The sequence below is a fragment of the Paroedura picta genome, chromosome 15 (assembly GCF_049243985.1).
Source record: "Paroedura picta isolate Pp20150507F chromosome 15, Ppicta_v3.0, whole genome shotgun sequence".
In the NCBI taxonomy this organism is placed as follows: domain Eukaryota; kingdom Metazoa; phylum Chordata; class Lepidosauria; order Squamata; family Gekkonidae; genus Paroedura; species Paroedura picta.
The window spans coordinates 20,824,917-21,093,884 of record NC_135383.1 but is presented as its reverse complement, the minus strand read 5'-3'; the positions used below and the strand labels follow the sequence as shown (position 1 = coordinate 21,093,884).

The 268,968-nt window shown below is 47.2% G+C and overlaps 2 protein-coding genes and 2 long non-coding RNA genes across 9 annotated transcripts; all 4 read right to left on the bottom strand.

The window, feature by feature from the left end:
* Positions 1-49,759: 49,759 nt before the first annotated feature.
* On the bottom strand, positions 49,760-58,678 carry LOC143824659 (uncharacterized). The gene is made up of 3 exons (XR_013226824.1): positions 58,518-58,678; positions 55,478-55,610; positions 49,760-49,854 (listed from the first exon to the last, which is right to left on the bottom strand). It is a non-coding gene; the product is annotated as an uncharacterized LOC143824659 (long non-coding RNA).
* Positions 58,679-59,275: 597 nt separating this feature from the next.
* On the bottom strand, positions 59,276-88,217 carry LOC143824658 (uncharacterized). Its single transcript, XR_013226823.1, has 4 exons — positions 87,993-88,217; positions 60,571-60,647; positions 59,908-60,024; positions 59,276-59,507 (listed from the first exon to the last, which is right to left on the bottom strand). It is a non-coding gene; the product is annotated as an uncharacterized LOC143824658 (long non-coding RNA).
* A 12,175-nt stretch (positions 88,218-100,392) lies between these two features.
* BRIP1 (BRCA1 interacting DNA helicase 1) lies at positions 100,393-227,430 on the bottom strand. 6 transcript variants are annotated; one of them, XM_077312715.1, is made up of 21 exons: positions 227,329-227,430; positions 223,559-223,681; positions 223,173-223,284; positions 220,993-221,190; positions 219,494-219,618; positions 218,120-218,245; positions 195,066-195,359; positions 191,464-191,685; positions 189,166-189,365; positions 185,485-185,617; positions 183,886-184,040; positions 183,601-183,766; positions 180,618-180,758; positions 179,740-179,901; positions 146,982-147,141; positions 145,006-145,127; positions 116,858-116,970; positions 112,998-113,080; positions 106,713-107,036; positions 104,415-105,203; positions 100,393-101,696 (listed from the first exon to the last, which is right to left on the bottom strand). In XM_077312715.1, the coding sequence occupies exons 2-21, from the start codon at positions 223,649-223,651 to the stop codon at positions 101,626-101,628; spliced, it is 3,789 nt and encodes a 1,262-aa protein (XP_077168830.1). In that variant the 5' UTR covers positions 223,652-223,681; positions 227,329-227,430; the 3' UTR covers positions 100,393-101,625. The 6 variants fall into 6 exon arrangements, 3 of the variants coding, with proteins under 3 accessions (XP_077168830.1, XP_077168827.1, XP_077168828.1); XM_077312712.1 differs by having other exon boundaries at positions 145,006-145,131; positions 146,983-147,141; XM_077312713.1 differs by having other exon boundaries at positions 145,006-145,131; positions 146,983-147,141; positions 223,559-223,666; positions 227,329-227,393.
* Positions 227,431-230,644: 3,214 nt separating this feature from the next.
* On the bottom strand, positions 230,645-262,559 carry INTS2 (integrator complex subunit 2). The gene is made up of 25 exons (XM_077312716.1): positions 262,422-262,559; positions 260,863-261,168; positions 259,768-259,906; positions 258,688-258,790; positions 257,676-257,789; positions 255,791-255,921; positions 254,366-254,539; positions 252,136-252,362; positions 251,915-252,040; positions 251,253-251,324; positions 251,045-251,159; positions 250,814-250,882; positions 249,452-249,586; positions 248,775-248,951; positions 248,126-248,234; positions 246,746-246,850; positions 246,397-246,561; positions 245,207-245,408; positions 244,642-244,767; positions 243,332-243,521; positions 240,255-240,503; positions 238,711-238,818; positions 234,071-234,176; positions 233,164-233,340; positions 230,645-231,887 (listed from the first exon to the last, which is right to left on the bottom strand). Exons 2-25 carry the CDS (start codon positions 261,153-261,155, stop codon positions 231,718-231,720), a joined length of 3,582 nt encoding a protein of 1,193 aa, XP_077168831.1. The 5' UTR covers positions 261,156-261,168; positions 262,422-262,559; the 3' UTR covers positions 230,645-231,717.
* Positions 262,560-268,968: the final 6,409 nt, after the last annotated feature.

The following is a 268,968-nucleotide window of genomic DNA, read 5'->3' as shown; positions in this document are numbered from 1 at the left end:
TTATACTTGGTCGGTCTCCAATTTGCCCCCCCCCCCGGAGTCAAATCTTGTTCTTTCACAGTGTCCAGAAGCAAAATAACCTACATCCCAATGATATCAGTGCCCCAGCCGGCCGTTGTCAGAGAGAATCCGATGGGAACTTCCCGCCTGCTGCAAAACCAATCTAATCCACACCAAGGGAAAGCACAATCAAACCAATTCCTTTGCTTCCGGGGGGCCATCTTGGAATTTGTACACCTTTCCCCAGTTTGGATGGCTCACGCTTTCTGTGCTGCAGTGCCAACTGGGCAGGATTTTCGTTAAATGGTGGTTCCAGGCTAATGAGCGAGATGAAGACGGGGTTTTTATTTTCCCATGAGGCACAGCCCACTAAAGAGAAAGTTATTTTACTCTCGAGCGACCCGTGCCTTGGTTCAGTCAGGCTGTTCGCGTGGCTGGTGTGGATTTTATAATCAGATTTGGGGAATCACTACAATGGTTGCATGCTGAATAGTTATTTATATATATCTATATATATATAAAGTATATCTATCTATCTCACAGACGCTGGCCCATCCCGCTTTGCTTTTTGTTTCTGTTTTGGTTGTTGTTTTTTTTAAACAATGAAATGCATAATTAAAAAAATGAATGTTACAAGGGACTTAAAAAAAAAAAGAAGACAGCTATTTAAGTTTATTAACTCCCTTTTATGATGTAAAAACTTAAGATCTGACTAGATAAAACATATATGTTATGGATAAATCTCTATTAGAATCCACATTAGATAAAAGACCGTGTGGTGTGGTCTTCCCCCCTCCCCGTTTGTTTTCCCCTCCTTTTAAAAAAAGTGTTGTTACCATAGTATGGAATTCTATTTTACATATCAGAATATAAAAAAATTACTTACTATGAAGTGTCTCCGGGTGACTTTTACTAACTTAGCATAAGCATTTGTTGGCTTGCCGATTGTATGACTTAACACAGCCTTTTCCAACTTTTTGACCATGGAGTGGTCTGGAATACTGTTCAGGCTTTGAGTACTGGAAGTGATGTCTGCTGGCCACACCTCTCCACCATGCCCAAAGATGCGTGGGAGAGAGAGAAATAGGTGGTTTGAGGCAGGATAGGCATCCACACTCTGCCCCCTTTCCCAGGCATGGTAACCACGTGAGAACGTTTACACCCAGGTCAATGGAAGCGGACAGTTCCCTGCCTTCATGACAATGATGGCAATAGCTTGTGGTTGATTCCATTAAGGCAGGATGTAGGGGAAAGGCCAAGGAGATCCAAGGGTGCTCTCACGGAGCTCCAAGGAGTCCCAGTTGAGAATCCCTGCCTTAACAGGATAACAAAATTGAATTTCTTGCTTTTCTTTAGTGGTAGAAAAAGAGAGGTTTAAAAATATATGTTTATAGCACTGGTGAGCGTTTTTATTTATTTATTTATTTATTTATATTTATCACAGCGCTCTGAGCACTTATCTTATTTGTTGTAGATTTTAGGCCAGTGCAAACATTAATCCTTATCCATGGTTCCTCTATATATTTGTGAAACAGCCTGGGGGGTGGAACGTGTTCGGCTGTCCAAGTTGGAATAGGGCCAATCAGGGTGCAGCCAGGAAAGCTGACTGCACCTTGATTGGCCTTGCCTCTGCAGATCTCCCGTCCTCCATCCCTGGACTCTAGCCTCTTTGCTCTCAGACGCGCCTCAGTGCCTGTAGCCAGCAGCAGGTAAGGGGAGAGGGCCCTGGGCAAAGAGTCGTGGTGGAGGGCTTGCTAAGCAGGGCCTGCTAACAAGGGCCTCTTGGCCTGCTAGGCTGGGCCTGCTAATGAGGGTCCCCTGGCCTGCTGACTGCCTGCTAAGGAGCTCTGTCCTGGACCTGCTAACGAGCTGGCCAGCCCATGCCCGCCCCACTTGATCTAGCTGCGAGCTGCGGCCCAAAGCCACCTTAAGCTGCCTGGCCAGGGGGGAGGGCAGGGGAGGGGTCCCTTTCAAGAACCGTTCTTAGGAACGGGCTTTGAAGCTAGTTCTCATATAAAAATGCACAAATGGTAGTGGCAGGGAATCAGAGGGAATATCCATTTATTTATTCAGCCTATGTAAAGGCTGAAAAACAACAGTAATTTATTACGAGAGAGTTAGGACCAACCAAAACACAGCACATGAAAGACAAAAAATACCCCCGCACAAATAAACCACTAAAATGCTTCAGCAGCCTAGATGTTACAAACCACTTGCAGAACCCGAAGTCTGTAGTTTGTAACTTCCTTCAGACCCAGAGGTCCTACAGGCTAAATTGGTGATGGGTGCAAAGGAGGCTGCAAGATGCAGCTGAAGCTAATAGGTTGGAATATGTACCTGGAAAAAAATTAATATTTTCAGGATTTGGCTATCAAAAAGAATATAAATACTCTTATTCTGTACTATGCAGGTCCCCGGTGCCATTTGGTGATTTTAATTCAGGTTTTCTTTTTTGGGAGCAGAGATTGAATCACAAATTTTGGGGGGCTACTCTCAATAACGGTTTATGCACTGGAAGTTTCATGCCGGGCTGCAGGCTGGAGTTTTAGTTGTGGCAGGTTGCCCCACCTCTTCCTGCACCCACACGGGGGAGCATTTGGCCCGGTGCTCCTCATCCGCCCCCGATTTGTGCTCCTGCATGGGAGCTGGGGCAGTGAAGTTCCCACTGTGGAAACAGTCAATGGGGGACATTTTTCAGGGAGTTGAGCAAAAGACACCAAAATCATAAATTCCCTAATCCAGCCTGCCCATTAAAGACCCCCAAGGTTTCAAGTAGACTATTATTATTATTATTATTATTATTATTATTATTATTATTATTATTATTATTATTATTATTATTATACTCAAATTCTAGACTGACTCCCTCACATTGGACTCAATCAAAGGATCCAGTTCTCCCGGCCCAAGAACAAAGTCCCAGCCATCCTAACTACTCTCCATGGTTTGCTATGGGTAGAAACATTTCCATGCTTTCTGCAGGGCAAAGAAGACAATACAAAGAGCATTCACTGGCCAAAAGCTTTCAAATGCAAACAGAACCAACTAAACCTATGTCAGACCACAGAAACCCAGCAGAACCCAGGGCCATTATGGGAAACCCAACACAACCAATGTCAAATCCAAAATCTAGGCCAAGCCAACTTGCAAACTGGTACCAACAAATTACAATTATTATTAATAATAATAATAATTTTCTATATTGCCCTCCAATATGTTTTTCTTTGTTCTTTTTATCTATAGAGTTCCCCTGAACTTCTTTGGTTCCTACAAAGTGGACACATGTAACTTATATCTCCACTTTCTCCCTTTCTACTCTCCCACTGCCTCTTGTGGTAACTTAAGCTCTTTCTCACATACACATAGTTTAGGAAATACATCCCTGATTTCCCTTAATGACTCCCATTCCGCTGCGGCTGGCCAATCACAGGGCTCAGAGCAACCTGTAGCCCTGATTCTGTCTGCCTAGTGCAGGGGTGGGCAAACTGTGGCTCTCCAGATGTCCATGGACTTACAATTCCCATGATCCCCTGCCAGCAAATGCTCCTTCAAAAAGAAATAATGTTTCTTTTGATGCTGGCAAATGCTGGCAGGGGATCATGGGAATTGTAGTCCATGGACATCTGGAGGGCCACAGTTTGCCCACCCCTGGCCTAGTGAGTATTTTAGACTCTTCATTCACTGCTGCATTTGGAGCCTTATTTCCTAAGTGATGTCCATTGCAGATTCCTTAACAAGGGGCCAATTCTCTTTGGAAGGTAGAATCATAGAATCATAGAGTTGGAAGGGGCCATACAGGCCATCTAGTCCAACGCCCTGCTCAACGCAGGATCAGCCCTAAGCATCCTAAAGCCCAAAGCATCCTAAAGTACAAGTGCTACAGCCCATTATGCATGGATGGGGGCTTTAAATGGACACTACAGCATTTATCAATACATACAATTATTTATAAGTAGAGTCCTGCTCAAGGGCTCACGGTAAGCTAAGTAATGCAGCTTTACTTGGGAAAGGCTATTATTCTTAAGACTTGTGTAGAATTTATATTTTCATTGCTGGACCTTTTCTCATTGGTTTGTTACTCCTCTTCCTGCTCCCTGTTGCTATGGGATTTCTACCAGTATTGAATTTGGGCCCCAGTCTGTGTAGAGCAAATATTAGAGCAGATTGCTAAGGACTTATACGTCATGCTAAAATACGCCAGAAATTAAAGAACTGTACTTAATCCGTGGGTTAAAAATATGGATTTGCTAGCATTGGCAACTCTTCTATTTGAGAAAAAGCCAACATCTGGAATAAAAAGGGTGCTTTTTTGGCAAAGATATTTTTATACGAGTGGGGGAGGGGTCCTCCATGTTCTGGAAAATATGGGCCACTCCATATTACTTTGATTATGTCATTAAATAATTCTTATTGCACTCTGTAGAGAAAATAATGTTTCTTTTGAAGAGGCAGATTTTCCCCAGGGAGAGCTGGGGAGGAGCATGGAACATTCTACAAGGTGGAAAAGCCATCTCTTCTGACCGCCAATCAGGATTCCCCAGCATTCTTAGGGCAAGAAGGATGTGGTTTTTTTCCCAATTGGTAGTTCTAAGACTGGCCACATAGACACATCTCTTCTTTGGATGGGTTGTTCAATAGTTGTTGCTTATAGAAGATCAATGGCATTGGAGAAGCAGAGCATGCCTTGCCATGCATAAGAGCCTGGGTACAATCCCAAATATCTCTAAATGCAGAAATTGCAATATGGGAAGGATCTTTCTCTCCATGAAACCCTGCCAGGCAGTGCTGGCCTAAAAGGACAAGGTATAAAGTACATTTCTTATGTTCAATGCACATGTCACCATGCCACAGCAGCATAAGGGTAAAACATCTCCGTCCAGCATCTGAATGCCAACAAGGAAGGTGCTGGGTGAGTTTCTTGGGGGACACCACAAACTGGGTGCCACCATAGGGAAAGCTTCACCCCTGGTAACCATTCACTTCAAATATATAGGAAGATTTACACAAAGGGCAATCCTCATGAACTGGCAGGCTTAGATGAGAGAAGATGGCCCTTCAGATACTTTGATCTCAGCGAGTTTAAGGTTGAAATCAAGAGAAATGTAATAAATACAAAATAAAATAAATAAACCCCCCAGATTCGCATTGTGTCAGGAAGAATGTTGGGAGCTAGCAGAGATCTTGCAAGGAGTGATACGGTCCCTGGGGCTGCTGCCTTGGGGACCAATTGCAATTTCTGAGGGGTCTTAAGAGGCAGCCCCTTTTGGAATGAATGACCATGGTCTAACCTCAGTATGACCAGAGCAGAGGTAACTGTAGCTCAGACAATCTCAAACCAGATTTGGAAATATCTTCATGGAGCCACAAGAGTTTAAAATATCAAATTATTCCTGAAAGCCTAGGACAATAAAGAACATGGTATGCTAATCATTATCCATTTATTTATTCAAATATTTATGTCTGGATTTTCTCCTAGAAGGAACTCTAAATAGCTTGCAACGGTAGAAGAATCATGTAACATCTATACTAGCCAATAAACAAAGAAAACAACTGCATTTGAGTTCTGAGCCAGTTCTGAATTCAGTTGGTGTCTCTTTTCAAGGCAGAGGCTGCATGCCATGGGCAATGCTCCACAAGGCAACTTTGCAAAAGATTGCACTCAACGGAAGGGAATTAAGGAGACCTAGGGTGAGGATATTTGTCAGTACTGAAACTTAGAATGTTTCTATGCAGGGCTGCCCTTGAAGCTGCTCTGGAAACTCCAATTTGTCCAGAATGAAGCTTCCTGGATCCTTACCTGGAGAACTATTGATTGAAATAAAAGATATTATTAAGGAAGAATGTACAAAGACTATTCCAGTAGCCAAAATAAATAAAACTCTTAAAATTGCTAAAGACCGACAAGAAGCAAAAGTAAAAGTTGACAAATAAAATCAGAGGTACAGTGTTACAACAAGTGGTATATAGAAACAAAGAGAGCAATTATAATAACTGGTGTAAAGCAACAGGAAAACAAAAAAGAGTAAGTGAGATAAAAACAGAACAATTTAAAGCCAAGGCAGTTCATCAAAATCTTAACAAGAATATGCCAACAAATATGGAAAACAAAACAAGGGTCCACAGACTGGAAACATTTAATCCACATTCCAATTCTGAAAAAGGAGATGTCAAAGACTGCAGTAAAGATTAGACCACCGCATTATTTTCTCACATGAGTAGAATGATGCTCAAAATCTTACAGTGAAGACTGTTACCATATATGGAACAAGAAATGCCAGATATTCAAGCTGGATTAAGAATATCATCACCATCCTCATCATCACCATCTTTATTATTATTTCATGGACTACAATTCCCATGAGCAGCATGTGCCAGAGTGGCAGACAGGTGACACTGCAGCTGACCATGGCCTGCCAATGAGTGTCTGGCACAGTGAAGGAATTGTGTCCCCCCCCACTTAAGGGTTTGCCATCGTTGTTCAAATGCAGTGAAAAACAACACAGTATTATAGCACATGCATAAACATGAGCAGTTTTTTAAATGATGATTTAAAAGGGTCAGCATGATGACTTCAGTCAAAACTGGGATGTGCATAATGGGCCCAGATTAGGGGCCGCTGCTCTTAACTACAAAACCAAGCTGGTTCTCACGCCAAGCTGAAGTGGAAGCTTTGAACTTAGTTTTGCTTCCACATCTGACACAAACCCTGGGTCGCCGTGATTTATAAACTGGATAATAAATACTTTCAAAAAAAGAAAATCTTGAGCCCTGTTGATCCGAAGCATAGAGGGGAATATCAACCTCATCTATAACGAAGACCAAAAGTCCCCCCCCCATTTCCAATTAGCTTCTTTTCACAGTCCCCGATGTTTTGCTGAAGGGGATCATGTGCACAGCAGAAGTCTTTTACAGCATTTCCAGCTCTTTCATAAAGCACACTCATAAAAAAACACAACCATGCAAAGCCTGGTGCTCAAACATACGTAGCCTCAAGTAACGTCTGCGCACGGTGGCAGCAGTGCCCCTTGCAGAACAAAGATGCTCAGGGACTTTCCGGGTCGTTCTTTTTTTCCAGCCAGAAAGGACTGAGCAGGTTCTCCGTGAGCCATACGGAATCAATCAGGAGGCATCTCAAGAAGGTGATGAACTTGCAACTGTGCATCAGGAAATAATAGGAACCAGCACAGGCTGGTTCATCTAGAGGGGGGGAAAAGCCCAGCAGAGACAAGAGTTACCCAGAGACTCCGGGAGGAACAAAAATGGATGCCAGGATGGGTCATCAATCCAGCCGGTGCAGGTGACCCGAAGGCCCCTTGGCCCCCGTCCTTAAGGTTTCAAAAGCTCACTCTCCAAAGTTTCTTCAGATGAGGCTGGGAGGAGAGGGGGATTAAGGGTGTCAATAAGATTCTGTCCGGCAGGCAAGGCGACTCAGCCTTCCTGGCGTTTCAAGACAAGCAGCCAATCTGGAGATTAGAGACGCTGTCTTTCGGAGCCATTTATCATTATGAAGGAGAAAAGACAGCTTGGAAGCTGGGAAAAAAACTTCCAATGGGATTTCTGTACAGTATCAGTCAGACAAGTTTTTACAACGGTGGGTACATAAACCTTATCTCCCCCCTCCCCTTCCCAGCTTTCAAGCCCCTCTCCTTTGGGGTTGTTGAGTGGTTTGCGTACATCCAGATGCTTTTATTCCTACAAGTCAGGAAGAACCTGACTCCTTTCCACAGGTTGCCTGAACCAGTTGAAGTCACCCTCTGTTCAGGGGAGGCTGCTCAACTTGGATGCGCATCATGATGCTCAGCTGGCCCTACTTGATGGATACACCAGGTGTGGATGCACATCCCGTCCTCCTGGGTCACTAAATCATAAGCCACAAACTGGACCTGATTGATGCTAGAAATTCCTTTCCGGGCATTCTAAGGTCAGGTTCATACGGTCGCATGGAAGGAAAAAGCCACCCCACAGGGATGGTCTCCCTGTCACTCTCCTGCATTCAGAGCCCCTTCCCCAATTTGGACAGCTTCAAAGCTTTCAAGGTGAACCCAGACCAGTAATTCTCTTTCAACCCATTGGACTTCTCAAGGCTGTGGGAAAGAAGAAGGGAAGGGTGAGTTGCTTATCGCCCCCTGATGGGACGCACAGGCCATGCATCAATAAGGACCCCTCTTTTGACCATTCTTGTGTCTCATGCTGTTTCCTCCATGCATTTCCCTCCCTTTTCTTTAGGACCGCAGAAATTATGATTGGCTCACGCAAAGGAAGAACAGAATGCAACTGCCCTTTTGATACTTGTGGCAAGTACTCAAACACGATCCAAGTTTCACCAATGCCATTCTAGTTGGCTTCCATACCAGCGACCATCTCTCTCTCTAAATGAACTTCTGATGCTTGCTAAGAGTAGCACAAAAAGGGGGCCTGTGATCCCCCAGAGGTCTTAGCGCTTCAGGGTAAAAGGAGGCTGTTTGAAGGGTCAGATGCGTAAGTAGTGCAAGATGGAATCCATAAATAGCTGGATCGGACAGGCTATCGCTCCCCTTTAATCTCCAGTGAGAGAGTAGTCAGTACTGCTGCGGCTTGTGTAGCCTCTGCGGAGTCTTCCTGCATGCCGCCCGGGAAACAATGGCTGCCGACAAGGGAGATTTCCCATGGTGAGCACAACAGAGGCAGGCTGGCAAAGATGGAGTGAGCACTGGGGTTAAAATCAGGTCACCCAAACCTCGTTCTACGCTCTTGAGTAGGCTTCTGCATTCAGTTCAACCAGACCAGAAAAAATACTCGAGGGAAAACCTTACTAGGAAACCTTACACTGATAAAACTGTTCTGACCGAGCAGTGGTATCAGGGCTCTCTCAGCCTCACCCACCTCACAGGGTGTCTGTTGTGGGGAGAGGAAAGGGAAGGCGACTGTAAGCCGCTCTGAGCCTCCTTCGGGTAGAGTAAAGCAGCATATAAGAACCAACTCTTCTTCGTCTTCTTCTTGAAATGTAGATTCTCTAATCTGCTTCAACTACCGGTATAGATTACCTGAAAAAAGATCATTTTCTTCTTTTTGCTCTTATTCAGGCAACAACTATTCTGCTGAAATGGCTGCTGGCCATTTAAACATAATAGCTCAGCCAGTCTGCCAATCAGCTGTTATGTTAAAATGTCTAGCAGCTATTTAAATGCTCCCTTTCACTTCTCCCCCCTTCCAAAAGGAGGGAAGTGAAAAGGACTTCTGGAATGACAGCAAGTGATTTTTTTACTTCCCTCCATTTGGGGGGGAGGGGAGTGAAATAAAACCCTGAAATGGCTGCCAGCCATTTAAACCCAACAGCTTGAATGGTCTGCTGCCAACCCTTTAAGTTCTCCCTATTGCTTCCCCCCCCAGGGAGGGAAGTGAAAGGGACTGCTGGAATGATTTGCAGCCATTCAAGCCTTATAGTGGCCAGTCAGCTGTTCAGTTTAAATGGCTGGTAGCTATTTAAATCTTCTTTTTTAGAGGGAAGAGAGGGAAGAAAATGAGACCTTTGGAAGGGCTGCCAGCCAGTAGGCCTCACAAGACCCGGGCTTGAACTTAACCCGAAATACAGCTCAAGCTGATGCTGCAGAGAGTCTTCTTTCCGCCGATCAGCTGTTTGGCGAGCATGAGCACCAACCCATTTAAATGGACCTGTCTCTATAAATGCCTGGGAAATGGGGGGGGGGGGGAAGGCTTTTCTGAATATTTTCTGAATCCAGAACTGGGATTTGGTACTACTGGGAAATACCAATATTTTTCAGGTCTAATATATCCAACCCCCCAAAATACTGGGGTTTCTTTTACACTTGCCTATTCTTGAATTTGCATTCAATACTGTTGGGGAAGGGCTGAGGATACATGAAGGTCTTTGTCTGCCACTGAGATAGCTACCAAGGTCCCCAGTACAATCCCTGCCATCTCATCTTAAAAGGTAGACTGTTGTGAGATGTAGACTCAGTGTGAGATACGGCCAGTCAAACTACACAGTACTGAGCTAGTCTCACGGTCCTGAACTCATTATACTATCTAATAGTCTTCTTGCACCAGGATCTTCTCCTCTTCCTCTTTGCACACTGGTCATTGCCTATTCCAACCTGTATCACATGTTCATGCCTTGAATGTAACATGAGAATTACTCAACACACATTCAAAAACCAAGTGTACCATGTGTGTGAGGGAGAAGCCATGACAGTAAAATTAGTAGAACGAGAGAGAGAAGAGTTTGTAGTGTAGATTTGTTGAGAAATTTCCTTCTGACGTTCTTTTCTTTTTCATCATTTTTGGAGTACAGGCGGGTGCCAACTTTGAAATAACCAGAGCTTATTCTATTTTAGAGTTTTATTAAAAGCCAGGCTTAGTACTTGCAACTTGTACAGTGGTAGGCGATTCCAGAGGAGGCGATTCCAGCCTGTTTGTTTAGCAATAATACTATTACTTGCAAAATACTCCACGAGGCCAAGATGTGATTTAGGAACATCACCTGCCCTCCTCATCCTCATCCCTGCATCCTCGGCCTTTCATAAAGTCAATTTCCTGAAAGCTCGTGGGCTCTGGCATGGAACAATCCGTCCTCAGTGCCCCTCTTAAGTTGTTGATCCTTTAATTTCCTCCCCCCCCCCCCGGTTCCTGCAGGCAAACGAGGCCCACGTTTTATGCAACTCCTTCGGACTAATCACTTGTGGCAGACAGAGTGGAAAAAGAACTCATTCCCCACATTGCTACCAATTTGGCCGCGAGGGGTACGCATGGGGATGAACGCTCGAGAGCCGACACGCCGGATCTCCCCCTCACTCCGACTGACCTTCCAGCCCTATAAAAGGAGGTCCTGCCATAAAACCACCTCAGGGTGCAAGAACGCTGCACATTGAGAACCTGTGGGGCTGTGCCAGTGCGTCACGGTGCCATAGAGTGGGGCAGCTGCACTAACTAGGAGATCCCGGGCACTGCAGGAAATTGTTCAAAATTGGGCAGAGACGGGCTGTGGGAGTGAAAGGACTTCTGCAGGCCACCTACTCCGCTGAGCGGTCACGAGTCTCACAGAATGGGCTGCCTCAGCACAAAATTCAGCCTGCCGAAAGTTGGCACGCAGCTTGGTCACAGGTGCCTGGAGAAAAGGACTTCAGTCAAGAGAACGAAGCAGCCCCCTCTGAAATTCCTCCTCAGGCCTCTTGAGTCCCTTCTGCCAAATTGAGGGGTATCGATGGACTACGTGACAGCTTCTTCAGTGCGGCAGCAGAGAATTAAGCTTTTTAAATTGCTGAGAAATGCAAACAAGGAAATCGCAGGGCATACTCCGCAGGCCCAGAAACAGCATACTTGTGAAGTTAAGCCCTTAGTGAGAGAGGCTTCAAGGATGGTGCTGTTCGGAAGAGACAGGAAACACAAGAACTGTCCACTTCCTGTTCATATGTAGAACGACTCTATATCCGAAATAGGTCAAAAGACTCCTTCCTAGAACAGATGTGCAGGTTCCCGATATGAGGGACGTGTGTGCATCTCCCAAGTGGTGTAGATCCCAAGACTGTGGCTTAGCTCCCAATAGCGTGAAACCATGGTTTACTTCAGTGGTCCCCAACCACCGGGCCGCGACTCCCTCCCCCCCCCACAGTAAGAAACTTCCCAGGCCACAAGCAAATCGGCCACCAAAGTGGCCACCAAAGTGGCCGATTAGCCTGCGGCCCGGCAAGCTCCTTTTTGTGGGGGGGGGGGGAGAGGGAAGCAGGGCCACTGGTGCAAACATGCCAGAAGTGCATGCACACTTGCAGCCGTGCATGGCACAAACGCACATGTGCGGACCTGCTGCACCTGCGCAAAATTACAGCACATGCGCATTTGCGGCTGCGCATGGTGCAAATGTGCATGCGCGGACCCGCCATGCACGTGCGGCCGCCAGATCGCCCTTCCCCTCCCCACCGGTCCGCAGCCTTAGAAAGGTTGCAGACCACTGGTTTACTTGATCTACGGTTTGCTTGCACAGCCAGGATTCAGCTATCAAACCGTCATTTGGAAAAGTAGCCGGGACATTCCTTGTAGCTGTACCCTGGAGGATTGTGACTGTCGGATGTAGGGGTCAGGGTTGGAAACAGTCTAATGGGTTATCCTGTTGTTGTGCTTTTACCACCATCTTGGGTTTTACTGGGATATTTTACTGTTTTCTGAGATTTTAGGTTTGTGTAAACTGCCACAAGCCGGTTGTTTCCGGGAGGGGCAGCCTAAAAATGGGAATATAAATAAAGATAAATAAAAAATTGAATCTTTGTTTACCTCAAGAAATTATTTTTCACTACTTTGCCCCTTGAGAGTTTTAAAAAATGTCAAGTTCTAGAGCGCTATAATGACCTATTGCTATAACAGTTCTATTAACATTTGAAATAGGCAAGTAGCAATAGATCACTATAACGCTATAATAATTCATTAGCATTATCTAGTCCAGATTTTACTAGACCTGCACTTTAGTGATGTGGGGGAACTATAAAGAAGACACAGTGAGTCACTATGGCAACTATGATGCTGAGTGGTTGTGGAGCATGTGTGGAGGGGAAAATTAGAGGAAATGTATGCTCGAAAATCCCGCATGTTGAAGTTCCATTGCCGGAGGGCTGAGGCAAGGAACAGAATGTATTTATTTATTACATTTATTTATTACATGTATTACAATGCAGAGAATCCTCAATGTACAAACGCTGTGGAGTTGGAAGGGTCCTTCAGGGTAATCTAGTCCAGGGGTAGTCAACCTGTGGTCCTCCAGATGTTCATGGACTACAATTCCCATGAGCCCCTGCTGGCATGGGCTCATGGGAATTGTAGTCCATGAACATCTGGAGGACCTCAGGTTGACTACCCCTGGTCTAGTCAAACCCCCAGTAGAATGCCATGGCCTGCTCAACTTTGTTCTCTCCTTTGCCTCCCCTGGCCTGCATTATGGTGGAGACCAGGCTGGGGAACAAGCCAAGATAAAATTCTGCCTGCATTCATAAAGCCACAGCGAAGAGTAACTCTAGTTAATAAACCAGCTCCAAACCATCGCTAGACTTGGGTGGAAATCGATGGGGCTAGTAACCGGTCTCTTTTAATTGTACAACTGGGAATGCATCTACCGTTAATCACTAATCTGGGCATTTTTATTCCCTCTACTATGTTTTTCGAACTGGGGTTGAACCCAAAGAACTGGTAATCTGATAATCTTATAAATTTGTCATTCCAGCGGGGGTCTTGAATCTGCCAAACATCTCCACTACACTGCATATTTTTTGGATATTTTCATGATGCTGGTTACTTCCATTTCCTTGTCTGAAGCGGTGTGCCTGCACAGGAAAGCTCACCCCTTGAATGAAACTTCGTTGGTCTTAAAAGTGCCCCTGGACTCAAACTTTGCTCTGCTGCTTCAGACCAACATGGCCTCACACCTGAATCTAACTAACCTCAGTTATTTATTTGTTTGTTATATTTATATACCGCCCTCCCCGAAGGCTCAGGGCAGTTTACATAGGAACAAAGAACAATACATAAAACAGTCTATAAACAAGTAGCGACCTTACAATAATAATACTAATAGTTGTAACCATATAACAATATAACAGCATAAACAATATAAACAATACAACAGTGCAACAATACAAACAGATCCAGAGCAAGTGGCCGACACTTGGTGACTCAAACCAACTATAAAACCCTGCTTTTGCATGATAATCGAGCCAAGCCTGTGTTTCCAACAGGGCGCTGATGAACAGGAACCAATACATCGCCAAATGGTCCATCGTATTTCTTCTCTCACGCTAGAACAGGGGTAGTCAAACTGCGGCCCTCCAGATGTCCATGGACTACAATTCCCAGGAGCCCCCTGCCAGCGAATGCTGGCAGGGGGCTCCTGGGAATTGTAGTCCATGGACATCTGGAGGGCCGCAGTTTGACCACCCCTGCGCTAGAACATCAAAAGAGCACCCTGCACACAGATTTCCCCCATTCACTTGGATGCACAATGTGATTTGTGCACCTCCCACTGACGTGAGGAATGCTCCCTTTGAGCATGGAGTTCTTTCAGGGACTGGGTTGAGAGTGTTGGGTCTGGGCGCAGTACAGGGACCCCAAGGCACCCACCAGCCCCTTTCCTGGTGCCCACCAAGTGTTTAAAGCGGGCAGGGCCAAGTAGGGCTTTTGCCCACCAGTCTTCTGGAGACATGATTGGCTGTACAGGTCTTTAAAAACATTGCTTTGGCAGCTGCCACTGCCACAACACACCGTGCGACCGCAGGTAAGCTGCAGGAGCCGTTTTGTGGCCAGCTCTGCCACCCACCATGTTGTGCCAGAATTCTAAGGCTGCCTGGAGACTCAAGCACCCAGAGGAACCCCTGGCATAGGAGACCAAGGTCCAAGTTCAAATCTTACCAAGAAACTGGCAGTGGGGTTGAAAGCCCCTTTGGTCATCCCTCACGAGTCTCAGCATGACCATGGGAAACGCTGTGCTGATTAAAAGCTGACTCCGGAAGCTCCCTTTCGAAGTATGCATGTCGCTCGGTATCACGTGAAGCTGGGTTTTTTTGACTTGCTGCCTTTGATCTTGCTCCTTGGCATTCCCCTTGCCATATTTTCACATTTATCCCTGAACCAATGAGAGCTAGGAATTTAACTTTTCGTTTCAGGTGAAAGCAAGATTCTCAGGATGCTAAGAGCCTGCAGGAGATGCAGAAAGCACTTCAAGAGACGGCAGGAGGCGTTCTGCCAGTCACTGCCCCAGAAAAATCCATCGACAGGGCAGGGAGAACTAACTAACCCAGGCTTGGATGATTTATGTACTGCTAATTCCTCTCTTAGACGATCAGATTTAGACTGGCCTGCTTGCAGCAGGAAAACCTCTACACAGAGATCAGCTCTGCACTTGCGCATAAGATCCTAATTATTTGAAAGGCATTTGTTTTCATAGCTTGGTCCTTTAAAAAAAAATGTGTGTTCGACTCAATGGCATTTTAATGCCTTATTAAATGGTTGTTTTACAGCAGGCCGTCTGTTTGGTCTTGCTGCCCAGGTCTGTATTTGGGAATGCACCATTTCACCTTTTCGGCCTAGCCAAAAAGATTGTCCAAAATTCTTGACGCTTTCCAACATTTCTTTTCAAAATGAACGTTTGAAACATTTGCACACTTAACAAGAGGCACATGGAAGAACAAAAGAATTACCTTGTGAACACGGATCTAGTTCGTCATTCTTTTTCGAATAGTGTCCAGCCAGATGTTCTCTGGAAGCCCAAAAGCGGAACACGAAAGTCACGGCTTTCTCATTTTATCCTTTGCATGCTGTAGTCAAAGGTATACTGCATCTGCTCATGGAGGTTCTATTTATCAGTTAGGGATAATAGCTATAGAATGAAGAAGACATATATCTCGAGTGTGATGTGTTCATACAAACAATTATTATTAAAGTTCCCGCACAGCTTTTTAATTTTTTTGGAAGATGTACTTGTAATATCTTCAGCTTCAAATAAGATCGCATTAATTACATTTCGACTGGTCCAAAATGCTCTTTAAAAATAGACACAGAAGTCAAATGTACCTTGACACTTTCCCTTTAATTTCAGAGTATAATAAAAGATTCAGGAACATACATAGGTACTCAGACTGACAGGTATCTCTTCCCATGTAGAAAAGAAAAAGCGTGCCTGGAAAACCCCCAGAGAATAAATCTAACCCATCCATCCATATATCACTTCATTTCAATACCTGGGTAGATTTCGAACAGATATTTGGGTGCACAGCTTGGGTGGGTGAATGGTGATTAGCAGGAAATAGAAAGAGCTGGGGGGGGGGAGAAACAGATAATATTAGTACCAGAGACTTCCGTATACTCCTAAAATCTTTACAACCGTTTTCCTATGAAACTGTGCCCCAACGGGGTTACCCGTACACCACCAGGCAGAAACAGATCAAACAAATCAAACAAACACAGCCTGGTGTCGTGGTTAGGAGCGGTGGCTTCTAATCTAGGGAGCCAGGTTTGATTATCTGCTCCTCCACATGCAGCCAGAGCTTGGGCTTGCCACTATGCTGATAGTGCTGTTCTCATAGAGCAGTGCTGTCAGGGCTCTCTCAATCCTATCTACCTTGCAGGGTGTCTGTTGTGGGGAGAGGAAGGGAAGGCAACTGTAAGCAACTTAGGGCTGATCCTGCGTTGAGCAGGGGGTTGGACTAGATGGCCTGTATGGTCCCTCCCAACTCTAGGATTCTATGATTCTAAGCCACTTTGAGACTCCTTCGGGTAGAGAAAAGCAGCATATAATAAGGTAACCAGATTTTAACGTTGGTAAAGAGGGACACCATTGACCGGGGGATTCTTGATTAAAAATTTGGTCTATATGCAGCAACAAAAATGTTCATAGAATGAAAAAATAGTAATATATATTTTTTAATTTCAACATAAATACAATTTGCCAGGTGCCCCCAGATGTCCCTCCAAAAGTGGGACAATCTGGTCCCATATAAGAACCAACTCTTCTTCTTCTTCAGTAATATCAGGGCTCCCTCTGCCTCACCTTCCTCACAGGGTGTCTGTTGTGGGGAGAGGAAAGGGAAGGCGACAGTAAGCCATTTTGAGTCTCCTTTGGGGAGAGAAAAGTGGTATATAAAAAACAACTCTTCTTCTTCAGTAATATCAGGGCTCTCTCAGCCTCCCCTCCCTCACAGGGTGCCTGTTGCAGGGAGAGGAAGGGAAGGCAATTGTAAGATGCTTTGAGACTCCTTCAGGGAGAGAAAAGCGGCATCTAATAACCAACTCTTCTTCTTCATCTAACTAGCCATATTCATGCTTGAGATGCTTATCCCAAAAAACTTGCTGATGTTAACAACAGGTGATCCTATTAGTGCTACAGGAGTAATAATACCATCTGTTGAAACCTCTGATAAGTTAATCCATGGACTGAGAGAAACAGCACAGGAATGCTGAAATCAGCAGAAAAAGTCAGCCGGGTTCAGCGGTCTAAAGTGTGCCAGATTAGGACACCTCACCCCGGATACCCTGCCCCAAATCCCCACTTGGTCATGGAACTTGTGTGTGTTTGTCAAGTGCAGTCAAGTCACAGCCAACTTGGGCCTGTCAAGGCAAGTAAGAAGCAGAGGGGGTTGCCCATCGCCTTCCTCTGTAGAGCCTTCCTTGGTGGCTTCTCTTCCAAACACTGGTCCAGCTTCGCTTCGTGAGGTTTGACACACTACCTTCCCTGCCATCATTAGACATGCTGATTTCCCCATAGTCAGTCTCCCCATCTCCAGGGGGGCCGCCCTCTCCAATTTATCGAACCTGAAATAGTGAGAGGATGGTAGTGCCTTCATCAAAGCTGGCCCTGAGGTCCACCCGAGTGGCCGCTAGCTGAGGTTGGGCCCACTTTCCGCAATACTGCAGTGGGTGCCAGAAAGGGCATGCGTGTGCCCAGGGGCTCAATGTTAGGGAGCCCTGACCTGTAGGATTGTGGCGAAGATGAAAAGGGTGAAGAAGGTAAGAGCCACGTCCTTGAACCCCTTGGAGGAATGTTGGGGTGGAGAGAGATAAATTTGCAAAGAGATTTTCATTTAGCCTCAGGGAAAAACTAAAAAGATTCTTCCCAAACATAGATTTGAATCTAGTAGACCATCAAGATTTCCCAGGTATAAGGGCCAGCTCCTCAAGGGCCAAGAGGACTCTCGGAAGCTCATCCCCCAGAAATCTACATTGCCCCCCGGGTCCTTCTGGAATCTACTGTAGACTGCTGTACCCTCTGAATCTATCTGTCCGTCCGTCTGCCTGTTCTGTTGCACTTTCCTAAAAACCAATACAAAGCTCTTCTGTAAAGGGGTCCGATAGCAAGGGTGCCACCACCGAAAAGGACGCACAGCACCTAAGGAAGCACCCATCTGATGATTGCTGAGCTGGAAGCTGCTCATAATGAGACGAGGCAAAGTGATTTGGATTGCTCAAGAGACCTTTATGGGTTCCCGATACAATGGACCTGGCCACATGTTCATGAGAAACCCGGAGTTAAATCAAGTCTAGACCACCTGATTCCAAGTCAGGGAACATTTCTATGTTCTAGCCTCTGCCCTCTGAAAGAATCCACCCAAGAAAATACTGGCAATTTTGCAAAAACACAACGTAAGCCACATCTTTCCCTCTGGGCAGTGTGCAGCCAACAAACCTACCCAGAACCCCTTGCAACTTTCCAAGGGAGAAACCCACCCCTTATGAGCACATCTGTGCCGCAAACTGAAAACCGTTTCAAGCTGGCACTCTGGGAACGGTGCTTCCAAAGGACGACGGGTGCGGAGCAGTTCCTTATCAGCACGTTAAAACTGCAGCCCCTGGAAATTCTGGAGAAGGCGTCACAGCAATTAAGATCGCTGCAATCTGGTTTAAACGCGTAGAAGGCAGATCCACAAAAGGATAAGCCACAGGGATCTTCCAGGACTCCACAACAAAAACATGTTTCAAACCAAAGGGGTGGGAAGCAGGGATGTGCGTTTCAGCTCAGTCGCCAAAGCCCGAGGCGGCATGTAGGAGGCCAGCACTATGGTGCCTTGGGCTTCGGCGCCTCAGGCTTTGGTAATCACCAAGATGGCCAAGCTGAGCCGAGCCTAAAAGCAGCAGGATGCCCTGGAGTTTCAGGGAGTGACCTGGTAGGCGCATAGTTGTGCATTCTGCATGAAACCCTTTGCCCAAGGGGCAACCCAGCCTGTCCTTCTGGGACCACTCTGGCTTGCCGATGCTGCTCGAAACATTAAGAAAATTCAGAAGGAATTTTGTTTTAAAAGAGAGAGAAGGAACAAGTGTACTTGAGGGGCAGGAATTCATCAGGGTCTGGATGGATGTTTTGAGTTAACGTGGCTTTAAAAACCGGCTAGAAGTCAGCACGCCAGCATTTCAGGCCAGAGGTGTGTGTTTTTATGGCAGAGTCGTAAACTCACAGAATTAGTGGTTTAGAATGGAAATTCTGACACATTCTTGATATTAATAGCAGGAATAAGATCCGGCTTTTTGACCGGCTGAGCCGGTTCCTCGCATCGGTTCTGCTAGACAGGCGGCTTCTTGAGAGGGTGCGCATGCAGCCCCCAGGAGTGGTGGTAAAGACCACGGTGGGCATGGGGGTGTGTGGATTTCCAAGGCTTAGGGATGCCAGCCTCCAGGTGGGACCTGGGGATCCCCTGGAACTTCAACTCAACTCCAGGCTTCAGAGAAAATGGAGAAAATGGCTGCTTGGGACTTCTTAGGCTTGTGGTCCATTGAAGCCCCTCCCTACCCCAAGCTCCGCCCCCAGTTTCCCAACCTGGATCTGCCAACCCTTTCCCGTATTCTCTGCTGGTGGCCAGGGAGAACCCGGTGACCCTAACCCCAGGGGGGTTAGAAAACACACCTCTTATTTTGAATGGGGGCACAATGACGAGGAGGAGGGCTAAGCAGTGAGCCAGTGTGTGGTCATGGTTAGAGTGCCAGACTCTGGCTGAGATCTGTGTTCAAATCTCTGAACAGCTTTCAACACAACACAACGCAACCCCACCTATCCTATCTTGAGCTCCTTCAAAGGGTGAGAGACAAAAAAAATCTGTGTGTTTTCAGATAGATCAATTCTATAAGAGTAATAAATAGTGGAGGAAGAGTTGGATTTTATACTCTGATTTTCACTACTCACAGGAATCTCAAAGCGACTGACAATCACCTTCCCTTCCTCTTCCTGCAGCAGGCACCCTGGGAAGTAGGTGAGGCTTAGAGAACTCTGACAGAACTGTTCTGCAAGAAAAGCTCTAACAGGACTGTGACTAGCCCAAGGTCACCCAGCTGGCTATAAGAGTAATTCTATAAGAGTAATAAGATAGATAGATAGATAGATAGATAGATAGATAGATAGATAGATAGATAGATAGATAGATAGATGTATTTGTATACTAGTAATCAAGCCCACTGTAAAATAAATACAGCGGGTGCTAGGCAAGGGAGCCCCCGGCAGTCGCGTGGAGCGCAGCTGGCGGGGGCTCCCTGCCTGGCAGCTTGACGGCTCCCTGCCCGGCGGCTCTGCGCGACTGCCGGGGGCTCCCTTGGGCGGCGGCCTGACGCTCCACGCGGCTGCCGGGGGCTCCCTTGCTGGCAGCCTGACGCGTCAGAGGCGCTTTGCGTCTCCCGACGCGTCAGGCCGCCGGCAAGGAAGCAACTGCAGTTGCTTCCTTGTCAGCAGGGCGGGAATCGGCCGGACCAACGGTCTGTCCGGAGGAAGGGGCCAATCGGCACCCTTCCTCATCCCAGACAGAGCCCGCCCTAACTCCTCCCCCTAAGCCCTTACGGCTTTATTCAGTCAACGCGGCGCCTGTGGCACCGCGGGCTGTGTAAAGATAGCCATAGGCCTTTACAAAACAGATAAGAGTAATAAGTAATTCTATAAGAATTCTATAAGTAATAAGGTCTATACGTAGCCAATACCCAAAGGAGTCTCAAAGCGGCTGAAAATCACCTTCCTCTCCCTGCACTCGAAAGCTCCCGCCTTGAATAAATCTTTGTTGGTCTTAAAGGTGCTATTGGGCTCTATTTCTGTTTTAATATCACCATAGTTTGTGGAGTCAGGGGATTGTAGTGGGGGAGTTCTTCTCAGTCCCTTTGGCGTTACATGAAGTCCCCTGCATTTGGGGAGTAAGGTGATGCCTGCTTGCACCTGTGCAAGTTCCCTCACAACATCGATGGATTCCCATTCCGTATCATTCATTCATTCATTCATTCATTCATTCATTCATTCATTCATTCATTCATTCATTCATTGGACTTGTATACCACAACTTCCAGCAAGCTATATGTGGTGCGTTCCATGGAGAGAGGTTGAGACGGGTAACTGTGTTTGTCTGTAGCTGGAGGAAAGAAGCAGAGCCCAAGAGCACCTGAAAGACAGAAAACATTTGTGGCAAGGGAGGAGCTTCCATGAGTCAGGCTCTCAATCTGAAGAAGTGAACAGTGACTCATGAAAGCTCCTCCCCTGCCAGTGAACGCAGTTGGACTATCCCTGGACTAAGTGCTGCCTGTCCTCTGCCATGGTGGCCCCAGGGGAACTGAAATGCGGATAGGCATTATTATCCCCTGAGGAATCCAGAGCACAGCCACCAGATGCTACCCAGTGGGGGCATCAGGAGCCCCGGATGGGACAGTGGTCTCTCCTTAGGCATTCTTTCTGTCCAGTAGCAGCATCTGAGAATGACCAGAAGGTCCATATTCACAGAAGTGAAGATAGAGGGCATTTCCGCACATCGGTAAAAATAGCGTTACGGCAGCTGAATGGTATAGCGCTAAATATTATTGCATCTCCTGGCTACTCCTTTTGCTGTCTCGCTCTAGCCTGCCAGCTTTTCATACTTCTCATCATCCAAAAATGCTGCTGGAAATGGTGGAAGAGAGCAACGCGGTTTATACACAACTCTCTTCTTCCTGTCAATCAAGCCAGGCAGCCAATCCCCTTTCTGCATGTTTTAAAGGTCACGCGATCTCCGCTATATTTTTTTTAATCCATACTTCTCTGTTTAAATGCCTATGCATCTAATCATAGACGCTTTTTAAATGTCACCCCTTATGGAATCATGAGTCTTGATATTTAAAAAAATTAATCACGTTCCTGATTTGAGGGAGGGGGACTTTAGAGAGGCATGCTTTGTATAACAACCTTGGGGGGAAATTATTTTTGCCCGCATGCTTGTTCGCCTTTTCATTGCTCCTGGCAGTTCACCTTAAAAAAAAGTAACTCCCGTCCCCGTAAGAAGGGAGTGGGAGGCGGGTGCAAGGGCAGGACATTGGAGGCAGAGGTAGCGCTTCTTTGCCTCCATACCTTTCTTTGGCTGGTGCCCTGCTAGATGACCATGGGGGGATAGCGCTTTTTAGGTTAGTGAATCCATTTTTGGGGATTCACCAACTCACGCTTTAAAATGGCAGATATAGCAAGCAGTTTGCTGGCCGGGCGCAGGAGGCTGGCGACGTCATGCGGAGCGACCGGAATATTGTGTCATGTATGTATGACGCTAAAGTGTATGTATGACGCTAAAATTAAGAGATGCAGAAAAGGCCAGAGTTCTGATTGTAGGGATGCCATCCTCCAGGTGGAGCCTGGGGATCCCCTGGAATTCTAGCTCATCTCCAGACGAAATGGATCAGTTTCCCTGGAGGAAATGGCTGCTTCGGAGGGTGGACACTGTGGCATGTACCCCTCCCTCACCCCTGCCCTCCTCCAGCTCTGCCCACGAATGCCCAGGAATGTCCTTCCTCCAAGCTGGCAGTTCTACCCCTTCCCCCTAGCTTCTTCCTGCAGCTCACAATGTTCTGGGCAGCACCTGCTTATCCTACTGGTGGGGAAGAAAGGATGGTAGCTGGCAGCATCAGCCTGAGAAAACAGCCTCCGCGTTTACAGGAGCTCAGCAGCGGAGGAGCCAGGGAAAGACATGGCTGCCAAAGCACAGACTCACCTTTTGCCCCCAAGACTTCTGCTCGAGGTGGGGCAGAGATAAGGAAAGATACAGCTAGCCCCCCCCATCTGGAATTGATTTCATGGTGGGGGGTAGGGGGGGCCTAATCTCCCACTGTCTCGATGCTACTCATTTCACACGATTTAACTATCGAAAGCTCTTGAGATTCTGGGTCTTAGAAGCCGGAGCCAGCGTTTTTCACAATGATGCGGTTAATGTGTCAGAACTTGTAAAAGAGCTCTTAGCGGTAGACCTCCGTTTAGAGTGAGGCGGAAACCAGCTTTAAACGGTCACGGCTTTAATATCTAGTCCATTACTCTGGAGCAAGGCCTTGTAAAGAGTCAATTATGGGATATTTCTGATTTGATCCACATGCAAGGGAAATCCGCTTCTTTGCCCTTAAGCCCCTCTAGTAAGTGTCCTGTTTAAATAATTAGTGACACTCTTTCTTTGATCAAATTGATTTGCTTTGTGATTCCTTTTACGTTAATTTGGAACTTAATCCACGTTTTTAAGAAATCCAGGGGCCGGCTTTAATCCGTCCTTCAGAAAGCTTTCGGGGTGGGGGTGGGGGAGATAGTGTGATGGAGAGATTTTCCAGAAAGCATGACATTTTTTTTAAAATGTCACCATCAGCATGATAGCTTATTCTCCAGCAGCTGGAGTTCCCTGCATCTTAAGACGTAAAAGGGAACGTCTAGTTGACAAGAACACCGCAAGTATGCAAATCAACGTGGACCCAGGGGTCAACATTAGCAACGAGTCTATGGAAAGAGCCAGAGATCTCATTTTAAAGAGGGGGAAAGCAGAGTCTCACAGTTGCCTGATGGTCACACACTCTCACAGGGGTACCCTACCCAGGGCTGGCACCAGGACTGGCACCAGTCTGGCATCAAAATTGCAAGATGTCCCAGACCCGCTGTATACCTCATCGGTCAGACCCCACCTGGAGTCCTGTGTGCAGATCTGGAGGCCTCACGTCAAAAAGGACCTGGACAAAATTGAGAGGGTGCAGAGGAGAGGCATGAGAATGATCCAGGGCCTGGGGACCAAGCCCTGGGAGGAAAGGCTGAAGGATGCGGGAATGTTCGGCCTGGAGAAGAGGAGGTGGAGAGGGGACAGGAGGGCTCTCTTGAAGTATCTGAAAGGTTGTCACTTGGAGGAGGCAAGGAATGGTTCGGAATGGTTCCTGTTGGCAGCAGAAGATAAGACCCACAATAATGGGCTTAACCTATGTGTAGAATGTTACTGGCTAGATATCAGGGGGAGAAATTCACAGACAGAGTAGTTCAGCCATGGAATGGGCTGCCTAAGGAGGTGGGGAGCTCCCCCTCACTGGCGGTTTTCAAGCAGCGTCTGGACAGATATCAGGAAAGGCTGTCCCTCAGGTATGCAGGGCCCAGACAGTGTGATCATGTTGTCCCTTAAAGGTCAGTACCAAAAAGTTGAACCTGATCCAGAACTCTGCCAGTAGCCAACCCAGCTGATGGAGGGCAGGTTGAATGCAGGCACTCCATGGGTTCCCTGTAAGGATGTGTACAGCTGTGCTCTGCACCAATTGTAATCTCCAGGTCAGGGCAAGGGTAGCCCCGCAAAGAGTGTGTTACAGTAATCCAACCTAGAGGTGACCTTGTGTGGGTCACTGTAACCAGGTCTCCTCCCTGGGCCAGATAGGGCGCTAAGTAGCAAATTTCCCCCAGATTTGCAACACTCCCGGGGTGACAAGCATTGCTTGGTTGCCTGCTCTGTTAAAACACAAACCTACGATGTGTGTGTTTTAATAGTGTGTGTTTAGGGCGCTTGAAACTTATGGTGACCCTGTGAATTAATGACCTGCAAACATCCCATTGTTGAGACTTACTCAGGCAGATTGAGGGCCGTGGCTTCCTTGACTGAGTCCATCCTTCATCTCCTGTTGGGTCTTCCTCTTTTCCTGCTGCCGTCGACTTTTCCTAGCAGTATTGTCTTTTCCAATGAGACTCTTGTCTTCTCACGATGGGACCAAAATACGATAAGCCTCAGTTTAGTCATGTTAGCTTCCAGAGAAAGTTCAGGCTTGATTCGATCTACTTATTTATCTTTTGGGTGCAGAACTCTCCTCCAGCTCCACATTTCAAACAAATCAACTTTCATCCTCTCAGCCTTCTTCATTGTCCAGCTTTCATGCCCATCCATAGTGATGGGGAATACCAGGGTATGAGATAGCTTGATCTTGGCCACCAACAGCACCCTCTTACACTTACCCACCTGTGGCTATTAGCCAGAAAGTATGGGTGGAACACTCTGTCTGCCAATGATGGCTCTGTATTTTTGGTGCTGAGGGGAGGGCAACTATGTATGGGGGGGGGGCTTCTGGAGTTCTGGCCCTCTTGGTGGACCTCCTGATGGTCTTGGCCCACTGTGTGACACAGAATGATGCACTGGATGGGCCATCGGCCTGATCCAACATGGCTTCTGTTATGTTCTGTTGACCGGGGTAGTGATGCTCTATATTCTTGTGACTGGGGGGAGGGGGGAGACAGTGGGAGGGCTTCTGACCTGATGGTAGACCTCCTGGTAGCACCTGGGTTTTGGATGCTGAGTGATAACAGTGTTGGACTGGAGACCACTGGCCTCATCCAACACGGCTTTTTTAATGTTCTTATGAGTGGGACAATGATGTTCTATATTCTTGGTGCTTGGGGGGCAACAGTGGGAGGGCTTCTGCAGTTCTGGCCTGCTGGTGGACCTCCTGATGGCATCTATGTATTGGCCAGTGTGTGACACAGAGTGTTGGACTAGACCTGATCAAACACGGCTTCTCTTATGTTCTTCTGAACTATACTAAGGGCAACAGACTAAACCTTTCTCCCTGCATAGTAGTTCTCCACAGGCAGAGAGCAGCTTCTGGGCAGGGTGGTGGTGATGGCCTATTTGAAAATAAGCAACCCCACACATACCTAGAGCCTGAAATGTCATGGCCCAGGGAATGTTTTTGCTGCTATATTTCCAGTTAAGAGTTCCTGGGAGGAAAAACGGAAAAGTCTGGGATTTTTCTATCTAATAAAAAAGGTGGCTGGAGGAGGGGCCAAAGAGGGGGTTATAAAATTGTGCACAGGGCTGAGAAAGTGGACAGAGGCAGCTTTCTCTCTCTCTCTCTCTCTCTCTCTCTCTCTCTCTCTCTCTCTCTCCCCCATAATGCTTGAACTCAGGGAAACCTAACAAAGTTGTTGGGAAACGGGCCCAGGATAGACAAAATGACATCTTCCTTTACTCCAGGAGAAACTAAATGGTGAGATTCATGGCCGGCGGATGTAGAGATGCCTAGGAGTCTACCCGGCTTTCAAAGAGTGCTGGAGAGATAGACAGAGAAGTTCAGCCATGGCAACTAGCCATGGTGAGTCTTATGGGGAAGGTTCCACTAAGTGCCTGCATCAGAAAGGTATTGTCTACATGGATGGGAACTCCCAGACATGTTCATCCATGTTGTATTAGACTGTCCAGCCTTTTCGGGCCAACAAGCTGCAAGTCAGGATTATTTGACAGATATAAATTCAAGTCCCTTGCTATAAAATCAATCTTAAGTGAAAGGGATCTTTCCAAGCTTCCCAAAGCTACTGATATTCTTGGGAATAAGTTGAGGGTAAACTGTCATGGATAGTCAATGAGGAAGGGACAAGCTTAGATTTCTACAGTATCTTTTGGTTCCCACCAGCTTGGCCCCTTGGCCCATTTGGTCTAGCATTGTCTACTTTGTCTCCAAAGTCCTGGCCAAAGCCCTGATGCCTAGAGGTCTTTCAGCTATGTTCTTAAGAATGGAGCACAGCCTTGCTGATGGACAGGGTAAGACCCCCTGCCTCAGCTTCAGGGTTCCTTCCAAACCTGACTTGGATCTAGAGCAATGGTTCTCAACCTTCCTAATGCCATGACCCTTTAATACAGTTCCTCATGCTGTGGTGACCCCCAACCACAAAACTATGCAAGTGCTCTTTCACAGAAACTAAAGCGAAACTGACCCATGGCATGAAGATCCATTATTCATGATTGTATATAAATTGGTTATAAATTGTATATAAATGGGCACCTTCAGGAGGAGTGGGCACCTTCAAGAGGAGTGGCAACAGTGGTGGCACCCCCCCTGCCCAGCCAAGCTGCTCACCTTGCCATGACATCTGTGACAGGGTTGTCCGACCCCCAAAGGGGTTCTGACCCCCAGGATGAGAACCACTGCTCTAGAAGTAAAACAGAAGCCCTTACTGTTCGTCAACTCATTGTGACTCTGGTTGCTGCATATACAGTCTTTCCCGCAACGGCTCTGGAACCCAGGGTGCTGCCTTGTACTGGATCAGACTGCCAGTCTAGCAAGGCTACTATTGTCCACTCAGGCCAGCAGCAGCTGAGGCAGAAGATTTTCACATCCCTGTTGGGGCTTGAACCTGAGACCTTCTGCATGCAAATCAGATGTTCTGACATTGAAGCCATGGATGGTACATCTTCCCACTGCCTCTGGACATAAAATGGCCTTATACTGAGACCACCAGCATCAAGGTCAGTATTGTTTACTCCAGGGGTAGTCAAACTGCAGCTCTCTGGATGTCCATGGACTACAATTCCCAGGAGCCAAATGCTGGCAGGGGCTCCTGGGAATTGTAGTCCATGGACATCTGGAGGGCCGCAGTTTGACTATCCCTGGTCTACTCTGACCGGCAGCCACTCTCCTGGGTCTTCAGTGGAGGCCTTCTGCATCGCCGGCTACCTGGCCCTTTGAACTGGAGATGCTGGGGATCGAACCTGGGACCTTCTTCACGAGAAGCAAAATGCTCTACCAGTGAGCCTCTCCGCAGCCTTTGGGAATGTCCCAGAGATGCAGCATTAATGCAAGATTGTGACCATGTGTGCCTGCCTGCCTTCCTTAACCTGAGGGGCTATCCTCAGTGCAGTAGCCTGTAGGCCGGGGAGAAGGATGCCTGCCGTCTGCCAAAGGAGCTTTCCCAACACAGCACGTTGAAGTCATTACAAAAATATTTTTTTTCCAGAGCCGAGATCAGATAGCTCTATTTTAAGTCCGCAGCACAAGCTAAAATAATTGGTCCATAAAGCGTTGCTCACAGATGGATGTGCTATGTGGGAACTGTCTCTGCGGTCAACTGGAAGAGATCTGCTGGGCATCTCTCGCTGCCCAGCTGGTGCCTCGACGACCCCTGCTGTTCGAAAGGAGCATTGCGGAAAAGAAGCCCTCCAGCTGACGCCTGTCTTTCCCCGCACATGCCCTTTGCAGAGCTGCCTGCATGTTTTTGGAGGACGCGGATCGCTCAGGAACTGAGTCAGCAAAAGTGCTTCTGCGGCCTGCTTTTTAAAAAAAGTCAAAATAAGACCTTTAGGAGAAGGCCGACAAGATTTAGATTGAAATTCAACAGAATTAAATTTTGCTATATATCCCCACTGTCATGAAGGGAGTTCATAGTCTGAGGAAGAGTGCTTGCACTCGAAAGCTCACGCCTTGAATAAATCTTTGTTGGTCTTAAAGGTGCCACCGGGCTCTAATTTTATCAAACCGGACTAGGATTCCCCCAGCAGAGGTTGCAGTATCAAAAGGAAAGAGGGGGGAAGGGGGAAAGAACAGAGACCAAAAGGAAATTCTGTAAGGCAGAGGGCCACCAGTCCATGAGCCTGGCAGTGCAATCCTGAATGGAGTCCCTGTGGGTGTCCAAAAAGGTGTTTTTTTGCAGGGCCCTAATCAAATACAATTATGGCGGGAGAAGCCGGATTGCAGCCATATCCCCGCCCCCATGCAAAGAGGAGTCACTCTGAGTGCCATTAAAGAGGGGGAATGGGGGGAGGAGAGAGGCTTTGTCTCAAAGCACCTTCCAACCGCCTTCCCTTCCTGTCCCCACGACAGTCACCTTGAGAGGCAGGTGGGGCAGGAAGAGTTCTGAGAGAGAACGGAGGAGGACTGGGGAATCCAACTGGTTCTCCAGAATGGGGTCTGCTGCTCTTAACCACACTGGCTTTCTATTATTTAGTGCAGGGGTAGTCAAACTGTGGCCCTCCAGATGTCCGTGGACTACAATTCCCATGAGCATTCGCTGGTGGGGGCTCATGGGAATTGTAGTCCATGGACATCTGTAGTTTGACTACCCCTGATAGTGCACCCCCGCTCTAATGTTTACCTGATGGGGGGCCCAAAGTAGCACCACCCGCCTGAGTCCACAGGCAGAATTAGCCCTGGAGAGAAACAGTAAGGGCCGTTCCACATTCGTCCAAAATAGCACAATGGTTACTAATTGAAATCGCTACAGTTTTGCCGTTATGCACAACGTCGTTGACAATCTGCAACACTCCTGAAACCGATCCGCAAATTGTAGCGCTTTCAGGGAAATCCTAAAAAATGGATTCACCCTCTGGAAAGCGCTACACTCCTGCAACCAATCTGCAACACTAGCGGGAAAGTTCTGTGCGTTACCATTGTTGCGGTTTCTGCAAAGTCCCTCCCCCTGGCTCTCTCCTTTGATCTTCCGGCGAAGCGATCGCCATTTTTTTTTCTCCGAGCGAGCAGAGATCAACGCACCAGCAAGCCTTCGTTTACCCAGTGAGGCTTCCCCGGCTGCAGTCCCTCTGTTTAAAGTCACCAAGCACACGCAACACAGAGGCCCGTTTGCTGGTTTATTTTAACTTTATTTTTCTCACTGTTTTCGACCGAAAATCGCGCCCGTGGGGGGGGGGATTTTTTTTTTCACTCGAGGGGAGCGTGGCAACGATGAAACGGCAGCTCAAACACCACCTGCTCTCTCCGTTGCAACGATTCAACGCATATTCGTTGCAACTGTGTTTTTTTTTTTTTTTAACCTTCCTTAAAGGGAAAGGGGCTGTTTGGGAGCATGATAACGGCCGCCCATTGGCTGCTTGACGGCCAGGGGCAGGACACAGCTCAGCAATAGCGCTTCCTTTCTAGCAATTTTTGCCGAGACCGGAACCCTGTGGGAAACGATAGAAACGCAACTGGATTCCACTACAAAGGCAGGTATGCATAACGACGAATTCCACTATTTAAAATGGCGATTTTTCGTTCAGCAAACAATTTGCGACATGGATCCCGGTGTGGAATGGCTCTAAAGATTTTAGCAACTGTGAACAGGGCAAAGTGGAGCAGCCTTGGAGAGGGGAAAGCTCACTTCTGAATGGGGCTTGCCCAGGGCCAGGCAGCTCTTGGGTCAGGCACTGGAGTGCTTGCTTTCAAAAGGCCTGAACTAAGAGGGCGGCCCCATGGACCTTGGTGTGGTGACACAAGCAGGAGAGGGTCTTTCCCTCCGGAGCAAGACAGGAAGGGGGGCTTGCCTCTGCAAACAGCACTGGTGAGACTGAAATGCATACGGGGGTGGGGGCTTGCCAGTGAGATGACCAATCAGATGGGCAGCGCCCGGTTCCCCCTGAATGCCACCTGCAGGGCCTAGTCAAATTTGGATGCCAACCCTGATTTCCATAAGTACCCGACTCCCTACCTGGTATCTGATGGAAAAGGCTTTAACTCTTGAATGCTTATTCTCCCCCACCCCAAAGTGTTGTTGGAATGATCTCCACGGAAGGTGTCTTGTTCAGCAGCCCAGAGTGGACTCCTGTCAGCCCTGTAAGGTCTCAGAAGAAGAAGAAGAAGAAGAGTTGGTTCTTATGTCGCTTTTCTGTACCCAAAGGAGTCTCAGAGCGGCTTACAGTTGCCTTCCCTTTCCTCTCCCCACCACAGACACCCTGTGAGGTGGGTGAGGCTGAGAGAGCCCAGATATTCTTGCTCGGTCAGAACAGTTTTATCAGTGCTGTGATGAGCCCAAGTTCACCCAGCTGGCTGCATGGGGGGGAGCACAGAATCGAACCCGGCATGCCAGATTCGAAGTCTGCACTCCTAACCACTCCACCAAGCTGCCTCTCAGTTTGATGAAAGGAGCATTGACTCTCGAAAGCTTACGCCCCAAAACCTCGCTGGTGTCTCCGGCATCTTCACAGCTCGCCCTGCTTTCGGTACTTGCCCAGCCACAGGTTCAGCTCAGGGCATTCACCCCATTCTCGGGGATCTCGCCCTTGACCAGGCATTGCCTCCCTTCCGGGGATCTTAAGCCCCCTCCCTGGCAACGTCCACCCGCTTCCCACGTAAGCTGCGGTAAGTCCATGTGCAGAAGGCCGCGTTGAAATAGCGGCGTGGAAAAGATGTTCGGATTAACCGAGAAAACCCACTTCAAATCTCAGCTCACAAAACCGCCCTAAATCCTAATTGGAACTTTCATCTCGCGTCTTAAGGCCTCGCCGCCAGCTGATATGCCGATGCCGATCAAGTGTTTAAGGTTGATGGATGCGGCTTACCCGGACGCCCGCCCCCTCCCCAGGCCCGGCACTGCTGGCTCGATGGGAGTGGCTCAATGGGATCCGGGCTCTGAAAGGTGATTATCTGCCTAAAGGAGGAAGGAGATGAGCGCCAAGGACAAGCGCGTTGGTCGTTTTGCACACTTAATCAGAACAAAGCCCCTAATGCTATGAGCTTCTCTGCATTATCGAAAAATAAAACAAAAGCCGCTTTTAAGTAAATTACGCTGCCATTTTGTGGAGGGGGGAGGGCGAGGGGGGAGCGACGAAGATTTCCTGCTGGACCGCATTTGGGTTGCTATTCCGCAAAAGGCAATGACATTCTGAGAGCAGGAAGGGAGGGAGGGCTTGGGTGGAGATGGGGGAGATCTTAAAGCTGCTGCATCCTGGGACACCGCACCTTAGTTCCACCTTTGATCATTGACTACATTTTGCATGAAAACCTGACTGGTAGGGGCATCAGTGGGGTCGACCAGACTGGAGAGAAGATTTCACAACCACCAATTTTCTTCTCCAACCCCTTCTGTCCTCTTGAGAGCCAGCTTGGTGTAGTGGTTAGGAGCACGAACTTCTAATCTGGCGAGCCGGGTTTGATTCTGTGCTTTCCCACACGCAGCCAGCTGGGTGACCTTGGGCTCAACACGGCACTGAGAAAGCTGTTCTGACTGAGCAGGGCTCGGGGCTCACTCAGCGTCACCCACCTCATAGGGTGTCTGTTGTCGGGAGAGGAAAGGGAAGGCGAATGTAAGCCGCTCTGAGACTCCTTCGGGTAGGGCAAAGCGGCATATAAGAACCAAATCTTCTTCTTCTTCTTTTTCAGTAATATCAGGGCTCTCTCAGCCTCACCCACCTCACAGAGTGTCTGTTGTGGGGAGAGGAATGGGAAGGCGACTGTAAGCCGCTTTGAGCCTCCTTCGGGTAGGGAAAAGCGGCATATAAGAACCAACTCTTCTTCTTCTTCTTCTTCTTCTTCTTCTTCTTCTTCTTCTTCTTCTTCTTCTTCTTCTTCTTCTTCTTCTTCTTCTTCTTCTTCTTCAGTAATATCAGGGCTCTCTCAGCCTCTCCTCCCTCACAGGGCGTCTGTTGTGGGGAGAGGAAAGGGAAGGCGATTGTGAGCCACTCTGAGCCTCCTTCGGGGAGAGAAAAGCGGCATCTAAGAACCAACTCTTCTTCTTCTTCTTCAGTAATATCAGAGCTCTCTCAGCCTCACCCACCCCACAGGGGGGTCTGTGGTGGGGAGAGGAAAGCCACGTTGAGATGCCTTTGGGTATCTTATTTTTCCTTCCCTGCTCCGATCACAAAAGGAAGAAGGTGTAACAAGGCCTTTGTGCGATCCCAAAAAGAGGGGGATCATAGTTCAAACTTGAGGAAAGTCCTCGATTCTCAAGCCGAGTGAACAGCCCCCTCCCTATGCGTGGATTTGTTAATTTAGCTGTATTTGATAATATTCCAGTATCCTCTCAATATCTGTTAAAGCGAGTTGGAACAGCCCCGAAAATAAGGTTGGGCTCCGAGATCCTGCGCCCTGGCCAGTTTGGAGATGATTGGCAGGAATTCTGTGCCCATTAACAGCTCTAGACAAGATATACTTGGAATTCTGATGAAGGTTTTTGATTCCAAAGCAGCCTTATGGGAAACGGAGTTCTTGACAAGCAAGTCAAAATAAGGAAGGCTTTATGAAATTCTTACTACCTTTTTCAGTCCTGGTCCCTACCTGGTGGAATGAGCTCCCTGAAGAGCTGCAGGCCCCAACAGAGCTCTCGAGGTTCCGCAGGGCCTGCAAAATGGAGCTCTGCCACCAGGCGTTTCATTGAGGCTGGGCGTGATGAGTACTGGGGAATTTCAAACTACACCCCTCCCCCCCCCCGGTTCTTGGGTATTAGACCATATAGAACCACCTTGTTGTAATCCATACCCCCAGCCACTCCAGCCTACCAAATCGACTGTACTGGAGGCTCAGGAGATCTTTCCGTTGTACAGCCATCTTGTTTTATTGTACTTCATTGTTAGGTGTATTTTACTGGGGTTAAGATTTGTGGATTGTATTGTTGTAAGATTTTTATGTTATCATGCTTTTATATATATGCTGTCAATTGCCATGAGCCAGTTTAACGGGGGCGGCGGTCTAGAAACCCAATTATAAATACATAAAATAAAAATAAACGTGGAGCTTTCACTACATATTTGACTCTCAATGTCTTCATCTTTAACCTCCAGGTGGGACCTGGAGATAGATTCCTAAAATCCTAGACTGGGAAGGGGCCATCTAGCCCAACCCCCTGTTCAATGCAGGATCAGCCTCAAGCATCCGGGATAAGGATCTGTCCAGCAACTTCTTGAAGATTGCCAGTGAGGGGGAGCACACAACCTCCTTAGGCAGCCCACGGTTGAACTAGACTCGTAGAATCCTAGAGTGGGAAGGGGTCATGCTGGCCATCTAGTCCCACCCCTTGCTCAATGCAGGATCAGCCTAAATCCCCCCAGAATTGTAACAGATTGTGAGATTACAGTCCCTTGGGAGAAAATAGCCTCCTTGGAGGGTGGTCTTGATGGCATTAGACTCTATTGAGGTCCCTCCCCTTCCCAAATACCACTCTCCCCAAATCTCCAGGACTTTCCCAGCCAGAGTTGGCAACCCAAGTATGAAGAAGAGCTGGTTTTTCTACTATGCTTTCTCACTACCCAAAGGAATCTCCAAGCGGCTTTCAATCGCCTTCCCTTCCTCTCCCCACAACAGGCCCCTTGGGAGGCAGGTGGGGCTGAGTGAGTCCAAGAGAACAGTTCCTGGCCCAAGGACACCCAGTAGGCTCCAGTTGGAGAGGGGAATCAAACCCAGTTCTCTGGGCTCGTTAAGCACTACACTACACCAGCTCTCGGTGCTCTGCCTCCCCCAGGCCTGTTTCTTGCCTCCTGCAAATGCCCTTCCACTGAGTCCCCCCACCCACCCTCTGCAACTGCTGAGGAAGGAGGGTCTGGTTGGGAAGGATCTGAATGAGCCAAAGGAGGGAAGGGCAAGGAGCAGCACCCTCCAACTGGATGGGGAAGGAGGCCGGACAGGAAGAGTTTGGTCCTCAGCACGTTAAAAAAGTGGGTCAAGTGGATTCTTCGGGGGCAATCTGTGCAAAGGGGAGGAATGTTACATTTATTTATTCATTCATTTGATTCATATACCGTCTCTCACTGTGACATCTTGGGGCAGTGGACATGTGGCTGTCCAGCACATGGAGGCTGAAAGAATCATCACAAAACCATCTGGGGTGACTGCAGGTTAGAATCAACTGGGGGGGGGGTCTAGGACACCAATTCTGCACTGCAATTCCTACTGCCCCCCCCCCACACACACTGTTTAGTTTTCCAAGGGAAACACAGAATTGGACAGCCCCTCTATCCCCAGTATCAGCTTACCAGAGAGCCAGTTTGATGTAGTGGTTAGGAATGCGGACTTCTCATCTGGCAAGCCAGGTTCGATTCTGCACTCCCCCCCATGCAACCAGCTGGGTGACCTTGGGCTCGCCACAGCACTGATAAAACTGTTCTGACCGAGCAGGAATATCAGGGCTCTCTCAGCCTCACCCACCTCACAGGGTGTCTGTGGTGGGGAGAGGAAAGGGAAGGCAACTGTAAGCCACTTTGAGACTCCTTTGGGTAGAGAGAAGCGGCATATAAGAACCAACTCTTCTTTCTTTCTTCTTCTTCTTCTTCTTCTTCTTCTTCTTCTTCTTCTTCTTCTTCTTCTTCTTCTTCTATCATACAGCTCTGCCAAAGGAATATTCCAGCAGTCGTTACTATCCCTGTAATATTCCAGCAGTCGTTACTATCCTTCCTCCGTGCAGAATAGAATACAGAATATCTTTATTGGCATAACAATTATTTTAAAAAGATAAAATGGTACAGCCAAACAGCGCAACCAAATGACATGCACAATCCCCCAACAACACACAAATGTTACAAGATGGCCATACCACGATGCGCGGTCCACAGTGGGCTTACAGAGGTCTGCTCTTAGCCGATAGTGGGTTCAGATTTAAGGCATTCACCCATTGTATTGTGCCTCCGCGCACAATATGAATAGAAGTCAGCAAAATATGTCTCTAAGGGGAATTCTGAATTGCTTCACACCCCCATCGTATCGCTTACCAATCTCATGCAACCAGCTACCGTGGCATCAGCTTGCCCTTTGGACTACTAGGAATAATTTCACTGCCTTTCACAGCTTAAAAATAAAAATGCATCATAAGAAGGCCAGAAGCTCATCTGTGTTTAACCGCACATTCTCTTGCATCTTTACTGCTGGCAAAGTTGCAGCCTTTGTCTTGTGGGTCCTGTTGTGAGCATCACCCAACCGTTTGGGTCTAATCTTTTCGGAAACACTGGAAACGGGGCTCGTCCCCCTCGCAACCAGTGAGGAGGGCAAGCACAAAGAGCGGCGCTCCTCCGGTCTGGCTCTAAATCTTCGACGTGAAAGATGATTTACAGTTAAGCTAACAAAAATGTGACCAGCCAAGAGTCTGGACAGCCTCAATCTGATTTCAGCAATCTTAAATCACGAGGCTGAGATTTTCGTCTCACGAACCTTGGATCCATTTGACGAGAAATTTCAGAGTCGATTGTGAGAGGTTCATTAAATTATAAAGGTTTATGGAGCTTTCCTGCCCAGGAAGATTGTCAGCGTTGGCCTGGGAACTGAGACCCAAAGGAGCCCCCTTTAAAGATTTTTCAGAGCCAGATAAGAATGATTGTTTTCTCACACACACCTCTCCCTGAAATGGTATAAATTAGTCAAGGCTTTACGAGGACTGAAAAGTCAAGCTCAGATATTTTAATTAGGAATATTAAGAGGACGATGTCTCAGAGTTCAGCCCCATGTCTTGGCCATGAGAGATGGAAGCACTTAATAAAGAGCAGACACCTCCCCCTACCCAACCTTTATCCCGGGCAAATGCGATTCATCGACAGCTGCTCATGCACAGGCCCTCCTAGAAGATCTGGTTTCGCAAACCAGTCGAGGAGGAGGCTTATTTGCACGGTATCGGAAGCGTCTAACCAGCAGCTTGTTACAGACAGCCGATGTGTCCGTGAACCGCCACATCCCTTTCCAAGCAACAACCTCCCCCCGCTTGCCAACAACTCAATCCCGGCTCTCCGGCAAGCGTGCCTAGACGATCTCGACATCCACACTTAGCGTTTTTAGGCGCTGCTTATTCAAAGCAAACTGTCGCTGCGGACCTAAAAATAGAATGTGTGAAGCAGCCCTGAAGATTAATTTCAGACTTAATATGTCATTATGTTTGACCAGGTGTTGTTGCAGCAAAAGAAACCGGAAATCTTTTTACTGGCTCGTGGCATTTTTTCCCCCTCCTGCCCTTTCTCAAAAGCAGGCAAGGTGATGCACACGGTCTTCTTACCCTTCCTTTTATCCTCTTAGCAACCCCGCGATGCAGAGCAACTGTGGCAGAGTGACATGCAAAAGTCCGAGGTTCAATCCTTGGCATCTATGGAAAAACGATCAGACAATAGGTCAAGATCTTGACCTGAGACCCTCGAGAGCAGCTGCCAGTCAACACCGACCTCAAGAACATAGGAAGAGCCCTGCTGAATCAGGCCACTGGATCATCTAGTCCCTTATGTGGCTTCATATATTGGCCAACCAATTGTCCTGCAACTGAGGCTGCTTCCCACCACAGGCAGTGAGAGATTTGCTTCCTCTCTGTCTGGAAGCTGCCTTTATTCACCAGGGCTAGTAGCCATGAGTAGACCCATCCTCCATGCATCTGTCTAGAACAGCCATTTTCAACCTTCTGGCGGTGAATGAACCCCTGAAATATCTTTCAGGCTTTGAGGAACCCAGGAAGTTGTGACCTGCTTCTTCAGAGAAGTGGGCATGGAAGTAAGATATGGGAGCCAGCCAGCCAACCAGGCAACCTATCAATCAATCAATCAATCAATCAATCAATCAATCAATCAATCAATCACTGTTGGAGAAAGAGACTATGCCTGAAGAGCAACAGGGAAGGGGCTCCAGTGACATCTAGTGAGGTTAGTGGCCATCCGAACTTCTCGCCATAATCCCTGGGGATCTCATGCATAACCCCGGGGCTCTCTGGAACCCTGGCTGGGAATCCCTGGTCTAGAATCTATCCAGAATCTGTCCTGAGTCAGACCTTGGTAGGCAGTGGCATGACTGAAGGACCGTTTTAAGGAAGGGTGATAGTTCAGTGGTAGAGCACCTGCTTTAAATGTTGAAAGTCCCTGGTTCAACCCCATACGATCCCAGTTAAACTATATCAAGTAGTTGGTGTTGGGAATGACCATCCTCCACCTGAGGCCTTGGGAGAGCCCGTCAGGCAGAAGAGACCGCGTGGAACCAGATGGGACAAAGATCTATCTCAGGGTACAGCAGTTTCGCTGTTCTTGTCTGTTCAATAACTCTTCTAATCTGCTGCTATTCACACAATTTGCCAACTGCTTTAATCCAGTCTTAGCTACTTTATTGCTCAGTTACTTATATACCTTGACTTTAATTAGCCCTTTCTGTCAACTAGTCCTCCACCCCCCACCACATGTGGAATGGGTGAGAAAGTCTTGTTTCAATGTACCTGAAGAAACATGTGTGCACATGGAAGCGTATATCTGGAATGAAACTTTGTTGGTCTTAATGATGCCCCTGGACTCCTACTTTGTCCTGCAGCTTCAGATCAACACCATGACCTCCCTGCCTTATCTACTGTGAAGCACCCAGGAGATAAGTATATAAGAAATTCTTACTTGTGGCACTGTGGGAGCACACGGCAAGCTGATTTCAGTATCCCAGTGCAAATTATTCTACGTTGTTGGGAGAGTTTAAATATGCAAAGAGGGATACAGCACCAAGATGCTTAAAAGATAAAAATGATTTTATTTAGAAGAGAAACAACTTTGTGAGGAAAGAGGGGAGACAGAGTCCTAGCTAAATTGACTAGCTGGTCTTTTGCATTCCATTTGTCTAGTCAGGAGGCAAGTGCACCCAAATGAGCAAGAAGTCTCCTCTTGAGCCATTCAGGATGCTGGAGGGGATTATTTGAAAGACATCGGGGTGTAGTTTGTACAGGGCTTTTTATCCACTCCCAGTCCAAATAAATCCCTGCCTACACTGAATTCGATTTTCACTTTGATTTTGGGCACTTTAAATTTTCCCTCTGCAGCATGCATGATTGATCCAGAGTGACCTTACCTTTCCCCCTCAATATCCAGAAGTCGATATAACCCTCGATATTTGAAAAAACGGCATCAGTAAATGTGCAGATCTTTGATTTTTACGAATTAACTTCCTGCCTCTAATGCTGTAGCAAAGCAGTCTTCCCTGATTGGCCAGGCCATAAGTTCAAAGGCTGCTTGGTTCCCAGTTGCAAGGCTTGTCTTAAAGTGACTGCGCTCCAGAAACCCTAACTTCTCTCAGCAGAGATTTGCCTTTTGGATTTATTCCCCCCTCCTCAGCTGTCTCCAATCCTCCTCCCCCTTGAAGAAAAGAAAGAGACTCCTGCTGCACTTGGCTCCCCTCCCCGCTCTGAGCTTCCCCAATTGAGTGCAGAACACTTTCTGTTTCAATTGGGGGGGGGGGGGATAGAGGAAGACCCGAGTTCATCTCAAAGGTGCTCCTGGACTTGAATCAAGTTGTCCCACCACGGACCAACATGAAACCCTCCGTCCTTTGAAACATCTGTACAAACCTCATGAAAGTGATGGGACCTTAAGCTAATGGGGCCTGGAGCATTCCCATTGTGGGGGTCTTGGCTTGTTCCAGGTGAGGAAAAAGCTCTGATTTCCCAGGACTATTGTAGGCCAAGCAGCTTTAAACAAAGAAGGAATGATGGGGCAGCAGAACAGTTTACAAGACTGAAGAGACACAGACAAAAAAGCAGAAGTCATCCAATAGAGCAACAGTGGATGATTTCCTTGTTCTGTGGAAGCATTTGTTCTTTTGTATATTCCCCAAAAGCCCTTTGGCAGGGGCAGAGTGAGCTTTATTATTCCATACCTCTTTAGTTCTTACACTCTGGAATGCTAGAAATCGCTTTCACAGAGTGGCCAGGAACACCGTTTTGCGTGTCGCATTAAGAGCTCCAGAGGAGTCGCCACCCCCTTCCCGTGGGCAGAGTCCGGGAGCAGCAATGGGGACTCAGAAATCGGAGTCACATTTTAACAGTAGAGGAAATCCCCCCTGTGGCCTTTGTAGTGAACCTCAAGGGGAAGCATTTGGCTGATTCAAAAGGTACACATTTCAAACAAGTGGTTTGAAAAGAGAGAAACGAAGAAGTGTGCCTGAAAGCTTGTACACCTTGAATAAAATTTTGTTAGCCTTAAAGGTGACCCTGGTCTCAAACTTTATTCTGCACCTTCAGACCAACAGGGCTACCCGCCTGAAATTGTGGAGCTTGGTTGCATGTTGGTGGGTTTAGGGGCAGGGGTCCACAGCTTTTTCCAGGCCACCTCCTCCTTGGTTCCACATACGCCTCCCCAGCACCCGTATCCTACCCTATAGTTGTTTGCACAGCCCACTAAAGAAGATATAATAACAATAAAATTGCAAACATTTAAATGTTTAATTTATTCAACAAAATTGATGAACTTGACCCAGTGATACCGAACAGTTATTGAGAAATCCTGAATCCTTAGATAACCTAGAAAATATGAATACTGGGCAGGCTGCGACAAAAATAACATTGGCATGGCTCAAAAGTGCACTTCACACTCAACAGGAGGATGTATAGATGTATAGAAGCATAATAAAATGCAAAAAAATAGGACTTGTGAGCAAAATCTTGGTGACAAAGACAAAGAGACACGTGGTGGCAACAGTTTCTCAATTTCGTGAGTCAAAAATAATTTATTTTTATTTCAAAAAGGAGACAGTTCACATCTATGACAGTGTGATACCACCTTGTGACACTTCAACAGATATCATCTTTGGAACAATATTCCACACATATAACAGCAACCAAAGGTTAAACATTCAGGCCTGTTGTCTTTGGGCAGACCAGGGCCCTAGACTTTCTGATTTCTGTCCAGGCAGCCCCTTGAAGAAGCACCAACTTGCAGCTGAGCTGTGCTGGAAGATCTTCTGTTCCTCACAGAAGTCTCTGGATCTTTTCATTCCGATGGAAGGCATCAGGATTCAAATAGCAGCAATTTCCCTACCTAAAATATTAAGATAGTTTTCATACAAAGGAGCGCTTCTGAGGGGAGGGGGCTTCTCCCTGCATCTTCAGGCCTCCAATCCTTCTGGGGAAATTGCATAGAACATTCATTTCAAATAATCCCGATAGCAATCAAAATCCAGAATAGCAGACAATTGATATGAACACAATCCCAACTTCCAGTAATTAGCATAATAACCTTTCCTGCCTACAATGTTAACAGATATAGTTTTTTTATACAAAGGAGAGCTTCTGAGGGGAGAGGGCTTCTCCCTGAAGCTTCAAGCCTCCGATCCTTCTGAGGAAATTGCGCCTTTTCTTCCTTATATGGAATACCCCAACTCTCTGGCTCCCTCTAGTGGACTCAGGGTGTCACTTACTTCTTCCGAAGGAGTATTCTCCACTAGAGTGAGGTGACCAGATTGTCCCACTTTTGGAGGGACACCTGGGGACACCTGGCAAATTGTACTTATGTTAAGGTGACCAGATTGTCTCACTTTTGGAGGGACACCTGGGGGCACCTGGCAAAAATATACTATTTTTGTGTTATATGCGTTCCATGACAATATTTTTTGCTCCATATTGACCAAATTGGGTCAATGGTGTCCCACTTTACCAATGTTAAAATCTGGTCACCTTAAGTTATGTTGAAATTTAAAAATATATATATATTACAATACTATTTTTGCATTCTATTCGTTCTATGAAACTTTTTGTTGCCTCATATAGACCAAACTTTTAATCAAGAATCCCCCCAGTCAATGGTGTCCCGCTTTAACAATGGCCAGGGATCCGCAGCCAGTTGGAGGTGGCAGAGCGTAAACCTCTTTTTGGGGGTATAGGCAGGGAGGCAGGAAGGCTGAATGCAGAAAAGCCATTAAAAGTGTAAGATTGTGGGCCTCTGGATTTCTGGCCTGAGCTAGGATCTGAAGACCTCCAGCTCCTAAATCCAGCATGCAATCTGTGGGCTGTCGCAGCGTGGCACTCTGCACAAAGGGAACGCATTTATGGAAGTCATACAGGCGTCTCTGGTCCCCACCCAAAAAGAAGCTTTACTAGAAATCTAGGAGATAAACCCCCTTTTTTTTGTACCAAAGCTGCAGGCTGGTAAGAGATTCACCGCTTTCAACAGTAATGTAAGCACACCTGCCAAAACAGCCTTTTATAAGTGTTTGTTTTCCATTATTCCCTTTTTGCGACCTGATAGAAAGGCACTGACAAAGGATCCTTTTTTCCTCCCTACATTAAGTATTTCGGAACATTCGGTGTACATCTATTGTTCCGCTGGGTGCGTACGAAATCTCTATTATCAGCCATTGACTCTTCCTAAAACCTGTGAAAAGTTCAGCACAGCAGGTGACTGCACAAAAGAAGCTCCCCAAACATGGCAACTTTTGTGTTAGCCAACGGGCGGTGCCCAGGAGATCAAGCAGGCGAATGCTCTCTCACGCAGGATGACTTCACCGCACTGAAAAGGCTAAAGTCAATACCAAGCGGGCCGCTTGTGTCACAACGTGAAAGAAAAGAAGCCCTTGTTATAGTCGAGGTATTGACTGAGCCCGGGACTCTCTCGTTGCTCAGCAAATGGGATGACAATGGGTGGCAAAACAACGTTACTGCGTGGCGCGAGGGTGCTGAGGAGGACACCGATCACCTGGGCTCATTCGGAAGGGGTCGGTTTGGTTGGTTCTGAATGTTGACGAATGCAAGCTGGGCCTAAGACCTAGGGAAGGGAACGACATCACAATGCTGCAGATTCACTGTATAATAAAAGATGTGCCTTGCTGGATTGGTCTGAGGTAGTCCAAACCGATGTCTATGAGATGCCTTCAAGGAAATCCCCCAGGCAAAAGTCATTACTGTGCCTTGTTCCTTGTTCCCGGCAGGTGGCCAACAGAAGTAACACCATTTCACTAACGAGGCTAAGAGCCGTCAATAAGATCATAGGAGAGCCCACAGGTCTGTGACCTCACTTCTGTTTTCCTTGCAGAAAGTTCCATGTTTGATAGAAAGCATCTCTCTTGGGAAGGAACTTTCCAAAAGTTCTGCTTGAGATCCCATGAACAACCTCTGTCCATCAGGGCGGACAATCCCAGGTCTGTGATGGGCCCAGGGTCAGATTTGGTATAAGGCCCCATTTGATCCATGTTTTGACGTCATCTCTGCCAGAGGCCAGCAGCACATGTTGTGGTAGAAAACGTACAGACAGAATCTGCTTTTATTCTCTCGTCTCCCCGATCCAACAGAATTAACTGGGGCCTTTCAGTTTGGCTTTGGATGCTGCCTAGGCGATTTGCCAGTGCAGAAATAACGAGAATTCTTATTGCCGAGGCTATTTATAAAGCATTCCTCTTCCCAAAGCCTGCACAAACGGTATTTCGCTTGCCCACCACCACCGAAACACTGTTGAAGTGGGCTCTGGCTCCCAAAAGCTTATGTTGCAAAAAAAAAATTATTTGTCTTTAAAAGGTGCAGTGAGACTTTTAAAAATCTTTTTGTTTCGCTTGTTATTTTGGCTACAGCAAACCTCTCTGGAATCCACCAACAGAATAGTCTGACTTTGCCAAGAGGAACTGAGAGTGACTCGCTAGAACAGTGATTTTCAACCTTCCTAGTGCCACGACCCTTTAATACAGTGACCCCCAACCATAAAATTATACCAGTGTTTTTCCACAGAAATTAAACCGAAACTGACCCATGGCGTGAAGATCCATTGTTCAGGATTGTATATAAATTGGGTTTTTTCCCCCCGGGGTTTCTCAGTTCAATTCTGCCTCTTGTCCCACCATGCCGATCTCGCTCTTTTCTGCTGCTCCAGACAGACGAATGCTCTATCTCGATCTACCCTGCAAGGCCGATGTGTGGATGGTGCCCCCCCCTGGCCAAGCTGCTTGCCTCTGCAACAAACATGATTAATTCATGGTGTCCCTACCATTTCTCCACAATATCCTGAAGTGGCTATAAGCCTCGATATTTCAAAAACCGCCATTAGTAAACGTGCAGATCTGTGCTCTTTATGAAATAAGTCTGCCTCATGCCTGGAACGCTGTAGCAAGGAAGTCTTCCCTGATTGGCCAGGGTGTCAGTTCAAAGTCTTCCCAGCTGCAAGGCTTCCCTTAAAGTGACTGCGCTCCAGAAGCCCTAACTTCTCTCAGCAGAGATTTGCCTCTTGGTTCCCCCCCCCCCCGCAAGAAAAGAAAGAAAGAGACTCCTGCTGGGTTTTGCCCCCCCTCCATTCTGAGCTTCCACAATCAAGTGCAGAACACTTTCTGTTTCAATGGGGAGATTGGGGGGAAGGGGGGGTTTGCAGAAGACCTGAGTTCAAATTGATCTGAATTCAGCAGGATCCACAATGGAATAAACAAAGTAAGTGTAGAATCAGCCCTAGTTTCTACGCCTGTGCTTAGATCCAAAAGGTAGAATGAGATATAAATCTATTTGCAACAGTGCTTGTTGCTGGAGAAAATCATCTCCTTGGAAGATTCTTATAGACTAGAGGGTGGGGTATCTGCAGCCAACTTGTGGACACTGGTGCCATTTTAGAGAACAATCCAGTCATTTCTTTTAAAAAATGTAACCTATTTTAAGCATATTTTAATACGATAAGCTGCACTGGGAGCTGTAAGGAAGAAAGGCAGCTGCTAAATAGTTTTAAATATAATAATTTAAAAACAGTTTTAAATAAAATAATTTAAAAATAGATTTAAACTGTAAATAAAATAAAGGATAAATAAATTATGATGATGTCATCCATTCAGTTGTGTCCGACCCTCAGCGATTCTATAGGAAAGTCTTCGTCATGCGCCCCTGTCTCTGACTGCTTCCTTTAATTGGTTCATAGTCATCCCTGTATCGGCTTTGATTGTGTCGCAATTTTAAAATGTCGCAAGGACCCTATCTCGATTAGATTCCTTATAAGGTAACTTTTGTACCATCAAATCTCCATTTTGAAGTTGTCTCAGCTAGAGAGGCAGGAGCATCTCTTGGGGCAGAAACTTAAGAAACGGTATCTATTTTTATTTTCTTGTCCCTTCACTTTGCAGCAGGACTACAGCGACCGTATCCCTTCCCCATGTGCCTTTTCAAGTGTTACCCCCCCGCCCAGTGCCTAGTCCTGCAAGAGGCCTTGCAACAATTTTGTATGGATGACTTCTTCTCCCAAATGGCATCAGCGTCCACTGGATGGACAGTACAACATCTACTTTGGCCCTTGGAGATTGTTCCACTTAGGGCAGACTTTCTCAGTCAGGGTTTCGTGTAACCCTGGGGTTTCTTGATGTCCTTGGAAAGGTTTCCCAAATGTGTAGAAGTTAATTTTTAATACATTTAAAAAATCTGTGAAACACTTATCAGGTGATATGACCATATAAGGTCACATTGACCCATTTCCCTCCTCCCAAAATGGCCAACAATGGGCCTGGAGGCGGTGGGAAGGGGAGGGTCCCTGGATGGGTGTGCACACAGTTATGCTTCCCAACCATATTCTACACCAGGGATTCCCAACCAGGGTTGCAGGGATCTGTGGGAGCTCCAGAGGGGTCCATGGCCTTTCCTCTCCTGCCTTAATGGACTGAGCCACAAGCTAAGGAACCAGTCCCTTCCATTGCTCCACCTCCCAAGTGTGATTGAGTTCTCTTGTGGTTTCTGCACCTGGGAGGGGGCGGAGCCTGCATGCCAAATCCCTCCTTAACCCTCCTCCTCTCTCTGGAGGGCTCCGTGGGTAGGCCATGGGAGGGAAGCTGGTTGTGGTGTGGTATGGGGGTCCAGGCTGTTTTCAGCTCCTGCCCTCCTTTCTGGCCTACATGAGGTAGAGCCACTGCAGTAGTAGGAAAGGCTGGAGGAGGTAGCAAAAGGAGGGTGAATAGTGCGGGTGGTGATGTCACTTCCAGGGGGCGTGGCTATCTGGCATCACTTCCAGGGCTCCTTGAAGGCCAAAACATTATTTCAAGGGCCCCTTCACAGTAAAAAGGTTGAAAAGGGCAGTTCTACACGACTGTGCCACTTTTGGAGTTTCCCGAAGCCTGAAGATTGTTTCATGGGATTTCTCAATGGTAAAAACATTGAGAAAGGCTGACCTAGGGTCTTTGTTTCACAATATGGGGGGAAATCCCCTAGATTCCCCCTTCATGCCCCAGTGATCCACCCCCCCCCCACACACACACCAAAAAAACTCCAGAATCCAGCCTGGCCTGGAGGAAATTCGCCTACCATCCCACAGCAGCAATTAGCAATTCCTTGGGTATGCAAGGAAGGGCCACAAGAGGCAAGCACTGGCACATCCCTTCCTGCCCACCCACTCACAATCTACCTAAGCTCATAAAATCAGCCTTTCTGTCAAAGGACTATCTAGCCTCTGCTTAAAACTTCCTTAGAAGGAGAACTCACCACCTCCCAAGGAAGCCTGTTCCACTGAGGAACTGTTCTAACTGTCAGGAGTTTCTTCTGGATGTTAAGCTGAAAATTCTTTTGAATTAATTTCAACCCATTTTTTCTGGACCGACCCTCCAGGGCCACAGAAAACAACTCTGCTCCATCTTCTCTATGACATCTCAAGTATTTGAAGATGGTTATCATATCACCTCTTAGTTGCCTTCTCTCCAGGCTAAACAGACCAAGCACCCCCAACCTTTCCTCATACAACCTGATCTCCAAACCCCTCACCATCTTCGTAGCCCTCCTCTGGATATGCTCCAGTTTCTCTACATCTTTCTTTAGTTGTGGTGCCCAAAACTGTACTCCAAATGAGGTCTAACCAGAGCAGAGTAAAGTGGTAACATCACCTTGCACTATATTTCTTTTAATACCGTCCCCAATTCCCATTTGCCATTTTAGCTACCGGGTCACACTGCTGACCCATGTTCAGTGTCTGGTCTACTAAGACCCCCAGATCCTTCTCACACCTACTGCTACCAAGACAACTCTCACCCATCCCATAGTGACACATTTGATTTTTCCTACCTAAATGCAGAACTTTACATTTTTCACTATTAAAATTCATTTTAGCCCAGTTTTCCAGCCTGTCAAGATCATCCTGTATCCTGATTCTGTCTTCAGGTGTGTTTGCTACCCCTCTCAGTTTAGTGTCCTCTGCAAATTTAATAAGCACCCTCTCTATCCATTCATCCAAATCATTTACGAATATGTTGAACAACCAGGTATAATTTCACTGAAGTAGCACAGCACCGTGTGGCGTGGGGCAATGGAAATGACCCATCATGATGATCCTCAGTCTACATGTCCTGACTCATCACTTGCTACACGTGAAAGCCAATAACCAGACGACCACTTTCCAAGAGAGGCAAATAACCTCAACGTCATGGGTGAGGACGCTGCAAAGTTCCATTATCACACAGTGTGCACAGTTTTGTGCGGTTCGAGGTTGGACCCCAAGATCAAGCAGGGAATTCTATGGCTCAACAAGGACTCAGACCAGTTTTTCTCCAGATATGGACACATGCACTGCATAGTGCAGGGGGTTAGACTAGATGATCCATGAGGTCCCTTCCAACTCTATGATTCTATAAATTGATGCCTACCACATGTTTTAAAAAGAAGCAGTCGGAAGGCCAAGGAGAGATGTGGGGAGCTATTTCTTTATTATTTGATTTATAGACCGCCCCTCTCCGCCAGATACGATCGGAATCAGAGCAGCGTGCATAAATTAAAACGATAATAGCGAGACGGTCTTGATAGCCTAACTTGCTGGACCTTCCGGAAAAGCTCAAGAGACAAATGGAACCAAATGCGCAGTCCCAATTCTGATTGAGGTGCTGCATTTTCAAACCAACACGAGCTTCAGCTAAACACTCCACAAATACCCGAGAGGAAAAGAGAGCTCTCCAGATGAAAAGTTAATGCTTCCACAACATAATTCCTGGTTTCAAAAAGAGGGGGGCAGGGGAGGGAATCGGAAGGCCGGTGTTCTGCTGCCACCTGCTGTCCTTAAATAAGTTCTGCCGTTGTGACTGCCGGAGGAGTCTGCTTTCCGTTGTGCTGATGGATTAAAAAGAACAAAATAAAAACTCCACTGCTGGGTGGAAGCCAAGGAGTTCCATCTCAACGCACTCCTTATTGGTACTCCGGGTCTGCGAATGAGCGGGTTTTCTCTTTCTTGTCTCCTAATGTAATGTATGTACAAAACAGTTGAGCCGTTCACAGACTACGGGGACGACCCTTGGCCCCGTTACCTAGGCTTTGTGTATAGGGGAAACTAGAGGTGCTCATGAGCTTCCCCGTATATCTACCCCCATACCCCCCACCCAACGGCATGGGATCTTCGACCACAGAGGTTGGGGGGATCCTGGAAGCCAGGTGCAGGGTCGCGGTGACATCACTGCTAGTTCCATCACCCAGAAATGATGGGGCCATGTCAGCGACGCTCTCCCTCGGCCCTCCACTCCCAAGAAGTGGCCATTTCACCCAGGCTGGGAGGGGGGGGGAGGCAAAGTGACGGCATGAAGCATCATAATCTTACTCCCGGCTGCACCCCAAGGTTATGTCACAATGTTCTAGTGTCTCCCTGGTCTCGATGATTCTAATCATAGAGTTGGAAAATCCCTAGAGCATCAGAATGATACTTCCGGGTACAACCTAGTCCGCTTCCAGCACTGATCAATCAGATCTCTCCCCCCCCCTCCCCATGTACACACCCATAGCTTAAGTGAAGCTGGATGGAGAGGGGACAGGATAGCTCTCTTGAACTATGTGAAAGGCTGTCACTTGCTGGAGGGCAAAGAGCGGTTCATGTTGGCGGCAGAGCAGAAGACCCACAGAAATGGCTTTAAGCTGCATGTAGAACAGTAAGGGTGAGTCGTTCAGCAGTGGAATGGGCTGCCTAAGGAGGTGGGGAGCTCCCCCTCACTGGCGGTCTTCAAGCAGCGTCTGGACAGATACTTATCCTGGATGCTTAAGGCTGATCCTGCACTGAGCAGGGGGTGGGGCTAGATGGCCTGCATGGCCCCTTCCCACTCTAGGATTCTATGGGTCTAGTTCAGCAGTAGAATGGGCTGCCTAAGGAGGTGGGGACCTCCCTCTCCCTCGGGGTCTTCAAGCAGCGGCTGGACAGAGACTTCTCCTGGATGCTTGACGCTGATCCTGCATTGAGCAGGGCGTTCGACTAGGTGGCCTGTGTGGCACCTTCCCACACTATGTTGCTATTGCATTCGATTCTTTAGAATGACAGATTCAAAGGCAGCTTTAGTGCACAATATAGTGAGGCTAAATCTCCCTTCCGGCAGAAAGACTCTGCGGTTTCGCAAACATTTGGAGGTGTGTTTCCCTCTCTCCTCTGAAGAGCTTCCTATTTTTTTTTCTCCTCCTTCCAAAGGACTGCTACCCTCCCTCCATTCAGCACAACTCTTTGAACAGGGAACGGGGCGTTATTATCACCGAGGTTGTAAGAACACATCCACTTTGTCTGGATAAACCCTCTCCTTCTCCTCAGGCACATCGTCTTTTTTGATGGCCTCTGTTTCCCGAGTCAAAAGGAGCATTATGTGGAAATGACTCGCAAAAGATCAAAACAAATATCCACCTGGGCTCCTGTATGAACTCTTCCCAATCCCCTCGCCCATCTTTCAGCGTCCCTGAAAGCGCTCTTGTTTCAGAATCGCTCTTGAAGCCAAACAGAAAAAAGATTGCCAAGGCTCTGAAGATGGCCGAGCCGAGATGCGGGGGCAGGCAGGCAGGTGGGGGCGGGCGGGGAGACGCTTGCAGGCCAACAACTGTCATCGGCTTAAGCTGCTGCCGGTTAGTTCGGCAAGTCTGCATACAGGATGACAGAGGGGGAAGTATGAAATCAAAGGAATACAATGTAAATATTTTAGAGTTTACATTTAATAAGTCCTCGTTAAATATCCAAGTTTGCATTGGAAAGACCCAAGAGGTTAACCATAGGATAAAGCTGGGCAAAACGTTTCACCAGCAGAATTGCCAAACTATATTTGAAATCAGAGTCCAGTAGTGCCTTTAAGACCAACAAAGATTTATTCAGGGCGTGAGCTTTCGAGTGCAAGCACTTTTTGTCAGGCTATGAACTCCTTGCATGACAGGGAATATATAGCAGAAATCAATTCTGTTACATCAGTAGACTGTCACGGAACCAAATACAGCCAGTGATAAATGCAGCAAATGCAGGCAGGGGCTCATGGGAATTGTAGTCCATGGACATCTGGAGGACCACAGGTTGACTACCCCTGACCAAAAACACAAGGAGAGACCAAACTGCCTGTTGTCAGTGATCAAACTATATTTGGTGTCCAACCAGCTTCAGGCAACTTGCAGCAGCTGCTCTCCTTTACCTTTGTTGCGGTGTCTGATCCACGGAGCCATTATTTCAGGTGGAGAACCGGATTAAAACAAAACGGGAGTAACTGGGAAAATGTGCTGGGCTCCAAAAACGAGCCAGGTCCCTAGAGCCAGCGAGGCTTGTGGTTAAGAGCGGCGAGGTTAGGAGACGGTATAAGTGAGGGGTGATCTGGCCTGCTTCGGCAGCACGTATGCTAAAATTGGAAGGATTAGAACTCACAGAATTCTGATGCTCAGCATATCATCTTATTAAGCTCACTCGCCTCTGGTGAATTCTGGAGTAGATGCACAGCATATAAAACTTTTGCCTTAAAAAAAAACAAACCCACAAAAACACCAATGCAATGCCTTGCTAGAATGTTTTTTTAAAAAACACAAACCAAGAACCTGAATGTACTGATTTCCCTTAAATTAAACAAAAAACTAAAGAGCAGAGAGGGAGGGAAGGGAACAAAGAAACACAACTTAGTCTGTTTTTAAGAATGGAAAACTGAATTTTATTAATGATGGGGTTGTTCTGAAATAAAAGAGGTTTCAATCGCTTGTTGTGAAGCAGACTTTTCCACGCAGAGCTTCTTTTTCCTCTGGGAAAGCCTCACAGCCTTTATCTGGAGGAGGAAAATCGGAGGGAGAAGAAAGGTGCAGAGTGAAGGAACAGGATGCAAACTGGATGGGCTTCAATTCGGTGATAACCAGAATCAGAAAAGGCCCCGGTCGTTCAAAAGCAGTGGGGTAAAACTGGGTGAATCAGGAGGGCCTGCAGAAGGGCCCATCAGCCTCATCTCAGGTAGGCGGGTCCATCGGGGCACCTCCTGAGTTGGGCCTCTGTGTGGCACAGAGGGCCAGACTGGATGGGATACTGGCCTGACCCAGCTGACCTCTCTCACTTTCTTAGGTCGGGAGGTCACAGCTAGGTATGTGCACAGCTAGGTAGCGTGGAATTCCAGAACTTGAACCTACACCAGTCCGGCAACCTTACCTCCTCTCTGCAATGTTTTCTTGACCTCAGAGAGGTCAGGGGGTGCTATGTGGCTGGTTAGGTGGCTGCAGAGGCATGGTATACTTTTGAGGCCCCACTTCCAAACCTCAAGAATATTTCCAGACCAGGGACTGCCAACCTCCTGGTGGGGCCTGGAGATCTCCTGGAAGGGCTGCTCATCTCCAGACTATGAAGATCAGCCCCCCAGGCAGAAATGGCTACTTTGGAGGGGTGACTCTGTAGCACTGTACCCCACTGAGGTTTAGGGAGGCCAGCCTGCAGGAGGGGTCTGAGGATCCCCGGGAAGTTTAGCTCCTCTCCAGACAGTTGGGCTGAAGGGAAAGCTCTTCCCCCTCACAAGGAATACACGCGGCCCCTCTGCTAGCACAGTGATGTCTGCCCTTCTGAAGCTGGAGGCCTGCTGCTGGAGACTGCAGTCCCTGTTGTTGTCACAAGGCCAAGTAGTCGCCTAATGAAAGTGGATCTCCTAGTTCCCCCCAAAGTCTCACTACCGACTTTCCTGTGAAGCTAACTCTATTTATAATTCCAGAGCCTGAAGCAGTCAGCGCCTAGGCATGGGGGCGGGGGGCAGTGCCCGTCGTGGCGCACGACCAAGCGCATGCACGCAGGCTCAGAGCTCTGCACAGGTGTGGAACCCTACCCCAGAGCTGTTCCAGATCTGATTGAAGGCCGTAGAGTAGGGTTGGGCACTGAACTCTGCGCCTGTGTGCATGCGTCAACTAATGTGCCGGCGCCCGCACTTCCCCTCCTCCCTGCACCCCTGGCTGCTTCGGAAAATTGGATGGAAATGGGTATTTAAAGCAAAACGAGATGCTCAAGGAAATGTGGTAAGATATAAAGCAGGAATAGTAGCCAAAGGATTTCTTCAAAAATAGGGAGAGGATTCTGATGAAACAATTGCTCCAGTTGCAAAATACAATACAATTAGTATACTATTAAGCAGTGGTCCCCAACCTTTTTATCACCGGGGTCCACTCAGCGCCGGGGACCACTCACCGGGGACCACTCAACGCCTTTTACTGAGACCCGGTGGGGGGGGGGGCGTTTACTCCTTTACTCTCAACCACTGCCCTAGCGCTCTCTGATCGCTATGGTAATGTTTAAACATCCTTTCAAAATAAGATACAGACACGCCACAACAATGAACATAAGGAACATTTTATTTTCATGGAAATTTTAACTCATGACAATGACAAATCAATGGGAACCCTGAGCTTGTTTCTCTGCAACGAGATAGTCCCATCTGGGAGTGATGGGCGACAATGACACTCAAAGTGTGTTGTAAAGCAGTGGTCCCCAACCTGCGGGCCGCGGCCCGGCGCCGGGCCACAAAGGCCATGGCGCCGGGCCGCGGCTCCCTCTCCCCGCCCCCCCCGCAGTAAAAAAACTTCCCAGGCCGCAATCTTGCGGCCCGGGAAACTTCTTACTGCGGGGAGGGCGGGGAGAGGGAATCAGGGCCGGGCCGCGCCCGCGCGGCCCGCAGGTGTGGCCCGATCCACGGGCGCGGCCCGCGGGCGTGGCCGGGCGTGGCTCGCGGGCGCAGCCCGATTTGCGGGTGCGGCCCGCGGGCGCGGCCGGGCGCGGCCCAATCCGCGGGCGCGGCCGGGCGCGGCTCGTGGGCGTGGCCCGCGCGGTCCCTGCGGGCGCGGCCCGATGCCCTGCCGGTCCCCAGCCTAATAAAGGTTGGGGACCACTGTTGTAAAGGGCCGGGGGGAATGAAGAAAAGGGCCAGGGGGGGGAAGAAGGCGTCCTTCGGGGCCCACCTCCAATTAGTCGAAGGAAACTTGTGGTCTGCAGCCCACAGGTTGGGGATCGCTACTCTTAAGTACTGCATCATTCAACAATATGCACGTCAAACATCTCAATGTCACAATTGCATTTCTTCATGGAGAAATTACAGAAGAGTTATACATGGAGTAACCACAAGGCTTTATTGACCCAAAAATAGCACATCTTGTATGTAAACTGAGGAAAGGCCTATATGGACTTGAACAAGGTGCAAGAGCATGGAATGAAAAACTGGACATTATGCTACCCCAATGAGAATTTAAACCAGGTGAGGCAGACCAGTGCCTATATTCCAGAAACAAAGATGGACATTTTGTTCTATATTGGCCTATGTAGATGACTTGATAGCAGCTACAGAAAATGAAAGAGATTATAAAGAAACTGCCCGTTGTATCCAAGAATACAACGGACGCTAGAGCTTGGTAGTGGGAAGAGGAAGGGGAGGAGTTGTCCAGTCTGTAAGGGCATGGGGTTGAATGTGTGTGTTGTGTGGGAGGTTGTGGTGGTGTAGTGGCAAATGAGGGCATGGGTGTGGAAATATGGGTGTCAAGAGCCTGTGGTTTGGAATGTTCATTGAGTGTGAGAGAGGACTGACCTTTGGGAATTGTGGCATAGTGGTCACAGATGAGCTTTCCAGAGCCATGTCTTCAGATATGTGAAGGGAAAATCAGACTGGAGACTCTTCTTAGGGGAAGATTACATGGCAACCAATTCCCCCCAGTTCTGCGTCATTTCCCTTCTTGTGTGAATTAGGCCACATTAACCAAAATGCCCCTCTAACCTAATACACATGGGGTAGTCACAGTACACAGGTGTCCACCCTGTTCCTTCTTCTCCATTTTTTCACTGTTGATAAAATGTTATGTGCCCACATGCTTCTTTCATGGTTGCTCCTTAGAAGAACGGATTTTTGTACCCTGTTGTTTACTACCCAAAGGAGTCTCAAAGCGGTTTACAAACACCTTTTCCATTCATCTCCCCACAATAGTCAATCTGTGAGGTATGTGGGGCTGTGAGAGGTCTGAGAGAACTGGGAATGGGTCGCAGTAACCCAGCAGGCCTAAGATGTCTCAAAGTATTTTCCGATCATCTTCCCTTTCTCTCCCTCTCACTATTTACAGTTTTAGGCTGTAAGTATTTATTTAGATTTTCCTGCACTTTCCAGACTCACAGGACTGATGCTGGTCTGCCTGTCTGTGCCCCAGAATACAAACAGTTGCTGGTAAGGGCTGGCCATAGCCCATAGCCCAGGAGGGACACACCTGCACCACTTCCTCCCAACTGCAGGCAAAAATGGCTCCTTTGAAGGCTGGACTCTGAGGCATTGTACGATTTTGAAGTCCCAGCTCCAAACCTCCAGGAATATTTCCAACTCAGCAGTAGCTAACCTCCAGGTGGAGCCTGGAGAGCTCCTGGAGTTACAGCTCACCTGCAGAGTATAAAGATCAGCTCCCCGGGCAGAAAGGGCTACTTTAGACAGGGTTGTGGTAGAGAAGAAACATTTAAGGCTTCCCACACAGGTTGTTGTTGAATTGAAAGACTCGAGGCCTACTGCACAGGGTTGTTGTGCAGATGAAACAAGAGACAAAAGAACCAGCTTCCTCTGAAGAATAATGCTGTGTAGTGGCCTAAAATCTGCAGAGTATTGCAAAGAAGAAAGACACATGGCTTGGCTGTGTCTAACCCCTGGTCAGAGCAGTATTTTAAGTGAGAAGGGGCTTTTCTGTGGCCTCCCTGTCAGGCAACTGTTTAGCAGAAGGGGAAAGTTCCCCCCCCCCTCAAAAGGAAGGCCCCTAAGGCTCCCCTGCGTTGCTCTTGGAAAGGCCTCCCTCCCCTCAGTCAGGGCCTGTCAGAGGCTCCTTCCCGGCAGGCCTGAAGGGGGGTGGGGGGGACCTCCTGCCAGCTCTGTCAGGGTTCTGAGGCAAAGTGACAGTTGGACATGACAGTTAGGATAGCTTGTCAGTCCAGGGCCAAGGGACCAGGTGTTGGCCCTCCCCATCACGGCCCGAGCCCACCTCAACACCCCTTACTGTTTTATCAAGAGGGAAAAGATTGTTCAACATCTGAATAAAGAAGTGGAAATAAAAGAACTGGGAAATGCAACCTATTCTTAGGGATTCAGATTGGACAGGAAGAAGGTGGAACATATCTTCTTAACCGGAAACAAAAGAGACTCGAACGAATAGAAACAGTTTAAAAAGAAGCACACACAGTGGCCACACCAATGATGACAGATGTTTGTAAGAAGAAAGATGAGGGTCAGCCGTTACCTAAGAACCAGCACAGAAGAGCCATAGGGAAACTCTTCTATCTGACAACAATTGCTAGACCAGATATGGCTACTGCTGTTGGGATTTTAAGCAGAAAAGTGCACCAGCACAGAATGACTGGACTGCAGTAAAGAGAGTGGTAAAATATCCTAAAGGGACTGCAGATTTAAAATTAAAGTTACCTGCTAACGGTAATCCCATATGGTTTGTTATACTGATGGAGATTGATGATACCAGACTACAAGTCAACTAGGAGATATTTATTTTTGTACGGAGATGGTCCCATCTCATGGGCCAGCAGAAAACGAGAAGCAACAGCTCTATCATCGACAGAGCTGGAATATATTGCCGCAGCAGAAGTGTGCAGAGGTTGAAGAAACGGCAAAAAGAGTTTGGAATATGTGCGCCATCACTTGGATGGAGGATAACCAAAGCTGCATCACACTCTCCCCAATAGACAAGGTACATGTACGGGCAAAGCACATAGGAGTGCGGGATCACTTTGCGCGTGATCTCAGAGAATGAGGGGTCATGCAGATGAGGTTGTCCAACCAATTAAAAGACGGCTGATGTCCTAAACAAGCCTTTACCAAAGGGCAGATTGAAGAGCTTGCCTACGAATATTGGACTTTTTGGTTCCTGCATGCAGGTCTGAGAAGCAGAGTTGGAATTCTTGTTCTGCCTCCCTGCATGGACACTCTGGGTGTGAGATTGAGAGTCAGATAGACTGCGCTCTCTGGAGTCCCCGCATGGGGAAGGGAGGATGGAGGGGAAGGGCACTCCTGCAGGGCGTTCTTGACTCTTCTGTATGGGAGAGAAGAAGAAAAGCAGGCAGGCCCCAGGGTCAGCTCTCTTGCTTTGGTCAATAAAATATCCGAGGGATCGCAGACTTCCTTCCAAGCTGGGGTCTCACAGTGGGCAGGTAAACCTGCACTTCGCCTGAAAAGACTTCTTCAGAAAGAGCCCTCGTTCCCCGGAGGCAAAGGCATTTCAAGACTGGGGCTGGGGCCGTAGGGCCGAGTGGGAAGAGCATCGGGAAAGGCAGCTGAATCGGCACAGAAGGAGCCTGCAGTGGGGAAGGCTTATCTGGACAGAAGGAACTCCGATGCTCCTAAGAGCGGGATGGCCTGGTGGGCTGGATAGGCTGCCTCCAGAAAAGGGACGCTAACTCACCTTACTCATGTGGAAGGACTTTGAGGAGCTGTCCGATGACCTCCCAAGCCCTCTCCCGGATGTCTGCTTCCGGGTCGGCCAGGGAGACGGACAGCTTTGCCACCAAGTGCCCGAATTCATCTTTGCCAATGTTCTAGAGGGAAACAGAAAAAGAGGACTGTCTTGTCCATCCAGAGACAGCACAAGAGCCCTGAACCACTGGGGTCTTCCCCTCCTGACCCTCCCCACTGAACCCCGGGAGGAGAAGAATGTCCCAGTGGCAGACTCTGGCATTTCGGAGAAGAGGGGGGGAGGGAGCTGTGGGGACCAGAGGACCTGTCCTCATCTTCCCCCTCCCACAGAGGGTGCAGCCCCTCCTCTCTTGCTGGCCTCCACCAGCCATATCCCGCTGGGGGTGGGAGACTTCTGTTCCATCCGGGCATCTTGGTGGCAGCCAATAGGTCCCTTATCAGGGCACACGCCCGGGCTCGGGAGGCAGGCCACCTCACCCGGTTCCAATACAGTAGTTGCTGCGGAAGGAAGGAAGCGGCCCCTCAGTCTACGCACTCCGGGCCAGGGCATGATACTCAACGCACCCTCCCCCTGCATCTCTGCCCACAAAGGACTGCGCTGCTCTTCAGAAAGATCCACAGAGGGGGATCTGCTGTGGGGGATCCCCATGCTTTCAAAAGGGCTCCGGTCATGTGGGAAAGCTGCCTGCCCCCATCCTGTACCCTAAGAGGGCAGTCATCTCTCAGCCTGGCTGACCTCATTTTTTGTGGAGCCAGGGTGAAATCAGCAAACCTCCCCCAGGGAAGGTCATATGAGCTGCAGAGAGGTTTGCTTGCGGGCAGCTGGTGTTTCTCAGGCTCATTGACCTCCCTGGAGTGTTGCCAGCGTGTGGGGAGGATGCCCAGGTATTCATCCCTGAGCACTTTGGGGAACAGAGGTGGGTCAGAAAAGAAAGACGGCAAGGAGACGGTCGGCCTGGAACCTTTTCCCTCAGAGGCTGCTTTTCTACGTGCAGGGGTCTTTTTCTAACGGGGCAATGGAGAGTCTTCTCTGCCACCCACATTTCGGAGAGGTAGACTCCACAGAAAGCACAGCCACCATCTCAAGCAGCCCTCAGATTCCACGAGGGAACAGGACTGGATCCCAGCAACCCTTCAACTTGGGGTGGCAGCTCTTTGGGAGTTTTTCCACCAGGGGAGAGGCAAGCCACTTTGCTTCTGCTACTGAAAGCCCAGATTCCGGAATGGGGTTCTAGAGCAGTTGGTGGGGAATGAGCCCTATCCGGCAGGCTGGTGGGGGGCGTTTGTGCAGACCCAGAGGCGACCCTTTCTTTGTGCTGGGCTCCCTTTTGCTCCCCTTTGCCTATCGGCCTCCGACCTTCCCCAACCACTTACGCCCAGGAGAGTGTAAAAGTGACTTGAGGAGGGATCCTCCCGGATCAGACCCCGCAGCATCCTACGCAGGGCCTCCTCACCCTCCTGCTGTAATGCCTGATGGGAAGAGCAATCTGGCAAGGGATGGCTGACCCTCCCCCCCTCCCCCCCCGGCCTGCCCAGAAAGCCTTGAAGACCAACACACCCTCTCCAGCGGGAAGGTGGCCTCTGGATTCGGCACCCAAAGAAGGACCCTGCCTCCTTCAGCTCTCCCGGAGGAACACAGCTCCTCGTCCCAAAGCTGCACCTCGTCCTCCAGAGAAGACCGGACTACTAGGCGTGCCTGCTGCTCCTGTAGCCACACCCCTTCCTCCCCCCCAGTCCCCATCACAGGGACCCTGAGAGCCAGTTTGGTGTAGTGGTTAGGAGTGCAGACTTCTAATCTGGCATGCCGGGTTCGATTCTGCACTCCTCCACATGCATCCAGCTGGGTGACCTTGGGCTCCCCACAGCACTGATAAAACTGTTCTGACCGAGCAGTGATCAGTGCTCTCTCAGCCTCACCCACCTCACAGGGTGTCTGTTGTGGGGAGGAATGGGAAGGCGACTGTAAGCTGCTTTGAGCCTCCTTCGGGTAGAGAAAAGCGGCATATAAGAACCAACTCTTCTTCTTCTTCTTCTTCTTCTTCTTCTTCTTAGGAATCCCTGAGATCTGCCCTTGCATCCCGGAAGCAGGAAAACCTCCAGGGGGTGTGAGGGCAAGAGCTTCTGAGGCCATCTGAGGGAAGAGCAGTGAGATCTCAGCCTGCCATTAGGGAAAAGCCTTAAAAGAGCAGGGTAAAGAAACAGCCAAATTCCACCCCCACCCCTCATTAAGGGTTCCTGCATTCTCCCACCCCCACCCCCACCCCCAAATTTTCCCAGGGCCCCTGAGTTTCACTCTTATTTTTGATGCCACCTCCTCTTTGGGGAAAGGAAGAGTGGTCTTCCTTTCCTGCTCCCGGCCGTGGCAGACGCACCTGATGGCCCGGAGGAAGCAGAGCTCCTGTTGGGGGCCCTGGAGGTGGCAAGAGGGAGGCTGTGAGCCTGGCAAGGGGGGCCGAGGAGGCCCTGCTGCCCGGGAGAGAAGCAGCCATCCCCAGTCCGAAGGGGAACGGGAAGGGGAACGGGAAGGGGACAGCCTCGCGAGGGAACGGACATTGTGCTGGGCTTCATGCCTCCTCGGCTTTCCCTCTTCCTTGGCGGCCAGGAAATCTGCAATAACACATGCTGCACCCATTTTTGCGCGCCTCCTGCAGGCGGCTGCAGCTGGGGAGGAAGGACCCCGGTTAATACCTGGAGAGATCCCACTTTCCTTCCCCTTCCAAGGAGCCTTCCATTGGAGCCCTTTCCGACTGGCTCCCAGGGTTGAAGAGGCAGCTTCTGTGCCCCGGAGGGCTGGTCTCCACCCAGAGGTTGGCAGGGTGAACACCTCTCAGCCGATCGCTTTGGCCCTCTGGGGGCTTTTGGTATGATAGATGAAGCCTTTCTGGGCTGGTGGGGGCCTTCCTTTCCTCTTGCCCCTTGGGGTCATCTAGATCATCACCCTGTAATGCTTCAGCAACAGGTCCAGTGGCTCCCAGGTTTGAGGGTGGTTGGCTGGATAGTCTGCCTCCAGAAAAGGGACGCTAACTCACCTTACTCATGTGCAAGGACTTTGAGGAGCTCCGAGGCCTCCGATGACCTCCCCGGCCTTCTCCCGGATGTCTGCTTCTGGGTCGGCCAGGGAGACGGACAACTTCAGCACCAAGTGAATCAGACCCCAAAGCGATTTGCGCAGGGCCACCTCCCCATCCTACTGCACTGCCTGGGAGGAAGAGGAATCTGGCATGGGATGGATGACCCCCCTCCCTTCAGATGTGCCCAGAAAGCCTTGAAGACCACCACTCCCTCTACTGCAGGGAGGAGGCCTCCAGATTTGGCACCCAAAGACGGAACCTGCCTCCTTCACCTCTTTGTTCTGTTCTCCCCAAAGTTGCATCTCATCCGCCGGAGAACACAGAACTGGCGGGCATGTCTGGCACCCTCTTGACAAGTCACGTGGTGTTCAACGTACCTGGCCTGGGGGTATGATACTATGGTGGCCCCCCAAGGACCATTCCCAGAGCCCAGGTGATTATCGATTCCCGGAGCTTGGGCCCCAGGAGCGGATGGAATTTGCTGGCAGGACAGAAGGACTCTGTGCTGGAAGGGAGGGCAAACCCCTGGCCCTGCAGGGGCTCTGTCTGAGGCACCCCCACACCCCCTCAGGCCTGGGACAGAGGTGCTGCAGGGTGAGGGTGAGGGTGGGCAGGGGGATGGCAGTGCAGCTGGTGGAATTCAGGAAGAGCCTCTTGGAGGGAGGCACCGCTCCTAGCTGCAGAACAGGGTGCTGCCTTGAGGCGCTCTGTCCGCATCCCGAGGCCAGGCAGGATCAGCAATGGCCTCCGGGCAACTCCTTCTCCTGCCTGCCATCTCTCCTTTGGGCTGCCTCTGCTTGCCATCCTGCAGCCCCAGAATTGTTTCCCTCCCCCTCATAGAGCCGGGCACCAAAGTTGCCCAGCCAAAAACGTACCTCAGGTCTGCCATGGCCTCCATAGAGAGGATTAACATTGGCTCCAAGCCAAGGAAAGATGTGAGCATGATGTCTTTGGGGAGACAAAGGTTCCAGAAAGAGGACATCAGAGATCCTAGGGCTGAGGCAGGGCTGCTCCTGCCCCCACACCCCTTCCTTCCCCCCCCCAGTCCCCCTCACAGGGATGCTGGGCTCTTAGGCATCCCTGAGACTTGCCCCCGCATCCCGGAAGCAGGAAAACCTCCAGGGGGTGTGAGGGATTTTCCTCTGCCTCTCAGCAAGAGCTTCTGAGGCCGACTGAGGGAAGAGCAGTGAGATCTCACCCTTCCATTAGCACAACGCAGGGAAAAGCCTTAAAAGAGCAGGGTAAAGAAACAGCCAAATTCCACCCCCACCCCCATTAAGGGGTCCTGCATTCTCCCACCCCCACCCCCACCCCCAAATTTTCCCCGTGGCCCCTGAGTCTCACTCACTCTTATTCTTGAGGCCACCTCCTCTTTGGGGAAAGGAAGAGTCGTTTTCCTGTCCCGCTCCCGGCTGTGGCAGACCCTTCTGACTGCCCGGAGGAAGCAGAGCTCCTGTCGGGGGCCCTGGAAGTGGCCAGAGGGAGGCCGTGAGCCTGGCAAGGGGGGCCGAGGAGGCCCTGCTGCCCGGGAGAGAAGCAGCCATCCCCAGTCAGAGGCCTTCTCTCTGTCTGCATTGGAGCCGGTCCCTCCTGAAAGTCTCCGCGGCCTCCCTGGCCCTCCAGGGCGCCTGGCTTGCCCACGGATCCTATCCAGCCTGCCCTGCCGCCTTCTGGGCAGTGCCTTGCGGGCCGTCCCAAGGACACGGCATCCTTGGCAGACGGAGGCAAGCTACAAGGTCCTGTCCCTCCAAGATATGCTCGTGGGACAGCCATGGGGTTTCATAACCAGGGGATTGGGATGGTGGGGACCCCAGTCCATTTTCTGCAACCATCCCTGTTGCAGGCAGCTTTCAGCCAGCACAGGATCCGTGTGCATGGCCTCCGTAGCTCCTGAGCCTTTTGTGGGAGATCCATCCATCCGCTAACAGAGCCAGAGAAATTAGAGGATGGGGAATGGAAAGGTAACACCCTCACAAACATTGCACTGGGCCTTGTGCCTCATGGGGTTTACCTTTTCCTTGGCGGTCAGGAACTGAGTGATGAATTGAGCCGCTCCCCTTTTAGGGTGCCTCCTGTAGGCGACTGCAGCTGGAGAGAAAGGACCTGGTTAATACCCAGAGAGAACCCACTTTCCTTCCCCCTTCCAAGGTGGCTTCTATTGGAGCCCTTTCCGACTGGCCCCCAGGGATGAAAAGCCAGCTTCCGTGCCCCGGAGGGCTGATCTCCACCCAGAGGTTGGCAAGGGAACACCTCTCACCCTGATATAAATGAACGCTTGAGGGAGAATTAAACAGTCCAGATGCAGTTTAATGGCGCCTCGCAGAAATCTGGCCACAGTTTCCATTATTTCTCTGTTGATTTTATCCAGTAGGAGGGGAACCGTAAGATGGTCAGGAGGTCCTTGCTTATGTATTAAAATAGGGCTCAAAGGTTTTCTATGCAGCAGCAATGACGTCCTCTCTTTCCGGACCCAAATATCATTAAAGGGGCGGGGAATGAAGAAACACAACTTTGTTTTTTTTTTAAGAATGGAAAATTGAATTTTATTATTGTTCTGAAATAAAAGAGGGTTGAATCGCTTGTTGTGAAGCAGACTTTTCCCCACAGAGCGTCATCCTTTTTTCCTCTGGGAAAGCCTCACAGCCTTGATCTGGAGGAGGAAAATCGGAGGGAGAAGAAAGGTGCAGAGTGAAGGAACAGGATGCCAACTGGATGGACTTCAATTCGGTGATAACCAGAATCAGAAAAGGCCTCGGTCGTTCAAAAGCAGTGGGGTAAAACTTGGGGATTCAGGAGTGCCTGCAGAAGGGCCCATCAGCCTTATCTCAGGTAGGCGGGGCCCATCGGGGCTCCTCCTGAGGGCACCTGGGGTTGGGCCCCTGTGTGGCCCAGAGGGCCAGACTGGATGCATCTGTGTGTTGCATCCCTTTGGAGCGCCTGGCACCAGAAGTGGGCTTCAGACCAGAAACAAGCTTATGTCATTAGCAACGTAATAAAACCTATCAAGGTTCCAGATTGAAAGGCAGAGACCCCTACACCCTCCCCCCCCTTTTTTTTTCGCCTTCTTCCCACTCCCAGCCTGCCTCCATTGACTTGTTCATCTGTCTTGAGCTTCCCCCTGCTTTCCTCACCCTCGGGCTCTCCTCGTGAAAAGTCTGGCGCTGTTGGATGTTGGCCACCAGGTCCTGACAGGTCCCTGTCGGTGGTGGCTGCTGCTGTCAGCTCAGGCCATAGAGTAGGGTTGGGCACAGAGCTCTGTGCCATGCAAGTGTGCACCGAATGGCATGCCGGCGCCCGTCCAATCCCCTGCACAATGCAGGAACTCACGACTACCTGCCCATCCACAGTGACCCCAATTTCAGGCCCCAGTGATCCCTCCACCAAAAAACTCCAGAATCCGGCCTGGCCTGGAGGGAATTCACTTCCCATCCCAAAGTGACGATCAGCAGTTCCCCGAGTATGCAAGGAAGGGCCAGAAGAGACAAACACTGGCACATCCCTTCCTGCCCACCCACTCACCACCTGCCTCAGTCAATAAAATCAGCATTTCTGTCAGATGACTATCTAGCCCAGTGGTTCTCAGCATGGGGGTCGTGACCCCTCGAGGGGTCATTCGGCCCTTTCTCGGGGGTTGGCGGAGGCCGCATGGTGCTGGCAGGGGCTCATGGGAGTTGTAGTCCATGAACATCCAGAGGGCCACAGGTTGACTACCCCTGCTGTAAGGGTTGCAGCATTAGGGAAGTTGAGAACCACTGATCTAGCCTCTGCTTTAGAACTTCCAAAGAAGGAGAACCCACCACCTCCTGAGGAAGCCTGTTCCCCTGAGGAACCGCTCTAATGGTCAGGAACGTTTTACGGATGTTTAGCCGAAAATTCTTTTGAATTAAATCAGTTCTCTTTTCTTTTGACTCTGAACTGCTAACATATTTTAGGGCTTAAAATATTCTCTCCACAGGACAGTGATGGTCACAGACAAGTGGTGGTGGTGGTGGTGGTGTGAAGTGCCACTGAATTGCAGCTGACCCCACCGGGTTTCCAAGGCAAGAAACATTTAGAGGAGGTCAGCCACTGCCTGCCTTCCTTGGTGGTCTCCCATCCAAATACAAACCAGGATCATCCTAAGTCAAATTGCTCTAATGAAAAACACCCCTATCCTATACCTGTATGAGTGGCCCTTTTGGTTTTGAATTAGCCTATCAAAACACTCCAGGCAGAAAGTAATACTGTAGCAGGTGACAAGAAGGGAAAACTTGGTCTGTTTAGCCTGGAGAGGAGACGACCAAGAGGGGATCTGATCAACATCTTCAAGTATTTAAAAGGGTGCCATAGAGAGGATGTAGCAGAGTTGCTCTCTCTTGCCCTGGAGGGATGGACCAGAACCAATGGGATGAAATTAATTCAAAAGAAATTCCATCTAAACATCTGGAAGAAGTTCCTGACTGTTAGTGTGGTTTCTCAGTGGAACGGGCTTCCTCGGGAGGTGGTGGGCTCTCCATCTTTGAAAATGTTTAAACAGAGGCTGGATAGCCATCTGACAGAGCAACTGATTCTGTGAAGGTTCAAGGGGGTGGCAGGTGATAGTGGGTGAGCAATAAGGTTGTGAGTGTCCTGCATAGTGCGGGGGGTTGGACTAGATGACCCAGGAGGTCCCCTCCAACTCTATGATTCTAAGGCATCAAGACATTTCGGCTTTCAAACATGATTAGGCTTACTCAGTTGTATGTGCAAGCCAAAATCCCAACGGATTTCATCCTTCACTGCTCCCCCCACCTATCTTCTTCGCAAAGTGGAGAGCTGAATGTCCCATCAAGGCCTCCCGAACTCCCTCCCCAAATCTTTCCATCTTGGATCCTGAAGATTTCTACTGTGCCCCAACCCTCCTGACTCGTGATCGCAAATTGAATCGTGTTAACAAAGAAAGAAAACAAAAAAACGTGTTCGATGGGATTGACATGGCCTGGATTTCTGCTGTCTAATGGCGGAATTCCACACGGACTCTGATTATGGTGATCATGAATCTCTGACAGAAACTTACTGGCACGTTCCTGCCCTGGATTTCTTTGCCCGTGAATTAGGGCAAGCTTGCTGCCATGTTCTCATGAGCCAACACGCATGAGCGAGGGATGGTGCTCTGTCCTCATCCCCCAATACTGTCCCCCCCCCCAAATTGGGCTCCTCTAAGGACTGAGTAGAATAAGAGATCCTTTACTGCTACTTCCTTGTCTTTCCCGGCCCTTCATTTTACAGCTGTCTGCATTGATTTTGCAGCTTTCCCACCCTCTGGACTCCTGCTCCTTTGCAGAACCATGTGTGAAACTCATCAAACGCCGCTGAATGATTATTAAAAGCCCATCTTGGATTCCTTCACAGTTTCTTTTGGCAAGTGGCGGGTTCTCTTCCACTTTCCCCGTAAAAGTATTTGTCAGGCCTTCGAGAAAATGGGGGGGGGGGACCCTACACATTCTACAAAATGCTAGACACAACTGCAGGTGCCACAAGTAAAGGAAAGGCCAAGCAGTGGAGCAAACAGAACATTGCACTCGGGTTGGGCACTGGGTTCAAATCCTCGCCTAAGCATGGAACTCATTGGAAGAGAGTGGGAAGTCACTAAATCTCAGCATAAGGCACTTTACGGGCTTGTGGAGATTTAAAAAGGTATAGCTTTGTGTGTCTTCAGCTTTTCAGACTCTGAACCCTTTCAAAAGGATCCATTGTGACAGAACAGCAAAATTATCCATGTTTGAAAGGTGGCGGCGGCAGAATATAGCCAAATGTCCTAGAAAATAGCAAATAGAAAATCACAACAAGTTTTATTTACAGTCATTCAGACCAAATTTCAAATGCACAATTAAAATAACAAATCAATACAAAATTAGATATTTGAATACAAGAGGGGTAAATAAAGAGTCTTGTTTCTTTGAAAAGCTGACGCTGCCTTAAGGAAGAAAATTGGGTTTTATTCCTCGCTTTCCAGTTGAAAGGATCAGGTCAAGAGACAATGTGAAAGACCTCTGCTTGAGATTTTGGAGAGCCACTGCTGACAGCCTCAATGGACTGATAGTCTGATTTGTATACGGTCACTTCCTGTGTGTTTTCAGGTTAGAAGCATCGGAGCTCAGACCCATGAGACAGCCAGCCAGATACTTGTATTCACCAAATCCTGCACCTTGTCGTGGTGGGCTTGTGCCTCCAAGCAGACGGTCACTTTGTTGTGGCTTCCTGAGAGCAATACCCTGCAATGGGGGATGCAAACCACCACCAGGACATAAGAAGCTGCGACGCTCTGACACAAAACGTGAGGTCACCTAGCCCAGAACTGCTTATTCTGTGCTCCAGGGTCCGAGAAAGAGAAAGTCCTTTCCTGAGTCCAGCCCCTTGATGTCCTTTGACTGGAGGGATTGGGGCTTGGACTTGGGGCCTCCTGACGGGAATGTGTGGGATCGACCACCTTGGCATACCGGGATGAGGCTGGGAGGCATGCAATCAAGAGGTTTCCCCGGGGCCACCACGTGTGAAAGTGAAAATGAGATGTAGGGTTAATGCTGACAGGTTTGCTACAAACTATTAAAAGAAAGCCCTTGTCTTTCGGCACTGAATGTCAAGGCAAATGAGAAAGGCAACCAATTCTTAGCAACAGCATGGCTTCACAAGGCGCATGGCAGCTCACCGGTCTGCTGTCACCTTCACCCTCTCCCTCCCTCCCCCGGCCACCCTACTGAGAGCCCTGAACACTAATTTTGCAAAGTAATTAGCTCACCACTTCCAAGTTCAACCCTTCACTGCCTGAACACGTCCTCTCCTTTTGGTATATCCTGCTTTCTTTTACAGGCTTAAGAGTAGCTTAGTGGTGACTCACGCCCCGTGAAAGACAGATGTCACTTGAAGTTTGCTTAAGCACCAACCCAGCTTTTTAGTAGCAGCAAATCTTCCCTATACACTCAAAAGCCTTTTTTTTTTTAAGGGGGGGAAAAAAATCAAACACACCATTCATTCTGACCCGAATCAAAGAGGCTGATGAAAGTAAACACCTGTGCTAAGCCATAGCTGGAGAGGTATTTGATCTCCGGCTTTGCTCTTCATTTGAACTGGGATGCTCTTTGACAAGGCCTCTCCCAGGGTGGTATGTCGTCGTCCCCCCCATCCCCTGCTGTTAACACAGAAATATTTAACTCTCCTATTGTGAATTCTATCAATAATCATGTTTGGCCTTAAAAAAAAAATCCCATCATGATGTACTGTTTTCTGGCTTGGGAGCTCATACCTGTTTTAATCCTCTCAAGATGAATGACATGCAAGATTCTAAATGCCCCCAGATCCTGTTACCAACCATTATCAGTTTTCTCCTTATTTTCACAGCACTTAAGGATACAGGAAGATTGCTTTTTTGTTAAGGGAGGAGGCCGTTTTTTCAAAAAGGAGAGATCAATAGGCGTCTAGAGCCAACGCAGAAGTATTCCGTTGGATTAAATGAATTTAGTCATGAGTCTTGCCAGCAAGACTGGGAGTGCTGCATCAATGAAAATATACAGTAGTCACACCAAACGAAACGCGGGGGGGAGAACAATGGAGGGATTACCTCTGAACAACATAGGAAAGCAAGCACAAAAGGGTGGGGAAAAGAAAACCCACAGAGGGCAAGAAGAAAGCAGAATGTGTCCTTCCCCTTACAGTACGTTTGTGTGTGTCACAGCCAACACAACAAAGAGCCTTTATGGCACCTGGAAGGCTGACACGTTTAGGATGGCGGGAATTCTGGTGAATCAGAGGCCCTGCTGTCAGATGCACGCAGCCTTCCTCTGAAAGAAGGCCAGGCCTCAGGATCTGGTTGCTTTCGACTGCTGCGATGGCTAAAATTACACGGGATTTCCAGGTAGCTTCGAAAATGCACAGAGCAGGTTTAGCAGATACCTTGAAATCAATTCCTTTCCTAATTGTCTTCTGCTTCTTTCTTTCTTTCTTTTTTTAGAGTTACATCCTTTATTGACTTCATGGGCTTAGCTGTAGCTATGGAGGAGTGCCCCAAACAGGCTATCTTCTTTTTCATTTATTGACAAATGGTCATAATTGCTCATTTTTTCACACTGCCTTTTTATCTAATGTGGATCTCTGCTTTCCTCCCAATGTCTTCCCTCTTGCAGATTTCATCCTCTTTTGGACCGTGCACAACTTCAGAGAACCAATCAAAATGTCAACAAGGCTTTCAAAAGCCCATGATGTGTAATGGTTCAAAGGTCAAATTAGGTTCAACTCTCTTTATAGGATTCCCAACTCTGGCTGTGGTCTGTACGGGGCTTTTTACCCACTGCCAGCTTGATTAAATCCTGCTATCTACGCTGAATTCAATTTCCACTTTGATTTTGGGCGCTTTAAATTTTTCCTCTACAACATGCATGATTGATCCGGAGTGACCCTACCGTTCCTCCGCGATATCCAGAATTGGATATAATCCTCGATATTTGAAAAATTGGCATCAGTAAATGTACAGATCTCTGCTTTTTGCGAATTAACTTCCTGCCTTGTCCCTCCAACACTGTAGCAGAGCAGTCTTCCCTGATTGGCCAGGGCATCAGTTCAAAGACTTCCTGGTTCCAGGTTGCAAGGCTCGTCTTAAAGTGACTGCGCTCCTGAAGCCCTAACTTCTCTCAGCAGAGATTTGCCTCTTGGATTTATTCCCCATTCTCTGCTGTTTCCAATCCTCTGCACCCGCTGCACTTGGCTCCCCTCCCTGCTCTGAGCTTCCCAATCGATTGCAGAACACTTTCTATTTAAATTGGAGGGGGGGATGGCTGTTCTATAAGAGTCCCCTCTTTTAATTCATATCCTTTCTACCAGCCTCATTTTGTGGGCCAGCTGCAAGCAGCATAGGGCAGAGAGAACGAGAATGCAGCCTTGCAAGATGAAATTCATAGGTGACAATCGCAGCCCATTAACCTACTTTGTATACCTCCTGGAGTAGCTGTGGGCCCTGCGGGATCTGTCGGCGTTCTGCAGGGCCTGCAAAATGGAGCTCTTCTGCCAGGTCTACAGTTGTGGCCGGGCGGTAAGGAAGATCACGCCCCCCCCCCCCCCATAGGAGTGGCAGTAGCGATTTCCATCGGCATCCCTGGCTCACCCTTCCCCTTCAGAACATTTTATTGGATTTGTTAGGACTAATATGAGTTTTTTCGCCACAGCATCCTATCTTCATGAGTTTTGTATTGTATCTAATATTGTTCAGTTTTTTAAAGGGGCTTTATTCAGCTGCTGTAACCCGCCTCGAGTCCTCGGGGAGAGGCAGGCAATAAATTTAAATAATTTAAAAAATAATAAATAATAAATAAATAAGCTAGATTGAGAGGGTGGTATAGACATTTAATTAATTAAAATAATAATACAAAACCTGCCGGAGCAACTGACGGTGGCCACCAAGACCCTTCCCCCTCCTTCCTGGCTCCTGTCTCATATCTGCCCACCTTGCTGGCCAAGGTTCTCGCCCTCCTTCGGGCTTGAGTGTTGGACAGCCTCCACCTCCATCCTCTCAAACAGACTTGAGCATCTTCCCTTTTGCAGAGAATAAGAGCCATGTGTTCGCTTGTTCCCAAACATGGTGAATCTGAGCTTGAGGAGCTGAAATTATTACATTAAGAAACTATTCAGTCCGCCCAAATGTGGTTCACCCCAGACCGGAATATTTTTAGAGTACAATTTAGTCAGTATATTAAAAGACATTCTTCCTCAAAGCACAGGAGACAAATTAATATCCAGTCCACGCCGGAGCGCCATGTATAAAACACAGTTAACGGGAATATGTGGTAGAATAAAATAAATAAATCAGGCAGGCAAACAGACAGCTTTGGTATGCTAACAAAATTTTACAATCCATAGCCCAGTTATTATTTTTATTAGACTGTTCCGATGGATTTTCTTCCTTCCATATGAACCTCTTCCATCCAAGATGGTTATTAGAGGGGATACGTGAGAAATAAACCAGCCAGAAAATCCTGTCCATCGATACTGGACTCCCCGGGCCAAATCTCTGCAACCATATGGAACGGAAGCTATCAGGGAAAGTTATGCAAAGTACTTCTGCGGAGTCTGTAAAGAGGCTTGGAAGCACAGCGGACCCTGTAGAGCAGGGGTAGTCAAACTGCGGCCCTCCAGATGTCCATGGACTACAATTCCCAGGAGCCCCTGCCAGCAAACGCTGGCAGGGGCTCCTGGGAATTGTAGTCCATGGACATCTGGAGGGCCGCAGTTTGACTACCCCTGCTGTAGAGGGTATGCACAGCCCTGGAAGTGCAGGTTTCGCAGTGGGAGAGGACTTTACAAAGCGGCTGAACAAGTGGGGCCCTTTCCAGCAAGTGGGCTCAGCTACTGGTGCAGCAATCGGAAACCATAGAACCATAGAGTTGGAAGGGGCCATACAGGCCATCTAGTCCAACCCCCTGCTCTACTCTATCATAGAGTTGGAAGGGGCCACACAGGCCATCTAGTCCAACCCCCTGCTCTACTCTATCATAGAGTTGGAAGGGGCCATACAGGCCATCTAGTCCAACCCCATGCTCTACGCAGGATCAGCACTAACCATCCTAAAGCATCCAAGAAAAGTGTGTATCCAACCTTTGCTTGAAGACTGTCAGGGAGGGGGAGCTCACCGGCATGCTGTCGTTCCAGATATGGCCTTGGTGCAGACGTGGCCCTCAAAACCGGGTGCTCGGAATGGAGCCCCAGAGTTGTTCCTCCTGCCCTGAGAGCAGACGACTACTTGCGGCCTAGAGTGACCCACCTCCGATTGGGACTTGGGAGATATCCTGGAACTACAGCTTGTCCAGACTATGGAGAGCAATTCCTCTGGCGAAAGGGACGGTTTTGGAGGGTGCCCTCTGTGGTGTGGTGCTCCACCGATGTCCCTGTCCTCCCCGGCCTCCCGGCCTCCACCCCCAAATCTCCAGCTCAGATCTGGCAGCCCTAACACCACCAAGGGAATCTCCAGACTACAGAGATCAGTTCGCCCGGCTGATTTAGAAGGTGGACTCTATGGCCTTGCATCCTGAAGAGGTCCCGTCCCTCCCTAAACTCCACCCTCCCCAGGCTCCACCCCCAAAGTCTCCAGGTTTCCCCCAACCCAGAATTAGCAACGCTGTGGCTAATTCCCCAACCCAGGGCTGCAAGGCTTTCCCCATGACCTCCTAGCAGAAGGGGCCGACTCGAAAGAAGCCGGCTCCTCTGGAATTGCAACTCTAATCCCCCTGCTCAAGATTGCACTGAAAACTGTGCAAGACCTGCTGCAGGCCTTAAACAAGCCATAAGTGTGTAGCCATAAGGACCGTTTATGCACTGGAGGTTTCATGCCAGGCTGCAGGCTGGAGTTTTAGTTGTGGCAGGTTGCCCCACCTCTTCTTGCTCCCACATGGGGGAGCATTTGGCCTGGTGCACCTCATCCACCCTCCTGACAGGGGGGTGGGGCAGTGAAGGTCCCTGTGCATAAACGGTCAAGTGGAGGCAATGCAATGGAGGCTGCTCGATCAGTTGCTTTCTATTCAGGTTAAAATAAACAGCCACCTCTTCCAAGTCCCACCACAAGAGCCATGCTGCAGAAGGACCGTCATATGTAGCAACCACGGTGCCCTTTGGTTTTGCCCTCGGGGGCGGAGGCTGCGCAGTAGCTGCTGCTCTATGCCATCTGAGCCCCACATTTGCACACCCAAATATCCTTGTGGAAGGTGGGATCCAGATGGGTCTGATGGGCCCCTGTAGGGACCATCTCTGCTCGCCAGCCTGGATTGCCACCTGCCAAGGTGACAGCATTGTGTGTACAACAGTTCCTGGAGGGGTCTGGCCCCCTGGGCTCAGGAATCGCAGGTGGGAAGAAAATTAGGATGGTGCTGTTTTATGCCTTGAGGAGAGGGGTCAGGGGCTCAGCCCCAGCACATGAAAGTCTCCCCTGGTCCTTGAGCTAACCGGTTTCTAAATTTGTAAGTGTACAGAGGGAAGACTGTAGTTTTTCAGTGTGGCAGGAAAGACACTGAATAACTGCACTCTTCCCTCTAGGGTTGAGGCTTACAAGGAAAGACGTTTTATGTATGTTCAAAGGAACTTTTTCCTTGTAAAACAGAATCTTGATCTAAAGCCCAGTAAAGTCTTAGACAAATTAAATAACACAGTCCAGATTACAGAGGGGAAGCCACATTAATCTGTTGTAGCTAAAAACAAGCTTTCCATAAGCAAAAAAAAAAAAAAGTGAACTGAATCGGCATACAGAACAAGGAAGGAGGAAAGTGGGGAAAAGTTAGTGCCCAAGCATGGGATCAAACCAGGGACCTTCTCATCTTCAACCTAATACTCTCAAAATTGAGCTATTGACTGTGTCGAAAGTCAGACCAGAAAAATGACCATCAGATTGCCTTCATGACAATTCAGTTCACATTTTTTAACTTTTGAAAAGCTTGTTTTTAGCTACAAAAGAATAATATGGCTCACGTTTTAAAACTAGCTGCATCTTATAAAGTGACCAGATTTTAACATTGGTAAAGAGGGACATCATTGACCGGGGGGGGGGGGCTTCTTGATTAAAAATTTGGTCTATATGGAGCAACAAAAAGTTTCATAGAACGCATAGAATGCAAAAATAGTATTGTAATATATATATATTTAATTTCAACATAAGTACAATTTGCCAGGTGCCCCCAAATGTCCCTCCAAAAGTGGGACAATCTGGTCACCTTACTTGAACAGCTTCTCGGTTTCTTGCAGCTCAAAAACGGCTAAGGCAAGGAGGCAGACACAGCTGGGCCAATTAGGGAGAAAAACAAGTAGGCGTATTGGCTTGAAGATTTATCTGCCCATTTTGCAGTACAGAAGGTACAGACCAATCTCAGTGTGGTCAGTAGAAGAGTGGAGGACTGGCCTCCAAGGGGTGGGAAAAGGGCAGGGGCAAAATTTCCAACAGAAACAGTTTTTTGAATGAACTTTGCCTTGAGAAGCAAAGAAAGGGGAAAATCACAGCAAAAGCGCTATTTAAAAAACCCAGCGAGACAGCAAACGGAATACAAACTGAACCCTGAAGGGTAGAAATTCAATGCAGAAAGGGAAAATAACCTGACGCACATCCGCTTGGAAAATGGGGTGGAACAGAAGGGGGGAAATGCAATAGGAGTGCAGTGTGAAAGTGAAAGCCGTTATCTATTCAGAGTAGCAGCAGCTCTCCAGGGTTAAGGCAGGGGTAGCCAATCTGTGGTCCTTCAGATGTCCATGGACTACAATCCCCATGAGCTCAGGCTCAGGCTCATGGAGATTGTAGTCCATGGACATCTGGAGGACCACAGGTTGGCTACCCCTGGTCTAAGGCACATCACCTGCTGTTTGGTCTTTCATTTGCTGGCAGGGGCTCATGGGAATTGTAGTCCATGGACATCTGGAGGACCACAGGTTGACTACCCCTGGTCTAAGGCACACCACCTGCTGTTTGGTCTTTCCACCTGGAGAGGCTGGGGATTGAACCGGGATATTCTGCATGCCAAGTAGATGCTCTGTCTTCCACTAAGCCACAGCTCCTCCTCTCTCTGGCTGAGCCCTCCATCTACTCACATTGGCAGGTAAGCGGTATTCATACCTGCATTTGCATCTGTACAGCTGCTTACACTGGCCGCCAGCTGGTAATCACCCTGGCGCGTTGTCAGAACTTTTGGGATTAGTGGGGTTGATGGAAATAGCAGCTCTCCCGGCCTTCCAATCAAATTCAGGTAGGCAGGAACACAGTAATTCCCATCAGCCCAAACAGAAAGTGTCTCTACAAGACTGGGGAAAAAATATTGCAGGAAAGATAATGCCCAAATCTGAGTCCATCCTCTGCTTAAAAAGCCATCCCTACTCAGCAGGTTTTCAAAGCACCAGGTTTATGGCGAACAAAAGGGTAGGGATTCACAGAAAGGAGGATGGGGATGTGTCAGGGTTATCAACCTTGCAGTGGGGTCTTGAGTTTTCCCGGAATTACCTCTGATATCTAGATTTCAGGGATCAGTTCCGCTGAAGGAATCGAAGCTTTGCAGGACAGTATCAGAGTCCAGGAGAAAGCCCTAGAAGTGTCATCACATCTTCACAGAAGTCATAATGGGAGGACCTCTCTCCTGAACTCCCTCCCCAACCCAGAATCCCCCATCCCTAGGCACTGCTCCCAAATCAGGCGTAGTCAAACTGCGGCCCTCCAGATGTCCATGGACTACAATTCCCAGGAGCCCCTGCCAGCGAATGCTGGCAGGGGGCTCCTGGGAATTGTAGTCCATGGACATCTGGAGGGCCGCAGTTTGACTACCCCTGTCCCAAATCTCCAGGAGTTTCCCAATCCAGAGCTGGCTGCCCCAGCACCTATGTGTACAGATTTGTGCAAATGCACACAATTTGTCCTATTAAAATGCCCACAAACCCCCAATCATTTCCCAGCAAAACTATGAGCGGTTTCAGCCTTGAGCACGGAGGTGTTCGCCCATCACCTCTTGAAAAGGGAGAAGAAAACACCTTATGATTCTGTCCAAGACGAGATTTACAGGGTGCGATGAATAAAAATACCAGGGGGATTTGGGAACAGAAATTCCCAAACGGAGGTCAAAGCATGAGAATGAGATGAGATGCCGGAGACCGTGCAATCCCTCCGGTTAACAGGGGTGGCAAAACCCAAAAGCCAGCATTTTCCGGTTCGTTTCAGTGATAACGTTCTATACTATTTTTAATAGACTGCCTATCTTGAATTACAACAAAGCCTATCTGTAACGGCATATACAATCCCTTGGTGAGAGGGGAAAGATTGCAGCTCTTCGCGGCGCATACGGTCCCATTACATAATAGCCCTTTCCAAACATGCAAAAGGAGCTGAGGTTTTTAGCTGGGGATTTAGTCACACTTCATCAAGATCGCGTTTACACCGGCCCAGGCAAACGCAAGTGAAAGTTTTACTGTCCGTTCCCTTTGCATGTGCTATTACTAATCCACACGAAGTCTGCTGCGCTAACCCCCCAAGGTACAATCAGTGTTAAAATATTGTGAAGAGAGTGCTTAAAGTTGAGGTTAAATGCATTTGCCAAGGCATGGGCTTTATCCCCTGACAGGTTGCAAGTGAAATGGGCAGAGACTGGGGGGGAGGGGGGGGGAGGAGAAAGTGCTGCTCTTACCAGATATGCGCCATAAACACGGCACGGTGATGACGTAAAGGTTGCCTGCGCATCAGATACGTTTCTGCAATTGTTTTGCAAAAATAAGGACGCGAGCAATAAAAACCTGTCTGCAACTGCCGTCTTATAAGTCTCACTAATGGTCAATGAAAAAGCAAACTCACCCTGACGAGGGGAAGCAGAGGAAGAAGGGCAACCTGTAGCCGGGCTGACATTAGTACATCCGGAGGCTTCGAGGCAGTCTCTCAGGTATGCTGGACCCAACCTGCGTACACCCTTAAAGGTGATTACCAAAACCTTACGCTTAATCCAGTATTCAACTGGTTACTATTGCACCTGTTGGAATATGGGCAGGATGTGGGCCCTCCAAGGTGTCCCCGTGAGAATCCTGGCCCAGTTGCAGTTTCCGGATCAGATTCTGCAGTTTCCGGATCAGATTCTGGACCAGTTGCAGTTTCCGGATCAGAGATAAGGGTAGGCCCTCACAGAGCGAATTGTAGAAATCCAGTCTAGAGGAGACTGTCACAGGGATTACTGTGGCTAGGTGTTTGGGGGCCAAGCAGGGCGCTAGAAGTTTGGCTTGGTGTAAGTGGAAAAATGCCAGCCATGCTGCTTTTATGACCTTCATCTCCACAGAGAGTTCTCCACCACTTTATTTTTATAGCTCACCCTTCCTGGTTGGCTCAGGGCTGGTCTATGCAAGGTGCACAGTGGCAGTGTTCCTGGAGGCCATGGAGGCCTCATTTACCAGCTATAGCTGGCAGGGAACGGATGTGCAGGTGGTGCAGGGGAGCTGGAGAAGACTTGCAAGGGGTGGAAAGGGGGGAGGCTCTAGGGGGTCCACATAGGATCCCTCATGTCCCTAAATCCTGGAATAGGCCCTCACTGGTCACCTGCATTTGGCGGTATAGTGCTGTTTTCTCTCCCTGGTGTGGTTCAAATGTGGGGTGATGCTCATACCGCAACCATATTGGAACATCTAAGGCAGTGGTCCCCAACCTCCAGTCCAGGGACCCGTACCGGTCCGTGGATCAGTTGGTAATGGGCCGCAGCTCCTCCTCGTCCTCCTCCCTGGCTGCTGCCTCGGGGTCTGCCCTGCCACTCTGCCGCCGGCTCACCTTTGGTGCTCTCCAGCAGCCGCCATGACTGAGGCTCCCCCTTGGTGTGGCACTGTGCAGCTGCTGCTGGCAGCGCCCCCCAGTGGGTGGCAGGAAATCAGGGGCACTGGTGGGAAAGCAAGTAGAGCAGGGGCTCAGGCGGCGGCAGCAACAGCCCTTGGTGAAAGACTACTCCCCCCCCAGGCCTCAATAAAATGATCAAGCATTGACCAGTCCCTGATGATTAAAAGGTTGGAGACCACTGATCTAAGGGATACAAGAAAGTTGCTTGATAAGGCTAGCAAAATTTCTCAAGGGGAGGGGGTGGATTCTGAACAGTGGTGGTTTCAGCGGAGTTGTGCTGTGCAGTTATTCTGAATGTGCAGGGCCAGCTCACAAAACACATGTGACTTAGTGCTTGCATTTAAGGATGACCTGGCACAAGAGTGACCAACTTGCTTCAGGCACTTAATACGTATCAGTCCTTTTTGCAAATGAAACCTATCACCAAGCGATCTTTGGCCTGTGCCAAACCTCTGCTTTCTATTCACACCTCGTGTGTCTGTGGGGTGGGAGTGGGGGGGGGGAGGGTCACCATTTTCCAGATATTCACTTTTGCTTCAAGAACAAACAGGAGTTTTATGACACCTTCAAAGTTTTGGATTCTAGTGTAAGGTTTTGCAGACCAGAGCCCACTTTGTGGGACGCATGCCGTGAGCCTTCATTAATCAGACATTTATGCCTGAAGTTATGAAGAAAGTGGTTTTCAAAGAGCAGATCAGCTTGGATGAGCATTAGGAAGGTTGAGAACCCCTGGATAAAGTCATTACAGTCATCTACAGAAATTTCAATCAACAGTAAGAGCCATCAAGGTCTTTTCCTTCTGGGGTAAAAAAAAAAAACACTGATGTTTTTACTGTGTTTTATTGGGGGGGGGCGCAGTTGTGTTATTGCTATGGTATCATGCAGCCGCTCGGAACAAGGGAATGCCGTCTGTTTGCAATTGGGTCCAGCTATTGTGATCTACTTAGTATAAGGAGCACGTGCCCATATCCACACATCTATGTGCAAGCTTACATAGCAAAGTTTATGACTTTATTTATACCCCACTTTTGTCCAGAGCGGCTTATGCCGTTCCTCATTCTCCTCTCCCCCAGTTCCCCTCCTCGATTTAAACAACAACTTTACGGTTACTGATTTACTGTTGATGGGATACAGGCCAAAAGTGCAAATGTTACATGATGGGGAGCTGGTGTGGTGCCACTGAAAAAGAACACACAAGGAACAAGTCCTTAGAACTTGAATAAAACTTTGCTGGCCCTAAAGGTGCCACTGGACTCTAAATTTGTCCTGCTCTAGAAGGTTATATAAATCCTAAGTGGTACTAGTAATGAAAATGAATGCCACCTTCACAGCAGTTGGCCTTTCGCTAGGGCAGTGGTTCTCAGCCGGGGGTCGTGACCCGTTTGGGGGTCGAAGGACCTTTTTGAGCCAGTCTGGTGTAGTGGTTAGGAGTGCGGACTTCTAATCTGGCATGGCAGGTTCGATTCTGCACTCCCCCACATGCAGCCAGCTGGGTGACCTTGGGCTTGCCACGGCACTGATAAAACTGTTCTGACCAAGCAGTGATATCAGGGCTCTCTCAGCCTCACCCACCCCACAGGGTGTCTGTGGTGGGGAGAGGAAAGGGAAGGCGAATGGAAGCTGCTCTGAGCCTCCTTCGGGTACAGAAAAGCAACATATGAGAACCAACTCTTCTTCTTCTTCAGTAATATCAGGGCTCTCTCAGCCTCACCTCCCTCACAGGGCGTCTGTGGTGGGGAGAGGAAAGGGAAGGGGATTGTAAGCCACTTTGAGACTCCTTCGGGCAGGGAAAAGCGGCATATAAGAACCAACTCTTCTTCTTCTTTTCACAGGGGTCACGGCAGGGCGAGCAGCTTGGTGGGAGGGGGGCACCGCCACTGTTGCTGCTCCTCCTGAAGGCGCCTGTCAATTTATATACAATTTATAACCAATGGATCTTCACGCCGTGAGTCTGTTTTGGTTTAATTTCTGTGAAAGAACACTTTCATCATTTTATGGTTGGGGGTCACCACCACATGAGGAACTGTATTAAAGGGTCGTGGTTGAGAACCAGTGCGCTAAGGGATCAGGACCCTCAGAGTGGATTTGGAGTAAGGGGGGGGCTGTGCACGCAAATGGAGGAGAGAAGCCGAAAGAGGGACATACACAGCACAACACTTTAAAAATGGGTTCCACGCCATGTGTCTCTAGTGTGTGGCTTTTCCAGTTCTGCAGCAGCTGAATATCAGCGCTTCACACAGTCTTTAAAGGTAAAGGTAAAGGTATCCCCTGTGCAAGCACCGAGTCATGTCTGACCCTTGGGGTGACGCCCTCTAGCGTTTTCATGGCAGACTCAATACGGGGTGGTTTGCCAGTGCCTTCCCCAGTCATTACCGTTTACCCCCCAGCAAGCTGGGTACTCATTTTACTGACCTCAGAAGGATGGAAGGCTGAGTCGACCTTGAGCCAGCTGCTGGGATCGAACTCCCAGCCTCATGGTCAGAGCTTCAGACAGCATGTTGCTGCCTTACCACTCTGCGCCACAAGAGGCTCTTTTCACACAGCCTTTAGCAAACCATAAAAGTCCCCGGCCCTTCTGCATTCTCCTCGTCCTCGAGAAATCTCCAGTCCCCGTTTCAAGGAACCTTTCAAAAGCGCTGGCGGGCCAAGTGCTGAGGAGCCGACAAAGCCTCCTTTTCAGCACGGAAAAGACATTACGGGAGAGCCATCCGACAAGCTCCGAGATGAAATGGCCTCTCATCACGTCCCGCTAAATAAACACCTGAGGCTGAGAAGGTGACTCCCTGAACTCAAAGAGCAAGCCTGGGCCCCATGAATATTTATTGGATTAGCTTTTTGATCCAGCCCACGGTGGATGGCGTCTTTTTTTTGTTTCGTTAAAAAAGCAGTCCATTTAAATATTTTCCTAAAAGCCTTTTAACACAACACGCTGCCTCGTCTTAACGCGGCTAAATCGCTTCAGGTAATGTTGCCACAAGGAGATCAAATAGCCGGATGAAAAGGAGGGGGCAGAGAGGGAGGGCAGGATCCAAGTCGTACCGCAAGGAAGCGTAATAAATAAATCTTTGAGGGAAACTGTTAGTCAAGCGAAGGCAAATTCAGTCCTGGGCTGCGTCAACATCACGAGAAGCTTCACATCCAAATCACAAGATGTCGTAGGCCCACCACTATATACCGCATTGGTCAGACCCCACCTGGAGTCCCGTGTGCAGTTCTGGAGGCCTCACTTCAAAAAGGACGTGGGCAAAATTGTGAGGGTTCAGAGGAGAGCAAAGAAGATGATCCGGGGCCTGGAGGATCCAAGCCCTGTGAGGAAAGGCTGAAGGATTTGGGAATGTTTGGCCTGGAAAAGAGGAGGCTGGGGAGGGCAGGATCACATCCTTTAAGTCAGGGGTAGTCAAACTGCGGCCCTCCAGATGTCCATGGACTACAATTCCCAGGAGCCCCCTGCCAGCGTTCGCTGGCAGGGGGCTCCTGGGAATTGTAGTCCATGGACATCTGGAGGGCCGCAGTTTGACTACCCCTGCTTTAAGTATTTGAAAGGTTGTCACTTTGAGGAGGGTAGGGAAAGGTTCCCGTTGGCAACAAAAGATAAAAGAAGAAGAAGAAGAAGAAGAGTTGGTTCTTATATGCTGCTTTTCTCTACCCGAAGGAGGCTCAAAGCGGCTTACAGTCGCCTTCCCTTTCCTCTCCCCATAACATACAACCTGTGAGATGGGTGAGGCTGAGAGAGCCCTGATATTCCTGCTCAGTCAGGACAGTTTTATCAGTGCCGTGGTGAGCCCAAGGTCACCAAGCTGGCTGCATGTGGGGGAGTGCAGAATCGAACCCGGCATGCCAGATTAGAAGTCCGCATTCCTAACCACTCCACCAAACTGCCCCACAGTCATTTATTTATTATTACATTTCTAGACTGCCCCTATTGGCACAGCTGTCTTGGGGTGGTTTCCAAATGGGTTTAAGCTACGATATCGGTTAGTTATCAAGAAACAAAAATTCACAGAGTAGTTCAGCAGCGGAATTGACTGCCTAAGGAGGTCTTCAAGCAGTGGCTGGATAGATATCCTGGATGCCTGAGGCTGATCCTGCATTGAGCAGGGGGGTGTCTAGATGGCCTGCATGGCCCCTTCCCACTCTAGGATTCTAAGAGGAGCCCCAGATGTTTGCACTGTGTAACCACCTCATCTATCACTGTGGTCCCCTACCTTTCTGAGGCTGGGGACCAGCAGGGCATCGGGCCACGGCCGCACATCGGGCCACGCCCGCACATCGGCCCGCGCCCCCGGGCCGGGCCCCGGGCTGCGCCCACACTGGCCACGCCCGCGCATTGGGCTGTGCCCGCGGGCCACGCCCACACGGGCGGCGCATTCGCAATGCGCGGCCCGGCCCTGATTCCCTCTCCCCGCCCTCCCGCAGTAAGAAGCTTTCCGGGCTGCACGCTTGTGGCCTGGGAAGTTTTTTACTGCGGGGGGGGGCGGGGAGAGGGAGCCGCGGCCCGACACCGGGCCGCGGCCCGCAGGTTGGGGACCACTGTTCTATCAGATTTAGCCTTGCATTCATTTAGGCAAAGCTCCCTGTTAGCAAAACAGGGAAACCTTAGGATTAACATCCAATAAGGAAACACCTAAATAATATGATAAACCACTAAATAATATGATAAACCAGCTGGTGGAGAGAGATTTTAAACTTACTAGGCAAGAAATCATACATACAACTGTAAGTTTCTAAACTAAAACGTCTAGCCAAAAAGTTCCTTCTAAGACCTAGTGGAACATAAGCACCCACAATAGATACAAGCCAGATTTATTCATCTGTGGATGTTCTGCATTATTTGAAATATACGCATGCACATATATATTCATATAAAGCTATCAACAGTTCTTCATTTCTGGAAACCATGATTCATGATCTGAATGTGTTTCCCCTATTTCCAGATGTTGCAGTGACTCCGTAAAGAAGGACAGTGCATTTTGCACATGCTCAAAATGATTTTCTTTATTGCTGTTTTTCACACCTGAGTTGGAATGTATGGAAAAGAAGCACTGGGTTTAAAAACTGAGACCCAGGCGAAGATTTGGACATGTATCGCATGTTCCAAAATGTTAGGGAAAAACAGGGGACCTAGTAATAAACTGCATGCTAGGATAAACAATTGTTCCCTGCATTGTTCTTATGTTATTACGTAAACCGCCCTGAGCCCCCGGGGGGAGGGCAGTATATTAAATAAATAAATAAATAAATAAATAAATAAATAAATAAATGAATGAATGAATGAATGAATGAATGAATGAATGAATGAATGAATGAATAAATAAATAAATAAATGGCAGCTGGGTGCCCAGTCCCTGTTCCCCATGGAAAACATGAGGTGCAATTTATGCATATTCTGATTTCCAGTCATTTTGTGCATTCCCACCTACTCTTTGCACTACAGGATGTGTAGAGCTGGGCCGTGGAAATGACCAGAGCATGGGAAATTCATATTACATGATAATGTATCGGAGAGGGAGAACTAGACTCGTGGCTTCCATTTCCGGCAGGAGCCGTGCGTTTGTTGTCAGGTCTATTTTGGCCTTTAGCAATTAAAAGGACAAAAAAAAACCCAACAACAAAGGAGGAGGAAATACACTTCATCTTGCAATGAAAACACTCTTTGGCCAGGATCCAAAGAGCCATGCAATTATTTCAACGCATCCAGCACAGCTTGAGATTTGTGTTTCTCAAACAGTAGCTCTTCCCTCCCTCCCTCCCAGATGGCAAGTTACTATTACAACAGAAGAGAGGCATTCCAAAGGCCTTATGAAGATAATGTGTGGGGCAGCTAGTTATATTCAATAGGGGAAGGTGGACCCACTAGGAACACAAGTCTTCGATTACACCCAGTGGTGCACTTTAGTCCCCAACAAGCTAGCCGTGGGGGTCCCAAGGGTATCCAGAGGGCAGCCATGCTGCTGACTGAAGCATAAGAACTAGCATGAGAGACACCGAACAGGAGGCAAAAGGGGGGTGAAGCACTGGAATAAGATTTATGGCGTTCAATTATTTCCTTCCATTTTCTCCCCCTCTAGGGCACAAGCACATCATATATCGTCCTTCTCATTACCTGGTGCAAATATAAAACATATCTGAAAAAAAAAACACATTTCACCCTTCGAACACATTAAAACAACAAGAAAAGGCGGCGGTTGACAGATTGACTGTCGTCTTCTGATCTTGGGCCGCATTAGCGAAAGGAAAATTAATATCATGACACACATTTTTATCCTCTTTACACTGTCCTGAGAAAAATCAGGCTAGAAACATGGCGTCCTGGAACTCCTACCTTCCGTTCTTGTAAGCCATAACGATGCACCATGCGACACAAATAAACTTTGCCAGGTCGGAGACCCCTGGAGATTTCCTTTAAGCCTTAATAAGCTCCCAGGCCAAACCCCAAGAGACTCCCCCTTTGCAATCTAGATTCTGCTTGACACACACTTATGTGCGTGTGTTTTATGAACTGGCATAATTCACTGCATTTAGTCTGCATGTCCTAACTGTGATCGGGAGCCAAGGCCTTTCGTCGAGACCCAATTGTTCAAATAAATCCAAGGGAGGCATCAGCATTGGGGTTACGGACTCTTCAGTAGCAAGGGGCCATGTTGCGATATAAATCTTCTTCTACATCTATTTCCACGTGAACTTTAGCACTGGGATCGTTACGAGGCCCTCCTTACCTGGGAACCCAAGGATTAGGCTGGTTTGCTCCTGAAGCTTATTTATTGGGATCTCCCCTCCCAGCCTATGTCATTAGAAGGGAAGATATTACGGCTAAAACTCACTTACTTTGGACACATCATGCGATCAAACTCGTTGGAGAAATCGTTAATGCTCGGCATGGTCAGCGGCAAAAGGAAATGTGGTCGCCAACGGATCCGCTGGCTCGACACGATCAAAGCCAATACAGGGATGACCGTGGACCAACTGAAAGAGGCGGTCATTGATAGAAACATGTGGTGGAGCCTTTCCTATAGAATCGCCGGGAGGGCAGACATGACGGAACAGATAACATCATCATTATCACCTCTCAGCCAGGTTGTTAGTTTGGTGAGCCAGTTTGGTGTAGTGGTTAGGAGTGCGGACTTCTAATCTGGCATGCCGGGTTCGATTCTGCACTCCCCCACATGCAGCCAGCTGGGTGAGCCCCGGCACTGATAAAGCTGTTCTGACCGAGCAGTAATATCAGCGCTCTCTCAGCCTCACCCACCCCACAGGGTGTCTGTTGTGGGGAGAGGAATGGGAAGGCGACTATAAGCCGCTTTGAGCCTCCTTCGGGTAGGGGAAAGCGGCATATAAGAACCAACTCTTCTTCTTCTTCTAGTTCTCCTGCTTTGTGCAAATTGCCATGTTCAGAGATGGCATGGCCCCAAGCCCTTTCCTCCCAAAAAAGGTTGAGTAGATTGATAACCTGCTACTCTATTAGTTATTACAAGGTATGAACTAACAATCTTCTCAAAACGTTGCTTGGCTTTGCTACTTCAGCTGGGAGACAGTTAAGGACAGATGTAGTTGTACCCTTGCCCACAATGCTGATGCTATTTTCTTTTTAATTTCCTGAGATGGCACATCTGTTTTATAAATGAACATTTCCCATACAGGAGTGCAGACGAATACACGGGCACCTACATAACCAGTGTGTTGTAATGGCTAGACCAGGCTTTCTCAACTAGGGATTTGTGAAACTCTAGGATTTCTTGATAGCCCTGGAAGGGTTTCTGAATGGGAGGGAGTTAATTAAGTTTGTTAAACATTGATTGGGTGATATGACTATAATATGATCATGTCGACCCCCACCCCCCAAATAGCCAGTGATGTCTCTGGAGGGGGTGGGAAGAAGAGGGGTCCTCTGTGGGCTTGTATATGGCGATGCTTCTGTATGATCACACTTCTGGGGTTTCTCAAAATCTGAGGGGGGGTTCTCAACAGTTTAAAAGTTGAGAAAGGTTGGCCTACAGCAGGGGTAGTCAAACTGCGGCCCTCCAGATGTCCATGGACTACAATTCCCAGGAGCCCCTGCCAGCGAATGCTGGCAGGGGCTCCTGGGAATTGTAGTCCATGGACATCTGGAGGGCCGCAGTTTGACTACCCCTGGCCTAGAGTGTTGGACAAGGAGTTGGGAAACTCAAGTTCAAATCCCCCCTCTGCCATGGAAGCTTGCTTAGTGACCTCAGGCCAATGAAACATGCTTAGTCCAACCTCCCTCATAGGGTTCAAATGAATATAAAATGGAGGACAGTGGAATGTTGTAAGCCACTTTGGGTGATCATTGGGGAGAAAGGCGGGGTACAAATAAAATAAATAAATAAGTGCACCCTAGTGCAGCCTTTCTCAAGGAGTCACTACACAGCAATGTCAACGAAACACCAATAATCAACCCAACTGCCCACGGGACCAGAATTAAAATCTAAGAATCTTCAATGAAACCACCATATAATCTGGCAGGGAGAGGAGAAAAGCTAACACAACCTCTTAATACCAACAGAAAAACTATTTGCAATCCATTTTTTTGCGGACACGTTGGGCAAAGAGGGGGTTGCAAGGAAGGCCTCAAGTCACAGCTGCTTTTGGTGGCTTCAAAGACCAGCAGCCACTGCTGGAGTTGGGAGGCTTCAGTTTATACGGTGCCCAATGCTGAACTGGAACACAATCACTTTAGATTCAGCTATACGGAAACTCAACATCAAGAAAACAAAGATCGTGGCATCCGGCCCTCTCAATTCCTGGCAAATAGATGGGGAAGAAATGGAGATAGTGACAGATTTTATTTTCCTGGGCTCCAAGATCACTGCAGAGGGGGGCTGCAGCAAAGAAATTAAAAGACGCTTGCTCCTGGGGAGGAAAGCTATGGCAAATCTAGACAGCATCCTAAAAAGCAGAGACATCACCCTGCCAACAAAAGTGCGTTTAGTCAAGGCTATGGGCTTCCCAGTTGCAATGTATGGCTGCGAAAGTTGGACCATAAGGAAGGCCGAGCATCAAAGAATTGAGGCTTTTGAACTCTAGTGCTGGAGAAGACTCTTGCGAGTCCCTTGGACTGCAAGGCGAACAAACCAGTCAGTCCTAGAGGAGATCAGCCCTGACTGCTCCTTAGAAGGCCAGATCCTGAAGATGAAACTCAAATACTTTGGCCACCTCGTGAGAAGGAAGGACTCCCTGGAGAAGAGCCTAATGCTGGGAGCGATCGAGGGCAAAAGAAGAAGGGGACGACAGAGAATGAGGTGGATGAATGGAATCACTGAAGCAGTAGGTGCAACCTTAAATGGACTCCGGGGAATGGTAGAGGACAGGAAGGCCTGGAGGATCATTGTCCATGGGGTCCCGATGGGTCGGACACGACTTCGCACATAACAACAACAATACGGAAACATGCCGTGACCTGAATGTCCCAGGCTAGACTTATCCGTTCAGAAGCTATGCTGAGTCAGCCTTGGTTAGTACTTGGATGGGAGACCACCAGAGTCAGGCAAGCCACCTCTGAACACCTATTGAAAGGCCCGTGGGCTTGGCATAGGTTAGCTGTGACTCACCATCACATTTGTACCACAAACCAGGAATCGGTTGATGATATAATTCCTACACTGACTTTACTCCTCTTCGCATGGAATCTCCACGGTTGACCATTGTGCATTAAATATACAAAGCAATGATCTCAGAAATGTTTAGACATTAACAAACACAATTGCTTGAATATTCCCTGCCATTTCCTTCCCCTTTCCCTAGAATCTGTGCCTCGTTCGCCTTCCCCATTAATCACCAGACCCTTATCAAGATTTACAATCTCTCCCTCCCCCTGCCTGTTCGCTCTTAAAACGCAGTACTGGTAGTTATAGAAAGAGAAAAACCTCTAATTAACTTCCAGTTTTAAAAAGGGTCATGACTATGTCGTTCCTCTCTGCTCAGGAACACAGCTACATTTTGGCATGCAGGTCTAATTGCCCCGTCTGGAAAAGGATACTGTAGAACCGGAGAGAGCAACGTAAAAGGACACGAGACCAAGTGGCTGCATTCAAGGAAAGGCTAACGGGTTGGGTGCTTTTCAAGAGACGAACGAGAGCCAGACCACATGAGATGCTGAAAGAACTGGACCAGCTAGTTATATAATGGCTGAGAAGCACTGACTGGTGCCATTATTAGGGAGGGGCTGTGGCGTAGTGGTAGAGCACCTGCTTGGCCTGCAGGAAGTCCCAGGTTCAACCCTGAGCATCTCCAGTCGAGGATCAGGTAGAGCAGTGGTCCCCAACCTTTTTATCACTGGGGACCGGTCAATGATTGACGATTTTACTGAGAGCTGGGGAGGGGGTAGCGAATGCTGACAGGGGCTCACGGGAATTGTAGTCCATGGACATCTGGGGAGCCGCAGTTTGACTACTCCTGGTAGAGTGATTGCCCCCTGGCTGCAACGCCCTTGAAAGGGGATGGCACAAATCCATGCAGGAAGTCAGCGGCTACTAGCCATGACAAAGCAATGTTTTGGGAGATAGAGGTCCATTCCGCACACATAGGATAATGCACTTTCATTGAGCTTTAGCAGCTGGATTTTCCTGTGCAGAACAGCAAAATCTACTTCTAAAGTGCATTGAAAGTGCATTATCTGTTGTGTGCGGAATGTAGAGTCTCTCTCAATGCCACCTCCTGTGGGAGAGCATAGCACTGAAAGGCTTCGCCGAAAATCTCCAGGCTTCCCGGAGGCGCCGTGCTGGCCAACAGGCAAAATGCAGACTTTCGATCTGATCCAACAAGCCTCGTGGGCTTTTAAGAAGTATCTTGCTGGGGAAAGCAGGGTCTGGGTCCAGCATTCTTTGCAAAAATGTCGACCGTCCCGTGACACAAAACTCTCCATAATAAAATAGCCAGAGTCCGTGTGGGAATTGAAGGACTTCACGCTATTTCTTAAAATAGAAAACTTTAAATTAAGTTAAACTAAAGGGGGCGGGGTTGGGGATGCTGGAATAACTGATACGAGGCGGGAACGGCAGGCAAGGATTGTTTTTGTGCGTTCGAGGGCTTCTTAGAGACACTCCACGGAAACAGAGAGAAGAGAGGAAGAGTCGCAGCAAGTCAACCATGAACAGATTTATGGCAGCAAACTGGAAAAAAAATTGCACCCGGTATTCTTGTGCGTAAAAAACCTCACGAGAGCCAGTCCTTCAGCAGCAGGAACTTTATGAATTCTTAATCTAATTATCATGGTTATTAGCAGAAGCAGCAAGCGGTGTATTTTCAGTTTTGCAAGGGGGCTTTTTTAATATGGTTCTTTGTTGATCTCTTGCTCTGTATAGTGATACAGTCCATCTCTTTATTTATAAAAAGGCTGCTGACCCCTCCTTGCTGGCAGAGTCAGGTTTGGACAGGGAGATTTTGGTTCTAAATCCCTCTGACCTGTAAAGCTGGCTGGGTGGACTTCCTGCCACTCTCTCTGTCAGCCTCCGTCACAGGGGGAAATGGAGAGTCACTGTGTGACTGAAGGGAAGCTGCGGCGGCCATTTTGTAGCAGCCATTTTGTGGCTGCAACCACAACACTGTGTCAGAATTCCAACGGTGACAGCAGGTTGAAAATGGTCGGGAACCCCTGATGTCATAGAATGGATAAAACATCATTCTCTTCTGAAATGTTTATTTAGTGGGAGGGGGAAAACATTAGCAAAAGTTTCCTAAAGACACACTGAGCCTGGTTAACTGTTCACCCCTCAGCTGATGGCCGTCAAAAGCAGCTTTGCATAAGGAACCAAGATGGTTCTGTGGGATGGACTCGGACAGGCTGGAGAAAACAGCTGTTATAGAGAGATGAGCCGGTCACCAACCAGACACTGGTATTTATGACAAACGTTATTAAGGACAACCAAAATAAAGCTTTCTCCTCTATTCTCAGTGTACGGGGATTAAGAGGAAATGTGAAGTTTTCAAGGATAAATCTTGGGCCTTCAAAAGGCCACGGGGAAGTATTTTGAGAGGAGGATAGGAACCATCCCCTTTCCACAGTCTAAGAACCACCACCTTCCGAAGGGGATGTCAAATAGCAATTGATGGTGTTCCCAGGGCCAGTTTAACCTGTATTTTAAAAGAAAAGAATCCGAGAGCAATTACAACAGTCCCCCGGAAGGTACTTGGGTGGCAAAATGGGCTGCATGAAATCCAGAGAAAGCCAGTGGTAAATTCTGTAATTGTACTGGCTGCAAGAACAGCAATTGTGAGAGCAAAAAGGGTTGCTGGTCATTCTTCAGAATCAGATTCACACAGAGAACTCAAAGAGACCATAAAGGACTATCTAGTCCTGCTCCCCACCTTCTCAGGAACTTAAAAATCACACTTCTGACAGATGCTCATTCAATCACTCTTAAAAACCTCCAGTGAAGGAGACTCCACCACCATCCAAGGCACCCCGAACTGGACATAACATTCCAAATGAGGTCTACCAATGCAGAATAGAGTGGTAGTATATCTTCCCTTGCTCTAGAGTCTATGCTCCTAGCAACGCAGCCTCCTCGTGATCATACTGTTCAAATTTTTTTCTGCGCAAGAGTGAGCATTGACACCAAATATAATTTCCAGAGGAGCAAAAATGTTACACTCGATGGGAAGGAAAAAAAGAAATCCCTGCACTCCAGTCAGCAAAAAGGTTTCAACAAATCTAAAGGGCATAACCCGACCCAAGTTAAATATTTTCAATCGATTCCAGTGGGAAAGAGAGTTAAGACGATACGAAGGCTGCCGGCGGAAATCAGCAGTCATTAAAGTTATTATTGACGCTTATATCCTGGCCGTCCTCCGAGAAACTCGGGTTACCCCATTTTATCCAGACAGCCATCCCGCAAAAGAGGTTATGATGGGAGTGATTGGCTCCAGGTCAGGGAGGCCTGGACCAAACCTACCTGGTCCAAGTCTCACACCTGATCTACTACACCGCCATGACCACAGCAATGCCTAACAATGTCTGGATCAGATTGGAAGGTTGAAAATAAAAGAGAGAGAGAAGAGAGAGAGAGAGAGAGAGAAAGAGAGAGAGAAGTATCTGTTTGCATCCCCTCACTTTAGACTGATAAAAGAGGCAGGGGACTAGAATTGCTTATTACCGTTTGTCTGATGATTTCCAAATGTTCTCGGTCTGGGTTGCATGAAGATAGAATTTCTGCTGCCAAAAGCACATCTGACTCACAAAGAAATTCAATATCAGCTGTATTTGGCAATGCTTCTCTCCTACCACCCTCTCCCCCGGCACACTTGGGAAGCTAGATCAGCAACACACCGCCTCTATCAGCTGCACGCGTTGGCCTGCTTGTTCAAATTGCAGCAGAACAACTGATGTTTCCCACAAATGTACTTGCGGGCCTTCAACGGTGGGGTGCTGCAGGGGCTGGGCCCGTTTCCAGACAGCCTGGCCGGAAGTTACAACCGCCAGCTCTGAGGAGGAAGGGATGCAGTGGGTGGGGGCAAGTCCCACAACTGGCCCTACGCAAGGCTGAGGAGAAAGGAGGCTGAGGAGAAAGGCTCAGGGCAAAGGTGGCAGAAAGCTCAGTTGCCCTGAGCCAAGAGGCAGCAGGAACTGCTGTGATGACTGTCCGTGCTGTAGAAACACTTGGCCTAAGCCGTGGCTTTGGGTACAGGTGAACCAGGAAAACCTGCAGCAGAAAGGTCCAAACCTGGGTGTAAACTGCACGGGGCTTTTATTCCAACCCCAGATCGATTTAGTCCCTGAACTCTACACAGAATGCGATTTCCGTTTGGATTTTGGGCGATATAAATTTTCCTTCTGCAGCAAGAAGGATTGATCCGGAGTGACCCTACCATTATTGTGCGATATCTTAGAGTGCTTTTAATGCTCAATATCCGGATTGGGAAAGAAAACTCCATGGTAGAGAACCTCTGATAGGCTACACCTGGTCATGTGACACACTTGCCTTAAAGGAGAAGCCCCTAATTTCTCTCAACTTCTGTCGGTCCTGGATTTTTCCTCCCTCCTCTGCCTTTTTCGATCCTCTCCCCCTCCCCTCCAAGAAAAGAAAGAGGCTCCCTGCCTGGCTCCTCTCCCCCCCCCCTTCAAGAAAAGAAAGAAAGAGGCTTGCCCCCCCTTCTGAACTACCTTAACCATGTGCAGAAGACTTTCCTGTTTCAATGGGGGGGGGGAGACGAAGACCCGAGTTCAAAGCGATCTGAATTCAACAGGTTTGACAATGGAATAAAGAAAGTTAGTGCAGACCCTGCCCTGGGCTCATTCAACTACAGCAGTGGTTCTCAACCTGGGGGTCGGGACCCCTTTGGGGGTAAATGACCCTTTCATAGGGGTCGTGGCACGGCGAGCAGCTTGGCCAGGGGGGCACCATCCACACATTGGCCTTACAGGGTAGATCGAGATAGAGCGTTTGTCTGTCTGGAACAGTGGAAAACAGCGAGATCGGCATGGTGGACAAGAGGCAGAACTGAACTGAGAAACCTCGGAAAAAAACCAATTGATATACAAACATGAACAATAGATCTTCACGCCATTGGTCAGTTGGGTTTAATTTCTGTGAAAGAACACTTGCATAATTTTATGGTTGGGGTCCCCACCACATGACGAACTGGATTAAAGGGTTGCAGCATTAGGAAGGTGGAGAACCACTGAGCTACAGCTTTCCAGCAAAAGGGACCTGAAGGAACAACATTTTACTCTCACAGTTTCCGTTATTTGTGTTTTTTGATAATGATGCCAGCCATTCGGTTGTGTCCGACTCTTGGCAATCCTACGACTCTTGGGAATCTCCATGTCTTTGGATCTTGCCCCACTTCTTTTAATTGTCTAATGCTCTGGCCAGTGTCCATTTGGATCATATCTAACCACCGTGCTCTTTGTCGGCCTGGTTTCCTTTTACCATTGACCAATTCTAGCACAATTGCTCTCTCCATTGAGTTGGATCGCATGATATGGCCAAATCGAATGAGCCGGAGTTTCATGATTTTGCCTTCTGGTGATAGGTCAGCCTTTATGCGCTGTAGTATTTCCTTGTTCATGACTTTTTCTGTCCATAGAATCCACAGAAGCCTTCTCCAGCACTGGAATTCAAACAAATCGACTTCCTGTCCGATTTCTTTATTCGAAACAGGCAAAGTGTAAGAGTAAATTTACATACATGCATATGCTCATGATTCTCTTAATATGGACATCTTTATTGTACACAGAATGTTTCTCATGCAGTTCAATCTCAAGTGAATACAAGCAAACCCAAATTGCTGGTTTTTCCTATTTATCTCTGGAATTTGTTAACCGTTTTCATTATGCTGTATGTAAATTTACTCTTGCACTTTGCCTATAAGTATGAACTGATTATTTCCATTCCACGACATTGTATCTGGGGAACCGTGGGTGCACACGGAAGCTCATACTTTCAATAAAACTTTGTTGATCTTAATTTGTTTTGTTCTGATTTGTTCTGCTGCTTCAGGGGGGGATACCCTGTGGAGGTAGGCTGTGCCATATTCATCCCCCATTATAAAATTTAACACACATTGTAAGATTTGAAAAATTCTGTAAAACTGTGTCCCACCGGATATACTAAAGAGGTTAATACTGATTGGATACAGGTTGAATACTGATAGGAATCGTTGCGTTTAAAGGTAAAGGTATGCCCTGTGCAAGCACTGAGTCATGTCTGACCATTGGGGTGACGCCCTCTAGCGTTTTCATGGCAGACTCAATACGGGGTGGTTTTGCCATTGAGAACAGTTAACTGGAGATATAATAGCCAGACAAAGGAGTGTTCCTCAAAAACGAGTCCTTTATGTCGGTATCCTGTTTTGGCTGATATTCTGTAAACAAGAAAGGTGGTCTCTTTAGTTCAATTTGGACACCTCCTTCACTCAGCTTCTCTTTGACTGAGGGGTCTTTTGGCTTGTGGGCCCCTGCTTCAGACCAATACAGCTGCACAGTGGAATCCCTTTCCTAATAATCCCTAATAGATGATGTTCATCACCCTGAACCATATGGGAAGGCGGTATACAAATTCTATCATCATCATCATCTTTATTATGCCCTTTTCACCATTACATCACACTGGGTTTTGACATTTCCATTGAGCGGTCCACTACGACCCCAAGATCTTTCCCCCTCTCAGTCTCAGCAGGTGCAGGATCTATTATTCTAGACTTGAAGGGATTTTTTTTTAACCTAAAATACATCACTTTACCCTTACCAGGACTGACATAGTCCGAGGAAGAGTTCCTGCACTCGAAAGCTCCCGCCTTGAATAAATCTTGGTTGGTCTTAAAAGTACCACCGGACTCTGATTTTGTTGTGAGTTTCCTTTGCCACACTGTCACCCACCCTCACCCAGTTTGCATTGTTACTCTGTCCTGTATCCCCCCGCTTGGCCATAACAAAACAAAATCAGAGTCCAGTGGCACCTTTAAGACCAATAAAGATTTATTCAAGGCGTGAGCTTTCGAGTGCAAGTACTGTTCCTCAGACTATGCGCTTGCACTCGAAAGCTCACGCCTTGAATAAATCTTTGTTGGTCTTAAAGATGCCACTGGACTCTGATTTTGTTTTGTTGTGCTGCTTCAGACCAACACGGCTACCCCCTTGAACCCCCCCCCCCTTGGCCATGTGACTGTGTCATTCTGTTTTGAAATGACACCCACAGCAGCTACACTATTTCCCATACGGACAACAAAGAAGGGTTTGTCAGTCCCACCACCGAGGGGTCAGTGGCAGCTGGGTTCTGACTCCCATCACAATCACTGGCTGGTCACAATGGCTGCTCATTAGAATACAGGACAATTAGAATGTTGCATTCTTAATCTTGGCATCTGGCACTGAATTCTCTGCAAGCAAAACTTGCTAAAAACAAAACCCCAAGCAACAGCCGTATCGGGGCTTGCTCTAATTGGACCAATGCAAAACAGGCCTGAAAGACTATTTTAATTGCAGGGAGGGACAGCCAGTTTGAGTTTCTTGCCACCCAAATAATCATGCAATGTGTGTGTGTGTGTGTGTGTTTTAAGCCCCCCTCCCCCAACCTGGCCGTCCTGTAAACCAAAAAGCTTAATTAGAAACAGAGTTGGAACGTTGCTACTAGAAATTTCAGTAATTAAAACATCATTAATAAAAGTTACATGGTAGCAAAAGCCGGCACGTTTAACATGCAATGGGTCTCCTTTTGTTAGTTGGGAGTGGAAGATACAGAATTAGAGACCTGAGAGCTCCTAAATGCGAAGATGGGTGCTTAAGGAGGTCCCGGTGACCAGTATGTTCACAGTGACCCCTAGGATTAAACCAATACCAATGTAAGAAAGAAAACCTCAGAATCCTTTTTCAATTTATTTATACGTGTCCTTGTAAAGGAATTCAGAAATTTAACATGCCTGGAATAAAACATTTTAGCTGTAAAAACACGTACCACCAAGCTAAGCAATGGGTGATTTATATACACTCAAATAAATAAACAGGGGCATGATCCAGTCAAACACAAGCATTGAAAAGTCCCATGGATTCCAGTGCGGGGCCTAAACCCTGAGCTTAAATGTTTCCTGTTATATTGCCGTTGGATGGTTCATGGTGGAAGTGGGTCTTTCCCGCCCTTCCAAAAACAGTTCCCTGTGACACTCCCTTCCCAAATACCATTAAATACCTCTCCTTCTCACTTGCCTTCAAAGCGTCATGCCGGAGTTACCGCAAGTCAGTTGCGGATCTTTCTGAGAGGATGGGCAGGAAAGAAGCTGGCAGGCAACCATCCTTGGGAAATGGCTTCTGGCGCCTTCCAGTTACCAAACTATGAGCAAGGTCAGATGGTCTAAAGAAGCATCCACTTGTGCATATATAACATCTTGAAGGGGGGAGTTCTGTTTCTAGACAAACAACAAAGCTCAGCAAACCCGCAGGCGGTGCTCCTTTACCATGCCCAAAAGTCATTCTCAGAGTTAATCATGTATGGCAGTGGTCCCCAACCTTTTTATCACCAGGGACCGCTCAACGCTTGACAATTTTACTGAGGCCCGGGGAGGGGGCTGTCTTTTGCCGAGGGACGTCGCTGCCGCCGCCTGAGCCCCTGCTCCGCTTGCTTTCCCGCTGGCACCCCTGACTTCCCGCCGCCCGCTGGGGGGCGCTGCCAGCAGCAGCTGCGCAGTGCCACGCCAAAGGTGAGCCAGCGGCGGGGTGGCAGAGCAGCCCCCAAGGCAGCAGTCGAGCAGTCGAGGACGAGGAGGAGCCGCGGCCCGGTACCGAGTGATCTCTGGACCGGTCCCGGTCCTCGGACCGGGGGTTGGGGACAGCTGATCTACGGAACTCCCTCCCAACAGAGAGAGCCCGAAGTTCAAGGCTGAACCAAGCCGTCAGGGCAGACAGTGTTGCTGCTAAAAATGACATCTCCATATGTCACCCTCCTCTGTTCCCATAAAGATAAATACAATACTAATAATTTTCTAATATTTCTATTTATCTTGAATGTGTAGCCCTGCATACATGCAAGAGAGACAGAGAAAAAGAAAGAGAGAGAATGCACAAAGCCCCCCCCAAAGAAAATTATAATCAACAACAGCTCTAATGGGTGCTTCTTGACTACACAAGACAACAAGAGTCGTGTATATATAGGTTATGCTGTCAACAACAGCTTATTTAGAAAATCTAAGCCAATCTGACGACTTTTCCGCACGTCGTTCTGAAGCGGTTTGTCTCCTCCTAGATTTGTCTACTCACCCAATTTCCTAAACCAGATTATCAACCTAAATCCACGCAAAACCTTAACGGATCAGGATTTCATTTCGGGGCCTGTAAAAACTTCGGTTGTGGCCAAGTCTTATCAGCTATGCCGGCAGACAGATTACAGAAAGGCGTACTACAGGATAAGTATGAAGTACAACCCGGCTTAAACCAATTACGCACTTAGGGGCAAAGTTGTCAAACTGTAGATTATTGCCAAATCTGCACGTTTAATTTTCTCGGCACGTACACATTTCACAGGTAATTACACTAACAGTTCAGGTTTGGGGGAGGAACAAAAGCCAGATGGCTAAAATAACAACACAAACTTTACCAAGTAAGTGGGATAGACAACACTGAAGCTGCATTTAACACAATAAATGGCGCAATTATCAAGGAGGGAAACCCTCCCCCATTCATCTAGGTTTGAGATTTCAGTCTCTTAATTTTGTGGCCACACATTACCACTGTGTATGTGTCCACGAGTATTTCCTTTAATTATCTTGACAACTGATTTCCATCTTCTTTTAAAAGGGGAAGCTATGCATGCGACCGTCCATTGTAAAATAATCCTGACCTGTCCTAATTATGCTTTGTGCAACTGAAAGCTTGAAATACGGAAGGCAAACCATGCAAATATAATTTCTAGCCCCTGCCTTGTCGCAGCCCTTCCGGAAGGGGCTCCGCTACGTTCTCCAAACATAGGATAAAAAACCAACAAGAAACAACAGTCAACTGTACCAATTTAAGCCACATAATTAGCAATTATTTCCCACACATGTCTCAATACAAAAATCTGTTACAAACCAAGGGGGAAAGAAGTTAATGAGCCACTTCTGCGTTCCCTGCTCCGCCTAATGCGTTTGCATAATAATGAGGCCCAATCTGCTGGAAAACACATAAAAGGCAAATTAATAAAGTTGTCATTTTTTTCCCTTGCCCAATGACGCTTAATACAGTTTCCGTAATCTGCTCAAGACAAAGGACGGTCGCCCAGACGCAGCCGATTATGCATTCGCGTGGCAGATGAAATCTTTATTAAACAGAATGATGAATCTGATTAACATGCGATAACAAATACATAGTCTGCAGGGGGAGGAAAAGTGCCCACCGCCACCTCCCGCGAGCATCCCTCACGCCGACTATTAAGGCTTTACTCAGATTGAGGTCAGACTGGTATTCCCGAAAGGCGCATTAAGCTAAAAGTTTGCCAAATGTGGCAACGGGAGGAACAAAACAATATCCTGTTAAATACAAAAAGAAAAAAAAAGCAACTGCTTCAACAGCTGACCTCTAATCAGCCACGGTAACAAGCCCTTAAAGACATTTTAAAATATTATTGCTATAAAAACAAATGCAACTAGTTTATGCGCAAGAGAAATGTTATTCGATAATCAGGAACAGATCTGGCTGTCCGCGTCCCCAAGTCCTTAAACGTAGTGCGTAATTCCATGTCTTTTGGGGAATCTTACTGCCAAGTACAGCCTTCCCCCATTTCTCAGGCACAGATTTTTTCCCGGAACTAAAATTAGAGCCAATGCTTCAACTGACGTCCCCAAAGACTTCCTTTTTTAGACCGAAAGAACAAAAATATCCATCTTCCTGTTCAGCCCCTCTTTCAAGCAAACCTCCTGATTGGAGGAGCCAGAACTCATTCAGAGACAGCATCAACCCTTCCTCAGAATGTGCCATTCTGCTCTCTATTGGGAACAACCCATATGGTCAACGGTTTGGGTCCCAGGCACCTGATAGATTGTCTCCATCCATGTGTGCCAATTGATGCTTGATGGTTGAGGAAACTTTATTGCAGGAACCCACAGTTGGGAAGCCGTGAGGACTTTATCAGTGCTCTTCTCCAGTGCTGTGTCACTTCCTTCTTCCTAACACCGGCTGGGAATCTGTTTTTATTCTGGAAGTTCCTTTTGACTGAAATGTTGTCCCCAGTTCTTTCAGGTGTCTTAGAATCGGAGAGTTGGAAGGGACATCCAGGATCATCTGGTCTAACCTCCTGCAGAATGCAGGAAATGGCCATAAGAGCCAAGCCCCTACACAATCCTTTCTGTTCACCCACTTACAATCTGCCACAGAATTAGTTCACAGAATTAGCATTTCTGTCAGAAGGCTATCTAGCCTCTGCTTAAAAACTTCCATAGGAGAACCTGCCACCTCCTGAGGAAGCCTGTTCCACCAAGGAACTGTCAGGAACTTCTTCTGGATGTTTAGCTGAAATTTTTTGAATGAATTTTATCCCATTGGTTCTGGTCCAGAGCTCTGGGGTAAAAGAAAACAACTCTGCTCCATCCTCTTTGTCAGGGGTAGTCAACCTGTGGTCCTCCAGAGGTCCATGGACTACAATTCCCATGAGCCCCTGCCAACAAGTGCTGGCAGACTACCCCTGCTCTATGAGACACCCTTCAAGTACTTGAAGATGGCTAAGAGTCATCTTAGGGCCATTCCGCACAAGGACCAATGTTGCCAATTGCTTTCACAAAGCGGAAACGCTATTTTAAATAGTTGAATCTCGGCATTCCGCATACCTTCATTTGTAGTGGAATCCAGTAGCGTTTCATTCATTCCCCACAGGTTTCTGGTCTCGCAGGAATCGCTAGAAAGGAAGCGATTTTTTTCTGTGCTGGTTCCCACCCCTGGCCGTCAATCAAACGGAACAGCCAATGGGCGGTTGTTATCATGCTCCCAAAAAGCCCCTTTCCCTTTAAGCACAGGTAAAAACGCACACACACACACACACACACGTTGCAACGAATATGCGTTGATTAGTTGCAACAGAGAGACCCATCTAGCTGGCGTGTGAGCTGGCGATTCATCATTACCATGCTCCCCCGAGTGGGAAAAAAAATCCCCCCCTGCACAGGCGCGATTTTTGGGCAAAATTAAAGGGAACTGGTGAACAGGGGGCTGTGTTGTGCTTGGGGACTTAGGGGAGCTTTAAAGCACTTCTGTGGAGGGACTGTAGCCGGAGAAGCCTTGCTGGGTGAATGAAGCCTCGCTGGTTCATTGCTTTCCCCGCTCCGAGGGAAAAAAAATGGTGATCGCTTCGCCGGAAGTTCAGAGGAGAGAGCCAGGGGGAGGGTTTTTGTTGCACCCGCTATAATGAGAACGCACATGTCTTTTTCGCAAGTGTTGCAGGTTGTTGGCAAGAGTGTAGCGATTTTCTGAGTGTGAATCCACTTTTCCCAATTCCTCAAAAATCGCTACAACAAAGTGATTTTGGCGCTAGTGTTGCAGGAGTGTTGCAGATTGCTCACGACGTCGTGCGGAACGCAGTTTTAGTGGCAAAAACAAAATGTAAGCCTAGTGCTATATTAAAGTTGTGCGGAATAGCCCTTAGTCATCGTCTGTCCAACCTAAATAGACCAAGCTCCCAGAACCTTTCCACATATGTCCCGGGTCTCCAAACCCCACACCATTTTCATTGCCCTCCTCTGGACACGCTCCAGTTTCTCTACAGCCTTCTTCAATAGTCTTGTGGCTGCAATGTGTTGTTTTTAAAATGGATTTTGTTTGAACTTTTAATGCTGTGAGCTACCTTGAATATTTGTTTTAAAGAAAAAAGTGGTATAAAAATACAGTATCTGATCCCTATAAGTGGCATGTACTTAACCACTGAAACACAGACCATCGCTTTATCTAAACCAGTGGTCCCCAACCTTTCTGTGGCCGGGGACCGGCAGGGCATTGGGCCGCACCCGCGTGGGCCACGCCCACACATCGGGCCGCGGCCGCGCATCGGGCCACGCCCGCGGGCTGCGCCCGCACACGGGCGCGGCCCGGCCCTGATTCCCTCTCCCCACCCTCCCCCTCCCGCAGTAAGAAGCTTCCCGGGCCGCAGGCTTGCGGCCTGGGAAGCTTTTTACTGCGGGGGGGGGGGGCGGGAAGAGGGAGCCGCAGCCCGGCGCCATGGCCTTCGCGGCCCGACATCGGGCCGTGGCCTGCTGGTTGGGGACCACTGATCTAAACCACGAAGAGTGCTTGCACTCGAAAGCTCATGCCCTGAATAAATCTTTGTTGGTCTTAAAGGTGCTACTGGACTCTGATTTGATTGGGGCATTCTTGTACATGTTGCCACGTGCAGTTTGGACTAATGCTCCAAGGTTAGGCAGCTCTGCTGCCAGATCACCTTTTGACTTTCTGTTAGGCCAGCGGTTCTCAACCTTCCCTTTTGGGTTGTTGCCACGGCGACTCCCCTGAAAGGGTCAATCAACCCCTCCCCGGGGGGCCATGACCCCCAGTTTGAGAACCGGGGTGTTAGACTAACAGCAGAAATGCAGAGTGCTCCATTTAAGAAATGGGTCCCTTTCCCACCCTTGGAATTTTCTTTCAGAGGTCAATGTGTGTCAACAAGGTCTGAAATGGAATAAATCTTTGTTGGTCTTAGAGGTGCTATTGGGCTCCAATTTTGTTGAAATTCCTTACAATAGTCTTTCCTGTATCTTTCCCCCTCATAAACATACCACACCATATAATTAAAGGTATTCTTCATGCCAAAAGTTAGCGGGTTTTATTGTATATTATTGCAGACGTCTGTCTAAATGTAGCTTTACAGCAAAAGATCACATTTCATCTGTGCAGCTTAAAAAATATCTCGAGAACATGCTGTTTTTTTTTTTTAATTTTGTATTTTGTTTAGGTAGCTCAGATAGGCAAAGGCATTGCCTGTTCCCTCTTCCTCTTTTGATAATACAAAACTGTCTTCAACTTCATTTTATAGGATGCAGTGTCACAATGTTCATTTACCAAATCATGGCACTATGAAATGCCAATTAACTACCACCTAATGGTCCTTTAGAACAGGGGTAATCAAACTGCGGCCCTCCAGATGTCCACGGACTACAATTCCCACAAGCCCCTGCCAGCATTCGCTGGCAGGGGCTTGTGGGAATTGTAGTCCGTGGACATCTGGAGGGCTGCAGTTTGACTACCCCTGCTTTAGAACCAGGGCTGCTATGGCCAATTTTCACCAAACTCTGTCAAACCTTGTTAAACTGAATGCGAGAATCCCTTTATTTCTGGTAGCCCCTCAGGCATATCATGATTTAAGCCCCCTTGTGTTTAAATAGTGGTTACAAGATGGGGCAGGATTATTAAGGCATGGCTATGGAAGAAGGAAGGATGTCCCAGTGGCTGCTAATATGAGCAGAGAGCAGTGTTTATTCTGAACAAAGGCATGGATCAGGGGCGTGATATTGTGTGCTTTGACAAGAAGCTTAGAATCTGACATACTTTCGGGAGAGAAAGAGGTCCAAGCTTGGAAGCGGCCTTTGAGCATTAAGATTTGATGAACAGGGACAAAGATGGCACCAGCCACAAAGGAATGTGCAGAGCACAATAGGGAAAGAAGAAATTACGAATGTGCGCAAATCCAAGTAGTTGTTGTCAGTCTCATACAGTCGACTCTGACTCTTGGCAATCCCATGGCACAGCTGTCGCCACAATCCTCAATCCTGCACCGCCTCCCTTCAGCCGTGCGATGTTTTGGCTGGTGTCCATTTTGATCGTGTCCAACTGCCGTGCTCTTTGTCAGCCTGGTTTACTTTTTCCTAGCATGATTGCTTTCGGACCGACCAACAGAGCATCAAGAACAGGTGGCAGGAATACACAGAAGAAGTCCACATGTAGAACGGAGGTTTGCTCTCTTGAAAATGAAAAAGAAATAGAATCGGCCATTCAAGGGTCAACTGCCAAATAGCAAGGCCTCTGGCATTGAAACCATATTTTATTGTGAACCGCCGTGAGACCTTTTGGCAAACGGCAGTATATAAGTCCAATCATAAATAAATAAAGGAAGGAAGGAAGGAAGGAAGGAAGGAAGGAAGGAAGGAAGGAAGGAAGGAAGGAAGGAAGGAAGGAAGGAAGGAAGGAAGGAAGGAAGGAAGGAAGGAAGGAAGGAAGGAAGGAAGGAAAAAAATACCCGTGGAGCTGCTGAGATGTCTACTAGTCAAAACCATCACAACTTTGTGCCAGGAAATCTGAGAAACTAATAGCGGGCCAGAGGTTCATCCCACTACCAAAAAAGGGTGAATCAAAAATCATCTGTTCCAATGACCGTACAATAGTCCTAATTTCTCATTCTAGTGAGATCCTGCTCAAAATCATATGATGCATAGCAACAACTATTGAAACAGAATTACCAGATGTTCAAGCTGGCTGTCAACAAGGGGTGTGGCACTCGGGATCACACAGCAAACCCATGCTGGATTTTGGAAAGGTCACAGGGATATCAGAAGGAAGTCTACATCTGCTTTATTGACTACAAGATTGTGTGGATCACAACAAATTGTGGGAAGTCCTGCAAAATTTGGGGGTGCCGGTGCATTTTGTCAAACTGATGCAGTCGCTCTACACAAACAAAGAATCCACTGTACGTACACCTCTTGGAACACCACTGAATATGTCTGAAGTAAGAAGGTCAACGGTAGTGCCAAGCTTGTCCAAACCTTAATGGGGGTGGGCAGCCATAAAGAGCAACAGAATAATGTAATACGCAAAAGGGAGATTGCTAATAAGCAACTATAAACACAGACAAGACAAAATACCAACTTACCCGCTATTTTAGGTAGATTTCAAAACTGTATAGATGGTGGTAGAGGCCTTTCCCTGCAAATCTTGGAGTTTCCTTCCTCATCGTGAAACAGTAATATGGATATAAACTAAGCCATGTTTTAAGTGTTTGAATATGCACAGAGATAATTATTTGGAAAGAAAACATAAGGCTCTTTCATCACTTAACACACTAATGAAAACCACGGGCTCCAACAGAAATAAATTAGTCATTGTACTGAAAGCACAGATGAATTTGGATATTTTATTGCGTAGAAATTTACATCATTCATCGACAAGAAAAACACGCATTGTATTAAAATTAAAAGACTGGCTCAACATGCATACATTATAGAGATGGAATCCCAGCAGCTCAGGGATTCAGTGATGTCTGATAACCTATTAAGAGCCATGAAACTTCACTCATTAGAGCGTTGCAGGCAAAGAAAATGACCCCCCTCTTTCACTCCTGCTAGCGATTTAGTGATGGTGACATCTTAAATGGGGGGGGGGGTGTTTCCTTCATTTAATGAATAGGTTTGTTGCAGGCGCCTGGGAGGTGCCACGCTCTTCATTTCAAACAAATATAAGGAGATAAAAACACATCTGAACGTTTTTACATATGAAAATGAATTAAAATCCCCCATACCCATTTTGAAAAGGCAGAAAATGCTAGCTGTGATCAAGAAAAGGCTCACAGCAGTGTCAGAAAGAAAAAAACCACTACCCAAAAACTGGGACTGCTTTTAGAATTTGGGGCAACCACCAAGATTATAGCCCATTTCTGGTAGGATTAGACATGAAATATCACAGGTTGCAGCTAGTCCCCGTGCCAGTGGAGTCAAGTGAGGACCAGGCCAATGTGGCCTTTGCATTCTGAATCACAGAGTATACTGTCAAGAGTATGTTTCATAGGTGATCTTAAATGTTCATAAGGAAGGGATGTAAAAAAAGACTCGTGGCCAATTTCCCTGAATCCGTAATCTTTAGGTGGCCTCCTCACAAGGCGGAAGACGGGGTGGGGGAAGGGGAAAGGACCTTAAGCCTGCATGCTGTTTCTATGAGCAGCAAATTACTGCAAAACTCTGTGACATTCTATGATGCGTTGAGCACTTTGTTCCTGCTTCTGAAGTGGTCTGGGAGCCACTGCAGCCATAGACTCTTCAAATGCCATCCTGGAAGCTCAAGGTCATGTGAGAGGAGTCTCTGACTCAGCCCCTCCCCAGAACTTTTTCACCCCACATGAACATGGCAGCAATTTTAGCTGCCCCCTACGAGACCTCAGATGGCACAGGGAGGAGTGGTGATATTCCCCATGCTGTTAAGGAAAGACTGGGACACTAGCCTGCAGGGAACTAAGGTTACATCAGCATTGCTTTTAATTAACCTGATATGAATTATACAACTTAGCCGTGTCCCAAATTCGATATCTTAATCTACCACTATACTCATCAACTCTCAGTTCTTTTACCTTTCCATCAACGACACGGCAATCTCCCGTTACTAGCTTTCCTGATTCTTCGTTTGTAAGTTCTCTGTACCTTCGGCCCTTTAAAAAATTCAGGATTTGATTATTTTAGCGTGATTCAGAAACAGTGATTTTTAGTCCAGCCTTTTCCCGTTATTCAAATTATTACATATTTCAGTTGCTGGTGACCGGCTGGTTCTGGTTTGCAGCAGTACAATCATCAATTCACATTCCGCTAGATAATAATAAACAAGATGCAGCGTGTCCAAAACGTCTGTGTGATCTTATTGGATCAAGATTTGGAAGAGAACAAATGAAGGGGCCATTGTTTGGCAGGCTTGACAGCTAAGAACCCAGGCAATACACGGCAGCTGTCAGAAGAAATAGCCCCAGCTCCAGTTGACTAAGTAATTCATGTGTACATATTTGCGGCAGAAATAAAAGACTTCTAAGAACAGCGAATCTTACAAATATATTTTTATAATCTGCTCTATTTATTAGCAGACGTTTCTTGACGAGACAAATTAACAAAGCAAAATAAAATTCAGCTGTTCTGGGGTTATGGTAGCAGATCAGTTTTGAGGGCTCCTTCACACTGCGTACGGCCAGTGTTCGTTGCCACTCGGATTTCCCATGGCAAGACAGAGGAGCGAACAGCCCCACATCCTTCATGACCCGTGTTTCTGTGCTCAGCGGCCTGATGGGGCTGTGCTTCCAGGGGCGTACACAGAATGGCTGAAAGATGCAAGGCAATTGTTGTTCGCGCCCTTTTTCTCCTGCAGAGAAACACGACGTCGTGCGAAATGACCAGCGACCATTTCCCACGGTACATTCCTCTACCAAAAATGTACACATGCAGAAGGCACCTCTGCTTGCCAAGAAATGCACGAGCTTTGTTCGGATGATTTCCCTAGATCCTGCTCTGTCTGGCAGATGGCACAGCCAATCTGCCATCGAGGGGACAATGTCCTTTGCACGTTCTAGAGCAGGGGTAGTCAAACTGCGGCCCTCCAGATGTCCATGGACTACAGTTCCCAGGAGCCCCCTGCCAGCGAATGCTGGCAGGGGGCTCCTGGGAATTGTAGTCCATGGTCATCTGGAGGGCCACAGTTTGACTACCCCTGTTCTAGAGCAAAGAAGCAACAGCGGCAGCGGCAGGAGATCAGTGCTCTCTGCCTCGTGGGAACCTTGAGGGCACCATACATGCCATCGATACAGGTGTAAAAACCAGGTTGTCCGCAGGGATTCTGTGGGTGCTTTACCGGACAAGATTTTGGGGAGGAGGGGGAAGCTGGTGATTACAAAACAAAAAAGGTTGGATCCAGCAGTGGATTCCGGCTAGAAGGAGGGAGATTTCTGCTGATTCCATGGAAGATTCACCCCTCATTCTACTTCTGCAGGGGTCCTTGTTCCCCAGGAGCAGAATTGGGGGAGAGGGGGCGCTTTGGGCTGTAGCGAAATGGGGCAGGCAAGAAAGACCCATTCCTCCAATGGGAATTCCTTCCCCTGGATCCCGCCCATAGGGTCTTGTCTCTGTCCAAACCACCGATGACCGATGTGCGTGTTACCCAGAAGTCTGGAATAAGCCGAAGAAGAAATTAAATAACAAAACTGGGCTGTACTGAATTTAATACCACATCTTCCTTGTTTTTAAAGCTCCTGTTCTTTCTGGCTGTGAGACATGGCTATGCTGCACAAGAAAGCCGAGGTCATCAGTTACAACCAAGAGAGCTTTCCTTAGACCCGAAGTCCACACTGGTTGTGCTGCACATGCCAAGTGCAGAAATCAACCGACTGCATCCCATGATCCACGGGCACGAAACCGCAGGGGTCTCCCCCAGCCTCCTCTCCTCCTGGAAGCTGTTCTTGATCCTGGGAAAGTTTCCTGATCCTGGGAAAGGGACTTTCACGTACTCGCAGCTGAACAGATCAGGCGAATGGAGAGACGGAAGGGAGTGAAATCCCTCCTTCCTTTCTCTTCTGCAAACGGAGGAAAACAGGCAACTCCATTCCCTTCCCATTAGTATATGAAAGTCCCTTGACCCTGGGAATAAATCTGCCCAGGATGGGAAATGGACAATGGGCAAGAGAAAGGAGGGGATGATCCCAGGATGTCAGTGCTTTCTGCTGGGGATTCACAGTACCTGGGCTATCACAATGACATTTGTAAAGACAGAAGCACAAATTACAGCCGATGTACAGCTGTACCCCTGCCCCCGTTCCCTGCCATTAGTAACACAACTTGCACGGAATGAGCCTTTCTATAGCAACTTCCCGCATTCCCACTCCATTTAATGCACTGCTGTCTGCAGGGAAGAGAATCCTCACAATGCAAAGATGGAATGCCACTTGTTTTCCTTTATTAAACGCTATACTGGGAAGAGAGGAGGAGGAGGAGGAGGAGGAGACACAGGTCAGCTATAACAGGGGTAGTCAACCTGTGGTCCTCCTGAGTGGACTCCAGGAAAAGCCTCTGTGTGCTTTAGAGCAGGGGTAGTCAACCTGTGGTCCTCCAGATGTCCATGGACTGCAATTCCCATGAGCCTCTGCCAGCGTTTGCTGGCAGGGGCTCATGGGGATTGTAGTCCATGGACATCTGGAGGACCACAGGTTGACTACCCGGGAGCTATAACGTCTTGGCATCAGGTGATTTGTGCCGTGCTTTGTTTGGCTGAATAAGGGATTGATCGAGCTTATCCTAACACATAAAACGAACAGGATTTCATGATTCCACCTGGAAAACCGACTGAACTGGTTTTCTGAGCTTCTAAGGGCCACTCGACTGAAAGAGGGACACACCTTTGTTTCTTGATCTGGAGAGCTTATTCGTCCGTCGCGGAGTCTCTTCTTTTTGCTCAGCCTCACCTATGCTAGGGCCACCCACGGCTGCGCTGACTGCGCTGTCGGAACACACGTCCCTCTGCATGGCTCCGTGGTGTCCAGTCCCTGCTGCTGCACCCGTTTGCATCTCGGCTGCTGCAGCCCCTGGGCTTGGGGCACCTGTTTCCAGAGCTTCTTCAGCTGCAGCAGCCTTAGCCAGTTCGAACAAAGTCCCCGAACCGCTAGAAGCGAACAAAGTCCCCGAATCGCTTTCCTCTTCTGCTAACTCATCGTAAAGTTCCGGCGTGAAATAGATACTGTCGTCCTCGGCATCTTTGTCTACATTTAGGTCTGATGCTGACAGTTTGGCATTCCCTCGCACGGGAGAAACAGCCTCAGCGCCTCTCTCCTTGTAGATGCAGCCCTGCGCTTCAGCAGCAGAGTCTTGAATGAGTGAGCCAGCTCTGAGTGGTGAAAGCACATTTGGTCTGCCTTCTTCAGCCACGGACAGCTTCTGCTCGTGTCCCCCCGGAGCAAGCAGGCAGGGTTTGCCAACCGGCCCCTCTGATTGCCACGTTGTTTTGGAAGTGTTCTTTCTGCTTTTGGCAGGCAGAGGTGTTGATGTCAACATTTTGCTAAAATACTGCTTTATGTCACCAGAGATGAGGCGGCTGCTTACTTTCTCCCGCTTGTTTCCAAAGGTGGAACTACTGGATTTGGAGTCAGTGAGATTTTCTCGGTTTACTGTCTGATGAGATGGGCAGTCATCTGTACGGAGAGGAAAAAAGAAAGAAAATGTCATATTAACCCTTGCTTAGGGAGTCATTGAATATGTTCTTCGGTTCCTAAAATTCAGCACATCTGAGGTCCCCAAAACTTTTTGAGCCTGTGGGCACTTCTGGAATTCTGACCCAGCTTGGTGGGTGTGGCCACAAAATGGCCAATCAGAAGCCTTGCTGGGCAAAGGCCCCACCTACATTCTAAAAACACTTGGTGGGCACCACATTGAGAATCCCTGATGTCGATCAATGATTTTCACTATTTCTCCCCTTAATGAACACTTGTCCCAGGATCCCTGAGTGAACTGCAAAGGATCCTACAATACTCAGTTCCCCAGGGGGCACTGCTTAGGCCTACTGGGCCTGACGCCTGGCTCAAAAAGATCTAGTGATCCATGGAGGGCACTGTAAGCTCTAAAGCAGGGGTAGTCAACCTGTGGTCCTCCGGATGTTCATGGACTACAATCCCCATGAGCCCCTGCCAGCAAACGCTGGCAGGGGCTCATGGGAATTGTAGTCCATGAACATCTGGAGGACCACAGGTTGACTACCCCTGCTCTAAAGCACACAGAGGCTTTTCCTAGAGTCCACTCAGTTTTTTTGCAAAGTGGGGCCAGGTGGGACTTTTGCCCAGGAAGGGTTCTGATCGCCCATTGGAAATTCCATTGACGATGCACATTAAAAAAAAACAACAACTATTGCTCTGGCAACAGCCACTACCACATTCCAAGGCTATTCACTGTAGGATTGAAGGGAGGCTGTGGGGGCCATATTGCAGTGGCTGTTTTGTGGCGGCCATTCGGCAACTGCTCCCACCATGCTGTGTCGGAATTCCGGGGTATTTGCCGGCTCAAAAAAGGTCGGGCACCCCTGCGTTAAAGTGTTTCAACTTTAAAACGGTGTTTACGTAGGAAATCTGAGAGACACTTAAGTAAAACATATAAACGCAGAGAGACACAATGACACAAAGAAGGGGAGGCGTGCTAACATGAATTAGTGAGGGAACGCCAAAGAAAACAAAGAGGCCTCCACCCGCTGGCAGAAGGCAACGTAGGAGGAGACAGGGAAATCTCCCTGGGGGTGAGTTCCAAAGTTTTGAAGCCATGACTGTGAAGCCCCCTCCTGGTTTTGGGGTTTTTTGGTTGCTGCCTGTTTAGCATTAGGTGTCAAGGGCACCCAAAGCAGGACTTCTGAAGATAACCAGAGTGGATGGGTAGGTTCAGATAGCAGGAGGAGCTCAACGGTGTGCCGGCCCCATCTCCCCAAGTGGCTCTTTGGACCAGGGGTAGTCAACCTATGGTCCTCCAGATTTCATGAACTACAATTCCCACGAGGCCCTGCCAGCGTTTGCTGGCAGGGCCTCCTGGGAATTGTAGTTCATGAACATCTGGAGGACCACAGGTTGACTACCCCTGCTTTGGACCTTACTTATGGAAATGTTCATCAGCTCCCCTAAAACATTCCAGGAAACAGTTTTCTCTTAGGATGAAAGGCATACTTTTTTCCTTTGCAAAGATGCTGCAAGGCCGGCTGGGCGTCGTGGCGTCGATCCTGTCGGCATCCGTAACAGAAAGCGTTTCTGGGACCAAGCGCTGCGCTCCTCTTTCAACAGGAACATCAGGCGACGGGTGCAGAGTAGCCTCCAAGAAGGAGCTTGTTGACGGATCCGTCAGACTTGATGGCGTGAGCAGAGATTCAGCGTTGACCTGAAGCGAAGGATCGATGCCCTTCTGGTTTTTCTTAGTAAATGTCTCCAAGGAACCAAGCGCGTGCTCAAAGTGTTCGTGGTGCTGGATTTGCTGACGAATCCATTTCGATAGTCCTTTGAAAAGACATAGCTGGACATTAGCGGAAGAATTTTTCTGCATCGTTACTATTTAGCCTGTAAGACGGTTCATGTTGATGCAATGAACGAAACTGATTTTGTTTCATGGCCTAGGCTCACACGTTCAGGTAATCAGAGCTGAATTCCTAGGATGACTCCTGTGATAGCGATTAAGAGTCTACAGGAGAGTTCCTGTTGTATTCAATAGTGGTGCTCTTTGGGAAGGTAGACCAAAGTGGATCTGGTGACACCTCTAGCCAGTTTGGTGTAGTGGTTAGGAGTGCGGACTTCTAATCTGGCATGCTGGGTTCGATTCTGCACTCCCCCACATGCAGCCAGCTAGGTGACCTTGGGCTCGCCACGGCACTGATAAAAACTGTTCTGACTGAGCAGTGATATCAGCGCTCTCTCAGCCTCACCCACCCCACAGGGTGTCTGTTGTGGGGAGAGGAATGGGAAGGCGACTGTAAGCCGCTTTGAGCCTCCTTCGGGTAGGGAAAAGCGGCATATAAGAACCAACTCTTCTTCTTCTTCTAAGTGTCACTGGACTCAAGTGTCGTTCTGCTGCTTGAGACCAACACAGCAACCCACCTGATTCTATCCTTGGGAAGAAGTCCTCCAGATTGCAGTCTATGAGATTCAATGAGTCTAGAAGCTACAACTTATGGGGCTGGAGCCTGACTACATATTGCACTTATGCAAGGTATTTCTGTCGGTGGAACAAAACATCCCAGCCTCTCTGCTCCCATTGTACCCCACCGATCTCCCCAAAATGTTCCTGGGGAACAGGGGACACCCATGAACAGCATGAAAGGCAGCCTGGAGGTCTGCAGAAGGAAAACAGAATAGGTGGGAATTACTGTACCCCCTTCCATTAGCTTAGCTTGGATCCAACCGCTTGTATCTAAGAAACTGGGACAAGCAACTGGCAACCTGTACGCTGAATTCACACCCAGGAACTTTCCATTTGGCTCCCAGCACGGCAGGATTAACCTCCCCTTTTCTGTATTTATCTCCTACTGGCCCAAAATGGTGGCACACAGCTCTTCACATGGTAGCCTCTTGTTTGGGGAGAAGCATGCAAAACCCTTCCCTTTATTTAAACTCCACAGCCTCTCTTCCCAGGCTCCCTGCTCCTTAGCCCCCTTTCAATGGTATAAACAGCTACTCTTCCAGGGTTCTAAAGGTAAAGGTTGACCCTGTGCAAGCACCGGGTCATGTCTGACCCTTGGGGTGACGCCCTCCAGCGTTTTCATGGCATGAGTCTGCCATGCCACAGTGGTTTGCCAGTGCCTTCCCCAGTCATTACCATTTACCCAGCAAGCTAGATACTCACTTTACCGACCTCGGGAGGATGGAAGGCTGAGTCAACCTTCAGCTGGCTGCTGGGATCGAACTCCCAGCCTCATGGTCAGAGCTTTGGACCGCATGTCGGCTGCCTTACCACCACAAAAGGCTCTTTCCCAGGGTTCTACCAGCACGCAAATCAGCTACTCACTTCTACCCACAAATGTGAGTAAGCACTAGTGATAGGCCTAAACCAAGGCATGAACCAAATTTTCCTTGAAAAAAAAAATGACCAAGTTTGTGCCTCACCCAAATATTTCCCAGATCTTTTTTCCAGGTCGGGGATCAGCAGTTAGCTTTAAATGGCTGGCAGCCCTTTTAGCAGTCTGTTTCTCTTCCCCCTGCTTTTAAGCAGGAAGGAGCAAAATCGATTGCTGAAATGTCTTGCAGAAACCAAGAGCCAGCTTGGTGTACTGGTTGGGAGCACAGATTTCTAATCTGGCGAGCCGAGTTTGATTCCGGGTTGCCGCATTGGTCTGAAGCCCGAGGACAATGTTTCAGTGGCACTTTTAAGACCAACAGTTCTATTGAAGGTGTAAGCTTTCATGTGCAGGGACACTGCTTCAGAAGACATTCAGATACACTGTGATCCTAAATAGTTGCTAGTAATGTTGACTGCATTTCACACTGTACCTGACCTGGGTGTAAACTGCACGGAGCTTTTATTCCAACCCCAGATCGATTCAGTCCCTGCCCTCTACACAGAATGCGATTTCCGTTTGGATTTTGGGTGATTTAAATTTTCCAGCAAAAACTATTGATCCGGAGTGACCCTACCTTTATTGTGCAATATCTTGGAGTGCTTTTAATGCTCAATATCCGGATTGGGAAACCAAGCTCCGTGGTAGAGAACCTCTGATAGGCCACACCTGGTCATATGACAAACTTGCCTTAAAGGAGAAGCCCCTAATTTCTCTTAACTTCTGTCAGTCCTGGATTTTTCCTCCCTCCTCTGCCTTTTTCAATCTTCTCACCCCCCCCCCTCCAAGAAAAGAAAGAGGCTCCCTGCCTGGCTCTTCTCCCCCCCCTTCAAGAAGCTTGCCCCCCCCCCTTCTGAACTGGACGATTTAGATAAAATAGTATAAACTCATATATGCTGAGAAAGAATGAGCTTTTCAGGATTTGTGACATACTTAATCCATACGCTTTTATTGCACTGTCCAATAGAATAAGGCTTGGTGCAGTTTAAAAAAAGGGAGGGTTTATGGTAAGAATCAATACTATATGCACACACTGGCTTGCAAGAGCTGTTGTCATTTGCTGCTTCTAAAATTACGGTTCAAGATTCTAATTGTGGGTCCATTTTCTTCTCTTGTCTTTCTGCCTCTCCGCTTTTCTCTTGGGACTGGGCCGATGCAGCTCATGCAGTAGGATCAGAGCACCACCTACTGACAAGACAGGGGCAGTATCGGTCCTGCCATCTCTTCCTGAGATCACGCAAAAACACGAATAGAAAACCCTAAGCCTGCCACTGCTCCTTTTACTTTCACAGCCTAATAAATCAGCTATGATTATTAAGTGCATGCTGGGAAGAGCATTTCCTATTAGCCACCTCCGTACTAGAGCTAAACTGAAGCTGTTTACAATTCCCCACAAACTTTTTATTGCAAACTCTATACATGGCATGGTTTTCCAATTCTGTAATCCAACGTAATTACATTATTTATTGACCGTAATATAATGTTTCACTGCATTCTGCACCAATCTTGTGACTCCTGCCTGATTGTCGGTATTATATTATGGTTTTAGCACAATTTTCTCTAATTTCGTTCGCAATCAATATTGAGTAATTGTTAGCTGCACATATTATACCTTATATTATACCTTTCGTACCGCATTAAAAAAAAAAAACTGTATTCTGCCAGGAGACAGCAAGAAATGAGGGCTATAAATTAAGTAAATAAAGGAACACGTTCCATGATACCCAAAAGCGATTTTTTTCAATATCCTCTATGAATGCATTTTGTATACCTGCCTGGCCTCTTGTGCTCCTTGGACTGAGAGACCTGCTGTGGACTTATAAACAATGCTGTTTTAAAACTGTTTTCATCTTTTACTGTTAGTGTTCTTTGGTCTTGGTGGTGGTAGGGAGTGGGGAGGCTGAGGTCAAGGGCCTCAGGCCTTTTTGGGGGGTTTTCGTTCTTGTTCTGTTCTGCATTTATGGGTTACTGTTTGGCCATGGTGGTTTGTGTGGGAAGGGCGTTCAAGGTCATAGGTCTTTATTTTTGCTTTGCTTGGCTTTGGTCTCTTGCTTGATTCTTTCTGGGTGGTTTTCGAGTTTCTATTCTCCTTCTGGTCTGGTTTTGTGTTTGTTTGGGCTTGGGGGTTGTGTGTGTGTGTGTGTGTAGGGGGGTATTAAGGCCTGAGTTTCTCTTCCTTCTAGCAAAACTGCCTGCCCGCCTTGCACTTTTCAGAGCGCTCCCCTTGCTTCCTTTAAAACCACTTGTGGGATTTTCAAAAGTGACACTGGTTTGTTTTGTAGGGTTTGCATTACACTGCTGCCACCCTGGCACTAGGGGGTTGCACAGCTGTGCTCGTTCTGCTGCCCTTGCAGAAATGCCCCCTCCTCCTCCTCAGTTCCCACTTCAGAGATTCTCAGATTTGACTTTAGTCCTGCGGGGTTGGGCACTGCTGCGGGGGCACTGGTTCTGCGGGGCGCTTTCACTCTCTACAGCAGGGGTAGTCAAACTGCGGCCCTCCAGATGTCCATGGACTACAATTCCCAGGAGCATTCCCTGGCAGGGGCTCCTGGGAATTGTAGTCCATGGACATCTGGAGGGCCGCAGTTTGACTACCCCTGCTCTACAGACTGGGAAGGGTCTGTGGGGAGGGGGAGCCCTTTAAAGGCCTCCCCCCAGAGCCTCCCCAAGCTATTCCCAGTCTATTCACTTCCCATCCTATTCATTGTGTGATCACTGATACATTTGAATGTAGGAGGAAGATGCAGCAGCTAACAGGAAGGAAACAGTCTTTCAAATGCATTTTTACACCACCTCATTTGAGTCCAGGAGCACTTTAAAGACCGCCACATTTCCCAGGGGGAAGCCTTTCATGAGTCAAAGCTCACTTCATCAGCTAAACGGTCTCAGAAAGAAAAAAAATCAATACCCCGTTAATAATATTAATTTCTACGCACAGAGTTTAAGCTGGAGACTACAGCCCCTGTTCTACATGCGGGCTAAACTGCAAGGTGGCTGGCTGTACTGGGGGGGGGGGTAATAATTAATAAATAATAATAATAATAAATAAACAAGCAAATGCATTCAAGTCACCCTGGCACCCATTTGAAACCTTTTTAGTAATTAATAAGACCAAGTTAATATGAATATTACAGAAGCAGTGCCTGTGTAATAGGCACATCTTCAAAGCTCCCTAGAGATTACTAATTCATCCTTAGCAACGGTCTTGTCTGGGCCAATGCCTTGTTCTCACACAATGTCAGCATCAGCTGTCATAAGGACTGACTCCGTAATTTCTATATTTTATTTACCCACCACTGCATTTTAAACGGCACGGTTTTATATCTGGAGCAACAAAAACGAACATTTAGTGACATTCCCGTTTGCTACTAACATTCCATCCTACACAACCATTATAATTAGAAACTGCACACTGTGTAAAGTGCTGGTTAGCACCTTACAAAGTGGAGCAGACAACCAACAGGATGTGCTTCCTGTGTGCAGGCATTGGGGAGATTTCTATGGCCTGGTAAAAGAACAAAACTTTTCAGCCCAAACTAGAAGTTTATTTTTTTACGTGGCAAGGGCAGCAAGGCTAGTTTTGGCCAGAAAAGCACAAGAAGTGCCTTCAATAGAGGACTGGTTGAATAAACTGGCGGATTTTGCTAAATTGGCCAAATTGACACGGGTTTAATATCGCCTTGGACAGAAACAGAGGCCCATGGCTATGCTGTGAAAGCTTGCTGGGCCACTCACATACTCTACAGGGTTGCTGTGAAGATTCAATGCAGCAGAGGAGAGTGGTGGAGACTGAGGTGTTCCCGGGGTGGGGGGTGGGGAGAACTGCAGTAACTGTGGTTTTCACTCTTTGAGACTGAGCGCAGTTTGGCGGTGGGAGGGGCCCCTGGGTCTCTTGTTTTGTTTTCATTGGCCCCGACCAAAGGCTTGGTGGAAGAGCTCCATTTTGCAGGCCCTGCAGAATTGTTTTAGCTCTGGCAGGGCCCTGATCTCTTCTGGGAGCTCATTCCACCAAGTGGGGGCCAGGCTTTGGTCGAGGCCAGACGTGCTTCCCCGGGGCCAGGAATCACCAGTCTGTTGGTATTTGTGGAGTGAAGCACTCTCTGGACCAGGGGTAGTCAAACTGCGGCCCTCCAGATGCCCATGGACTACAATTCCCATGGGCCCCTATCAGCTAATGCTGGCAGGGACTCATGGGAATTGTAGTCCATGGACATCTGGAGGGCCGCAGTTTGACTACCCCTTCTCTGGAGGGTGTAGGCAGAGAGGCAGTTCCATAGGTACTCAGAACTCAGAGTGGGGTGTTTGCTATGCTGCAGAAACGAGAGCCAGGGCAAAGCTTTTTGGGGACGGGGGATAAACCATGGGATGTCTTTTCCTTAGCAGGATTGCTAGATGGCTGATTTTATCTTACCAGCTATGTATTTATTGGGGTTCCGTCTGAAGCGGTCATCAACTAAAATCAGAGCGCCCCAGTCACGCTTGTGTCGAATGCACCTAAAACATAAAAAACAAGGGGGAAAAAAGCTAATGTGATCCTCTTGTTTATTATCTTAAAATGGCTTTGAAATGGATGAAAGGGAGAGAGGCAAAAAAATAGAGAATTCAGAATGCCCCTCCCCCCCAAAGCGTCAAGTTAAAAACCTATGAACAAGTTCTTTCCCGACACAAGGGCCAAAAGCAAAGTCACAGGGCTGAAATAGATGTTGTTATTATTGTTATTACCCCTTTCTGCAAGCAGGCTCGGGGCGGTTTAAACAGTGGTACCCAACCTTTTTGAGGCTGGGGACCGGTAGGGCAACTGCCCGCCCGCGCATGCTGTGCATGTGCGGCCGCGCGGTCGAAATCGCGCATTGCGCATGCGCGGCCGAAATCGCGCATGCGCGGCACTTTCACGCATGCGGGATTTTGCCCGCGCATGCGTGATTTTGCCCGTGCATGGCGCATGGGCGCATGCACGGCTGGGCCGTGCATGCGCAATGCGCGGGCCTGATTCCCTCTCCCCCCTACCGCAGTGAGAAGCTTCCCGGGTCGCAAGCTTGCAGCCTGGGAAGTTTTTTACTGCGGGGGGGGGGGGCGGGGAGAGGGAGACGCGGCCCGTGGGTTGGGGACCACTGGTTTACAAAATAGTTAAAACATTCATAATCAAAATGTAAAACATCCTACCATTAAAACTTCCAAACCAAACTCCCTCCCACCCCACCCACCCACCCACCTTCCATCTGGCCTATAGATTGGCTATTGGCCGGAAACTTACATCCAGCCAAGAAGAAAGGGGAAGGGGCCTGGAGAGGAGAGACGGAAGGCCCACATTAAGTCACCCTGGCCATAACCTGGCAGAAGGGTGACGTCTTAAAGACCCAGCGGAGCTGCGATAGTTCTATCAGGGCTCTAGTCTTGGACGGCAACTTATTTCACCAGGCAGGGGCCAGGGATTACCAACAAATTGGCCCTTGAGTAACACAGTGTCCTCTGGATGTTCTTTTTTTTTTTAAAATGTTACTCTGGCAGAAACTGTCAACATGGCACAAGGATCTTTTTTTTTTTTCTTCAGTAGAAGCGAAGTCTTTATTCAGTTGACCATGGTCAGGGAAAGTACCCATCCCTACAAAAGATCAAGACACTAATCCTGTTACTGTGTCCAGGCTGAAGACTTATAGCAAATTTTACATCACATGATTGTATCAACACACACCAGTAGCATCATGACACTACAGATCTTTTGGAGATCATCATTCAATACTGGAAAACTTCTTTGTCCTCCAAGCTTGTGGGCATCAGTACTATGTGTGACGTCTACTCTTCTGTCTCATCTTAACTTTTAAAAATATGACTACCTTATCTGTAAACTACAGGCATAGTATAATGGTAGAACACAACAGATAACAGAAAGACAGTATATGGGTGAAAGGAGCTCTATCCATATAAGGTAGAGAGGTATGTAGACTGGCTGTCTCCCTATAGATAAAATGAAGGTTAGTAAAGAAGGTCAACACAGCACAAGGATCTTAGAATCATAGAATCACAGAATCCTAGAGTTGGAAGGGGCCACAGAGGCCATCTAGTCCAACCCCCTGCTCTACGCAGGATCAGCCCTAAGCATCCTAAAGCATCCAAGAAAAGTGTGTATCCAACCTTTGCTTGAAGACTGCCAGTGAGGGGGAGCTCACCACCTCCTTAGGCAGCCTATTCCACTGCTGAACTACTCTGACTATGAAAATTTTTTTCCTGATATCTAGCCTATATCGTTGTATCTAAACAAATCTTCATGGTGTGACTGAAGGTAAGCCACAAAAGCCATTTTATGGCTGGCTTCACTTCCTGTGGAAGCCATTTTGGGGAGGGCACCCATCGCGCTGGGTCAGAATTCCAAAGGTGATGGCAGACTCCGAAAAGGTTCGGGACGCTGTGTTAGAGCTTCATACTCAGTAGATCTGGGTTTAAATCTCCACTGGCTAAGTAGTTCTCAGCCTAATCTACCTTACAGGGGTGTCATGAGGATAAAATGGAGAAGATAACCACACATGCCACCCTGAGCCACTTGGAGAAACACGTGGGGTGAAATTATAGTTGACTGATAATAGCGGACCATGAGGGGTGATGGTCAGTTTCAAATCAGTGAAACCGGAATAGGGATTAAGTTCCTTCTCTCTCCCCAGTGGAGATCCTAACCCCTTAATTCCTTTCTGTTTTGAGCCTATATTCCGGGACTAAAGTGTGCTGACCATCAAGAGACATGCACTTAAGTTGCCTGACCTTAAAAACTGATAATAAATACATTTTCACTTGTGCTTGCTGAATAGCATGAATAATCTATCAGCACTGATATAATGCTTTTTTTTAAAAAAGGAAAAAGTATCACAAGTATGCCATTAGCAAAGGTCACCAGGAATTTCTGTGGGCAGAGCCCCATGACGGTCTTCTGCAGAAGGATTTTCTAGAAGATTGTACTCAGATTAGAAATCAGATTTTATACTGTTTGCCTTAAAAATACACCGTTGGCTTTGTTTTGAACCACTGGGAGGAAGGTAAAGCTTGCAAAAGAAAGGAAAGCAAGCCATTTTCCTTCTGCCTTTCATTTTTCCACTGCTCTAGCAAGTGCGTAGTTAAAATAAACACATTTGGGCCACTGGAGACATATCCCACACCTTTCAAGTAAAGCCATGCTGCCAGATTTCATGGCAGAGTTATCACCTGGCCATGCGCAACATCTGGCCTATTCCTCCGCTACCCCAAAGGTGATCGCGTTTCATGGATTTGCGTTACTCCATATACTGCGACAGCAACACTAAAATGCCACACCGGGGATTAAAACCCGCTCACTTCCATCTTCATAGGAGACCAGTGCAAGTGAGAACCTGTGACATACTCCATACTTCATGTAAGCAGTTACTTTGTACTTACAGGCCTGGACTAGAGCTAAATTTAACAGCCTGGCTACACCCCTGGTAAATTCTGAGCACCCTATTTCTAACAGTGAAGGTATTTCCAGAGTACCACTGGAGATCCATGGTACTCTGGGTCATGGGGGGGGGGGGGGAATCCAGACACATTTTTCTGTTAATGGTTGGGGAAGTGTAATTAACAACAATTACCCCTTCCTCCTGCAGAGCCCAGTTAGTCTCAGAGGACATTCCTGGGGATGCTTTGTTTTCCCGTGAGCAACTTTTAGTCCTGGTCCACAATAAAATCTAAGGAGAAACGCCTTCAGTCAGATATTCCTGTTTGGCAGGGGTAGTCAAACTGCGGCCCTCCAGATGTCCATGGACTACAATTCCCAGGAGCCCCCTGCCAGCAAACGCTGGCAGGGGGCTCCTGGGAATTGTAGTCCATGGACATCTGGAGGGCTGCAGTTTGACTACCCCTGCTGTTTGGAGAAAGCTTAAGTAACTTTGCTAAACATTTAAAATAATTCATTATAAATTTTTGCAGTTAATGTCGTCGTTTCACGATTAACTAACATTTATTGGTTTGTTTAAGCATCAGACCTGTTGATGGCAAAAGTATCCTGATGTCCTAACAGAAATACTTACCTAATTATTTGACCAGTCACCTGACCGAAACTTTCCCCACCCCCCATAGATGAAAGACCAACCCTATTTGTTTGGCATTAAGATACGTATCAAGAAATGTTAATTATGGGGACGGAAAACACATTTTTATGCAATTTTTAAAAAATCAGCCTGACTATGGCTTTTGACCCAGCTTTAGAGGGATGGCAAGTAAAGATCTGCATAGAGAGTTTGTAAAACAGGAAGATAAGAACGTACTCACCGGCCAAGGGCTTGGTTGAGAGCTCGGTAGGCCTGAATTTCATACCACTGGCTACCTGGCAAAAGGCCCCTCGCTTTGGAGTGCTGATCATTGTACTTCCTTTTCAGCTCAACCTGCAAAAAATAGGACACTCTGAATTGCTTCTGCAGTCCCCGCCAACAAGAGAACCAAGGTCATGCTTATTATAATCCATGGTAGGAAGCCAAGGATTGGCATCTTAAAGATGAACAATATTTATTCCACCAGCAGCTTTTCGGCATCAGAGGTCACTTAACCTGATACACGCACCAGACCAGGGGTAGTCAAACTGCGGCCCTCCAGATGTCCATGGACTACAATTCCCAGGAGCCCCTGCCAGCGAATGCTGGCAGGGGCTCCTGGGAATTGTAGTCCATGGAGATCTGGAGGGCTGCAGTTTGACTACCCCTGCACCGGACTGATGTTTCATGGTGCCATGCTTGTTTTACTTTATATGTTGACGTCTGCCTTTTGCAGGGTGAAAAGGTGCAATCAAAACCTCCCAAACTGAACGCATCAATTGATTTATCAAAAAGTCACCGTAAGAGAAGCTGCCAGATGCGAAAGGCCAATCCAATAAATGCAACTGAAGTACTTTAGAAAACAAACTAGTGTAAAATTGCAGAAATCCAGCCATTCAACAGATCCAGGTGAGAAAGACATTTCTGAAAGTGGCACTTAACTCAGTTCGCCCACGCGAGCCACTCTGAGGAAATGAAAAGCTTGTGGGCTTGCGACAAAGAAACCCCCTTACACTCTATTTTAAGAAGGAGCATCCACAAATGCTATTTAGGGGTCTCCGTCTGTTGACATTCAACATGTTGATAAATGTTTCCTGTATCCTTTCTTTTATCTTTTTCTGCCTGCTCACCTTTCACACTCTTTTTCTCTCTGCCTGGGGGTTGAGGTTCACCGAGCAGTGCTTTAACACTCAGCACACAGTGATCACCAGTTTATGTGAAATGTTTTAGAGGCCTCTTCCCAGCCAAAGATGGAGAACTATTCTGGTCAGCAGCACCATGTCTCCAATTCTACCTTCTGTTCCTGCTTTGCTCCTCACAGCAGGCGGCTAAATTCTCCACCTGATAAGACTGCATTTCAGCCAGCCGTATGAAGCCTATCAGAACACTGAAGCATTAAACACCTGTCCCCCCGCCACTACGTACATACGTGTCTGGGACAGATGTGGATCCTACAACTACAAAGCAGACAGTATTGTAATGGACCAGTTATCAAACAGCAAATGTTGCTGATATTGGAGATCACACCCTCTCAGGGCCACGACATCCTCAAACAATAAAACACTCTTGCTAACAAGATGCTAAAGTTATGGCCCCTTACTGTGGGCCCCCCTTCCCCGAGAGGCGAGGACAGAAAACCAAAACTCAGCTGAGAGTTCATCCACCCCATATGAAATTATCCATTACTTTCCAAGGGTTTGTCTTTGTAAACACAGTTGTGTGAGCTGAGGATCAGTATTCTGTCTCTTGTCTCTCCAAGAAATTTTACCTGGGCTGTAATGGAGCCAGGTGCTCAAGTTAAGACCCATATCACTGTTTGAGACACACACTCGTTGCCTACGCACATGAATTCTGCCATGCTTTTGTCGAAATTACACAACTTACATGCACAAACACCCGAGGAAGCAACTGTGATTGAGATTTCGATTCTACATGGGAGCTCTATGCAAACTTTATCAGCAAGGTGTACGCTTCTTGCTGCCCTGGAAGCAGGAGTGGGCGTGCCCAGTGAGTACTCAACCTCCACTTCCCCAACTCTGAGAGGCAAGTTCAGAACAACCCCCCCCCCACTCACTAATTTTTCTTTGTATTAATGTGCAGAGGGGCACAGTTAGAGCTCATCCTTATGACATCCTTTTATAGCCTGCTTTTCCCTACCCAGCTTGGTATAGTGGTTAGGAGCGCGGACTTCTAATCTGACAAGCCGAGTTTGATTCCGCGCTCCCCCACATGCAACCAGCTGGGTGACCTTGGGTTTGTCACAGCCCTTATAAAGCTGTTCTGACCGAACAAGAATATCAGGGCTCTCTCAGCCTCACCCACCTCACAGGGTGTCTGTTCTGGGGAGAGGAAAGAAAAGGTGACTGTAAGCCACTTTGAGACTCCTTTGGGTAGAGAAAAGCGGCATATAAGAACCAACTGAAGGAGTCTCAAAGCGGCCTTCCCGTCCTCCCCCCACAATAGCCACCTTGTGAGGTAGGTGAGGCTGAGAGAGCTCTGACAGAACTGCTCCATGAGAACAACTCTAACAGGACTGTGAACAGCCCAAGGTCACCCAACTGGCTGCATATGGAGGAGCAGGGAATCAAACCCAGCTCTCCAGGGTGTAAACTACACGGAGCTTTTATTCCAACCTCAAATCGATTCAGTCCCTGCCCTCTACACCGAATGCAATTTCTGTTTGGATTTGGGGCGATTTAAAATTTCCTTCTGCAGCAAGACGGATTGATCCGGAGTGACCTTACCTTTATTGTGCGATATCTTAGAGTGCTTTTAATCCTTCATATAATATAAAATCGCATTATTTTGAATCGGGGCTCTCCTCCATGGTAGAGGACCCGTGATTGGCCACAGGTGGTCATGTGACGAATTTGCCTTAAAGGAGAAGCCCCTAATTTCTCTCAACATCTGTTGGTCCTGGATTTTTTCTCCCTTCTCTGCCTTTTTCGATCTTCTCCCCCTCCCCTCCAAGAAAAGAAAGAGGCTCCCTACTTGACTCCTCTCCCCCCACCCTTCAAGAAAAGAAAGAAAGAGGCTTGGCTCCCCCCCCCCTTCTGAACTACCCTAACCATGTGCAGAACACTTTCCTGTTTCAATGGGGGGGGAGAGGAAGACCCGAGTTCAAAGCAATCTGAATTCAACAGGATTGACAATGGAATAAACAAAGTAAATGCAGACTCTGCCCAGGTTAGAAGCCACCCCTCTTAACCACTACATCAAACTAGTATGTTTAAGGGGTGCAAACGAGCCGCAAGGGAGTGGCGGGATATAAATCTAATAATAATAATAATAATAATAATAATAATAATAATAATAATAATAAGTCACAGGAACTTAAGTCACAGGAAATGTATGTAGAATCTGCAAGGCGAGCAGCCCTCTGTGCTTTCCCACTCCAAAGTCAGGAACAATGGAACGGAACAAGAGATTATTTATAGCAAGGGTGGTCAAACCATGGCACTCCAGATGTCCACGGACTACAACTACCATGAGCCCCTGCCAACATGCTAGAGATGTTTGGCCACCCCTGAAACAAATCCAGACCTGCTGTGCCATTTCTCAAATCTGATGTTTTATAGACAGAAAGCCACAAAGCTATACGAGGGAAGCTAATTTCACTGCTCTTTTGTTCTATATTAACCTTTTAAAACTGACAACTGAAAGGACACGCTTCAGGAGAGAAAACAGCAGACTTCTAACCACTTCTGACAGGTAACTTTCAACCGGAATTTGGGCAAAAAATATTTTACTATTATTTTCTGTACTTATGCCCTTTAAAGCAAGTCTGTCAGATTTACGAATTCATACTTTACAGCCAGAAAAATAGATTCAGTTTGATTTCACAGATCTAATATTTAATTCCGTCAGTCAAAATTTATTGATCTGGCCCGAAGGTTTTCCCAGAAAGATTTGGAGCTTGCCGAGCACAGCTGATCTAGAGAAGATCCTGAGAACTTTGAGAGCAAGCCATTTAGAAAGTTTCAGGCTTCTTGTTGACTAGCAATGCTGCAGTGTAGCAAAAAAACACCCCAAAAAGGTATAACATGATACACAAAAATCTATATGGTAATGCACTCTGACCCTGATTGCTGTGCGGACTCAAAGGCAGCTTGCTCTGCAGTCCTGAGACTATGAGGGAAGAAGAAATTGTCAATTTGGTTGGGATTAAAAGTTTGCATAGAGGACAAGGAAGCTACGGGACAGGAGACCAGGAAGCCAAAAAAGGGGTGCAAAGGAGACAACGGACTGAAGGAAGAGCAGAAGGAGAATTAGGTTTGGTGAAAAGGGCAGGGGAAATCTATAGTAGTTAAGTGGCCGCATGCTAGGGACACTGGTTGAGAGGCAGGGTAGTCAAAGGCACTGAGGCACAGTAATAGGAAGAGCTGCAACCTGAGGAAATAAAGTATGGCAGAGGCAGAAAGAGCAAAATTGAAAGAAGGCTGGAGGAGGAACTAGAAAGCAGGAACAAGGTTAGGCATGTTAGAAAGGAACTGGCAGGCAAAGGAGATTTAGAGGCTTAGACCCTGAGAGGGCAGCTGCTGCACAGAAATGGAGGAGGTCTCCAACTCAATGTATGTGAGATACATTCCACAAATCACTTAATCCAGACTAGCCCCCCAGTGTCCTATGTGCCCTTAACCTATGTTTTCACATACAAGGCTGAAGTGCATGTGGTTTTCAACTATTCAGATCCAACGTTAATCTTAACACATTTGCTTAGGAGTAAGACAGGTGTGCCATGGGATGGCCAAGAGTTGGACACGACTGAATGGCTGACGACATCAACAAATAACCCTGGCTGTTCTAGTGAAACACAGTTCCAAGCAGAATATTCTGGATCATGGCTTAAATTCTGGATTTAATGATTAGGGATCCCCAACATAGAGCCCCGTTGCCCAAAAACTTTGCTGGGGCCTACATAATGTTTTCAGAAAGCGTGCAGAGTCAGGCGGAGGTTTTGCTTAGCTAGGCTTCTGATTGGCCATTGGAGCTTTGACTGGCTGTGCAGAATTTCTTTAATGCAGCTTAGGCAACAGATGCCACAACAACCCATGGATCTCCACTGTGGGACTGAAGGTAAACTGGGGTGGCCATTTTGTGGCTAGCTCCACCTCCTGTAGCAGCCATTTTGTAGCTGTACTCATCACAGTGTGTCAGAATTCCAAAGTTACTCATAGGCTCGAGAAGGTTGGGGACTCCTGCTTTGGATAGATTTTGTGTCTATATATGAAATAACAATTTAAGATTCCCATTGTTATTTTTAAACATACACAGGCACAAGACATTATGGAGTGTGAGGACAAAATCTATCCTTATCACTGTCCACCATGGGGTAACATGTCCCCTGGGAAGTGTTCCTTTGCAAGCCAAACTGGATATCAGTTGCTCTTGTACCGAAGAGCTGTCCAGTGGGCAGTGATCTGCCCAAAGCTCTTAATGGCACACAAAACCCACTGGCTCACTTTATTTATACACAGCGGTTTATTATGCACTTTATTTAAGCACAATAGTTACAGAATGTTCCCAAGACTATTTGCTGATTCCCAGCCGACACAAACGGTAAGATAAGAAGAATCCATTAGTGTTTAACAACAGCACAAGGAAACAACCACTTTCCCCTGCTCTTAAGAAAGAAAAAAATAAAATAAAATAAAGCCCTGTATTTGCTCGCTAAGGGTTAAGCATTCCTTGTAAATCAAATAACAGGTAAAAGGTCAACACACGTCACTTTAATGCAATCAGAATCCATTTCACTGTATAAGTCTGCATTATCAGGCATCAAAATGACGCCCGATTCAACATGACATGGTACATATGTGGAAAAGCCAGTGTCTCCTGCTAGCAAATATCCTAAATGTGCAGTAAACCACAGGCTAGAAGGGATTAGTTAAAATGTCAAAAGACAGCCCTTTACTTCTACCTGTTCATCTTCAAAAATATACTTCTAGCTATCAGGCGTGCTTTGCAGACAAAAGAGCTTCCGCGAGGAGCAGGGGAAGGCCTGTGGCAAGCCATGTCATCTTGTGGCTGTCAGAGAGATTAGGCTTTGATCTGTCTGGGAGGTCACGGCTGCGTTCCCATTAGCCGAAGTCTAGCAGCATTATACCTGCTAACCGCCGTTTCCTTCAATGCTTAATGAGACAGATCTCTCCTGCAACGGGACGTTAACCGAGGACGCTCCCTCCCCACTATTCCACCCACCCCTTTCCCTCCAGCTGAATATCGAGGGCAGCGCGGCAGGCAAAAAGAAAAAGGCTACGGATAAACTTTGTGCTTTCGGCTTCTTAGTAAAAACATCCCTGAATGGTTTACAACAGGGGTAGCAGAATGAGATGCAACGGTCGTGTAAAACAAGGGTAGTCAACCTGTGGTCCTCCAGAAGTTCATGGGCTACAATTCCCACGAGCCCCTGCCAGCTGGCAGGGGCTCATGGGGATTGTAGTCCATGAACATCTGGAGGACCACAGGTTGACTACCCTTGGTTTACACGACCGTTGCATCTCATTCTGCTATGCTCTCCCCACCTCCCCCCGCCTTGAAGCAGAAAATTATGCTTTCTGCAGGAGGCAGTTCCGCCATGAAAGGGAGCTAGTGAGGCAGGTGTTCTTCTGGGAACAGAAGTGGGGTCGAGAGCGAATGCTCCAGGCTCTGTCGCCTAGCAGTGGAGGATTATGCCGAGCGGCATGTCCAAAATGACGTTAGCAGGTTTAGGGGGTGCTGCGGAACCGAAAGAGGAGGACTGTCGATGTTCAGGATCCAAATCTTGGACGAGGAGAATGAACTTGCGAAACATTGTAAGAATACATCTGCCCATACTCTGTCTGAAGGCCGAATACATACTGCAATGGCCCAGGATAAGTGAAACATTTGTCTTCAAAAGGGGCCACTCTAAGAAGGTCCATGCAGTTGGCCAATCTCTTTGGGTTCCCTTGTATGGAATTACTGTCTGATTTCCAAGGAGACAGGGCAGTAGAGATATGTCTCTCCTTGCCAATGCCCTGAAAATGCCCAGAAGGCAAACCATAGGCAAACTATACAGGTCAGTCAGAGCGATCATTGCCTATTCTGGAGCTTTTGCTCTCAACAGGAAGTCAGGAAGGCTCTCTGTAGACCAGGGGTAGTCAACCTGTGGTCCTCCAGATGTCCATGGACTACAATTCCCATGAGCCCCTGCCAGCAAATGCTGGCAGGGGCTCATGGGAATTGTAGTCCATGAGCATCTGGAGGACTACAGGTTGACTACACCTGCTGTAGGCCATTTCCTCACTGGGAACTTTGCTGCACTGGCTCCCGTGCGGGAGCACAAATCCAAGGTGGACAAGGTGCACTGGGCCAAATGCTCCCCCGTGTGGAACAGGAAGAGGTGGGGCAACCTGCCCCGACTCAAACTCCAGCCTGCATCCCGGTGCAAAGCCTCCAATGGGGTAATATAGCCACAGTTCTGTGAACAGTAGGGTGGTTTAGAAAGACTCTCGTAACTGAGGACATAGCCCCGTGAGGGAGGGGACTAGTCGTTGTTATATGATGGGAGCCGTATCTGGAACTTGTCATCTTAAAAGCCAGCTTGGTGTAGTGGAGAGCTGGGTTTGATTCCCCACTCCTCCACGTGCAGCCAGGTGGGTGACCTTGGGCCAGTCCCAGTTCTCTTGGGGTTGTTCTTGCAGAGCTGTCCTGTCAGAGCTTTCTCAGCCCACCTACCTTGCAGAGTGTCTGTAATGGGGAAAGGAAGGGAAGGTGAATGTAAGCTGCTTTGAGGCTCCTTTGAGTAGTGAAAAGTGGAGTATAAAAACCAACTCTTCTTCTTATGGGAATTCGTCATAGTCTAAATGTTATGTTCTCAGCTGCTCCTTGAACCTGAACATTGTAATATGCCTTTACAAGAGAAAGGTGGGCTAAAATTTCCCAAATCAACCACCATTTCTTAGAGTGAAGCTGAAACTGTATTTGGGCACATTTTATTTCTAGTCCGCTTCTCCCAATCTCTAAATATACCCTTATACGCCCCGCCACCCCCACCCCAAAGCGCGTTTCCGTGTTGAACATACTTGAAATTCTGTTTCTCTGAGAAGAGCCAACGTGCATGGTTTTGAGTCGAGTCACGAGACCCCTCGGTCCTGCTCCGCTTGGGTGGCCCTTGGCTAAGCTGCTACCTTGCTGCTTAACCTTCCCCCAAGAAGATAAGATTTTGCAAGTGCGCATTCTGAAGCCTGCATGAAGTGCATGAGAAATTATGACCAGCAACCACGTTAGAAGGGCACAACAAACATTCAGAACCTGTGCGCAGCCCCCAGGCTCACCAGGTGGCCTAAACTGTTTCATAAAGCTAAATGTAAGGACAGCGCTACACTTAAAAGCTCGGGAATTGGAAAGAGGGATATCTCAAGATATCATGGCCTGCCCATCCAACTAAACGGGCAAAAGAAGTCCTTAACAAGTTCCAACTGTTGGCTTGGTTCCTCCCAACCGTCAAACACCAGCAAGGCAGAACTAGACCAAAGTTTTCCAAATAGCGCAATGCACGTGGCCCTTGGATAATTAAAGATGCTGCGTTAGAGGGGAGCCCAATACAATTTTGAGCCACATGACTACAGGAGGAGCAAGTAAAGATGATGCGGACAGGAGCATCATCCGTAAAGCAACCGCTCCAAGGAAAGCAGAGGGTCAGACACACACAAGTAACATTAAATGGCCAAACTTGCAAATGCAAGAAGAATACTAATTACTTCACTCAGGAACTGATTTTTAAAAGTGTATGTATTTTTTTTTGAGACAGAAAGTGAATCAAGCATTCAATTTTGACGAAGAACTAAACCCCTGGTATCAAAGGTTTGGTAACACTGGACCAACAGAGGCTGGATCACCATCTGGCGGAGAGGCTGATTCTGTGAAGGCTCAAGGGGGTGGCAGGTTACAGTAGATGAGCGATTGGGATGTGAGTGTCCTGCATAGTGCAGGGGGTTGGACTAGATGACCCAGGAGGTCCCTTCCAACTCTATGATTCTATGATTTCTTCACGCAACTTTTGCCTAAAGGTTGCAACCCTAAAGGTATGTGACGCTCGCAGTTCCAGAAAGATTATAATGCCCTCACATAAACAAAATGTAAGAGCGGCGTGGCACCGTTTTATTCTGGAGCGATAAGGCCTTTTAAGAGCGAGAGTTCAGCCCATTAAATAAATATGAGGGCTAAACCTGTTAAAACAGACAAATTCGGGCCATTAAGAAAACTTTGCTTCAGTTAAAATAAACACACCGTCTACCAGACACTCATGGAAAATGGTTTTATCTTTAGCCAAAGCAGAAACCTTTTGACCCCCCCCCCCCCCAAAAAAAAACAGATTAAAGCAAAGCGATGCTGGAACAAGAAAAAAGTGGCCAAGAAACATTTTCCGTTTACTATCCGCATATCATAAACACAATTATCGGGCCCACTTATCGCGATATATATTTTACTAACAAACTGCTTTGGATGGAATCTATTCAAAAGACAGAGGAGGTTTTATTTAATCTGGCAGATATGCATAATTTCGATTTAATCTCACACAGCGCTACATCTTACTAATTGGGGGCAAGAACATAAACTGGGCTTCGACTCAAGTATTTAAAAATTAAATCAACCGGTGTTTTAGAACAGCCATAAGAGGAACGAAACTCAGAAGTACAAAACAATAGCACCAAAATGCTGATCTAATAGAACAGTGTGAAAGATGCCCTTTAAAAGAAACATGTTGGTATTTATTTGTTCGTCATTCTATACCAGGGGTAGTCAACCTGTGGTCCTCCAGATATCCATGGACTACAGTTCCCATGAGACACTGCCAGCAGGGGCTCATGGGAATTGTAGTCCATGGACATCTGGAGGACCGCAGGTTGACTACCCCTGTTCTATACTGCTGTCTTGGGCCAGCATACATCTACAATTTACAATGGTTGTTAGCACCCAGGTTTGAATAGCTATTTGGTTCCTAACTGGTCAACAAGCAGTGATATTCTTCCAACTGGTTCCTTGTAAACTTATGGAAGACTCCTCTATGCAAAAGTAAGTCATTGTGGGATAAGCTTCCCTGAAAGACAATTCACCTACTGCTATGAATCCTCCCTTCCTTTGGTGTGCTAAATGTTTTCTAGGGCTCATTCTCAGTTCATGTAAGACAATGGAAGGGCCTAAGAGACTTGGCCAGTATTCCTACTTTATTATTTTATTGATATCCTATCTTTGTCCCCAGTAGTAGTAGTAGAAGTAGTAGTAGTAGTAGTAGCAGCCTTAGCAGCAGCAGCAGTAATTGTTGTTATTACATACAGGTAAAGGTATCCCCTGTGCACGCACCGAGTCATGTCTGACCCTTGGGGTGACGCCCTCTAGTGTTTTCATGGCAGACTCAATACGGGGTGGTTTGCCAGTGCCTTCCCCAGTCATTACCGTTTACCCCCCAGCAAGCTGGGTACTCATTTTACCGACCTCGGAAGGATGGAAGGCTGAGTCGACCTTGAGCCGGCTGCTGGGATTGAACTCCCAGCCTCTTGGGCAAAGCTTTCAGACAGCTGCCTTACCACTCTGCGCCACAAGAGGCTCTTATTACATACAGAGGAGCCTTCAAATATGGAATCCTGCACCTGAGGTCTGAATTGATGCAACTCCTTCTTTCATTTTCAGAGTGCCTTCATCAATTGATCTTGAGCAATTACTAAAAGAGTACTCCATTAGTTACTGAAGGAAAATATGATAGGAATTTAGCAACCAATATGACTTGCAGATGTCATCTCTGAACCTTTGTCCATTATTTTTGACCCTCCTTGGAGAACAGGTGAGGGGCCAGATGACTGGAGGCGGGCAAATGTTGTCCCCATCTTCAAGAAAGGGAAAAAAGAGGATCCGGGTGACTATTGACCTGTCAGAGACATCTGTAGCTGGCAAAATTTTGGAACAAATTATCAAACAGTTGGTCCTTGAGCAGCTGGAAAAGAGAGCTGCGATTTCTAAGACTCAGCACGGGTTTCGCAAGAACAAGTCATGTCAGACCAACCTTATCTCTGTTTTCGAGAAAGTGACTACCTTCCTGGATCAGGGGAATGATGTGGACATAGTTTATCTGGATTTCAGTAAAGCTTTTGATAAGGTTCCACATGATATTCTTGTTGACAAGTTGGTAAAATGTGGTATGGATCCTAATTCTGTCAGGTGGATCAATAACTTGTTGACAGGTCATACTTGTTAATGTTTCAACATCCTCTTGGAGAAGAGTGACAAAGTGGAGTGCCCCAGGGATCTGTCCTGGGGCCTGTGTTGTTCAACACATTTATAAATGATTCGGATGAGGGATTAGAGGGGGTATTTATTAAATTTGCAGGTGATACTAAACTGGGAGGGGTAGCAAACACAACAGAAGACAGAGTCAGAATACAGGATGATCTTGATAGGCTCGAGAAGTGGGCTAAGCTGAATAAAATGAAGTTCAATAGGGACAATGGTAAAATTCTGCATTTAGGTAGGAAAAACCATATACACCAATGTTGGATGGGAGAGACTTGTCTTGATAGTAGTATGTGTGGAAAAGATCTAGAGTCTTAGTAGACCATACATTGAACATGAATGAAATGAATCTGAGACAGAATATTGGTTGAAAAAAGAGAAGTATCATTCTGTCAGTGCGAACAGAGCCTCCCAGTTTTTCGTAATATTTTAAATCAACATTTTCAAATCTTTGGCCTAATAATGCAGCTGTTCTCTGATCAGATCCTTGTTTTCCCAATTCAACCATTAAAAGGATATTCAAAACAGCCCTGCGTGGATCTAAAATGGTCCTTTGCTTTACATTGCTTGTGGGCCTGGAAAGACCTCTCATGTCTCTCCTCTAAATTTGTTCTCCCTCCTTAGTAAAACCTGCTGAATTCTGAGATTGCTTGTTTGGTTAAAGTTGTTAGGGTATCTGTTTTCTCACAAACTTTCTGCAATGTCTCAGCGATCAAATATGCCTGTGATGCTAATATATTTAAAACAGAGATGTCCTCATTAGCTTCATGAAAACGTTCAGCTGGTTCGCAAAGTCCATCTGAAGGGGACATATCATTAATGTGGGCCAGAGTCCAAAGGCTTATGGTCTACTGACAACTTAACCTTCTCCATAAATAGGGGATCTTCTGTACTCTCTTATAGAACTTGAAACCTATTATTAGTCTTAACATTACATTTTTAAAAGTCCTCACGCTTACTTTGTTTGGGGGATGGCTTAGGAGTGTCCTTGGAAGGGCATCCTCTTTTCTTAGACAATGTAAGTGAATGAATAAATAAATACAGATTAATTATAGTGACAGGGAAAAAGGAAAATACTGTAAATGCAAATACAGGTAAACATACACAAGCAAACTGGTAATTTAAAAACACAAAGCATTCTTCAATCCCTTACTGACACCAACCTACCAGGGATGGACATGAACTGTATCACAAAGCAAAATTCATGATGAAATTTGCCCTGTTCATGGATCAAATGTTCACAAATTTTTAGAGCACTTTTCCGATGTTCCCTATGAAAGCTGCAATTATCAACAAAGTAGTGGGGAGGTCACCTCCCACTCTACTGTTATCTTGTGCAGTTCCTTTAAACTTTAAAAAGACTGAAGAAGACAACCCTAAAAACAGTTGTGTGGTGGGGAGGTGCTCCCACCGCACAATTCTTTCAGATAGTCTTTTGCAGTCCCTTAAGTAAAATTGCAGGATAGCACAATAGAGCTGCACAAGCTGTTTTTGCAGTTTTCAGCAGGGTTTGTAGGGTCACAACCCACACAAAACAATTCAGTTCGTGAACAAGCCATTTGGTTCAGTCACAAGCCAAACTGCATTATTCCCAGTTTGCATTCATCCTGACAACCAAGCATCCCTCCCTTAGCCACATGGCTATAATTAGTTTAATAACACTCATTAGTTTAATAACAATAAGGTTGATATCTTCGCAAAGATGGCCTCTAACAGAAGGAGGAAAAAAAGAGAGAACATTTGCCCAAGGCAGCGACTAACGATAAAACAGATCACAAATGAGTGACCCTGAAAATAAAAGCAGAGATGAAACCAGCTAAAACCAATTAATTTCTTCTTTTAAAATAAAATCTTCAGGGAGTACACAGCCACATTGCTGTATATCCTGAACCAGAAACCAGAAATCTTTATAAATGAAATTTATGCCACAAGCCCATTCTATCACTTCATTCTCCTGCACCCAACTTAAGCTGCAATGTGCACGTCAGCTGGCATTCAATAATCTATTACAATACTGCAGAATCTATAGTAGGTGCTGAGAGATATTTCAGAAGGCGGGTCAATCTGTAAAGAGATTCCCTGAGTTCGAAAATGACTCCTATACATTTTTGGGCTACAATTTGACCTCTGCTCTGTCAAGGTGAGAGGGACTCAAGTCACAGTTTGCACCATTTTTGCACCATTCTCAGAAGTGCTCACATTATAGTTTTGCCCACCAAACAAAAGTAGAAATTTGCAGCCACTGGAGTGGATCTCAACTATTCCAACGACATGAGCTGAATGAGGCTGATGGAAACTTCTTAGGCTGATGGAACGCGTCAAGATTTACTCACTGGGGTCATAGAATCATAGAGCTGGAAGGGGCCATACATCTAGTCCAACCCCCTGCTCAACGCAGGATCAGCCCTAAGCATCCTAAAGCATCCAAGAAAAGTGTGTATCCAACCTTTGCTTGAAGACTGCCAGTGAGGGACAGGATCCGCTCTACGAGCAACATCTCCACATTCTAACATTTAGCATCCAGCAATGGCACAAAAGGGCATGCCATCTCATGTGTGACAATGGCGGTCCTTTTCTTTTCCAGATTTCACGACTCAAAATTAAGAGCTGCACTTCCACCTGAAATAGCAACACCACTGCACTCATTCAGTGTGGCTCACCATCCAGCTTTCCTCTTGCTGACCGCCAAGCAGCTGTAAAAGTCAGCTGGTGTGAGAAAGCGAGACATCAAAAAACTCCCGGCTCCTTTTTTTATAACTGAAATCTTTTAAGTGGGGGCATTAAAGACTGCAGCTTTTAACACCCTCCCCTGCTTCCAAAGGCAGGGTAAACATCTGCGAGAATTAAGGCTAAATAGTGCATGCATAAAGACCTGGGCGGTCACAAGAGCATACTTCAAAGATCCCCCTGCTCCTCGGTGGAGTCACTAAAAGCTAGATCTGAACACACAAATCTGTATTAGTCTTCTGGGGCCAAGATATTAAGGGGAAGCTGCGGTCTTAGAGCATTTCCAAGGGCAAGCTGTGGTAACAGGCATAAACGAGGCTCGAGTTGCACAGATGGAAGCTCACTGGAGGTTCCAAAAACAGTTTTGCATGTGCCCTTTTTCTGGGCAATGTCCTTGCTTGAGACACGTTTGAATAGGGTTGCCAATCTCCCAGTGGTGGAGATCTCTTGCGATTACAACAGAGAAGTTCATCTGGATAACATGGCTTCTTTGGAAGATGGACTCTGTGGCATCCTACCACCCTGAGCCAGTTTGGTGTAGGGGTTAGGAGTGCGGATTTCTAATCTGGCCTGCCAGGTTCGATTCTGCACTCCCCCACATGTAGCCAGCTGGGTGACCTTGGGCTCCCCAGAGCACTGATAAAACTGTTCTGACTGAGCAGTGATATCAGGGCTCTCTCAGCCTCACCCACCCCACAGGGTGTCTGTTGTGGGGAGAGGAAAGGGAAGGCGACTGTAAATCTCTTTGAGCCTCCTTCGGGTAGGGAAAAGCGGCATATAAGAACCAACTCTTCTTCTTCTGAAGTCCCTCCTCTCCCCCCAACCCTGCTCTCCGTCTCCTCTCCCAAGTTCTCCAGGTATTTCCCAAGTGGAAGCTGGCTACCACAGCTTTGAAGGTCACAGCAGGAACCCCATCGGCCCTGACCAATTCTTACTTGTGGGTAAGGAGAGTGGGGAGGAATGCATGAGGGGTGTGTGTGTGTAAGAATATATTATTATTATTATTATTATTATTATTATTATTATTATTATTATTATTATTATTATTATTATTTATTACATTTCTTACCTGCCACTCACAGCAAGCTAGCTCATGGCGGGTTTATGTTACAACATAAAAACCCCACAACAATAAAATCCCATTAAACCCCCATTAAAACTGTAAACAAAATCAGCTGTATGTTCCAGATCAGTTGTCTATTCCTGATCTTTGAACTACTATAGTCTTTGCTCCAGAGCCTCTTGTGGCGCAGAGTGGTAAGGCATCCGTCTGAAAGCTTTGCCCATGAGGTTGGGAGTTCGATCCCAACAGCCGGCTCAAGGTTGACTCAGCCTTCCATCCTTCCGAGGTCGGTAAAATGAGTACCCAGCTTGCTGGGGGGTAAACGGTCATGACTGGGGAAGGCACTGGCAAACCACCCCGTATTGAGTCTGCCATGAAAACGCTAGAGGGCGTCACCCCAAGGGTCAGACATGACTCGGTGCTTGCACAGGGGATACCTTTACCTAGTCTTTGCTCCTCCCAGTTGCTTAAATCTAGGGGGGGGGACTGCTGGCAGACTGGGTCTGGGAGAGGCTACATGCCTCCCTGAGAGACAGCAGGGCCACTTCTGCCTTGAAGCTGGCTGTTATGAATTCACCAGATGATAGGCTATTCACCAGATAGGCTATGTTCTCTGGAACAAGGTGAGTTGAGTACCTGTGGCCTATTCCCAAAGGTGCCATTCTTGAGAAAGGTGGTTGAACGAACGGTGGCTAGGCAACTTCAGGACTTTATGAATGAAACTGGTTGTTCAGATCCATTCCAAAATCTGAATTGGGGTCTAGTTATGGATTTGGATGCCCTAGGGCTGGGGTGGCCAAACTGGGGCTCTCCTGCATGCTGGCATCTCATGATAATTGTAGTCCGTGGACATCTGGAGAGCCACAGCTTGGCCACTCCTGCCCTAGTACAGGGGTAGTCAACCTGTGGTCCTCCAGATGTCCATGCACTACAATTCCCATCAGCCCCTGCCAGCGTTAGCTGGCAGGGGCTCATGGGAATTGTAGTTCATGAACAACTGGAGGACCACAGGTTGACTACCCCTGCCCTAGTGGATTACCTGCACCAGGAGATGGAGTGTGACCCTGTTAATTCTCCTGGGCCTCTGAGTGGCTTTCAATAATGGTATCCTTCTGGAAAGGCTTTGAAGGTTGGGACTGGGGGGACTGTTGTGCAGTGGTTTCAGTTCTGCCTCCAAGGGAGGCATCAGAGCGTGGTGATGGGGACTGCTGTTTAGCCCTTTGGCCTCTGGAGGTTGCCACAGTAGGTACTGAATGCTGTTGCCAGACTACAGACTAGGTTGGGTCGTAGGGACTAATCTTGCTCCATTTGGCTCCCAATTTGTTTCCACGCCCAATCCAAGGTGCCGGTTTTGTTTGCTTGCTTGCTTTTGCATAGCTTACATCCAAGGTGCTGGTTTTGACCTTTAAAGCACTCTATGACTTGGGACCAGCATACCTGGAGGACTGCCCATTCCCATATGACACTAGCCCAACCATTCAGGTTATTGCCAAGTGCCATGCTTTGAATGATCCTCCCCACTCCAGCTAGGCAGGTGGCACCTGACAAAGGCCTTCTCAGCTGAAGCACTAACCCTCCTTCCTCAGGGACAAGTGTCTGTCTTCCTCTATTATTGTCGTCTGCCAGTGGGCAAAGAACTTTTTTGTTTTGTTTGGCATTCCCTTGCTAATTCTTATCAGCCCTCCTTCCTGTTTGCATGTTTCATTTATTTCAAATATCTGGTATGTATTTGTATTTTAAATACTTTGAAATGTTTTGATGTTCCTAGGGACCCCGGACTTGGTGGAAAGGCAGCATAGAAATTCTTTGAATGAATTTAAGAGATTCTGCCTGAACCGTCCTGTAGGGCAGTGGTCCCCAACCTTTTTATCACCGGGGACCACTCAACGCCGGGGACCACTCACTGGGGACCACTCAACGCCTTTTACTGAGGCCCGGTGAGGGGGGGGTAGTTTACTCCTCTACTCTCAACCACTGCCCTAGCGCTCTCTGATCGCTATGGTAATGTTTAAACATCCCTTCAAAGTAAGATACAGACACGCCACAACAATGAACATAAGGAACATTTTATTTTCATGGAGATTTTAACTCATGAGAAGGCATCCTTCGGGGCCCACCTCCAATTAGTCGAAGGACCACATGTGGTCCGCAGCCCACAGGTTGGGGATCGCTACTGTAGGGTTTCAGGGCAAGAGACATCCAGAGATAGTTTCCCATTGTTGGTATTCCTTGATGGTCTCCCATCCAAAAACTGACTAGCCCTGACCTTGCTTAACTTCTGTGATCTGATAACATCAAGCTAGTCTGGGCCATCCAGGTCAGAGCAATTTACAGGGCAAGATCAAGGTTAATTCTTGAGTTTAAATTAGATATGCATACACAATATTTCCGGAGACATCTTCATTGTTTCAGTCTAATTCCATCCATAATTCCTTATCCGTGATACCAGTGCAAATAAGCCCTCCGATAATTTCACTGAAAGCTCTAATAGCTAGCCTCTCTGTTAGTCAAAAAAACCCCTGTTGCCTTCCATTTTCCTTCCTCCCCGCCCCGTATCTGGAACTTGTTCCCTTCACAGTGGTGCTACATTGCACTTTATCAATTACAATCGGTCAGAGGAAAGGAAGCTTAGATGCAGGGAGCTGTGTTCACACTTCTTCACTCCTCTTGTCTCCCTGCTGCGTCCCAGTCCTTCTGTCAAAGGTAAGACTTTAAGCTTCTTGGAGTTACTCTGCAAAGCACCACGTTTATCGACTAAGGGTAGGATGATATGTTGTGTACTTCCAGTCACTACCCTAAAGTTAGTTTTGCTCCCACAGGAGAATATTTAGGCCAGGGGTAGTCAAACTGTGGCCCTCCAGATGTCCATGGACTACAATTCCCAGGAGCCCCTGCCAGCATTTGCGAATGCTGGCAGGGGCTCCTGGGAATTGTAGTCCATGGACATCTGGAGGGCCGCAGTTTGACTACCCCTGATTTAGGCCATCAAGGCGTGAAAGAGCTTTGGGACCAGCAATTTTCAGCAGGGAAAAAGGGCTCCAGGAAACAGGAGTAAATAACTGTTCTTTCCCTCCATTGGGTTTTTCTATTAAACTACAGTCAGCGGGTTTTCCAGAACATCACTTGATGCCCCAAACCGAGCATGATCTGATTTAGCATGTTCATTTTGACTTACTTGTAGTAAACAACTCTGTAAAAGTACCTGATATTAATTTTCTGTCACAACAGAACCTGAAATATTCGATAGGGAAAACATTTTTTTTTAAAACGCCCCCCCTACAGTAAAAAACTTCTTACTGTGGGAGGGGGGGGGAGAGGGAATCAGGGCCACGCCCGCGCATGGCGCATGTGTGCAGGCGCGGGTGCGGATGCGCAGGCGCAGGCGCGGCATGAGCGGGCGGGCAGTTGCCCTGCCGGTCCCCAGCCTCAAAAAGGTTGGGGACCACTGCCCCAGGCCCTACTTGCCTTTTCCCCTTTGAGAGCTATCGCAGACCCCATTTCTTTCCTCTTTTCACCCTTAACCCCGATGGCAAAGGAAACGGGGAAGGCTCCTGGAACATTGCAAGTACACTTTCTAGCGCTGTCAAAGGAGAACACCTGGGTATCTCTGGAAAGTCTGAGGGTCTGACAAATCAAGTAGCACATTCACCCCGGGCCCATCTACTCATCGCAAGAGCGCAGGCTTTGAGGGACTGCGAACAAGTGACTTGATTAAAATCTAATGCAACCAAAACTCTCCTCTGAAGAGAAAAGCCAATCCATTTCCAGTGAAGCAGAAGTGAAGAAAAAAAACCCCAACCGCTTCCCTGGAGGTACGACGGCTGCTGCATGCGCTCAGTGCCGCTGCGTCTAAGGTGAAGTGGTAAGTGTCAGTCATCCTTACAAATCCCCAAGGTGATAGCTTCACTTTTAAAGCCTTCAACATACTTTGACAGTCAGGTAAAAACTTAAAGGTCAGCACTACTTGCTAAGGACAAGCTAAACACAAGGAAATCACTTTGGATTCTTTTCCTTCATGGATCAGAAAAGTAAACTACTTACGGCAGGCAGGGAAAGTTTGCCTCTGCCCGATTGTTTATCCGAGGGCTTCACCAAAAGGCACGTTTAGGGAAAGGTTTCTTCGCCGGTGCCGCCATACGGAGATGACATGTGGTGCCAAGTGAGGCGATAACGCCGCCCCCAAGTCTTTTGTAATGATCTGGGCTTACCGGAGTTGAGCAAAGACATTTTACACAGCACTCTAAACAACAGAACCCTTAACTAGCACCTTTAATGATTTCTGCACCTCAGTTAGATGAAAGAGTGATGCAATAGCTTTTCTATGCAATCCATAATAAGGGGTAGAACATTTGCTTGGCATCAGACGCTCCCAGGTTCAGTGCCCAGGATTTCCAGTTAAAAGGACAGGTGGGTGATGTGAAAGACCTCTGGTTGAGACCCTAGAGCAGGGGTAGTCAACCTGTGGTCCTCCAGATGTTCATGGACTACAATTCCCAGGAGCCCCTGCCAGCATTTGCTGGCAGGGGCTCCTGGGAATTGTAGTCCATGAACATCTGGAGGACCACAGGTTGACTACCCCTGCCCTAGAGAGCTACTGCCCATCTGAGTAGACCAGTGGTTCTCAACCTTCCTAACACCCTACAACTCTTTGGACAGAGACTTGACATATGTCACCCCTTGGCCCACATACACAGCTTTAGTCTCCTGCCGATACAGGATCTGCAGTTATAATTGTTCTTAAAATGAATAATCTATTCAATAGAGGCTGCAGCAATTGCTTGGAAAGCTTTCATTGGTCTTGGCCGCTTGCCGTCTAACTTAAGAATAACCCTGGTCCCCTTCCTGCATTGTGGTTACAGCACAAGGATATGGCAACCAAAAGCAAAGTCAATGCAAGACGGAACCAGCATAAAAAGCGACAAGCTCACATTGTGGGAGAGGGACCAAGATATTAACAGAAGTGGTGGTCCCGTGTTTCATTCTTCCTGCTATACTTCATACATGAAACCGAATCAGACCCTTGGTCCATCTCAGTCAGTAACGCCTACTCAGACTGGTAGGGGCTCTCCAAGGTCTTTCACATCACCTACTGCCAGATCCTCTTGTGGTGCAGAGTGGTAAGGCAGCAGACATGCAGCCTGAACCTCTGCCCATGAGGCTGGGAGTTCGATCCCAGCAGCTGGCTCAAGGTTGACTCAGCCTTCCATCCTTCCGAGGTGGGTAAAATGAGTACCCAGCTTGCTGGGGGGTAAACGGTAATGACTGGGGAAGGCACTGGCAAACCACCCCGTATTGAGTCTGCCATGAAAACGCTAGAGGGCATCACCCCAAGGGTCAGACGTGACCCGGTGCTTGCACAGGAGATACCTTTACCTTTACCTTTACTGCCAGATCTTTTAACTGGAGATACTGGGGGCCATTCTGCACCTAGAAAATGAAGTGAAAGGGTCGCCAAAGGACCCGCTGGCTCAACACGATCAAAGCCAATACAGGGATGACCATGAACCAACTAAAAGAAGTAGTCAGAGACAGGGGCGCATGGCGGAGACTTTCCTATAGAATCGCCGAGGGTCAGGCACGACTGAACGGATAACATCATCATCATCATCATCATCATCATCACTGGGCATGCCCGCAGAATCACACAAATATCCCTGATGTGCAGCTGAAAGCTGCTGTTAGTCCGCAAAACATTAGCCACCTGATCTGATTGATTCCTCATCGGGGCGGTGAAGAAGCCGGGGTCATGAACCTGAGTGCATTTCACCTCACTGAAGCCAATCTGGAGCGGTGAAATGTGCACTCCATGAGGCATGGCATTGGATACCTGGTGTTTGCCTTCTTAGCTGGTATTTGAAATGCAACAGCTCAGATATATTTTAAAGACATCAACAAACACCCCCAGCCTCAAAATAAGAGGAAGAGAGTTGTACCTCTGTCAATGGACAGGTAGCCTCAGAAGCCGCTTGTACGCTACATTTCTCCCCACCGTGGCACGCTAGATTTTGATCTATTAGAGACATCTGGGAAAGAGGGGAGTGAAGGAATCCCCTCTGGGAAGGAGAGCTGCAGATCTGCACTTCTGGGCTTTGCAATGTGGATGTTTCACAGTGAGTTCCCCTTATTTTTAGGTCTCCAAGGTAGGAGCAGTAAATTACAAGTCAAACTCAACTCGCCATACTTGGCTTCAAAACCACATTTTTCCTGTCTCAATACTGACGTCCCAGAAGCATAGAATCATAGAGTTGGAAGGGGCCATGTTGTTATTGTTATGTGCGAAGTCGTGTCCGACCCATCGCGACCCCATGGACAATGATCCTCCAGGCCTTCCTGTCCTCTACCATTCCCCGGAGTCCATTCAAGTTTGCACCTACTGCTTCAGTGACTCCATCCAGCCACCTCATTCTCTGTCGTCCCCTTCTTCTTTTGCCCTCGATCTCTCCCAGCATTAGGCTCTTCTCCAGGGAGTCCTTCCTTCTCATGAGGTGGCCAAAATATTTGAGTTTCATCTTCAGGATCTGGCCTTCTAAAGAGCAGTCAGGGCTGATCTCCTCTAGGACTGACCAGTTTGTTCGCCTTGCAGTCCAAGGGACTCGCAAGAGTCTTCTCCAGCACCAGAGTTCAAAAGCCTCAATTCTTTGACGCTCGGCCTTCCTTATGGTCCAACTTTCGCAGCCATACATTGCAACTGGGAAGACCATAGCCTTGACTAAACGCACTTTTGTTGGCAGGGTGATGTCTCTGCTTTTTAGGATGCTGTCTAGATTTGCCATAGCTTTCCTCCCCAGGAGCAAGCGTCTTTTAATTTCTTTGCTGCAGTCCCCATCTGCAGTGATCTTGGAGCCCAGGAAAATAAAATCTGTCACTATCTCCATTTCTTCCCCTTCTATTTGCCAGGAATTGAGAGGGCCGGATGCCATGATCTTTGTTTTCTTGATGTTGAGTTTCAAGCCAACTTTGGCACTCTCCTCCTTCACCCGCATCAACAGGCTCTTTAGTTCCTCTTCACTTTCTGCCATTGGAAGGGGCCATACAGGCCATCAAGTCCAACCCTCTGCTCATCGCAGGATCAGCCCAAAGCATCCTAAAGCATCCAAGAAAAGTGTGTATCCAACCTTTGCTTGAAGACTGCCAGTGAGGGGGAGCTCACCACCTCCTTAGGCAGCCTATTCCACTGCTGAACTACTCTGACTGTGAAAAATGTTTTCCTGATATCGTTGTACTTGTAGTTTAAACCCATTACTGCGTGTCCTCTCCTCTGCAGCCAACGGAAACAGCATCTTGCCCTCCTCCAAGTGACAACCTTTCAAATACTTAAAGAGGGCTATCATGTCTCCTCTCAACCTCCTTTTCTCCAGGCTGAACATTCCCAAGTCCCTCAACCTATCTTCACAGGGCTTGGTCCCTTGGCCCCAGATCATCCTCGTCGCTCTCCTCTGTACCCTTTCAATTTTATCTGCGTCCTTCTTGAAATGAGGCCTCCAGAACTGCACACAGGACTCCAGGTGGGGTCTGACCAAGCAGGCAAAGGAAATCTGGCCATAGCCAAAACAGTCATTTCTGGCTCAGAAATGCATTTTCCTGCTTCTCCCAGAGCCAAATCCTGCCATCGGTAATAACAGAGGACCTTGGACTCTAGCTCACCGCCTCATTGATGCCAGATTACAAGGGACAGCCCTTCAATGGCTGATCTCCTTCCTCCAGGATCATGGACAGAGGGTTGCAATAGGAGAGAAAACATCAGGTCGCTGGCAGCTTACTTGTGGAGTCCCACAAGGAGCTCTCTCCTATCCTATTCAACATCTTCATGCGCCCTCTCGCACAGCTGGTACGGAAGTTCGGGCTGGGTTGCCATCAATATGCAGATGACACCCAGCTCTTCCTCCTTATGGATGGCCGCCCTGACTCTCCCCCAGAAGCATTAGCCAGCTGCCTGGAAGCAGTGACGAGATGGATCAAGCAGAGTCGTCTGAAGCTCAATCCTTCAAAGACGGAGGTCCTGCGGCTGGGTAGGAAGGGCCCATGCGAGGAAGCGCGCCTGCCTACCCTGGATGGCGTGCAGCTCACTACGGCTCATTCCGCCAGGAACCTAGGCGTGATTCTAGACGCCTCCCTCACAATGGAGGCCCAGATCACAAAGGTAGAGCGGCTGGCATTCTACTATCTCTGCCAAGCCAAGCTACTAGCGCCCTACCTGGCCCCGGAACACCTAGCCACAGTGATCCATGCGACGGTCACCTCTAGACTGGACTTTTGTAACTCGCTCTACGCAGGCCTGCCCTTAGCCCTGACCCGGAAACTACAACTAGTTCAAAATGCAGCAGCCAGGATCCTCACGGCAACACCGTGGAGGTCCCATATCCAGCCTATTCTCCATCAGCTGCAATGGCTACCAGTTGAATTCCGGATCAGACTAAAGGTTCTGGTAATTACCTTCAAGGCCATACGCGGTCAGGGCCCAGTGTACCTGAGGGACCGCCTCCCCGCCTATGCCCCCAAAAGAGCTCTGCGCTCTACTGCCTCCAATCAGCTAAGGATCCCTGGCCCTAAAGAAGTCCATCTGGTCTCGACCAGGGCCAGAGCATTCTCTGTTCTGGCCCCTACCTGGTGGAACGAGCTCCCAGAGGAGATCAGGGCCTTGACGGAGCTTAAACAGTTCCGCAGGGCCTGCAAAAAGGAGCTCCTCCACCAGGCATTTGGCCGAGACCAGACGTAATCAACAACGACCAAGGGCCCCTGCTCCCCCCCCCTCAGAATTCAATCAATAAGCCACCCCCCTCAGAATCCCATTAACAAGCCCTGGACCTGTTTGTACTACGATTGTGTACTGTTATACTGTGTTGTGTTTGGTTGCAATTGTTGGTTATCGATGTACATGTTCTACAGACTGTTCTATGTATGGTTCTCTGTTATAATGTAAACACGGCAACAGCTGCAAGGATTCTATGTGCATCAAGAGGGAAAAAAGAAACTCCGCCAGGTCTTGTGGACAGGTCAAACAAAACAGCCAAATACATATCGAAAGGACTTGTTAATTATTACAGCCATTGTAATATTGTAGAGTTTTATAGTTATTTTATGGGGAGATTTATACTGTTGATATTGTTGCTTTTTTGTTATGGATTGGATCTGTATTTCACAAGCTTGTAAACCACTGTGAGCCAGTTTGCTGAGAGCAGTGGGGTCATACAAATCCAAAGAATGAATGAATGAATGAATGAATAAATGAATGAATAATACAACAAGGCAACACCAGACTTCAAAAGAAAATGGGAGTCCTATCAGGCTATACTGATCAATAAAATGAGATGGAAAGAAATCACTGAGTTATAAACTACAAACTGTAAATTCATATGTTGGAAAACATACAAAATGCAATAAGTGGCATGTTATGTGATATTATGAGGACATAATATTATGGGTCTTTTCTTCCCTCTGCTGTTTTGTTAAAAGTTGTCTTCTATTAATTTTTTTTTCTTTTTGTATTATAAAATAGCAGCTTAATGTTTTAAAGAAATAGCAGTTCTGTAATATGTAGTATGTTATTTTAAATAAAAATTATTACATTAAGAACTGGATTAGAGTTGTGACACCAGCGAAGCGGCCCATGTTTATTTCTTCCCTACTCTGTTCTTCCTAAAGCTGCATACAACATTGTTCTCCCCGCCATCTTATTACAACAACAACCCCGGGAGGTTGGTTCAGATTGACCCAATCTCACCCAGCAAACTTCCATGGCTGGTACCAGATATATCAGTGGGTCCCAAGGCCTGTGCATCAGTGACAGTTGTAAAAGCATTTCCATATACTTGTAAAACACTTTTGGTGGACATTTTCTGCTATTCAGACGTACCAGTTCACTGTGGCTGGGCAGGTAGTTCCTGTGAGTTCCTGCATTTTGCAGGGGGTTGGACTAGATGACCTGGGAGGTCTTCCAACTCTATGATGTTATGATTCTAAAGTACTTGGTGGTTGCATTTTCTGAGGCCACCCACACTACTGTGTCTTATAACCTGGGGGAAAAGGTGCAAGAAGAATACAACAAATACTTCAGAAGGTTGAGGCAGAGCTGTCTTTCTTAGGGTGATCACAGCTGGTGGTAAGTCCACCAAAGGAGAGGCTTCAGGAACGCTGATGAATTTCTCAGCACTTATTCGTGCAAATCCCCCACTGGCTAGAAAATCTTGTGGAACCAGGACTGGAGCCCTTATCCATAGAGAGGCAAACTGGACCACATCAGCAGAGATGAAAATAAATCCCACCAGCTTTTGGATCCTTCTGGCAGGAAGTTCTCCACTGAGCAGATGATGGCAGACGTCATCAAAGTTAAGTTCTGCCAAAATAAAATCCAGGGCGGCCTTTATAAACTTTATCGTTCTTACTACGATTATAATTTCATTGACAGTCCTGAGTGGTTAGTAGCCACTGACAGACCTATCCTCTGTGAATCAATCCAACACCTTTTAAAGCTGTCTATACCTGTGGCCACCACGACATCTCTGGCAGCAAATTCTACATTTTAATCATTTGTTGGATTCAGCCTGAATCTACTGCCCATCACCTTCCCTGGATGCCCTCAAGGTCTAATTTTGGGAGAGGGGAAGAAAGTTCTGTCTGTCAACTCTCTGCCTCACGCATAATTCTATAGACTTCTATCCTCTCTCCCCTTAGTTATTTCAAACTATTCAGCCTTCCCTCATAGGATCTCTGAATTAGCTCAGTTGCCTTCTTCTGTAACTTTCACAACTGGGTTTATAAGTATTTAGTTGAAGCATTATGTGTTTAGATAACAGGCTGTAGGTATGGGAGAGCCAATTCTTAGTCAAGAGGGCACTCTAGAATTCACTTCCTATATTAGAAATAATCCTGTACTTAATTATTTGAAGCACGCAACAACCTCCAGGACATTTAAGTTAGCAAAGGAGGCTTTTTCGTGGTAGTGCCTGGAAAGGAGGGATAACTTCCTGTTTCTGGTTAAGAACTGGGCTGCTCAACACTCAGAACAAAACTCTCACAGGACGTGACGAACAAAGGGCAAAAAATCTCTAACAGGCTGGAGTACTCAAGTGCATCGGAAGGTGTGTGGTGAAGCCAAAAAGCCCCCTGGCTGCTCTGTGCCAGATTTTCGCCAGGAATGTTTAGTCTCTCTTCTTTGTAAGTGCTTTAATTTCGCAGTGGTTTGTCCCCAGTCTCAAGAAAAACTAAATCACGGCTGCTGCAAAGGGAAGAAAATTGAGATTCTTTGCCCCAAACAAACATAGTTGCTCGTCTAGAGGGTTATGTCGACGTGGCATCTTGTTGGCTTTCAGATGACTCTGAAGCAGCCTCTGTGACCAAGGGCCAAGCTGGCTGGGGTCGTGGAATAATATAAACATGGTGTTCCTTGGGCACTTCGAGTGGCTGAAAATAACAAGAGTCAAATCTGCCTAGTTCACCGTGGCTTGAACAGGCTGACGTGCTGCCGATACTGCCTAGACATCCCTCCCAATGCTCCGTGTCGGGTTTTGAATTGGGACAACCCGACCTGGGTCACCAGGCTGCTTCCTGCAGATGCTGCAAAGTGCCTTGAGACTGATCAAAGCAACTGTTTTTAAATGTAATTCGGAACACATTTTATATATCTATTATATTACTGAACCCATTTAAGCAGCCTACGCAAACCTCAGCCAAAATTAAGCAAGGCTCTCTTACTCAGCAGCTCTTTCTGCTCAGTGTATCTCCAAATCTACAGCCATCCTGGTAATGACTTTGTGAGGCTAGTGTCTCATAAGGCCCCAGTGAAATTCTTCCAGAATGGTGACACTAAATAGGGCTCTTTGGAAATTTTCCAGGGAGGCAAGCGGGTCATCAGCTTTTGCCAGGACTTAGGCTGATCCGGCATTGAGCAGCAGGTGGGACTAGATCAGTGGTTCTCAACCTGGGGGTCGAACGACCCTTTCACGGGGGTCACGGCAGAGTGAGCAGCTTGGGGGGGGGGGCCGCCACCACTGTTGCTGCTCCTCCTGCAGGTGGAAAAGAGTGAGATCAGCATGGCGGGACAAGAGTCAGAACTGAACTGAGAAACCCAGGAAAAAAAACAATTTATATACAATCCTGAACAATGGATCTTCACGCCACTGCTCAGTTTTGGCTTAATTTCTGTGAAAGAACACTTGCATAAGTTTATGGTTGGGGGTCACCACAACATGAGGAACTGTATTAAAGGGTTGTGGCATGAGGAAGGTTGAGAACCACTGGACTAGATGGCCTGTAGGGCCCCTTCCAGCTCTAGGATTGCATGAGCCTGCTCATCATGGAGTGGTCAGCCCTTTTGCTTTTGCCTTGTCTTCTTCCAGCTACACACGTTTCAGGCTCCAATTCAAATCCATACTCTAACGCAGCCTTTTCCAACCTTTGGACTGTGGAGGAACCGCTGAAATATTTTTCAGGCTTTGAGGGACCCCGGCAGTGGGTGATATGCCCCTTCAGAGAAGTGGGCACGGAAGTTAAGATGTGGGAGCCAGCAACGAGGGACAGGGCATCAAATCTGCTGAATCCGCTCTGAAACAGTAAGGTCTTTTCCTCTCACCTTAAAAACCCTCACTCGCCCCTAGTTTGTTTTCAGGAACAACACCCCCCCCCCAAACCACTGGGTATCTTAAGAACCACTTGCTGATACTGGAATACTTTTTGTGAGCTGCTTTCAGTGCCTTTATTTGGGACTTAGCTTTCCTAAGCAAATAATAAATGGATTGCAAGACAATCTAACGCACTGATTCAGGGACACTCTACATAAAAACTGGGGGTGGGGTGGGGTGTAATTCAGAACCTCTGGGAACCAACGGAGGATGATCAGGCAGCCTTCTCCTCCGCCATTTGTGACGGCACTGGAAGAGTGCTGATTTAGACTGTTTAGCCCGCCATGAGATAAAATCACAGGATTCTCCCCTCAGAGCTTTACAAAGTGGCTGCCAGCAAGAGAAATGCCCCCTTCCTCTATCAGACTGGTTAATCAGATGCAGATATTACAAATTCACCTACATAAATAAAGATGCCTTGAATGGGGGGAGGGGGGGCTGTCTTTACGTCCTTTTAAGAAAACACAACCCTTGTGGGCTTGGGGAGGGATGCATGCCTTTGAGAACGATATATTTTTGCTAGATGACAGGAGACTAAACAGAACCACTAATCTACTACAGAGCAGATCAAAAACTTCCATCTACATTTTTTTTTGCACAGAATGCCCATCATTTAGAATAGCAAGACAGAATCTTTGAGAAAGCATACAATTATGTGTGTATGGCAGGTGCGTAAAGCACACACCCACGGTCCATTTAACATGGCAAAGATAACCAATGTTAGCATCCTACCTGAAGGTCTTTCACATTTGGGAATGGAATCCCTATAGTTATAACCGCCCGAGCGTTGTCATCAGAGAAGTCCAGGCCTTCGCTGACCTTGCCTCTGCAGACCGCGAGGAGAAGGGCACCGTCTCCAACAGAGAAAACAATTCAAAGGAAGGATTAAAGAACTGATTACATTTTTCTTTTTTTCACTAAGACCGTTTATGTACTGGAGGTTTCATGCTGGGCTGCAGGCTGGAGTTTCAGTCGTGGCAGGTTGCCCCACCTCTTCCTGCACCCACACGGGGGAACATTTGGCCCGGTGCACCTCATCCGCTCCTGATTTGTGCTCCTGCATGAGAGCTGGGGCAGTGAAGTTCCCAGTGCACAAACGGTCTAAGAGCTGATCCGATGGTATTTCCGGAGCTTTTGCAGCCCTCTTTATTTTATTTTATTAATTTTATTATTGTATTTATATACCACCCTCCTCCAAAGCTCAGGGCGGTTTACATGAAACAAGAACGATGAAGGTAACTCCGTTTGTAGGAATAATGCGGTGATCACAATAAACAATAATATAGTAATAACAATAAACAACATTATAGAATGGTGGAATACTGGGAAGAACATTAAATCAGTTTGTACTGATAGCCCAGTGGGTTGGGTGGGTCTGTAGTGATTGTCATAGGAGGGAGGCTCGGGGGCCAGTGGGAAGTGGTGGTTCGGGTCGACCTCGCCCAAATGCCTGGCGGAGGAGCTCCCTTTTGCAGGCCCTGCGGAACTGTTTGAGGCATCTAATGCAATTAGCTCCTTCATCACAATATGTGTGATCCTTTCCTTCTCTTGTACAATGCAGGCCATGCCCATGTTGACGCCTACCTGGCTACTTGCTGAGGGCCGGGAAGGGATCACTGGGAATGTCTATTTAAGATACTAAAGGTTCTCTTCCCATATCAAATTGACACACTGCATAGCACATGAAGAGCTTTTCACTACCCAAAGTAGACCCAAAGTGGCTTACAAAAACCTTTCCCTTCCTCTCCCCACAACAGACACCTTGTGAGGTAGGTGGGGCTGAGAACGGTCTCGTAGAACTGCTCTGCGACAACAGCTCCAAGGCCCATTATGCATGCCACTGAAAAAGCCGCGTTAGTGAAACGCGGAAAAAAGCAGAGATTCCGGGCGACCAGGGTGCAACCAGAAGCAGCGCTGGGGTCGCCGTGTGCATAATCGGTTACTCTGGGTTTTGCTGCCATTGCAGTCCCGTCCCGTGCGGTTTGCTTTGCGTCTTCCCCCTTCGCGTTTTCCACGTGTCCCAAAATCGCCATTTCAGCGGCCGTGCATAATCATAGAATCATAGAGTTGGAAGGGGCCATACAGGCCATCTAGTCCAACCCCCTGCTCAACGCAGGATTAGCCCTAAGCATCCTAAAGCATCCAAGAAAAGTGTGTATCCAACCTTTGCTTGAAGACTGCCAGTGAGGGGGAGTTCACCACCTCCTTAGGCAGCCTATTCCACTGCTGAACTACTCTGACTGTGACATTTTTTTTCCTGATATCTATATCGTTGTACTTGAAGTTTAAACCCATTACTGTGTGTCCTCTCCTCTGCAGCCAACAGAAACAGCATCCTGCCCTCCTCCAAGTGACAACCTTTCAAATACTTAAAGAGGGCTATCATGTCCCCTCTCAACCTCCTTTTCTCCAGGCTGAACATTCCCAAGTCCCTCAACCTATCTTCATAGGGCTTGGTCCCTTGGCCTCAGATCATCTTCGTCGCTCTCCTCTGTACCCTTTCAATTTTATCCACGTCCTTCTTGAAGTGAGGCCTCCAGAACTGCACACAGTACTCCAGGTGTGGTCTGACCAGTGCCGTATACAATGGGACTATGACATCTTGTGATGTCATAATAGGCCCAAGAGAACTGTGACTAGTGCAATATCTATTTCCAGCCTTACTAAAGAGGCTTGCAATCTTCCGTTGCTTTACATGGATCACTCACCTTTTTCTTTTTTACATTTTATAGCAGCGTAGTATATTTGCAGGAGGTCATCAAAATCAGCTTTGTCACCTCCTTTGGGCTCCACAATAACCGTCTTACTCAGCTCCAGCTTCTCCCACAAGCCAGTATGCAACCAGCGATCTTTCAGTTTATCTAACATCTGAACAGAGAAGCACAAAAAGCACAGGCCTTTCAATGGTTATTTTCAAAACAGAATCATTACACGCCGTATAAACATTACGTGCCTTAAACCGCATCCGGTGTATAGTGCGGAAAAGAAAAAAAAAGGGGTGGGGGAAAGGCTACACAACCATTGTAACTGAAGATGAGCATAGGGCACTATCCCGTTTCCAATCTGGCATTTATTATTCAGGTGCATGAACGGGAGTAGCAGAATCGTATCACTGATTGGTGGCTGGACATGGATCAGGGAGCACTCTAAGATGTCAAGAGCAGACAGAACTCACAAACAGACTTCTATAGAAAGAAAGCTTTAATTGGAAGTAGATCTGAACACTTTAACATTCGAAGTCAAGACTGTTCGATATCAGAAGAGCAGGCAGTTATCAATACAATTCTCCCGCCGAAACCCAAGTGTTCCCAAGGGGAGGGGGGTCACCCTCTCACCCAGGTGCCACCCCAGGCTTCCTGCCAAGGTGCCGAAGTTAGCACGGCCTTGGTCAGGCCGGCGCCCCAGGCTAGCAGAAAAGATGTTTACAGGAACACGGGCAACAATGTTTCACAGCAGGGAGACTATGCAGTGTGAAAATGAAGAGATCAAAGGGAGGGGGGAATCAAAGGAAAACTACAGGCATAAGCATTCTGGTTACATGGGAAAGTTAGCAAAGACACAATACCCCAAGATGGAGTCCCTTAGGTTCACTGAACTCAAACATGGCAGAGAGCAGGGACTGATCCTGACATAAGGCAGCTGGAAGACAGGAAGCACTCAACAAGAGCAAGAAGAGCTTGCCAGTAGCCAGTAGCAGAACTGGCTGGGAAGTGTCCGAACACAAGTGTAGATTGCACCGGAATATTATACCAGCAAAAATCAGGCTTCAGCTGTAAAGTGTTATGGTGCCCTGTTACCCCACTGTTCCTACTGGAATACAGCTCCCTCTTCCGGAGTACGGTTTGCTGATGGGATCTGCTGTGTGTTCCATCGCCTGGTCCACATTTATGCTCAGACTCGTGATCTTCTCCATTCTTGGAGTCTTGGGGGTGACTGTGGGAGTTTCAGATGTATACAGGCTTATTGGGGTAGGGTTCTGTCCCTTCGGTTGATTTTACGTTCAATAAACATTTAGATTGAATAGAGACAGTGTATCTGCAACTGTATCCATTCACAAACTGGCACAAACCAGTTTGTAAAAAGTTCATTCTGGTTGACCTACCACAAGCTTCACAAACCAGCCGAAATTTGTCATGAGCTTCAGTTCGTGAGCTGGTTTATGCCCATCCCTAATGACAAATACTATTGTTTCACAGAAATCACAGCAACTGCAAGTACAAACATGTCTCCGAAGATTTAATATTACATATATTTAACTGGCAACAATATGGAAAAGAATGGGCCCTGAAAGCCACGTGCTCCGCATAGCTGGCCAACATTTCAATAGCAAGCTATCAAATGTCTGGCAGCGGCTAATGGAAAACGACGTCCCACCACCACTTCACACATTACTTTCTTCTGCTGGAATATTAATGCTCATTTGGGGAAAGATGTGATGGTGACAAGGCTTTCTCTGTGGTAGCTCCCCATCTTTGGAGCTCCTCCAGGGGGTGTCAGCCTGTCACCCTCAATTATACAACTCAGGCAACAGTCATCCTGTCAGCAGTTATTAGTTGTTACCATTTTTACAGCCGCAAAAATGTGTACCTGTGCTGTTGATTAGGGCTATTGTGCCATGATGTAATTTTTCTTTTATAAAACAGAACTTCTTACACCACCTTGAAGGTTTTTTCCAAAGTTGCAAATGATGGGCATAAATTTGTGTCCTGTAAACATACCCTTTAAAGTGAACATGGTGACCCTACTTTGTGTGTGTGTATGTGTGTGTGTGAGTGAGGGAAGGCCTATTGGTATAGTAGTTAAGAGTAGCTACCTCCAATCTAGCGAGCCGGGTGTGATTCCCTGCTCCACCACAGGCGGCCACCTGGGTGACCTTGGGCTAGTCATAGTCCTATTAGAATTGTTCTCACAGAACAGTTCTGTTAGGGTTCTTTCAGCCCCGCCTACCTCACAGGGTGTCTGCTGTGGGGTGAGGAAGGGGAGGCGATAGTAAGCTGCTTTGAGATTCCTTCGGGTAGTGAAAAGCGAGGTATAAAAACCAACCTTCATGTTTCTTTATTCAGTCAATGTCATCAGAGAGTAATATTAGCAGAAAGGAAGATTGCCCCCCATGTTCTTTCTATCCTTCAAAGCAGCCCACCAGGAAGTCTTGTTACCGTCACAACCAGTTCCTTATAGTGCCCCTCAAGAGCTGGATTTGGCCTTCCAGGCTCCAGTCTGGCATATTCCCAAGTCCAGCGTATACTATTTTCCCAATATTGACACCCACAAAACAATTCCTTTCCCTATTTAGGGAGCACTGTAACAGCTTACATGATTTGATTAGCCAGATCAGATACATTTATTTCGGTCAGCGACTTGCCAATTTGGCCACCTGTCAATCCTTCAGGGGAAAAAAAATCTAATTAGGACCCTAAGATCAGGGAAAGCCCCAGGCCAAGATTTGATTAGTCAAGAATTCACAGTTATATTCTGTAAACAAAGACAAGTTTAAGGTTGCTATTTCACCCCAACAGAGTAACTCTCTCCCACTGAAACACAAAACCACCATCCAAGGACAAATGCTAAGTGCGCCATCCAGCCAAAGTTAAGCACTTCTAAGCCCCGGTGACTGCAACAAGGGGGTTTACACACGTGCTTAAATCTCTCCCTCTGGGACTTTAAAGCACTTACCTTTTGTCTGGAACCTGCTCTCCAATTTCAGGGCTGCTTGTCTTCGTTTTACATCGGGTCCATTAAGATATGCAAAGGACCATTTTCATGTATATAGAGGATCCAAAACTATGCTGGAGGGGACGACGGCCACACAGTACCACAGAAAGTGCTACTAAAATGCCTCTAATAACTAAAACTAAATAAAATATATCATTCTCATGCCTCACAGGAACTGCTACCTCGAGAAGACCTGCTATTCAGGAGGAGCTGCAGCACTTTGGGTTGAAGAGGCAGGAGAGTTGAGTGTAGGGTAAGAAAGCCCCGAAAGGAGCCATTAGTGCTCACCGCCAGTTACTTTTCGACTCAGGGGAATTCTAGTGTTCACGGTGTGAGGCGGTCTATATATGTTTTATTAAACTCTTTGGAAATGGATTCGCCATGGGCTCCGTCATTGCCAGGGAGAGTTTTTCCCAAACTCGATGGAGAAAAAAACAACAACACTGTTATGTCTACCATCCAAAACACACTAATGCAGGGGTAGTCAAACTGCGGCCCTCCAGATGTCCATGAACTACCATTCCCAGAAGCCCCTGCCAGCTGGCAGGGGCTTCTGGGAATGGTAGTCCATGGACATCTGGAGGGCCGCAGTTTGACTACCCCTGCACTAATGGGATTTTCAAAAGATGCATGTGTATAGTTTAAATCCCCCACCCAATGGCACAGGGCACCACCCAGTGATTTGCAGCACTCAGAAACGTAGGTGTACATAGCACCGCCCCCCTCAACACAGAGATCGGTAGCAGGACGAATAGTCTTTATGGACTGCTGCACTGACAACCAGACTCTCTTAAATCTGGTTAAGAGATGAGAGGTCTTAACTTTGATTAAGAATTCAGTGAGAGTCTCCCTCTAGAACAGGGGTAGTCAAACTGCGGCCCTCCAGATGTCCATGGACCACAATTCCCAGAAGCCCCTGCCAGCAAATGCTGGCAGGGGCTTCTGGGAATTGTGGTCCATGGACATCTGGAGGGCCGCAGTTTGACTACCCCTGCTCTAGAAGCACGGTGAGTTCCTGAATGTCAGCACCAATCTTAACCGCAGCTAAAGAGAGTCTGTTTTCTGATTCCAGTTTCAAATTCTGGTTCACTAAGGAATCTGGGTTCCATCTTTACTGTACAAGGCCGCTGTAGGGACTGCAACAAAAGTTACAGGGGAAAAAAAACTATGAACATTCAGAAACAATACAACAAAATCTTAATAGGAACCGCTGACATGATTTCTTTTTCTTTCCCTTGATGAAGATCAAACTTTCTAGCAATTCACACCATCATGCGTGACAAAAAGGATATTTCACTGGTTCGGTTACCAGGGCCTCCCACAAACCCTTTGGGCTTCTCTTCTCATATTTTTCAGTTTGTGGCTCCCTACAAATGTAACAATGTCCCTCAGGGGCCCATACGGCTCCTATTGAGAATGGCTAGACTTTAACACAATTTTTAGTAAAGTGGCACACCATACACTGGACTTTCTCACTTATCAGCTTCTTTTACGGATTGGGATAATTTTTAAAAAATATATTTTTGAAGGTTCAACACTGGAAAGTCGCCCTGAACGTTTCCTATAAGGTGCCCACGGAATTCCACACTCAACTACCTTCCAGTGTTCCTCTGAGCCAAACTAAGAATGCATTTTACCTTCTCCTACTGAAAACAAAGGATCCCCGTAGCATTTATGGCAGGATCACAGGAGCCAGCTTGGTATAGTGGTTAGGACTGAGTACTTCTAATCTGGCGAGGCAGGTTTGATTCTCCGCTCCTCTCCCACATAGAATCATAGAGTTGGAAGGGGCCATACAGGCCATCTAGTCCAACCCCCTGCTAACATGCAGCCAGCCAGGCTCACCACAGCACTGAGAAAGCTGTTCTGACTGAGCAGTAATATCAGGGCTCTCTGAGCCTCACCTCCCTCACAGGGTGCCTGTTGTGGGGAGAGGAAAGGCAAGGCAAGGCAACCACTTTGAGACTCCTTCGGGTAGAGAAAAGTGGAATATAAGAACCAATGCTTCTTCTTCTTCTATTACTCTTTACTCAGTTCTATGTAAATCATGGGGTTTTATAGAGTAAGGCAAAGAAAGAACTCAGCCAAACCCCGTGACACATGGTTGAAAGGTCACATCTGCTAGCATGAACCTGTGCACCAACTTAAAAGTCTTCACAAGCAATCTCTTCCAGTGGTTAGTCTGCAAGTTTGGTTCACCTGTCCTCACCAAGGTCCTCCCCTTTCTCTGTCATTGTTCCATTGCTACAGAACAGGATGCGCATGTGGTCCCTCTGATGCTGGCCTTCAGGAACGTTCCATAGGAGTTTTATTTCAGTGAGTTTTACATAAGTGTTGATTTAGCTGCTGCTTAGAGTCACTCACTAAGTTGGCTTTCGCCAAGCTGCCTGGGGCACTTTGTTGTTTGGAAATGCGGCATCCCTACCACATTCCTAAACAAACAAACAAAATCCCCCCCGCCCCCCCCCCCCCCGCGGAACCTTTCCACCCCGGCTGCCTCGTGGGGAGGCAGAAATTCAGGGCGGACAGTGTGTGCTGCTGGAAAGGGCACAGGAGGTGCCACCAGTGTGGAAAGGGTACAGGAGGCACTCCTTCATGTCATCTGGAATGTCACATTTAGCAGCTTCAACAATGCCTCCATGTAAGAGCACCTCCAGCAAAAATACACAAAAATACACAGCGGAAGCAGGCAGTCTTGAATGTTTAGAATGCAAAGAAGTTGTTTAGTTTGCTTGCGACTGTTCTAGTCCTGGAAGTACACAGGAGGGGGGCAAGGGACAGGTCCCTCCTCCAAGAATTTACAATCGAAAGTAATCTGTGCTCAAAGTCCCAGAAACACCAATTATATGAAAAAAATAATAAAGCTGACAAAAGACTGCTGGGGCAGACACACAGGCAACAGCAATGAAACTATTTCCAGACACCACCAAAATTATTATATTATGGTTGTGAAACAATTCCAATAATACTTGGAAAAGGGAAACCAGGAGGCCGTTGAACCATTAAGTTTTTTTCCCTTAATAAAAATCACAGTATTGGCACCATCCGTAGTGCAAAGAGTCAGGGGCACTCGAGGGACTAACATTGATCTAAAAGCCTCCCCCCGAGCCCCACCCCCCGCCCAGAGCTCATCACGCCTGCTACCAGGATTTTCTTTTTGAATAAACACTGCTTCGAAATCAAAGTGTCTCTCCAGTGGGCTGGAAACATGTTTGAAGGGTCAAACAGAAGTTCTACACGCAGTCAGCACAAAACTTCACGAAGAAGGAAAGGGGAGAGACGCGGGCAATCCAGTGACCTGATAGGAAGGCTCCAGACAACCCAGAATCGGCTGAAGCTCGGGGTCATAGGAGATAGGAAGGGAAGGGTCCCTCTGCACCTAGACCAAGCAGTGTGGTTCTATTTCTCTGAGACGTTACAAGAATCTGTGCCACTTCGCTAAATGAATAATTACTCAATGGCACGGCAATGTGTCTTTGTTTCAGAGGGCTTATTCTGACCGCTTCCTTTCAAATATTTCAAATGGTTCTTAGATAAACGAGCCTGCGTCTATTTTTCCTGCTGATCCCCCAAAATATGACCCTCAATCACTGAAATGTTTTAAGCTGGAATAGGTAAAGTCTGTAGATGTTAGGGTCTGGAAATAAAACTGCAAAATAGGGGGGGGGGTACATTTCTCCTGTTGTTTCCCCAAGGCCAACACTGAAAATAAATTCCTAAGAACTGTTTTCTCTTTTAGAACTAGTAAAATGCCTATTAAGGCAAGGGTTTTTCACATTCAAAATGCATAGCATAAAAAAGTAGGACTTTTTCAATGGAAAAATTGAACAATTTGGGGTAACACTTAGGGGGGAATCACCCTACTATAATATATTTTCTCTTTTTCAGTGAGAAAAACCTGGTCTTACAAAGTATTTCACAGTCAGAGTGGAAGGGGCTGCCTCAGGAGGTAGGGAGCTCCGTTTCATTGGCAGTCTTCAAGCAGCAGCTAGACGGATACTTCTCCTGGATGCTTGACGCTGATCCTGCCTTGAGCAGGAGGTGGGACTAGATGGCCTTTGTGGCCCCTTCCCACTCTAGGATTCTATGAGTCTAGTTCAGCAGTGGGATGGGCTGCCTAAGGAGGTGGGGAGCTCCCCCTCCCTGGCAGTCTTCAAGCAGTAGCTGGACAGATCCTTCTCCTGGATGCCTGAGGCTGATCCTGCATTGAGCAGGGTATGGGACTAGATGGCCTTTGTGGTCCCTTCCAACTCTATGATTCTGTGGCTCCAAATGTACAACGTGAAAAAGTCTAAGACCTTTTTCAGTCACGCCTTTGGAAAAACTGGGAGAGCACTGGGAGAGAATCCCTTATAGAAAATTCCCTCTTATCATCTTTTGACAACGTGAAGTGTTTTTGTCTTGTTTGGCATTCTCACACTAACTCTTCTCCCTGGTTGTGCATTTATATTATTATTTAAATATCTTATATACTGAATTGGATTGAAAGGTGGTATTAAAATGGTCTGAATAAATAAAATAGATATTGTAGACTTATAAAATGTTTTTCAGACTTTTTGGTTTAAGGAAAACCATTTTAGCAACAATTAAAATGCTGTGTGTTGTTGAATGAAGACACACCATTAAAGAAGCCAGTGCTCCAAGAAGTAGCCATGCGAAATTTGCATAGCTCTACCTGAGCGATCAGAGATGTGATCTAACCAGCTTGGATGACTTCCCCCGCTGAAGGAGAACACGTCTACTCATGTAAGAAAAACAGGGGCAAAATATGGAGTAGCTCTCACAAGCGCGATACAAATGGGGGAGAATGCCACAGACCACAACTACATAATTAAACCAAGCCCAGGACAGGGTGATAAACTCTGTTATTATGAACAAGATTATGATTACTCTGTGCACACGCTAGTACAATAAAAGGTGAATAATTCATAGCCAATTTTGAAGATAGAGTATGCATCACTCAGCTTCGGGGGAACTCAGGGGAATTCACTGGTATGATTTCTCTTTAGGGACAATGACAAAGTGCCACTCACCAGCAGGAAACTGAAGCACTGAACTATGTTCCATGTGCCATAAATCAACACGGCAGTCTACAGGCTCTCTCTCTGGTACCAACATACCATCAATTTTTCAATAACCCCCTTAAATAATGGAAAAAGTGAACAGCGACAACAGTAATGAAAAATGAAATGTTTTGCACGCCAAAGAACTCGAGGATAACACAGCTAATCTATCGAGCCTGCCAATGAGGTAGCAGTTTATGCAAACTCTTTGGCATTCCTGGAACAATACACCTGCTTGCTGTATAGCCATGTTAGGCGGCGCTGCGATCCACTAAAATATTTAGAAGCTGTTTATCATTCGACCTACTCAGCCGAAAGATTTCTTTTGTGGATTTCATGACAATTAAGACAACAACTTCTGTATGCTGGACATACATTTGCTTACATGGAAGTAAGCCTTCCTGCCACAATCAAGGAGCTTACTACAATGCACAGCTCCCCTTTCCTTTAGTCGTTTATATTAGTGTTGCGTGCTCTAGCGCAGGGGTAGTCAACCTGTGGTCCTCCAGATGTCCATGGCCTACAATTCCCATGAGCCCCTGCCAGCAAATGCTGGCAGGGGCTCATGGGAATTGTAGGCCATGGCCATCTGGAGGACCACAGGTTGACTACCCCTGCTCAAGCGTGCTTCAGCCACTTCGGCAAGCACCGATGCCCGAGGTGGCCAGCGCTACAGCGTGGAGGGGAGCCAGCAGCATGCCAGAGTGTGGGCACCGGCTGGTGCGCCGCCACCAGCACCACTGGCTGCCTCAGGCACTGGTGCTTGCCAAGAGATTCAGAGATTCAGAGAACCTTTATTGGTTTGCTGAAGCGCGATACAAGTTTGCATGTAAAGGCTCATCATCCTCCCAATTTCATTTGTCTTATGAAAGTATGTTTTGGGTTTTCCTCAAAATGCTTCATATGTTTATGTTGAAGCAAACTCCTCCACTTTTATCACAAAATTTTGTAAGACACTGGATGTGAGGAACCCCCCAAACCTTTCCTTGAATATTCCGCTTGAACAAAAACATCCCATTTTCACCTCAAATCTTCATATTAAGTGAAGTCTGATGGCATCTCTAGAAGAAGAAGAAGAAGAAGAGATGGTTCTTATATGCTGCTTTTCCCTACCCGAAGGAGTCTCAAAGCGGCTAACAGTCGCCTTCCCTTTCCTCTCCCCACAACAGACACCCTGTGAGGGAGGTGAGGCTGAGAGAGCCCTGATATTACTGAAGAAGAAGAGTTGGTTCTTAGATGCTGCTTTTTCTCTGCCCGAAGGAGTCTCAAAGCGACTTACAATTGTCTTCCCTTTCCTCTCCCCACAACAGACACCCTGTGGGGTGGGTGAGGCTGAGAGAGCCCTTATATTCCTGCTCGGTCAGAACAATTTTATCAGTGCCATGGTGAGCCCAAGGTCACCCAGCTGGCTTCATGTGGGGGAGCGCAGAATCGAACCTGGCATGCCAAGTTAGAAGTCCGCACTCCTAACCACTACACCAAACTGGCTCTAGCTGTATGCATAAACTTAGCCTTGTGTAGCTATGTTAACATTCATTTTGAATGAAGGCAAACCTTTTCTTTTGGGGTAGCAGAGCAGAAAAAACACTCTAAAATCAACCAAAGCTTAACAAACATTTCCTTCACTACAGGCTGTTGGTCTCCATATACAATATCCAGATGATGTTACAACTCATGAAAGGAATGGAAGTCTGTTTGGTCCACCTTAAATATCTATGTTAGTTCTACATAGGATACACAGGCAGCCCACAGGTGGTTGGTGGGAGCAACCCATCCACATGAATGTCCCAAAGAGAAGAATACAATTGTGTGGTTGAGATCTGCACTCTGCCAAATGCTCCTAAACCAGCAACAACAATGCTGACTTCTCTGAACCATGACACGAATACCTCCCTGAAAAATGACTTTCCATTCACAGCAACAGAGTTCCTCTTCTCTAAAACAATTACTGAGTTCTTTGTGAGATTGACACTTGAAAGCTACTCCTCCAATGATGCACATTGTGAAAGCATTTGTCCCTGAGAGGTGTTATTTGTGCTTCTGCAGAACGGCAATGTCAATTTAGGGTGGATCTGGATGTAGACCAGGGGTAGTCAAACTGCGGCCCTCCAGATGTCCATGGACCACAATTCCCAGAAGCCACTGCCAGCAAATGCTGGCAGGGGCTTCTGGGAATTGTGGTCCATGGACATCTGGAGGGCCGCAATTTGACTACCCCTGATGTAGACTAACAGACTTCTAAGCAACAAAAGTTGGGAGATTAATTAATTCTGGCACATCAATCAACAGCAGGCCATTTTAATAAATTGCGATGAGCAGTTGAGAGCCGTGAGAGGAGCAGGCCTTTTGCTTTTGCGGTGCTACTGTTAATAAAGAAAACATTAAAGACAGTCTTTCTTTTAAACAATGATCACAAACTTTTGCTCACTGCATTCAAGTAGTTTGTTCAACATCCTCAAAAAGGGCATCTTTGTGGAGGTCTCCGTAAAATTTATTTCTATTTAATCAGTTCAGTCCTCAAAGGGCTGATTATTAACCAGCTAGGGGGGAAATGTGCCTCTGAGCACATGAGTCTCTGAGCATAGTATGCTCCAGCCCAGCATTTCAAAACCAGGGTTTGGGGAACCCTAGTGTAACGTCAGAGCCCAGAAGGGGTTATGACAAGGGGGGGGGGATTTAATTTTTAAAATATATATATGTTAAGTTAAAATGTATCCAGAGTGGGTTTCCTCTTATTTGGACAGATTGACCTGCTCCCTTCCAAAAAGACCAATGATGAACCTAGATGGGGTCAGAAAGAGAGAGACCCTGGTCACACAAACATGGTTGACCTCTTGGTGGAGTCTGGAGTCCAGCAAAGTGAGTCCTCTTGGGGGGAAGGGTCTTTTGTTGCTGTTTTTATGCTGCTTGCAAGGGAGGTGGGGGGGGGCTCCTCTGGCTTCAGGTTGCTGTGCAGCTTTGGGGCTTCAGGATGGGTTGGTAAGGAACGGGGCCTAGCTATCTTCCACTGCTGCAGCTGGGCATTTTGGTCCCAGCAGTATCGGAGCAGGGCACCATGCTCCAGTCAGGGGAATCCTCTTGAAGAAGATTTGGTTCTTATATGCCGCTTTTCTCTACCCGAAAGAGTCTCAAAGCGGCTTCCATTCGCCTTCCCTTTCCTACAACAGACACCCTGTGAGTTGGGTGAGGCTGAGAGAGCCCTGATATTACTGAAGAAGAAGAAGAGTTGGTTCTTATATGCCGCTTTTCCCTACCCAAAGGAGTCTCAAATTGGCTTACAGTCGCCTTCCCTTTCCTCTCCCCACAACAGACACCCTGTGAGGGAGGTGAGGCTGAGAGAGCCCTGATATTCCTGCTCGGTCAGAACAGTTTTATCAGTGCCATGGCGAGCCCAAGGTCACCCAGCTGGCTGCACGTGGGGGAGTTAAGAATCGAACCCGGCATGCCAGATTAGAAGTCCACACTCCTAACCACTACAGCAAACTGGCTCTTGAGGTTGGTTAGCTGGTGGCAGAGATTTTTCATGTTTTTTTGTCTGAGTGGCTGGGGTGGAGGGAGAGGGGGGGGCTACTCCCTTGGGGTTGGGATTGTCACTTTCAGTGACATGTCACTGCCAGGGGAGTGGCAGGGAGACATGGCCAGCTGACAACACTTCAGGGTTACCTTAAAGCCTGCAAAAATGTTCAGGGGTTACTCCACATTCAAAAGGTTGAAAAAGGCTTCTGTAACCCGCTCAGAGAATTCAGGTCTGCCAACTGATGTCGGCACCTACACGAAGAAGCTTCCAAAATGCTATCGGTGATACCATAATTTTGTGTGTGTGTGTGTGTTATAGCTTCTTTGGCTGACATCTCACCTTCATTCCTTAATGCATTAATAATAAACCTGAAAGATAGGACTTTGGACATAAAACTTCTTAAGCCTGTGATCAGCCTACTATGGCTTTGGGTTCTTTTTACGTCTTAATCATATCAAGCAGTGATCCTTTAAGAAATGTCAAAGGGAGTAAGGAATTGTGGAGACTGCCATGCTATGGAACAATGGTGAGGTCAAAACAACCTAGGCGAGCTGAATAAAAAGACCCTGTCTTGCATCCAGAAATATTTCTAGCAATGAATTGCTTATTCTTTTGCAACTGCAGCTTTCCCTCCTCCTTTCTTTCCATTTTGTAATCACTGCAAAGCACTTGGGGAAAGCATAAATATTTGCCAACAGTGTCACCGATTACAACAAATGTCCCTTCTGTGCAATCACTGCTCAAATACACGCGCGGGGGATGCTGGAGGCAGAATCTACCAGAAAAAAAGTGATAACTGGAGTGGAAATCAGTACCCATTTCAAACCGAAACCATCCGATCAAACTTCCAACGTTTCAATTAAAGCAAGAGAGGAGAAAACAATAATGAATTCCTTGTTTATTTCCCAACTGCCGAGTGTTTGAGATATTTAAACTAACAGCATGATTAAATATTAAAAGGCACTGCTATCCGGGGGTGTGAAATTCGGTGGGAAAAAGTTCCATCTGCCAGTACGGCATATAATTTTTTTAGACACAACGTCCAATAATCTGCCACCAACTGTCGCTATGGATTCCGCTTTACGTGATGTGAGGCTGTTATTGGAAAACATCCCCCCGCCAAGTAAAAAGCAAGTGCCAGAGGGCACTTCAGAGTCTGAAAGCCCCCGCTGGTCCCAGCTGCAACGCACCAGTCTACCCGGCCTTTGACAGGGGGACAGGGAGCCTCGCCCCCCCCCAGACGCTGACACGGTGCTGGCACTCGTCAACTGAAAGCGCGTCTCTCTCCGTCCCCAGGAATCCCAGCAGCTGGCCCATGCTGAACGTGGCTGGTCCCTGCAGGCATTAGATCAGAATAATCACTGGATGCACCATGCTCACAGGTCTGCTCCCAAAACTGCTTCATGGGAAAGGCTGGCTTTTGCAACTGGCATGGTGAAGTGGTTAGGAGCGAGCCCAGTTTGATTGCCCGCTCCTCCTCCACATGCAGCCAGCTGGGTGACCTTGGGCTCACCACAACACCAAGAAAGCTGTTCTGACCGAGCAGGAATATCAGGGCTTTCTCAGCCTCACCTCCCTCACAGGGTGTCTCTGGTGGGGAGAGGAAAGGGAAGGCAATTGGAAGCCGCTTTGAGCCTCCTTCAAGTAGGGAAAAGCGGCATCTAAGAACCGACTCTTCTTCTTCTTCAGTAATCTCAGGGCTCTCTCAGCCTCACCTCCCTCACAGGGTGTCTCTTGTGGGGAGAGGAAGGGAAAGGCGACTATAAGGTAGAGAAAAGCAGCATATAAGAACCAACTCTTCTTCTCCTTTTCTATTTGGATGCCATGTTTTAAAACAACCCTTTTGTGACAACAGAATAACAATAATTGTAAAATAACCGTTTTTCTACTGGTCCCGAGTGATCAGAGCAGCTTGTAACTTAACACAAGCAACAAATGAAATCTAATAAATTAGCTTTGAAAATGAATCCCCTAATGTTACTAGACCACATCCTTTTTTGTTGGAGTTCCTGTCTGCCAACACATGCATTTGGGACTGTCTGACTCAAAAGAACAAAACCAACCAACCAAAACAAACCCACTAGTCACGTTTTCTTATCTAGAGGAAATTCTTACCCACCACAGGTAGGGGAGTGTGCGTGCACATGGGCCAGGAAGGTCACACACGGAGGGCAAGAATTCCATACATTTACAAGCTGGTTTTATTGTTTTGAATTTGGTTCATAAAATTGCACACCACCCACCGCAATGGGGAAAAATAATAACTGAAGATACAAAAAAAAAAAAAAAAAGGTTGCTTAAAAGTACTATTCCAAAAATCTAAAACAGGAAAGTATATTGTTAGTGATTAAAATTCACATTATCGCTACCCTTTATTAAAATAATGCACAGGGCTAATTTGCACTTTACTTATATCAGAGATACAAAGCATGTGCAGATTATAGACACTCTAAATCAGTTCTAATGAGAATGGAACAAGCAAACACCAGTTTGTGGCTCGGTAGCAACACGATTTATTTAAGTCAGTGGTCCCCAACCTGCGGGCTGCGGCCTGGTGCCGGGCCGCGAAGGCCATGGCGCTGGGCCACGGCTCCCTCTCCCCGCCCCCCCCCTGCAGTAAAAAACTTCCCGGGCCGCAAGCTTGCGGCCCGGGAAGCTTCTTACTGCGGGAGGGCGGGGAGAGGGAATCAGGGCCGGGCTGCGCATTCACGGCCGTGCGGGCGCGGCCCATGCGGGCGCGGCCCGTGCGGGCGCGGCCCGATGCCCTGCTGGTCCCCAGCCTCAGAAAGGTTGGGGACCACTGATTTAAGTACTAGGGGCGAAACCTATTGATTTCAGGAATACAATGGGCGCTAGATTGGGGGGAGCAAGGTGGAAGAACTCTGAGGATGGCCTCTCCCTCCCCCCAGGACCTGGAAAGGCTGCAGGCTGGAGGCCCCTGGGAAGAGAACTCACCAGCAGGGGCAGTTCTCAGGCAGCAGGAATCTGCAGCCTCTGAGCCTCAGAAGGAAGTGGAAAGAGGAGGGGGTGGTCAGGGGTGGGGGATGGAAGGCAACTGGCTGCCTGCTGGAAAGACAGGCAAGCCAGTTGGAGGAGGAGGAGGCAGGGGCGGGAGAGCTGCCCTGAGTGGGTGTTAAGCGCTGAGTGACACTTAAGCCATGAGACTCACTCCTCCTCCAAGGCCTTACCAGAAATATATTATGTGGAACAGATGGAACAGATGTCTGCCCTGCCTTTCCTCATAAATCTGTGTGGGAAGGCTTAAAAATTAAATCTTTACAACATTAAAACCATAAGAAACACTATAGAGCCGCAGTACCAGCAGCAACTGGATAAAACAGCAAAAAGAGGATTCAAACAAGTGATTAACACAGAGAAGACCCAAAAGGTAGTGCCACAAAAGGAGAAACAGTTAAAAGATCCGCAACATTTTCAGTGGCCAGTGGAACAGTGTCTTGAAGGAAAATAAGAAGGGCGTTGGTGGCTTTCTAGAGAGGACATAAAGCCATATTGCTTAGTGGGCGGAGCTTTGGATCTGGTTAGGAATTGGCCCATGGATATGTCAATTGACTTTGTTCTTTTATAAAAGCAAACTCTGCAACTCGCTCTATGCAGGCTTACCCTTATCCTTGATCCGGAAACTGCAATTGGTGCATCTGGCCTATACTTCAACAACTCAACTGGCTCCCAATTGAATTCCGGATAAGGCTTAAGGGGGCTGGACTAGATGACCCCCTGCAGGGGGCTGGACTAGATGACTCAAGAGGTCCCTTCCATCTCTATTATTCTATGATTCTAACTAGAAATCCTGTTCCGCAACGAGTTTTTGAGATCACAACTTGCACCACCTCGTGCCTTTTCAATTTTTTGGCAACCATGAGGGCTAGAAACTCTTCTGCTTTTAAGGCAAAAACTGAGATTCTAAGGAAGTTGAATTCTGGAACCATATTCTGAGGCTGTACTGTACCCCCGGGAAGTTGTGATTCAAATACAAGACAGGACAGGGGCCACCTAACACCCAAATGACAATACAGAGTGCGTCTGTTACCCCTCCTGGAAGCTTTCTTGCACTGTGGTTTTTCTCCTAGGCTAGCCCAGAAGCATCCATGGCCACCTTAGCGTCCAAGTGAGCTGGAGTTCCGCTGTTGCCATAAGTCAAGCATGCTGTCCCCTCCCCGCTCCCCCTTTGTGATGGAAAAAGGATCAGCTCAGAAGTTAATAATCCACCCAAGGTTTACAATCCCGCTTCTGCATTCCTACGGAAAGTATGAAACCCGGACGGTCCATCCCCGTCTGCATTAACCATTAGCGAGCAGCCAACCAAGCAAAGAAACCTAACTTGACAGATTAAAAAATGATTCAAAGGCAAGTGAATAAATACCCAACTACGCTGTACACAATACAGTATCAACTTTAAAAATTTAAGAGCTATTATTTCTCATGGCTCCATACTTAATAGCATTTCAGCCATCCGTCCGGGTCTGGTCTCACAGCCTTGCTGATGGGAAGGAGACGCTGTTGATAAAAGCCATTCTTGGCGGGATGAAAATTGATCTCAGAAGGGGACGGAACTTTCCGTTTCTTCCCACAACCGAGGCTGCTGGGAGGGTGGCAGAGGCAGTCGACCTGGTGATGCCGCAAGTGAATGAGAAGCTATCGCTCCAGAGATGAACACCTAACCCAGCTTTCGAGCACTTGGCCTGCAGCGGTTCCTCCCCCCCCCCCAAGTCATCTTCAGAACCTGCACCCCCAGCCCATGTCTCCGTTTGCTCTTTCAGCTCCTAAGCTACCGCCCCGAGGCGACTTGTTCGAGAGGGGCAGTATAAAAACCGAAGGATCAATTAAAAACAAATATAAGTTTCCAGTAGCCTTTCCTGTTCGGATGGCTATTTGCTGGGCCAGTAAGACAAGACTTGGGAAGCATCACTGAAGACCTCTCCCTGAGGTCTTGGTTCAAACCTCTCCCCATGTGCAGAGACGAATCCTCCCCAGTTGGCTGAAAATCAGAGTAGAAGGAGAGCATTCAGAGCCTCTGAGGATGTCTTTGGGGGGCGGGGGAGAGAAGCGGAGAGAAGCACAAATGACAGTCACTCCTCTTGACCTAGCTTCATCCCGCACATTCGGAGAGCAGAAAACTGCTGCTTCCTCACCGCAACCCCATTTGACTCCACAGTCATGGCTCTCTTTTGAAAGCAGAAGTCCCTGGTTTCAGAGGCTTCCGTGAGCAGGAAAACACAGTTTCTGCCAGAGCAAAAGAGCAGCTCCCATTTGGGTGGGGGATGGGGGGGGTGGCACCTGCAGCAGTGGCACCTTCTCCTGACTCTTCTCTTAAACTTTCAGTCCTCCAACCTGCTCTAGGGCTAGCCGTGTTACACATCAGCAAATCGGGGAGTTCCAGCAGGCAGAAAATTCCAGATCTGTAGTCTGGGATGTCCTAGAGAATGAGCCTGAGACTGCAACGACAAAGATACAGTAGGGCAGTGGTTCTCAACCTGGGGGTCGGGACCCCTTTGGGGGTCAAACGGCACTTTCACAGGGGTTGAGGCAGGGCAAGCAGCTTGGCCAGGGGGTCACCATCCACATAACGGCCTTGAGGGATAGATTGAATAGAGCGTTCATCTGTCTGGAGCAGCGGAAAAGAGCGAGATGGGCATGGTGGGACAAGAGGCAGAACTGAACTGAGAAACCCCGGGGGGGGGAACAATCATGAACAAACTTTATGCTATACAATCTTCACGCCATTGGCCAGTTTGGGTTTAATTTCTGTGAAAGAACACTTGCATAATTTTATAGTTGGGGGTCACCAGAACATGAGGAACTGTATTCAAGGGTCGCGGCATTAGGAAGGTTGAGAACCACTGCAGTAGGAATAAATTTGGGTCTCTGTGTCCTGAGCCACCCACAAAATTTAGAAGAAGAAGAAGAGTTGGTTCTTATATGCCACTTTTCCCTACCCAAAGGAGGCTCAAAGTGGCTTACAGTCGCCTTCCCTTTCCTCTCCCCTCAACAGACACCCTGTGAGGTGGGTGAGGCTGAGAGAGCCCCGATATCACTGCTCGGTCAGAACAGTTTTATCAGTGCCGAGGCGAGCCCAAGGTCACCCAGATGGTTGCATGTGGGGGAGCGCAGAATTGAACTCGGCATGCCAGATTAGAAGTCCACACTCCTAACCACTACACCAACCTGGCTCTCTCTAGTGCCAACGCAACAAAAAGGAATCGTTCATCACCTTCTGACACCATCCCAGTTCCACTGAGACATTGGACCTTTTGCTCATGCCTGGGGGAAGGGGACAGAGTCCTATGTATCCCAGTAGAATTTGGAAACTATGACGGCCTTAAATACCAACTGGGAATTTGGGGGAAAATATTGTTTTCTGAAATGAGCCTTCCTCCGTAACACAGGCAAGATGGAGACTCTGACATATTCATCAAAAGGGAGGAGTTTGTTACAGATGCCTGCAAGGGTCAAGTAAGCGTTTGTAATTTCTGACTCAAATCCTCATGAATCACACACTAGTGAAGCAGCTGCTTAACACAAAATGCAACAGTATGTAGAAGGGATGGGGTACATATGGCGATGAAACTGGATGTACTGAATCCTATAATATTGGGCAGTTTATGGACAGATCAAGGCCTGAAGAGGAGATCTGAGGAAGACTTCTGGAGTTTTCTAGAGCAGGGGTAGTCAACCTGTGGTCCTCCAGATGTCCATGGACTACAATTCCCATGAGCCCCTGTCAGCAAATGCTGGCAGGGACTCATGGGAATTGTAGTCCGCGGACATCTGGAGGACCACAGGTTGACCATCCCTGTTCTAGAGGAAAGATCTAAGAGATCACCTAACTAAAGCCAGCAAGTCAGTAAAAGGACACGCAGACAAAGGCAACAAACAGTCCAGTATACTCTGGCAGGGTTGATCAGGCTGGTACACAATGCCTCGACATTTGGCACTGACAACAGACTCCGTGGTGGTCAGCAGTACCTTGGGGAAGAGATCGTATCAGCCACGCTCCCATCCAAACCACACTAATGTGCTTTGGCTCTTGCTCTAGATCAGTTCCTGCCAATGAGAACAGAGGCTTAGGGCTGTTGTTTCAGCGTGGTCTGATTGAACGTGAACTACGTCGCTGGACACTCGGTTCTAAAAATAATCCTTGGTTCCCCTCGCAGTATAATGGAAGCACGATGGGTTTACATGTGAAGGTCTCCAATCGGAGAGTTCAGCACTCCGACACACACACACACACACACACACGCCACAGAGTGTTTCTCTCTTATCTGGATATTGTCATTTTACTGTCTCAACCTTCTGAAAAACAAGTCATCTCACTAGGGAGGAAATCAGTCAGCATCAGGCCTAGTGGGGAAACTCTGCACTTGCTCAATGTCTGAGGCTTTTACACAGTTCCAGATGTTCTGCGCATTAATAATGCACTAACTCAAACCCTCTTTTTGAAACTTTAGAACGTGCAAATTGCATTAAAACCTCTTTGCCCTCATTAATGGTATTGTTACAATCCCAGGACTCTGGAAAATGTTTTTTTGGCATTTGTTTAAACTTCATGATGTTGCCATTGACTTACTTTAACAGCCAGTGCTTCAAATCCTAATGCTTTTAAACAAGCCTGGCTAAACAGACTACCATCTTTTGTCAATTTATTGACGTTGATTCATAAAACTCTCCTTCTCTCCCGCGCTTTCAGATCATGGAATAAGACCATTTAAGTTCTTTACTCGGGTATTTAGTAAACCTTGCATGCATAAGGAAAGATTCTCGGTAAACCTAACCATTAATCTTGGGAGGAAATTTTAGGACAAATACAAGGCTTTCTCGAAAACAAATTAAAATTCAGATTTACTGCGCTTTCAGTTTGTCCACTGATTCGCCTCCCCACAATCTGAGCACCTCAGATATGATTCTACTGTACTTGCATAAAAGCTAGTAAAAGACCTGGCCTCCATTTGACAAGAGTCAGATTCGGACAAGTGAAATTTTATCCCCAAACCATCCAGTGGAGATGGCTCGGTTAGAGCATATTTACTTTTCCACATGGATCCAGGGCATTAAGCATATGAGAGAAACTACGGCATTATCACAAGCTACTAAAAGTACCTGCTACTTGACCTAGGTGTCAAGCTAAATTTTGAGTTTAAAGTTCCCGAGGCCTTTTAAGAAATGTTAAAGGAGCGTGCAAGTTTTTAAAAAAATGGATGGGAGGAGAAATAAGGTGAAAGTTTTGCACGTGAAAGTTACAGCGGATACACAGATGTGCAGGAAACAGCCAAACAGAAATAAAGTCGTAAGGAAATTAACATCAGCATTAGAAAGAAAAAGTTAATTTTTATTCTAGTGGGAAACTAGCTAGCCATGAAGATAAGTGAATGGGGGGGGGCGCTAAGCTGTTGCTTTATTTATTTATTTATTTATTTATTTATTTATTCATTCATTCATTCATTCATTCATTCATTCATTCATTCATTCATTCATTCATATCCACCCCTTCCAACAACACCAGCTCAGGGCGGCTGACAACACTGTTAGCACCTTAAAGCAGGGGTAGTCAAACTGCGGCCCTCCAGATGTCCATGGACTACAATTCCCATGAACCCCTGCCAGCGAATGCTGGCAGGGGCTCATGGGAATTGTAGTCCATGTTCACCGGGAGGGCCGCAGTTTGACTACCCCTGCCTTAAAGACTAACAAAATTTAATCCAGCATAACCTTTTGTGAGTTAGTGCTTACTTCAGTAGACATTTCTTTTTCACCCCAAGCCATGACAGGACACTGTCTACAAATCCTATGTATTCATGGTTTTATTCTCTTCTTTCCTTCAAATTCACTAGTCTTTCTCCCAACCACAAAAGCCAGCCAAAGGGTGCTGTTGTTATTTTACTTAAATTATATCTTGGCTTATTGTCTATTTTGTAATGTAATATCTGTCAAATTTTATTTGTTTATTAATTATATTTCTATACCATCCTCCCTGGAGGCGCAGGGCGGTTTACATAAAATGTAGAAAACAATACAAAAAACAATCCATAACATATAGATAACCATAACATTAATTATTATTAATTGCAACAATGGTAACAGTGCAAACAGGTCCAGGAGCAGAACACGTTGATGGATTTCTGGGAGGGAGGGATGGAGGGAGGGAGCAGGGGCTCTGCAGATGTTGTTGGTTACGCCTGGTCTCAACCAAATGCCTGGTGGAGGAGCTCCCTTTTGCAGGCCCTGCAGAATTGTTTTAGCTCTGCCCGGGCCCTGATCTCCTTTGGGAGCTCATTCCATTTTGAATCTGCTGTTTACCACCCTGAGATGGCAAGTCCAAGAGGGGCGGTATACAAATCAAATTCTAAATAAACAAATAAAATAAACCCCAGGCCAGAGTGCCAACTTGGATTTAAAAGGTAGAACATTATGGATTGAGCCGAAAGATGCTACGTTAAAACCCAAGTGTAATTAGCCAAACTTGTTCAGAGACAACACTTCCTGGATCCTCTGCTATATATGGCAACTTCAATCCCCCTCCCCAATAGGGTTGGGCGCTTCGGCATCCAAAACGGCCATTCACACCCGAAGCAGCTAGCGCTGCGATGCGGGGGGGAGGTGGAGGCATCGGTGCGCCAGCGGGCGCACACACGCAGGCACAGCACCTACATGAGTGCATGAGTGCACCCGCCGGCGTGCCAATTCCCGCGCCTCCCCTCCCCCCGCGTCGCAGCGTTAGCTGGCTGTTTCAGGCACGAACAGCCGTTAGGATGCCAAAGCGCCCAACCCTACTCCCCAACCCCAGGCCTACGAATATCTGAGATACGTCAAGCAAACATTATAACGGGTGATAAGACTGGATCCTTACTACACAACTTCAACAATTTTCTAACAAAACTGTCATCTTTTTTGTTAACAGCGATGTGATGTAACCGAGCAGTGATCACTGAAGTGCATAATTTTATTTATTTATTTAAATTTTTATACCGCTCTTCCCTATGGCTCTGGGCAGTTTACATAAGACATTTTGGAACATTTACATAGAACACTCTCAAAATCAATATAACAATATAACAATAACATACCAACTAGAACAGTATTTCAACAATAAGTTTGTCACTCCCTCAGTAGGTTCAATCCCTCAGTTTGGGGGGGGGGACCTGTAGATGTTACGGGTCAGTCGGCCTCACCAAATGCCTGGTGGAGGAGCTCCCTTTTGCAGGCCCTGCAGAATAATTTTAATTAGAGTAGCACTACAAATTGCCAAATATTGCCATATTTGGAACCTGGGACCTCCAATAGTGACCTCTGGAACCAAGCAGAGATGACCTACAGAAGGGCACCAGGAGGCAAAGATTCCCCCATCACAGCCAAGCTTTAGAGAATTGCATTACACATAGAGACATTTTGATGTGCAGCCAAGACTCTGCACGATTCATCGCTCTCACTAAAGATTTCTGTGCATGAACATTTGGATGTTTATCTTGATATGCAGAGGGACAAAATATACAACCGTACTGGCCCCAATCATCAACTACTCCCATTTTTTTTTAAATTTGGCTCCTCTTTTATTGCATTTATTTTATTACAAAAAGCCACATTTAAGTTCGTGAGATCAGAACATGACAGTTTATTAACCTTCTTCAGCTGTCCAAGGCTGCACATCTGAAACCAGCTCCCACAAGAAATTGTTACCGCAGAGATAATTTTTGTCCTCAAGTTCTTGTCTCAAATTCAACACTTTCAACCATTTTTACTCCAGCAAAAAGAAATTCTATATTATTATAAGGACCTTTTCTAATTTCTGAATTTTCTGGCGCTCCTAGCATACACAAGTTTGGATTACGTTAACCTCTATCAACTAAAGTTTAAAAAGCTATTGAGAAGGCACTTGATGGCTATACGCAAAACCTATTTCTACAGTTAACTGTTACAGTCAGTGGATGCTGAGGATCTTTACGAAAACAGGTAAAAAGGTAAAGGTATCTCCTGTGCAAGCACCGGGTCATGTCTGACTCTTGGGGCGACGCCCTCCAGCGTTTTCATGGCAGACTCAATACGGGGTGGTTTGCCAGTGCTTTCCCCAGTCATTACCGTTTACCCCCCAGCAAGCTGGGTACTCATTTTACCGACCTCGGAAGGATGGAAGGCTGTAACAGTAAAACAGAAACAGTAGCCAAAAGAAAAATAGAGTCCAATAGCCTTCCCCAGTCATTACCGTTTACCCTCCAGCAAGCTGGGTACTTATTTTACCGACCTCGGAAGGATGGAAGGCTGAGTCAACCATGAGCCGGCTGCTGGGATTGAACTCCCAACCTCATGGGCAGACAGCTTCAGACAGCATGTCGCTGCCTTACCACTCTGCGCCACAAGAGGCTCTTACAAAAACGGGTAGAAATGAACAAAGATAATAGTAGGTTATTTAATGAAAGCTAATTAACCCAAGACACCAACAGCCCTTCACAGAGTAGAGCTGGAGCACTGCACAGCCACGCGGATGCTTTCCTCTCCACGACAACTTCTATCACCACCAGTACTCCCCAAGCCGTTCCTGGATATTGAGGGGTGTGTGTGTGTCTGCTCAGCAGTGTTCAGTGAGGCTAGAAAGAAAGAAGCCAAAAGGCAAACAGTCCGTTCTGGCGTGTGCTCAGAAACTTTCTCAATAGTGCAAGAGTTCTTCTGGATCCTGCCCAAATCAACATGCAGAAAGGGTAAAGTTAATCAAGAGAGACAGTTTGGTGTCGGGGTTAGGAGTGTGGACTTCTAATCTGGCATGCTGGGTTCGATTCTGCACTCCCCCACATGCAGCCAGCTGGGTGACCTTGGGCTCGCCACAGCACTGATAAAGCTGTTCTGACTGAGCAGGAATATCAGGGCTCTCTCAGCCTCACCCCCCTCGCAGGGTGTCTGTGGTGGAGAGAGGAAAGGGAAGGCGACTGTAAGCCACTTTTAGACTCCTTCGGGTAGAGAAAAGTGGCATATAAGAACCAACTCTTCTTCTTCTTCAGTAATATCAGGGCTCTCAGCCTCACCCACCTCACAGGGTGTCTGTTGTGGGGAGAGGAAAGGGAAGACGATTGTAAGACACTTTGAGACGCCTTTGGGTAGAGAAAAGCGGCATATAAGAACCAACCCTTCTTCTTCTTCTTCTTAAATCATGAACTAGAACTAGACTCTGGTGGGTAGCTGCGTTGGTCTGAAGCAACAGAACAAAACTCCAGTCCTCTGGCACTTTTAAGATTGTTGGTCTTAGAGGTGCAACGGGACTCAAATTTAGAGAGGGAGAGAGAGAGAGAGAGAGAGAGAGAGAGAGAGAGAGAGAGAGAGAGAGAGAGAGAGAGAGAGAGAGAGAGAGAGAGAGAGAGAGAGAGAGAGAGAGAGGAATATTAAAAGTTTACACCATATTGTGCACAGCCAGGCAGGGAAGTTCAGTTATCAGCATGATGGATCATCCTTGAAATCTATAAGCATTAGCATTTTTCTCCTTGCTGGTTACTTTGACTTTGATATGACACATATTGAACGAATCATTCCAAGATACAGACACCAGGCAGGATGCATTTGAATGCAGACGGGTCGGCGACAGGCACTCTAATGACCCTTATCTTAATCTTGTTTAAAAGCACCTTAGATTTCTGAGTAATCTTTTCACTTTCTGCTATTCCCCTTTATAGGGTGTGCTTGCCAGGCTTGCTACTGATTTTACTAGAAGTGCTTTTATTGCTAACATCAGTTTTTTTTCCCCTCCCACTGCCACACAAAGAACCTTAAGAGTCTGTCTCTCGCTACAAAATTTTTAAAGAGTACGATTTAAACTCCACCTACACACATATGAACCTAAAGTTTGGGTTTCTTTTTTTTTTTTTTAAGATCAGAGCTTTTGATCTAAGTGCTATTGAAAAAGCTGCTGTCAGGGAAGGGGAAGAATTATATATTTCAAACGGACAAAGCATTCATTCCCGACAGAGTTTATTGCAAAAAAGGGAAATTAAAAAAAAATTCTCTCTATATATTTTTCAATGCAAACGTGCCATTTTATACGTATTATTTATTACTGCAGCTATGGCAAGTGGGATTGGGCTGGGCTGGGGGCTAGACAGAGACTGCAGGGTCTTTGGATGCTCTCCAGCTAAATTTGAGATGTAAGTGAATGCAGCAACCAATGTAGGGGACGGGAAAGAACCTCAAAGTTATCTAATATGAAGGAGGCGACTTAAGCTAACACTCATGGACAACTTGCCAGGCCTGGATCTTTTAATACCTTCTTCAACAACAACAAAAATCTTAGCGGGTTCTTTTCTTAGGTCGGTGGCTTCATTATTTGCTCGCTTAGCCCCTGCCCCTGGAGAAAGGAGACGAGCTCTCTTAATCTTACCCGCTGCTTTTTGTTGTTGTTGTGCAGGATCATAAATCACTGTAGGGAAACAGACAGAGCATCTCCAATGGCTGGATCGCATAGCCAAGCTACTTTATACTCATGTGGTAAGAATTATCCGTAAGTTAAGAATGATTCAGAATATGCCATTAAAGTCTCTCTCTCTCTCTCTCTCTCTCCAGACCTGGAATACTTGTCTTCCAACCCAGTTGCCAGAGCTGGCCTTGAGCCTGAAGAGAACCAGGCAAAGGACAGGACCCAGAGAAGAGCAGAAGGAGCTGTCCCATCCTCCACCTGGCCCTTGACTAACCCCAGCTTCAATGCTAAACCAAAAAAAAGGAACAAAACCCAACCTTGACAGGTAGGAACTCAAACGGTGAGCTGAACAATAAAAATAATGTAAAACTTGTTAATTATTTATTATAGTGCACAGTTAAAAAACAGAATAAAAACATCTTAAAAACTATACCGAACTAACAACACATAGGACCAAACGCGTTTTGACCCTTCCGGGTCTTCCTCAGTGGTCAAAATAATAATAATACACTATATAGCAGGGGTAGTCAAACTGCGGCCCTCCAGATGTCCATGGACTACAATTCCCAGAAGCCCCTGCCAGCGAATGCTGGCAGGGGCTTCTGGGAATTGTAGTCCATGGACATCTGGAGGGCCGCAGTTTGACTATCCCTGCTATATAGCACTCTCTATAATGTGTAGCTGAATGGTTGAGTGGGGACTGTAACTTATGGCTCCAACCAATATGTATAAATTATATCCTTTTTGGAGACCAATTCCTATGTTATGTCCCTAAGGTCACCACTCTTCGCTATCATTAAGTTCTGTACTCAAAGTGTATTCTCATGTGCGTCAGAAAAAGCTGTCATATGGCTATATTTGGATGTGATGACAGTCTACTAATGTAACAAGATTAACTTTTGCTTATATATTCCTACTGTTAATGGTCAGTTCTTAGTCTGACGAAGAGTGCTTGCACTCGAAAGCTCATGCCTTGAATAAATCTTTGTTGGTCTTAAAGGTGCTGCTGGACTCTGATTTTATTGTAATAAAGTTTGAATCTGAATCTACTAGCCTAGCATTTGTTCATTCATTCATTCATTCATTCATTCATTCATTCATTATCAGATTTCTAGACTGCCCCTATCGCCCTGCCATCTCGGGGCGGTTTACAACATTAATGGACATAACAACAATTAAAACCATGAAAACAATTAAAACTGATTAAACGGCTGAATCAACCAAACAGTTGCCGAGATCCCCATTAGAGTTCTTCTCATTTGGGCAGGCAGTGCAGGCCATCTGGATTGCAGCAAGGGAAGGCCCTTTAGCGTTCACATGCTTGCTTGTCCAAATTGGCCTCAACCTTAAGCTTGACGGAAAAGGTCTGTACTGCAAGCCCCGCAGAACTGCGTTAGTTCCATGAGGGCCCTGATGTTCTCAGGGAGCTCATTCCATCAGGCAGGGGCTGAAAAAGCCCTGGCCCTGCTTGAGGCCAGTCAGATTTCTTTGGGGTCGGAGACTACCAGACGGTTTGCTGTCGCAGAGCGAAGTGCCCCCCGGAGGTCGTATTCAGATAGGTGGTCCCTTAGATGCGCAGGGCCCAGACCGCCTATACATGTTAGATTTGTGCTAAATCACCAATGGTGCTTCCACCAGACTGCAAGAGAAATATCAGCTCCGCCCCAGCTATCAAAGCTTCTGTTCTTACCACAGAATCTACTTTTCACTAAACCGGTTCATGACTATATAAACGCAAGATCAGATGCCACAAGCCATACTGTAACTGCCACTGAGAAAAGCATTTTAATATATTTTGTGTGGGGGGGGGATGCAGCAAACAAATGCATTTGGGCACATAGGGCAGTAATTTTTGGAATCAAACTGAACTCTTCTAAGGAATGGAGGGATTAGGTGGCAACGCAAACCCGCTAAGGAGCTTACCAGAAATTCAGTTGTTCTAGTTGGTACGTTATTGTTATTGTTATATTAAAATCAGAGTCAAGTAAGACCAACAAAGATTTATTCAGGGCATGTTGGTCTTAAAGGTGCTACTAGACTCTGATTTTCATAGAATCATAGAATCATAGAATCATAGAGTTGGAAGGGGCCATACAGGCCATCTAGTCCAACCCCCTGCTCAACGCAGGATTAGCCCTAAGCATCCTAAAGCATCCAAGAAAAGTGTGTATCCAACCTTTGCTTGAAGACTTCCAGTGAGGGGGCACTCACCACCTCCTTAGGCAGCCTATTCCACTGCTGAACGACTCTGACTGAGAAAAACTTTTTCCTGATATCTAGCCTATATCGTTGTACTTGAAGTTTAAACCCATTACTGCGTGTCCTTTCCTCTGCAGCCAGCAGAAACAGCATCCTGCCCTCCTCCAAGTGACAACCTTTCAAATACTTAAAGAGGGCTATCATGTCCCCTCTCAACCTCCTTTTCTCCAGGCTGAACATTCCCAAGTCCCTCAACCTATCTTCATAGGGCTTGGTCCCTTGGCCCCAGATCATCTTCGTCGCTCTCCTCTGTACCCTTTCAATTTTATCGATGTCCTTCTTGAAGTGAGGCCTCCAGAACTGCACACAGTACTCCAGGTGTGGTCTGACCAGTGCCGTATACAATGGGACTATGACATCTTGTGATTTTGATGTGATGCCTCTGTTGATACAGCCCAAAATGGCATTTGCCTTTTTTACCGCTGCATCACACTGCCTGCTCATGTTTAGTTTACAATCCACAAGTACCCCAAGGTCTCGTTCACACACAGTGCTACCTAGAAGCGTATCCCCCATCCAGTAGGCATGCTTTTCATTTTTCTGACCCAGATGCAGAACTTTACACTTATCTTTATTGAATTGCATCTTGTTCTCATTTGCCCATTTTTCCATTGTGTTCAGATCTCGTTGAACTCTGTCTCTATCTTCCGGAGTATTTGCCAGTCCTCCCAATTTGGTGTCATCTGCAAACTTGATGAGTAGTCCCTCCACCCCCTCATCTAGATCATTAATAAATATGTTAAAAAGTACCGGGCCGAGCACCGAACCCTGAGGTACGCCGCTACTCACCTCTCTCCAGTCTGATGAAACACCATTGACAACAACTCTTTGAGTGCGGTTCTCTAACCAATTCCCTATCCACCTAACGATCTGAAAATCCAGATTGCAGTCCTTCAACTTATCCATCAGAACATCATGGGGAACCTTGTCAAAAGCTTTACTAAAATCCAAGTAAATGACATCAACCAAATTTCCCCGATCCAGCAAACCTGTTACTTGGTCAAAAAAGGAAACTAGGTTGGTCTGGCAGGACCTGTTGGAGACAAATCCATGCTGACTTCCTTGGATCACCAAATTGTCCTCCAGATGTTTGCAGATCGCTCCCTTTAATATCTGCTCCATTATCTTCCCCACAACAGAGGTCAGACTCACTGGTCTGTAGTTTCCCGGGTCATCCTTCCTCCCTTTTTTGAAGATCGGAATAACGTTTGCTCTTTTCCATTTTATTGTGCTACTTTAGACCAACACGGCTACCCATTTGAATTTATTGTTATATGGATATTGTTCTATGTAAATGTTCTAAAATGTTTTATGTAAACTGCCGTAGGAAAGGGCGGTATAAAATCTAAATAAATAAACAAACAAATACTCTCTACCCTTCTTTTGGGATGGTTATAAAATCAGAGAGCTCAGCCTGATTACAGCACGGGGAACAAATTCCAGGTGTCTTGATATATTGCTCTCGACCTCTCCACAGCCCTTGAGGCCACAGTCCTTAAGGAGTGGCTGATTCACCCTTGGGTGCCCTTGGGTGATTCCATTACCTTTCTCTCCTCTCAGAGGGCGGCACCAGGCCACGGCTTCGATGCCCAGTGGGATTCTCTCATGCGGATTAAAGGAGGTTTCTATTCTGCCACCTCTCCTCTTTGTCCTATACCTGCCTAAACTGATTAAGGAAAATACACCAGTAGGAAAACAAAATGTAGGCTCCCTTCAAAGCAGGGGAAGAAAATGTCTGCCCAGCCACGTAACCCACTGATTTCTTGTGTGGGACAATTAGCAGCCACGGAGATCTCCCATATGTAGGAGGAGACAGAGACTGCTTCGCTGCAACTCTTGTTCTTGCACACCAGCATCTGATGGAATTGGTCATTGCCCACAAAATTTTGTGTGCTTTCTATAATAAAAGCAAATCCATAAAAGGGGACAACTGGTGGTTGATGGGCAGGGAGAATATGGGAGAAAGCAATTTAATAAAAAGCATAGCTTTTATAAGAATGGTTTCAAAGGTTAAAACATTCAGAGTTCTTCAGAGAACATTAGAACAGTGGGATGGACATATGCAAAAAGAAATTGGGGGGGGAGGGGATTTTTCTTGTGCAAGCCTTAGAATTCACTGGCATTCGCCTACAAGGGCAGCTGCGTAAAATACAGATTCTTCTTTCCAGTGGATCATATGGACAACCATGGAATAGGAAAGAGACAAGTCTAGAAGCAGAACAGAGCAGTACTGTGGGCACAGACCTTCAGGAAGGAAAAAAACAGATTTGAGTCCAATAGTGCCTTTTGAGAGTTAAAGTTCCCTTTGCCAAACTCAAGGTGGGAATGGAAATTGTATTCCTCCATTGTACATCTGAATCTTTTACAAGCATTCTTTACCATACCCTTCCCATCTTCCAGCTGGGACAAAAATGCTGAGATCTCCACTCCTACTCAAGTCAGACGAAGGGAGCATTGATTCTGAAAAGCTTAGACCAGGGGCAGTCAAACTGCGGCCCTCCAGATGTCCATGGACTACAATTCCCAGGAGCCCCCTGCCAGCAAATGCTGGCAGGGGCTCTTGGGAATTGTAGTTCATGGACATCTGGAGGGCCGCAGTTTGACTACCCCTGGCTTAGACCCTTAAACTCTGGTTGGTCTCTAAGATGCTCTTGGACTCAAATCTACTGCGGACCAACACAACGACCCTCTGAAACTATCAGGTAAGAAAAACAGTCACTCGTCGCTCAATGAGAACACTGGACACGGTAAAGCCCTATTCCGATATTAAATATTACTACACAGGTTGAAAGCAGCTGGTTGGTACAATGCAAACATTCTAAATAGAACAAAAGACTCCAGAAAACAGCCCAAACGCAAAGAAATGCATTACTCTTGTGTGTAATTTGGCAAGTTTTAATGAGGGATGAGAGTATTCCACAGGCTTTTTCTACCTGCTCTGCAATTTGCAGTCTAATGTGGTCACCTAATGGTCAGTTTCAGTAACTGCAAGAAGAACTCTTTTGGGTACTTCCACAAAGATAGATTCAAGTGGGTCGCCGTGTTGGCCTGAAGTAGCACAACAAAAAGAGAGTCCCGTAGCACCTTTAAGACCAACAAAGATTTATTCAGGGTGGGAGCTTTCGAGCATGCACTCGAAAGCTCCCACCCTGAATAAATCTTTGTTGGTCTTAAAGGTGCTACGGGACTCTATTTTTTTTTTGGCTACTGTTTCTGAAGAGAACAGAGAAAAAAAAAAGGAATGTGTAGTCTCGTGAAACAAGTAAGAAAAGTACATTGTTATGCAGGAAAACCTGAAGGATACATGTTTGCCCTTCTCCCTTCTAAGAGATTATTTCTTTTACTTCTAGAATCAGTTTTTTTTAAGTACTGATATAGAAGCTACATATAGTGCAACGCCTGTACAGCAGTTGGTGTAAGAAAATATGAAGAAGAAGAAGAAGAAGAAGAAGAAGAAGAAGAAGAAGAAGAAGAAGAAGAGTTGGCTCTTAAAATGCCGCTTTTCTCTACCCAAAGGAGTCTCAAAGCGGCTTACAGTCACCTTCCCTTTCCTCTCCGCACAACAGACACCCTGTGAGGTGGGTGAGGCTGAGAGAGCCCTGATATCACTGCTCAGTCAGAACAGTTTTTTATCAGCGCCGTTGCAAGCCCAAGCTGGTTGCATGTGGGGGAGCGCAGAATCAAACCCAGCATGCCAAATTAGAAGTCCACATGCCTAACCACTATACCAAACTGGCTCCTGGTATCCTCCCTAGGCACTTAATCCGAAGTGATGAATCAAAATGACATTAAAGGGCTGTATTCTGGTTGCTGTGGTGTAAGTGAATGGTGCAGATATCCATACATTTTGCTACTGCACAAATCTGATGAAGAAATCAAAGGAAACTAGTCCTGAAAAATACTCATCCTGTTCAAGAAGACACATACGATCTCCCAGCCTTCCAAGGAAGCACTGCTCAAAAGTTCAAAAAGGAAATTCTCACAATATGAGAGAAAGCCATGGTGGCCTTGGACCAAATAAAATCCTCATCATGTTAATGAGATTACAGGGGATCCTTATCATTATGCCAGATTAAATTTCTCCCTGGCACTCCCCGAAGCCATGTAAAACCGTTTTAAGTTTCTCAAAATATTTACCAAGGTGAACGAAAGCCGGTCAAATGAGCTGACAGCCCTGGGGGCTAATATAAAAGAGTCAGAAAAGCCCCCCCCCCAAAAAAAAGGTTGAATGTGGAGAAATTAAAAACAGTAGCAAGCCAACTGCCCCCCTCCCTGCCAAGACCATGAATCTACAGAAGGGGATTCACTTTAAGCCAGGGTCAGTAGGCCCAAACAGAAAGCATGGTGAGGAAAGATTTTGCACCTCCTCTCAAGCCGCTCTCCTTACCTTCACTAGGGAAGCCTGGGTCAGACTCCAGGAGTCATCCCTTTAGGCTCACCTTCGAATTGCTCATGGGACCCTGAGATTTCCAGTGATGGGAGGTTAGCAGCTCCAGGGAGTGCAGGTCATCCCTGTGCAGGTAGAAATGATGACGGCTCATGCTTTCTTCAAAGCAGAAAGTAAACAGAATCTATCGCCTGTTTTGACCTTGGACTCCCTGTCCACTTAATGTGGCTCTGTATGGAGAAAGTCTCAGATTCGGTTCCCAAAAGGATATCCCAATGGAAAGCCTCAGAAAGGCCACTGCCCAAGAGATGCTGCCAGTGACAAGAGGCTGGATTACATGTAGAAAGATTGTTATTCGGTGTACATGGGAGCTTAAATTGTATATTGGTGATTTGCAGTGTCAGGGGTAGTCAAACTGCGGCCCTCCAGATGTCCATGGACTACAATTCCCAGGAGCCCTTTGCCAGCATTTGCTGGCGAATGCTGGCAGGGGGCTCCTGGGAATTGTAGTCCATGGACATCTGGAGGGCCGCAGTTTGATTACCCCTGGACTAGACTCTGGGAGACCCACGTTAAAATCCCACTCATTCCATGGAAGCTTGCTGGGTGACCTGGGGCCAGTCACACTCTCAGTGTGGCCTACCTTACAAGGTTGTTGCGAGCATATAGTGGAGGAGAGAATGAAGTGAGCCACTTTGGGTCCCCATTGGGGAGAAAGGCAGGGAATGAATGAATGAAACCAGACAGGTTTTCCCACAAATATATGTGTCGAACCAGCATATTCAATACTAGCCCCAAACTTCCTTTTTTTTTGGTAATTTTAAAGTGATCAGTGTGTTTTTAGAACACTTTTCCAACTGGTCTCCACGGGCTGTAAGGAGAGAAAAAAAAGAAAGAAACCCAGAAAAGCTCACTGTAGCATGAAAATGAGCCTGCAAGTCAATATGGAACACCTTAGTTGACTCTGAAGAAATAAAGGCAGCAGAGATGGTCTCTGACAAGCTAGTCGGAATGCCCTTGAGGAGCAGGAGGGCAAGACTGACAATCAATCAAGCCATGTCAACCACAATCGGAAATAACTTGGAGGAAAAAGACTAAAAAGCCTGCCCTGGCACCGCTTTACCTTGTACGATGGCAAAAAGCACAGCACCCCTTGCCCGATTGTCTGGCAGACAGAGAGCAGGAGAACCCCCACTTCATCCTGGAATTCAAAGGTTTCCGCCTGCTGGAAAGTAGCACACAGTGACCGGCCTTTGGGGCCTGCTCCAATAGTACCGACCCATACCTGTAGGTGAAAAGTTAACATACATGACTTAAAAAACAAACAAACAAGCAAAAAAGTGAAAATGACGGGAAAGTAGAACATGGGTTAGAAGCAAGATTTTAAGGAAAGCTACTTTACTGGGAATTTCTGTTTTAAAAATCTGACGGTGAAATAAGTCAAGGTATTTACAATGTGTAGCAGCCAGTCAGGCACACAGTGGCTTACCTGGGGCGAGTAACAATTCCTTTCCAGCGAGTAGGCTGTCAGACTGATTGCTCAAACAGCCCTTTGACATACAGGTGATTGGAGGAAGGCAAGCTGGTCAATCCCCACCCCGCTTTGCCAGCAAGTGCTGAAGCATAGATTCATTTTAACTATTGGTAGGGTATTATAAATATACCAGCAAAAGAGTCTGTTGTAATTTAAACTACAATAGGCACTAGCCTTCTCTCCCATGACCCTGGGAAGGTCTGCCAAGGCCTGGAGAAGCCATGGCAGGCCTTCTTGGGGCAGGGGAGAGCGCTGGTGGGGGTCTTACCTCTTCCCTCCCTCCCCCCCCCCGCCCTGGGCAAGCCCACAGATGTCCATGGACTACAATTTGCATTCTCTGGCAGGGGCTCATGGGAAATGTAGTCCATGGACATCTGGAGGGCCGCAGTTTGACTACCCCTGGTTTAGAGGCTACAAGACAGATGAATCCCTGTGCTATAGCATATTTAGCAATGCAACAACCATACCTGAGAGTCTTGAATAACATGGTTCGCTTCGAGCTGAATGGAAAATTTCACACCCAGCTCGGAAGAAAAGGAGTCCATTGGAGAGAGCGTTCCAGAGGTTAAAACAATTGATCTGACATTGTCACTCACATCTGAGAATGCCTGAGAGAGAAAAAAAAGTATTACAATATACACATCCCACCTTGAGTCAAGCTTCTGAGGGGGCTAACATCACAACAAAAACAGATAAGATCAGAGCCCTCTCCACCCACTTGGCCACAGTATACAAAACTTTTCACCCTCACTGGTGTTCGCATCAACTCACAAGAGCACATCAGCCAAATGCTTTTTAAAGGAAGGATTTCCATGTCCTCCTGAAAAGAGGCAGTGACAGCTCACTGTGGATTTCTTCTGGCTACCTGGAGCATAAGGTGGGTCTCCAAAGAACAAGACAACCATGGGTTGAACAGGAAAGGACCATCCGTGTCACTGAGACCACACAGCAAGGAAATGCCGGCTAGAGTCAGGTTTGTTGTTGTTGTTAGGTGCGAAGTCGTGTCCGACCCATCGCGACCCCATGGACAATGATCCTCCAGGCCTTCCTGTCCTCTACCATTCCCCGGAATCCATTTAAGTTTTCACCGACTGCTTCAGTGACTCCATCCATCCACCTCATTCTCTGTCGTCCCCTTCTTCTTTTGCCCTCGATCGCTCCCAGCATTAGGCTCTTCTCCAGGGAGTCCTTCCTTCTCATGAGGTGGCCAAAGTATTTGAGTTTCATCTTCAGGATCTGGCCTTCTAAAGAGCAGTCAGGGCTGATCTCCTCTAGGACTGACCGGTTTGTTCACCTTGCAGTCCAAGGGTCTCGCAAGAGTCTTCTCCAGCACCAGAGTTCAAAAGCCTCAATTCTTTGACGCTCAGCCTTCCTTATGGTCCAACTTTCGCAGCCATACATTGCAACTGAGGGCAACTGGGGGCAGAGTCAGGTTGGTCTGAAGTTATTACGTGCAAAAGTCTGCCAACTATCCTGCCATGTAGGGCAACCCATCTGGCATAGATCAGAGGCCTTTTCTGTCTTGATTCTGGCTCTGTGGCATGGGCCACCTGAAGTGGTAAGGACATCCTGGGACATCGTCATCCTTGCATTGCAAGGCCTGAGTGTTTGACAGGCTTCTGAGCAGGCTTGAATCGTGGACATCTTTTAAGGGGAGAGGGATTTGGGGCTTATCATTTTACCTTTGGTTTTAGATTGGGAAGTGTTGTCATTGAAAGCAGCCTTTTAGTCTAACATTGTAACCCACCTCGAGCCCTTGGGGAGAGGCGGGCAATACATTTAAATATGAATAAATACAATAAATAAACCTAGAGGCTGGCGGGATAGAAATGCTTTAATTAACGAACAAGTAAGAAGCAACCCTGAAAAAAACCTACAACTCATTCAGGAAAGCAAATCCAGAAAATGAATTTTAGTAGCATGCTATAATAAATCTCAAAGGTTTGCCTCCCTAGTAGGGGGAGGTTACCAATTATTTTCTTTGGAGTACTTCACAGCCATCCTTCCTGTTCCCAAATATTATTGCTCTGAAGTATTCATAGTATGGTTGCCAATTATTTCGGTTTTTGCACTCAGAAGGAAGGAGCACTAAGGAATAATTAACCTTTAACCATGCGTGGCAAGTAGAAATTTAATAGAGGAAGCTTTTTCCTTCACTTCATCTCCATGCAGGGGAAAAGCTCCACTTACTAATTTCTGCTTGCTGTGCAGCGCAGGTTAAATTTGCAATAAACGCTTCCACACACTACCTGCCTGATACCCAGACGGGTTTGCACCAGATGGTAAAGACCAGATGGGGTAGGGAAGGTGTAATATAGGTCAAGAACACAATGCAAAGCAAAGCCTCCACTCTCCACACCAGCTCTGAAGCCTGCTTGACCTCAACCAGGGCCAGAGCTTTCTCCATCCTGGCCCCCACCTGGTGGAACGAGCTCCCAGAGGAGATCAGGATCCTGACGGAACTTGAACAGTTCCACAGGGCCTGCAAAAGGGAGCTCCTCCACCAGGCGTTTGGTTGAGGTCCTTTAGCTTCATCTTCTTCCACTGGGCCCCCTCGAGCCTCCTCTCTTACAAAACTGAAGCTAATGCCTGTACTGACCACTCACAGGCCCAGCAACAAGTTCCAGTTCTGAATTATTGTCTTCCATTGCTGTTCCATTGTTCCACTATTGTTCCACTGTTCCATGTTTAATGATTTATGACCTCTGTACTGTTATTGTTCGCGTTCCATGTACACTGCCCTGAGCCTTCAGGGCGGTATATAAATGTGAGGGAGGGCGGTATATAAATGTGACAAATAAATAAATTAGGTAAGTAAGTAAATAAATAAAAACAAACAAACGCACAAACAACATCAGAAACAAACAAGAGTATCGTGTCATCAACTAAATGGTCTGGCCCTGGTGTATCTGCAGGACTGCCTCTTTTGTTATGCCCCCACAAAGAACACTGCAGTCAGGGGACCAAAGTCCAGGGTCCCTGGCCCCAGAGAGGTGGGACTGGCCCCAACCAGAGCTAGGACTTTTTCAGCCCAGCAGAGTGCTCAACCAAATGGAAGATGTGCTGGGATACTAAAGTTTTAATGTAATTTAGGGTATTAATGTTTGATGTTATCATGGCTGTATTTTATTGAATGATGTTACCCACCCTGAGCAGAAACGGCAGGCCACAAAAATAAGGATTTATTTGTTTCCAAAGAGCATTGCCAGGCAACCAAACTTAGCCACCTTTAAAGGGGTCTCTGGGTTCTTATCCTCTAGCATTCTAGCTAAATAAAACATTCTACCTTTCCTGGGTGTTTCTAGGCAGACAGGATCTATGAAGGATTTGTGTATTTGTTTATACAGGGGAAATTCAAAAATTACACGTTCCACAGACTCAACGTTTCCATCTCTGCATAGGCTGTACTAGAAGGTAAGGCAATTTTATTTTTAGCCCCAACAATCTTACCACAGCGGGATTCAAGCACCAGAAGCTGAGCGTCTGTACTGCTGCTTTGTGTCGTGCTTTTCTTTTGACTGGTGCAAAAAAGCCATTGGCATCTTCAGGGTCAACCGTTCTCTGAGTTCCCCAAACATAGGTCTGCTGCAAGGCGACTCTGTAATCATCAGCATACCTGAACAATCAAGCAAACACAAAACGGTTTTCTGCCAAGGAGCGTGAGATGCACCTGCAGCGTTACGCTTTAATTCACGCTTTAGTACTAGCGCGGGAGACAAACGCAATTCCACTGACCTGTGATTTTCTTTAAAAAGATAAGCCAGGACCATGAACAGCCCTTTCAGCGTGAACTGAGCTGACGGACTTATAACTGGAACCGAAACCACCTCTTCCTTCCCGCGAAACAGCGATATTTTTTCTTCCTTTTCCAGGACAGCTGCAAAATGTTTCTGTACAAGCCGCCCCCCCCCCAAAAAAAAAAATCGCAGATCAATTTGTGCGTTGAGCAATGTGGAAGCACTCTGTGCCACTGTCGACACACAACATTCAGACCCAAGGGCAGCATTTGGAGCACCACAATTAGTAGCAACACAAGAGTCACTTCAAAGGACAAACAGGATATTAAAGAGTAAGCAAGTAATTATTTTAGATAGGATGACGGAATTCTGGGTATAAAGATCCTGCTGCGCGCAGAGCAACCACGTCATTCACTTAACAATCTATTTTCATCTTGCAATGTTGGAACAGAACAGGGAGTAGAGGGTAACATTCCATGTATGTTTCAGTTAAGATTAAGCCCAGAAATTGGGCACATCCTGAAGCTTGTGGGCACTACAGCAGCAAAGAAGATGGCACGGGACTGCCTTACTGTTTAACCCAGGGGTAGTCAAACTGCGGCCCTCCAGATGTCCGTGGACTACAATTCCCAGGAGCCCCTGCCAGCATTCGCTGGCAGGGGCTCCTGGGAATTGTAGTCCACGGACATCTGGAGGGCTGCAGTTTGACTACCCCTGGTTTAACCATTTTGGCAAGAGGGATTTAAATATTTTACTCTGATTTTGGAAATCATAAATACTGGATTCTTCCCTGCAGGATTTTTTTGAGCATTCCCCTACAATTTGGGATTTAGCATGAGGGTGGCTGAACTGTGGATTTCTAGCAACAAAAGGCCTCATTTTGAAATAAGTTTCGGCTAAACATCCAGTAAAAGTTCCTGACAGAGCAGTTCCTTAATGGAACAGGCTTCCTCGGGAGGTGGTGGGTTTTCCTTCTTTGGAAGGTTTTAAGCAGAGGCTGGAGAGCCATCTGACGGAGAGGCTGATTCTGTGAATTTAGGTAAATTATGAGTAGGTGGGCAGAAGGGACTGTGTTGGTGCTTAGCTCTTGTGACCCTTTCTTACATGCCCAGGGAAATGCCAATCGCCACTCTGGGGTAAGGAGGTGAATTTCCCCCAGGCCAGACTGGCCAGGGATTTTAGAGGGGTTTTTTTTGGGGGGGGGTCACTGTGGGTGGGCAGGTAATTGTGAATTTTCTACACCGTGCAGGGGGTTGGATTTGATGACCCTGGAAGTCCCTTCCAACTCTATACTTCTATAAAAAACGGGGAAACCCAGGATCTCTTGTGATAGCCGGTCAAGGGTCACAGAAACATCTATCCTCACCTTGCAAGAACATTCAGCAAGAGTAGCCAGCTAATTATTTTTGATCCAATTTGCAAAACTTAACATCAGGTTTACTCTTCTGCAAGAGTAGCATTCTCAAAACCAATTGTCATAAAGCTGTTTTTTTTTGGAGATCAATAAGAAAAGAACAGAGATAGTTCTCAATTAATTAACTTTTAGGTAGCTGTTAAGTATTACTTGTATAGGAAAATAAGAATCACAAACGCCTACCTGTAAGATGGGCAAAGTAGCATTGGTTATACCCATACTGTGCAAGAATGCCACCATTTGCTGTCCACTCCAAACTTTGCTAGAAGTTTCATACCCTCTCTCTACAAGCTGACCAGAGGATTCCCTTAGCCAACTGTACATATAATAATAAATAATAAAACACACATGTATAAGAAGCAGAGGACAAAAGACTGGAAAACATACTGCACTTCTTATTGTCTACAAAAGGTGCCTTGTCTTGATCAGACAGCCCAGTCTAGACCGATCTTGTAAGATCTTGGAACTCAGGCAGGGTTGGCCTTGATCAGTATTTGGATGGGAGACCATCAAGGAAGACTGTGGCAATGGCGAACCATCCCTGCATATTTCTTGCTTTGAAAACCCTACACAGGGCTGCCATGAATTGGCTGCAAATTGGCAGCAAAAGCAAAAACACACACCTTAAGTTGACATCTATTCCCAATGCAATGCTTTGGAATACAAATAAGTAGTGCTTCAGAAAAACAGACAATGGAAACGATATAAAAGGGGCAGGGTACAAAGAACTGAACAACTAGGTTCAAGCTGGGAAGGGGGGGGGGTGCTCTCAAATAGCAGGTGCCTCCAAACATAGATAGCGAGCCATTTTTGAAAGGCAGCTTTCGAAAGAAAACAGTGATATGGAACAGAGGGGCTTGTTCTGCCAAGGAAAAAAGGAGACAGCAGCATGGGAGGCATCTCAGTTGCCACTCTAGATCACAACATTCCCAAAATATCAGGTTATTACTGATTCGGAGGGTTCTTTGCAGAGTGGGACACATAACACTCAACTTAGGGAAGAGTCCTTAAGTTATGAGACGGCTCGAAGAAAACAGGCAAAAAAAAACCTGGGAAAGTGGTAAGCACAAGATGATTTCGACGTTGTTTGCATTAGCAATGGACCCTCCACTTTATTTATCAACCTATCCTTAATTGTTGGCTGTTCACATCCCATCTTCTGCTTTCCGCCTGGCGCTTTCACTAACGTTGGCAGACTTGACAAGGAAATCAACCTTCATTCTCCTGATAAGGTTAAAAGGCTAGAGGCATTCAAGTCTTCTACCGTGTTCCTTTCATCTCTTACAAAGGATTTTTTTTATTTTTAACATCTGAAGGAGCCGCCGAGATGCCTCTTTGACGTGGATTTTTCTTGGAGAAGCCGGTTTTGATACCTCTCCTTTGTCAGACTTAAAATAAGAACTGCAGACAAAATCCATACGAAGCCTGGAGAGGAGTCAGCCAACAGGAAAATCCTTCCATGGCTCCAAAAAGCCTCGCAAGGACATTAAAAAAACCCTTGGAACTCTGCTATCTCCACAAATTATTTCTCATGTCCAGCCACCAACTGGACATTCCTCCATAGCCCCCATACAGTTGCCAACTCAAGGCTGAGAAATTCCTAGAGATTTGGGGGGTGAACCCTGGGGAGGGTGGGATTTTGCAAAACAGAGTGACCTCTGTGGGATACAAATGGCCATAGAGACCAGCCTCCGAAGCAGCCATTTTCTCCAGGGGAACCGAACTTTTTCATCTGGAGATCAATTATAATTGCAGGCGATCTCCACATCCTACCAGGAGATTGGCAACCCTATTGTGCAGCAAGAGGTAAACCTGACTGTTCTAACCTTAACTCTGCCTGAGAATTGCAGACACAAGGAAGTCATGAAAACTGTGGTGGTGGTAATGAAGAAGGAGAGTTGGTTCTTATATGCCACTTTTCTCTACCTGAAGGAGTCTCAAAGCGGCTTCCATTTGCCTTCCCTTTCCTCTCCCCACAACAGACACCCTGTGAGGGAGGTGAGGCTAAGAGAGCCCTGATTACTGAAGAAGAAGAGTTGGTTCTTATATGCCACTTTTCTCTACCCGAAGGAGTCTCAAAGCGGCTTACATTCACCTTCCCTTTCCTCTCCCCACAACAGACACCCTGTGGGGTGGGTGAGGTTGAGAGAGCCCTGAGATTACTGAAGAAGAAGAGTTGGTTCTTATATGCCATTTTTCTCTACCTGAAGGAGTCTCAAAGCAGCTTACATTCACCTTCCCTTTCCTCTCCCCACAACAGACGCCCTGTGAGGTGGGTAGGGCTTAGAGAGCCCTGATATTGCTGAAGAAGAATTCCCACCTTCCAGGGCCATCAAGAAATCCTGGTTGAGAAAGCCTGCTGTAGACATATGCAGCTATTATATCCAAGATGCACTTCTGCACTTAGAAAGATAAATTTATAAATGAAACATGCAGGGCTTTCGTTGCTTTTCAATTATGGCATGCCTTCTATTGTCCTTTCAACTGGACTCTTCCCTTGTGGTTGACCTTTTTATCTCTCTGTCAAACCACTGGGACAAGTATACCTGGATAACAAGTACTGCCGGAGAAAAAAATCAGAAAGATGAGGGGCAGAAACTGCACCAAGCCTTGAAGAAACCTGCAAGTTTCACTGTGAACAGAGTTCTCTAATTAGATGTTATAAATTAAGGTGCATGTGCTAAAGCAGCACAGGGTGCATCAGCTAGCAGTTTTCTCTCACTGCCAGGTTGGTGCCAGGTACATTTTCGATTTTGCTTGCAGAAAACTAAAACGTTTGCCACTTTTATATTCCATAAATGGCATATATCGCCATCTTATATCCAAAGTTATAAATGATACATTAAGCAGTAAAAGTTTTTTAAGTTTGATAGGACAGTAAGCACTACATTATTTCAGTTTTCCCCGTGAAAAAGAGATTCCTGCATGGATTCAGTATTTCTGAAAATGTTATCCCTCTAGTGCAAGGAGGCAGCAGCAGCAGCAGAAAGGGCCTTGGCCTCTGTGCTCTGTTTATTGCCACTTCAAGGTTGGCCATCGTATAAAGAAGCTGCTGGTCTAGATGGACCAGTAGACTGTTCCAGCAGGGCTCCTCTATGAGAATTAACAATGGACCAAAGTTAACTCCAGAAGACCATACGCTCAAGGTCTACGAGCCAGAATCAGAAGATGCATTAGGTCACTGCTGTATAACTTCAGCCTGCACATGCGAGACAGGATTCTTAAATGCCCCTCTTTAACGTTTGGGGGGAAATGCTCCCTGTGCATGCTAAACTGGTGTACTTCAAAGGTGCAGGAAGGTTTTCTTCCCTATTTAAACATAAGAACCTTTAAGTCTTTGACCCACCCCCCTTTGGTCTGAAGCGGTACAGCTGCAACAGAGCTTTCTACACATGTGGCTCCCTTTTTTATCAGTTGTCATTTCTCTAGCATTCATTCAATGGGAATTTCTTCAGCTTCCTCATCTGGCAGCTTTAAAATGGTGATCCTAACAGCCAGATGAGCCTCTTGTGGCACAGAGTGGTAAGGCAGCCGTCTGAAAGCTTTGCCCATGAGGCTGGGGGTTCAATCCCAGCAGCCGGCTCAAGGTCGACTCAGCCTTCCATCCTTCCGAGGTCGGTAAAATGAGTCCCCAGCTTGCTGGGGGGTAAACGGTAATGACTGGGGAAGGCACTGGCAAACCACCCTGTATTGAGTCTGCCATGAAAACGCTAGAGGGCGTCACCCCAAGGGTCAGACATGACTCGGTGCTTGCACAGGGGATACCTTTACCTTTACCTTTAACAGCCAGAGCAACCGGGCTGTAAGGGTAGCTCACTCTTAACAAACACCACAGCCTTTTCTGCACAGTTAGCTGCCTCTTACTTTGTCAGACTGCAGCACATGGCCCGCAGGGGCTCGTAGTCCTTTCTCCGGATGTTGCTGTTCACCATGGCGTCCAGCTCTTCTCGCGCCAATCTAAGCTGAACTTCTGTCACACTGTAACTGGCTGACTCCCGTGCACAGTCCTCGATATTATGAGCTTCATCTAGAATGACCACTTGGCCTTTCAGGTTAATCTCCATCTATAAAAGTTCAAAACCCCACCAATTAAAACACAAGCACACACACCTCAAAAGATGGCGTTACAGTTCACATTGTTCCTTCCATTTATTTATTCAGAATATATGCCTTTGTTGCCTCGCTCTTGTAGGGGAAACCACTGCCCAATCCCTATGAGAGTACTAGAAAGAAAGAAAGAAAGAAAGAAAGAAAGAAAGAAAGAAAGAAAGAAAGAAAGAAAGAAAGAAAGAAAGAAAGAAAGAAAGAAAGAAAGAAAGAAAGAAAGAAAGAAAGAAAGAAAGAAAGAAAGAAAGAAAGAAAGAAAGAAAGAAAGAAGGGAGGGAGGGAGGGAGGGAGGGAGGGAGGGAGGGAGGGAGGGAGGGAGGGAGGGAGGGAGGGGGAAAAAAGGCAAAAAAAAGGCAAATGCCATTTTTGGCTGCATCAACAGAGGCATCACATCAAAATCACAAGATGTCATAGTCCCATTGTATACGGCACTGGTCAGACCACACCTGGAGTACTGTGTGCAGTTCTGGAGGCCTCACTTCAAGAAGGACGTAGATAAAATTGAAAGGGTACAGAGGAGAGCAACAAAGATGATCTGGGGCCAAGGGACCAAGCCCTATGAAGATAGGTTGAGGGACTTGGGAATGTTCAGCCTGGAGAAAAGGAGGTTGAGAGGGGACATGATAGCCCTCTTTAAGTATTTGAAAGGTTGTCACTTGGAGGAGGGCAGGATGCTGTTTCTGTTGGCTGCAGAGGAGAGGACACGCAGTAATGGGTTTAAACTTCAAGTACAACGATATAGGCTAGACATCAGGAAAAAAATTTTCACAGTCAGAGTAGTTCAGCAGTGGAATAGGCTGCCTAAGGAGGTGGTGAGCTCCCCCTCACTGGTAGTCTTCAAGCAAAGGTTGGAGACACACTTTTCTTGGATGCTTTAGGATGCTTAGGGCTAATCCTGCGTTGAGCAGGGGGTTGGACTAGATGGCCTGTATGGCCCCTTCCAACTCTATGATTCTAGGGAGGGAGGGAGGGAGGGAGGGAGGGAGGGAGGAAGGGAGGGAGGGAGGGAGGGAGGGAGGGAGGGAGGGAGGGAGGAAGGAAGGAAGGAAGGAAGGAAGGAAGGAAGGAAGGAAGGAAGGAAGGAAGGAAGGAAGGAAATCCTATATCCCAAACCAGCCACTGAAGTAAAATGACCTGAGCATATACTAAGAACACAATTTGACAAAATCTGGCACAAATCTCTTCCTCTCAACTGTAAACTGGTCACCTAGAAACCAGAACATGGGACTTTCTTTGGATGCAGTCTTCACTAGCCAGATAGCTCCAGCAGAGCCAAGTCTTGCAGAGGACTCCTCTGAGGAAGAGGCAGTCAACAAACCTGACCCAGAGACACAGCCAGTGACAGAGACACTGCAGGGCAGGAGCCAGTCATGGATCTGCAGTCAGGGTGCAATGGACCCCCCCCCCTCCGCCCCCAGCCCTGAATTGTCAGCAGAGAGTCATCTGCCAGCCAGCCACCAGAGCCTCAGGAACAGTGAAGGAGGAAGATAAGGAAGGAGCTGCATGGCAGAAGGCACACTGCCAGGTTGGTAGCACAGCACCGACTTCACATCAACGAGGAGGAGTGTTTGCAGGAGCAGAGCTAAGGTCATGGGCAGGTGCTTGGCGTGATGTATATATAAGCAACAAAAAAGGGAGTGGCTTTGGGGAAGCAGTGAATTGGTTAGTTCCTGTCCTTGTAGCCTGTATTCTGCATTGATTCACTGTTCTGTGATGCCAGCCAGTGCTTTAGAACTCTGCTTTTGGATTTCCCTTCAGCCTTGAAGCTGTGAAAGTGGTCTGGTATCTGAACTTTGACCGTTTATGCACTGGAGGTTTCATGCCGGGCTGCAGGCTTAAGTTTTAGTTGTGGCAGGTTGCCCCATCTCTTCCTGCACTCACATGGGGGAGCATTTGTTCCAGTGTGTCTCATCTGTGAAGTTCCCAGTACATAAATGGTCTTTGGGATGATACTTGAGCACTTCTGCCTGTCTGCTGTGTATCTGCAATCAGGACACCAACTTTTCATCTTACTTTCGCGTGAAAGGATGAAAGGACCTTTGGAAGCACACTTACGCTCTCTCTTATTTGCGAGTCTAGGAGATAGTTGTAAGGGCAAAACACGATCTCCGCTTCCACCATGAGCTCCCGAGCTGCGAAATAGGCGCAGGAACGCAGCTTCTTCCCCAGCCTCACTAAATCCTCAATGTCCCAAGCCTGATATTTCTTGTGGGCACCTTGTAAATTGTGATGTTCACTAAGCTTATGGACTCCGTGGTAGAAAGAACAAGATGTGCCCTGGAAGTACATAAAAGATAAATTCAAGAACACATTTCAGATTCAGAAATCTATTTCAGGGAGGATCAATCCTGCTGGGAAAAAGCAAAGGAAATTCAACATATTAAATGCTGAGAAATCTTTAAGCCAATGTATACAGTTCTGTCTAGGATCAGGAAAAAAAAACAAGCAAGAGTATGGTTCATTCTAGTAATGAGGTTTGTACGTTTCTGATGCTAACTTCTCGACAGCCCTGGAAGGGTTTCCCAAAAGGGTGGGAGCTCATCATTTTGATTGCTGGGGTTTTGAACTTTCATAGATGGAGATTAACCTAAAAGGCCAAGTGGTCATTCTAGATGAAGCTCTATATATATATGCTCAACATTTATCTGGTGATATGGTCATGTTAATCCACCTTCCCCTCCCAAAATGGCCAATGATGGGTCTGGAGGGATTGGGAAGGGGAAGGGCCCCAGGTGCATCCCAATCATCTTCGGCATGATCATGCCACTTCTGGGGCTTCTTAAAGCCTGAAGAATGTCCTGGGGTTTTCCCAATGGTAAAAAAGTAGAGAAAGGCTAGCCTGGACCATTCAGGTAAGGACGTTCACTAAATTACCAAGCTGTAAATACTTCATGTATGTCAAGGGAGCAGGGCAGCACGTAGCCTATTATCAATACATTCAACATAGTTACACATGCATATGTTAATGACATGCTGGTTTCTGTAACCGAACCATCCATTTCTTTTTGGGGGTGGAAAGCCTGGGATTGTTTCTCAGGAGAAGGGCTGTAGAGGCTCAATGACAGATCACCAGCTTGGCATGCAGAAGGTCCCTGGTTCAATCTCTGGTCCTTCAAAGGATCTGGGGATGGCTGCTACGAAAGACTTCAGCCTGAGACTCTGGAGAGCAACTGCCAGTCAGAGTAGACAATACTGATCTTGACTCACCATGAAGGAGCTTTTTGAGTAAATCACATACAGTTTCTGCTTAATGATCTTTCTGCAGAGACCACATTGTATGTTGCTGAATTTTTAATGGCTGTTTATTGAGCCAGAATTAAGATGTTTCAATCAGCTGATTTTATACTGCATTTTATATAATATTAGCTTATTTTACCGTATTATATTTTTACCCTGCTTGGCTTGTTATGCCAATAAAGGCTTATTACTATTATTACATACAGTGTAAGGGTTTTTGTAGACTTAAGGGACTTCCCAGGAGGACCGGGGGGAAAAAACAATTTTCAAATTTAAAACAAAAGCAATAACCTCCCCACCCCCGATGCTCTAGAAGCATGCTCTAGAACAGGGGTCCTCAACCCCCGGTCCGCGGCCCGGTACCGGGCCGCAATGGCCATGGTGCCGGGTCGCCAGCAGCCGCGCCTTCCTCCCCCTCCCGCAGCGAGAAGGGGGGAAGAAGCAGGCACGGCCGCCGGCACACCAGCAACGCAAACGAGCAGCCAGGCCGCCAGCTTTCTCCAACCCTCGGAGCCGGTCCCCGACTACTAGAAGGTTGGGGACCGCTGCTCTAGAAGGCTCAGAATGCCAAGGGAAGCTAAGAATTGGTTAAAGGCTGCAAAACAGAAGAGATGGGGGGGGGGGAGGGAGAGACCCAGGTCTGCTTGAGCACCTAAGAGTTTTATTATTATGGAAAGGGATATTTGAATTATGTGTGTTTTATTCCCCACCCCTTCAGACCTTGCAGTCTCCAACTGATTTATTATTATTGTTGTTGTTGTTATTATATTTCTAAACTAAAGTGTTACATTAAAGTGCTACGTTAAAGCACTTCAGAGAATCTTCTAGAAAATTAAGAGCATTTAAGCATTTGTTAAAAATCTATTGGCAAGCCACTGATGAAAATCTTGGTTTTGAAAACGGTTTTTATATCCAGATGCCATTTTGGCTCATCCTGAATAAAAGGAAGAAAAATACTTTCAGCCAGTTTCTTAATAGGTTTGGCTTCACACCACTGGCAGGCCCCTTGGTCTTTGGCATTCCTTTCAGACAAGGCCTGCGCGTTCCCAAGTCGCTTTCCTGTAAACCAAAATGCAGCTTCAGGCCTGAGCAGAACCAGCTCCCTCTACACACGATGCCAGTACTTGGGAATTTGAAAGAACTCGCACCATTGGGAACAGGGATGAACTGTGGAGAAAGTCAGCCCCCCCCCCCCCCGGGATAATTTCACTTTGCTCATGACTGGTGCTCACCCACAGTGTGATCTCCTTGTCTGATATATCAGATCATAGCTGTGGTTCGCCCCCCACCCCTCCCCTTTATAATGAAGCCACTTTTGTATTTCCCACGATGACCATTGAAAGCAAACTAAAAGCAGGAAGAATAGAGCGAGTCCATGAAATTCTACCCTTTAGAAGCTGCTTCAAGCATACACAGACTTGATAACCAGACTGGGAAAGTTCATCCCTGTTAAGCTTGTAACACAACCCTAAGGGGAGGTTGGCAGTCGAAGTGTTATCACACTTGGTGTCTTTTAGCTTGCAAGCTGCCATTTATCTGTTTATATCAACTGACTTCTGCAATATGGTCTTGGGGGCTGGGGGGGGAGAGGAATAAAACAAAGACACCTAAAGTGACAGAGTTAATTGGCCCTCATTACCACCACAGCTCACCCGCAGGGCTTGGAGGGGAGCATGAAGGCTGGATGCTCTGCTTACATTTGACAAGTGCCAAAGTCACTTGCGAGCAGGGGGAGAGGGCACAGCTTGCAGTCACTAAGCACAAACTAACTGGGCGTTCCTCACTAAACAGCTGGGGAAGAGGAGGGCAAGGGGTGCTGGGATGGCTGCGTTTAGCTGCATCAAAGGCAGACGTGTTGAACAGGAGGCCAACTTGCTGACTGCAGCTTTAGAGACGAGGTCTAGGAGCAATGGCTTCAAGTTACGGGAAAGGAGGTTCCACTTCAATATTAGAAAGCATTTTCTGACAGAGAGGGCTGTTCGTAGATGGAATTGGCTGCAACAGAGGGTGGTAGAGTCTCCTTCAAAAGTTTTTAGGAGACGACTGGATGAGGGTTCAAGTGGACAGCCATGTTGGTCTGAAATACCGCAACAAAATTTGAGTCCTTTATGCCAATAAAGGTAATCTGAGGCCAATGGCACCTTTAAGATCAACAAAGATTTATTCAAGACCTAAAGCCCATGTCAGTCACCGGAATGCTATTCCTAATGTGCAGAGTGACTTTTTTTGTTTAGGAGAAGGGAGGGGAGCTAGGGATAATTCTATATTCGTACAGGTATTTCTAACGTTTCAGGACATATAAAAGTCGCTTGTTCCGTTCCACCCAATTTTTCAAAACATCACATAAAAAACATTAATCTATTCCATGAAACGAAAAGAAAATTAAGTAGGGGTTTTCTTTTTTTAAGCGAACTACTCACATCTTTTGCTTCTAGCAACTCTAAGCATTTCTCATTCTTGTTGCTGCAACCAGACACCGTTGGGTGAACGCAAGAGTGATCTCTGCTGGACAGAATGGTCATACGGGTGCTGGAATACGCCGTCCTCCTCAGTTCTCTAACGATCTGCGTTATCTGCTTGTGCGTTCGGGTTCCAAAAAATATCTTGGGGATAAACGGCTCTCCTGCATTTTCGGTCTTCTTGGCCTCAACGCCAGCTTTGGCCTTTCCCTCTGCAGAACAGGAGCACTGAGTGCAGAGACCGGGAGGCTGTAACTGAAGTGGGGAGATTTCGTGAAGAAAAGGAATATTACGGGAACAAAAGCCATTTGTTATTTTCCCCTTGAGTTCGGGTTTTCCTAAACACAAGTCTTCGGTTTGTTTGTTTTTAAAATGCAGATCTCATTCGGGCATTCAATTGCCATGGGCACCTGAGAGACGTGACATCCAATATGGCAGGGGTAGTCAAACCTGTGGTCCTCCGGATGTCCATGGACTACAATTCCCATGGGCCCCTGCCAGCAGATGCTGGCAGGGGCTCATGGGAATTGTAGTCCACGGACATCCGGAGGACCACAGGTTGACTACCCCTGCTATATGGTAGCCCGTGCGTAAACTCTTTTTGGCTGAAAAGTAAAGCCTCCTAATGACCTTTTCGGCTCTGAAAGCCAACAAAGAACTTGTGTTCCTCCTATACAAATTACATCCTAATTCTCATTAAAAGAAAAAGAAAAATTTAGTCAGCTGTCTACTCCCCAGCAGAAGCTGTGGCGAAACAGGCTGAGCTCTTAGGGCCTGTTCGGAGTATCCACAAAGTGGGAGTTACTGTTTGTTGCATTGCATATTATATTTTTGTATAAAGAAATGGCAAGATGGTTTACTGTGTACTTTTTGTATACCTCCTTCAATTGTAAAATCAGCTGTATACTTGTTCTAATGGCTGAATTAATTGTTTCTGTTATTCCTATTGTGGTGAGGTACTTTCACTTACTAAAGAGCCTCTTGTGGCGCAGAGTGGTAAGGCAGCCGTCTGAAAGCTTTGCCCATGAGGCTGGGAGTTCAATCCCAGCAGCCGGCTCAAGGTTGACTCAGCCTTCCATCCTTCCGAGGTCGGTAAAATGAGTACCCAGCTTGCTGCTGGGGGGTAAACGGTAATGACTGAGGAAGGCACTGGCAAACCACCCCGTATTGAGTCTGCCATGAAAACGCTGGAGGGCGTCACCCCAAGGGTCAGACATGACTCGGTGCTTGCACAGGGGATACCTTTACCTTTACCTTTACTTTCACTTCCAAAGGAAAATCACTGACATTTTCAGAAAATAAAGGATTAAAACAGAGTACCGTCCCTCCTTAAACTGTCAAAAGAATATTACTTCAGAAATAAGCTTTAGACAGTCAACGTTGTCTGTGAAACAGTGCTGGTCAATTTGTCTGAAATATGAATCCACGATAAGACAAATAAAAGCCTTCAAAAACGCCACTCGGAGCAACGAAAGTATTCTAGTCAGGATATAGCAAAGGAATTTTTATGTGTTCCATCCCCATTCAGCACCTAAATCAGCTACAATCTGTAGAGCAGCCAGGATCCAGGAAAGTTTCTCTTATTGAAAGTGAAACCACAACACCGTATTAAATCTTCACTCTTTTATAAACAAAATAGTTAGCAAGGAAATTGGGTAAAAGTTTGAGAGTAAATAAATTCAAGTCCCCCGTTGAAAAATGATAAGCCAAAATATCCACAGACTAAGCATCAAGCTAGGCCTGAAATTAAGAGATTTGTGGATGAATCTTCCCAGCATTTCCACAAGGCAAGCCAAGATGCAACAGGGTCCTGATTCAGGCTCCAATGCAAGAGGAGGGGGCATTTAACCCTTCCATTTTCACACAGTTCTGCCAGCCAAACCTACTCCCATCCCAGACTTGAGAGAATACCTGCCTTCTCCCAATTCCAGGGCTAGCGAAGGGTCTCGTCCTATTTGGCTCCTCAAAAGACTGAGCTATAGCTTTTCCTTCTTGTTAAAGGCCTGCCGCTGTTCGGGGCTCTGAACTGAAAGCCATTCATCTTATGAAAGATTGAACAGAGGTGATGCTGACAATACTTTCCTCACCTGCTTATAGTGAAGCACCTGCTAAAATCTTTCCATCCCCAGGTTCAATTAAGCATTGTATATGTCATGCTTAAAAGCCAAGCACACAGACAATGGAGACCTGGTTCCTGTAGGCTACAAACCAAAATACACTTGACTGGAGGCCATTTTCTCCAGGAGAACTGATCTCCGCCCGAGCTTAGATGCATGGCAAGTGCATCTGACAGCCTGTATATAACATCTTATGCCACTCTATGGACAATGGGGGGAGTTATTGGGAGGTATTTTGATTTCTGCCTGCCATTTTGCTGCTGTTACGCTGTTTTATTGCTAAGATAGTAGGTGGGAGCGTGTTGATTTTATTGTTTTACTGCATTGGGGCTACTGAGCCCATTTTATTCTGTAAGCCGCCCTGAGCTGACTTGTCAGGAGGGGCGGGATATAAATTAAATAATATAAATAAATAATATAAATATATAAAATATGACCCGAGACAGTACTAATTCTAGAAGGGCAGCTGTGTTAAGGCTGTTGTACAACATCAGCAAAAGAATTAACTCTAAAGACCAACACAGTTACGGGGGGGGGGAGCAATTCCCCCTCTTTTTCTGCTCTTCCTCCTTCCCAGAGTTCTGCAACATTTGACTAACACAAAATGAATCCTGGATAAAGTTCGCTGTGCAGTAACAGGATAACTTGGCTTCCTTTGTTCCGCTCTAATTACTTTGCCACCAAGGAACTCTCAACACCTGCACACTTACGTGGAAGGCTGCTATAAGATTTTAATTAGGAGAAAGCAGCTCTTTAAGAGGGAAGGGGGCATCGGGAAGCTGTGAAAACAGCTCCCAATGTGCACTGCAGCAAAAAAACCAGCACCCAAGAAAGCAACGCCACGATGACACAGGGATCCAAAACCAGTATTCTTGTGTGCTTCGAGAATCTTTTATTTTATTTTTTTTGGTAGCCCTCCTCTTAATTGTAATCAGTAAGATTATCCTTCGTAAGCAAACGATAAGTCACTGTGAGTGTTATGCCACAATACCAGGGATCAACTATTTCTTGGCCTCCACTCCGTGGAAAAGCAGGTTCAAGTTACCCTCGGTCCCACTCAACCTTGTCCACCATTAAATATTACAATACATGATAGAATGGAAGTAAATGCGACCCTTCAAGAGCTGTCACTCACTGGGATAAAAGGTTCGGTGACGTGCCAAATAAACAGGCCGTCAAAGGAGATAAAGTTACCTGCCGCGCTAGAATTGTTACATTCCTCTCTCAGGTTGCCAGTAACAGCAGATTTCATTACGGTGTGCTGCCACATTAAATAGCCAGTTGCAAATATCCTGCCTTCTATATTGAATAATTACTTATTCACCAAAAGGATAAAAGGAAGAGTTATGAATGGGCCTTTTGTCAGCCGCAAAGCAGGAAACAGCTGATGCGCGGTATAGGTTACATGCGCGGCGACAACGGCCTGAGTTTATAGGCGCATAGAAAATTGGAATTGGAATTATATTGTGATATTTGGGCCCATGCTCCGTTTTGCCTTTTGGAAAAGAAAAGGGAGGGGGGGGGAAAGTCAATGACAGGAACGCTAGTTGAAATAAGGGCCCTGTAAGACTCACAACGTGAGATACGTAATTATGAAACTCAGTGGGTGATTTTGGGTCAGCTATAACCTCTCAGCCTAACCTACCTTACAGGGTTATTGTGAGGGTAAAAAGGAGAGGTGGAGAATAGCACATACTTTGTCTTTGGATATAGGGAGGGATTAAAATGCAATCAATCAATAAAAACCAAGCAGCATTTCCAGTTTACTGTTGGCATGCTTTATGCCAGAGGTGGCCAGACTGTGGATCTCCAGATGTCCATGGACTACAATTACCATGAGACCGTGGCTCTCCAAATGTCCATGGACTACAGATATCCATGGACTACAATTCCCACAATGTGGATCTCCAGGGGTCCATGGGACTACAATTCCCCTGAGACTCTGGCTCTCCAGATGTCCATGGACTACAATGCCCACGAGACTCTGGCTCTCCAGATGTCCATGGACTACAATGCCCACGAGACTCTGGCTCTCCAGATGTCCATGGACTACAATGCCCACGAGACTCTGGCTCTCCAGATGTCCATGGACTACAATGCCCACGAGACTCTGGCTCTCCAGATGTCCATGGACTACAATGCCCACGAGACTCTGGCTCTCCAGATGTCCATGGACTACAATGCCCACGAGACTCTGGCTCTCCAGATGTCCATGGACTACAATGCCCACGAGACTCTGGCTCTCCAGATGTCCATGGACTACAGATATCCATGGACTACAATTCACATGAGACTGTGGATCTCCAGATGTCCATGGACTACAATGCCCACGAGACTGTGGCTCTCCAGATGTCCCTGGACTACAATTCCCACGAGACTCTGGCTCTCCAGATGTCCCTGGACTACAATTGCCCTGAGCCCCTGCCATCATGCTAACTGTAGTCCATGGATATCTGGAGAGCCACAGTCTGAACACCCCTGCTTTTTGCCATGTTAATGCAGGTATTTTTCTCCATGAGATTATTCAAAATCATCAGTTTTGTGTATCAGTGACGGCACCTTACAGAAATAAGGTGAATATTAGCCCGTGCTACTCACCAACTTGTTTTATGGTAGCATCATTTGTGGATGAGGGGTGGAGTAGGGTGGGCCAGACAATCCCCGAAGTGATGTACCAGAAAGGTCTAAGACCATTACCATCACTTCCGTGGCACACCTTTCTTGCTTCTGGCATAGCAACGGAACGGCCCAAGGTCTTGTCTCTGAGCCAGGACCAACATGGACCTTGGTGGGCCTGATTTGTCATGGAACTTTCAAGCTGCTGGTGCAGACAAATAAATCCAGTATACAATATTCTACACCAAAAATACAGATTATAAAGCTGTCATGTAGTAAAGATCCGCTGAAAACTTAATCAGTGCACTATGAAGGACATGAATGCCCTCCACAGCCGATTTTAGATTTTTTTTTTAAACCCACTTGGCATTAACTTTCCTTTCCAAAAAGTATATAAAAATATAAAATAAAGAGAGCAAAAGCCGAGCTTTAAAAAAAACCTCAGTATTTTACAGGTGGCCTTAAAAGTTTTTCTTAAAAGGTTTGAAATTGGTATAATACTACCTTTAATAAGTACTTCACCTTCTACTGCAGCTTTAAAATGTTACCCTTTACTAAAAAACCAACATCAGGAAAGTAGTAAACTGGGGCTGATTTTATAGTAACCAGTAAAATAGTATAGAACTGCTCTGCAGTAGTCATAACATTTCTCAAAGCCACAGACGCCACCAGCAAAAAACTAAAACCTTTAAGAAGGTGTGGGCCTAACTTGGGGGAGAAGAGAGGGAAATATATGAAAAACAGTTACAATTATAAGTTTAGCAATTGAGGTCTGTTTTATTTAAGTTATTAGGCAGGAATTTCTCCCTTTAAACCTTTTTTCCTTGCAGAAATCAATCTTCTACAAACACAGTCTTTGAGGACAAAACCTATACACATTTTTAAGTATATACTAAAATAAAAAGCATATTACATTAAAAATTAACTGAAGTACAGAAACTGCCTCCCATTCATAATTCTGATGGAAAGTTTGTATTTTGGGATTTGTGTCCCTAATGTGTGGAAAGGTTATAACCAGTGTTTGTCCTTGGTTTCTTTCTTTTTTTTGCAAGCTAGATCAACATCTTTGTTTAAGCACTGCATGTCCAGCATAGACAATGGATTTAGAAAAAAATGGGGCCTTTCTAGCCAGTGAAGGGCAAAGGCAAATACAGTCAGTTATTATGAGCTTGTTGAAAAGCAACTCATAGTATTGGGAGGTTTTGGTTTATTGTCCCAATTTTTAAAACAGAAACTGCTATGCAGGTTAAAATACACGTGAGCCAAACTCCTGACGGCTGGGACACTTTTAGTTTTCTAAATTAAAACCGGGGCCCTTGAAAACATTTAAGTGTTAGTGTCTGTAATGTTGAAGAATTCTTTTGTTTCTCCATAATCATGAGTGAATTATTAATCCACAGACAACCAACAGTAATAGTAGCAGAATTACATTCCTACAATGCAGGTTCACTAGGAGAAAATAAGGCCAGACGAATGACTCGTGGATAGACTCCTATGTCGTTATGGACCCACGAGAGTCATTTCCCTTCTGGCACTAGGAGTTACTGGACCCGGAGGCATGAGCAACCTGTGTTCCAACTCTGTATTTAATAGTTAAGCAAAAACAATAGTGGAAGATACACAATTGCACTTGGCGGCAGTAAGTCTTGACGTTTTCCTCCTGCTCTATTGATACAATAAATGGACTATCCATATTTTTCCAAGTTAAAAAGGGGCAAACACCACCGAAATGACAAGATGGGACTTCCTATAAAAGAAATAGCCAATGAAGTGGCGCAAGATAAACTAGAGCAAAACAGTCAAAACCAAACCAAAAAAACCCTCAAAATTAATTAGGCTCTCCCAGCTGTGTGTGACAATCTCATAATCTCAATAATAAAAATGGTTTTGGAGGGTAGGGATGCTGAATCCCAATCCTCAGACCAAGAAGAAGAAAATACCTTTTGGGTTACAGGAAGATCCTAGAAGTGAAGAAAATTAAGGGCTATTCAAGAACAAGGTGGGAAAATGGGGCCTCCCAGTTTGCATGAGGGCCTCCATTCTGCAGTCGGTGTGTGCCACAGAAAGGAATGTCCACACAACTGTGTGATATTCGGTTGCAATGTGAACGGCTGCAAACGTTCGGTATAACAGCTAAACAAAAAATGGCATATGGAAATTTTAGCCTATCAACCGTTCCTGCCTGGGAATCAATTTCAGGTTTCTGTGATAGGATAAGGATTAGATAATATGGGGAGGGAGAGGAGAGACTTGGATACATAAAAGGTTGCTTAAAGCAGTGAGTTTTAGAATCCTTCGTTATGATGTCTTTTTATATGTCATATTCAGAGAGTGGAATAATCTTGTATAATTCGAAATAATTGAGGAAAGAAAGGATTATCCACAATTTCTCTTCAATTCAGGCTATAGCAAATAATGCTGTCTTTCTCTGTTCAGCTTAGTCCCTTAGCTCTACTGAAATCTATTTTGCGTGAATTTATCCGAGCCGGCTTAATTAAGCACACCTAATCATTATGGGCAGTCTTTGCTTTAGGGTTGGTTTCACAGCATGTGAAGAAAAAAACTGAAAAGTCGCAACTTTAATTCTACTATTGACTTAAAATTGGTTCTCACCCCCTCTGCACACAAGCACATTTGTCTAGATTCCTCAAAAACCAGAAATTCAAGCACTGAAGAAACTTCTGAAGAATAAAATCCAACATTATTTCAAGAATTCTTAAAAAAAAACACACACACACACATCCAGCATTTCCCAAGCATGTTAACTAGTACAACTTTATGAAGCTGCCTAGGAAATTTAATGCGGAATTGTTTCAGGGCATGCTCCAACTTTGGTCTGAGTAATAAAAAAGCCACCTCCAAAGTACTTGGCTTATGCATCCACTTTAGTGTTGTAATAAAAGAAAGATGTTGGTGTATGGGGGCAAACGAGTAGTTTCAGAACCATCTGTCCATCTCTCCTTCACCCTGTGGGACCAAACTGCGGCCAACTCAGCAGAAGCAAAAAGCTTATGGGAGCCCAAGGGGTGACCTGACCAATAGCAAGGTAAGGTCACCCACCACATGAGCAACACCGTCTGGAATACTGTTAAGAGGCAGAAAAGTGTTAGGGATTTAGTTCTCCACTGTGGGAGCCACCCTTTGGATTTTTGCCCAGCTATCTTGATCCATCTATGGTTTGAGTTGGTAGCCCTTCCAGAGAGAGAGATGCCCTGCTCTTGGCCTTCTGGTTTTCAGGGCCTCTTGCAGACCCTTTTAGAGGCAAGAGATCAGTTTTAGTAGAATAGGTAAGCTCAGTTTTAGTAGAATAGTGCTCCCACAACCAGAATCGGAAGTTAGGGGGGGTCAGATAATTACGGGGCCCAACCCCATAAGGAAGCTCACCAACTGAGAACCAAAATTGTCCTTCTGACTGTGTAGTGATGTGAGGACTGGCCAGTCTGAGGATGGATAAGAGCAGGGGTAGTCAAACTACAGCCCTCCAGATGTCCATAGACTACAATTCCCATGAGCCCCTGACAGCATTTGCTGGCAGGGGCTCATGGGAATTGTAGTCCATGAACATCTGGAGGGCCGCAGTTTGACTACCCCTGGGTAAGAGAGTCCAGAATTTCGCAGAATGATACAAAGAATTCTGAAGGATTCTTCTCAGCTAAGATTCTTCCCAGGGCAGCAATAGAGTGAAGTCGAAAGGTTCCCTAAAAGCTAGAAGGCATTAGTTGGAAGAAGGAAAACACAGAACAGAATTAAGGGCAATGCTATTGGAGAGGCCATAAAATTGCCAGGATTTTTTTCCAGCCTTTAAAAAAAAATTGAGAAACATTCAAATAGCCATAATAGTGCAACGCTAGAGCTGCTTAATGGAGTTCTTCCCCACTGCCAGCAACACCGGCCTCCCAAGCAGCTGAAGGAAAACATCAGAGTGTGGATAGATTTCATGGCCAATGCAGTATTGTAGCAACTTCTGTTCCAAAGGACAGGGTTGCCCAAGATAAGCCGGTTTAGAAGGTCAACGATTATAAAGGCGGAGAAATGAAACATCAGAAATGGAAAGCAAAATTGAATGCAATAGAAGGCTAAACAAACAGCAGGGTTATGATCCTTGACAGAAGACGTGATAAGAGCTCCCACGATATCCGCCATCTACATATCACTGGAAACAAAGCCCGCTCGGTGGGGGAACACTGTGCGAAATCTCACACAAGTACACCCGGCCGAGATAACTGGAGTGGCATTATGGAAGCTTTTGAACTCTTCTCCCCCCCCCTCCCAAACCTCCAGTTTTAAAAAGGCGGCCGTCTTCAGCTCCTTGATTAAACCGCACAAAGCAGGTGTTTATCCACTTACAGTCACCATCAGGTGAACCCGATTCAATATTTATCACCGCCTTTCACAGATCACCGCTAACCAAGCAAACGTCTTAATTAAGCTAGAGCTTGCTTCAAAGAGCTCATTCAGGACGTCAATCAGCCGGGGGGAAAGGGATCGGATACGGTGTCAGGAGAGAGTGTGTAATACAAATCCGCAACTTTCTTCCTCCCGTCGGTGGTAAGTTAGCCTGTCCGAGAGCCCGCACTCTGATTGTAACAGACCGCCAGTCTCCTGGAATGTGTAACCGAACTCACTCAAGCCCTATTGTGAGGGTTGTAAGCAATATGTTAACCTGCAGTGGGCTTGCACATTAAGACAGATCCTTTTCGCAGCTGTTTCTTGATACTCCAAGTGTTTGTTACAGGACTCTCCATTTACTGTTTACTTTCTTCCCCTGGTGTAAAGTGGGGGATTCCTTAACGCAGCTGGCCCAGTTCTTTGGGGAGGGGCGGGGGAGAGAAGCCTGTGCTTTAGCGGAATTAATTACGAGAATACCTCAATGGTAGCGTTTTCCCTTCTTTTACAGACCGGTGCTAGAATTCTGAACCGGATCCCGTTCCCCTGGCCTTGGCGAAGGAGGGCGCTGGGAACAACCCAAGTGTTTTAATGTAAGACAACGGGGCAGTGTCTGCCGAAGAACACAAAAACGCAGAGCTAGGATGGGCTGAATCGCTACGGACGGTGCTCTCCTGCCCAAGTGCTTTAGAAACTTCCTCTAGAATCCTTTTCTTCCATGCAACTACGGCGGCACGGTTGGTGTGGGCGAAGCACTGGAAGGCGACTGAGACTCCAACTATTTCTACATGGCTTGACAAATTAGCGGACTTAGCAAAAATGGCAAGACTCACTAACATGGTTAAGAAGAGATCTCCGGAAGAATATGATGAACAGTGGAGTGATTATCTGGACTTTCTTAAGAAAGACAGCAGTAACTGTTAGGTTAGGACCAATATGTAATGGGAGCTGACTATATATCTCTTGAGATAATATCAGACTACACTAAGTTTGATATACGTGTATAGACGATGTATAGACAATGAAATAATTACTAATCAGCTGGTCGCTTTTTTTCGCCTTTACCTTTCTGTAAATGCTTTTTATAATAACAAATAATAAAAAAAAAGGTGCTCTCCTGGAGGCGGCCAAGGCCAAGAACTCTGTTCAGAAGTACCCGCATTTTACAATATACTTCTTACATCTTTCCCCTGAGAGGAAAGGAGGGCCATTCATATTGGACTTCTCCTCACACCTCAAAGGAAATCTCTTTCAAAGGACCATCCTATTCCACCCCTACCTCCAATTAATTCTTTTATTCTATAAATGGTTTCCTGAGATAGGACTCCACCACACTGTTTTCGAAGAAATGCTGACCGGAAGATTATTTCTGAGGAAAAGGAGGGAGAACGTGTACGGCAGGGGTAGTCAAACTGCGGCCCTCCAGATGTCCATGGACTACAATTCCCAGGAGCATTCGCTGGCAGGCCCTGCAAAAGTGTTTTAGTTCCATCTTTATTTACAACTCACCTTTCTCACTGAGATTCACGGCGGATCGCAATATCTGATAAGCTAGTTCAAGCAAAATCATTTTTATGTCGCCTTTCCCCCAAAGGCTCAGGGTGGCTCACCATGATGCAGGGGGCTAGGATTGGAGAGCTAGAAAACAGGACAGCTCTAGGGCAACCAAGCAGTCAATGTAGCCAAGAACTGCGTAAGGCAACAATGCTGTCTAATGTTTCACATTCGGTAGTGAAAAAAGGCACTGGTAGAAGATATTGTTTTAATCTAGTAAAATGTAATAAACGTGTAAAGAAACATGCCACTAGCATTGCAACACAATGCAGCATTCGGACGGATCTACCTTACCGTAGTACTGATCCCTTTATAAAAGTATTCTTGTGGCAGTGCTACTTTCACTGAACTACACACCGCTCTGGTGAAGCCCTACCTTCCCCCAAAATGCCAATCATTGCTTGCAAACAATAGGCTCCCCCTTTAAAACAGCCAATCTTTTGAGATAAAAGGTCAGGTGCAAGCCAAAAGTTTAGTGCATTTACTGTTAAATGTACATGCAATTCTTATATATATATATATATAGAGAGAGAGAGAGAGAGAGATCTCCACTTTCCCTGCTCCATTCTTCCTCCATTCCCTTCTTATTTGAGCAATGCTCAGTGTTTAAGGTAAACAGTCTTGACTTCTTCTGGTGGAAATACATTCACTGTTTGTGTCTTTTGTCATGGAAACAGTAACTGAGAAGACGGAAATACATGCTCTGTCGTCTTACAGCTAAGTACAGTCTCTCAAACCGATATGCACAAACACAATGTGTGTGTGTTTGCATGTTCATTCAAAACACTCCAGTTTTTGTACTGTTAGCATAAGGGAAATATTTTTTTAAAAAAAATCAATAAAAGGCATACTGTCAACAAACACTGCTCAGGCAAAAAGCTCAGCTACTCTGCAGTGGAAATAGAACAAGCAGGAAGCATGACGCTCGCTCTCCTCTCTTCTTCCAAGCTGCAAGGCATGCTGGAGATTTCTCTTCCCAGAAACTGGTCATTTCAAGGGCAAAAGGAGGTTAGCGTTGGCACCCAGAGGAAATGCTAGCCGTTTCTCTCTGTAAACTTCTAAAGGGGATTTTTTTTTCTCTGTGATTTTTTCAGCAGTATCAAGAATGAACATCCTTTACAAGGTGGCTTCGGACATTTACCCAAGCAGAAAGGTTAGAAGCCAGGGTGGGAGAGAGAATTCTCCCAAAACACTGCAGCTAAGGGCTGACTCGGGTCTTCTAAAAAAACCAAATCAGTACTGGCTTGTAGACAAAAGCACTTGTACAGTTCATGCACCTGAACTGGACTTATTTCACACTTAATTTTTAAATATATATTTAGGATGTATATTGTATAATGTTAAGGCAGGCTTTCTCAACAAAGGTTTCATGAAATCTTGGGGTTTCTTGATGGTCCTGGAAAGGTTTCCTGAAGGGGTGAGAGTTAATTAATTTTAATATATATATTAAATTTGTTAAACATTTATGGGTGATATGACCATATATGTTCATGTTGACCTGCCCCTCCCCTCCCAAAAAAGCCAAAGATGTACCTGGAAGGGGTGGGATGGGGAGGGGCCTCGGATGGATGTGTACACACCTCTACTCCCCAACCATAATTTGCATGATCGCATCACTTCTGGGGTTTCTCAAAGCCTGAAGAATGTTTCAGGGGTTTCTCAATGGTAAAAAGGTTGAGAAAGGTTGCATTAAGGCCTGAGGCTATAACACTGATAAATTACACACGCATTTAAGTTAGAAGTTTATATGAAAACTAGGGGCCAAGCCCATTGCATTCAGGAATACAATGGGTGCTAGATTGGGGAGAGTGGAAGAACTCTGTGGATGGCCTCTCCCACCCCCCAGGACCTGGAAAGGCTGCAGGCTGCAGGGATCTCACCAGCAGGGGCAGCTCTCACACAGCAGTGATCTGCAGCCCCTGAGGGAAGGAGAAGGGGGTGGTCAGGGGTGGGGGATGGAAGGCCATTGGCTGGCTGTCTGACAGACAGGCAAGCCGGTTGGAGGAGGAGGCACTCAGGGGTGGGACAGCTGCCCTGAGTGGGCGTTAAGTGTTGAGTGGCACTTAAGCCATGAAACACACTTCTCTTCCAAGGCCTTACCAGAAATATATTATGTGGAACAGATACCTAACCCGGTTCCTCACCTCTTATGCATGCACTGGCATCTCCTCTCCCATGCTTAGAGACTCATACCCATAAAGGGGGAAACTTTATGGGTAGGAAACCCACCAATCAATCTTTCAGTTTTAAAACATTTTTTAAAACAATTTCAACCAAGAAGGGGGTCATATCAATTATCAACAGGACTGGAGGGGGAAGAGATTTTCCATTTGCTGTAAACGACACTGGGAAAGGGCTGAAGCAGGAATCAGGAGATCCAAGGTTGCTACTGGCATCGTCAAATCCAGTTCCTCTTCCACTTTAGATCATCAAGTTTTTAAAACGGAGATTGAAACAGGACTGTTCACAAAGAGCGATTATTGGGCAGACTGTGCTGCTTTTATTCCACTGTTCTCCAATTCTGAAATCCAGGCTCGCTGCCCTGTTTGCTGCATACATTATACTAGCGGTCCCCAACCTGTGGGCCGCAGACCACAAGTGGTCCACCGACTAATTGGAGGTGGGCCACAAAGGACGCCTTCTCCCCCCCCCCCCCCCCGGCCCTTTACAACACACGTCGGGTGTCCTTGTCTCCCATCACTCCCAGATGGGACTATCTCGTTGCAGAGAAACGAGCTCAGGGTTCCCATTGATTTGTCATTGTCATGAGTTAAAATTTCCATGAAAATAAAATGTTCCTTCTGTTCATTGTTGTGGCGTGTCTGTATCTTATTTTGAAGGGATGTTTAAACATTACCATAGCGATCAGAGAGCGTTAGGGCAGTGGTTGAGAGTAGAAGAGTAAACTACCCCCCCCCACCGGGCCTCAGTAAAATTGTCAAGCGTTGAGTGGTCCCCTGTGATAAAAAGGTTGGGGACCGCTGCATTATAGTACCGTAATTTCACACTAATTCTGTCATCTGCCTCAAGTCTCATCAAGAAAGGCAGGCCGTAAATGAAGTAAACAAACAAATAAGTACGATACTGAGTAAGCCAGTAGCCCGAGTATATAACTGACAGGGCTTTGGCTGTCCCTCTCCCCGACTATTTTAATTTCAGAAGCTGATCTTTGGGTGTAACAAGCCCGGAAGCGGCTTGCACCACCCGGTCTCTGGGCCTGCATGAACTGTCAACTTAACACGGCTCATTGCAGGGCTTCATCTTCCAACCATCACCTGTCTAATTAAGGGTAATCTATTTTCCATTATATCTCCTGTAGCAGCATCCTGAAATAATTAAGCCCTTTATATCTAAGGAGATGAGTAAGGACTAGGTCATAATTAACTTTTTCATTAGTTCAGAGTCACTTTAAACAGCTTTTGAAACCCGAGTCTCGTGAACTTTTGAAGTCTGGAAAAGGTAACAAGGCTAGCTTGTTAGGCTGCATATTTTGCTCGCAGGTTGCTTATGGTACAGCACCCACAAAGGGAGAACACTAGCCCTTACCTCAGTCAACGGCGCATGTTAGAACAAGTCACTTTAATGGTGCAGGCAGCCCCCCCAACGAACTGAGCCCACTAAAACAACGGAAATTGCCAGTTAATCATGCCCCTCACGATTGGCCACAAGCAGGTTCAAGGAAATTGTTGCATAACTATATAATTTTTCATCCTCGTTCTGGTTTTGCTCTCACAAGGAGAGGCAAGGGTTTATGTGGGACACTCAAGCCCCAAGCTCAACTATGTCCTATCTTGTTCAGATCTGACTTGTGAGACTTCAGAGGCATTTCACACTTCCATCTTCCGAATGATGAGGACTAGAAACTTGCTTTCAAAGCCCAAAAGATGCCTGGCTTGGATAGCGATCAGCTCTGCAATCCACAAGGATGTAGCCAGGCAGCTGACCAGCCAAATATAAACAGGGAGGGAAGAGGGGTAGGATTAAAGAGGACAGGAACATCTGTGGCCATTTTTATTTTATTATTATTATTATTATTATTATTATTATTATTATTATTATTATTTATTTATTTATTTATTTATTTATTTATTTGATTTCTTACCTGCCACTCCCCATAAGGCTCGTGGCGGGTTACAAAGGTGCATAAAAACCCCAATAAAATTACCCCTAAAAATAGCAATAGAGGCACAAACAATCCAGTACGAGAATACAAAGCGGCAGAACAATGATACAACAAAACCCCAGTTCAAAAATGAGCCCTAGGGGAGACAATAGGGGAAGCTGAGATCTCACTCTAAAATGACCTGCGGCTGCAGGGAACGGAGTTACTCCAAAGCAAAGCTGTTACGTCACAGCAAATGGAAGCAGCAGCCCATATTTAACTGCATTTTACTTGACTTGGGCCTCTTCATGGATCAAAAGCCGTGGTAGAAATGTTATAGGTGCCGTGGTTAAGAGTTCTAATCTGGTGAGCCGGGTTCGATTCTGTGCTCCCCCACATGCAGCCAGCTGGGTGACCTTGACCTCACCCACAGCACTGATAAAGCAACCCATTCAAAACATGAGGAAAAGCCCCACACTGCCACACCCTTCAGATACACCACAGGTATGGGGAGAGAATTCTCAGGACAGTATTCAACCCCCCTCACCCAGCACCAACCATCACACTGTTAAAATAATAATAATGACAAAAGGAGTATATATAACAATAATAATTTGTGCAAGTACACCATGAATAAGCTGTTTATTTCCAAAATGACTTTCCAAAAATTATATTTTTGCTGGAAGCTTTTTATGTAACATATGTTAGAGCAGGGGTAGTCAGCCTGTGGTCCTCCAGAAGTTCATGGACTACAATCCCCATGAGCCCCTGCCAGCGTTTGCTGGCAGGGGCTCATGGAAATTGTAGTCCATGAACATCTGGAGGACCACAGGTTGACTACCCCTGTGTTAGAGAAACAAGATGTTTAAGTCATTTCAGGCAGATTGATTAAAATAGCTTATTTAATTCCTTGGTTGGATTGATTACAATATTTTTATTCTTCGTGTTTGAGAAGTTTGTGAGTCACAACTTTTTTGAACATTTCTCCCTGATTCTCTTCCCTCCTATGCTTATCATCTGATCTCACCTGGACTACTCAGGGCTTTTACTCTTGCTAGGTTGAATGCCCATTCAATGGAGTTTACGAGGGGCCACTTTTTTGTATCTACCTTACTCTGACAGAATTTGCTCTTGCTGCCTTAGTAAAACAGATTCTCATATTTTATTGGAATGCCCTCTGTAGTCTAATTGAAGATTTCATTTTATTTTACCGTGGCTGGTGAATGTCAACGATTTTAATCCACGCAAGGTAGTCCCCTTCCTAAAGTCAAATCCAAATCCAAATATAACCTTGGATATTGCAAAAAAAAAAAGTTATTCCTTTTGTCTTTGGGAATTAAAATAGAGACTGTAAGTGAAATTTCATCTTATACTGCTCAAGGCATCGAGTTACAGAGCTTTTAATGGACAAAAGAAAGGGAAAGATTTTTCAAGGCTATACATATTTCATGTCTCTGCAAGTTCATCAGAAACGATCAAAATCTTCTACCTGAGCAAGAACTTGGTAGCCTTGAAATAGGAACATATAAAGCTCCCTTATGCCACCAGTTCATGGAGTAGCCTCTAGCCTCTCCAGAAAGATCTTGCCCAAAATCTAACTAATGACCCTTTGCTTAAACAGAAGCTACCAAGGACTGAATTATGTACAGTGCATACTCTAGTGCTAGGCCATTCTAAACTTTTAAAAAACAAAAACAAGTTTCTAATTCTCATGGGTGCAGATAAAAGCTTAGAAACCAGCAGGGTTCAGCTGGCAACTGAGACGTGTAAAACTCCTGCATGAATGTGACTCTCTGCAGTTCGTACCTGTAGCAGAAGTCATTTGAGTTTTCCTAACACGCAAGGTGAATAAGCCTTCAGGAATTAGTACTGTGAGTGACTGTTGGATGGGTTTTCCTTGATCCAAAATCTAGATCTATTTTTGCTGTTGAATGTATGAAATATTTTGACACCTGACAAGGCAACCTTGCTGAAGACTGGGTCTGTTCAGTGCCAGGATGAAAGATTTGTTGGGAATCGTATGCACGCCCCCTATGGTTCCATGGTGGAACACAGGTGTGATCCACAAACTTTAAATAATAATAAAAGTCCTATGCAGCAGAGGTAGTCAACCTGTGGTCCTCCAGATGTCCATGGACTACAATTCCCATGAGCCCCTGCCAGCAAATGCTGGCAGGGGCTCATGGGAATTGTAGTCCATGGACATCTGGAGGACCACAGGTTGACTACCCCTGCTCTGCACTACTCATATATAAGATTGTGCCAAGGTCTACCAATCCTCCCACCCAAACCTGCAGACCCCCACTAGACTGTTCCTGAAAGTTCACCCTCTACCTCTCTGGTTGAGTGCAGCAGGCTGGCTCATGAAGATCGGGACTTGAGAGAGCCTTGAAAAAAGGTGCCAGTTTCTAACACACAGAAAACAAAACAAGAGCTTGACTGTCCTCAACTCTCAAATCATCTCCTGTATTTATTAAGCTTATTTTGCCTGCTTTCAAACAAAAGGCTGCCAACAAGAACTATGGGCACAGTAAGAAAATCTGCATGCCTAACACAACCAGCTTTTCAATTCTGACTATTGTTGTAGACCAGCCTTCCTCAACTCTTTTTACCATTGAGAAGCCCCTGAAACATCCTTCAGGCTTTGAGAAATCCCAAAAGTGGCGCAACCATGCAGAATACAGTTGGGAAGCATAGATGCTCACTGCCCCCCCCCCTCCAGGCCCATCACTGGCCATTGGGGAGGGGCAGGTCGACACGGCCCTAGAAGGTCAAATCGCCTGATAAATCTTAAAACAAATTTAAAAAATGTGTAAAAAATTAATTAACTCCGACCCAGGTCCATCAAAAAACCCATGGTTTCATGTAACCCTAGTTGAGAAAGCATGTTATAGACACTCAAAAGAAGGGGACAAGAGAGTATGGTGGACAGAAATGAGCACTCTCCTCCCTCTTCTCCTCTGTTACCACAACTACTCTACAAAGTTTCTAAAAGCCCACCTGTAAATACATGGCTGCTTCTTGGAGAGCTCCCACTCATGCCCAGTTTTGTCTCCTTCTCCATTACATGTGCACAAGTCTATCTTCAGGTGTGATCAACGGGAAATGTTCCACAACTCTCATTGTTCAAAGCTATGATTTCTGAGTTATCAGGAAAATGCAAATAGCCCTCCACACAAACACACACACACACACACACACACACACACATGCAGCCCTCTGGATGTTTGTATGCTGTTTCAAAAGGCGATTTATCTAAGGATTGGTACAATCAGGTTCATGAAAAGGAACCGCACTAATAAACTGCTAGTTCAAAGCAGAGCTAATTGCCCCAGGGGACAAGTTTCTTTTACTTTGCTTTATAACTCAGGAGCCTGTTTACAAGCTAAAATGCTGTGCATATAAATATCACCAAGTTGTGGTGTATTGCTGCTAACCGTAGAAGCTCTGGGCTGCCGCAAAACTCTTCATTTTTGTGGGGTTTAAAAAGAAATTGAATCTGAAAACCAACAGCACCCCCTGCTGACTCCAAATTAATTTACAGAACATGAGAGATTGAAAATTTCTACAGCCCTCTTTCCAAAGAGGAACAAAATTTGCAACACAGTAACATAAACGATAAGAGATTTCCCCCCCTTCTTTTTTCATAGCTGGCAAATAAATAACTAAATTTTGTAAAAAAAAAAAAAAAGGCTGGCAAAATATACAATTCTTTGACAAGTTTGTAGCCAAATCTATCACTTCAAAATTTTCTCAGTGCTCAGAAATCTCACTGAGGTGCCCGGCTCTACGCTCCTCCATTTTATTCTCAAAACCACCCTGTAAAGCAGGCATTGCCCAAGGTCATCCTGAGAGTTTCTGGAGAGAAGGCCGATCTGGAGAAAAAGCTAGCGTGATGTACTGGTTAGGAGTGCAGACTAGCCTGTAAAGCAACAGGGAGAGTGGGCTGCAGGGACATTAATGATGTCAATGGCCATCCAAACTACTGGGAAAGGCCGTGGTACCTCCAGCGAGCTCTTGGGCAACCCCAGGGTTCCCCAGCAACCCTGGTTGGGAATCCCTGATCACAACCTAGGTGCTGTTTCTAAAATGGAAGCAGAGAGTCTCAATCCTCTCAGCTTCTTATGCCTGTGTAGAATTGCAGAAGACGCAGAGCCTTGTGTGAGCAGCAGCCTGATGCTGCATCAGCTGCAAGCTCTCTTCCAGAGGCCTTGTCTAAATGATTGTAGCATTACTTTGAAGAAGGGAAAAGACACAGCTGGCAGCCTGCAGCACTTTCCCACCTTCCTGCCCAAGGAAAGACAGCCAGGGACAAGGCAGATGAGCAGGAACCGTTTGGGAGCCCCCCGTACCGCCTTGCATTTCCAGCATTCCCAGAATACTCTGCCTTCCAATCAATGCACCTACACTGTGTTAAACAAAACAGGTTTACGCCAAGTGAGAGTTCAATAGGAGTATCATACATTATTAAAAGTTTATACATTGATTTACAGGGCCAGATTTTTCTGCTGACATGCTTTCAGTGCAGGGGGAAAAAATCAATGGCGCTACCTTGGCAGAGAACCTGACCCATTTGCATTTAATGGGGATTTTAAAATAATCCCATACTTAAAGAAACAGCTTTCACTTGAACACTTCTGAGCTCTGAGTCATAAATCACTTAACATCACTTTTTGGTAAAGGGTTTTAAAAGATTCTAGTGAAATCAGCAAGAACAGGACCCAAAATTGTTAGGGGAGAATCCTTTTGTGGCTTTTTTTTTTTTTTTGCATGAAAGGCAAATGTCTGACTCACAAATGCAGCCATGGACCCTTCATCACTCGAAGCACAACAGGAGCCAATTAAATGTGAAATGTCTCCACTGAAAAGTGCCCTGTTGGAATGGCAGAGTCACGCACTCTAAGGCACCATGGGGAGGAGTCATATAGGGCAGGGATAGTCAACCTGTGGTCCTCCAGATGTTCCTGGACTACAATTCCCATGAGCCCCTGCCAGCAAATGCTGGAGGACCACATCTGGAGGACCACATGTTGACTTCCCCTGATATAGGGGACCCCCCCACACACTATTCTGGCAACCTAAGGGAGGGGGAGGAGTTGGTTTTTATACTCCATTTTTCTCTACCTGAATGAGTCTCAAAGCAGCTCACAATTGCCTTCCTCTCCCCACAACAGACACCCTGTGAGGGAGGTGAGGCTGAGAGAGTCCTGATATTACTGAAGAAGAAGAGTTGGTTCTTATATGGCACTTTTCTCTACCCGAAGGAGTCTCCATAGTGGCTTACATTCACCTTCCCCTTCCTCTCCCCACAACAGACACCCTGTGAGGGAGGTGAGGTTGAGAAAGCCCTGATATTACTGCTCGGTCAGAACAGCTTTCTCGGTGTTGTGGCAAGCCCAAGGTCACCCAGCTGGCTGCTTGTGGACGAGCAGCAGGAATCAAACTCAGCTTGCCAGATTAGAAACTGCTGCTTTTAACCACGACACCAAGCTGGGCCTTCCCACCAAGCTCTAAAAAGGCACAGACTCAGAGCTCCTTCAAAAGTAACTCATCACAGGGATGTAGGTAGCTCCCTTTCCCACTCGCTGTGTGGCTGCTCAGACTTGATCCCAGTCTAATTAGACTACACCTTTGCCTCTAGTACTTATCACCTCGGATCCAGCTGCTGCCAAGGGTTACTCTCCATGTCCATATTTAGCCCCAATGGGTTAGTAGCCTTCTATGCCCCAGACCTGGCTGGCACAGCACACCGTGCCGGGATAGGTAGAGATTCAAGGAGTGATTGCAAAAAAATTAAGTCTTCAGGCTGGTTCAAATGTGTTTGCTCAAACAGCCAACTATTCTGGGTTCCCACACTGACAGGAATGCCTTTTAGGAACTTGTTTTTCCTCCCCCATCAATAGACAAGAAAACTAAACCCAGTGGACACTAGGAAGAGGTTTTCTTTTTAAAAAATGAATTTGTAAGCTTGAATGAGAGACTGGGCCGCTGTGATGTCCAAGGGGACAGGGTTCACCAGCAGCTACTCCTTTGCAAAGCAATTTGGCTGAAGGAATCCTTATTGATTTCCCATAAGCCTCAACTCAGCTGCAGCTGGAGGACTTTAACTATAGAAGCAACTTAATTGTGCAGTCTCTGATTTTCGGTTAGACACTTACAAACGGCACAAAATCGATAAAACGTTTCCCGACTTATTAAGTCACCGTGACAGTTGAGGTCATTAACTCCACAGCGCAGAAAGCAAGTGCACTTCGCTCGCGCCAACAGCAGCCCCGACACTGCAAAAAAAATCAGTCTTGCCCCTTCAAGAGGAACAGATTTATTGCAGTGTAAGCTTCCCCAGAATAGTTTTCTATATATAAGCAGGACCAGCCGAAGCAGAGAGGTAGGTTAAGCAAACACAACAGCGGCAGTGCAGAAAAACAGAGCTGCACTTACCTGTAACCTTTGTTCATCGACATCTTCTGGGCAGACCTACAATGAGACTGCACCTGTGCAGGCTAGAGTCTGTGCATGCACGAGATTCCCTGCCCAGTGTATCACGTGCTCTGACAGTGGGTGCCCCCTTTCCCTTAGTTCCCCCTAAGCTGCTGTGAGCCCCCTTACATAACATCATAGGCCCTGTGAGAGCTCACAGTGGGGCAAGATGGAAAGAATGTGGGTCTAAGGCTTTCCCCCCAATCATTGAGGGAAACACCAATGAATTGCACTTTCTGAGATGACTAGAGGTGAGATTCTTCCCAATTGACCACTAGGCTTATCTAGGTACGGGTGGAAATGGTAAACTGTATATGAGCTTCAGGAAATCACAATTGGCAGCCACAATAAGCCGGTCGTTTCAATGTGGGAACACAGAACAATGCTCCGTGTATGAATGCGCTACAACTACAGCACTTGGTGAAAACTCTAGGTGCCAAAGCCAGACCAAATGGGAGATGGGGAGTGTACAGTTTAGAACTTATTGTGAACCGTAAGAACTGAGAACCAAATACCTGGGGCAAGGAATTTGATTACAGAAGAAAGAAAGAACATCCTGAACTTCTAAACCTTTAAGAACTTGTTTAATTTTCTTAGATTCAAAACAGGCCTACGCCCAACATCCTTCTTAACTAGGAAAAACTTGCAGTGGAACCTCCGGGAATGAAGTCCACCTGGGGCCTGTTTTACTGTCCCCTTCTTAAGAAGTTCAGCAAGCTGCCGTCTAAGTCCTGGGTATGGGTTATCCACCACTGAAGAAGTTGGATGGGAAGGCGGATTGGAGAGGAACGCTAACCTGTAACTTTCCTGTATTATAGACAAAACCCAATTGTTTGAATGAACATGTCGCCAGGCTTCTGCAAACCGTGGTAGCCTATGCATGAAATCTGAAAAAACCACGACTAGGCGGGTGGTTAGTCAGAATTTTGCAGATTATTTGCCCCAATCCCTCTGCGGGTTCTGAGAAGGATTTTGAGAAGGGGTATGAATGACTAGATCAAGCACTGAGGATAGTAGCACATCTGCAGAATCTATTAGAGCACAGAATACCATTAAACCTTCCTAACAACACAGCTTCTGGCAAAGCATTCAAACGTGCAAGCATAAGTGCACTTCTACGCTTTGGAAGAGATCGTTCAAGGCAGGCAATTTGAATTTAATACATTTAAAGCAATTTTTAACTCTCGGAGAATCGTCTCCCCAGCCTTGAACTTACTGCAGTTCAGTGGATTAAAGGATGCAGAAATCCCTTAAACATAATCAAGCCTTTCTTCTAAAGCATCTACCATTTCCATATTGCACAGTACCTAAGGAGTCCTATCAGAAACCAGCATTGTATCTTTAATCCCAGACACTTGGTAATAGGCGCTGAAGGTTAATAACTTAATCCATTTTGCTCTTCTCAATGGTTAAACTAACAGAACATGATGAGCCAAAATTTTCCATATTCCATTATGGAAAAGCTCTACTGGTCAACGGAAATGAGGGGAGGGGAGTCTCTCTTCCTCATGGGGGTTACTTAGAAATAAAGAATGGAGAAAGCACAGCCAAGTAGAAAGGGAGAGAGAGCATCCTTTCACCTGAGGATACTTTCTCCATAAAGCATACCAGGATTTATTTGGGGTTCACAGCACTTTAACTCTACTGTCCCACATGATTATGACTTATGGTTATACTGAAGTCAGTACATGCAGCGGGGCTTTGGTGCTGAGCTTTCATACAACAAGATAAGGTCTCGTTAGAACACCGAGCTACCTACTTACCGCTTTAAGAGAGGAAGGCACTGGTTTCTTTGAGCACACACTCAATTCCCCATTTCTCCGCTGCTGATAAACTTCAAAAGCATCCACTAACTGAGCTCCTTTAGCTAGCCGATTTCGTTTCCTAGCCTGTAGGAAGAAACCACACACTTGCAAGCTTGGTAGAGGAGAAAACTCACAGGCAGAACCTTTGGACTAGGGTTGTGCGCTTCGGCTCGGCCACCTTGGTGATCACCGAAGCCAGAAGCGGCGCATAGGAGGCCAGCACCGCGGCAAGGAAGGGCGGCAGCGGTGCACCAGCTGGCGGCCGCCCCTTCTCTCCACGGCGCTGGCTGCCTCGGGCTTTGGTGATCGCCGAAGTGGCCAAACTGAGGCGAAGCACACACCCCTATGACTGCTTTAAGACATCATGGGTTTTTTTAACCTTCTTACAACCTGCTTTTGCGGGAATAGCCGGTATATAAATTACATTATAAATAAAACTAAATACATTCAGGGAACAGTCTATGCACTGATTCCTCTGCTGAGGAAACTCTGCATTTCTGCCATGGAGCAACAGAAGATACAGGAGTATTTTCTAAGGCACATACTTAGTGTGACCTGCTGGGTCTCAGCATTGCCTTGAATGAACTGAATGAACTGAGAATGCACCCTAGACCAGTGGTTCCCAACCCGCGGGCCGCAGCCCGGTGCCGGGCCGCAAAGTCTTTGGCGCCGGGCCGCGGCTCCTTCTTCCCTCCCCCCCCCCGAAGTGAGAAGCTCGCCAGGCCGCAAGCAAATCGGCTGCCAAAGCGGCCAATTAGCTCGCAGCCCGGCAAGCTTCTCGCTTCGGGGGGGGGGGAGGGAAGAGAAGCTTGCCGAGCCGTAAGCTAATCGGCCGCTTTAGCGGCCGCTTTGCTGGCGGCCCGGAGGGGCCGGGAGGGGGAGCCACGGTCGCCGGCATGGCGATGGCGCAAACGCACATGTGCGGACTGCCGCGCACGCACGTTTGCACTGGGGCTGCCGCGCGTGCGCAGGCCCCCGGGCCGCCCTCTCCCCAGACTCCGGAGCAGCGGTCCGCAGCGGGCGCAAGCTTGCAGACCGCTGCCCTAGACACTTTATAGTTGCCCAGTGCAAGGGAAGACTAGTAAAGGTGGTCAAACTAGTTTTCAGGGAAGCTTATCAATTATTACTGATGTTTTCATTGAGAGCCCACAGATAAGCAAAGGGTCCTGAAAGGGTAGTCTATAGGACCTTTTGATTGCCCACAATCAACTAAAAAAAAATCTCCCATAGCATTAAATCTGAACAAAAATAGAGTCCAATAGCACCTTTAAGAACAACAAAGATTTGTTCAAGGTGTGAGCTTTCAAGGTGTGAGCTCAGAACTGTATTTACCTGCTCCTCTGTTTCTAGGGAACGAATTCTTTTCCTAACTGTTTTAAAATCATCTCCACTTTCATGTACAGATGCTTGCATCTTTGCAGATAGTTTCGAAGAAAGTGTGACTTTTGAGGTCTCTCCTGTAACAGAAACAGAGATAGCAGACGGAGGAGGGGAAAGCATGTTTTGCTGGAATTTTACTAGATATCATAACCCAGAATGTTCCCTGCAATAAAAATATGAAGTTGCTTTATCTCAAGGCTATAGAAGCAAAATATCTGGAAAGTCTGAACCAAGAGAGGAGGAGAAATTTCAGAGGAAATTAAATTAAATACAGTATTTAATTTCTTATGAACCTTAGCGTTATCCTACTTTAGCAACCTAAATCCTAAAAGGGTGTTTCTACAGATTTGCTTTCTCCCATGAAAGGAAGAGGGCAGGATCTCCTGCAGGCTAGGGATGCTATCTAACACTAACCCCTAACTTTATATAGATGCTGATTAAAACACTCCTTAATAAATGAAATAAAGCTAGTTGCTTATCTTATTTGCCACATACAACCATGCAAGTAGTATTTACAAGCTTGTCCCAAAATGCTAAGTATGCCTGTGACAGACAGTCGAGGGTTAATACATAAAGCGTCTTAGAAACTCTGAGTGACAAGCTATTCAAACAGAATTCTGTGAAGAGAGAGTCAGTTAAGAAATTACAGTTGGGAACTGACAGTTGAAGAAGAGACAGTTAAGCATTTACAGTAGACTGGGAAGGAGGCAAAGGAGTAAGAGGATCAGAGAGGATCTCCATTCAAGCCAAAAAGGGAAATTGCTTCTAGTTAAGAGAACCAATCCCTGCCAAGTAAAAAAAGATAGCTGTTAAAAGAGGGGGGATCCCTGGTCTGTGTATATAGAAAGATTTGGGAATTTGTTTCTAGATTTTAAGAGTCTGTGAAACTCAGAAATGTATGCTTGAGTGTTTCAGCAGAAACTGAAAAGAAAGCCTCTCTCCTCAAAATTTTAAATAGCAGAAACACTTATTTGTTGTTAATAAATTATTATTATTATTATTATTATTATTATTATTATTATTATTATTATTATTATTAGATTTATAGCCCACCACTCCCTTGCGGCTCGTTATCTGGAGTTAATGTGATTACAAATTTACCCCAGTTTTATTATCAGTTCACCTCATACATCCTACCCCTGATTTTCCACCTGATCTTATTGCCTATAAGTTAAATAAATCACTTTGTTTATTTTCAACTTTCAAAAGCTTCTTGTATGCCATTTCAGAAACTGAATGTAAGGTGACTTGGTCTCTTCTCTCGGTTCCCTATGTTGGGCCATATATCTATTAAAGTGACTGGGTGGGACAGCCATAGACAAACAAGAAAATGCTCAGCAAGAAGAAGGGAAAAAGGGAGATCCTGCAAGTGAGAGAAGGAAGAGGGCGAGATCACCATAGTGCTCTTCAAGGCACTATGTAGATGTATCAAGAAGTGATTTGAAAACTACCTCCATCACTCAGCACAGTTCTGCTACTCAGAGGCCTCTTGGTTCCGTTGTCGGTGAAGTAAGAGCAAGCGCCTTGGTTTAACCCTGCATCGCCCTGGTCCTGATTTGTGGGTTCTGCGTGGCAATTACAGCAACATTGTGTCAAGGGCTCTGGCTTGCTGAATTCCTTTAAGCATGACCATTCACTGGGCGGCTTTTCTGAAGAGCAAAAAGAAGATGGCTTTACATTCATTTAAAAAACAGAACTGCAGGACAGACTTGAGCGTTTTTGGCAGCTCGAGGGCTATGCAGATCTAACTTGTTTTGTGATAGATTCAAATGGGTAGCCGTGTTGGTCTGAAGTTGCACAATAAAATCAGAGTCCAGTAGCACCTTAAGAAGATCGCAGTCTGACGAAGAGTGTTTTCACTCTAAAGCTCATGCCCTAAGTTGGTCTTAAAGGTCCTACTGGACTCTGATTTTATTGTTGTGTTTTAGTGAATCATGAGGGCCTCTTGTGGCGCAGAGTGGTAAGGCAGCAGATATGCAGTCTGAAAGCTCTGCCCATGAGGCTGGGAGTTCGATCCCAGCAGCCGGCTCAAGGTTGACTCAGCCTTCCATCCAAGGTCGGTAAAATGACTACCCAGCTTGCTGGGGAGTAAACGGTAATGACTGGGGAAGGCACTGGCAAACCACCCCGTATTGTGTCTGCCATGAAAATACTAGAGGGTGTCACCACAAGGGTCAGACATGACTCGGTGCTTGCACAGGGGAGACCTTTACCTTTATAGTGAATCAAGTGGAATGTTGGAAACACAGTTCATTTAATTACAGAATAACCCACGGGTGATGGGTTTGTGGCGGACTGGAGGGATTGCCTGGATCCTTCAATCTCTGTTGCCCACTGAACTCCTTGGATATTGAGGCGGGAAGGTTTGAATGCCACTGGCTTCCAATTCCCCTTCTTCACCACGAGCTCAGCCATCAATGCAGGGTTTATCGCACCATCCCTCCTTCCCACCTCAGTCAAACATATCTCTGTGGTGGCCGTCCCATTTCCAATCTGTGTCTTGGAGTTGGAGGCAGGGTATGGATGCATTCTGTAAGGGTTCCAGTGCCAGTTACCATAATATGGTGTATATATATAAGAAACACAACAGAAATGCTCCTTCTGTAGCAGCATGTGTGGAGTGAAATAGTGCATGGTTATTTGAGGGAGACATGGTTTATATCTGTACAGAACCCAGGGAAATTGTTTTTAGGACCGGCCCTCCCCCCTCAGCTGTGGACTAACTCCCCTGGCAGCACAAAAGCCACGGAGGTGGCCAGGAGCTGCTCTTCCTGGCTGGGCCCCTCAACTAGAAGGAGAGGGTCCATCATTTAAGCCAAGCATAATCCTAGGAATGGTGAGATTATTAGCAACCATTAGCAGGAGCAGGAAAAGCTGGAGCCAAAGATGATACTGCTTAGATGCCTTAACAGGAGCAAAAATGCTGGCTCTTATTAGAATCATAGAGTTGGAAGGGGCCATACAGGCCATCTAGTCCAACCCCCTGCTCAACGTAGGATCAGCCCAAAGCATCCTAAAGTATCCAAGAAAAGTGTGTATCCAGCCTTTGCTTGAAGACTGCCAGTGAGGGGGAGCTCACCACCTCCTTAGGCAGCCTATTCCACTGCTGAACTACTCTGACTGTGAATTTTTTTCCCCTGATATCTAGCCTATATCGTTGTACTTGTAGTTTAAACCCATTACTGCGTGTCCTCTCCTCTGCAGCCAACAGAAACAGCATCCTGCCCTCCTCCAAGTGACAACCTTTCAAATACTTAAAGAGGGCTATCATGTCCCCTCTCAACCTCCTTTTCTCCAGGCTGAACATTCCCAAGCCCCTCAACCTATCTTCACAGGGCTTGGTCCCTTGGCCCCAGATCATCCTCATCGCTCTCCTCTGTACCCTTTCAATTTTATCCACGTCCTTCTTGAAGTGAGGCCTCCTTATTGCTTATATCAGTCCAGGAAAACTCAGAAGATTCCTGGGCTAATGTTGCACATTCCTTTCAGTGTCCCGAGAGGACTCAGAGACCTGAATGTACAAAGTCCATAGCAACTACTGTTAGATCCCAGACTAAGAAATTCCCACTTCAAAGCAAAACTCTGTGTGGCAGGATCCCATAAAAGGAAATGATGCTACAGAATGGCTTACCATACAGAGATTGTTGCCATGACAATGCTGAGCAAAGCAATGCCAAGCTTTTCCCACTTCCTGTAGGGCTTTCCAGTAAGCAGTGCTGCCGGGAGTTCAGACCCTTGACAATCTAGGAGGGGAAAAAATTCTCATGGACAGAATGCATGAAGAAGATTTTATTTTTATATTTTTACTTTACTGTAGCTGCCATTCACACTTTTCCAGAAAGAACAAAAGTCCTCACACTTCCATCTATTTGGAGAAAAACACACTTATTTTTTATCAGTAAAACAGAACATGGGTATGGGCAAGCTCCGTTACATTACGGAGACTGTATCATACAAGAAACATTACAATGGAAACTGCCAATTCAAATCAAAGTCTGGTTTCTCAGCACAACTTACTGCGTTCATCATAGACAGCTGGGAAGGATAGGCCTTGCAAGGGAAGAGTATTTTCACTCCCCCAATAGTGTACTCGGATGCCGTCGAAGCCATGACCACATTCCTGTTCTGGAATTCAGACAACTGTGATTTAAAAAGGAAGACCATTTAAAACTATGCATATGTTACAACAGGTGCCACAGAAGAACTGCACCCAGAATGAGACAGAAACAACCTAGCTGCAAGTAAGAAACTGCATTCCAGGTCACTCCTCAGTGCTTTGTGGGCATATGCCAAGAGTAAACTGGGCTGGCAGAGTTAACAGACATCAGAATGTGGATATAAGATCCCAAATAAGGGTACTACTTTACTTCTAGCTCAGTGGTTCTCACCCTTCCTAATGCCACGACCCTTTAATACAGTTCCTCATGTTGTGATGACCCCCAAACATTAAATGATACAAGGGTTCTTTCACAGAAACTGAACCCAAACTGACCGATGGTGTGATCCATCATTCATGACTGTATATAAATGTTTTTTCCCCCAGGGTTTCTCAGTTCAGCTCTGCCTCTTGTCCCATCTTGCTCTTTTCCGCTGCTCCAGACAGACACACGCTCTTTCTCGATCTACCTTGCAAGGCTGTTGTGTGGATGGCACCCCCTGGCCAAGCTGCTTGCCCTGCTCCAACCCCAATGAGATGGTCATTCGACCCACAAAGTGGTCCCGATCCCAGGGTTGAGAACCACTGGTCTAGCTGTATTTCTAGTCATATTTCAATCAGCAACCTGATAAGTAGCAGTTAAGAAGAAGAGTTGGTTCTTATATGCCGCTTTTCTCTACCCGAAGGAGTCTCAAAACGGCTTACAATCGCCTTCCCTTTCCTCTCCCCACAACAGACACCCTGTGAGGGAGGTGAGGCTGAGAGAGCCCTGTTATTCCTGCTGGGTTAGAATAGCTTTATCAGTGCTGTGGTGAGCCCAAGGTCACCCAGCTGGTTGCATGTGGGGGAGCGCAGAATCAAACCTGGCTCGCCAGATTAGAAGGAAACTCCAGTGAAATGTCTCTTTTTTAATGTAGTAAAATGTTTTTTAAGGAAAAGGTTTCCTCGCTAAAATCACCCCATTTGAGGATGTTTACAATCCACAACATTATAAAGTAATTGACATATATTCAACACACAACATATTTTCAAGAGCATGCTTATTGCTTGAATGTTTAGCACCCTTCCTGTTGATGGAAAGTGTCGTAAAGTTGCAACCAATTTATGGCGACCCCTTCGTTTTCAAGGCAAGAGACATTCAGAGATAGTTTGTCATTGCCTGCCTCTGTGTAGCAAGCCTAGTCTTCCCTGCTGGTCTGCCGTGCATAGAGTAACCAGGATTGTTTCGCTCCAAAGATCAGGCTAGTCTAGGCCATCCGCAGCAGGGTTCCCCTCCCCCATCCCACCTTCTAAAAGGTAAAGGTATCCCCTGTGCAAGCACCGGGTCATGTCTGATCCTTGGGGTGACGCCCTCTAGCGTTTTCATGGCAGACTCAGTACGGGGTGGTTTGCCAGTGCCTTCCCCAGTCATTACCGTTTACCCCCCAGCAAGCTGGGTACTCATTTTACCGACCTCGGAAGGATGGAAGGCTGAGTCAACCTTGAGCCGGCTGCTGGGATCGAACTCCCAGCCTCATGGGCAGACAGCTTCAGACAACATTTCTGCTGCCTTACCACTCTGCGCCACAAGAGGCTTTTATCCCATCTTCTATAGATGTCTAAAACAAAATACCTATACCCATACACACACTTGGGGGGGGGGGGGGTTTCCTAATGAAACATACCCAAATTAAGAGCAGGGCACAATAAGACCTACTAAGGAAAAGTAGCCAGCTTGGTGCAGTGTTTAAGAGGGATTTGATTCCCTGCTCCTCCACATGCAGCCAGCTGGGTGACCTTGGGCTCGTCACAGCCCTGATAGCGCTACTAACTGAGCCCCACCAACCTCATAGGGTGCCTGTTGTGAGGAGAGGAACAGAAGGCGATTGGAAGTCACTTTGAGACTCCTTCTTCTACTACTACTACAATATTGGGGAACAGAGCTCTGCCTGAAGCACAACAGAAAGTATCACTATACCCTGCCTAACGGGGATCCAAAGCAACTTACGCCATTTGCTTCTCCTCCATTTTATCTTCATAATAACAATTCTGTAAGGCAGGTTAGGTCAGCGTGAACAGCCTAAGGGTATAACTAGGATTTGAACCACAGCCTCACAGACCCTTGTCCAACACTCCAATCACTGCACTGTATTGACTGATCTCATGTGTTCCCACATCTTACGTATGTGCCATACAATGATTGGCTAGAGGAAATAGCAACCATCAGCTAGCTGCCTGCCCCTGTTCAGCTCCTGAGTCATCTTCCAAGTCAAGGCTTCATCTTGGGATGGCTGCTTTTACCAAAGCCATATTCCTTAGCCACACAGGTCTTTCTGAGATCTCTGGTGTGGACCAAAGGTGAGTGGGAAGTGGTGCAGCGCCACTTCAGGTGAGTCCAGCCATCTCCCATACACATCATCATCATCATCATATGTCTATAAAAGGCCTGTCTCACTGAGCCACATCGCGTCAGCAGGAGCCACAGAAGGCCGCAGTGTCTCTCCCAGGAGGAAGCTTCAATGTCAAAGCCAACTATTTATTTATTTATACCAGCCTTCTTGAGGCAGTTGTCTCAGGGTGGTGAGAAATCTTGAAAACATCCATCAATAATGTTGTATCAAAAAACGGTTCAGTTATACAATAAAATAACATTTAAAACCTCATTCTAATTTTGCAGCTGTAACTAACATAGCCCCATTGGAAGGGATATGGGGAGAGCTCACTCCCAAGCTTTGGCCTCTCCGATGGCTGATCTGCAGTGCCCAGTAACCTGCAGATACTCTTCTTTAGAGATCTGTCCCTCCCTCTATTTCTTGAACACTGACTCACAAAAATTCCTCCCAAGCCACAAATGTTGTGTGAGTGTATAGATGGACGGATGGACAGACAGATATCTTTTGATTACAAGTTTTAGATTACATAAGAAAAAAACAAGATAAGGGAAATGTTAAAGTTTAAAATAACAAGGGAAGGGAGAAAATGCTAGAGAAGGAACAGACATATGAAGGGCATGTAAAATACAATTCATGAATCCCTCATTATAACCAACAAACACTGTCAGCTATCTTATTGTAGCTTAAAAACTAAATTCCAGGGGGTAGCCGTGTTGGCCTGAAGCAGCACAACAAAAATTGAGTCCTTTTAAAATGTTATTCAATATGCGAGCTTTCGTGTGCAACGCCTGAGGAAGAGTGCCTGAACACAAAAAATAAATCTTGGTTGGTCGTAAAAACACCTTGAAGACAACCCCGTTGAATGCTGGGCAGACACTTTAGCGCGCGTGCGCACACAGACGACACGTGAACCCGCGGGCGCGTGCAAAAGAACACGTGAGGACGCGGGCAATGCATTGCTGCGGGGGGCGGTGTGCCCGCTGCAGAAACCAAGGTGCGCTTTTTGTTTCCACTTCAGCTCAGGAGGAGGAGGAGGCAGGAGACAAGAGGTCCTGTCTCTTCATATCCTAGCAGAGGTGGGTCTCTACAAGTCCATGGACTACAATTCCCATGAGCCCCTGCCAGCAAATGCTGGTAGGGGCTCATGGGAATTGTAGTCCATGGGCCTGTGCAGACCCACGGAACCGGCAGCCACTCCCAACCCCAGTCCGCCAAACCTCCTTCTCTTCCGCCCCCCACCCTCAGGGGAGGGGGCTTACCTCCAGAAACGAAAACCGGCGCGGGTCTCCTCAGCTTCGAACCTCCCTTCCCGCCTCCGCCGCGCTCCGCCCCTCACTTCCCATCCCGCAGGACAGCCAATGGGCGGCGAGGAACTGCCGGCCGACCAATCCATGGCTCTCTTGGCAAGGTTTACGTCCCGCCCCCTCCATACGGGCCTTTTTTTCATCCGTGGACGCGCTGCCGCCTGGCTTCCGGGTTCCTTTGGTTGCCTAGGTAACCTCCGGGCGGCCTACAGACCCTTCAGCCGCCTGGTCCCGCTTGCCTTCCAAAGCTTCTGAGAGGGTTGCCAGCTCTGGGCTGGGGAAGATCAGGAGACTTTGGGGGGGGGGGTGGAGCCGGGAGGGGCGGGGTCTCACCCTCCACGGTATCCCTTTTCTCCGGGGGGCGGGGTCTGAAGAGAAGCTGCAATTCCAGGGGATCCCCAGGCCCCACCTGGAGGTTGGCATCCCTACCAAGCAGCCATTTTCCAGGGGAACTTCTCTCTTTAGTCGGGATCCCCAGGTCCACCGGGACTTTGGCATCCCATGGAGTCCTCCCTCCATGGCAGCAATTTTCTCCACCTGGAGAATGACCAGGAATTTCAGGGGATCCCTAGGTCCCACCAGGAGGCTGGCATCCCGAAACCTCAGTGGTGCCCAAAGCCACAGATTCCCCCCTCCCAAGCATCCCTTTTCTCCAGGGGAATGGCTCTCTGTGTTCTGGAGAGGAGCTGCAATTCCAGGGGATCCTCAGGTCCCACCTGGAAGCTGACATCCCTAAAAATACCAGAGTCCACCCACCAAAGCAGGGGTAGTCAAACTGCGGCCCTCCAGATGTCCATGGACTACAATTCCCAGAAGCCATGGGAATTGTAGTCCATGGACATCTGGAGGGCCGCAGTTTGACTATCCCTGCACCAAAGCATCCCCAAGCCTGCAGATCCTTGGGAGTTTGGACTCCATAGCATTATATTCCACTGAAGTCCCTCCCCACCCCAAGCCCCACCTGATGATGTTATCCTCTTGTCTGCCCTGTCACATTGCAGGAGGAAGATAAGGAGGGTCCTGCCAGACAGAAGTTGCAGAGCCAGCTCAGCATCAACAGTGAGGAAGAGTGCCTGCAGGAGTAGGTTTGAGGCAGCTGGCAGAGGCAAAGCATGATGCAGAAGAGCAGCAAACAAGGGAGTGGCTGTGTGGAACCAATGCCTCCGTTAGTTACTGACGTTGCAGCCTGATGTCCTTGTCCCTGATCCAGGACAGTGCTCTAGAAGTTCTGCTCTTGGATTTCCCTTTGGACTTGACATTCAAACTGTGGTCTGTTGCCCCGGAGGGACAGACCAGAACCAATGGGATGAAATTAATGCAAAAGAAATTCCGTCTCAACATCTGGAAGAAGTTCCTGACCGTTAGATCAGTTTCTCAGTGGAACAGGCTTCCTCGGGAGGTGGGGGGGTTCTCCATCTTTGGATATTTTTAAGCAGAGGCTGGATAGCCATCTGACAGAGAGGCTGATTCTGTGAAGGCTCAAGGGGGTGGCAGGTGACAGTGGATGAGTGATAGGGATGTGAGTGTCCTGCATAGTCCAGGGGGTTGGACTAGACCCAGGAGATCCCTTCCAACTCCGTTTCTATAACTTTTATCTGACTGGAATCTAGACTGATGGCCAGAAACTACCTCTGCCTGCCTGCTGCATGTTCGGAATCAGGACAGGCTGGCTCCCGCTTTCTGCCTGTTCCAGATTCCAGATGTCAGTGTGGGTGGCCTGCTCCCCATGGTGATGGAGGGAGATTCAGCTGTGCTGGGGCTCCTTCTAGACTACCTCCAGGCTCCCCCCAGCGGGAAATCAAAGGTGGGGTCTTGGGTGTGCTCAGCCTTCACCTTTGTGCTGTGAGATAGCTGCCTGCAGTTACCTCCACACACCATCATACAGCTGGTGTTGCCATCAAGGCCTCTGGGAAGATTAGTGATGGAGCTTTTTGTATGAAGAATTTGTGATTAGAGGAAATACCAAGTGAATCAACTCATGAGAATCCACCAGAACCACACAAACATTTGTAAGAAGTGCAAATGTAATTCCAAATGAAAGACGGTACTACCAATGGCAGGTAGTCCCCCCCTGAAAAAACATATATATATCAACATATATACACATTTCTACACCTGGATATGTAACAAATCTACTGTGCTTCAAGTGGTTGAAAATGTTAAGCACAACAGGCAAGTTTCCACCCTACAGCAGGTAATGCTGGTCTGGCCCGGCCATCTCTCCAGCGACACTCTGAAGGACATAACATTTCTAAAGGATAGATTCAAATGGGTAGCCGTGTTGGTCTGGAGTAGTGGTCTGATTGTATAGCATTTCTAAAGAATTTTTTCAAAATCCAACTGGTAGTCTTAATGTGAAATTAACACCAATGGGGAAACAGCTTGAAAAAAAAGCTAGGCAGTCTGGAAATAAATCCTTATTCCCAAGTCTAGACAAAACACTGAGACCGATTCCATATGGGCTAATCCCCACTTGCACACAACATCAATGCCAGCCCAGCCCTGGCACGCTTTAAGCCCTCTGTTCCCTGCAGCAAGGAAATGCAGATATTTCTGTGTTCTCCAGTCTGCTGCAGAGGCCAACAGGCCCTATCCAGGCGCAGGCCCAGAAGAGACAGAAAATTCTGTTCTGCGGTGCTGCAGGGGTAAATGGGGCGTTTAAAATTTTTTAAATGAAAGTGGGATTGTGCTGTCGCGTAATCCCACCTTTGTGAAAATAAAGAAACCCCACCCCCACTGCAAAGTAAGGCAGAGCCATCCTACCTTAGCTGCCTCTGTGCAGAGGCAGAAATGTGGGGCGGACTTGGTCCATCGGGGGAAATCTTCCCCCATGGACTAATTGCCCCTTGCAAGGAACCAGTGGCAGACTGATGCAGCTGCTGCTGAGAGAAATCAGTCTGTAAGCAGATTGTGTCATGAGACCAGGTAAAGTTGGCTGTCATCTTGCACAATCTTTCCAGTCATAGATGCTTCCACAGAAATACGCATAAATGCACACACTTGTGGTTTTTCTTGTGGGGCTGGACGATTTACATCTAGGGCCACATCCCTGATGTTACCGATCCCTGCAGAACGTAAATGCCAGCAGCATCAATAAAACAATATGGCTTGGCAAAATGTGCTTACATGCGATTCTCCACTTGGAAATTCTGTGGAAACATTGCAAGGCTGTCACTGAAGACCCATGGAAAGAAATTACAACTGCCAATAGTGTGCAAGACTCACATCTGCGCAAGAATGGTAACTACCAACTTGACTATTGGGCTTAGGATATATGAAATACTTCATAATGGTCCCTTTATTATCAAATATCCTTCTAGGGTCTGCTTCCCTTCTCTTTAATCGTTTACTATAAATCTGTGTTTTTAAAAGAAGTTGTTTCTCTTCAGTCCATGGGACTATCAACATTATGCCTAACCTTCTGGCAGGGAAGCAAAAAAAGCAGGCTTTTCTGTTGGTATTTTTGACTGCTGGGTATGGTCGTTCAAATACCAGCTTCTCATCATGTGTACCACAATATTTTGCATGGACATTCCCAGGATGGGTTTTATGGCTCTTCCTCAATATAAGCATCTCAAACGGTGCGCCAGGAGAGGGGACAGAACAACCTGCACACTTAGCTCGCCTAACAGTTGCCAAAGATGAGAAATATTTTTAACAGTATTACGTAAAATGGTACGGATAAACATGTTCTAAAAATCGGATCAACAACAAAAAAAACCCAACCCCTTTCAGAATGTCATCTATTTGGTTAAAAACCCTGGTACAAAATCTGGAGCAGACATCTGATGAGAAGGGTCTCCCATGCATCAAGGATAGGGGAACATGACATGTGTCTAAATCTGGGGACTGGGCCAACTGGTGACCACAACCCAGCTGCATCCCTGGCTCACATCTCAGAGGTGCTCCGTAGCCACAGCCGAGCCCTCATCGCCAGCTGCAAGGGAAAGGAAGAGCCAAAATGAACCCCACGTCCTCATCTCACCAACCTGAAGTTCCAAGCATCACAGGGCTGAGAGAATGTCAGACTCCTGGCCCTGGTTCCTTGGCACCCTTCCTGGAATGGCTGACTTCTGCCTCCCGCAGTTTTCCCCCTCCAAGAACGAATGCATGAACGGCATTCCTTCCCTTCCCTGCCAGCCTGCTCCACTCTCAGCCTTTATTTCCACTGAGTTCTGACTGTTACTTTCGAGGCTGGTGTCTGGCGCCTTTAAGAGACATGTCCGCAGCCAATCCGAACAGATGGATGGAAAAGGCGCCGCAGTTCCAATCCCACTCCTAGTTGCACGCAGATCCACTTCAACCAAAAAGAAGTAATCTCAGGACTTGGTGATTCTGCTGTGCTTAAACTCCGCCCACACTCATGTTAATCATGTCAACAAAGGTGCTCTCGACGCGGTGACAGAGCTGGACGTTGGGGTCCGTGCTGCCGCTGTTCCCGGCTCCCGTTTTACAAGCTGGTTCCTTCAGAAGTCTTGCACACTCACTCGGCTTCTCCTTCAGCTGCTGGAGGCCTAGAGAGGACAGTGCAAGACCAACCAGTGAGCAAACGGTAAATGGTGCAGATATGTTTAAGGAATCAATCAGGAAGCAAGGGAGGATAATAAAGGAGAAGGGCATAAGGATAAACCCATGTTCTCAAACAGAAAGCTTGATTTTACGTCCTATATAGTTATTCCAATTATCTTTTTGAAGTGGGGGGGGGGGTTGGCCCAAGCTGGCTAATAAACTGAGCTACTTTGCACAGTTCTCTCATAATTCTGAACTGTGTGTTCTACATCTACCAATCAAGGGGAGCATCAAGGAACCAAAACCATAATTTCCATCACTGTGATCCTGCCTTCTACAAGAGAACTCACTGACACTCAGGAGGGGGAGCAATAGAAGCCCCGGTTCCCTAGCTTGTAGCTGAGTCCATTAAGGCAGAAGGGGGAAAGACCCCCTCCAGAGCTCCTGCGGACCCCCAGGGGCCCACGGACACCTGGGTGGGAATGCCTGCTCTAGAGATTCCAGGAAAAAACAGTTTGGGGGTAAAAAGTGAAAGACTGGAGACAGACTCACTGTGAAAAATGCATATCTGTTGCTGTGAGTAGGTTTCAGCCATGTAATTTTTAGCATTCGTTTAGCATGTTGTGTTAATACTTACACTTCAATTTATTTATTATTGTATTTATATACCACCCTCCCCGAAGGCTCAGGGCAGTTTACATGAAGCAAGAATGATACAGGTAACTCCATTTGTAATAATAACATAGTGATAACAATAATATTAACGTAATAATAACAATAACAACATTCTAGAATGGTGGAATACTGCAAAGAGCATTGAATTGAATTCATACTGAGTCCCAGTAGGTTGGCGAATTTGTAGTGGTTGTCGTAGGCTTGGAAGTGATGGTTCAGGTCGACACCAGCCAAATGCCTGGCGGAGGAGCTCCCTTTTGCAGGCCCCGCAGAACTGTTTTAGCTCCACTAGGGCCCTGATCTCCTCTGGGAGCTCATTCCACCAGGTGGGGACCAGGATGGAGAAAGCTCTGGCCTTGGTTGAGGTCAAGCAGGTTTCCTTGGGGCTTCAATTTTGGGAGCCTCCAGATTTCTACTGCATAGCCTACTGCAGGGGTGGCCGAACTGTGGCTCTCCCAGATGTCCGTGAACTACAATTCCCATGAGCCCCTCTCAGTTTGACTGCCCTGGTCTTCTGGAGGTTCCACCCTGTTGTCTGAGAAACTGATTCGCCCCCAAGCTTCACCCCAGTTCGACAAGCGTGTTATAAAAATCACAACAACTTACGGGTAATGATTGCGTCAAAGTCCCTTGTTGCTGTGGCGACATCCGAGGCGCAGACCTGCCCGATCTGGATGAGCAAAGAGACGACATCCTCGTAGAGCGGAGGGAAGGCTTGGCAGAAGGACACCAAGCAGGGCAAGGTGGGCATGAAGAAGGTGAACCGCTTTGCCTGGGTTAAAACTGGTGAGACAACAGAAACTGGTTTTCACCAGGGACGGTGAGCCCTGCCCTTGCGTGAGTGGCCAGACGTTGCATTTGGCACTCCTTAAGAGCCAGGGGCTACATGTGGTGGATCAACCAATATACCCAACTCCTACCTCACCCCTTGCTAGATCAAATGGAGCCTCCCTTGTGTGAAAGAGCGCACCCAAGACAGAAGCCACAACAATGAACTATGGGGTCTCTCCTCACCCCTTGTCAAAAATCTATACTCCCCATCTCAATGGAACCAGTTTGCATTACTCAGCACCAAGGCACAGAGCTGCTGTCTCAGCCAGCCATGGGCCCTCCTGGCCAGCACGGGCTACTCAGTCTGATTCCGTAGGAGGCAGCTTCACCTATTCATGTAAATCGCAAGGGGATGCGCTTGACCCTCAAAATCGTAAAATGCAATGTATTCTATTGCTGCATAAACAGTATTATAAATTGCTCTTCAGAGCCCATCAGCAAACAGAGAGCAAGACAAAGAGAGGTCTCTGCCCCAAAGGAGGTTACAATTTAAACACAAGAAGGGGGAAGGGGACAAACAGCACACCAAGAGATCAATGTGAGCAGATGCAGTGTCTAATTTCTAGGCACACTTAACACGAGGGGGCATTTTTCTTTTCAGATTCAACCACAATCGCTGCGAGGAGCCTCCCCTCTGCCCTGCCCGGCCCAAATGCGGACGTTGCTTGGTTCTGATGTTTACCTGTCAGCAGCGTCCCCATGACACTGATTGCCAGGCGGGCCACGCTGAGGGATTTTGGCAGAGCGTACTGGATGCACAAATAAGAAAGCAACTGGATGGCAAAAACCTGCAGAGAGAGGAGGGAAAGGGAAGCATCTCTTTAGAAGGAGGAGAGGAGAGAGGGAAATGCACAGTCACATTTGAAGATCACCAAGAGTTCTGCAGAGAGATTCAGGTGGGTTGCTGTGTTGGTCTGAAGCGGCAGGAAACAGTCTGAGTCCCGTGGCACTTTGAAGATGGGAGAAAATTTTATTCACCATGCAAGAGTGCACACCAAAGCTTATGCCTTCAATAAAATTTTGTGAGTCTTAAAAGTGCCACTGGACTTGAATTGTTTTTACTAAGAACTGTGCCGACATCAAGATCTTTTAAAAAATGGTTTGGGGCTTATTTTGGTGAACTTTATTTAAGAAATCAGAGACAGAGAAGACCTTCCCATTTATTTAGGGCTAAAGGCTAAATATTTCTCTTATGAAATGAAGATGTATAATGAAATATAATTCCTTTCAGATCACCGAGTGCATCCAATTGGTGTTTTGTGTGTATGATGTGCTGTCAAGTCATTTCTAACTTATGGGGACTCTGTGGATGACTGACCCCCAAAATGTCCTTGCTCAGGACCCCACTCTGAGCCAGCCGCTTTGAGCACAGGCTCTCTGGGAGACGAGTGAGACTCTGCGTAAAGAGAAGTGTGTTTTCCTTGGTTGCTTCATAGGAAACTCATCCACAAGAGATTGCATTCTTCTAATGAAGGAAATCTCAAAGCCAGATATAATCGTGCCATGGAAGCTGCCTGGGCAACCTCAGGCCAATCACGCTCCCTCAGCCTAGCCTCCCTTGCAGGGTTGTTGTCAGAATAATAGAGAGGAGAGGAAAAGGATGTCGGTCGCTTTGTGTCCGCATTAGGGAGAAAAGAGGGGATGTAAAAGAATTCAATTAAAAATATATATAATGCTGGAATCCTGTCAGTTGTTCATAGGATCATAGAATAATAGAGTTGGAAGGGACCTCAAGGGCCATCTAGTCCAACCCCCCCTGCACTATGTTCTCTGTTGTATTTACTGTTGTGATGGAACTGTATGGATGAGGAAGCAGAAGAGTTTTCAACTCTCAACTTTTTCTTTTTTTTGGCCCTGTCCCTTTTAGGACCTCTTCTCAGGTCCCAAGGCTCTCTGCAGTAGGCTGGCTGCTTGTGCAATGAGCAAGGCTAAAAAAGGCCTACAGTAAGAGTGAACTAACAAGAAGAAGAAGAAGAGTTGGTTCTTATATGCCGCTTTTCCCTACCCGAAGGAGGCTCAAAGCGGCTTACAGTTGCCTTCCCTTCCCTCTCCCCACAACAGACACCCTGTGAGGTGGGTGAGGCTGAGAGAGCCCTGATATCATTGCCTGGTCAGGACAGTTTTATCAGGGCTGTGGTGAGCCCAAGGTCACCCAGCTGGTTGCATGTGGGGGAGCGCAGAATCGAACCTGGCTTGCTAGATGAGAAGTCCGCACTCCTAACCACTACACCAAAGTCCGCACTCCTAACATAATAAACAATACTACATGTATCATGCCTTATATAAATGCGGGACTGTAGGGATGGTATAAGTTCTCTCCAGAATTGATTGTATAGCCTACATTGGAGTAATACATGTTCAGAGGTCTCAATGCTCCCATCCTGGCAGATGCATAAACAATCACAGATGGATATTTTTTTGAATAAGCCTTCCCTAAAAGCGGACCGGAACATGTTATATCGTAGGAGAGTAAATGATCTCCTATGATCTGGGAAAACAAGATCAGATAAATAAGGTAATGGCCTCAAATTATTAAGTAGAGGCATTGGAAAAAGTGGATTTTTTACTTGATTGAAATCCTGTTGGTGATGGATATCTAGGATTCTTTGTTTTATCGTTTCCTTTGCTCGGTTGAAACCCAGAGACAGTATTAACTGTTTGGATAGACCATGTGAGCAAAGTTTTTTCTCAAGAGTGGATATCCACAGCACAACCAGTGATTCAGACATCATTAGGTAAAGCAAACCCTTTGTGGGAAAAAGCAATTTTAACCAGTACATGGACGTACATATCCATATTCTGGTCTGGACAGAATACATTCCTGTTTCCACCCGGATTGCAGCGTTGATTTCTAGAACATCTGACCAAGAGAAGTACGTGCATTCATTTTGTTCTTGCATTAATTCAAGCACACACACAGGAACAGATGACATGATTTCTTTTTCTTTCCCTTGACGAAGGTCAGACTTTCTAGCAATTAATGATGTCATATGTGACAAAAAGGGTATTTCATCGGTTCAGTTACCAGGGCCCCGCCTAAAACCCTTGGGGCTCCCCTTCTCTTCAAATGTGCAAGGACCCCCCCCCACCAGGCCATGTGCCCCCCACTGAGAATGGCTGGTTTACATCAGCATACATATAAAGATGCTTGTTCTATCCACCTATTGCAGCTTGTACGTTTTGTCCTTGAGACTTTTCCCTGGATGCATGTAATTATATTTTGAATTTTTATTAACATGCACAGTGCAGTGTTGATGAGCATTTTGTGATTTGTGTTATTATACAGTACGTTTGTCCTTGCTCTTCTGTGCCAACTCACCACAGGCCCACCTCCATTTACAGCTGTAACTACTGCTGACACTTTGCTTTTCACACACACACCCATGGCCCATATATGTGTACATGGTACATGCGTTTCATACGCCTGGTCTCAGGCATTTTGTCTCTTCCACCAGCCGTTAGTCTGAGGCCGGGTGGTGGTCCCGGGGGTTTAAGATTGGGTTCCCCCCTCCCCTAAGGGTACTGGGCCAGTATTAGACTGGCCTCGAACCATGAGGAGATCTACCCCTGGTGATATCAACCTTGATCATTACATCTGCCTGCTTTTGGACCAGCCAGTGGTCTTGCTGTGAGGGATGAATTTTTAACTAAATTAATTTATACCACCATCAGTTGTATAGCTGAGTTTTTAGGATTCTGTTATAATGGAGGATTGTTTAAATGGTTATTATTGTACTGTATATGTATTTGTGGAGCCTCTTGTGGCGCAGAGTGGTAAGGCAGCAGACATGCAGTCTGAAAGCTATGCCCATGAGGCTGGGAGTTCGATCCCAGCAGCCGGCTCAAGGTCGACTCAGCCTTCCATCCTTCCGAGGACGGTAAAATGAGTACCCAGCTTGCTGGGGGGTAAACGGTCATGACTGGGGAAGGCACTGGCAAACCACCCCGTATTGAGTCTGCCATGAAAACGCTATAGGGCGTCACCCCAAGGGTCAGACATGACTCGGTGCTTGCACAGGGGATACCGTTACCTTTTTACTATATGTATTTGTATTGGATGTGTATTTATAAGATTGTAAACCATCACGAGCCAGGTAACTGAGAGCTTCACTGAAAAGGAACTACACCGTTGATTTCTGGATGTTACAGATAAGAGAAAAACGAAATCAGCAGGCCAAAATGATAAGTCTCACAGCCACTCTTGTTTGGTGCATAAATCATGTAATTTCTGGGCAATCAGAACGGGCTCCTAGGTATATTTCCCCCCAGTTTTCAAGTACTTCTTCAATGATTGCCACTGCAGAGTCTGTAATCCATTTAACAGTAATATATCAGACGTATATCTCGGCTTTAAGCTCGATCTTGAGGCAATTTTACTCCTGCAGTGACAATCATTGAAGAAGTATTTGAAAATGGGGAAAAATACACCTAGGAGCCCGTTCTGATTGCTCAGAAATTACATGATTTATGCACCAGAGTGGCTGTGAGACTTACCATTTAGGTCAGGGGTAGTCAACCTGTGGTCCTCCAGATGTCCATGGACTACAATTCCCATGAGCCCCTGCCAGCATACGCTGGCAGGGGCTCATGGGAATTGTAGTCCATGGACATCTGGAGGACCACAGGTTGACTACCCCTGATTTAGGTAACTGAGAGCAGCAGTTAAATAAATCCAAACATAAATAATAAACATAATAAATAAAAGCTTCTGCCACCAGACACCCCTGAGTCTTCAGAAGATGCACCAGGCACTTTTGTTTTAAGAAGGTACAGCTCAGTTCCCCCTTTTTTCCCCATAGTGATGAGGAACCTTGCTAGTAAATCCTAGTAGCCATTCACAGACCAGATCACCCGTGGCCAGATCACAACGTTCCAAGCAACCGTTTATCCACACACAAACACAAGAAGTAGAAGAAGAGTTGGTTCTTATCTGCCACTTTTCCCTACCCAAAGGAGGCTCAAAGCGGCTTACAGTCGCCTTCCCCTTCCTCTCCCCACAACAGACACCCTGTGAGGTGGGTGAGGCTGAGAGAGCCTTGATATTCCTGCTCAGTCAGAACAGTTTTATCAGTGCCGTGGCAAGCCCAAGGTCACCCAGCTGGTTGCATGTGGGGGAGCGCAGAATCGAACCTGGCATGCCAGATGAGAAGTCCGCACTCCGAAGACTACACCAAACTGGCTCTCCAATACCTTTATTGGCATAAAGCAGATTAGCAAAATGAACAGAGATACTGTTTATCCAGGGATACCGCTTTCCAGGTTGACCCGACCGCTCCCCACCCCATGACTAAAAGAAGAGGTAGGCGTTTGTGAAGGCGATACCTGTTTCTCCAGTTCGGGTTGAGCAATCAGTTCAGGTATGAAGTCCAGGCAGATGTGCATAGATGGGATGCCGGCCACTGTCAGTGCAAGCAGTTCACATGGATAACCCTGTCTCAAACAAGGGAGGGGGGAGAGAGAGAGAAACATATACATGGCTAGATTGTTTTTAATTGAATCAAGGAGCCAGAATGACTTCCCTGCCCCTGCGTCCTCCGGCTTTCTTAAAGCACCGCTCAGCACTTCTCAAAACCTCCACAAGTGCCGAGTACAGACAGCTCAGGTATTTCTTCCTCCATCAAGCAATCACCTGGCAGAGCTCCCTCCCACGGACGGCTGTGCTGGCCACTGGCTTAGGCAACTTTAAGAAGGGTGTTGACCATGGCACACGCCAAGGGGTTTTAGAAAGTGAGTGGGGCCAATTTAGAAGAAGCAGAGGAAGAGTTGGTTCTTATATGCCGCTTTTCTCTACCTGAAGGGCCCATTATGCACGGAGTGGAAGGTCCGCATTCGGGGTGGAATGGCGGCAGCTAAAATCACCAATTATGCACGCTGCAGATGGCAACCAGGCACAGAGTCAACGTATGCCACCGAAAAAGCCACGTTAGCGAGATGCGGAAGAAAGTGGAGCTTCCCGGGACCAGGGTGCAACCAGAAGCGGCTCCGGAGTAGCCGCGTGCATAATCGGATACTCTGGGTTCTGCCGCCGTTGCATTCCATCCAGTGTGTAAGCGGTTTGTTTCACTTCTTCCTCCTCCGCATTCTCCATGCCGCCGTTTCAGCAGCTGTGCATAATAGGCCTAGGAGGCTTCAAAGAGGCTTACATTTGCCTTCCCTTTCCTCTCCCCACAACAGACACCCTGTGAGGTGGGTGAGGCTGAGAGAGCCCTGATATCACTGCTCGGTCAGAACAGCCCAAGGTCGCCCAGCTGGCTGCATGTGGGGGAGTGCAGAATCGAACCCAGCATGCCAGATTATAAGTCTGCACTCCTAACCACTACACCAAACTAGCTCTTTAATTGTGCACTAATTCTCTTTAGATTAGGCCTCTTTCTAATATCTGTTGACAGCGTTTTATTATCTTAAATTTGCTTGGCCAATGCAGTTTTGCAGGGATGCTTGTAGTATCTATACTGTTATGTGCACTTTTGCATAGGAATCTGGGCTTGGGGAATTGCAGGGCTTGGTACAAGATTCAAGGTGGGGGGAGGGGTCGCATGGGAAGCATAAAGGAATGCTTGTAAGTTCATTTTTCATTTTTAGCAAGGAAAACTCTTGCTTCTGTTCACCATTACTCTTAATAAAAAAAACTTCCCGTCAACAGTGCTTATTGGGAACTCAACAGAGGCCTGACACTGATAAACCCAACTGCTTTAGACTGAGTTAGGGAGAGTCTATGATGCTTCCTTTCTAGGGTCCAAATCCAGTTCTGGCTAAAAAGGGAAGATAGCCATCCCACAGGCTCTACCACCTGGAGTAAACAGCGGTGGGCTGTCAAAACTCAAGAGGTCCCCGCCACCAACAGAGCAGGGAAATCCAGCACACACCTGGAAGTGAACCAGTTTGGCGATGTTGGGATCGGCAATGAACATCTGGTGCAAATGGCAGCAGATCAGGCACTGCACCTCGCGGAGGTTACACAGAAGGCTGCCCTCCTTCTCTTCCTCTTCCAACGGCTTCTTCCCCGGGCCAGAACCAGCAATGCTTTTCAGGAGACTGTATGAGCTGCTGCCCATGGCCTTCTCTTCCTCCATCGGCAGGCAGATCTCCAGCAGTATCTGGACTGCAGCACTGTCCTGGATGGTGTGACAGAGGAGAAAAAGCCAAGCAGAGAAGGAGCTGAAATCTCTCCCTTGTGTCTTGAAAGCTCAGAGGAAGCACTGCAAGGTACTGCTGTATGAAGCCAGAGTTTGAGCACCGAGCTGCTAATAAATAAATAAACAAATTCTGATCTGTACCCAGGCAAGCCCCAAGTGCTTGCAGTCTGAGGCAACATACAATGCAGACACAGCAAATTTGCACCTCTACTCTTTTTCCGCACTTCTGAATCACAGGAAAGTGGCAACTCAGGTCACGGCAGGCCACCTTCCACTTCCTTCTGATGCTGCCTGCAATTACTTCCAAGGGATCTTTCTACTGCATGACAGTTGGGGGTGGGAAGGCAGTTCTAGGCAAAAGAATAACATAAAGCAGCTACTAGGAGTAGGATCTGCCACAAGACAACAACAGGGCTCTTTCTACTTGGCAACTATCATCAGGATATTATGGGGGGCAGTGATTAGGAGATTGTGCAGCAAATCCTTTCACATCAGAGGTGGCCCTTCAGCTCTCATTCAATAGAGCTACAAAGAGGGCTAGCAAGAGCATGGTCCTTCTCCGTGACGGCCCCATCTCTTTGGTTCCCATCCCCACCCCCCACCCCCACAGAAATGCCACTGGTAGATTCTCTTGTGAGCGTTCACAGACAGGCCAGAATCAAATCTGGTGTAGGAAGCATTTGGGGGCTGCTGGTATAGAATGTGGCCTTATATATTGTGATTTGTCATCTTTTCACTACATTATAACTACACGTGTGTGCGTGTTTCATCACATGCTGTTAAATAAATAGTGTTAGGCTTTTTAAATTTATAAGCTGCCGCAGAATCTTTTGAGCCAGGCATTGCAGAAAATACATTTAACAAACCCACTGATGCTCAAATGAACTCTTTGAAAGCGTGCTGCAGATTTTCCTCCTTTCAAGATGAGGAACCCTGACCTCCCCCTGCTTGTGGAACAGAGCAACTAAAGTTCTGGGTCAAGAAAGGTCTACACCAGTGGTCCCCAACCCCCGATCCGGGAATCAGTTGGTACCGGGCCGCAGCTCCTCCTTGTCCTCCTCCCCGGCTGCTGCCTCAGGGGCTGCCCTTCCACTCTGCCACCAGCTCACCTTTAGTGCTTTCCAGCGGCCGCCATGGCAGGGGCTCCCCCTTGGCATGGCACTGCACAGCTGTTGCTTGCAGCGCCCCCTGCGGGCAGTGGGAAATCAGAGGTGCCGGTGGGAAAGCAAGCGGAGCAGGGGCTCAGGCGGCAGCGATGTCCCTCTACAAAAGACTACCCCCCGCAGGCCTCAGTAAAATTGTCAAGCGTTGACTGGTCCCCGGTGATAAAAAGGTTGGGTACCACCGGTCTACACAATCCGTTTTGCACGGCAAGCTGCTCTTAGACAACCAGTGATTCAAATGTGGAATTCACTGTCAGAGGGTGTAGTGATGGCCAGAAGAATTAATTTTTGCTATATATTCCCACTGTCATGTAGGGCAGGGGTAATCAACCTGTGGTCCTCCAGATGTCCATGGACTACAATTCCCATGAGTCGTTGCCAGCGTTTGCTGGCAGGGGATCATGGGAACTGTAGTCCAGGGACATCTGGAGGACCACAGGTTGACTACTCCTGATGTAGGGAGTTCATAGAAGCTCACGCCTTGAATAAATCTTTGTTGGTCTTAAAGGTGCTACTGGACTCTGATTTTATTGGGCCACAAGAATAGACAGCTTTGAAAGGGGAATGAATGGTTACAAGCCATGGTGACTGATGGAAACCTCCACGTTCAGAGGCAGGGAATTCTCTGAATCTCAGAGGCAACATCAGGGGAAGGCCTCGGCCTACGTGCTCTTCTGTCGGCCCTCCAGAGGAGCTGGCTATCCACTGTATGAGGCAGGATGCTGGACCAGATGGACCACTGGCCTAATCCAGCAGGGCTCCCTCTGATGTTCTCATGAAGGCCTCAGCCTATCCAGAAACAGAGGCCACCAGGAGACTTGGGAACTCCCCCCCACCAGCACTCTCAGTCCAATAGTAATGATTAAATTTCTATACCACCCGTCCCCATATGCTAAGGACAGTTCACAGTCAGAAAACTACATAGTACAGTAAAATGCAACACAATATTAAAATACAATAAAATATAGTACTAAAACACAGTTTAAAAAACCCATCTCCTTAACTCCCACTGCAGGATACTCCAGACTGCAGATGACATAATAAATAGGTGGGGGGGAGGGAATCAAGGGAGAGGGGTTGGGGAGGCCTGTAAAGCTTTGAACAGCCCTGGTCTCGACCATGGAGGAGTGCTGTTTTGCAGCCCCTTGCAAAACTCCGACAGCTCCGCCAGGGCCCAGATCTCAGCAGGCAACTCATTCCACCAGGTAGGTAAGGGTAAAGGTATCCCCTGTGCAAGCATCAAGTCATGTCTGACCCTTGGGGTGACGCCCTCTAGCATTTTCATGGCAAACTCAATACGGAGTGGTTTGCCAGTGCCTTCCCCAGTCATTACCGTTTCCCCCCCAGCAAGCTGGGTACTCATTTTACCGACCTCGGAAGGATGGAAGGCTGAGTCGACCTTGAGCCGGCTGCTGGGATTGAACTCCCAGCCTCATGGGCAGAGCTTTCAGACTGGATATCTGCTGCCTTACCACTCTGCGCCACAAGAGGCTCTTCTCATCAGTTAGGAGCCAGGGCCAAAAAACAATCTACCTCACAGGGTCGTGATCAGAATAAAAACAGGAGGGGGGGAGCGGGTATGTTGCTCTGAGTTCTACAGATGAAGGGTGGGGTTAAAATGGAAACTCAGGCTGCTAAAATTACCTGGGCAGCAAGCAAGGCATTTTTGAGTTCCTCTCGCGTAACTTCTGTGGCTTCCGGGCCCATCATGCTATTTTGGGACGGCCTGAGATCTTGCTCCGCTGTTTCTTTGAGATGGGCGCTCAGGTACGCCTTGGAGGCCAGAAGATAGCCGTTCAGCATGTGCAGGGTGATATCCATCAAGGGGGGGCACCTGGGGACATGTCAAAAGAGGCAGCAGGAGGGGATGGGTGAGGGAAGCATCATTTGGAAAAGCAAGAGGGACAAAAACCGAGAATGTTTTCAGGTGGCACTTATAACTAAACAGAACTTTGCATAACAGGCACTAAAATATCAAAAATTCTACACCACAAATTCAGGTTGCAGACTGTCAAAATCAAAGCAGCTTGCAGAATTCCTTCCCCTTAATGTGTTGTTTCTGATGATCACAGAGGGGGGGGGGCACACAAGCGTTACAGGTGGCCACAGGAAGTCTTCTTCAGTCCCCTCCACCCCTCCCAGTGCCTCTAAGTCTTCAGAAGGCATTTGTTTATACAGATGAAGCCCCCCTGTGCAGCCTTTGGGGGCTCCTGCACAAACAAGTCTCTTTAATAGCTCGGGTTATGAACATATGACCTTCCACTGAATCAGCCCCTCGGTCCCCTCGGTCAGTGGCTCTCCAGGCCTGAACCTTCCACAACCAGTACAGCCAGATCCTTATTGGAGATGCCAGGAACGAACCTCACACCTTCTGTGGGCCAAGCAGGTGCTCCACCCCTTCCCCCACCTCGGTTCACCCCATAAGCTCAAGTTCATCATGTAGCAGGGGCTGTTTTTGGGGAGTTTTTTGTGGGGAAGGGGGAGGATGGGTGATAAACTTGAGTTCATGTAACAGTCTGTCAGATCTGGGAACTCCAGTGAGTGTATTTATAGTTTACACTGACTATTTGCTGAGTTATGGGAAGGGTAGTCTACAGAAGGACCCACATTATCCTCCATTGACTGATAAAAGAAGGGACTGTATCGACGTTCCCCACGGAGACCTCAACAAACTGCCGTCATATACAGGATTTCTACACGACCGAGGGAGAAAGAGAGAGGGAAATGGGGGAGGGGGGAGAGAGTGAGAGGGAGGGAGGGAAAGAAGGATGAAGGGAGAGAGGAGGGCAGGAGAAGGAGAGGGAGGGAGGGAGGAGGAGAAAGAGGGAGGGGGTGGAGAGAGGAGGGAGGGAGAGAAAGGGAAAGAAGGACGGAGGGAGAAAGAGGAGGGAGGAAGAAGGAGGGAAAGGTAGCAGGAGAGGGATGGACGGACAGACCCTGAAGTGGTTCTTTACCTGTGGACTCTCTGATCGCATCTCAGTACAATCAGGGGGTCAATCATCAAGTCCTTCTGAGTATACTTCTGCCGCCGGACCGTCTTGCCCGAAGGCTGCAGGGCATTCACTGTCATCACCCACAGCCTAGGAGAGAGGAGGGACGTGAGGCCAACATTGTAGCCACGGAAGGTCCCTGGCTCTGTAGATTCACGGGCAGGACATTTGGGCAAGCGGATCTCGCGGGCAGGACATTTGGGCAAGCATTTGCTGGCAGGGGCTCGTGGGAACTGTAGTCCATGAGCATCTGGAGGACCACAGGTTGACTACCCCTGTGCTAGGGGATGTGCTAGGGATGCTAGGGAGGTGAACAAGTCCCTGCCTAGAGGCATTTGCAGCCCACAACAGCTGAGGGTGGAGGGTGAGAAGACACAGAGCAAAGGAAGCCACAGAGTGAAGTCAGGCAAGGAAATGCCAGCCGCTGAGCCTATTTTGTGCCGACTAAACAATGTCCGTGCTTGGGGCCGGCCCCCTTGAACGCGCAGGCAGAAAGGCGGGGCAGCAGTTTAGCCAGACAGCCCCCCACCTTCGCGGCATCACCGTGTTCAGGGTCATCCAGAGCCGGGCGACCGTCTGAAGGATCCGCCGAGGGATCCCGGAGTGGAGCAGGCGGTTCATGTTGGACGTCAGGGCCTCCGCGTAGGGGATCAGCTCTCCGGCCGAGAGGAGCGTCAGGTGCTCCAGCACCTGCAGCACTTGGGTGTGGTTGCTTTGCAGGGCCGCAAACGCTGCCGGAATTAAACAACGTTGGAGATGTTGTGCCCGCCAAGCACAAACTGATGCAAGTCCCTGCATACAAGTCTGCTGGAATGAGAGGCAGGAAGCCATAGGTTTTGCCCTCCCACCTGCCCTTCCGAGCATCACCTGTGCTCACAGCCACCTGCACTGCCCAGCATTGCTGAGGAAGGGGGTCGGGTTGTGCAGAGCATGTGCTTTTTGGGAAGCCAAAGCAGTGGCTTTCTTCAGCCACTCCCTGCCTGGCACCATCAAAAGGGACATGGGAAGACACACAAGCAGAGGAAGGCAGGTGGGAAGAGACCCATGGGGAGGTCTGGGGGTGGGCAGAGGAGGGGCCCCTAGACACAGGAATCAGCCCTGTCCCCTCCACCCATTCACACACACTGCTCGAGCACTCAGAGAAGTGTCATGGTGAGCAACAGAAGTTAGTCGGCTGGAAGGCAGTTCTAGGGAGTCCAAAGAATCGCTGGGCACCAGACCCAGGGGAAACTAGTCATACCAGACACTGTGATAACGGCAGGCATGCCTGGAGTAGAAGGGGGAAACAAGAGAGTAGGGCCTGGCCAAACCCTCGCAAGTGGGGCCTGGGAAAATGAGAGGGCTTTTGGGCAGAAACTACTTCATCAGCGGTAGGACTAACAGGACCTATCGGGAGGCTTTTTTCAGCTGCTGCCCCAAACTTCTGGGACTCCTTTCCTTAGGCAGCAAGACCAGACCTAAAGGCCTCCTGGGAGGACCGGACTGGACTGACCTGACCGAAGGGGTGGCGTTAACCACGTGCCACTTTCCCAGCTGTTGCCATTTTCACTCCTGGCTGTTAGATCACTGCCAGAGAGTGAGAATGTGGCTTACAAATCCCCGAAAATAAACACAACTGGTGCTGCCAGGGGAAGGGGCAGGTCTTCTCTTCCCTGGCCTCCCTTTTCTTTGGTGCTCTTATGCATGGATGTGGGCTGGGGTGGGGAGGGGGAGCCGAACCTTCTTGGAGCTGCTTGGGAGAGCGGTTTTTGGCCGTGTTGGTCAGGAGCATCCTGCGCAGCAAGGCGTCCGTGCCGGTGATGTGCTCCTCGCAGATCCAGTCGTCCACGATGCAGAGGTGGGGATAGTTGGTTGCCAGGAGACGCAACAAGGCCGAATGCAAGCCTCCAAAGAGAGAGCAGAGGCAGGTGTCACCAACGGCAACAAAGCCCCACCCATCTTTACAGAAATGTTTGCCCACCCCTTTTCACCCCTTTGGCCCCTTCCCACTCAACGACGTCAGCCATCCCCAAGTGCAGTTCTGCTTTTGGGTTTCCTTCACAGAGATGCAGCTCCCAGCTGATGCTACCTCCCAGTTCCTGTTGCAGTCCTTGAGCCTGCCGGATGAGGTACTTGATTGGGATCTGGTCCATTAACGCGGAGGAGTAAGACTTGGGCTTCCTCTGCATGGCAGCTGCACAAGAGACAATGGCCATCAGTTACCTGCCAGCCAATTCAGCACCACTCCCTCTCTTGCATTGCTTTAAAATACTTTTGGCCTTGCATCTCAGAGAGTGCCTCTGTCTCTCTCTAGCCACCTTGCCAGTTTCATAATCCCAGAAAGATTCAGGTGGGTAGCCGTGTTAGTCTGAAGCCACAGAACAAATCTTAAGACTGATAAACTTTAATTCCGGGTATAAGTTTTATAAGGTACCTGTAGAAGTGTGCCTGCACACGTAAGCTTATCCCCAGAGTTAAACTTCTTTGGTCTTAAAGGTGCCCCTGGACTCATTTGTTCTATAAACTCAGAAAGTTCACATCCAAATCAAACCGGGGTGGGCGTGGAGAGGAGACAGGCAAAGATGGACAGGGTCGGAGGGATCAAATCTGCACAGATGTAGCTATATTATGGGCCTAGGCTTCATTTAGATTCAGATAAATGACACCCTGCTCTATCCTACTTCTCAGGAGATCTCAATCCCCCTGTGTATTTTTTTTTAAACCATTACCCCTCTGGGTAAAAACTTTGATATTTTTAAATTGGCAAATCCAATTCCTTGTCACTGCCAGTTAGCAAATCTTATACTAGTCTGGTCAAGTCAGATTTTATTGCATGTAGCCATAGGCCATTACAATATAAAAAGATTTAAAACATTTCAAATCAGTAATAAAAAAGTAAATAAGAGAATGTGCAATCTCAGATAATAAAGACTTAACATTTCCAGATAACATACGTCCACCTATCCTATAGCTATTCTAGGTATTTGCTCTCTGCAGGATGACTTTGGCCCTCATTTTCTCTGCCACAAGGGCAAATAATGACATTTTGTTAGAAGCAAATGAGTTAGGAGCACAAGTTTTTCCTGGCTGGATTCATCATTTAGCCCATCTAGTAGGCCAGCAAGAAATGTGGCCCTAGGATCTGTATACAATGGGCAAGTGAGAATGCAATAATCTCATACTATAAATCAGGGGTGGTCAATCTGTGGTCCTCCAGATGTTCATGGACTACAATGCCCATGAGCCCCTGCCAGCGAATACTGGCAGGGGCTCATGGGCATTGTAGTCCATGAACATCTGAAGGACCACAGGTTGACTACCACTGCTATAAATGACACACAAACCAGCAGGGCGATTACTAGAATGCAGCCCATTTACAGATGATGGGCTTGTCCCAGGCTACTGCCAGAGCCCAATCTGGGCAAAAAGCAGGCATGTGGCTCTGGCTTCCTCCCGAGGGCACACCCACCCAGTGTCTTGGAGCTTGCCAGGATGGCCTCTTCATACGACAGAATGTAGTACAGGACCAGAAGCTGAGCTGTGATGCCGTAATGCTGACTCAGGCAAGCGTTTTCTCCCTGCAAGGAATCACAAAGACGAATGGGCTAGCACGGCATGTGAGGCCGGGCAGAGTGGATGCAGACTCCCCGGGCTGCTCTAGGAGGCGGAGCGCTTCCAGAAGTCCCCCTGCCCCCTGCCTCCTTTTGGTTTGTGTGCGAGAAGCAGAATTAGACCTTGCTGCTGAAAATGGCCTGTGTTAAGTTTCCCCACCTGCCCTGTTTCACAAAAAAGTTAAGCACTCATCCATGTCAGGGCAGGAAAATGCAGGCATAGAATACATTGCTGAGGGGAAAAAGCAGAGATAGAGAGATCCCCCCCCCCCACCTTATATTCTGCATCAGGAGTAATTGCAGGATGGACAAAAGAAAGTATTCTTTCACTCAAGGCTGAACCAGAGCAGAGTAAAGCTCAGAGTAAAGCACACAGAGGAAGAGGGGAGAATTGTTTTTTATATCCCCACAAAGACAATAGCTCTCTTCGCCCTTATATGCGCATCTGAACCTGGTATGGATTTAGATTCAAAGAACCCTACATAGAAATCATATATCTACACAGACCCCGGTGAGTCCTTGAAAAACGTTTAAGATTTCCTCCTCTGTGATTGGTTGGTTGGTGGCTTCCGGGTTGGATTTCGAAGCCGGCGTGAGAACAGAGTTGATGTAGACATCGATGAGAGGCAGCAGCTGGGGATGGAGTGGGGTGGTGGTTTCACACAGCTGCCTGTAAATCCAGTCCTTCAGAAAAATAAAAGGATAAACTTTTTAAAAATACGTGAGCAATCCTAAACACTGCTCTACTTAAAAGGATATCTCCTTTTACTCAGTAGGGCTTAATCCCAGAAAGTGCTCCTGGGATTGCAGGACAGGGGTTGGAGTGCAATCCTAAATGTGTTTACTCGGAATAAAATCATTCCAAACTGAATGCACCCAATCCATTTAGGACTGAAAGAGTAAATCCAGTCAACTGCTTCTTGTCCTCCCTTTGGTGCCTCATTTACCCTGGTCTTCTCCTCTCAACCTCTCCTCCTTCCCCAATACTTTGTTTGCCTGCCTACTCTAATCTCCAGCAAATCTTCAAGATTTGAGGCCTCAATCTTTCTTCAGGCTTGCCTCTGAGACAGAATTAACTGGAAGTACCAGGGAGCCACCCTAAGACCTTCCACAACAAAAGCAGGGGCTCTTCCGCTGAGCTGATGGGGGCCCGCCTCCGATCCAAATGTTTCGCAGCAGCCCACCTTGATAGAGACTTTGTGCTTGGTGAAAGATCGGCTCCTGAGAAGCTGGAAAATGCAGTGGATGGGCAGGAATCCGGTGATGTTGGCACTCAGGTTGCCGGTGACGGCCACACGGACGGCGTGAGCAGTGACAACCTAGGAAAGATCAGCCCCTTACTCAGGTTCTTTCCAAGTCAACCATTTTTTTTTAAAACCCACAACAACAACAAAATCCTTTATTGGCAAGTGTATAAAAGGTACAATAGCAGGGAACAATGTGCAAATTATCCTACTGCAATAGGAACAAAGCAAACAAGAGCTAATATATTTTAGATTCAAGTGGGTCGCCGTGTTGGTCTCAAGTAGCACAACAAAAAGAGAGTCCAATAGCAACTTTTAAGACCAACAAAGATTTATTCAAGGTGTGAGCTTTCGAGTGCAAGCACTGTCTGAGGAAGAGTGCATGCACTCAAAAGCTCACACCTTGAATAAATCTTTGTTCGTCTCAAAGGTGCTATTGGACTCTCTTTTTGTTCTAATATACTTTAGAATGAGATGGGGTACATTCACGCTCACGACACCTCATTGCGAGTTGTGAAAACATCGCAAATGACCCAGAAGACAGGATTTCTGGGGAGTCAGAAAAAACAGTGCCTTAAATTCATCAGACTGCTGTTCTCTTTGACAAAGCAGGTGGTTTAGGAATTTAGCTCAGATAGCGAAATAAAATGGACAATGAAAAAAACACTGCGCCACTGATTCTATGCAGCATTACCCACACGGACAAAGCCAATCTGGAAATGGGATTTTTTCCTAAATCTCCCCAATAACACAGCAGAAGGTAGAGCATTGGTTCCAGCTAATGTAAAAGCTCTACGTTGTTGCAGGACAATTAGATGGTAAAAGCATGCAGAGACGGCTGGGCCGATAAGGGCGGGTTATAAATATGAGGCAGACAGACAGACAGACAGGTGCAATCCCCAAGCCCATTGGAGAGCTGCTATTTCTGGTTTGACTGTTAAGTTCTTGCAGCTCTGCATCACACACCGCCTGGAGGCCATTGTTGTGTCTCCTGCTCACAGAAGCTGACCGTCCTCCCAGCGACTGGGCGTTTTCATCATAACCTTTCCACCCCACATTGCAAACTCATTTCTATCATAGCCTGATCAAGAACAAGACACAGTAGAGTCTTAGCTTAGGTTTTTTGGCATCAGAGCGGGTGAAGCAGGAAAGACAGCCAAATGTCCAGGCAGGAAAAGGACCAAGGGGATGTGGAGAGAAGGGCAGGGCAGGCTGCAAAGGCAACTAGCAAGCCGGTGGGCAGAATGTCCACCCAAAACCAGGAGGCCACAATGGTGGGGAAACCATCTCCTGACAAGTTACCTGTTCGGTGAAAATCTCCTGCGTGAAGATGGTCTTCATGCGGCTCAGCGAGCTTGGCTTTATCACAATCTGAAACAGATGTGCGAAGACACACAGTGTTATCCGTTGTACTGGGCAATGGCAATCCTAGGTAACCCTACGGAAAGGCAACGTGTACATCTAAGCAGGAAGCGAAGCGGTTCGGAGCAACCGGCAGATGGAAAAGCCATCCGGCTCCCAAAAGAGGCTTACCTTCATTCCCAGGGTGGAACACACCAAGTCGATGATAGCGCTGAGCTGGTTGCTATGGAAATACATGGCCACCAATAAGAGCATCTCCCCAAAAGAAGCCAGCACCCCAGAAGTGCTGTTGAAACAAAGCCAGGAGGAAGGGGTGTGAGAGCAGGACCTCGGTCTACTCGGTCCCTCCACAGGAAAAAGCCCAGTGGCTCCTTCTCACCTCTCAAAATAAGCTTCTTCTTTGATCATCCAGCTGAGCCACATCACCATCAGCTGCTCTTGTTCTGGAGTGCTGGAAGATACCCCAGGGTTAGAAAAGGTAAGTCTGTAGCCAGCACCCACAGTTATGTTATTAAAGCTAGCAGGGGGTGGGGAAATCAAAAGTACCCCCTTTTTTATAGAAGTGGCTCTCCTGAATCCCCCATAAGGTGCTAGGAGTCTCAAAAACAGGCCCATTCACTATACTTTCTGTGCGAGCATGGTGGGCTTCCCCTGCCTTCTTAAGCCAATGCCTCCCTCATCCCTTAGGTTATGCAGTCCCACCTGCAGGATCTAAGCACCTCAGCCAAAGGCACCCTTCAGGGCAACTCAACCAACCAGCTCAGAGAGGCCTTCCAAGCACTGAATCCCTCTATGCATGGCAATATACAGGGTACAAGAAGTCTGCAATAACACGAATGAACAGCCACCCCACCCCGCTTCCCCACTGGGAAAAGGCTCAAGAACAGTGACCTCTATAGAAGCGATTCAGTTTCACAAGGCCACAGCCCTGGAAACAAAAAAGCTCACAAGGACAAAGAGTCCCATGGCCTGTGCCTAAGAGAGCACCCTGGCTGAAGAAGGGCCTTTGAAGGAGGGCCCCTTTCTGTGCTTAAAAGGTACCTGACGAGGGTGGAGAAGGCCAGCAGCATGCAGAAGGAGAGGGAGACGAAGTGGACGCCGGCGGGAGTGGCGGGAGGTCGGCTCGTCATGAGCTGAAGCAGCTGCTCCGCCTCCTCGTCGGTGGGCCTGAACCCCAAGGGACAAAAAGAGGCAGTCAGACTTTTCCGGAGATGACACAGGGCACAGCGGCAGAGGACGTGGCTTTAAAAAGTTGTGCTCACTTCAAACCGGCAATGCCCATGAGCGCGCAGTAGAGACGCAGGAGGGCGCTGGCTTTCACCACGTTCTCCTCCTTCAGGCCCGAGTAAACCGACACGTTGGGCTCTGTGTCGGCGTCCGCCTCTTCCGCAATGCGCGTGCTGCGAACCGTGGGGAGGATCCCCATGAGCTCCAGGAGCAGCTGCCGTCTCATTTGCCACAGCACAGAGCCGATGGTCTCCTTTTTCCTCTGCAGGGAAGAGGGGAGGAGGGGGGGAAAGAGCTAGAGAAGGTAACAGGCAGAGAACCTTACCAGCTTTCAGCTCGCACAAGGACCAGAGGCAATCCCACCTGACTCCCCCCCACCCTCACAACACGCACATACACTGCAGCCCCCGTGCAGAGCCTCCTCAGGGGTGCAAAGGGACTTCTTGGAGAAGGGGGAAACAAGGAAAGCCAAACCCACTCAAGATTGCTGTTGGTTTCCATTTCTGCATTTATTTTATCTTTATATAAATGTACCATAAAAACATAGTTTTTAATTTACTGCCTGCCTTTAACGGTCGTATAAAATGACTGTCCCGGGGGGACAGACCAGAACGAATGGGATGAAATTAATTCAAAAGAAATTCCATCTAAACATCCGGAAGAAGTTCCTGACAGGTAGAGCGGTTTCTCAGTGGAACAGGCTTCCTTGGGAGGTGGTGGGCTCTCCATCTTTAGAGATTTTTAAACAGCCATCTGACGGAGAGGCTGATTCTGTGAAGGCTCAGGGAAGAGGGTGTTTTTAGGGCTGCAACCTTAAATTAGTAAATTAATTAAATAAGGCTCAGCAGATCAGCTCCAGGCCATTTTTCAAGGATCGGCACTCAATGCTCATTGTTTTATTGTCCTAGTCGAGTGCTGTGAACAGAGGATGGAAATGGAGGTTTAAGATGGGATTTCCATCTAATAACAAAGGAGGGATTTAAAAACAAATTAATTTCTCAATCCCTTCGACATCTCCCAAGGGCACCTTCATGGAGCTTTGGAAATGTGCAAATATATCTAAAATATCTGCGTTATCGGTAAAAAAATCAGCAAAGAACAGATGATGAAATCAGCTAGAGATCCCAACTGGGACAAACTGCCTTTATATATTATTATTATTATTATTATTATTATTATTATTATTATTATTATTATTATTATTAAATAGATTTATTTCCTGCCACTCCCCGTAGGCTCGTGACGGGTCACAATGGTCTTATCCCCATTAAAATACCCATTTTAAAAACAATCCCAACATGGCGGAAGCTCTCATTATTCCCACCCCTGCTATCAGAGCGGCAGGGAGGGTGGGGAGGAGATCTAACTTACTAGGTCCGGGGGGAGGTGGAGAATGCTGGCACTCATTCGCTGACCCCAGCCTCAACCAAAAACCTGGTGGAAGAGCTCCGTCTTGCAGGCCCTGCGGAAAGCTAGTAAATCCCACAGGGCCCGCAGCTCACCCGGTTGCTCATTCCACCAGGTAGGGGCCAGGACCGAAAAGGCCCTGGCCCTGGTCGAAGCCAGGCGTGCTTCTCTAGGGCCAGGAACGATCAGGAGATATATATATTCCCAAGCTCAAATACAACACACTGTTGCGGGAAATGTAGCTTTAACAACCCTATATTTGGATGCAATTCTCCCACCTTTAAGACTTTTAATTCCCTCCAAATAGGAACTAAGAGGCATTCACTTGTACAAAAAGTAAGAGAACTCAGAATCTGAAATTGGAGGGTTGACCATTACAGAGATCTTCTCCGTAATCCTAAGGTCCCTACTACTTCTAAGCTTCCACAGTGTCCCAGTTTTTTGCAATACACCAGGGGAGGCCAAATTATGGCTTGTGCTTGCAGGGGCTCATGGGAACTGTAGTCCATGGGCATCTGGACTCAAATGTGTCATTGCCAAGAAAGCTGAAAATAGCTTAAGCTTTTTCAGCACATGCTGGCAGGGGCTCATGGAAATTGTAGTGCATGGGCATCTGGAGAGCCACAAGTGTCATTGCCAATAAAGCTGAAAATAGCTTAAGCTTTGCTGTGGGTTGTAACCTGCCTTACGGAAAAGGCCAAATAAAGTAGTTTCAGTAAATATATCTAATTAAAATAACTGGCTGAAACAGCATTATGTCCAAGTGACAGCCACGGCTTACGCCACTCTCCCACAATTGTATGTCTTTTGCTGTTGTTTGTTCACCTACACCCAAATCCACTGGTTAGAAGCTCTCACCTGTTGCCCATTCCGGATAAAGGTTCCAAACCAAGTTCGGACTTTTGCGTTGGTCCCGAGCAGTAAGCCGCTTACAAAGCACACCAGGTCGCTCACCCCGTCCTCCGAAGCCTCGTTCTTTGTGTGATCCAAAGTCAAGGCCACCCCAAGGCCTGGCAGGTGGCACTCTTCCACCTAGGAGAGAGAAAGCACTCAGATGCCGCCTGGGAGGGAAACACCTGCCTCAGAAGTCCTGAGCGTGTTTCTCAAGGAACGAGACCATTTATGGTAGAAGAACGTTAGACGTCCCTTGTTGGCAGCAGAAGGAATGACAGTGCTGGACTGGAGGGGTCTGTTGATGCCCACCATAAGCACTTGAGCAGTTTTAATTACGGATAAATCGACACCCAGGACAAAAGAAGACAGAGGTCTGGCAAAACCGGAGATTTTTGATGCCTGGAACATCTCGATGACTCTTCTGGGAGCACAGATCCACTGAGTTCTTATCAAGCGCTTCTAACCCATTAATCTCATAACTGCTCCCATAGAGATGAGCTCACAAAAAAACCAAGTTCTATTTCACTTGCTTTGCTGTCTGCTTTACTCTGCATTACAACCACGGTTCTGAACCTATTGAAAGATTTTCAGAGGGGAAAAAAGCAACGTTTTTTTCCAAAAAGGAAACTTCAATGACTCAGGGATTTACTTGGGGTCCTCCCAAACCAAATCACAGCCTTGGAACACTCCAGAGAGTTCTTGCGCATCCACCTACACCAGTTCAGGGCAAAGAGAGGGATTCAGGTCCCTGCAAAGCTAGGATTTCTACCTATCATCTATCAAATTTATATTCTTCTCCCCCAAACGGAACTTCGGGACAGCATTTAAAACACACCGATAAAAGCAATAGAGAGATACAATAAATAATGTTTAAAATATAACTTGAGGTTAAAATAGAACATCAGGTTCAAGGTTTTGGCGTTGACCTTTAAGGCCCTACCCGGTCTGTGTCCTGGGTATTTGAGGGACCATCTCTCTCCATGTGCCTCCTTGGAGAGCAAAGCATTCATCAAATGCCAATTTGTTGGTAGCCCTGGCCCAAAAAAGGTCCACCTGGTGGAACAAGTTCCTGTCCAAGATTAGGGCCCTGGCAAAACCACCGCAATTCTGCAAGGGCTGGAAGACGGCATTTTCCCACCAGGCCTATGGCTGAGGTCAGGCAGCTTGACATCATGTGGGCCTCCAGCATCTCCTCTCTAGCTCCTGCACCCTTCTTGGCTGGACATACATTCCCAGGCAATAGCCATTCTGTAGGCCAGATGGAAGATGGTTGGGGCAGGGTGGGGGGCTAAGTAAGCGGGATGGGATTTGGGTGGGGTTTGAATTGCAGAATGTTTTAAGCTAGCCCGCAGGTATTTTCTAGAACTGCAGTGGGCCTACACAACTTACCACCATGCCGCGGACCCTCAGTGCCTGGGAAGGGTTCATCTTGCAAAGGTGGCGGAGAGCTTCTGTTCTCCGGCGGCCTCCGAAGCTTTCCTCGTCCTGCCGCTCGCCATTCTTGATCAAGCCCCTGCAAACTGGAACGGCCAAAGGAGCAGTTTTCACTCTGAATGCTTGACGTGGCATAAATGTTGATCCCAGGGAAAGAATCCTCTCAATTTTAGTTAATTAACTGGGACACAGAATAATTAAAGGTCCAGTACCACCCACGGAGGTAATGCTTGCTTGCTTTCTATCATCTATCATCCATCCTTCCATTTATTGTATGTTTAACCCACCACTCTCCATGGACTCAAGGCAGGTTACAGTCCATGCAAACTCTCTAAAAACCCCTACCCCGTATCCCATAACACTGACATAAAAGCAAGACCCAAGATTAGCAAGGCACTCCGTAACTCGCCCCTACCACCTCGGGGATTGCCAGATGTTGATGCATACATTCATTTATGTCAGGGGTAATCAAACTGCGGCCCTCCAGATGTCCATGGACTACAATTCCCAGGAGCCCCTGCCAGCGAACGCTGGCAGGGGCTCCTGGGAATTGTAGTCCATGGACATCTGGAGGGCCACAGTTTGACTACCCCTGATTTATGTTGTGATTTACTGGCCACTGCTCTTGGCCAGGTACGCTTGTGGTGGCTTACAAACACAGAGAAATTACAATAATCTGACAGGAAAACCCCAATTTAAAACCCCCAAAATAAAAACCTCAAACCCCCCAAAATAAAAATTAACAAAACCACGACAACTGCCAAACCAGTGTTCCTGGCAGGCACTGGAATTCACATTATAAATAGAAAGAGGATGGAATAGCAGGAACAAAGAGGAACATTGAAAATTTCCACATGCCTTCCAGTCATTGCATGGGTGGATATGGGGCACTAAACATTAGCCAGAATGGAACTATGATTCACAGATATAATAATTTCAGAGGGCAGTTGTGTTGGTCTGCGGGAGGAGTGCTAGATTCAGGGCCAGTTGCACCTTAGAAACCAACAGGACTTTTGAGATATAAGTTTTCAAGACTCAAAGTTCCCTTAGCGTGGCAGATTCTAATCTGGCAAACCGGGTTTGATTTCCCGCTCCTCCACATGCAGCCAGCTGGGAGACCATGGGCCAGTCATAGTCCTGTTAGAGCTGTTCTCACAAAGCAGTTCTGTCAGAACTCTCTCAGCCCCACCTACCTCACAGGGTGTCTGTTGTGGGGAGAGGAAAGGGAAGGCGGTTGTCAGCTGTTTGAAACTCCTTTGGGCAGTGAAAAGCGGTGTACAAAAAACAATTCTTCTTGTTTTACTCTTGAAAGATATCTATCAATGGGAGCTTTGACTCTCAAAAGGATGTACCCCCAAAATCTTGTTGATTTCTGAACCTAGATAAATTAAGGTGGTGGAGGGGAGATGATGATGATGATGAAGAAGAAGAGTTGGTTCTTATATGCCCCTTTTCCCTACCCAAAGGAGGCTCAAAGCGGCTTACAGTCGCCTTCCCATTCCTCTCCCCACAGCAGACACCCTGTGGGGTGGGTGAGGCTGAGAGAGCCCTGATATTACTGCTCAGTCAGAACAGATTTTTATCAGTGCCATGGCGAGCCCAAAGTCACCCAGCTGGCTGCATGTGGGGGAGCGCAGAATCGAACCTGGCTCACCAGATTAGAAGTCCTCACTCCTAACCACTACACCAAACTGGCTCTCAGCCACTGATGGCTGGTCACACCCCCTTCCCAGGAGGAGGCTATTAGCTCCACTGCCAGCTAGAACACAGTAGATGCCTGCATTCAGGGCACCTCCTGCCAACATTGAGGAATGCTGCCCATTTTCTGGATCCAGGGTACCTTCATTAAAGCTGTCGGGAACATTGGCCACCAAGAGACACAGGAACCAGGCGCCGTTTTTAATGTGCAGCAAAGCCTCAGCCACGTCCACAATCGGCAACAGCGAAGGCAGCTCTGAATGGAGGAAGATTTAAGACCACAGTTCAACAAGTCAATCAAGCTCCGGAGGCGAACTCTTGCCTTTCTTTTCTAGCCCAATTCTAATGATGAGTGGATGCGGACAAGTTTTCCTCCCCCTCCCAGAATGCTAGAACCTCAAGGGCACCCAATGAAGTTCACCGGCAATAGATTCAGGATGGAACAAAAGGGGGTACTTCTTTTCTCATTGATCAAAGAAGTACAAGTCCCCAACCAAGAATCCGCCCAACTAGAACATCACTGAAATGAGAAATATGTTTCCGCTTCTGCTTCTGGAGCAGGGATGAAGTATCCATTTCTTTTGCTCTTGGCTAATTTACAAAGCTATGCTTCCGTGCATTTCTGGAAAGGCGCCCCCCAAAGATGCAGAGACCCCCTAATCTAGCCTATGAATTTCTTCATGGTGCCACTGACATTACCACACAAGTGCAAGCCAGTGGACTATTCAACACAGCAACAGGGGAGAGGCTCCGGCTCAGTGGGAGAGCCTCTGCTTTGCATGCAAGACCCCCAGGTTCAATCCCCGGCATCTCCAGTTAAAAGGACCTGGCAAGAAGTGATATGAAAGATCTTGGCCTGACACTCTGGAGAACCATGAGGAAGGGCCATGGCTCAGTAGGAAAGCATCTGCTTGGCATGCAGAAGGTCCCAGGTTCAATCCCCGGCATCTCCAGTTAAAAGGACTAGGCAGGAGGTGACTTGAAAAAGCTGTGCCTGCGATACTAGAGATCCACGGCCAGTCAGAGGACACCAGACTTCCCTTGATGCACTGAAGGTCTGATGCAGTATAAGGTTCCTTCAGCAATCTAGATTCAAGGTTGCAGCTAAGCAAAATCAAATAATTTTAAAAGTTGTGTTTGGAAGAAAAGCACACCTGCTTGTAAGATGCAGAGCACATCTGCTGCTTCTTCCAGATAAACAGGGCTCTCAAACAGCTCGGACGATTTGAAGAAGAACTCCCCATTGGAATCTGCCACCTGCAACCGCCACAGCAAAATACAATCCATGTAAATATGAGAAGAGACTCCCCAAGCAGGAGACGGAGGGAGGAAGGGTTGCCCCCTGGAACAAGAAACTCCTTTTCATTCAAAAACAACCCTTCCAAGCTTGCTGGGCTTTGCTTGTTGTGTGAAACCAACTGCCACTACTAACCCAGAAAAGCCAGATCCCGCAATATTGGGTAAGAACTGTCATGCTGGACCAGACCAAGAGTCCACCTGGTTTGGTAACTTATATCAAACCACTTTGAAGCCCGCAAAGGTAGTCTAAAAGCTCTCCCCAACATTTGGTATTTAGAGGCAGACCATCTCTGAACCCAGAGGCTCCATTTTGCTACTGACTAATCACCGCTAGCGGACCCCGCATCCTCCTCTATGAACAAGTATAATCCTCCCCCCATCCCCCATAGTCATCTAGGCCGGTGGCTAGTCACCACACTGCAGTAGCAAAAGTGAATAATTTGGTATGTGACGGCGTTACAGCTAAGAAATCAGGGAAGACAGAGAGTTCTGGGGAGCTCTGAGCGGCAAACCCATTCTATAGAGCAGTGGTCCCCAACCTTTCCGAGGCTGGGGACCAGCAGGGTAACTGCCCCGCCCGTGCATCGCGCATGCGCGGTTGGGCTGTGCATGCGCGGGCGCAGCCCTGATTCCCTCTCCCCACCCTCCCGCAGTAAGAAGATTCCCGGGCTGCAAGCCTGCAGCCTGGGAAGTTTTTTACTGCAGGTGGGGGTGGGGAGAGGGAGCCGCTGCCCAGCGCCATGGCCTTTGCGGCCCGCCACCAGGCCGCGGGCTGCAGGTTGGGGACCACTGCTATAGAGGGATGAAAATTATAAATGTTGAGTGTCGACAACCAAACAGATAAAATCAGAATATCACATTATTCTTCTCTGATCAGCACCAAACGCCCCCATCCCACCCCTTCTACATCTTGAAAAAGAAAAGGAGACACACACCTTGTTCATAATTGCCAGCAACTCGCTCAGCACGAGGCGGAGCCGACGGGGGGAATCGCTGTGTTCAAACTCCAGAGTCAGGCCGTGCTGCAGCTGAGACACCAAGATGCTCTCGCCGCTGCCTCCGCCGAGCTTATGCCTGGCAAGAGAGACAAACCCACAGAGGCTCATTGTCACATCCCTGCCGGCTTCTCGACTGAGCAGACTTGGCAAGTCAGCAGAAGCAGTTTATCAATGAAGGGAAATAGAGCTCATGATACTGCTTGCTAAAACTGATTTGTGAGGCATGTATAAATCAATATCTTTCCCGACCGTCCCATGTCACAATGGCTCATGAAAGTGAACTGACTTGGAAACGGGGGGCTCACTACATTCTCAGGAGAACAAACAGTCCTGTTGTTGCCCCCGAGTGCAACTTTCAGTGCATCACTCAAGGAGAAGCCTACAGATAACCTGCTGGGTTCCTCTGTCTCCCAGAGCCATCCTGTCATCAGCAATTAGTCTTTACAAAACCCTAGCAATTAGTCTTTACAAAGATCTAAGGCAGGGGTAGTCAAACTGCGGCCCTCCAGATGTCCATGGACTCCAATTCCCAGGAGCCCCTGCCAGTGAATGCTTCAGGATCGGGAGGCAAATTTCTTCCAGGTGAGACTGGCCAGGGATTCAGGGGGCAAGAGGGTTTGGGGGCATCATCTGGGCATAGAAATGAGGTCATTGTGGGTAGGCAGGTAGTTATGAGTTTCCAGAATTCTACAGGGGTTAGACTAGATGACCTTGGAGATCCCTTCCAATTTTATGATTCTATGCCTTGTTTCAGTTCTGCTTTTAGATTTCCATTTGGTTCTATAACCCTATTCTGATTAAATTGCTCATTGAATGGCCCACTCAGTCAGCGGCTAAAAGTTCAACAATAATTAAATGTTCAGAATCAGGGGGAAAGAAAAAAAGGAAAATTGGTCTGTGGAAGTCCATGAAAACTTATAGAACCCTGAAGACAAAAATGGGGGAGGGCATGGGGGCCATGAAGTGGAATCTCCAGGTTGCCTGTCTACCTGATGCAAGGTTCCCCCCGAGCCTTTCCCCCCTCTTAGTTACCTGAGTTGCTGCTCCTTATTGGCATCCTGCTCCAAGGCGTGGAAGTCCACCGACAGCAAGGCCACAATGGAGTTAACCGCTTCCACCCCAGAAAGCAGGCGGAGAATCAGCTTCTTATCCTGAGCCCAGCTCTGACTCTGGTCAGCTGGGGCACACAAGGCCATCCGCACCAAGCAAGGCAGCAACAGCCGGAGCTCAGGGTCGCTCAGGGCTGCTAAGCGCACAACGTCCACCTTCTGCATGGCTTCAAAGGCATAGGGGCTAACAAACTGAAGGGTGGAGCAGTCGGTCATGTCTCCTGGTGTCCTGAAAGGCAGAGCTCAGGGAGTTAGAAGCTTCAGAGGGCAGTTGCTGTGTTAAAGATCCTTAGCCACACTGCACTGTAGAAATGAACAGGTTTGCTGCTGGTTGCCTTTTGCAGGCAATAGCCTGTGCCAAAAGTTACCCACAGAGGGCTGAAAAAGGGCTGAAAAAGCAATACTCATTCAAATACCATCAAACAAGTTATGATAATAAGCATATACAGATAATATAAATATGCAGACTGTTCTCATTTCCAACTGAATAAGTTCATGGCACATATAATCTATGATCCCCCAAAAATCTTATTTGTCCCAGAATATGCCTATGAAGAATCCCTCCTAAGACAAGACATCAGCAGATGACCCAGAGCAGCCCAAATCCTGCTTCACACAGTGGATATCGTCTTCAACAAGAGCGACCTTTATGTCAGGGCCACGACATTTCAAAACAGTTTGTGAGACCGCTTTCTGGCAGTCACTTAACCTGCTAACCCAAGAGGGAGTAAGCAAGCTGACAAGGTACACCAGGCATTTCCTCGCCGAAGAAGCATCCCATACAACTCGGCAGCTTCTTCCTGTACCCTGAGGCAGCTGTTCACGGCATATTTTTATTTTATATTGACAATTGTATCCCGCCACTTCCACGTAGCAGCTCATGGCTGGGAACAGCAATTTTTTAAAAACCCCAACAATCATAAAAACCCATTTTAAAAAATCTCTAGATAGCGACAGAATGAGCCTCCAGGAGGCCCCACCTGGGTGGCCGACGACCTAGCTAGCATAGGGAGGGGCCCAGATCCTACTCCCTGAGTAAGCTTCTTGCTGAGCCTTCAAAATAAACCCCCACCAAACCCAAACTTGTCTTGATGCCCCTCTCATAGGCACTACTTGCTATCAAGCCAGGCATCCATCTTACATTTAGGAACCACATAATCATCACCCAAACGTAACGTTTTCCCCGTCTCGCTATTAAAGCCCGTGTGCTTGGCCAGGGCCAAGTCTCCCAGTCTAGCCAGGCCCCCTGCACTATTCAGTCGCCTCCCGCACCCCCTCAGGTGAACGTCGTGCAAAGCGTCGCTCTCCCGTCCCTCACAAAGGGGGCGGCCTTCGAGGGGCGCTGTCAGTCCCCAAAGAACACGGACCCAGGGCAAGGCAGCCCATGGCTTGGGGGTGGGGGGCGGGAAGGGGGCCCAGGCGCCCGAGTCCCACTCTCCGGCACCGCTGCGGGGGAAGGCAGAGGAAAGTCCCTCGACCCACCTGTGTGAGGGGGGCACACCCACCCCTCCGGCCCCAGAGAAGACCCCTCACACGCTAAGTCGCGGAGGATAAACGTCACTTCCGGTCGTTCCTGGAGCGAGAGGGCGGGGACGCAGCAACATCCGGTCCGGCCAGGAAGTGGCGACAAGGCCGGGCGTCTGTGAGGGCGGAAGTGGCTTCAAGGCACGCCTTTCGCTGCGAGTGGGGAGCCGGCGGCGGCCCTCGAGAGGGAGAACCAAAAGAGCATCCAAGTTTGATTCGAGCTGGGAGCTCTCGTGTGCACACGTGCTTCTTCAGGCGAGGAGGTGTGCTTGCACACGAAGGCTTTTGCCCAGGGTAAAACTGGGTTGGTCCTCCAAGTGCCCCTCAACCCAAGCTTTGTGCTGCCCCTTCAGGCCAACATGGCCACCCACCTGCATGCACCTGAGGAAGTGTGCATGCGCACAGGAGCTTATACCCAGAATAAAATTTGGTTGGTCCTCGAGGTGCCCCTGGTCACAAACTTTGTGATTCTCTTTCAGGCCAACACGGCGCCCCACCTACATGCACCTGAGGAAATGTGCACGTGCACAAGAGCTTCTACCCAGAATAAAACTTGGGACTTCAAGGTGCCCCTGAACTCAAACTCAACATAGTGTCCCCCTGCATCTCTCTCTCTCTTGCCAGGGTGGGCTTTTGCGGTGCTGGAAACAGCAAAGGGCAGTTGAACTGCGAGACCCTGGCAACGGCTGGGGCGTCCAGGAGCCTAACAGAAGCTGGCTGTGCAGCTTCTGGCATAAACTTCTCAGCTGGAGTTGAGCATGAGTTGTGGTTGGCGAAAGGGATCTCAGATGTCTTTGGGCTTCTTTGTGTCCATCTGGGGCTCTTAAAAAAAAAACTGATGGAAATGGCTTGGAAATATTCCTCGCTAGTAGCAGTTATCACCGCTTCAGTAGTCGGGAGTATTCTCTTATCCGTTTGCGTAATTTTTTTTATTATGAGATATTTCAAACAAGATTTGTCACATGGAGCACTTGTTGGAAGTAATCTGCGGGGAAACAGGCGCTCTTTTTTGCTGTTCAAACTAGGGCAACCTGAACTTAAGAGAAGAAGAAGAAGAAGACGAGTTGGTTCTTATATGCCGCTTTTCCCTACCCGAAGGAGGCTCAAAGCGGCTTACAGTCCCCTTCCCTTTCCTCTCCCCACAACAGACACCCTGTGAGGTGGGTGAGGCTGAGAGAGCCCTGATATCACTGCTCAGTCAGAACAGCTCTATCAGTGCTGTGGCGAGCCCAAGGTCACCCAGCTGGCTGCATGTGGGGAAGCGCAGAATCGAACCTGGCTTGCCAGATTAGAAGTCCGCACTCCTAACCACTACACCAAACTGGCTGGTGATGAGGGGAAAATTTCATTCATGCTTTGAGATAGCGCTGAAATCAAGGGTAAATTTGTCAGTCAAACTTCTGACTGGGTGGATACACACACATGCAGTCATGCCATTTCTGACTGGGTGGATTTGTGAGAGGTTGAACTTGGTAACGAGCTCAAGAGTGCTTGTGTGTGAATAATAGGCTCTAAAACAAGCAGCATGCACTCCGGGATGATCGCAAGAAGCCTACTTCAACCTGTCCATCCCCTTTCCCCGTTCATTCCCCACCTCCAGAAAACAGAAACAGGACTGTGGTTTGCCTACCTGAGTTGTTAGAAGGCTGGACATAGTAACTGGAGCCCAAAAAGTCATTTTTTGTAAACAGTTGGCTTAAAAGAAAAGTGCTCAGACTCCTGGAAGATCAGAAGGCTGCTTGATCACCTGCCGCCCCCCTTCCCAGTTCATTCCCCACCTCCAGGAAACAGAAATGGGACCGTGTTTTGCCTGCCTGATCCCGAAAAGACAATGGACACTTTGCAGAAGATTTTATTTTACCTTTGACAACGTAGCTTTGCGGACTGTGCCATTTTTTAAAAAATGACTCAGAGCAGAAAATGGGGAGGTGAGGTAAGGATACACTGCAGAGATTATCATGTCTTTCCCCCTCCATATGGGTTTACCCCTGTTTGCTCACTAGTTGCTCTCCAATGGAACGCGAGATAAAAACTGGCAGATCCACTTCTTGACCGTTTATGCACTGAGAACTTCACTGCCCCAGCTCTCTTGCAGAAGTACAAATCGGGGGTTGATGAGGTGCACCGGCCCAAATACTCCTCCGTGTGGGTGCAGGAAGAGGTGGGGCAACTTGCCATGGCTAAAACTCCAGCCTGCAGCCTGGCATGAAACCTCCAGTGCATAAATGGTTCTTGTGATTTCCCGAGGCAAATCTGGGCAAAACTCGAGCCAGGCCCTGGACAGCCTCAGGATGCAGGTGACGTCATGTGGTGGGGGCTCTAAAACCTGCAAGCAACCCGAGGCAGACCAGGGGCAGATTCCTCATGTGGAAATGGTTACACACACACACAGATGCCACCTCAAAACATGTCAGCGAGATGACCAAAAAACAAAGGCGGTACGAACAAAGGAAGGCTTCATGAATAATTTATTCCATTTGAATTTTTTTTAAAAAGTATAAACCTTTCCCCCCCACCCCATTTCCTCGGTCACAATTTGTACAACTCAGTGTTCATGGCATTCCGCAGCAATAGTGTTTTTGTTCCTTGTTTGTTTTGTTTTTCGTTTTAATCACAATGTTAAATAAAAAGAGAGACTTGGACCATGATCTGTCACCGCTGAATACAAACTCAAAGAATTCCCCCACCCCTTAACGTGACCCCGCTGTGGTTTTCTTTTTTTCCAAAAACACCAATGAACTTGAGAAGTCCAGTCATAAGAACACAATTTTGCGTTGAAACCCGAGCACGTTTTCTGAAGGATTATGCTGGGCCCAAATCCAGTTGCATTCTACATTTTTATTCTGACAGAAACAGAAGCCGATAAAAGGTTGGATCCTACCAGCTTTGCTAGGGACATAAAGGGGAAGAAAGGCTCCTTTTAACTCCTCCCCCCACAGATGAAACCCGGGGTCATGGGCAAAAGGTCGCAGGGTACAGGCTGCAGAGAGAATGGGATGTGGGTCAAACTGGCTCTCCTTCCTCTTGTGCCAATGAAACCGGTAGGATCCAGCTTGAGATACTTTCTAGGTAAAGTGTTCATTCAAGGCCCTTGCATCATTTCGGATTGAAATCACGCTCCTAGACGACGATTTGCTTATCTCAGAAAGTTGTGCCAAGGCAGCCAATGCCAAAATTTCACCCAGTTGAGAAACTGGAAGAGGCCAACCCAGCCCAAAGCCTCGGCCTCCGCAATGCATGTGGATCACTTTGAACAGATTATGCTGCGCCGGAAGGCATGGCTCACAGAAAGCTTCACAGTGTGTTCCAAATGGAATTAACGTTTGCGTCTTTTTAAACAGCAAAACATGTATTTTGATATTGCAAACAGAAGGTTTTGTTAAACATACCGGCAGAACTTTTAAGTCAAAGCTACCCAAAGCGGATAAACAGGAAGTTCACACTATCAATTGCATCGTTTTGAAAGACATGTACAAGGAGATAGTTGAGAAACCACATTTAGGGAGCTGGCGGCCTTGGGAAGGAGTCGCTCCCGGGTTAACGATTCACACACAGCAGCCTGGCGGGGCTTGAAGATTCTGCATCTCCCTCCACAGCTCGACTAGCAATGGCTGCGAGGTACACAAGAGCCACACAAGCTTGTACTCAGTACTACACACAAATTAAGAAAGCCAACAGGGGGAGCTCAAGAGGCGAGGCCTAGAGGGTCTTCTTCACCTTACCAACTTCATTGCGTAACCCTCAACCACGAAATGCCCGATCCGGGGAGGGCGGGGAGAAGAGGCCCATGTTTAAACTTTGGCCAAAACTTCCGCTTCTCTCTGCCTTTCATCTTGAAACATTGTAAAATGATACAAACATTGTCCTTCAGCTACACAGGTGGGCGGACCAAGGTTGCTGACCTTCTCAGCAGCCTACTAGGACTGAGCCAAGGCAGGTCTCTGGCTTTGCAAGAGAGACCAACCCTGGAAGGAGAGGCATCCAACTTGGTAAATGCTTCAGAGCCAGAGCCAGGATCTTCGTGGAGGAAGGAGCTTTGGCACATCCCCGAGTGCCCAGAAAGACCCTAAACCAGGGGTAGTCAAACTGCGGCCCTCCAGATGTCCATGGACTACAATTCCCAGGAGCCCCTGCCAGCGGATGCTGGCAGGGGCTCCTGGAATTGTAGTCCATGGAGGGCTGCAGTTTGACTACCCCTGCCCTAAACAATGCATCACACGAGAACTCCAGCATCAAGATTTCAAACTGGGTTACTGTTGTTCTCTCACTATAGCCACACACCTGCCCTGACAGTTTTGACTTCAGACAGAACCAGAACCAAAAACCATCTCTGAACACAGGAAGCAAAAGAAAAGGCTCCTAAAACGGGTGCCAGGTAGAATGCCGTTGTCTTCTGGGAAGAAATGCTATGGGCCCAATCTCCTCCCTGACTGGGAACATGACAAACATGTGGCCGGTATGCATGCAAAAAGTAACGCAGCCACCATCTCCCTCAGGAACGGGAAAATCCCAGTGAACTTGGTAACTTGGCTACAGAGCTTATTTTTAGACTGCAGAGAAAATGTTCTCCCTGGAAAAACCCCTCCCACCCCATGCCAAAAGGTATTCTGTGAAGATGAGAGCTTTGTCTTCCATTCCACCAGTGGTGAGGTTCTCCCGTTAATATCAAAACACGTGGCTTCCCTAAGGGCCTTTTTTCTCCAGAGGACAGCAAAGCTTTATCTGTAGGTTACCTACCTCCTGGGCACCCACTGTGACCAATCGAAGGCATATCTCCTGACAGAATTCAATGAAAAGGAATTACACCATTGATTTCCCAGTGTTATAGATAAGAGAAAAACGAAATCAGCAGGCCAAAATGATAAGTCTCTCATCCACTCTTATTAGGTGTATATAATTTCACGGCAACCAGAGCGGGCTCCTAGGTACATTTTTCCCGTTTTCAAGTACTTCTTCAATGATTGCCACTGCAGAGTCTGTAATCCATTTAACAGTTATATATCCAGTAAGACATATCTCTCAGCTTTCAGCTCTCTATCGGCAATTTTACTCCTTTACTTACTACGTAGGAGTAAAATTGCCTCAAGATAGAGAGCTTAAAGCCGAGAGATACGTATTAATTGATATATAACTGTTAAATGGATTACAGACTCTGCAGTGGCAATCATTGAAGAAGTATTTGAAAACGGGAAAAATGTACCTAGGAGCCTGCTTTGATTGCCCAGAAATCATATGATTTATATCTCCTGACAGGACAAGTGACACTCTCAGGGCAATTGCTCCATACTTAACATGCCTATAGGAAGCCACTGAAAATCCAGGCACTGCAAATACTCGCAAGCTTGTGACATTGTGGGACTCGCAAAGTACGCTGCGCATACTTGTGGACAAACCCCTGGCAAAGCAGGGACGCTACCCGAGAGTCTGCTATTTAACTGCTGTCTGGGAAGCAGCGCAATATGTGTGGCAAAAGAGACTGGAGGTTGACACTGTGGGACAGTTCGTGACCGGAGGGCTCTGCAAGGCTACCTGGAAAGGCCTCCCTGAAGAAATCGCAAACGTCGAGTTCCTGCCTCAGGGTGGGAGGGAGGGGAAAGCTTCTCCTGCACTGGTGTCACCCACTTCCACAACTGCCCCCAGGCTGGGCACGCGCAGCATGCTGCTCGCATGCTATGTGTTACCCGATCAGGCAAGAGGCCCTTTAAGCAACAGCCCCAGGACAGAAAGTGCAGGATCCAAAACTGCACTGCAATTCCAACTGCAATGGCAAACTCCCACCCCAAACTCCCCCACACACCCTGAGACTGAGTAAAGGGAAGGAGAGCAGAGGAGGGAAAACAGCTGAGGGACAGCAGCTGGGCGTGTGGCTCTCTTCCCCAGCATTCCCTAGATTCAGGAGGGTAGCTGTGGTGGTCTGAAGCTGCAGGACAAACGTTGAGTCCAGCTGGGCTTAAAGGTGCTATCGGACTCGAGCACTGTTCTTCCCATGGTGTCACTCTTTTGTTAGGAGAGTGGAGGTCATACATCAGTGTGCTTCCATCACAACAGGACCAAACCAATAGCTGGGGGGGGGGGACCAAGACAGGCCGCTCTCTTGTTTAATGGAATTGCGTCTGACCGCCAGAATTCACCAAGAACCTATTTACGTCGTCTGTCATCATCTCATACGGACACACGCAGATGCACAGAGATGTTGAGAAGTCTAGTCTTTTCCTCGTTGCTGCTCGGATTTTTTGCTTCCTGCCCTGGGCGAGGGGGCTACATCTGGGCTAAGGGTTCCACCCGAAAAAAGGAATCCGTGCACTGGGGCGGGGCGGGGCAGGGTGTCCTGCAAAGTTGCGGTAATTCCTAATTCACCAGAATTCCTAATTCACCAGAATCCAATTTATCAACTGGAGAGAGGGGATTTGAGAGGGGGGATTGTAGCCATTTTATGGGAGGTGTCCCCACCAATTCTCTCTCAGACGCTGAGTGGAGTTCCTCACAGCAAAGCGTAACCCCCCTT

Excerpts from the sequence above, each read along its gene's own strand:
- BRIP1 (XM_077312712.1), bottom strand. The coding sequence starts at position 223,651 with ATGGCTTCGACGGCATCCGAGTACACTATTGGGGGAGTGAAAATACTC. Across the intron at positions 184,041-185,484 it reads CTACTTTGCCCATCTTACAG|AAACATTTTGCAGCTGTCCT; the intron begins GTAGGCGTTTGT and ends CGGCTTGTACAG. Across the intron at positions 105,204-106,712 it reads CATCTTTGCAAAGGAAAAAA|ATGACTGCCCATCTCATCAG; the intron begins GTATGCCTTTCA and ends CTCTCCGTACAG.
- INTS2 (XM_077312716.1), bottom strand. The coding sequence starts at position 261,155 with ATGACCGACTGCTCCACCCTTCAGTTTGTTAGCCCCTATGCCTTTGAA. Across the intron at positions 246,562-246,745 it reads ACTGCAACAGGAACTGGGAG|GCTTGCATTCGGCCTTGTTG; the intron begins GTAGCATCAGCT and ends CTCTCTTTGGAG. Across the intron at positions 240,504-243,331 it reads ATGCCTTGCTTGCTGCCCAG|GACAGTGCTGCAGTCCAGAT; the intron begins GTAATTTTAGCA and ends CACACCATCCAG.